The sequence below is a fragment of the Dromaius novaehollandiae genome, chromosome Z (genome assembly GCF_036370855.1).
Source record: "Dromaius novaehollandiae isolate bDroNov1 chromosome Z, bDroNov1.hap1, whole genome shotgun sequence".
Taxonomy (NCBI): domain Eukaryota; kingdom Metazoa; phylum Chordata; class Aves; order Casuariiformes; family Dromaiidae; genus Dromaius; species Dromaius novaehollandiae.
The window spans coordinates 85,017,984-85,249,753 of record NC_088132.1 but is presented as its reverse complement, the minus strand read 5'-3'; the positions used below and the strand labels follow the sequence as shown (position 1 = coordinate 85,249,753).

At 43.3% G+C, this 231,770-nt stretch overlaps 1 protein-coding gene and 1 long non-coding RNA gene across 9 annotated transcripts; one reads left to right on the top strand and one right to left on the bottom strand.

Moving 5' to 3' along the window:
- Window positions 1-9,838: 9,838 nt before the first annotated feature.
- Window positions 9,839-27,425, top strand: LOC135324878 (uncharacterized). The gene is made up of 5 exons (XR_010386111.1): window positions 9,839-9,896; window positions 10,166-10,241; window positions 12,975-13,062; window positions 23,173-27,147; window positions 27,184-27,425. It is a non-coding gene; the product is annotated as an uncharacterized LOC135324878 (long non-coding RNA).
- Window positions 17,270-214,700, bottom strand: LOC135324877 (E3 ubiquitin-protein ligase NEDD4-like). 8 transcript variants are annotated; one of them, XM_064501903.1, is made up of 32 exons: window positions 214,286-214,700; window positions 175,028-175,101; window positions 133,848-133,929; window positions 129,583-129,621; window positions 127,805-127,858; window positions 80,128-80,178; window positions 75,740-75,801; window positions 75,536-75,638; window positions 73,676-73,842; window positions 72,670-72,802; window positions 71,202-71,378; window positions 67,351-67,425; window positions 65,142-65,201; window positions 56,318-56,449; window positions 55,733-55,852; window positions 53,092-53,289; window positions 50,698-50,775; window positions 48,577-48,631; window positions 48,431-48,487; window positions 44,075-44,133; window positions 39,909-39,974; window positions 38,246-38,475; window positions 36,306-36,427; window positions 35,379-35,449; window positions 33,286-33,381; window positions 28,812-28,885; window positions 26,276-26,336; window positions 25,809-25,868; window positions 25,181-25,288; window positions 24,354-24,450; window positions 23,663-23,735; window positions 17,270-22,957 (listed from the first exon to the last, which is right to left on the bottom strand). In XM_064501903.1, exons 1-32 carry the CDS (start codon window positions 214,331-214,333, stop codon window positions 22,855-22,857), a joined length of 2,985 nt encoding a protein of 994 aa, XP_064357973.1. In that variant the 5' UTR covers window positions 214,334-214,700; the 3' UTR covers window positions 17,270-22,854. The 8 variants fall into 8 exon arrangements, with proteins under 8 accessions (XP_064357973.1, XP_064357972.1, XP_064357974.1 ...); XM_064501902.1 differs by lacking the exon at window positions 214,286-214,700 and adding an exon at window positions 186,334-186,470; XM_064501904.1 differs by lacking the exons at window positions 48,431-48,487; window positions 214,286-214,700 and adding an exon at window positions 186,334-186,469.
- Between the last annotated feature and the right edge of the window lie 17,070 nt (window positions 214,701-231,770).

Genomic DNA, 231,770 nt, shown 5'->3' with positions numbered 1-231,770 from the left:
CCTGTCCTTTTCTGTTGACTGGACATCAATCTAGGCCTGTACTTGTATCTCTCTGAAAGCAGTATTGTGCTAGGGAAGAGCTGGGGATCCAAAAGAACTCGGAGAAGGAAAGAGTGGAAATGGAGAGCAATATAACATGGAATCCCCGCCCAGTTCCTCTACCACCCCTGAGTATCTCATGCCCAGGAATTGACCAAAAATCTCAGGAAGGGGAGGGAAAAAGGTGAGGTTAATAAAATGAGAGATGGCCTTGCATTTAGCCCTCTGGATAGGTGAATGGCCTGGGCAAATGTGATGGTATCTGGACCCCTGCCAGTTCTGCAGTTTCTGTGCTTCAGACCGGGGGGAGATGCTCTGGACAAGGTCATTCAGGACAGGATAGCAGGATCCTTTCAAAACCAGCTCCTGGGAATCTGTGGGGTTGCAGTCTACTAAAGCATGAGTAGTATGGCCCAGAGCTGCCAAAAATATTTTCCTGAGTTGTAATCCCAAAGATAGTGCTGATGAACCAGGCTTAAGCATTCATGTTCCAGAAATGCAGAAGGTCTAGGCCTTATTACATACTTGTCTGGTGTTTATGCTATCACCTGCAGCATATGCACTGACAGAAAAACTTCATTGTATCTGAAACAGGAACGTAGAGCCTGGACTCCAAGTAGCTGAGACAGGAGGTAATCTTTTCCCTTGTTTGTGAGACCTCCTTGATTGGAAACCTTTCATCTGAGGGTTAGGAGATAGCTGTGGAATGTCAGACCTCCTGCAGGGATCAAGGGACCATCAGTTAAAATGTGGTTTGGTATGTTATGAAGCTGAGGAAAAGGATGGATTCAGATGACTCTTGCTAAGGAGCTCTTACAGCCTATACAGTGTTTTCAAGACCAGTATTTGAGTGCTTGTTTCTGGGTTTATGAATCAGGTCACTGAGTTTCTGCAACTCTCATGAGCATGGAACAGTTTGTACTTTTACTTTTTAAAAAAAAAAAAAAAAAAAAAAAAGCCTGCTCAAGGTTCTGAGGTGCATCGCAATACACAGTGGATCATGAAATTTGCCTATTAGGGCAAGTATGGTACTGTGACTGATTTTTGTTCTTCAGGACTTGCACACCATAGAGGCCTCTGAGGTAACCCATGGGGGTACTCTCAGTGCACTGGGGAGTTTTCAGTTGTGTTCTCAGTGGTGCAAGGGACAGCTCTAACCACGACAAATGCCTGAAAATCGGTTGTTGTAAAGAATTATTTCTGGAAAGCAGAAAAGCTGCAGAATACAGCAGATAATAAAATTGCAAGAGGGAAGGGCAGCACTGAAATACTGCATAGTGAAATGTACAGCTCAGTTATGTTAGACCCAGCACCTGATTAGTATGTCAGATCTTGTATTGAGTAAAGTGTTTAAAGTCTGAAAGTGATGCTGAAAGGACATTAGCTCCAAAGACATAAATGAATGAAATGCTAGAACATCTGGAGAACAGCGAGTGATCGATCCTAGATTTAATAAAGGCAGATTCCACTAGCATCAGCTTCCCAAGAAACGATGACCCTTATCTACCCTGTGGACTGTACTAACTTCAAAAATTTCTCTTTGACTATATGAGGCCCCAGTGATGTTTTATCTTACTCTTCAAACCTACTCATTGCGGAAATGTTGCCCACATTTGTGCGATGATCTATAGAAAGTAAAGTTTTTGAGTCTCTCAGCACCATATTTGGCCTGTGTAAATTTAGTATTGGATGATCTAAAACAATACCTGGCAAATTTTTAGAGAGAAGAGGGTAAGCTCCTGCTGTGGACAAAGCAAGAGTCCCAGTTTCCTGACCCGTCCCTATTATCAAGCTGAGATTTGGGCAGGGGGGCTCTAGCAGGATATTACTGGAGATTTGTATCTAGGTTCTTAATTGCAGTTCCCCTCATGGGCTTGTTACCCTGCCTAGTAGGCAATGGATGGTGGCATATGTAAGACTTTCTTGGTATATTAAACAAATCCTTTGTAGTGCCCTACAACTCCGGAGTCCAGTAAACTGTTTAAAAATGACTTTAAAAAACCATGTATTCTGAACAAAGCCTCAGGACATGTTTTCGTTGGTGTTTGAGAATAAAGAACATCCTATCCTGTACTTCAGCCAGAAGTGTTTGCCATTGAAACAGGAACATGCAGTAATATGGTCATTCCTTGTGCATACTCTTGTAATACACCATTGATCCGTGACAGCATGTGCAAGTGGATGTAGGTGTCCTTCCTAAAGAAGGAGCTGGATGTAAAAAGGGAAGGGTCTCATTGCATTGTGGGGTGGGGGGGAGATATGTGATTGGATGTATGAGCTCTTGAAGAAAGACACCTGGCCTCTACTCAAGAAAACAGGTGTGAGTAGTAGGAATTAGCTGCCTGCATAATCAGTTATCAGTTCAGATGACCAGAGCTTTAAATTCATTGCCATGAGCTCATTAGTTTTCCAGGTCATGCAATGTTGTGCTCAGAATACATTTACAAAAGAACTCAATTTGAGACTTCTTTCTTTCTTCTGTGATTCACTTCTCAAGATTTCACTGCATTGGTATTAGTGTTTGAAAGAGAAACTAACTTGCTGGTCAGACTTGTTTCCTTTTTTTTGAAATGGAAACTGAAGACCCATTTGTGAAAGAGGTGACTTTTTTTAAAGGAAGAGGTTCAAATTCAGTTTGCAACACCCACTTGAAATATTTTTATTTTGAAATGAAAATATTTTTATTTGGAAATAGCACTGAGATGTTTCTGTAGTGTTGTGAACCAGGATATATGTTGTATTAATTTATAGTAGTCTTTATAGTATAGGAATTATATTTCATAGCCACCATATAGCCCCCATAATGCAACATGACATTCCTCTTTGCTGAATCATTGATATCATCTTGCTGTTATTTCTCAGAACATGATGGCTGTATCTAAGCTACAACTTTCTTTAGGTCACACAAAGTTTTAAAAACATATATTTAGTTCCAGAAGAGTTGTCTTCAGCCAAAGAAGTTTGGGGTTTCTTTTTTTGTTTTTTTTAAAAGCTAAAGCTTTCCATTGGCACTAAAATAAAACAACATTTTCCACCCTCTGGTAACTTTTCTGTTGTGCTGGAAATCAATTCAACACATGCAATTCTTGTTTCAGTAATCCCAGTGGATTAAAAATTTTTGAAAATAGAAGATAGGCTTGAGTTTTCATAAAGACTGAGCAAAAACTAGTAATTTTCATATCCAAGTGAAAAATTCTTAAACTCTGAAAATTGCAGTTATTTTAACACTATTTACTTTCATGGTTTATTCAGGGTTTCAGCAATTACTTTTTCTGCTTACTGATTAAAAATACATTTTTAATTTTATGCTTGTAGGATAAATTCTGAAATGAAATTTGGAACTCACCTGCTGTTCCTAGAATATTCCTGAAAACTTGTTTTCTTCTGAGGAAGTTTATTATGACTGGAAAAAAAAAAATCAAAAACCACACGTACAAAGCTTAGTTATTATCCACAATGATAAGTGACTTATTTCCTCCTTATATTAGCTGATGTTTTTTCCAACTTACTTTCAAACAGTATCCTACTGTCTATATTATGCAGCTGCCTTTAAAATTGTGTGGTAGGTATGGTACTGGGCAAACATTGCATTTTATCCACTGTGCCAAAACCACTGACCGTATGTGCTGCTCTGGGGTCAGAACGGACACTTTTCATGGAGTTTGGCTTTGTTAAAAATTACTCAGTCTGCAATGCATCAAGTGCAAGCCTTTTCTTAGACTTGATTGATACTGTGGATATTATTTCTTTAGGACTTGTCAACTCCGGTTTGTTGTTTACCCTTTTGATAGGGCTTCATTTTTCAGGTGGGCGGCACTTGGCAAGATCTGCTTTCCAGAAAAGTTCAGTGTGGTTTTAGCACCTGCTCGCAGGTGCTGTCGCTGGAAGGACTGTGCTGTCCTGTGCAGCTCTTTGAGGATGCTAGGTTTTACGAGCAGAGTGCTGTTCTTGTGTGCCTCTGGGGCAGAAGAGGCTGTAGCTGCGAGACTCAAACTCTCTCAGCAAGCTGGCAACGTGCTGAACTGAAGTACGCTCTGATAATGTGTGGTCACCGACACAGACAGGAACATATGTCTTAATATTGTGAAATATGCCTACCAGTGGAAAAATCCACATGTATTTCCAGTGTGACTGGTGCATTGAAGTACAATAGTCTCATAGATGGCATGTTTCAGCCATTTCACGATAGAGGCATTACCTACATGAACTTGAAAATGTTAAATATTAATCATTCTTATCAGCCCTCTGTAAGCCGTAACCCAGTGCCCTGTTTTAACTTCAGGTAAATGAACAAACACTCTAGGCAATTCATGAAAGGAAGTCACTTTTGCATCAAGATTCAGCTTGTTTCACAGTTCTTAAATGCTAGTTCCATGCCTTTCTCTAGAGCATGTGGCCTGTAATTACACTTAGCATTGAACGAGTTGCTTGTAACGTCAGTGGACAGCCAGTAGGAATTAGTTTTCAGTCAACAAGGGCCTGACCTGAAGAGAGTAACTGCCTCGATCTGAGGTTTTGGTCAGCTTTGCGATAAAGACTGCAGCTAACTCCTAAGTCCCTCCTGTGTTCCTCCCCTCTCCATGCCAGGAACATGCCTTCTCAGGATGGGAAGATGAAAGGCGTTTTCTGCCAGATCAAAGCATTGATTTTCCCCCCCCCCCCCCCGCCCAATATCAAAAGTCCCTAAAATGTCAAAAACAATGAACACCGTAAGAAACACTCCCCCCCCCTTTTTTTTTGGGGGGGGGCATAACAATGGTGATTAGCGTGCGCCCCCGCCCCCCATCTGCCCTGTGTTGTTACAGGACCTGTCTGCGGTAGGAGCCAGAGCTTGACCAGGTGGCTCAGGGCTTTATCCAGTCGAGTCTTGAAGATCTCCAGGGATGGAGACTGCACAGCCTCTCTGGGCAGCTTGTTCCAATGCTTGGCTGCCCCCATGGTGAAAAAAATTCTTCTCACATCTAGTCTGAACCACTCTTGTTCCAATTTATGCCTGTTATTTCTCCTTCTCCCATCATGCACCATTGGCGTGATGGGAGCTGGGCTAATCTGATAACTCCAGAGTCCCTAACATTTAGGAAGAGACAATATAATGAGGGAGCAAAAACAAAATAATTGTTTTTGTAAGTAAAGTTAACTAAGCTCAGGAGAAATTAGCCAGTACTGTATAAGGAATGCCAGAAAGAACCTCATCAAGAACTTGGGGAACTTCAGTCTAGAAGAGAGCCAGGAATGGATCAGAAGGGTAGGAGTTGTTATTTCTTTGGAAAATTGCTAACATAAAGTTCCAATTTAGTTTAGGACTAGTGAGTAATTCAACTGGACGATAACACAAGTAAAGGGTGTGCGGACAAGCTACCTCAGTTCTGTATCATAATATACATTAAATGAAAGTCAGAAAATGGGGCAAGATCTAGGTAGCACCCAGATTTGAGTGATGATGTGATCCTGAGAACATAAGCTATGCCCAGAATTGCACTGAAAAATCCAAGCAGGACTACTCATCTCTGTTCTAACCCTTCTGATTTGTTCCTGAAGCAGCAGTGAGAAAATAACATTTTTATCAGCTGCTAAGAGTACCGAGGATGAGATGCAGAGTAAGTTCATAGGATCTGAGGATAACTCAGGTTGGAAGGGATTGCAGGAGGTCTCCAGTCCCACCTCCTGCTCAAAGCAGGGTTGGCTGTCAGACTGGACTATGTTCGTCAGGGCTTTAGCCCGCTGTGTTGTGAAGACCTCCAGGGATGGAGATGGTACAATGTCTCTGGGCAATATGTTTCCCCATTTGATCAGAAGAGATCCAGTAGATCAGCTGTGAAACGGCCAATCGGCTGGTGCTGGCCAATGCGTTCTTCTGTTTGCTGATGTACCGTGTATGTATTTTTCCTAAGTCTTTTGAGGCATCACTAGAATTCCAGTAGTGTTTTTGAGAAAACAAAATATCTCATTAGTAGTAATGAAAACTTATACTACCATACCTCTTAAGAGCCAATAACATAAAATTAGACTTTTAGTATGTTAAATGCTGCACAAAAACAGTGAAAATGATAGTTTATTCTTTAAAGATTTTACAGTCTAAGTAAAAGACAAGTGAAAGCCTGATGAGGGAGCACAAGGAAACAATGAGACAATTTGCGTTCTTTTCAGAACACTAGAAGTCTGTCTGCCATGTATTTTTTCTGTAACTTCATGAAGAAAGAGGCAATGCGGAAGATTTTGAAGGCAGTGATGCTTTGTTTATGTGAGTATTGATGTTTCTGTCATACCATGCGTGAGGGAATTAAAGCAGTTCATTGAAAACAACTAGTAGGTGAGGATTCTCTTCCCTAGTGGGAGGCAGAGCTGGCGTTTTAACACCGAAGGAAAATTCATAGCTAGTGTGAGGCTTTGAGAAGAGGAAGTGTTTATATTTGGCCTTGAGAAGGGTTACAAAGAGCAAGATGATGTGAACAAAGCAGCAGGTGAGAGATATATTTGAAAAAACACTCGATGTTAGTTTTTTTTGTTAATCTTCTTATGTATTAAGCCTGCTGTTACTGAGGTTCCTTGCAGCTACCACAACATGGATAGTGATGTTGCTTTCTAGGGGCCATAGAAGAGGAAATGTCAAATGGCACAATGGCTAGTGAAAACTGATTAAAAAAGAAGGAAGATCAGAGTTACTACTTAGCATATCAATTATTCATTTTTTTGAAGTTACTTCAAATCTTTTGTCAAAATCTGAAGAATATTGACTGAAAAGGAAGTTATCTATGTATTTTTAAAGTTAATGTCTTAAACATACTCAAACTTTGGTAAAGCAGAAAAAAATTCACAAATGCTCCCCTTACAACTTCAGTCAGGTCTATCTTACACTGCGTTACGTGGCCACAATAGCAAAACAGTCCAGAGATCTGCATGTCTGATTTCCCTGACTGACTGCAAGAACTTTCAAAGCTGCATAATTTGTTATTATTTGTAAACTTAAGAAAAAATGTCTTGTGCTGTCCAAGGCTTTCTCTCAAATCCTTCTATATTGCTGCAGTTTCCAGTAATTCTTTGGGAGTAATAGATTTAAGAGTACCGTTTACTGCAGCAGTGCTCAGAAAATGTGATGGGGAGGTACCAGAGACTTGGTGAGGGGCAGGCCAGAGACAGCTTGGCCTGATGAGGCTGAGACAGTATTTGGCTGCTCTGCAGTGGGGCACGTACAGTGCCAAGAGAACTGTAACAAACTGTTGACAGTTGTGGCTGTGATGCAAATTGGTGAATATTGTGGATGAAAACCCTGTGGCAGCACCCCTGGCAGAACTGGTGTTGGTGTTTTTTGTGCAGATCTGTCCATACCCTGAAGGACGGGAGTCCAATGCATATGGCCTGGATTCCACCCACTATGTCCTATGCAACAGTTCCTTGCTTTCATTAATTAAAGGATTTTGCTGGAAAGGATAAAGATGAAGACTTTATCTGTTAGAAGCAGCTTGTGATACGGTTATATCTAAGCTAATGAAGTGTCAGTCAGAGGTTCACAAGGATTGGCTGAGTCAGTTCTTCCTCAAAAATAATGTTTTCTTCAAATAAAATTTTCCTGGAAAACATCTGACCAAATATTTCAACTCAAGTGAAAAATTTAAAGCTCAGTAAGTTTGTTTCACTTCTAAGTGCATTTTTATTAAATTCTTCAAATCTAGCATGAATAATTGCACTTTGAATTAAAATAAAAATACTGCATTTTCAAGTGTTGCTATTAAAAATTATTACACTTTTATATTTTTTCATCTGCATTTTTTTTAATCCAGCTTTCACATATTTTAGTTGCAACATGAGGAGGACATTGAGCACAGACCAATGAGGGCACTATATTTTGCTTATTTAAGTTCTCTGATCCAGTGAAGAGACTAAAGTGATGAAGTATTGACATGATGCTAATTTGAAGTGATGGGTATTGTTCTTAATTTCTAATGGAAAATCAACATTCTCATGTTAATGAAAATCAACAGGGAGGATAGCTAAATTTAGCTATTTAAAGACCAAAATTTTCAATCTGAAGGACCTCGTGTTCCAAGCATGACCATTTTGACAACTTAATTTGATGGTCCTATAAGAACTGGCTGTGTGACATTGTAGATTTAATATATGTCTTTTCCAGATTTTTTTTTTTTCTTTTGTAACTGTTGGCTACACCTCATGTGAAATCATCGCTTCAGCTCAGGTTAGAGCAAAAGATTAACAAAAGATCTTCACTTTGCTGCTACTTTATTTCAGAATATCATGGTTCCTTCCTTGTCTTATGTAAGCATCCTTGTATTCTTTTATGAGGGCTCAAAATACCTGTAAATAAAATCTTGTCTCATCTTGGACTTCATCTTGCTGCGAATTTATGATTCTTTGTGCCTAACTTGCTGATTATTGAGCTAAGCTTTTTTTAATCTCGCTTTATTCCTCTAGTCGTCATTGTTCACTAATGGTTTTTGGAAGCACAAAAGAGGTGTAAAATGCATTGAAATAGGTTCTGTGCAATCAATGTACAGATATGCAGCAGGATTTTTAGCTGGAACAGCTCCGTATTGCTTGGTTGGTGCAGCTCCTTGTGCGATGTTACTGTGGAGTATCAGAGTTATGATTGAGATTTCATTGATGACACCAATTACTTCTTTATTAAGGTTTCAGATTGACTAGAGACAAAGAGGAAAAAGAAGGTGATGCAGAGAAATAAGAAAAGCTTTGCTTTTTTGAATGTATGTGGCTAGCTTATGTGATGTCTGACAGACTATAATAAAGCATAAAAATTAGTGCAAAAATGATAAATACGATATTGTGAAAGAGTCAGAATGCTTTTGCAAGAAAAAAATGATGCATCTCAAAGCTGAAGTATGCCATGGCATGCAGAGAAGGGAAATGTACTTGATCCTGTTTATTTGGATTTGCAAGTTGCATCTGACAAGTTCTTAAAGAGCTGAAGCTGCTGTGGGCTGAAGGGGAAAGTCTTCATATAACCAAATATCAAGTTATAGGAGAGAAAACAAAATGCAGTAGTTGTCAGTTTCCTTTCTAGGAGTTCCTTAAGGATCTGTATTGACCTTTTCAATGTATTTTAGGAAATCGCTGCACAACACGGCAGGATATTGCTGGGTCCTTGGTGCAGGTTTTTGGTTTTGGGGGAGCTTTTCTTTTTCCTCCCTTTTCAGCCTGCCTGTAGGAACTGATAGCCAAAGTCAAACAGGCTACTGAGCACTTGACCAGCTGAACTGACTGTTTGGTCATTGGACTCCTGTCCTTCAGGATGTGGACAGATCTGCTCAAACAAAGCTATTTAAACAGAGACCAGTGGCACCGATAAAAGGCGATATGGAGATATATATATGTGTGTGTGTAAATATGTATATATGTGGGTTTTTTTATATAGCCTGTAAGGACACAAAGATGTGTTTTTATTAGTAAAGCCTGTTCAACATGAAAACTGGATAATTGTTCTTTTCTTCAGATTAATTGGAAGCTGCTGTGACAGTGAAATGAGTCTTGGTCCTCTCCATTAAATGTCACTCATGCTGGTGTTGTATTGTCATTAAAAATTGTCATTAGAAATTGTTAAGTTTTGAAACAGTCTGAATTTTTTCAGCTAAGACGCATGTGTGCATGCAGTAGGCATAGAAAGACCTCTGGCCTCACTTAGAAGTTGTACTTGTTTTCCTTGCAAGTGCAGCTTGATGTGGACTGCTACTTACGTTAGCAATCTAGCTGAGTTCTTCCTTCGTTCCCCTCACCCCCCTCATACCTTCTTGTGTTGCCTGGTTTCTTTTTCTGTGAGAAAGAGCTATGGGGCTGTGCCAGAAATATTTGCACAGAAGCTGCTGTAGATTGAACTGTTGTCTGATACAGTAGGTAACAAACTTTCATTTCCTAAGCCTTAGTGAATATATTCTATCTGCCCTCTGAAGTATTTTGAATTGCTTCCACCCAGCAGTACTTCTTATGGAAGGTTGGATATTGGTGATAGGCTTGGTTTGCTGCTCTTTTATAGTGATTTATCTAGTGGACAAAGGGGCAAGCATAAGGGATGCAATATTCTCAAACTTTGTGAACGTGAGCTAAAATAAACTTAGGAGTAGGTGTGGCACTGTTTCTTCATTCCTTTCTTTTCTTGTAGAGCCAAGGGAAAGCTGTGGGAGAGTAAGGTAATTAAGAAGATGGATCTTTGGAGTGAAGCTGGTGGGAATGTTGCTGTGAGTATTACTTGGAGATGAGTCTGACTTTGTGCTCACTGCTCTGTGCAAATGCAGAGGGAAAAATCATGCTTTTATCACTACAAAGAAAAAAAAATTACTTGTGCTGATGCTGTAAGGAGAAAGTGTGCTTGCCTTGCAATAAACAAGAACATTGTAGTGAGAATGAGCAGAAACTGAGCTGATGAACGTCTACCTCACGAATCTCATTGTGTATGGTAAAATTATCTACTGTGTGTGTGTATATGTACATATATATGGGGTTGAGTTTTAAGAACATTCATTTCTTGGCCTAACATAGTCACTTTGAAGACAACACTAACACTAATAGGAAAAAAATATAGGCAGTGCTAGTTGCTGCTGGGAATCTCTGCTCTCATACAGCCTCCCAAACTACAGTGTATTTATTAGGGACATTAAGTATTGTGCAAGGTTATTTATCTCCCATATCTGCTCTCAGATATTTGAACAAATGAAGAAATAATATGCAGAGAAGCTGCAGCTGGAAGCTTGAGTTTGATTCCAGTCCAGGTGGCCTCTCCATGGCAGCAAACAATATTTTATGGATTTGAGGTGCCCCTGTGCATGCATCAGAGGCCAGAGATCTGGGAACTGGATCTGATCTGAGATTTCAGGCTTGTGCATTCAGAGAGAGGCTGGACACTGAAACAACTGTCAAAGTCCAAGGACAAAGGATTGGCTTAGGAAGCACAGCCCCCCAGCCTCTGGGTTATTAGATCAGTTTCTCTGTTGAACCAAGAATTCAGAGTCCAAAAAAACTAAATAGAGAGTTGCATTTTATCTTAACTGTTCTTCTCTGTGCTAGTATGTTGTCAAATTGTGGTTATTAAGAGCACATAACCATAGAGCATTTGCATCTGAGTGCAAACCCTTATGGTTCATATTTTTCTGGTCCTGTGCAAATGTTGGCCAAGAAAGCATTTGTCACCCCTGGGTTTCTGAGGAACACTTTGATTTGTCTTGAGCTGCTTCCCTGTAATGTAACATTACCTGGCTTCCTGTCTTGGAGGTGATTAATTTTCACTGAAGAATAGATGATCTGCAAATTTGTCTTCCCAGCTGATGATGCTAGGGTTGATACTATTGTTACAGATCAAAAGACAGAAAGGAGCAATAGGGAGATACTTCCCATCTCACCACCAAATTGCACATTCCTTTATAAATAGAGAAAAAAGAATCATGATTTAGCCTGCATGCTTCTTTTTCTACATGGGGGCAGAGTTGGGAAATATTGAGGCCAAGATGTGTGTAACAAGCCCTTGAGATAACAATGTTATCACAATTTGTATTTGCATCATTAAATAACCACAGACAATGTACCATCTGCAAGGTTGATTAGGAAGTAGAACTGCTTAAAATTTGGCAGTTTTTCTTAAACACTGTTGTTCACAAAGATAAAGCACTGGAGCAAAGAAAATGACTGGGACGGTAGAAGATAGGGAAAACATTGTTAGGAGTCAGAACAAGTAGCCCTCAATTCTCCAGCGAACTCTAGATGGACAGCAGAGGAAGAAAATTCCTGGACTTGCACAAGAACAGGAAACATTAACTTCTAGCTGCTTCAAAGGTGTTTCCCCCTCTCCCCCTTCCCTCCCCCCTAAGTAAAGAAACCCTTATACCTAAATATACATTCTCCATCAGCATACCAAAATAGTTAGAAGCACAGCAGGAAGGGTCCGTCTGCTGCATGAGACTAATATTTGCCAACTATTGATCTAGCATCCATCTCTGTTATTCTTTAACTTTAGTCCAGGGTTCAAAGTTCTGTCTTTTGTTTAAAAACTGATTTCTCTGCAAGGGCATGAACTCTAGCTAATCCAGTAGTGATAGAGGGCTGTAGAATGAGAATGAGGGTTTGCCACAGTTTAGAGGAAAATTTTGAAGCTCATACAGTGGTATACAGATGTGTGCATATCCACACACACTGCAGTATATAATCAGCCCAAAAGAGTAACAAAATGGAGCAAGTAGGTACTCCAAATTAGAACAATTCAGAAGCCCCAGATTTTCTCACATACACAGCAAAAATGAAGGTGTGGTTTTAGCCTGTGCTATTCTGTGTGTGCTGTGATAGTACAAGGCCAGCGTCCCAAGTACAACTATTATGTTTATAGCTCTGTTATTCATACGTGTTACGGTGTCTTGGCTACTTGAGTTACTTGTACTAGCTTGAGTTAATGGTCATTGCTTGCTTTGCAAATGTGCCTTACATCTAAATTTTAAATTAACTCACAGTCAGTGCATTCAGCCCTCCACAAGGTCAAGTGCTCTGATCCTGTTCAGATCCAAAGGAAAATTTCTTTTTTACCAGGTTTGAGCATGCAGAAGCCAGCTAAAGATTAAGGTTGCATGGTTAACCTGACTTCTGTCCCTGTGAATTTATGCCATGTCCTGCCCCTGTTTTCTTTTAATGCCCTAACTTAGAAAGTAGGCTTCCTTGGCTTCCACGAGATGGATGACAATAAGGATGCTCCGCTGCAGGATGAGGAAGGGTAACCTGCTTGCTTTGAGCTGCCTGCTAGGGGAGCCTTTCTTCTCCTGTACCCATGCTTAGGGAGACTGACCACGTCTCATCTATAGCCACGACACGTCATCTAATAACTTCTTTATGAAGCCCTCAGCTTCCCGTTCAGTTGTTATAATACAGCTTATTAAGATACAACGTAGAATGTCTAGATTTACAAAGGTACTGTGTGTCTGCCTTCCTTTTAGGTGTTTTAACTTGCTGATTGAGTAAGAGTTAGAAAGCTGCATGCTCTGATGGATCTGGGCTTCAATCAGTGGAAAAATCCAACTACTAGTAAGGCGGCTATTGTCTTCCTCTTTGCTTTCGTAGTAGAACTTGCTGGAAATAATGGTGGATGTTTCAATGAACTTTGCTTCCAAACATATTTGGCAAAAACATTGTGACAAATGGTTAGATACTCAGGAAAATTAAAACAAATATACATGTTGACTAAGCTAGAGGCATAAAATATGAAAATGGTTGGTTGTTAGACACTAATGGAATTATGAAAGGCAGGAAAATGCACTGAAATTCAGTATCAAAGACTTGTATTACTAAGGTTGTGGTACGACATAGAGGATAAGGATAACAGACTAGTGTGTATTTGTTATTAATAGATCCTATGTTTATATTGCACTGCACTCTGAACTTGAGTCTACTCTGTCAGGCTAATGAAACACCCATAGAAAACTGCAGAAAAATAAGTTAGGCTTTAGAAAAAAGAAGATGCATTTGATCAAGAATATGCTGAATTTGAACAAGTACAAGGCTAGGGAAAAGGGTAATCATCAAGAGATTATTTATCTTTGTGTTCCTTGTATAGGAGACATTTTGAAATAGAAGCATTTTCTGTTAGGTTGCCTTAGCAAACCCTGGGTGCCTTTCCCATGATTGCACTAGGCAAGAATGTAAATGACAGTGGTTTTATGTAGCTTCAGTTTTGGAATGAAAAAGGAGAATGAAATTCAGCTTGTCCTTCAGCAGGAATTAAAACACTCAAAACTGCTGAAACAGAAAAGGGGTTGGCTTTGAGAAGTGAGCGTGGGCCAGCATTTTAAAGAAATTTCAGCTTTTGTGAGCGCCAGTAGGTTTTTCAATGCCCAAATATTCATTAAATACAGTTCTAACCGTAAGTCCTCAACAATAACTGTGACTCTCGCATTGATTATTGGTCTACTCTGTGCACCCTACCCAATTAATGTCTGACTATCTATAATTTAGATAAACTTTGCAGTGCATGTGTGTGAATGCCCAGACATTCATTATAGATATTTATCTGCCCAGTTATTCTGCAGAACGGCTGAAGTGCAGCCAGGCACTACCGCACACAAGGAGAGCTAATGCTGTAGTGGCAACAGGTACCTGACGCTGTCTTCTGGCCCTACTGGCCTTTTCTTTTGGGGGGGGAGGGGGGTTTCCTCTAGCTCCTCCCTGGCAGCTGGAGTGCATTATTTAATTTCCACATGTACGTTTGTGTTTCCATCAGACAGGATAACCGGGTTCTGTAACAGCAGGGAATGCTAAGCACGTGCGGATGTTTCATCAGTGGCATAAATACACCTATACTTGCTGTCACTTATCTCTTCCCTTAGCTAGGTCTTGAGCCACTGCTAGGACTGGTTTCTGCTGGAGTGACCCAGCTGCAGAGGCTGTTAGCATCCCGTTTCTCTTGCCGTGGGAATATAGCTATTGCTGATTTGAGTGATGCTGTGGGAGGCAGCGAGGACTGAGAGGCTGTGCCGGGATCCAGATGCGTTTGTAGGAAATAAGACTCTCCGCTAGCAGGCTGCAGCTGTTGAGCATGAAATGTGGTGGGCCCTGGAGCTTCCCCATGCTGCAGGGGCATGGTGCCGTAAGCCGGGGCAAGCAACGGGACCTGTGGCCCGGGGGCTGTACGTGACACCTGTGCCCCACCTGTTATCACGGAGCAGCACAGGAACTAGGGCATATTGGGTAAAAGCAACGGGGGTCAGGTTCAAAACAGTCATTTGCACAGCATGTGGTCAAGCACTCTTTGCTCAAGAAGCTGTGAATGCTAAAATTTCTTTCTTTTTTTTTTTTTTTTCCAAAAACTATTTATTTGGGGGGAAGGAAAAAGGGAAAAATTATTCAATGGCTATTTATATGCCAGAAAAAGGGTTCTCCACTGTAGTTCTTCCTTGAGCTGCATGTCACTTGTATTTGGAAGCGCATTTCCTAGAAGTACTACCATTTGCCCTACACTTACTGTTCCACTGAATCCATTAATGGCTGCAGACATTGTTGTTCAGCTGGAGCTTTAATTTGATCTAGTATGGCTCTCCCTATTATGACACCAGAGGAGGAAAAAAAAGAATTAATTTTGATAGTATAATTTTTTTTTGTGTGTGTCCTGTCATCTGATAAATTACTGCCTGAACAGTAGCAAACCACCAACTTTCACTACTGGACATGATAATCTATTCACTGCTAATATAGTTACTGCAGCGTCTCCTACGGGTGGCTACAGAGTATTGTAGATACATATATATATTTATTTGGGATTTTAATATATTAACTTTTTTTTAAGCGGCAGCAGCAAACCCCCTCATCCATAGATGTATGCCATGGGCACAGAGACTGGTAGAGCGGGGATTAGCACAGGCATCCTTTGACCACTGGGAAAGTTGCATTGCCACGATTAATTTTTCATTTCCATTTGGAAATACAAATGGCATTGCAGAGGCATGGATAATGTTGGAGGGGGACAGGCTGGCTTGTTTTTGTAAAGGGTCCTTGTTAATCCTATATTTTGGTATTACCTTGTGTGTCACTTTATAGCACAAAGATGTATGCCCTTGTAAAGGAGTACATTGAACCCACCGCTGAGCTAGTTCCAGCACAAGGGAGGGCGCAGTATTAGTTGACAGAATTAACTGCACAGTTCCTGGAGAAGGGGGCAGAGCCGGGGCAGCCCCTGCAGGGAGCAGTGCCCGAGGGAGGAAAGGGCAGGCAGGCGCAAAGGGCATGCAGCTCAGATGGGATTAGATGAGCTGCTGCTCTGGGGTCAGCAGCAAGGTAGCTGGACCACTGTGCAAGTATGCCAAGTTACAGAACCAGAAACAAAGCATGAAGCAATTTACAGTCTGAAAACTGAAGTTTATTACTAAGCAATGTTACCCTGTTCTGGAATACATTGGCTGTACTGCTGAAGGGTAAAGAGACTGTGTGCATTAATAAGGAGGACTAAGTCACACTGAAAGAGCAAGTTGAGCTGATGTACCATAATGTGCCCCCCCTGCCCCCCCCCCCCCCAATCCTCAGTTGCAACCCCTAATAGGCTGTCAGCCACAGGTGTTTTGGGGTAGTTATATGGCATTAGTGAGCTCATTAGGAACTCTGTTCATAACAGTGAATACAGACAGTATTTTCTGGGTTGAATTAAGAGAAAGTGGCATGGCCCTTCACATACGTTAGTGCAAGTCAGATCCATGTAGTGATGCTTAATGTGAAGCTCATAAAAGTTTAGCAGCTGTTTGAGAGCTAAGTTGCATGTTAATTCTGTAATTAAGACTAATGGATAATATACTCCAGCTGAGCTGTACCTGCCTTATGCATTGATACTAGGAAGGATGGCAAGCGGAGGAGGAAAATACCATACTTCTAAGGTGAGCTGGTAAGTCAGAAAGGACTTTTTTTAATTGTTAGGCTGTCATACTGACTAACAGAAAAGGCAAAATTAATTCCGTTGCTGTTAGTGAAATATGATTCTTGAATTGTAGCACTGTGTATTAATACAAAAAAAAGATGAGCAATGATGCATAGACTTGCATTGTTAAAATAAGCTGCGTTTCATTTATTGACTAACTTACCTACTTTGTAGTACATACATTAATTTTTGGAGGGGGACTTTTTTTTGTGGGCTGCAGAGAACTACTGTAAACATGGAAAAAATAATAGAGGAAAAATGATAGTGTGAATGTTTTGATTTGAGGCACGGCTTAAAAAGGAACATTTTGTGAGTCTGCTGCGTATGTGCTCATTGCATACTTGGATAACTCAAGAACAGAACTTCTAAGCTTGGCCGGATGCAATATTGCTGTTCTTTTATTAGAAGTAGTGACAGAAGAGGAAGGATACCAGTGAGAAGCTGGGAGAGACAGCAGTTCTGTATCTGCTGTAATGATGCTTCAGAAGTGTCTGCATCATCACTAACCTTGTATTAATTGTTCCACTACTTAAAGCTTGAGAAAAGTCATCTTAAATACTGCCTTGTTAAGTTTGTTTTGCATCAGTGGCCCAGAATTTACTACAAACCTCTCTCAGGGATATATTATTTTTCAGCTGAAAACGTAGTATGTATTACTGTTTCATGAAAGTGTTGAGGATCACGGAGAAAAAATTGGGAACCACTGTTTTTAATCACTTAAAAATAAACCAGGTAAAGCTGTGACTACAGTTTGGCTTGCACAAGCACCTCCCAGGCCTTCCAGGAAATGTTGACCTTAATACTAGAATTTTTTTTAACAAAACAAAACAAAGCTTCAGTTAGACAAAAAATATATTTGAAGTATAAAATGCTCTAGCTTCCATAATTCTTTATTAAATATTTAAGTTGCATCATTTCATTACAACAACTTCATTTTGTCACATTGAGCTTTTGCTGTCAGGAGAACAAACTACAATTTCCTTCACTTAAGAAAATAAATGGAAAAAATGATTTTTTGCCCTTAAACAAAAACCTTTCCCCACAGTGTATCAAATCCAACCACAGTTTAAAGCTATTTTAATTGTGAAAATGAGCATTATCTGTAAGTAGTATTTTTAAAATCAATTTTAAGGTAGTTTAGCATAATTTTGAATTGCTGCCTACTATGAGGCAATTTTACAAAAAAAATTATGAAAGTGTGAATTTATCTGGAATGTTTGAAACTCTTATTCACCTTTGGAGATATTAATAATCTCCGGTTTAAATTTGAGTAAAAATTTTAGGTTCACAAACACAGAACATAACATCACTTTCTGGAGTTTTCCGTTTGGGGTCTGAGAATCATAACCTACCCACCATGGCGTGTCTGCGATAGAGCTGCCAGAGACAGACTGCTCACAGGCCTCTTTCAATCCAACAGAATGGATTTAAGAAGTATAAAAATGCAACACACTATTGTATGTGGCTACATACAGTGTATATTTTATATATATACATATATATAAAATGTTAAGAAAAAAGGAGCAAAGGCTACAGGGAAATAATATGGAAAAGGAAAAAAAAACATGTAAGTGGAAGATCAGTGGAGAAACAGATTGGTTAGATGTCTATAGATAGACATATGACTAAATATGATTTGCATTGATGGCTGTGTTATCTAACAAGGCTGTATGTGCAGTATGACAGATCTGATCGGTATGTAACATTAATATGGTTAAATTCCAGTTTTATAAGTAAGTTCCCCATGCATTTCAAACATGCATCACTTTTTAGTGCAACATCATAACAGAGAGCTGAAGACTGTAGGGGTTTTGTTGTAATTTTATATACAAAAGGAAATTTCTTTTTTATTAACAAACAAGAGAAGAAAACTAATGTACACTTAGGATGTCCAATCTGGTAATTCTACCTTTCTTGCACTATACATACTAATAATTAGCTCTAGCATTCACAGGGGCTTCATTACTTATTTTTGACTATTAGAAATGCAGACCAACTATCCAGTTTCTCTCCCCACCTCACCTTCTGCTCCCTAGTTTTGCATTTCCTAACAATTCCTGGCCCTTTTAGAGACATCAGGGCTTCACCCATGGCATCAGAAAAAGGTAACCTGAACTCCACAGCCACGATTATCAGTCAGAAAGGGCTGAGCAGTCAGGAGGAGAGAGATGGAAAAAATAATGTTAAAGTACCAGATTTTGTTGCATTGCATTATGTAGAAGCAATTTCCAGCAGCTAGCAATGCAAACTAGAGTTACTGTGATAGGTATAGTGTATACTAATTAGTTGGCAACCTCACAGGGCACTCGGATCTAAAAGCCTTGCCGTGAACAAGAGGTGACAGCTACAGGGCTCCATATGCTATAATGTGACTAAGTGTTCATGAATTGTTTAAGGCTTCTCAAAAGCAGACAAATAATGCTGTATGTACCAGCTTCATGATTACTATTTATTGACCAAACATTGGAGCTGGACAGAAGCTATTAAAATACTCTTGGGTCATTTTGTGGTGAATGGGCTGAACTATGAGTGTACAAGAGTAAATTAAGGCAAATTAACTGTGTTAAGAAAGGCACTGTATTATGGTACAAGTCCTATTGGAGCAGTTGCTTTATTATGTTTTAGATGCTATTTTAAGTAAATGACATATTGGGACACTTTTTTAAAAAGGCTCCTTCAGGCTTTGCTGCATGAGTTTCAGGAGGATTCCAGCTGTCTACAGTGTGTTAGAAAGGGAAGTCTGGAATCCAGTCTTGGCTCTCAGTAACAGCACTTAGGCTTTATGTTACAGAGCTGTGTAGGAGAAAACGAATTTTCTCTGCAGGTGCTGCTTTGCAAAGCTAAGGACATATACCAGGCCTCATACAGTTCACTGCAAAAATGCCCTGGGTTTTGTCACACTATAGGAGATCTTAACTTTTTGGCTGATGCAAGGTGCATATCTGCCCCAGGGTTTAGCCATCAAGGTAGCCACCAAGAGTACATTTTACTAGAGATTTCCATCAGCCCAGCTAGATCTATGTAACTACACTGATGGCTAAAACCCAAAATACAGACCAAACCAAGACTGTTATGGATGTAGCTTTCTCAGTAACAGCCTGTTAATTACAGGTAACAAGGCAGCTTCTGATACACAACATAAAAGCTTTATGCACCAAGGGGTCTGGCCTGAGCAATTCACATCAGCTTACCCTACACATAATCACACTAACTTCCAGACATGGAATCTAGATTATTTATGGGCCCCAACACGAAATGGGTCGTTCCGCTTCTACCATGGAAGTGCCTGCAGTATTGCAGAGCTGCACCCCTAAAGGCAAAAGGCAGCAGTGCTGTGCAGTAACAGTGTAGCTAGCTCAGCTAGCAGAAAGCCAGCGCCTTAGTTTCTGGTGTGTTCACCCTGACTCTTGTATTTGCTGGAGGGCATGTTGAACAAACTGGCTGCAAAACAAAAGCTGAGGGAGATAACTGTGGTGCTGCACCAGCTCTGCACAAGGGCAGTAGGTCTGCAGTGGAGGTGGGAGCTGCGATGCCAAAGTGCAGGCACAAGAGGAATTACCATTTATTTAACTGTTTGCATTAATGGCAAAAAAGCCAAAATGGCACAAATTTCAGCATGAGCTGTACAAGTCCATGGGGGACACTACATATCAGCTTTCATTGACACTATTGCCCGAGTTAGTTCAGACCATTTCCCATGGTGCAATCAAAGCTACCAGCCACATTAATGGCAAACCTCGAGGGCTTTCTTTGTAATGTTAAACTTTTTCCTAAAAAATGAAAAATCTCCTCTCTTAAAATAAACCAATCCAAGCACACATCAGTTATGCTTCCTACACTGTAAGTCACTCCCTATTGTAATACCTAGGGGATTTTTCTGCAGCGTCTGCCAGCTTGTGTAGGTAAGTGGATCTGAAAGATGTTAGGCTAATTCACTCTAAATTTTCTATAGAAACCCACAAACACAAATGACCCCAACAACAAAAAAAAGCCCTTTCTAGTCTGATGTCACTGTGTAATTCTTGATACCTATCAGCATCTACTGTCTGAAAGGACTCTGCTGTAGGTAAGTATTAGTAAACTCTGTTTTAGAATTTGAGGATGAGGGAAGGGAAGGGAGTAAAGCAAGATCACAACAAGAGGAGTATCAGATTCAAAACACAACCTGACTTCTAGTTCCACCCCAACTTAACTACTGCACGATCACATCCTCCATCTATAATGAGATTATATGTCAATTCTGTAACAAAAAAATCCAGGTGTTCTTAAGGTTCTGATACAGGGCACTGGACCTGAACATAACCTCCAATGACATAAAGATCCTCCAGGTAAAGAGATTTTTTTTTTTTCTTCCCTCCCCCTAAAAGAGATTCTGCAGTATGACACCTCCCTGGAGGGAGTCCATGCTGTAATGAGCAATGCTTAACATACAGAAAGACAGTGTAAATAACTGGATTTAGCCCTCCCCACCCCCCTTCCCATTAGATAAATCGTCCGTGTAGTGTTTCCCTGTCTACTCAGGGTGCAGTCCACTTCTTTCTCACATTTAAGCTTTTCTGCTCACCAAATGCAAAATGTCAGAAAGGAATGTCAGAAAATACATTTCATAAAAAAATGAATCCTAACCTCTGTTCCAATAATAAAAAAAGAGCTTCTCCATGTACCTATTAGCTCTTCAGAGTTTTTGCTAAGATGCAAACATTTGCTGAATGTTACCACCATTAAGTTTCCTTCCAGTAGCCTTTGTAGCTGAAGTATTTAAAGTTTCTGCCGTCAAGGACTGCCACTCATTATCAGCAGTACACTGTACTTGCCCGTGGGTGTCACGTGCAGGGCAGGGGAAAGAGCAAGTAACAAAGCTGTCGGCAATGAGGTGAAATTTTCTGTTTTGGCATGTGGTATCTTGCTTGGGAAGCACTGACTGGATTCTTAGGGGGAGAAAAACCCTGTACGTAGCAAGTATGTGGGCAAAACTTACAAAACTGACCACACTCCAATTGCTAAAGCCACACCCTCAAACCTGCTCCTGGTCGTATGATAACCACTTAACTTCAGTGGATCAAATGCAAATCTTTCACTTTTAATCCATCACACAACAGATGCAACTCAGACATTATAGTTTAAGCATGCAACATGTCATAGTAACAAAACTGATTAGATAGCAGTGTATATTAAATAAATCTTTGTGATTAAGTAAAAAATAAATCACAAAAACAACTGGTGAGAACATGTCTGCAGGCTCAGCTCTACATCTGTTTTTTTTCTTTTATACATCAGCAGCAGCCAAATTCACAATTGATAGATATTGCACCAGAAAGACATGTGCAGTGAGAAGGAATATAATCACATTAATGTTTATGATAAAAAACAGATATGACTTCCATGTGTTACATAAAGTGCCTTTAGAGTTGGTGCAGTTAGAAACAAACAAAAAATAGTTATTTAGTTATCATTAGCAAATGCATACAAATAGGAGACAAAACAGATCTGTTTTCCATAGCGCCAAATCACGCGGTGTCAGGTCTCATTCAAAATGCCTCCATTGCAAACAGTAAAGAGGAAAGGATAATAAAAGAATCACTGTACAAAGATAATGACAGGGTTAAGCATATTTTCCTAAAATCATTAATGCCAACCCTACCCCAAAATGTTTTATAGTACATGTAAATATTACCAAGGAATAATGAGGCAATTTCTTTACTGAACATGAGATTCGGCATGCTATGTTATGATTCTCTCTTGACTTTTAACTATTCTATTATCTATACAAAAAAGCAACATCCAATCCTTACTTCTTCTGGATACAGAAAAATATTTATGTGCTCAGTGAAAAGGTTTTTAGAGTTGCTCTTGATACAGCCCATGAACAGAAAACTTCCAACATAGCTTTCTCCTATTTTCTTTAATGGTTTGGGAACATGAGGCTCAAAATGCACTTTGAAAAAATGACACTGGCATCAAGTCTGGTATGAAATTAAGATAAGAAAAATGCTCATTTTTCCAAGTATATGATATTTAATTGTAATGAAATAAAATCTGAAAAAGTCTAAATCAATTAAAAAGTAAACATGAGTTGTAATACTATACCTGTAAAATGATTAATTCCATTCATTGTCATTAGAAATTATGTAAAATATTTATTAAGGGCTTTGCCTACAGAGGCACAACATAAATAGAACAAGTCTTGCTGAAATGTAATCAGAGTACATGTTAACCAGTTGGTAATTTGCTGTGGAAATGTCAGAAAAACAATCCACAGATTATAGTTCAAACTTCTGAATTTAGGCAACTGCACTGTAGAAGTGTTTGCTCCATGAACCAACATTGTGCAACTGTTCTGCCATAGTCACTCAGAGTCCATTAGGCAAATGCAAAAGTGCAAGCAGAACTTGCTTGAAGGGGGGAAAAAAGCTGCTGTTTTAATCCACTCCTTCAAATCCTTGAGCATTTTCAACTGCCATAAGTAGCTTCTCTCGTAAATCTTCAAAAGATTCATAAAGAGGTAAGTCTAGGCGATTAAAGCTGAAATTTAGAAGGAAAAGAATAATTTAATAATTGAAAAATGTACATAATTTTAAAGAAATAGAAAGGTTAAATAATTTGGAGGTCTTAATAGAGGATATATCTTATTGTCCAAACGTGGGCAACCTCCCATAGTGTCCTTTGCAAGCCTAGCTAAATGCTTGTGTTTTCAAAATGGGTTTTCAGAAATAACCATCTTTCTTCTTTCTTTACAGAACTGAATGGGGGAATTTATTAAAACCTGCTTAGAAAAGGAAAAAAGAAAAAAAGAAAAAGCATATTCAGTTGATAGGAAACAGCCTTCTGACAAAGTTGAAATGTTTTCAAGGACTCAGCAGAGAGATTCTGAATTTACAGGATAGACTTTCTACTCTCTGGGGAAGAAAAAGAATAGGAATAAACACTCAAAAGAAGATTTTGAAAAGGTCCTGTAAAATCTAAAGAATAACTGAAAAGTGAAAAGGGTGGGCTCGTTTTGGAACATTTTTGGGTTCTTTCTTTTTTTCCTTCATAAAGGCTTTTATTCTACAGAATGGTGTTTCTTTATGGAAAGAAGACTATTCTGTGGCTGTGCTTTGTCCAGTCAGACTTTCCGGAGTTCACTGAACCCACTTACCAGGAAGAGGGGGGGAAAAAAAATCACTGAAAATGAGAAAGGGAACATGATGAGAGTAAAAGGCTCTAATTTAAGCCTTTATGACTTACCATGTGTGAGCTCTGGGCAGTTTATCAGGACTTCCCCATTGCTCTATTGTAAACAGCTGAGGACCATTTGAACCTGGTTAAAAATGAAAAACATGACATTTAAATTACTGGACACTCCAGAGACTACCTAAATGTTATTTTCAAAATCAAATGTTTGCACAAATTACAGGTTATATTTTCAGTTAGTACAAATTAGCTGGTACAAACTCTCTGAAGTCAAAATTACATTAAAGCACATACAAACATTGTTCTTCATTTCCACATCCAATTAGTTTGTTAAGTTCATTGAGCTACCTTTGCATAGAGATGCTGTAAAATTCCAAAGAAGTAAGCTCAGACATTAATGTTGAAAAATTAAAGTGCTTGGATAAAAACACAGCCTCCTCCTCCTCATATGCCATGGATATTATTCCTGTTGACAGTCAAAATTTGCTTAGCAGAAGCTGATCCATTCCTGGGCAAGGAAAATGTCTACATAATACCTGTGGTGTCCAAAACTGTACCCCCTCTTTAGGTGCTCCCCAAGTTCCCAGAGGTTCATGGCATCAAGAAGGAGAAGTCTTAAGCTGGGGTCAGAGCTTGGCTACCACTGTACTCCAGTAGCGCCCAGGTTTTCTCCTTGATACGCTGCGAGTCTGTTCCTGCAGCCATTCCAGTAGGAAAATAATCTGTGCAACGGAAAGCAGCTCACCATAAAGTTCAGCAAATCCGTTCATAGGCACGCGTGACGTCCCAGTAACAAACTGCAGTAATCGAATCCGTTTTTCAGCATCCATCAGTAAAACGGCCTATTGACAGAAAGATACACGGTCACTGCCTTTGCGCTAATATAACTGTAGATGCCATTAAAAAAAAAAAGTAAATTCTTTATTTGCATAATAAAGAAATAATAATAAAGAAGACAGAAACACCTCAAAGATCAGACAAAAGCAATCCAAAGGTTCAAAAACCCCCCAGATCAGTGTTATACTTTATGAGGACCTCAGAGTCAAAACTTTTGGGACCATCTCACCGTTTGGATCAGTGAAACTTCATGCTACTGTAGCGTGGTGATTGCTAATACAAGTACATATTCTTTGTTTATAGCATACATGGTCATGACAATGACATAAGAAACTCAGAAATTAACTTTGAATGCATGTACTAAGCTGCAAGATTCCCATAATTTTAAGGAAAACAGCCACCCCTTTGAAAAGTAAAAATCTATTGCTATTATGTGAAAAAATATTTTAGTAGTTTTTTTGTGAACTTTGTTATATGCTTCTCATAAAAATACTTTACTTCACAAATATTTCAAGACACTTTAGATAAAACCAAAGATCCAGACTTCACAGCTTGGGTTTACTTCTAGTATAGTCTCTGATGAGTACCACCCTTGTCATTTCCTGCATATAAAAACGCACTCTTCAGCAGTCCTCGTGAAGAAAACAGACAGATTTCGTAACAGACTCCGCAACACCGTACGGTACCTCTGACTTTCAGAACTACAGAGATGCCAAGTGCAGTAAACAATATTACCTTCCAGAACCACTGGATAACAGGATGGTTCGGACAGTAACCGTTTTTGTAGATTGTGTGTTGTCTCCAGTCGTTAACATCAACATCCCCAAGGCCGCACATCAGTAACTGTATGTGGAAGCAATTGTGAGGGTGTTAACTGAAGATGGTTTTGTGTTCTCCTGCGCATGCTACCAGAAAAACCTGTTACCCTCTCCCTCTGCTGCCTGCCCTTTTAAACAGCCAAGCGGGGCAAACACAAGGAGAGCTGGGCTTCTCTCCAGGAGAATGCGCACAGTGTTTCACCTTACTGGAGAGAGACTGTTCAACACAAGCGTTAGGTATGATTTGTGTGACAGCATCTTTTGTAGCGTTTTGCTCAAAACGCACATGGCCAATGTAGGCATAATGGCATTAATTCAACAAGCGGCTTTACACACACTCAACTGCCTCACTGAATAATTAATATTTTTTGTGCTTTTTATTTAATAGATTCATTAATTAGAGGGAAAAAACTCATTTCCCACCATAAGTAAAGCACCTTTGCCTCCCAGTTCAGTTACAATTTACTGAATCCAGAATATAACGCATCTATTTGCAACAAGCGTTACTGATCTATTGTCTCTAGAAGTCAGTTAAACATACTCACCTCTAGCTCATTTTCATCAAAAATTTTTATCAGATCAATAGGAAGAAGTTCTGTGAATCCCTAAAAGAAAGCAAAACAAAGTTAAAATTCTCATAGCATGTAAAATTAAATTTTTATTTAACAAGATCTTTGACTTCAGGGAAGGTAAGTAAATGAAATATACAGTTGTGAAAGTATTACGAATCTCTAATTTAAAAATTAATCACTAAAAGTTTTCAAGCTCAAGTAATTTAAATTTGACAGAGAACGACCATATGAAAAGAAAAATATGAAACCATAAAACATAAGCATTATAGAGCTCGTGCAGTCATACAAAGCTCCCCACTCCCTTCATCCGGACACAGATTTATAAGAAGTCCACATAAAAAAATGCCCAAACCCAAAACACATTACTCTGGACTCTCAAAAAAATATCCATAAACTTGAAAGATGTTTTGGGTGAAAAGCAGCAGCTAGAAGAACCTTACCTCCAAAAAAGCATTCATTTGTTTTTGAACTCTGTTTACAAATCTCCACTGGATGACGAGGCTGGAGCAGAGAAACAAACACATTCATTAGGAGGCTGAGAACAAAGTGTTCAGGGATTTTAACTACCGTAATATTTTCAGTTTCTCATTTACAGCTTCAGTTATCTCCCCTCATACTGTGATGTTAAGTAAACAGAAGTTGGGAAGGGAAAAATCCCTCCAATTCCTGCTGAAGTTTTCCTGTCTGTGAAACATGAAAATGAACAGCCTTTTATTAATTGTTCAAATTCATCTTGCGTGACTTTTCAGATTGTTGAAATAAATCACTGACTAGTATAAACAAGGTTAGTAATGAATATTTTCACTTTAGCATGTGATATTAAAACTCTGCACATAATTCAACTTTTTTTTTAGATACGACCTTTCTTTATCACTAAAAATTTTTGATGTAACACTAGCAGATGACATGCCATTAATCTTTTTGTGCCTATGGATATTAATTCAAAATTGGGGACAGTTAGAATTGCATTTAACAGTCTGTCAATAAACAGAGAGATGGATAACAACTGCAGTATCAGCAGACACTGCTTGTGTTTCAGCGCTAACCACCACCGCACAACGCCCTACAGGCGCTGGGTGAAGGCTTCAGAAACCCCCTTCCTACTCGAGCAAGCTGCAGGCCGAATTGGTGTGAATATTACAATTATAACGTTTGCTCATCACGTCGAGGAGGTACTTACTAAAAATGGCAGCAAGTATTTGTTGAATTGAATGTTTTATGTTCTGGTAGGCAAAAAACCCTAAAATTAAACATAAATCGTCTGTTTACATTTGGCCAATTGTTGATAGCGGCACTGGTACCAAAATCACAGGTCTAGTCTGTGCACCCGGCAGAGAAAGATGATGAGACGACGGCCACCCTAGAGAGCAGCTCTGGGCTCACCTGAACTCAGCAGCTTTGGGTGACACTCTGGAGAAGCGAGTTTCCTGACTACGTAGGGGATTTCAGAAAAAAACTGTTCAATTAATTCTATTTTTGTTCTTATATTGGTCAATGTATATTGGACGACATTCAAAAATGACATTACAGCATTGGAGAGTGTTCATTTGATGGTCACTCACAATGCTTAAAGAAATAATATAAAATATATATTTGTAATTAGTAGCTATTTAATCAGTTTATGTTTTCGTTCTTTCCTGCAATAATTACATATAAATAAAAAAGTAAATGAAATATTAAGTTTTCTGTTGGACGATGATTCTTCATTCAGTATCCACACACTACCACATATACTACAGAAACACGAGAACGCACCATTTGCGTGGGACGTGAAGACAAAGAAGCAAAAGTAAATTTACACTTGTGACTATACCTGGGGTGGGTGTGGGTGTGGGTGTGGGTGTGTGTTGTTTCTTTCTTTCAGCCCACCAACTAGACTAGTGCTATCATAAGGGAATTCCAGGGGAAAGTTCTATGAAGAATTTCGATTTACATAAGTCATTTCCAAATGAGAGAACACAAACACCACTGTTGATTATATACAACAAGACTGTGGCTAGCCGTGCAAGAAGGGTCTACATGTACGTGTAGTTCAGTCATGCACCTTGAGCTGTGCATTTTCAAAGAGCTTTTCTTTACTGCACTGTGTGGAGATGATGGAGTTAAGAAATGTTTATGATGTCTAATATTTTGCATCTGCAAACATAACTGATGTGCATGAAAAACTAAAGATTTGACAGCATAAACATATTCCTTGCCATTAAAGTAACAGTAGAAAAGAATTCATAAAAGCAGAAAATTCTTACTGCTCTCCCATTACAGCCAGGTCACGTAACAGAACACTGCAAATGGGATTAACAAACCAGGACACAGCTTCTCTTAGGAGAAAGACTGAAACATGTACAGATCTCCTGAGCCCTTCCCTGAACGACAACCAAAATGGCAAGCAAACGTTCATGTGATAAACTGCTATCCTATTTCCATTCTTTCTCTTTAGCCAGTTTAGTGCTCAGATCCGGACTCGATCTGCACTCTGTGACCTTGCGGTCCATCATGCCAAACTGCAGATCCTGCGGTGGAAATTCACCGCGACACTGGAAGTTTGCAAAGCAGAGCTAGCTGCCAACAGACAGTAAAAGGCATGAAATTCAGTGAAATTCAGATGTCTAGTTTAACATTATAATTATTGCATCCAAGATGTGCCATTTCTAAGATGTGCCATTCCTTTTCATCAACTAGGAAGAGTCTAGAGCAATTCCCCTTCTGGAAAGTTCCTCACGACAATATGTCAAGAAAATACTGTATGCTTCGCATTGCATGTCATGCTCTACCTCCATCAGTGAACTTGTAGAACAATTAATGCTAACAGTCAAACTTGCTAAGCATTAGTATGTCAAGAAACTACGTTACTAAAGGCTTTTCTTTCCACTGGCGATCTGCTGTGCCGAGTGCTGCAGTAGCTACGGCGGTTTACATTCCAAGAGGAGCACCGCTGTGCTTTGTCACACTGGACAAATTCCATAAACATATACGTACTCAATGTATTCCCTTTTGTTTTCATTGGTTACCATGATTTCTGACCCATGTGGCTTCAAGTCAACTTGATACGTCTGTATTTCACAAGAAAAAAACAAAACAAAACATATGCATTATTTCAGACTTATTTCTCATGAAATCCACTAGTCTTGAGCAGTGTTTTAAAAGTAGTATCACAATATTATCATGCCATAAGAGCTAGAGACAGCAAGATAGTTCACATTTGGAGATGACATCATTAAGAACAACTTATTCTATGGTCACTCGTAAGAACGAACCCTGGACCATACTCACTAGCCGGTGAACACACCAACCATTCAAGAGCAAACTCTGAGTCCTTAACAGCAGGTTCATTTGGGTAATGAAAACACAGACCATAGATTATAAAATGGCAAAATCTTATAGACTGGTCACCATAGAGCGTAAGATTGAAAAAAACCAAATTCATTACAGTTCACAAGAAAGTACAGCAACTCCAAACAATACATTAATTTCTGAAGAAAGTAATTTATCAGCAAGACTTCAACAGAATTAATGCTGCATAGGCACCACAAAAGCCATGGCAGCCAAGACAGCTGGTGGCTTTTTTTCGTGCACACACAGAAGAGCGACCAAACCACACGCTCCGTAGCAGCGGCTATGGAGCAGCATTTTTCTCAGTGCAGATCCTGGTGTTAACGCACAGCGCAGGCACAACACGGGACTCCCTTCTCACGCAGAACGCAGGACGCTCATTTGCGCAGGGGAAGAGGAAAAGCAACTCTCTTGCTGTTTTGCTGCTGCTGCTCTGTTGCGTTCAGCTTGCGCTGCCAGGTGGAAAGCGCGGTTCTGCTAGCAGTAAGCAGGACACGACTACGCGCCCAAACTCACCACCGCCTTTCTCAAGCTGCTACTAATCTCAGCATGATTAAATTGGATGTTATGCTTGGGCAAAGGTAAGATAGTAAACTCATTAACTAACAAATGGAGCTGTGACAGGCGGCAGCTGGAAAGCTCTTTCCAGGACTGGGTTAACACTGAATGCTTCAACACATAGTAAAACAGACCAGGAGGTCTATTTGGATAAATATGCATATTATTGTGTGGAAAAAAATAAAGAATCATACTATTAAGAAAAAGCTATTACTGTGGACGCTGCCACCTCTGAAACGCAGCTAATCTTGTAGTTCCACAAAGATCAGAGATGATAGCCCAGAACTAAGCAAAAGGGTTGCTGTGCTTTCAAGACTAAATAGGACAAAACCATTAAGACTACAGACATGACGGCACACACGGATGGCAGCAGAATTTTTGGCTCTTGTTTCTTTCTGACCACTGATGCTGTTAAGAAATGACAGGTAACATTTCAGAGCCATGAAGATAACAGCCAAAGGCCTTTCCTTTCTCTGCTTTCTGAAGAATGCTCTCCATCCTGCACATCTTTAAAATATCTACTGCATGTTTCTTTGTATGTAACCTCTTACTGAATAGTAACAACTATCAAAACCCTATTGTTGGTTATTAAGAAAGGAAGGGTAGCAACAAGAAAAGAGACATTAGATTTTTTTTTTCCCCTAACTCCAGAAAACGTTTGGGTAATAAATGAAGTTATAAATAAATACTGAAGCTAACAGCAAAGCAGGTATCTCAGTCTTATGTCCCCATGTCCTTGTGGAAGCAGTTCAATCTCTTAAAACGGTTTTCCCGAGGGCGCTTCTATCCGGTTTTAGTAGTTTTAGCAGCAGATAAGGCAATGGAGGTGAGTCAAGATCTCCTGACTTCTCGTAGGTCCCAGAGAACTGGCAGCAGCCAGCGGCACACGCAGCAGCAGCTGACGTTGCAATGAGCAGCCAGCATTTGCCATCTTCTGCAACATCTGAACTGCTGGAAAACCTCTTAGCTACGTTTTGGCTGACAAGATGCCTCTAGCTAGACAGAGTCCTCCTCACTGCACCAGATCCCATCCTTGTACTACTCGCCTTCTTCAGGCTGCTTCTGGGTAAAGTTTGGCACGTGTGCACTTTGCATCTTACCAGAAGATCGTAGCTATTATATCTGCTACTATTGGAATCTGTAATTCAGTGAGCTTATATATAAGTTAAAACAGAAGTTAGTCAAGAGAACTACAAATTCATTCATCACTACTGCTGTAAAGCCACCTAAAACTGTCAGGTCCCTCTGAGATACAGCAAGACTCTGTTACCAGGCTCAGCGCCGGAAATCTACACTGAAATAACGAGAACAGAGCTGACGTTCCTGTTAGCAAGAAGGGCCCTGCACGAGCAGGCGCGAAGCCCTTTACGCACCAGAGGTTCTCTCTGACTTGAACTTAGGCGCAATCAGAGCACAGACCTGGAACCTGTGCTGCTGCTGGAGCACTTTGTGGTTCCTGGATTAACAAAGGATTAATCCATTTGGTGGACTCCTAGATTAACAAAGACTTTAATCTCCAAAATTTAGATATACCTGCCGTATTATGAAGGACTCCAGCAGTAAGAAGGTGAGAAGAAGTGTTGAAAACAGTAACTAAGACATTTTTGATGCATTTATTTCCAAAAAACCAATCTATTTCTCTAAGGAGGACAAAGAGAGATTGCCTCATGTACTGTTGTTATAATTGTATCAAGGGAGCGTTAAAACACAACCCACATGTATTATGTTCAAGACAGAAGAAATTATAAATCCTGTTAGAACAATGTTTAGAAAGATCTAATGATAAGAGGGTAGAGTAAGAAATAAATGAATCAAGGAGTCTCAACCTGTAGCTATTTATAAAGGCAGTTTGTAAAGCTTCCCCGAAAGCGGAAGGACAGACGCTCTGGGTAGGTCTGCAGGTTGCTGTTGCTGCTGTTATGATGCATCACTCTCTAGTAAGGATCCACTTGCTGCTTATACAGAGTCACATTTATTGAAGAATGAAGTCTAAAAGATTAATGTTTTGGGAATCATATGCATCTATTGTAAATTACATCAAATTAAATTTGCTGGCAATAACAAAATTAGTTATTAGACATTTTAAAGAGTTAAAGAGCAAGAAACATTTCCAGCAAGTTGACTGACCTGAAGTCAGAGAACAAACTTCTACCAGCAGAATTGAAAGCTGGCAGTAAAAGAATAATTTGAAGTTAAATCATTACAGAATAGGAAATAATAAAAATGAACCAACAAACAATCCAGTGCATTACAAGAACTTTTCTTCCTGTGACTTTATTGTTCTTGTTATTTTCCATGTAACATGTAATGGAAAATACAAGCAATTTCCATGAATTTTCTGTTAGTTTCCATGTTAAGGCAGGAAAAAAGCAAGCACTGAGAAACAGATCAAAATGTTCTTGACAGTATGTTGTGTACTTAGGTTTTGAAATTTTGCAGCCCAGTTTAAAAAACACACTGTGGCCCTCACTACCAAGACGGGGACTTGGAGCCAAGAGATGTAGGCCTGTGAGTTAAACATAGACTGAAGGCAATAAAGAAAAGAACTTACATACTTATAAACAAATTAACATAAGAAACATATCTAGGTATTAAAAATTCCCAATATTATACAAAATACAGTACGTTTTGTCATTAAATGCATGCATGCACCACAAAACAGTATAGCTCCACAGCTAGGTAAAAACAAAAAAAAAAACGGGGGGGGACACGGACCCAGAAACCCAACAACTACGGTAGGCAAATAAGTTCCGAGCTGATGTAAAACAAACTATGATTGATTTGCCTTTAGGTCCTCAAATAAAATTTAACACATATACCTACCTATTCATGGAACATTTATTTGTACCCAAGTTATTTCCATCCAGAAACTGGGACGGATCCCTGAGGCCTGGTTTCATAGGATTACTGGTACAGGCTGACTGTAAACCCAGGACAAACTGTAGCATAAGCTGTTGCTACAGCTTCTACCAATAAAATGAACTGTGGCTGCAGCTGATAGACCATATTGCCATCTACTCATTTCTCAATTTTTAAATGTATATGTAATACTTTCAGGTTGTAACAGAGACTTACCCATAGATTTTGCACCTTTTTAAAATACGCATACTTCTTTTTGTTGTATCATCTGACTGTGTAATATAAAAGACCAAACAAGGCACTTCACTGCCTGTAATTGCAGCACTTGCCTTGTCCTTCCAGAGCATCTTCAACCTACAGAACCCCAAACCGTCCCAGGCTGAGGCTACTTTCCAATAAAAACTGTGTAACACCCTCTTTATTGCCCATTATTGTGAGTATTTTAGTCAGCCTGAAGCACTGCTTTTCACAAAGATGTAGTATTGCTCACTGGCAAGAACGTGATTTCCTCCTTTAGCACCTGCAGCCTCAGGCAGGACAGGAAGAAAGTCGGGCTGAGATGCAAAGCCTGCCTGCTCCCATCAGTAACACCAGCGGTCCCGACGAGTCCACAAACCACGAGACGCTGCTCAGTATTTAACTGCTCTTTGGCAGCAACCAACAGTAAGACAGAAGTACAGATTTTTGGATAACTTTCACGTACCTGTCCAAAGTTTTCCTCATCTATACAAAACATGAGATCCAGCTCTGTGGGGTCATTTTCCAGGATCCACTTCAAGGAGTTGTAGTATTCACTGTCCTACAGCAGATTACGATTACACAATGCTTGTAAATGGAAGAATGCAAGGTACAATTTACTTTTAAAATAAACAAGTAAAAAAAAATCTAAAACTAGAACTCCAAAGGGATTGGAAGGATGAGAACTCATTTATTCACACAGCTATGGTAAAGCTTTATTCATTTGTATTTTTCTTAGAGACTATATGCTTTTTTTTATGTAACTTGTCTTAACTGGCCTGGAATCATGTTACTTATATAACACTGTAAATTGGAATCTACATACATGTTTGGTATACATGTGTACTGCAGTGTGTAGTAAGTGCATAGCAAATGCCTTCTCAGATAAAACCATAGATTCTTTTCAACAAAATTCATATACCATTTTATTACACAAATAATTCAAGATACCCTCTAATTTCCTGAAAGTGTTGTATCTTCATCTTGCATTAGGTTCATAAGTAAAGACTGAGCCAAGAAAGAAAAGAAAAAGTATACACGTAGCTATGAATAAACATTTCCAAGCAAAACAGCCATAACAATTACAAGTTTAATTTCAAAATAAAGTTAAAAAAACAGGCATGTATGCTTCAACAAAAGAATGACCTGCCAAAATTTAGTGATTAGGGCAGAGAGAGCGGGAGATGGAGCAGAGATTAAGCAGCCGACGCAGTGTTTGTCAGTGACTGAACATCTGTCAAACTCTAAAACATCAACAAGAACCAACTGCGTTCTACTCTCCCTCTACCAGGCGTCCTTTCGGCAATACCAAAAACCTCCTGAAAAGCTAAGAATTATGGGAGGAAAAGGTTTCCCCACTAGTTGCAGGAATAGCGGACAGAGCTTGATTCTGAGGGCCTGAATCTAACCCCAAGGTCCCTCTGGATAGGCACCGAGCAAGTCTGGGTTTAAGTCTGCATTCAGCACACGCCGTCTGCCCTCTGCGGCCCTGACTCCGCGCTGCGGTGCAGCCACTGACTTCGGGTGAGGACAGTCTCCGAGGAGCGCAGGACGTGCACGGTTGGGCTCACATCCAAGTGCTGCCACAGAAACACTGTGGAGGCCGTCTTAGACGTCCTTCTCCAGATAGACTATTTTGTGTAACGTGGTAAGAGGGGAAGATGTTGGAAGTGAAAAAAAAAATAACAGCTCTGAGGCTCTGCAAAGTCAATAGCAGGGGAAAAAGTGGACAGGTCTCAGGGTTAAAAAGACAAAAATAGTATCATTCTGCTAACTTAATGGAAACCATTTGTATTTAGCGGTTGTATATATCTCAAATGTAGTCTGGCACAGCATAGGCGGTACTGGTACAGTACTGGTACCAGTAACACGTGTCTAGACTGGGGATCTGCAGGATCAATCCCATTTATCCTTGTCCTTCATTTCACAACACAAAGTTAGAGACTACCTCCCGGGAAAACAATTCAATTCTCCCCCAAGGAGCTCTGAACTCCAAAGCACTTGACAGCAATTCACGCTGAAGGAGCGGAGCTGGAGGAAGTGCAGGGAACCAAACTGAAGCATATATAAGGGCATAACCTGTGTTGCACTCGTAAGTACGTTTCAGAGAAAACTATTCATCGTTTGGGAACACTTCCCTCTTCCAGCACTGCGGGTGACTTCCCTCACTCTCCAGGTCAGAGCTAAGCCCTGGCATCGCCTCTGCCTGCTCCCGTGGTAGAAACCAACCAGAAAGCGGCAGAAACCATCCATGGTGCTGCTTGTAGCAGGGACAAAGCTGACACAGTGGAAAATCTGAAAGCGTAATTAGCACCTTATGCTGCATTTCTTACTCATCTCTCTTCTCCCTCAACCCTAACCACTGTTAGTGCGCTGATCCCGAAATTGCTGCCCTAGCCAGGGAAAATTGTATTAAAAAAATTAGTAGATATCTTTCTCAAGTTCTTGCAACTCTAACCTCGTGTTTTCCACCATGCAGTTTCCTGGAATTGTTACGTTTCTAAATCTCCCCAGAGAAAAAACTCACAGAATTGCTCATGCTGATAAGTGTTATCTTACCACTGATTCCATGTCTTTCAGAGTTATTGGTTTCCCCAGCATCATCTTGTAAAAAGGTCTGATGAAGAAGCCTGAAACAGAGGGATGAGTGTTACATCTACTGCTCCGCATTCTCCCCTTACATAAACATGCGACTGCTCAAGGATAACAGACTACAGTATTCCTTAGCTCGCCCATGGGAAAGAAATCGCCTGCCAGAAACAGCACTGTAACTGCCCAAGTTGACACAGCAGCCTCATCTTTTACTCAGGCACAGAAGGCCCAGTTTTTCAATGACAGGAATCACGGCAATATAAGTAACGTCAGAACTTCAGGATAGAGAGACACAGAAGATGGGGCATCGAGCCCAAAGTACATTACACTACCATTTAAACTTGCCACTGCTCTCTCCAAGGAGATGCCAGAAAAGCACCACTGTCAGCCTCTGCTCTGGTGCTGCACTGTCTCTAAATAAAATATAGTCAGTTTATAAAGTCTGCTTGCTTGCTTATTCTGGGATTTCAAAGTTAAGCAGAAATCTTCCTTTCTCATTAACTCAATGGATAAGAATTTCACAGATGAAAGTATCCTGTGACTGACACCCACACAACTCCACTGGCCTCAGCTGGTTTGCACAGAAACGGCTGATACAGATGCAGTAATCATCTCCTTTAGGGATGGAGCTCATTCAGCAATGCTGATTCTGCAGGGTTAGCAAGAATGGAAAAAAGAACAAAATGTATTTGTATATATTTGTTGAGCAAGACAGTGTCATTTTGACAGCGTCACCAGTCAGAGCAGGAATGCAGCTTCCAGGGGTTCCAGTTCCACTACCTGCACTCAGACTTTGTCTCCTGAAACACTACACTCTAAAGCATAGGAGTTACTCAAGTGATTTATTAATAAAAATCTAGTAACAGTAACATAGCCATAAAGTGTAAAACTCACCATCTAACAGCTTCCCATGATACACTGCCAGACCAGCAACCCGTCCAATAAACGTGAAATACGACAGATGATCTTCGTTACAAAGACCTGAATTAGGATTAATCTGAAGTGTATAGTTGTCCCTTTTTGGGGGGAAAGAAGAAAAAAATATCTAAATAGCCAAGTCTTTAAATAACCAGATACTCAGATACGTTAATAAATACTTGGAGCTTAGGGCCATTTCTCGTCTACTTTTGCAAAAGTGTGATACTCTCATCCATCCACTCCCTAACAGAAGTATCTTCTGGTGCATGGACAGGCTGACCGGAGCAGAACTGTCTTGGTAGGACCGCAGGGATTATTTGGCCAAGGGTACTAATACTCCCACCTGCAGCTAGCGTAAGGGACACGAGAAAACCAGCTTTACCCTCAGCTGCAGGAAGCACTGCACACTGCCCTCGCACACACACAACCCTGAACAGGTCATTTTTCCCAACCACATCCCCCTGACGGGATCGCTGAACCTCGCTGACGTGGGACCCTGGCCACAACCACGAGGAAGACGAACCCACGAGCGGACAAAGGGGCTTCGAGAGGCGCCGCCGCCTCAGCTTCTCAAGCACGTGGCTTGGGGCACAGCTTAAAATCTACCCTTACTGTACACAAGCGAACTGGAGATATTTTAATGAATAAGAAAAACAAGGTGGGCTCGAAGCCAGTAATTTCCAGTTTCCCCACAACATTTCTCTAGCACAGTAAGAGATTCCTAAAAATCCCTAAGTCCTACTTTATGTTTTTCAGGCTAAATAAAACTGATGAGACGTAATACAACGGCCGGTGCAGTAATCTGTAAATGAGCAACTATATGATATGTAATGTTTATTCACTGGATGTACAAATATTTCCCAGAATTAACTTTAAATTCAATTTTCCATCAGAATTACGCAATGGAGAATTAGAAGAAATATTGTTTCTTCTAGGGTCTCTCCCAGAAACATCAGTAAAAATATGCCATCTGTAGTAATTTTTTTACTGCTGATAACAAGTGTCAATCTAGTGTGAATTTTTACAATTTAAATTTCACTTTTCCATTGAATTGAACCTAAAGTAAAATAACTTTATTTTAAAAATATCTATAGTGACATATACCTCCTTAAGTGAAAATAATATTCCAAAAGGCAAACATTTATCCAGTGAAATCTATTAACGCACAGGCATTTTGAGCTAATTAATGTTTTGTGAGTTGTCTCCCTCAAACAACAGGACACGTCTTTCCTGAGACACCAACGGGAAAAACCCCTCGCTATGCAGCCTTCGTTCATCTACTTTACAACCTATTCAACACTTACTAGAAAAAAGAGTGAACTTGCTACAGACAAGAAAATACGAGTACTATTGCTAGCTAAGTACATGACATGGAGTTACATGGAGCAGACTAAAATAAACGTACTTTAAGCAAGAGACCTGCTTTTGCATTTACCTGAGTACATTGCTCAAGGACTTCAAAACAGGACAAAAATACAATTACACTCATTTGAGGCCACTTGTGTAAGTTTGCTGAACTGTAACTGAGCAGCTGGTTCATAAGAGATTACAAAGGAGTTATGAAATTCTGGAGCGCTCGTGCTTTACAGCGCATGGGGAGGGCATGAAGAAAGGCTTTTTCCCGGCACTGCTCCTTTCACGACTGCCGGCCTCAGAAGCTGCAGGCAGGGCAGCTGCAAGCAAGGCAGTGTTGAACACTGTCATAAAAATGAAAATGTTTTATGAGACTTCAGTGACAATTTGAAAGGTTCCCCGAAATGCAAATAGGAAATGATAGTATGGAACAGAGATTTGACTGGAAGAGCATATACTGATGTATCATGAAGGATGATCCAACTATGCTCCAACTTAACTCTGTCTCTTACACAAAATCTAACGTGTAACATACGAACGGAAATATTTTAATGGAAACTTACGTTGCTGAATATTCAAAGAGACCATAATAAGGATTAAACATCTCCTTGGACAAGAGGAAGAACCATTCTCTGGCCACACCACCATAGTCAAGTCCTTTCTCTGACTCAAATTCAATCCAGAGCCTGGCTTTTAGTACATCGGGTCTCTTCACAGACATGATTCTTCTGTAGGACTCCTCAAAGATATTATTTCTGTGCAGCTTCATCTCAAATCTGTTTGGTATATCAGCCTGCATGAAACGAGAGACACTGCACTTGTTAGTCTCAATAAACGGCCTTCAGACAAACTTCTCATTGGTGGTTAACAACTAAATGACAGATTAGACATCTTAGGGCACAAAGTTTCCCCTTGCGTATTGTTTTCCAGTGCTAAGTCTACAAGGCGATAGCTGATGGTGAACTGGATAGATTTCACTATTGCTGTTCAACGATTTCTACGGGATTTGACAAAACAATGAAAACCAACAGAAAAGAAAAAAAATGAGAAAATGACTGATATTGCTATGCCCTATTTTAAAGGTGTTTTCACTTAAAATGGTAAGACACACACAAGCTGTTTGCAGCCCTTTCACTCAGGTACATGTAAAGGCCAGAACAGTTACACAATAAGAACATTTACAGTGCTGTAAACAAAACAGATTTGTATTGCCAAGACATAAACAAACAGCACCATATTGCCAAAATGTCTTACAGAGGTCAGGCTTTAGGAGCTCTGTCTAAATTGAGAGAGCTCACACCCATTACAGTTTAACCCAGGGAGCTAAATTCAGAAAAGATGGAAGAGAAATGAGTTGAAAAGTGAGAGAGTTTGTAGGAGGAAGCAGCAGAAGACTGGATGAACAGATAAACATGGCGTTTATAGCCAGGTATAGTTTTCCTAATAAAACCGACTTAAAACAACTGTTTTTGAAGGTTTGCTTTTTTACTGCCAGTTAAAGTCTTAGTGTGTCCAAGCACCTAATACTCAAAGTGCCTCTGAAGTATTACATTTTAATATTGTGAGAAAAAATTTAGCCTCTTGCAGTTAAAGATGAAACTGTAAGGAGCTACCAACATACAGGTAAAGAGTGTGGCTGGTCCCTTTCCGTATTTTAGCTGGCGCTGGTATACTGTCAACTGCAAGTCGGTATCACGGACACGCTAATACTGAGCATGCCCTTAAGGTAAAGGTGGCACGGAGAGGACTTTTTGCACAGAAGAGGAGCACTAGAAGCCTGTGCTCCAGTGCAGCCGTGGGCTCTGCCCTGCCCACCTGTCTCAGCTCTGCCCTTGGAAGGCCACTGTGGAAGATGAGGGAGAAATACCAACCCCCAGGCCCATTTTCAGCCTGAAGGCGTGTCAGCTAACACACCACTTGGTCCCAGGTGCAATGGGAAGCAGTGAACCACTGCTACCTCTTTGCGGCCTCACCGCTTTGATTTTCCATTCATACAGGAAAACACAAGCCTTAAAGATTTGTAAAAGTTTTTGTTCAGAAAGCAATTAACCAAATAGAACAAGAAAACTGAAGAAAGTTTGAATTTAACTCCTTTAGTAGGATGATCAGGAAAAATTGGCAAGCGTGATATAACAAGAGTGTCCATCTACATCTACGCTTCAGATGGCTGTTTTCTCCCCGACACACTGCGACTGCCCCAGCACAAAGCAGCATGGTCCTACTCACGGGTTTCTTTAACTTCTTCCGGAAGTAGTCGTACTTCTGCTTGAACTCCCTGGAATACGGAACTGCCTGCCAGAGAATTGTAAATACAGGTTATTTCACAGGTATTTAACAACGTGATACTCCAGCATTATTTGAACAAAAATAGAAGTTTAAAGACATGCTAACTAGATATCTATGCTATGGGTTCATTGGAAAAATACCCCACTACGCATGTAGTGCTGCGCACACAATTTTCCCATTTCTGGGTGGGTAAATTGAGTTATAAGGTATCAAACCTTTTGACTCAATTTTTCCGTTTCATCAACCAGTTACCCTCAATTTTTCTTATTTTAGGAACAGAATAGAGCAAAGACAACTCTTTAACACAGAGAAAAAAACTAGGATGTATTTCTGCCACCCATGTGTCATAACAGGAAACAATCAGCTTGCCATATAATATTTTATGAATTTTTAAAATTAACACTGTTACCACAGAACATGGATTTACACTGCTGGCTGTGCTAAGCGCTGCCCAGTGCTACACAGAGACATAAAATTCAGAGAACTTCAAAAATATAACTGAGAAAAAATTAGGGGCTCCAGTAAAGCTACCACATGAACAACAAACATCGTCTGCCCTCCCAGCAGTGCTGGACGCGACACGTGCCCACGCACCAACGCTACTCTGGCAGGGACACGACCACGGCTAGAAATTCGATTTTCGGCCCTATGTGAATGAGCCTAATTCTTAGAGTGGAGGTGATAAAACTGCTCTGGTAAACTGCTTATACTGATAGTATATACCTCCCTAACGCTTTTAATGAGGAATCCAAAAGCATTCTCTAAACAAATCAGCGCTCTTTCGAAGCAAGCACAGGCCACTGCGTAATACTTATCTGAATACTTACTGAACGAAGCTGTCTGCAAACTAGGATGCATTTTTGAGCGACAGCAATGTGACAGAAAAATTTTAGAGCAGAAGTTACAAAAACAAAACACAGGACTGAAGGACAGTAGAACTAAATTAATCACCAGAGTTGGAAATCGGTTTCTGACACCCGTGAGCACCCAGTCCCAATGGCCACAGGTCTCCCAAATATCTGCGTGGACGCCCGATGCCCGAGCGGCCCCTCGGGACGACTCCAGGCACGCGCAATCCAAGCGGAACTAGCAGGAGCTGTGTCCGGCTAGGCAGCCGCCACCGCCGTCGCGCAGAGTCCTGGCAGAGGTCTCTGTCTTCATGACACGGCTTCGCTCTTGTGCCCGAGGAGCCCAACGTGAAGGTGCAAACCCGCAGAGCTCTTCTCCATGGCCCAGCGGTACCAGACACGAGAGCGTCCAAGTGCATCGGCCACCAAGCTGCAGCACAGACAAAAGCCGTCCGTGCTCCAGTGGCCAGATCGGTGATGGCAAACTACACTCTTCAGCCTCCAGATGAAACAGGGATACAGAATAAGTTGGGAATTAAATGAGTAGAACAGGAATAGGCTGGAGAAGTGACACTGCAACCGCTACAAATCTGGCTCTGACAAATACCTGCTGTGCATGTAAGTAAGAGTCCCTAATTCTCTGTTTTTCTGTCAGACACCATAGACAACATCCATTTAATTGGGGATTAGAGAGAGGCTTGAAGAAGGAAAAGGCTTCCTGACCTTGAAGATCATATTTTCCAATTACATCCTGACTTTCCCTTGCCCTACACGCCCTTCCAGAAGGAAGCCGAGCTCCAGCAAAACAGCACTACAGATGAAGTGTGTTTTCCTGGGAGCAGAAGAACAATTTTGAATGCCACAGGACCGCAAAAGCAGCCTGCTCCCCTCCCTGGAGGCTGAGTCACAAATTGCAAAAGTCTGGTTCAAGTTCAGTTTCTGGAGGAGAACAGGGTTTTTTGAAGTGGGAGTGTGGGGGCTAGTCTTGAAGTAGATTCATGACTAGATGTAGGTGAAAATGTGAGGCAGAAATATTTCTGTTTGATCTTTCTCTTGTGGAAGATGAGACATGAAGTTAAAAAAATCAAAATAAATTATGCTCTGATGATAATGACACTTTCTTGCAGCCATTAAGGAATCTCTTGACATGCTCTTATTATTTAAATTCAATGTGAAATGCAATTGAGTATGTCTTTGTTTTTGTCATGGCACCAAAAATACTATTAAAATCATTAAGATGAATGATTAAGTGGCCATAAAACAGATTTGATCTTGCTTCCTCTTCAAAAAACTGTTATTTACTTAATGGGATCAGGATTGATTATCTTGAAACAAAATTCTCCAAACAGTCTCTCCCATTTATACTCAAGGTTTCTGGGAGAATAAATGGAAGAATTTGTACAATATACTGTAGATTAGTATCTCAAGCATGAAGTCCATGATAAATGGATAAATCAGGCCAAAAGCAATTTTGTTCAAGCAAGTGATTGTTAATAACCTTATTAATAAACAAGTGCAATTAGGATTACACTATACAGTAGTTAATCTGCCATGAACTGTGGCCCCTAAAAATCACGAGCCTTTACCCAAAATAAAAAGTATTCTTGGCAGATTTCTTCCTCTTTCCACCTGAAAACATCTTAAAGGTTGGAAATCTGATCACTCAGGACAGCATGAAACAATATAAAACTGCATAAAAAAGGTCAAAGAATCACTGCATGTATTTGATGTTTTGAAAAACTGATTAAAGTAAAAACATGACTTTATTTTTTCTAAGGTTCATATTCTGAAAACTGTTTTATCTACAGTAAGTTTTACGACTCTTTTGAATTTATTAGCCCCGGTTGTTCTCTTTCTTACACTTGCTACCCTTTTGAGAGGAAAGAGCTTTTTATTATCCAGAAATCCAAAAACGTATGCCATAATGCCTCACCTCAATAAAATTCTGTGACCCATATAAAGGGGAAATACGACCATTTCTCCTATACACACTCCTAAACCTTATTACCAGTGATTCAGCAAGGCCCTTGGTCTGAAACTCCAAGCACTGAGGATTCGGAGCAGGCACAGGGCCTTCCCACAGCTTGGTAACAAAACACACTACCTGAGCGCACAGGAGGAAGGGATAAGATGCAAAGATTTAGTACTGTCTGTCCCACAGTAAGAAAGTTATAGTATCAGAAAGTTTGGAAGAAGAAAGAGGGAAAAACCTGAAGAATATTTTACATTAACATTATTCTAGATTTACTTTAAGTAAAATCACACCTGGAATTTCATCCTCACAAGTAGCAGCAAACACAACTGCAAAATCTGCCCTGAGATTTTAAGTTTTTGCTTTCAGCTGGGGATCCTACCAGTAAAGGATCTCTTCCAGAGATCCCATTCATCACCCCACTGAGCAGACCCAGTCTCAGGCTGCAGCAGCAGCAGAATGCAGCGGATGAGAAACGGCAGCTTCCAGGCGTTTCGAAGCACGAACTAGTGGACAGCGCGTTTTTAGCTACACCGTCTCAGAACGGCTGGAGCACCATCCAGAAATTACAGAACAATGTAAGAAATAAAAACTGGCCCAACAAAACCGTCTCTGTCCTTCTGAAGAGCAAGCCCTCCCTCCCTCTCAGCCCTGAGACGGACGTATTTCAGGATCTACCATCACATCTACTGATCAAGTACGTTTCTTAGGTGCTCCAGGAAAGATGCTAGCACCACACGCCAGCGGGTGTAAGAAAGGACGCACACTGAAGACTAGAAAAACTCCCTATCTGGTGAGCTATTACTAGGGAGGCCCCAAAACCACCAAGCAGCCACCGATACCACATACTGTCTGACCCGGGCACTATGCGCACAGTGCTACGGTGACAAACGCTCCAGCGATTCCTGACGAGCACGGGACTGCGCTGGACCTCGGGCAGCCGGCGGTGGGCCAGGATGGACTCCAGTGCTCACCAAAGCGGGGACCACGTTGCCGTCCAACCTCTTCAGTGCCGCCCAACCTCTTCCACGCTGGGGACAAGGCAACGGTTGGGGCACTGTAACTGGCTTCCCCGCTGTCTGGGAGGGCAGAGGTGGCCCGCACAAGGCCGGTACCCCCAGAAAGGCCATGCAAGGCAGCAATCTGCTTCACCGCCTGTTCACCCGGCACAGCCTGACCCGATCGAGAGGGCACGCAGTGAGCGGCGCTGCCAAAATGTCTCCTGCCTACCCTGAATGCACTCCAAGTCACGGCACTCGATGTGCAAAATCCATAGCAGTACTTACTGGACCAGTAATCGCTGGGTTCTGCAGCCTGGGGTCTTCCCACTGGGTAATTTTATTATCTGTGAATAACAAAAGAAATCATAACATCACTTCTCTGTTGCCATACTGTGAATATGTCCCCCCCCAACTCTTTTCCCTATCATTTCCACAATTTAGTATTTCAGGGTTAGAAAAGACTGCATTCACCCATATCCATCAAAACCCCATCACACTGTTTAGTTGGAAACACTCATTCAAAAATGCAAAACTACAGCGTAACCCAGTATATTTACATTGCTTTTATATCAAAGTCTGTACACGTTCTACTTGAACATGGTCTGAACTCAACTCATATTAGAAATACACAGATTTCATGCCTGAAAGGTAAAGGAACCACAAAATTTCATCAAATGACAAACTAAGTTTATTTGAAATTTTGCATCAAGATAGCCAAGATATAAAAATTTTAAAAGACAGTCTGAATTTAAATTTGGAGGGAAGGGGATAAAACCTCTTTTTTGAAAAAAAGAGAAAAAACTGTAGACGTTGATTTAATGAAAAAGTTATAGGGAGGCAAAATGATACAGCCATGGTGTAAGAGATCACTCAGTTTTGACCAAAGCAGATTTTGGCGTAATGCAACAGAATTCAGTTCATTTCATGTACAGTTTTTAAGAGCACTGGTAGGGCCAGACAGTAAGGTTACTATGTAAGGTACTATGGTAAAACTCTCGCTGCCCCAAGACAACTGTTCCTCATAAGATCTGAACACAATAGAATCACAACAAAATGATGATGTTGCAACAATAAGACAATGCTCCAAAAACCAAACTAGGTGCCATCTGCAATGGCAAGGTTTAAGCCATGTATTTTCTGCACTGCAAGGATAACAACATACCCGTTTGTTACATGCGCTGCTTTATGATATGTGTATTAAAATAGTGGTCAAGATTTTAAGTTTGCAATTGCTAGTTTGGGAATAAACACACTAAGTTTCAAAAAAAATTCTTTTTAAGGCTGCTATAGTAATAGCAAAAAACCAAACTTGCTTATATTAAAATACAAGTATTTTCCATGTTTCTATAGTCGGAAAAGATGCGTAAATTTTAAATATCCCAATTTTAAAATAGCCAAAAATTTAGACTGGTTTTTGAAAGCTGACATTCATTAAATGTTGCTGAATAAAATTCAAAGAGATCACAAGAAAAGAACATTTCAAGAAGCTTGGATCTATCAGTTAATTTAATATTAAAATACTATTTTATTTCCCTTAACACATTGTCTATTTAGTGCTTATTGACACTAGGGACGAAGAATCTTAGGCTGATGGCTCCAGAAACCGTCTCCTGCAGATCATAGCAAGCGGCAAGGCCTGACTCCGAATTTGGTCCTGTTCATCTTGCTTCAACCTGCTCAAACTTCCTTCTACAAAGTTTACTGTTTCCACACCAGTTCCTTTCTCAGAGACCCACTTGAAACTGCGAACAGTAAGTTATGGTGGTAGCTTTCTATGAAATCAAAGGTAACGAACAGCCTTTGAGGATTCCCGTTTCCTCTGGTCCCTTCCCATCTGGCCCACCGCTGGAGTTTGGAACCAGTCCCACCAGCTAGAGCAGCACAGCTGAGACACGGCCAGGGCCGAGCAGGCGAGAAGGATGACTTCAGGCCTAGTTCAGGACGCTCCAACTGATACCTCACCGCACGTTTGCTTAACTGATGTTTACCTGATGATATTTTCATGCCCTTTTTAACAAAAATTCTGCCAATTACTTCCATTTTGAGCAGTATTTTGTAATTCTTATTAAACCGCATCTCTTTTACTTCAAGCCGCACCTGCAATTTGCCCAGATCATGCTGAACTCTAACCCTGCCCTACTGAGCACTTCTTGCCTCTCCCACTGTGAAGTTCTTGGCTGACTGAATGAATACGTCCCCCCTGTTTATTGTTCAAATCACTAATGAGTATATTGAGAAGTGGCGGATCCAGGACAGATGTTGAAGGAAACCATCCCTCTGTCAGCGATAACTAGTCTGAATACGGTTGGAAAACCTCTGTTTCCCTTCAAGACACCTTCCAAGAGGTAGGTGATATTTTCCTAAAATGCTCCCAGGAAATGCGTAAGTTTAAGCATGCTACAGTAGCTGGAGAATACTAATTTATCCAGGGATGGTAAATAACACTGACGCAGCTGGCTAAGGACCAATCTCGGAGAACTAGAGACTATATTTTATAAGGGTTGAGCACTGGGGAAATTAAAGCCAATAATTACTATTCTTAATAAACTGCTTTAAAGTTAAAATCTAAAAAGTGATGTATTGTATTTTCAGTCTACTGCATGACAAGTAATAGCTACGTTATTCTAACAACGTTCTGCTTTATTAGTTTACGCGCTATGTTGAACAGCTGCTGGGGCTGCTCCCCAAGAGGCAGCTCCTGTGCTGCCTGAATTAGGCTTTTTTACAGTTCCTCTCAGGGAAGAGAAAAACATTAATAAAATAGGACAATAGTACTGGGTAATTATGCATGATAATTTACAGAAGAGTATCTTGGGATCCGGGACTAGTAGCAGCTGAATCTGTTAACACTTTCAACATCTGCATCCTACTAACGAAACTAACTACACGTGCTGCATCTCAGCTAACCGCTTCAGCGGAGAACGACCGAAATGATGGCCCGTCACCAGAGTAACGGGCTGCCGAGGCTCTCCTGTTTTGGGGAAGTACGGCTGATCACACCTGCAGCTGTTTCCAGTGTATTTCTAAAGTCAGTCATGAAACAAGGAGGAGTGAGCAGACTCCGTCATAAAGGTCTAATTATGGTCAAATAAATAAAGGAAGGAGTAATACTGAAATCCTGTAGTGCGCAAAGGCCATAGCACTCCTTATCGATGCTGTGAAAAAGCCACTATTGCGATTGTTCAGGACATCACTAAACGCTGACTGCTGCTGGCAGGCGTTCATTAAACACGGAGCACTACGTTATCCCAGGGGAACTGGAGCATGTCCACTGCAACACCACCGGCATCACCTCCACTGCTGCTGCAGTCCCCTTGCAAACCGCAATGGTGTAACACCTCGGGGAGAGGAAAGGATGCTTGCTGGAACAACCAGCATTAACCAAAAAACCCACAAAAACCAACTCCCCCCCACTTTCATAAAGTCTGCTATCTACAAAGCTAAAAATTTCAGATCAAAAGAGGGGCTAAACAGAAATTTTAGATGCAAATAAACTATTTTTATAGAAATTACGAAGTCTTTGGGGGATTTTGATTAATGTATTCCTTTAATATTGTTTACTTTTAGAGACTAAAACATGTTGTTTTAGTACTACATAAGTAGTTTTAGAAGACTGAGAAATTGAAACTTTTCAATGGTAGGGATGTTCAGGAATCATACAGATATATTAAATCAGAAAGTTTTATTCTGCAACTCTTCAGTGACAGAAGGTTACAGTAACTTGCTAGATTTAATTTTCCAGACATGTTGATTGAGACAATTGCTGAATGTATAAAGAGCATTAACAATTCTGTACTAATGTTTGAAAGTTAATCTTGCTCTTGACGTGTACGTTATTTCTGTTTTTTATTTAAAACTATGTATGTGATTTCAAAATTCATATTACTTTAGAAGCAATATTTTAATAATGATATAATATACAATTACAGATAAGCATAGGAGTTAGTTTTGCTGATACTAAAGAAAAACCGTAACACGGTCAAATATGTAAAACGGTTTAAGATGTTCATTCTACGAGCTCTCTGTAGCAAATGTACCCTCTTCCAGTTGTTTTGTGAGCTACCTATTTCTGTGAAGATTATACCATCAGCAGAAATACCTCATTATAAAGTCCAGCAGAATTCTTAAAAAACGAACAAACAAAAACAACCCTCCCCCCGGCTGGTCTACTTTACTTTCAAACAACAACAAAGATTCACATAGTTCTGAGATGCTGTAGAAGACAAATCTACAATGAAACATCACTTACACTAGAACTTCACTAACAGAACTGAAGAGATATTAATGGGCTGGGTGCAATATAACATGCTACAAATAGGAAATAAGATCAGAACTAGCACTGCCACAAGACCTTCTTGAAGAAGCAAGAGAAAAAAGCACTCAGCAGCGTTATTTCTCCACTGCCTACGTGTAGAGTTGTGGCTATATGATCTTTTCTCATCTTATTTTCTATTCCTAGTGTATATTTTAATTTATTAAGTGCAAATAAGCCATGGGATCATCAACAACAACAACAAAGAATCCAAAATATCAACAAGAACGAAAGAAACCACAAAGAAGAAATGTTAATGCTTCACAAGTCAGAGAGGGACAAAGCTTGATGAGCCAATTAAAAGCAAGCTTTCAGTGAATATACAGTACCGTACGAGGGCACTAAGTCTCTGGTATCAATGTCTCCACATATCAACACCTGGCTTCCTAAATGAAGAGTAAAATTATAAAGCTTTCACTTCAATATTTATTACCTCCCTTTGTCTATATGTTGTAGTACCTGAGTGCTTACTTACTATGATCTATATAAAACGTTCTTCCATCCAAATGTATTCTTTCCTCCCAACCAGGCTAGAATTGGGGAATAAAAAAAGAGAGAAAGAAAATAAGTGCAATGCTACCACTCTCACATAGCATGAAGCAATACATTGCCCACAGCTTCTTAAAAGTGTTTGAAAGATGTTTGTGAGGTAGAAAACACAAAACCATCACAAATGCATTATGTCAAGGCCAACAACATAGCGAGACTCAAAGAAGAACTGGTTGTTTATACAGATAACTATATCCAGTACAGTTAATATCTTTTTATAAAAATATTGGAAGGGGAAACTTCTTGCATCAAGATTTACAACCATTTCCTACTGTGAGGAAGCCATCACAAAAAACAGACCGCCCACCATCTGTCTGGCTGGAGAGTCTCTGCTTCTACCTCCGAAACCCCTGTGGGTAATTTGCTGTGAATATACAAGTCAGGATGCTATTAAAGCAGGCCAAGAATGTCTAAACTAGGCCTCGAGTCTTCCCTTTTTAGTTATTCTCTTCTCCTACCTTCCAAATGATTACAGTATAGAAAGAAAAATAAATGGCAGACTGTACAGGCAACACTGTCTAACCTAGCACTCAGTCTAGCTTCTGCCTTCTACACAACACAGAAGACGAATGATTTTATTTCAATATTTTTAAACAGCTCTTGTTAAAGTCTGTAGTCATTCTTACCTCAAAAATGGCTTGTTTCAACCGAGTTTAAATCTGCTGCTAATTATGTACTTCCAATAGCATATACCAGGCTTCCCTGAATTAATGGCATGTTTTATCTCTTGCAATTAACAGAATCAATTGTAAATTGGACGTTCAGTTACTCCTGCAGTGTCTTCTATCTAAGTAGTGTCTCCCTGGAGATTAATGCATGCTCAATCTATCTGAAAAATTACAAGAGAACAGCTACTTCCACAGCTGTTTTGTTAAAAAATTGCTTTACCACTGTGTTATAATTAGTAAATGCACTCTAATAAATATGTTCATCTGAGCACAGTTTTTGATCTAATTAATGTTTCAAGACACTGGGCCTGACAAGTTGCCTAACTGGATTTAAATACAAAACAAACCTTTTTGCTAATCAAGACGAGGGCAGTGAGACTTTTGGATGTTTCAGAGGAGGATGTCTGATCACAGCTGGTAACAGGGGTTACCACCCCTAGCTAGTGTCACCACTCTCGCCCAAAGGCAGCCCCCGTTTTGGTTTGCCGGCAGAGGCGTTCGTGTAAGTAAACTGTAACCCAGTTCAGCGACAAGGAGTAGGGTTAAAGACTCAATTATTCAACCTGTTTAAAACCAAGTTAATTTAATGTGCCCTGTCCATAGGATAGGACAGCAGCCCCTTCCACAGGCACAGCTGCTTGCCCCCCGCGCGCCCCGGGACCTCCCGAGCGCCGAGTGTGCGGGCGGCCCTCGGCAGCTTGCCCTCGCTCAGACCGCCGCCGCGACGAGGGTATTCCCAGCGGACAATGTCAGAAGTGCGCTTCGTACGTATGAGGCAACAAACATGATGCTGTAATTATCAGCACCTTAGAAAGAGTGTCATCTTTCATAGATTACCTTCTGACTTTGAGGATACAGCTTTTTAAAAACAAAGCAAAGCTTTTTATCTAACATGCGTATAAATCAATATTACACACTGGCTACAAGCATGACAAGATTTTTGAGATTAATATGATGATTTTCTCTATAGAATATAAGTGTCATTCAATATTAGAGTTTATTTAGATTTTTGAATGTCTGTATACACTGGCACATTTACAAAGCTCACTTTGAGCAAACTTTTCTAAAGCAACAGTTAATTATCTAAAATCACAAAGTCAGTGATAAAACTAAGGATAAGTTTATTCAAAGCTCAGTGTTTCATATAAGCAAAGAAATCTTCAACCACTTCAGAAATACTATGATCTAGCTTCAAAAAGCCTGAATGATTCACAGATCACAGTAAAGTTTTTTGGTGTCATATATAAACATAACTTTCAAATCTACATTGAAGTGATGGTAGTAACGCACATACCCACATACAACAAATGAATGCAGTAACAGGTGAATTCTCTTAAGACAGCAGGTATGCATTAAAACACATATGCATTGCCACTTACAGGAAGAGGGCCCAAGTCATTAGGATTCAAAGAAGCTTTTGATCTCAAATGCACTGGAAATTTCAGCCTTGGATCCTCCTGTAACACAAATCCATCAGATAAAGTCAGAACTACACACTTAGTCTAGTGCAGAATTAGCTGGAAAAGAAATCTGCCTACATTAGGACTATTCTTCAAGCGTTTTTTGGGGAATAAAATACAAACCCAAAACACATTAGAGCTACAGAGCATTTGGTATCTGGATGTGTCAAATAATTTATTAAGATTTATAAATTGCAACAATTTTTTAAATGTTAGAGGTAGTGAGGGTGATGTTAAGACCTTAACTGTGTTATTTCCAGAGGTATGCTTAAAAACAAAACAGCACTAATTTACAAATTCACACACTCCTATAAGTGGAACTTAGAAACATATGCATATTTTTGGCTCTTAAAAACATAGGGAAATAAGCCAATTAATGAGAAAAAGGCTAGAAAAGGATCAAAATGAGCTTCTTAAATTTTTATTAATGAAGAGATATTAAATTAATGCCCAAATAAGACAAAAAATGGCAAGTAAAATAGGTCACAGAAAAAAAACCTAGATAAAAAAATGCTTGAGATTTCTTAACACACACAATTTTTCCACATCCATCTGGCAACAACAGTAAGAGTCATCATTAGAAGTGTTTAATATAATAGTGGTTACTGAGAATTAGGATGGTACCTACCAAATTAAAGTGTTGCTCATATTTAAATGATGCTGTGAAACACTGGAGTACTTGATTTCTAAGCTAGCTGAAATAACTATAACATTAGCTTGTTTTGGTTAGGCACAAAGGCTTCCACTGTTATAAAATAACTAAAACCAGCTGGATTAAGCACACTTATCTCTCTCTGGAGTTTGAACTTAAAGGTTGACAAATTTAGGTACAAACAAGATATACATTAATTTATACTGCACCCAAGTCAATGCACTGCTTTTCACTGACAGGACCACATATAGACTAACACCTTAATATCGTGATTTTAGATAATAGCATCTGATCATAGATCATTTAATATTTGAAGGAAGTTTTATCAAGAAAAAACAAAATAAAATTTTCCACATTACTAAAATGAAAGTGTCATTGTCCCAATTTGTTGTAAATACATAACCATCTTTGATGCATCACTGTACTGATTTTTCTGAAGCTATTGTAAGTGGATAAGAAATAGACAGTAACTGATACTAGGAACTCAATGATCAAACTGACGTTTGGGATCTGGCATGTCTCCTTATTCAAGGAATAGCATGAATAGCGAACCTTAATAACCATCTTGGACAGAGATGGACAGATGCAAGTAACTTCTCATCTCATACTGATGTGTTTTTTTTTATTTTTAATACCAACAGCAACTTAAAAAAGCCTTGCCTTCTATGATAGTAAATTTAGAGTAACACAATAAATTCTGGTGGATAAAATGAATTCTTTATTCTAAGAGTACATAAGCAATAAGTAAGCAAAATTCAAGAATTTAACTAAGTAAACTAAATTAAGCCCCACGCTGGTATTCCAAACTCACATCACTACTACTAATCCTTCAGCAGGTAATACATTTTGCCTATAGTTGCAACTACTGCAAAACGTATACATCTAACCAGAAGAAGGAAGACCAGACATTCTACTAGAAAATATCTTTTTTTAAGTTCATACAGAAGTGAAAAAATACTGATGCCCCTTTTTGGGTCTCCTTTTACATTTTCCCCCAGTTTAATTTCTTCTTCAATTTTTTTTTGAAACATTATTACTATTACTACTGAAAAATAAAGCCTCGTGACAGAAAACAAATAAAAATGGATCCTGATAACTGAAGATGATGAACGTGTATTATGTTAATAAAAAAGCAGTACTAGTCGCAGCAAAATACAACAGAATTACAGTCTCAAACTAAATAGGAAATCTCCATCACACTGTATGCATGCCTCTGAACCCCAAATCTGGGGAGTTTGAAATATAATACTTGTATGCAACAGTTCATCAAGTATACAAATGTCAGATACAAAATACAAAACACTATTGCATGGTATGGGATGCATAAATTCATCAAATCATATTTTCAGTGTATAAATAAAAAGAAGTTTCCCTTCTCTGAGTGCAGCAATGGCAGCACTGCAACCACGTCAAGAAATCAGCTTTGAAAGTCTACGCAACACCGTAAAGCAGCGACAGAGGATGCAGTCAGGTTCCTAGATCAGTTTTATGACATGTCAGGCTGATGAACTGAACTCGCACTGAACTTGAACTATAACTAAAGACACCACAAATGCCACAATAAAAAGGAGGGGATACAGGCAGGAAAACAGAGAGGGCAAGACACAAATATTCAAAACATGGCAACAGATTTGAAATTCATTACCTAGACCTCCACTCACCCAGGTAGTAGTCTTAGTGTTGTGATCAATGAAGAAGGGCCTGCCGTTGGGGGCTATCCGCATCTCCCAGCCCGGCGGCAAGAAGCTCTGGGCGACTTTGTGCTGCGGTTTAGGGGAGTTGTAAGGCGAGGGCTGCGGGGACTGCGGATTGGAAAGGGTGTCCTTCACAGCTCGGCGCACGGGCGAGTCCTTCATGCCCTGGGGAAAAGGAGGAACATGACAATTTGCCACACGTCACTCAGCACTGTAAAATGAATAAAACTTGGTATCACAGCAAATCGTTTTTCCATCCCTTGTAACATATTGAGCTTTTTGTTGTGGAGGACACAGTGTTTTATCCCTTCCCTCTGCAATGATAACACCTATTGTATTTAAATTTGAGTACATATTTTACTGCAGCTGCCTCATATGTGCTCATATTTAATTTTATACAGAAAAAGATTAAAAGCATTGCTTCACATTTTATGGCACAATATGGCTCAAACACTTTATAATAGGAAAGTATCTCCTTAAATGTGAGGTGATATTATTCACTTTTCAATGCATTTCTCAACTGCAACTTCAGACAAAACATTTAGACATGACCTTAAAAAAAGTTCCTAAAATAAATGGAGATTTAGACTCCTTGCATCAGTTTGCAATTAGAAATCTTGGACAATTTTATTTTTTTTTAATAAATGCTCACAGCCTCGAAATGACTTCATTGATCAACGCCTACTTGTAACAGCAGGAGTTAAGTGATCTGGCTCATTCAAAAATTCCACTAGCAGACTGTATGTTTAGATGTCTAAAAAGCTTTAAAAATTTGATCCAGATTTACTCATCTAAGAAAACACTGCCTATCACCACCAAACAGAAAATGAGATTTAAATATTCAGTTTTAATATTGTTCACCTTTGAACTACTTAGTTACTTTCTAAAAATAAGCTTTCTTTGGCTGATATATGATAACTGTTCGTTTTCTACTTGTTTTGCTAATTATTAAGATTCACTAAATCTATGCATGCTTATTTAGGCACTCCCCTAATTTAACAACATTTATTTACTATATTGCTTTTTTCCCACCCTGTTATATTAGAAAATGAAGAGTAAAGAAAGATATTTTCAAAACTATTATAGTCTTATTTGTGGCTTGTTTCATGCTGCATTTGGATGGAAAATGCAGCTAAATTATAGTGTATGAAAGTAATATTTACATTTGTTCTCATTAAATAAAAGCTTTCCATATGTGTTGCACAGAAAGTTAAACACGTTTTACAATAAAAGAACAAACTAAATAAAAACAAAGAAAGTCCCTTCCAAAACGCTGAACTGATCTTTTTTCCTGGTGATTGTATCCTTGAAGATTTTAATACTAGTAAGTCTACACCTTAATTAAAAGAAACATTTCTTTTTTAAATTCAGAGGTGGATAAAAGAAAACAAGCTTTGTGCTTTCCAGCACCTTGTGGTTTCTGAACACTGAAAAAAACAACCAACCACTGAACGGATTAGCTGAATATAGCGAGGTGGAAAAAGCTATTCTCCTCGCAGCTGTGAAAAAGGCTACTGCCATTAAAAGCTGGCTGATCACTTCCAGAAACTAAAGCCTCAGGTGCTTAGCCAGTGACTTCCACCAGCTCAAATGTTTAAAATTTCAGTAAGGAGAGGAATGGCTTGAATGTTTTCGTTTAAGATAGTCAGAATTTTTAAATTTCATTTATTAAATTACTGTAAATATAGTCTTTAAAATTAACAATGGTAATGGGAATTAAGCAGTTCATTTTTAAACGTAACAACTACAGTCATCCCATCCAAAGTAGGATCAAAAGATCCAATAATCCTACCTTTGTTTAATGATTCGTTTGATGACTGGGACAGCACTTTTTAGTACAAGGAAGAAAGAAGAATGATGCATAAAATAAAATGAACTAAACGTTACACTCTTCACATGACTGTTGGAGAGCTTTTGCAGGGGCGAAAGAGAGAAGCAGGAAAGAGAGGGTGAAGGGAAGGATGAAGACGACACCAGTGTCAGCTTGAAGAAGTTTAAGAACTCACTCTCCTCCACCAGCCATGTTTAACTGTTTTAAAAGGTTTAGTCATACTTTTGGAAGTAAATCACACAGTCTCTGATTGCATAAGAAGGCACTATTCTTCAGATATGTTTCAGAGAACATCATTGAATACTATTCTGAATTATCTTTAAAGATATTTAAAAGAAGTCCTTTTGAAAGACAAGAAATATAAAGCACAAAATCAGCATCTCACCCCAGCATTTTCCAAAATCAATTGCATGTATGATTTTCAAAGAAACCAGCATCAAAATAAATGTTTCAACTTAAAAAATACTTCTGATTTTATAAACTTGAGGACTTGAAAGGAGTCACAATAATGTATATATTTCAAGCAGTGAAATAAGTGTCAGCTAATTAAATTATCATATATAAGAAAGACTTTCTCATATCATTCAGTGATCATGGAAGTTACTATTGTACAACATAAAGATGCACATAGAAAACTATTAAAGAAAGCTGTAATATGTTAGGACAATATTAGCAGGTCAGGAAAAGTGGCTGTGCTGCATAACTACAAGGTTATAAAGAGAACAAAGAATGAGAAGCCAACCACAGGCGATGCTTGCTGAGGACGGTGTCTCTCACCTCAAGCGGAGCAGATAAAGTTACTGTGGGTGAGCTGAGGCTACGAGGCCGTCTTATCTGAGGTTCACTCAAATGGTTGTTGCTGTTGGTTGCTGACCCAGCCGTGCCATCTTCTGCAAGCTATTTCAGAAGTAAAACCAAGTTAGCTAGTTGTCAGGATCACAGTTCATTCAGAGTTAGGACATTTTTAAAATGACATCATAACTTCATTTATTTATTTATCATTATTATTTTAAGGAAACATTAAATGTAGTATTTGAAAGATCAAGTTTATTATTTCATTTTAAGTCCATTGGAAGGGCAAATAGACAATTTTTTTAATGAACCAACAGAACTTTCAAATTCAATCCTAAAAAAGTATTTGTCTCTATTTATTTCTGCTATGTACCTCTCCATAAATTCCCTCCATTGTAGCAATAACTTTACCTGTATCTCCATATAGTTAAGATGATTAACAAAAAAATCTTGTCATGACAATGCTTAGGATTTTTTTTTTTAATTTTGGAGTTCTGAAGACCTGGAACTACACTCAACACATGCTAAGTGCTTGCTGTCTAAGTTAAACAATATAACAGCTCTTCATACCTGCATGATAGGTCGCGTCCAAGTTGTGGTTCGATTGTTATGATTGACGTAGTAGGTACGGCCCTTAGCGTCTTTTCTTTCTTCCCAGCCTGACGGTAACCCTGGTGTAGTATGTACATAGGCCACTGAAGGCTGTTCAAGCAAGAAATTACCAAAATGTTATTTTATAACTGCCTAGAAAAAAAAGTTCCTTCTTATGAAGAAAAAAACCTTAATTTATGCCATTCTTAAATATAACAAATATACTGAAACACATAATTTCAAACTTCCAATTAATATAAGCTCTTTTTTATTCACCATGAGTCAAATCATCTTTTCTGACAACAGATCTTTCAAGTTCACATTTGTGCACCTTCAGGTTCAGCAAACAGCTAAGCTCATACGTCCCCCAACTCTTTAGTTTGTAGTTACAGATCATGACAAAAAGCAATCTTATGTTGCAATGACTTTCCCTTAAAAAAGCGGGGTCTGTTTTCCCTGGTGTTAGTATGGTTACGAATTCCCGAGACCACGCCGTCCAGTCGAGATCTCTCACATCCTGACCTTGCCTCTAGCACAGAGTGTCTTGAGCAACAAACTCTGCTAGGGCCTAAAAAGCAGAGTTCAACCATTCTGTGAGAGTTGCAAATGATGCCTTCAAGGTTAGGTGTCTCGAAGACAGGAGATACACGCCAAATTTGAATCCAAATTTTAAAGTCAAAATATGTTGTAACTGTTGTTATTAAAAAGTTGCAGAACAAATACATTGTCCTAATGAAAATATACAGATAATTGGGGGGGGGGGGGGGACGACACATCACACTAACTGTCATTACAAAAGTTATGCCAGAGTTTAACACTGTAATTACATTACAGGAGATGATCTTGCATGCTTCCTGTGGGGCAAATTTTCAAACCTTAAACCAACTGGTATTGGGTATTGTTTATTTCTGGGACACACAAAGAAGAGAACTAGCGGAAAATAAACAGCACAGCCTCTTGAAGAAAAAGAGCCCAGAGAGAATTTTTTAACCGGAGCCTATCTGCATCTGCATAGGTACTTTAGTTTCTTCATGTATTTGTTGCTAGTCTACAAAGAGTCTGAGTTTCTGTTTAATTACTTGTCTTGAATACTAAGAAATCTTAATTTTCTTAATTCAGAATTCCTGGAGATGAGAGAAGCCTTTCTTCTCCCTCCACCACAAGCTAATAGGAGTACCAGAAAGAACAGTTTCATCCTTGCTACCCACCTAAGCTCGTTCCAAAAGCTGACAGGGAGGTAGTGCAGACAGACTTAAACAAATTTGTCAGGTAGAATTACAAGCCATACAGTTTCATTCCTAAATTCTAGGCTGTTTAAAAAATAAATCTGTACTTTTCAGCTATATGGAGTAAAAGCAACAATCTGCATTTTACACAAGGCTGGACGGCGCTGCAGAAGCAGTCGTAGTCTTTTGCAGCCTTAATACCGACTCACCCGGGCTCCGAATGCGGGATCCCCAAGTCTCAGTGCTGACTCAGAATGTGTGCTCTAACTGGGGAGAAGGGGAGGATTAACAGTGTTTTAAAAACACAGGCTCTCTAACCATGTGTTTATTAAACTTCATCACTTTCTAGTTCAGGACTGCTTTTCTCTTAAAACATCGCTTGAATAAGCACAATAACCAAGAGATGCAATCCTGGCGGTCAATGCAACAAGCAAGAAAATTAGGGTCCTCGGGACAGGTGCTTTTCTGATACACTGATTTAGATACTACGGGCTGGAGAGACACTGGAATTTGTCTTTTACAGCAGATAGCAGCAATCTGCTGAATTCTGTAGGACAGTATTTTTGCTCTCTAATGAAGCCAATGTATTAGTAATAGCATCAAAGACTTGGCAGGTGCAATGCGCTTTTCAATATCTGCAGCTATATAGTTGGCTCCAAATATACTTGGTTTAATTATTAATCACATTAAAATATATATTCATATTTTAGTTATCAAGTGCCTAAGATACCAGAGATTCCTCTATTCTTTCAACGTTGCCGTTGTGATGGCAGGAGACTCATTAAGCCTAGATGTCTTTATCACATGACAGAGTAAAAGAAAGTGCTTGAACTTGTCTTATTAATTTTTGTGCTGTGCTTTATTTCACCATTACTAACACTAACCAGTTTAGAAGCAGGTAACTTTGCAGGGCTAAGAAAATGAACTAACGCTCTTTCATAAAGCAATCTGCCTTTATCATAGCTTTCCTAGTGCAGGCTATAATAACGGACACGGCATTTTTCTTATGGATGTCAAACGTGCCATTACTGGTCCTCGGAGAACTTTGTGCATAAACGCAGCATTTAGAGCAGCTCAAGACAGGCAGAAATGGAAAGCAGTGCTGCAGAGATAAGGGCAGAATTTGTACTTCAACACTTAAGGTTATTGGGTAGCACCTGAGTATCAAATTTACTGTAAAGCTGCAAGTCCTCGAGCAGCCACAATAGTCAATGCCAGTGTTCAGATTTGGAAGAAACGGCTCTGACGCCTGAGCCAGAGGACGGGTCCATACCAGTGTCCAAGCCGCAGAAAGCGGCTGTGGTGTTTCCACACAGTTCCTCCCTCCACAACAGCCTGCAGCTTACAAGAAGTTTGTGAACTCTTTTGGACTGTTTGGAAAAAGAGACGCTGTTACAAGGCCTTTCCTGAAAGCAGCAGGATGCTATATTTAAAAATGTGATCAGAAGGACGACTGTAAAGTCAGTGTCTGACAACAGGCGGTCACAAGTCACAACGGCGGCAGGAGGCTGAGAAGCACACGCACACTCTGAACTGTCCTCTACCAAAGGGACCCATTCCACCGCTGCTCGTTACTGTGGCTAACCGCGCAAAGGAGGCACGTATCTAAGGCAACTGCCATTGCAGAAGTCAAAGGGATGTCTTTTCTTCAGACAGAAGTATTTTTACATAAAAAAATCTTTTTAGTTGTAAGCCCAAAGTGAAAAGACTTCTGATCTAGTCATGCTTTCATTCTGTCTTCTCAGAGCAGTCAAACACGAAGGTGTAGCATTTTCACTTTTGCAATTTCAGGAAATCCTATGGAGAAGACGAACAGCCGTGCTGCACAAAGAAGAAACAGAACACGCCGAGTTTTGTGAAGAACAAAAGATATTTTTTGTCACTTCACATGTGGCCTCAATTTGTTAATAACATTAACTACAGAGACTGCTAGTTCAAATTTCAAACTCAAATTCAGCATTACCCAACAACAATATGATTTTACCATCAATCCTGGTATTTTCATTAGTAGTGTGAAGTAATTTTGGGGAAGATTTGAGGACTAGCACACAAACTGTGAGAGAGAAATGGTGTCTCTTCCTTCGTGTCTCAGCTTTACATCAGGAGTAGGAGTAAGACAACGAGCTAGCTAGGGGTAGATCTGGGGGTATCTAACCTCTTTCCTAGGAGTTTTCCTTAATCTGAAGCCTTTGGGACCCCGAGCTAAAGCACCACAGACATGCAAACAGCTGTGTATCACAGCAATGGTATCAACAACACAGAGCAAGCAAAAGTGCCTCTGCCCTGAGCAATAGTCCTTTGCCCACGTTTGAGACGACCATAGGAAGCAGAGCTTCTGGTCAGGGCTGTTTGCAGGTAAGCAGCCAAAACGCAGGCTGAAGGAGACCGTGTCCATCAGCACAGAGTTGAGGTGAAGATGGACTGGTGAAGGCTCAGTCTCGCCAAGCACCAGTACTCTCGCACGGCGCTGAGCTCTTCAGCTCCCACCGAGGCTGATGTGAGTTGAATGCGGGGAGAACTTGCAAGAGCAACACCTCAGTTCGTAGCACTTTTAAAAGATATACAAAAGGTAAAGGAGTTAAGGAGAAAAACTCAGAACAGGTTAGAACGAAGAACCATTACAGAAGAGGTGGTAAAAGTACTGAGCTTTCCTACAAGAAAAAGGATGTCAGGTTATGAGGCTCATTAGCCAGAGATGAAAGATGTTTGAAGATGACTCTTTTTGGTATGATCTTTAACTAAAAGCAAGCGACGAATCAACCTGGAAAGTACCAAACACCTGCATACAGGTTAGAAACCAATTTTCAGGGTTAACATAAGCTTTTTGTTTTAGAAAGAAGTTTTCCCGATAAAGTAACAACTGTACTGATGACCATTCTCCTGATGGAAAAAAGATAACTGTTTTTAATATAAAAACTTCTGTTTCTTGTAATTAACTTAAAAATCCAACAAACTGAAAAATAGTGTTATTCCTACCTTTATCATACTACTGTCTTTTTCCCTGCCTTGAACTTTTAAAGAAATACTAACATTGGTCTCCTGGGAATTCAGGATATGCTTTTCCTCTTGCTCTTATCTGTCATGGTTATCTATAATACATGATACTTTAAAATACACACACACACACACACATATATATATATAGTGTGCTGGATTGCTTGAGACAACATTTATTTCTATCTCATGGCTGTGTACTTTTAATATTTACTTTATTTTAAACACAAAGTAGTCCCAATCAAATTATATGTGGGAGTACTATTTAAGAAATATCTGCCAAAAGTGGTGAACTAGAAAATTGTAATGAAGTGGAATTAGCAAGATGTATTTATCCAGACAGTTTGAGGCGCTAGAAACCACAGTTTTGTTGCCACAAAACAGTAAAAGGAAAAACAATAAAAGCTTAAAAGGACTGAAATTTAAAGTCATATGAGAAATATCACAAGTAGATTTGTACTCATATTAATTTGAAGGAAAACATTATTTTGCTAGATTAGGAAAAAAATCATGAGCAACTGCATTATGGCTGACAGTTAAGAAGAACCCGTAACCATTTCAGCATTTTATATACATAGGATGAATAGGGAGGATGCAAAGCTAACCTATATAACAGATGGCTAAGTATGATTCGTTTACAGTTCAATATTAATACTTAAAACTTTGAAAGATTTTTTCCTTTATTTTGCTTAGATTCCTAATTGTAAGTATTCCGCATCTTAGCAAAAATGTATTTTCTTTTGCTGAAGTATACACTGTCCAGTTACTATGCAGAACCACAAGACCAGAGGAAGCCTGAAGCCCCAGCTAAGGCTCCCTGGATAGTCACATCCCTGTCTCTCCAGATTTTCAGCCTTATCTACCGTCCCAACCACAGAACAACTGAACGAGTTACTCTTTCGGTGCCCTCATACACTGTGATTTGCACTGTATGTTCATTCTATTGAAAAACAGTTATTGTGAATGACGGCAGTGGAAAACTACTATCCTAGAGATCGAAGGTGTGAATTACATTGCACAGCAGGATTTGGTAACTCTCTCCAGGCCACCGAAGGCTCCTGATGAAATGCGGGATACATTCTTTTTCTACACTCTACATTCTTTGCTCCAACAGATTAATATACTGTAATTCTTGTTCTTGTTTCATATTCTTAAGAGCTCTTCCCAGACTCTTGCTCAAGTCAACATATTTGGTTTTTTTTAATGGAAGAGCATAGTTAACACAGTGAGCTGGAAAACTGCCTGGATAATCAAGAAAGGAAATCAGAAAAGACAATGAACAGGTCGGTTCATTGATATCAATGATAATACTACGTTACAAAACAGAAAACAGAGGAAAATAGACGAAGAAAGCGAGCAATACCCATTGAAACAAATTGTGAGACTTCACTTCCTTCCTGAACGGTCAGTTGCTGGAAAGACTCTGCTGTTTTTCGGCTTGTCTTAGTTCAAGGAGCTGGCAGGCAGCGAGGAGGAGCCCAGTTCTTCCAAGACTGGTCTAATGGTTTCCCAGCTGTGGTCAGTAAAGCCACAGTAAGCGGCCTGGATATGGTCCCCACACTATGTTTTGGTTAAAGTTAGACAATTAACACATCTGATAGTCTGGGAGAAGATTAGAGGGCAGACAGTGATTCCCAGACTTTCTGCACTAACATATGACTGCTACACAGTCTTACACGCCTGCTGTATTCAGTGGCTACTAACATTGTCCGCAGTACAGAGTAAACAAAAGCTGTGGACAATTTAGGGATTTGCAATTAAAAAACATAATCATTTGGTGGTAATAATACAGATTCTATTCATGGTATTATGGTGTAATGATCAACGTGGACTTACTAGGTGCTGCGAGGATACAGAAACACAAGGGAAATGCACTGACACCCTATCAAAATAACTTCAGTCAGCAGCAGCCTTTCTTCTTAATATTCACTGCGGGTTAATGCAACCCACAGGGTAACCTGCAGAACAAAGTTTGCCCCAATCTGCTTTCCATATATCAGATACCAGTGCAAAGGATAGTCACACAGCATAGAAACTTGGGAGAGCTGTCAGGAGCCTATTACCTAAACACTGAATCTTTTTAACAACTGCCTTTCATAAATGACAGGAAAAATAACAAGTATTATGAATAAGGACAGAACAAAAGCTAACCAGATTAGAGCAAACGTCATGAGAATGGAGATGCAGGGACACGCATAATATGCCAACGTTTTGCTCAGTCTAGTTTCACAATGTACCTTTCACAGCGGAAGGGTAAAGGTTCTTTGGAGACTTAAAAAAAAGTCACAAAAAGCAAGGTGGTTAATAACTGCAGATATATCTACAGAAACATGCTATTTTATCTACAGATATCCATACCTACTTTATTGCACAGACTCAAGGAATAAATGTACTCATCTTCTGCCACTGACTTAAATAGAAAGTCAACCACTCTATCATGGGCAGCCATAACACTGTTAGTGTTACAAACCACTGTTTAGCGTACCGATCGCTGATGAGCTATCTAAACACCCAGACTTGGACCCACAGAGGATCTAAATCAGGTACGAAAGTCAGTTTGTGGGACTGCCTGCTTTAGTAACCTCCTCAGGCCCAAGGCCTGGTCTAAGACAAGAGGCAATCAACAGTGCAGACCACTCCCGACCTTAGCCATACTCTAAACCAGACCAGAGGCCGTGCCTTACTTCTGGGCCGCTGCGTGGGGCCACGATGGTAATATAAACTCCTACAAAATCGCAGTAATGGGAGCAATCAGTGAGGATACACCAACGCTGGGGATAGTGCTGCTCCTGAAAGGGCTCAGATGCCAATTTCTTAACCCACTAAGCCGAGCGCCTTGGCCATGGGGCCAGAGTGCCAGGCTCAGCACTGCTCCCTCGCCGGTGCCGCGAATCCTGCGTTCCCTTTGCAAAACAGATCCAGCAGCACTGACAGAGCGCCCCGCACCGAGACCAGACGAGAAGGAGACGCAGGGATTCAGCCCTCTCCCAGGCAGGGGGGCACTGAACTCGGGCCTCCTGGCTCCTCGGTAGCTCAGCAAAGCCCACGACCAAAAGGGGCACCATCACTTCCTCCTCGAGACGCGGCAGCCTCTCGGTTCTGTGCAGCCCACGGGCAGGCTCTGCGCCAGCTCCCGGCAGGATCACGCTCCCACAGGCTGCGGCTAGAGAGGGTCTGATCCGTGGGTCCCAGCCCCAGGAGGGGCTCCGCAGGGAGCCGGGAGGATGCACACGCGCTTGGAAGCAAAACTGCGACTGCTCTGGGAACTCCACTGCTGGCAGATTATACATCTATGGACTTTAAATGCCTGAAGGGCAGAGAGAACGGGAACCTCTGAAGAGAATGCTTTTTACATTGCGATGCAGAAATACTACTTAAGTCCTGAGTCCTCTGAGGATTTGGGTCACAAACTCCAAATGTATGTAAAATGAAGAGGAAGTGGGGAAAAGAAGTGAGCAAGTACAACATCAATGACACAGCCATATCAATTACGAGCCATTAAAGCTGGAACTCAGCTATTACCAGAAACTATCGATATTTTTTTCCTAAAAGTATAAAACAGTATCATCTGCCAACAAAACACTCTCTTTATATTACAGCTCAATATAGCGCACATTTTAGATAATGACCGATACATCACACAGGTTTTGCAAGGACACCAAAATATTTCCTATTTGCAAGAACAAAATATAAGGTATGTTCCTCTGATTCTGAAATTCAAAGAATAGCAAATATATACAGTATTACCAAATAATGCATCAACACCCAAATTAAGATCTGACATTACCACACACAAATATGAAACATGCCAAGTCTAAATTATATTTGTTTCCCTGAAACAAATTATCTAGGAGTACATATATTCATAAAAACTAATTATTATAGTTATTGGAAAATGATTTGTTTGACATAACTTGCTTCAGATTGACATTTAATCAGGCTAAAAAAGCATGGATGTTTTTGATGGAGTCCAATATAAATTAAAACTGCTTTCTTTGTACCACACTTTCAGTAAAGCACTTAAAGAATTTTGATTGTTGTTCAGAGTAAAAATTCAGTCTTGGACTTTTGAATGACTACTGGAAAATGAAAATTAGCAGTTAATAAGACCATTAAGACCAACGTGATGCATTACTGTATCTCCACAATTCTCAAATTAAGATCTACTTGAAGAATTAAAATGGATTAGTCTAATGGAGAGCAGGGGAAGACAGAAGTTAAAAACATAGCTACAAGTGTATTGATTTGAAATCTCCCCTTGATTCTTTCCATACAGGATTTTAAAGAATTAGCATTCTCTCTCTCACTTTTTAGCAGTTTATGGTATTTCTCTAGTGCATACTTTGTTAAAACTGAGTAGCATATCTGCATCACTAAAATGGATTAGTATTAGAGTGAAATTGCAGTATTTATTACCTGAGAAAATTCAAAACATAAAAAACTAAATATATATAACTATTGATTCAGTGGTTGTATTTCATTCAACATCCTGCTGCTTTGTGTAAAAATGTCCATTGTTGTATAAGACCTAAAGCCAACCCGCACTGAATTTACAGATAGTTGTTGATAAAGAGTATTATTACCGTTGGATCCTCACCACCTGTGACAGTTGAAGAACGAGCTCTCCTAGACGGACCACTCTGCTGTTAAATGATAATTAATGTTACAGATAAGTATATTTAGTGATGAAGGTCACAGATTACTCTCATATCTCTAGGAATAAAGAATCATAGACACTCTCAAGCTTATTAATGGAGAGCAATTAGATTGAAATAATGTTAATGCAAAAATAACAGCAAAAAAATGAAGACATCAATCACTGATGACCCAGTCAGAATTTCGCACACAAAACACTGAGGAAACTCATTTCAAGAGTTCTAGTATCCAATTCTGTATGTTCACTATTGCTAATGATAATATTAAGAACATTTACTCAATGTGTAACATGATTAAATTTTTTTTGAGGCATGAACAAATTTTTCATGTTCCCACTGATAAACAAGTACGGATAAATTCTGGTCATCAATGAGGACAGAGAAAAAGTCAGGAAAAAAAGAGAATTTCAAATGGCATTTCAAATTTTCAATGGGGATTAATAAAGTCAAGAACAGCACTTTGTTTAGAAAGAAAGTATGAGTTCAGTTGCTAGAATATAAAGTATCATTAGTTCAGTAAAGATTAAAAATTGGTCAGATCAGATAACATCCTGGTTTTAGAGAAATGCTTTCAATTCTGCTGTTTTGAACATGTGCTAAGGAAATAAAATTTCCACAATAATAAACCAAAAAATGCATCATAAGCAAGCCCAATCTGATTATATCAGTTAAAGAAACCCAGAGTCCATAAGCCAATTTTAAGGAAAGAAGGAGAACACCCTTGGAACAGACTGCAACAGAAGCCAACTTCTACCAGAAAGAAAAGACAGTTTAGGAGTAATTGTGCTGGAAACCACAGTATTTTTTACCAAGAAAGAAAAGTAGAAAGATGGATAACACTTCAGAAGCACTACTTTGAACAACAGCTATTACCTGTATCTGTAAAGCAGCAAATCTAGATATACTAAACAACTTCTAAAATACATGAAAAATCAACACAAACGAAGAAAAGTAGTATGGTTGTTGTAAATACCTGCCCAATAACAACAGAAAACAAACGGAGAGACATCAGCTTTAGTAATGAACTTACTAATATGTTCTACTCGACATTTCCACAGCAAATTTGCATAATCTCTTTTATTTGTGGTTTCATATGTAATATATTTCTAACAAAAACTGGAAAAAAAAATCCTGGAAGTTCTCAAAAAATATATCAGTTGTTTTAATACTGAATTGTTTTGAAACACCCTGACTAATCTTATTTGAAAGCAGATCTTGTACAATTCTGTGGTAAGCTGTCTCTCTATAGCTCACCACCTTTGCAATCCTCATACTTGGGTTGTAGGAAAAAATATGTAGAACTTGCTACCCGTTAGAGTGAAGAGGTGCACGGTTATGGTGCGAAATAGATTGCCACTTTTTTGAAAAATATCTTAGCATCTTTCCCCGTTTACTGGATCTTCTTAACTTCTTAACTTAAAGAAATTTGGAAAAGAAAAGCTGCTTGCTTAAATCACTCAGATCATAAAACTACAACAGAGGGCATTTCATGGAGTTCTACTGCACAGGGACTATAACAAAAAGAACTGTTATAATTAGACAGGTAAAACACTAATCTCTTTCAATGTTCTTAGCAATTTTCTTATACCGTATTTGTAATTCTGTTCACAGTTCGGTGTGTCTACACCCACGACTATCTCACAACTGTCTGATATTTATTGCTTTTTATTTACAGGCTCATATATTCCAAAATTTACAGACCACAAAGACCTACCTGATAGGAGAGCCCTGCGGTTGCTACAGTTCCAAGTGTAGATGGTGTTACTGCACTCTCCTACCCCAGCTACAATATTTTAATCAAAAAGCCAGACTAGGCTACTGCTCTGAACCCACCCTTGGAGGATTTCTCTCTCCACTGTGTATCAGGAGTCGGGTAAACAAACTTTCTGTGTTAGATAACTAAAGTTAGACAGTGTGACTATGCCTGCAGTCTAAAAATTTGTTCTGTCTTGCATATTTCACCATTTTACTTGCTGATCATGAAGATATTAATTTGGTATACACTGCTATTTGGGATAGTCAAATGTCTATATTAGTAACTGATCTAGATCTGAATTCATAGCTGAAGGAAAAGATATCATTCAGAACCAGAAAATATTTGAACACAAACAAGAAATAAAAGTTAGCTTTGGTTTACCAAGGATAACTGAGACTGTTCAGCAACTGTATCTGTTACACTGCAAGATCTCAGCCTTGAAGAAGGATCTCTTTGCTGAAAAAAAGAAAGAAAGATGTCTTTAAGTTACACTGTCACAAAGCATACAGGGATTTTCTTCAGTAATTTTACTTTTCTCACATTTAATCCAAATCCTTAAAAAAAATCACATTTTTCTTATAGTTTTTTAGTCTCAATATTTCTACAGAAACCAGCAAGCAATCAAAAATGTAAATTCTCAGCATTGCATCTTGGACTGTTTCTGTGTGGCCATGTTTTTGATTAACTGAGAGGAGGAGACTACTTGCAAACACATCTTGTACCCTTCTTCAGTAGCCATCTTACAATGTTTTATTGACCTAATCTAAGGGAAGAAGATAAGCCATTCTACCACCTTTCTGGGAAAACACACAGGAAAATGAACAGTCCTGGATTCAGCAGTACAGGAGTATGCAACAGGAGGTGAAAATTCCATGGAGCTTTTGAAAATCTATTTTCTAGTATCCTTGGAAGACATCTTACTGGGATCTCAGCCTTGCTGAGATCCCTTCTTGGTGGTATTAAAAATTTCCAGATATGCTCTTAGTAAGTAATGCTCAGCTTACTCTTCAAAAATAACATTAAGAACAGCTTTAAAGTTGATTGTTTAACAACTGACAGAGAAGTTGTCAAAAGTTAACTGGCTGGAGTTAATCCAGAAATTTAATATGAAACCAAATTAACCATTATGGTTAGAACTCCATATGGTAAAAATCACTGGGGCATCTATAACTATAATATAAATAATACAGAAAGGACATTAGAATATACCAAATTACTAGACACCCTGACTGATCTTATTCAGAAGCAGATCTTGTATGAGTTCAGCATAGAGATGGTCAAGGGACTGGAGCACCTCTCCTACGAGAAGAGGCTGAGGGAGCTGGGACTGTTCAGCCTGCGGAAGAAAAGGCTCGTGGTGGGAAGGTCTTATCAGTGTGTATAAATATCAGATCGAGGGTGGGGAGTAAAAAAGACGGAGCCAGACTGTTCTCAGTGGTGCCTAGTGACAGAAGAGGCAATGGGCACAGACAAAACACAGGAAATTTCACTTGAACTTAAAAACCCACTTCTTTACTGTGAGGATGGCTGGACACTGGAACAAGCTGCCCAGAGACGTGGTGGTGTCTCCATCCTTGGAGATATTCAAACCCACCTGGGACATGGGCCTAGGCAACCTGCTCTGGCTGACCCTGCTGGAGCAGGGGTTGGACCAGGTTATCTCCAGAGGTCCCTTCCAATCCCAACAATTCTGTGACTCCGCGATTGTGTAAATCTGAAATATCCCCATAGATTGTACCAGTTTTACAAGATATCTGGAAGGCATTAAGCATGGCCTGAACAATCATTTTTTGTTACCCTCATGAGAAATCCCATAAAATGGAAAAAAACCCCCCCAGCATTTAAAAAGCCTTTTCCTTGAAACTGCCTTCCCTCTTGCTTGCATCAACAACCCAGCCTCTCAAGAACAGCCTTCTAACTTGCTGCATTTGCCATATTTCACACACCAAACCCTTGTTTCACAGAAGCATGCACCTCCAGAAGGCCCTATACTTAAGTAAGATCTTTGATAACCTCAGAACTACCAGGCAGTTGACATGGAGGATGAGAGACCACAGAAGCTTCTGCGGGAAGGTGACCTTGGGTGAACTGTAAACTTCCTCTGATGCTAACTGCACTGCTGCTAAATCAGTTTTTGGTGAAGAAACTGAGATGGGGGTTGAACTTTTTTTTTTTCCTCTCGGATAGGAATTGTGAGGATGATGGGAGGTTTATTTGAGTTATGGTGTTGTGTTAGAGATAACATGTGAATTACATGCACTGAAGTATGATAAATGTAGCTGACATACGCTTGATTTCTGGATACCCTGCTCCATTGCTTTTCTGTGTGGTTTGACTCAGGTTGCAAGTTCCATGTATAGAAACAGGCCTTGGGTAATTCTTAAACATATCGTTTCACACAATTGGTATGTCATTTTTAATCAAGAGTAACCGGTATTACTCTTTCCTGGATATTAGAACATTCTTATTCATACCATTAATAAATAAGCAAATGACCCAGCCCATTTATAACAACTCATATGGGTGCTCATACGCACCAGGAAAGACAGGGAAGCAACACCATGAAGCAAGCTATTTAAGAGGCATATAAGAACCACCAGCTCTTATTCAAAAGCATCATCAGTCCTAAAAGCACATTCTACTTAAAGATCAGAAGGTTAAAAAAAAATTCCATATTGCTTCTGTGTTATGCTAAAGACTACTATGACAGGATTTGTCTGACAAATGCAGGGAGCAGCAGTCTGAAGCGTATTCTGACATTACATAGATATATGAGAATGATAAAATAATTTTTTCATGCACATACAATCACTTCTCAACTATCTGCTGGCAATTTAGCTGTGTCATATGCTTGGATGACACTGAGGCTGTCTGTGCAAAACCCTCAAAGGTCAGTCTGGAGACATTAACCCAGGCACACTGTTGGGGAAATGCGATTGTGTTTCTATCTTCAGCTCAGAACATCTGAGCCGGCTTCATGCAAAGCCAGGCTAGTACTGGCTGGGTTTGGGAAAAACTCTGGATCCAAGCTTCACCTATGCAAATTCACGGAGCTAATCTCTCAAGCCTTCTGGAGCCTGGATCAAGGGGAAATGTCAAGTGGACATACCTGAGCACATGGAATCACCTTGTGTTCAGCTGGTACTGCCAAACTTTTCCTACCGACCTGGCTTAATCCAAACGAAGTTCTTGGACTGTGCTTGCCAACCTCTGAATTAGGAAGATTTATTAGCCCAAGGCAAGCACCGTTCATTCACATGGAACCAGCTCAGGTTTAAGTGCTGCATCGAGCTAACGAGCCCTCAGAGCAGCCAGGTTCAGGGAAGCACAGTTCAGAGACGTGAGTCACCTGACAGATGGGCTGTGGCTAAACCCTGCTGACTCGCTCAGTCTTCGTATGCAGTCTTTCGAGGCTATCGGCATGGAACCTTATAGTAATTTCATTATGTGTTTCTTCTTTCTCATTATTTGCAATATCCCAAACCTCTACTGCTCTGGATAATGTATAGTAATAGGGATTTTAAATGCTTTGGCATTGACTTTGGCAGTTTCTTACTTTGCAAGTTTGGTCTGATTGTAATTTTTATTGCACTGATATGTTATCACTTAACGGTCCATAAAACAGCTAGTTTGTACAAGAATATAATTACTGAATTTTAATTAAGATAATTTTATAGATATATCATTTATCCTTTGTTCTCAATGTAAAGAGATGTAGGTCCTGATCTTGCCACTGATCCTATTTGATTAGCCTCTTGCCCTTTAACTGAAGGCCTACAGAAATCTGTAGTTATCTACGAAAGCACAAATGTCTCTGACGCAGATGATTAGCCATCAGAGCTATAATTTGCTGAACTAGTCTCTAGGTGACATTCAAATCATCGTAAGACATCTATTGTATAGGTTTTTTTGCGGAAAAGGATCAGCATTAGCACTTTTTCCTCTTTCCTTTGGAAAAGTCCTAGCTTGAGTTGTTTCACTACAGGTATAACTGGAGTGGACTCTGAAGTTAAACTCATACAGAAGAAAATATTAAACCCGAACTGAGGAACTCTAATTCTTCAAGGCAGTTTCTTCTGTGGTAAAATTCAGATGTATTTTGGAAGACATGTTTAAGTTGTGTGCTCAGGTTTTCCTAAGACCACTGTCCATGTAAATGATTCACACTATATCAAACTAACAGAAGATTACAGTAACAGAGGATTGTACAGAAAGCAGAGCACGTCACGTACAATCAAAGAACTGAGTTGTTCCCCATTGGAATCAGGAGTGACCTGAAGTCTTCTGTTCAGCTCCTCAGACAGCTCTTGAGGACTGGTTCGGGACACTGGGGACGCAGGTGGCGGCGGCAGGGACAAGCTTAAGGAATCTCCACTTGCACTTGCTTCCTCTGAAATAGTTTCCCAAGGCTGGCAAAAGGGAAAAAAACTGTTTAGCATTTAAGAAGGCAGACTGAATCTCTCTTTTCAGTATACCTCCAGATGACTACCTCACTGCGTCAAATACTGGTGTTTTACTTATTTCTGCAGTATAAAGAGCTATAAAAAGCCTCAGATGGGCTTGCTATCAAGTGAAATAATGAAACAGGCACGCATCTTCAATGCTGCTTTCAGGTCTACTAATGTGACTAGTATTAAATGAAATAAACCAATCCTTAAAACACACGAACAAGCATTCTACTCACTAGGAAGCAGTCATGAGGGGGGAAAAAGGGGTTTCATGCTGTCTTCAAAATGGTCTTCATGGTGGAGATAAAACAATGCTTTACAATTCAACACACAAAATGATGCAGATGAAATGCTAAGTAAAAACCAGCTGCCATTATATATGTTCTATTCGAAATTGTGTTCAAAATGTGACTAATTTTGCACTACACTACTAAAAACTGTAAGAAACAACAGTTTTGTTTTAATTAAGAATAAAATGCATAATAGAAAGTATTCATAAGTATTTACAAATCAATTATTAATAGCCAATGAGTGCAATAAAAGTCTCAGCAAACCATTTTTTGCTCTGAATAACATTTAGTGAACCAAAGATAACTTTCACAAAGAATTCTGTCTGTGATTAGTAAAATAAAATATTCCTTAAAATTGAATGTGATTAGAGTTTTGAACAAGAAGCTCACTTAAGCCAAGAATTATCCACTAAACTTCATTTACTTAGTCTAATCGTAAATTATATAAACAGATTGAGAAGTAATATCTCAGAATTCTTAAAAAAAAAAAAAAAAGGGGGGGGGGCACCCCCTTTTTCTACTAATTCAAGACATTAAAGAAAAATGAAATAAATGGCAGTTCCAATCACCAGGTTATATTAGCTTATATTATTACAAAAAAACCCTGCTTCCAGTTCCTCATTTTCCTCAATTCTGGAACTTCTTCCACTATTATTCAAAGTAGAATATTAAAAGTGTTTCCATCAACCTGCATGTAACAAGCAATGCTTCGAATTATAAGTATTTGTCCTAGCATTTGCATTGTATTTAGTATTGTGCATACAGAATCAGTCACCCATAAATGCATGTGAACTTGAAAGTATGGCTCTGTCTGGGATTTTTATTCTGTCATGGTATTTTACTCAGGCAATTTCCACAAAAACTGTGTAAAAACATTACTATGCACTTATAGTAATTAGCTTACAAATGAGAAACATCAGCTTCGCGTTTCGTTGACTCTTAAAACCAAGACGTTGACTTACTTCAGGAATGTCTCCACTCTCCATAGGTTCTGGTTCCAAATCCTCACTGATGTGCCTCCGAGAGCGAAACCGTCTATGTGCTGCTTCTTGGTTGATCTGCCTGATGTTGTTATCTGAATCAGAGCCCACATCACTGCGTAGCGGGGAAGTGAAAGATGTGAAGGAGGGAAGAACAAGAAAATAAAGAATATTCAATTAAAACATTTACTTTGTCCACTGTTTTCAAAAGCTCACTTTACCCTTTTGATTATAACACAAAATGAATTATTCTTGCATATGTCAGGCTTCAGAAATAGGAGACAGTTCAGCCCTTTAATCCAAAGTAAACAAAACCTGGAGCACTTCACAAAACTCACTGACACTGGAAATTAACACTCTTTATACAACAAAGCTGGCAGAGCAGAAGTGGAAGTCCACGCTCAAATACACTAACCCACCACTACTGATCATTTCCTGTGACGACCACAATCATTCCGGACAAGGAGATTTTACTTTTGCTCCTACCTTCATGTCAACCATTGCTTTCCTTTTTGCAATGGCCAAAGCAGGTGCTAGCTGTTGTGGTATGGGTAACTTTTACAAAAAAACCCACCTGGCTGGAACCACTAGCTCAACCCATACCAGCAATTGCTGGAACGGAAACTACCCCAATTCCCTTAACGGTGACGTCTTGGCTTGTGGGACTTCCCAACGTGCACAGCTAGATCTATGTCCTTCTCTACTACAGTCCTCAATGTGGAGGAGACAACATCAGAAGGCAGCATTGTATTTGAATCCCTCAGGACTAGGGACTGTAGCCCTGAGAGATGATTATGTTCAGGGGAAATTTCTTAGCGCAGTCATTCTGTGGAGCATGGGCGTCTACTACAGACATGGACCGTAAAGCAGGCAACATTATTTTCTTAATGACCAATTTAGTATCTGAGTAGCAGCCTGAAAGTGAGAGGATATATATCCTACTACCAACCTTACAAGACACTAATTATTGCATTACACCGCCACTTACATTAAACTTGGTCGATGCCACTGAGTAGTCCTGTTGTTATGGTTGACGTAGTAAGTCCGTCCCAGGTTGTCCACCTTTTCCTCCCATCCAGGAGGCAGTGGAGGAGGTGGCAACTCTTCCTGACGCTGAGACGCAGAGTCACTGGAATCAACCACGTCCCATCCATGCTTAGAAATGAGAAAAAGTAAAAAAGATTTTAAAGTTTGAGAAGCTGCATCATTGTTACTTATATTAGTGTATAGGTGCAGATTCTGAAAATTTTCCAAAGTGAAGCATTTGTACAGAAATAGCATAAAGCCCACTGTCACACAGCACGCCTCATTTCAACAGCAAAAACCCTAAAATCCCATCAATCCCTTAGAACAGTGATGCCTAAACTTATTTGGGTGAGTGCTGGTGGTGGCCCGGTGCAGATTCCCAACCACGAAGCCAGACAGAAACAACTGGTAGATGTGGCTCTCCCAATGCACCTTTTCCTCACAGAGGATAATCATTTGCTTTTCATTTCTCTTTCCCAGCTGCTATTTTCCTAAAATATACAGGAACTTATCCTCTTTGCCACCTCCATGCAACCCTTCTACCAAATTTAACTAAAGTTGGCCAAAAGGTCTGAAAGTTATTGACAACAGTTAAAAAAAACACAAAAAACAAAACAAAAGCAGGCCAAACAGGCATACAGATTGCTCAAACGTACCGTTTCTTAGAAAGCTAAGAAAAAACTCTCACCTAAAATTAACACTATTTTAAAAAGTATTATACAGCCTTGAATACAAAACAGTATGTTGCATGTCTGTTTCCTAAGGGCTTCCCAGGCAAATCTACTTGAAAGCAAACTGAAATCTAACTGTCACTGCAGACTCTTTCTAGGTCAGGTTTCAGCCCTTATATAATACAGTTTAGGCAAAAATTTCCAGCCTACTGTAATTCAGTTATAAGTGAGAATATTCTTTTCCCTTTGCTCCTCAAAATTAAATAATGGCTGTAAGTGCTTTGATTAACTGAAGCCTAAAAGCATTTCACCACTACCTTAGGAGAGCCATAACAACATACTTCTGACACCAAAAGAGACAAGAGACACGACACAGGAAGAGAGCAACTCTTGGGTAGCGAGAGTGCATCGTACACATGCTGCTGAGGATGTGTTTCTGTATGAGAAACTTTAACTTTGTAACAGTTATCAATTACAAGATATAGTAAACAGATTCTCTTATGTATAAAATATATCCCCATAAATCAAAAACTAAATGTAGTGGCACCTTTTAATTCCTGATACTTTTAAGTATCAAAGAAATTTCAGGTTACATTTATAAATTTCTTAATTTATATGAATGTCAGATTTAGACATTTTTGCTGTCCGTGTGTGTGTAATTACACGTAATTTTGACATATATCTCTACATTTATATATATCATACAAATATTTTATATAGACACACACACATTTTTTCTTGCATGACGAGAGAGCAAAAGCCCCTGGTTTGGAGTCTGTGAACTCGGCGTGGGGCCCCTGCCCCACGATCCGGAGGGAGCCCCGTCTCACTGGGGGACGAACCCGAGGTGCTGTCTGAGCAAGGGCAGCTCCCAAAGGGACTCGACAGGGCCGGGGGGCGCGGCAGGGCCTGGGCTGGGGGGGCCGGAAGGCGACCCGAGCAGACGCTCCGGACCAGAGCCCCGTCCTGCTGCGGGCGACGGCCGCGCGCTGCTCCCGTGTTCGATGAACCTGGGCGGCACCCGCTGCATCTGTCCTAAATTGCCGCTAATTCCTTTCTACAATTATATTTGAGTCTTTAGTGCCTCCATGTATATATCAACGATACAAAGAAGTGAAGATGACTACTGAACTCCTCATCAAGTGCCTCACCTCAGATTCCTCCCTTTGATCGCTATTCTCTTCCTCTTGGCCGCCGTTTTTGGGCATATAAGCCATCTTCAGCCTCAAGAAACCCTTTACACGAGATTTGTGGCTACAAGGCAAGAAGGCACATTTCATTCAACAGCCTTGTAATAGTTGCAAACGATAAAACTCGATGAAATGCTTTTACCTAAACCCCCCCCCCCCCCTCACCTTCTTGGTCGGAGAAGGAAATCCTTAAACGTGTATGGCCTTTCCATGGTTGGGTCTTCAGTCTGCAAGCATTTAAGAAAGTGGCACATTAAACATCTTGCCCACAAGCTCAGAGGCACGTAAAGAACACTCACGGCAGCGCTGCGGTGGAAACGCTAGAGGAAATGCGTGAATAACGAAGGCAAAGCAGGCAGGCCCCTGGGTAGGGGTTACCGTTACCCAGTGCCAAGTACACCGGTGCACGACAGGCCTGCCAGGCGTCACCGCGAATACCGGCACCCGGCTGCACCAGCGGCGTCTGTGCCGGCACACACAGACACCCACACGCAGAAAAAGGTGGGAGAGACCCACGGGGGTGACCCTGTCCAGGCCCCCCCAGCGAGCTGGGCAGGGCCGCACCAGCCTCGGAGCAGCGGTTTTTCAGCACGTTAGGAGGAGATTAAATAACGTACACTTCAGTTGCCTCCTTTATTCCAAAGCAGTTGAGACTTTCAAAAATAGGGAAGACTCAAATCCTTTACGATGCTGGGAAGTAACGTTACCAGGCTGACAGATCACAATTTCTGATGCCCATCTAATTACGAGATTCCTAAAGCCTTAACTCTTGAAAACTGTCTGTGAGGTGAGAACTGCAGCTTTCATTTATCGAAGCTAGCTGCAGCCTCCGGGGCTGCGATCGAGGACGTGCCAGGTACAAAACCAGAGAGGGCTGGCAGCGCAGGCAGACGAGAGCCAGAAGCCCACGCGCACATTTAGCGGGGTGATGCCGCTCGGCAGTGGCCGGGGCGGGCAGGGCAGCACCGCGGAGCAGCACCAAGCTGACCCCGCGGTGAGCACGCAGGTAGCAGGCACTTCTCTCAGTGCTGCTTCCCAGCTGCTCAAGAAACCACGGCGTACCGCAAGCCCCCCGCAGCCCTGCCTGCACAAGCAGCAGTACCTGCCCAGAGCAGCTCCTAAGCCAAGCTCTCGGGGCACAGAGGGATCTAGCTCCCAGATTATTATCCGCTAAAACATTACCGTCTTTTGCATTTCAAACAAAGACACTGGACAAGAATTTAAAAGAGAGCCCTAATTACTCAGCCTTTACACCAAGCACCACGCAGACTTTCACCCCGGACCGAGCTCCCTCCCCGCACTGAACTGCCCCACACTCCGAGAGACACGGACGTCCCACTTTTCCAGAGAAAGCTCATTTTAAGCATATCAACAAGACTGTAAAGTATGCGTGGTTATGAAGTGTTTTTTAGTACTACAATCTGTAAGTAATGTAGGTAAAGCAAAATAATTCAACCAGATTTTGTAGGTAGCAAAACTGTTAGAAGTAGGATTTGCCAAATGTATCAGCGGCACAGCTGGAACGAGAAAGCAAACATTTACTTAAAAATGCACCACAATCTCTTATATTAATGTACTGAAAGGATGAATGAGCAAAATGTGTGTTAGGCCGTAAATAAAGAGATTACATAACGTGTTTCCCTGCTCATCGAATGGGCGCAGGCGCCTGGACCAGCACGCTGCAACCAACTCCGTCCGCGCTGCAGCACGCGCCCGCCCGCAGCGGTCCAGCACCCCATCCGAGAGACGCCGCAGCGGCTGTCCCAGGGCAGGTGCTGGGGAAAAAGGGGCTTCTGGAGCTGCAGAAATTATCCGTGAATACGGAGAGGGAGAAAGGGTTTGCCTCGGAATCACTCTGCCTCTCTCGGGGGTCTCAGCAGGAGACGGACAGCTGCGGACTGCAAAATCTTACCACTTCAGCACACGGGAATTCATTTTTGATGGCAGCAAAATAGTTGTGCCACAGAATTTTACAATCTTGGATTTTCCATGTAAAGAGCTTTAAAATGATTTGAAAAAATATTTTTATCATTCTGTTTTTTAAATGTGAGCTAGGAAGGGACACTTGCCCGAGCGCGTTCTGGGCAAGGCAGAGGGGAGCAGGGCAGTCGCCTTCCTACCGAAGGTGGAGAAGGAGAGAAAGCTGCTGATCCCTGCAAGCAGCTTCCACGGTGTGTGTGACGTGCCTATAGCCCCATCTCAACTCTTGCTGCTGCTTTTTAATTTAAAATGTGAAGTTTACTAAAAAGGAACTCAAAAATCCTACCTGGGTCTGCAAACTACACATGCACTACGATGTCTCTCATGACTTTATATTTCGTAGCACCATGTTTGCAGTACACATACAGCTCAAAATTTTTTAAATTGGAATTTTTTAAAACTATTACGTGCAGGCTATTTTGAAAGACAATGTATACGTACGTATACATTGCATATGTATGGATACATACATATAAATAGAAATACATTGATAAAACAGTCCTATGCTACACAGCATATGATGATTATAGTGGAGTGATGCTTTTCCATCAGAATACACTGCAGTTTATAAGCCAACAGTAACAGCAGTGCTGAGACTCGAGCAGCCACAGCACCCACGTTCGGACGAGCACCCACGCGAATGTAATCGTACAGCCATTCCACCCCCGCCTCCCCCAGTAATGTCCATCAACAGCAAGAGGACAAACTCAGGAAAAAATAAAAATATTCCTGCTAAAATGGACACTCCTATTTTGATGTAAACGTTTTTAGCACATTCCACAATTACCATGTTCACACATCCAAATACAAAATAAACTCTCCAACTCCACAAATGCCATAAGTGAGTAAGATTAACTTGTACAACATTCACTAAACGGTAACTAAAACCAAAACTCTGTTGAAATAGTAATATAATATTATAAATATAAGTATTATATAATAAAATACCAGAAAATACTTACGTCAAGTATAAAACAAATGATATACATATAAAAAATAGAAAGCCGTGAATAGAAAGTGTTTAGTTTTTTTTAAGAAAATGAAAAACAACTGCGTTGTTTCACACTTTCTGTGCCCCATGACTTTCAAAATTAAATGCTTTCTTTGGTGATTCAGTTCAGCTTTGAAGCACAGGGTAGTAATATAATGTGAGTACAGAAAAACAAAAGGACCTTTTTTGGCACAAACATCTTCTGCAAAGCTCATTTTGGATTTTTTGGCTACTAAGTGAAAAAACCTGAAAGATCGTACAGCAATACTGAAATACGGAAACTAGAGTAATTTTTGCATGAAGTAAATTACTCATTTTTATTTCTTTTTGCGAACTGTCCTGGAGAAGCGTGCCGCAGCCCGGGGAGGCAGCACCGCAGAGGCCGGGGGTTGCGCTCCGGCTCCGTACAGCCGACGGCCCACGGGCCTCCGCCGTGCCTCCACCCGGCTGGCTGTGACGGCAGGCCCTGTGCAAAGTAACTCCTCAGGAAACCTCCACTGCCATCGTGCCTTTTTAAAAGCAAACTCGTTGAAAATCATCGACTTTATTAGACTACGACTATGTTCAGGACACTATTCACTGGTCCCTGAATGCCGAGCATCCCTCCGCGAGCAGGTTTCATGAAAAGTGGGATCTACAAAACCCTGAAGGGGAAGTTGCAAGATCCCCTTCCCAGGGCGCCGGAGCTCGGCCATTCTGTGCTCTCAGAATTAAAGGTGGGCAACGCCACGCTTGCTGAGACAGCAAACAGAAGCTGCGCTTAACTGAGGCATTACTGTGTCAGAGTTCTTGGGATTATGTTTCCAATCAGTAATCAGTACAATAATTAATTTTGATCAAATTTGCAACTATCAAAAATCAGTAATTTTTGTAACATTTTTAGAAGGACTGTGCTTTCAGGAACTCCTTAAGATGCTCTCTGACAGTTCAGCAGTTTCTCAGGTCCCAGCCTGTGGCTATGGGCTACAGTAATCTGAAGTCTGAAGTAATATCAAAACATACCGAGCACTTCCCCAGAGAGAAAGAGAGCATAGCCTTAACGGTACATGATTTAGATGGATATGATTAGAAAGACGGATAGGACAACAAAAGGCAGTAAAGCAATGCCTTTTAACAAAAGCTCTGGAAGAAAGGCTGCTTGCTCTGTTGCGGGAGAACACGGCTGTCCCCACCGCAGGGGAAAAGCAAGACAAGGGAGAAGCCAGGAGCTGGACAGGACAGCACAGAGGGCGAGGTGAGAAACCGCCAGCCCAGGGGCCACATGTCATCCATCAGCTGGCTCAGACCAGACAAGGATCTTAAGAAAGTGTCAGGACGAGAAGTGGCCGAAATCCTGGATGCTGAGAAATTCAACAGATGTCAGAGCATTGCTGCCTCTGAAAGGGGAACGGTTTCTCCAGACTCCTGTGCTGGTGGGGCTGTGTGTCTGTACCACTCTCCTTTAAGCTTCCTCGGCTAACCCAGGAATACTTGCTTTAAGAAAATCTACCTGCGCTCTTTATGGAAATAAGTTCTGCAAAACATCAGCGCTTTCGCGTCTGGTGACGCCAGAGGAGCGCACCGCGACAGCAGCGCTGCTTACCGGAAGGTGACTGAGCGGCACATCCACCTGGCCCAGGAAGTCGTCTCTAGTCTGTTAAACAGAAAAAAGCACAAAGAAGAGTCATTGCACTTCTGAGCTCATCTGCAAATCAGCAAGGGCAAAAAAATGATAAACAGCAATCCAGCCACAACGAAGCAAGAATAAAGACAGCTCAGCATCGTTATTTTAGCAATAACTGGTTTCTGCCCCTTTAGAACCACAAATAACGTGCAGCAAATCCTTTATCTGTTTCATCCAGCAGAGCCCTTTCTGTGCCCCTCCAAAAGGGTTTCTTGTCCCCAGGGTAGTCGTTGAACACTGAAGTATTTCTCCTAACATTTCCTCTGACAATCTAGGCTTAGTTCAATGCACCAAGTAGACTAAAAATCCACTCTTCTGTGAATTACGGTTTTTACAGGTATTTAAGAAGTGACATGAAATTACCATTCACCATACAGTTGAAACGTCCACGTCAAACTTTTTCTTTTTTTTTTTTTTTTAAATAAATAAGAGAACAAATCTGATGATCCTCTTGGGAGTGGGAAGAAGTCCAAAAGCCAACCCAGCAATATAGAACTGCAAGAACTGTAAACTCGTTCCCCCCGAATAAAAAAGCTCTTTTATCACTTTACTGTGCAGAAACAAGTATTTAAAAAAAAAAGAGGAGGAAGGGCGCCGTGCCGTGCTCCGGGATGCCTCCTGTGCGAGCCGCAGCCGCCATCCCCGCGGCCAGCCTGCCAAGTGACCCCTCGGCTCGCGTCGCGTCGCGTCACGTCACGTCTTGCTGGTCCCACGCGTGCGCCGCTCCGGTTACGGCACGCGGATGCGGTCACACCAGCACACAAGCCACATGGTCACCACAGCCCCACTCAGGCAAGCTTTGTCTGTGTAAACATGATGGATACTGCTTTGCTGTGTTTATTTGAATACAAAGGAAACAGTAAGGGAACGGTCTTCACTGGCTGTCTGATCACAGCTGGAGGGTCCAGAAGCAGTCACTGGATACCCCTCGTCTGCTGCCCGCGGCCCCAGGGGACACGCGCCGAAATGGTCACCTCCACGCGCACCGCTCGGCAGTCCGCCCTCCGGACCGACAGGTTACGTGCAGAACAGAACAGCAAACCCCTCTGCTTTTGCGCTTGTGCGATAAAACGATGAGTATTAAACACCTCGGACGAGCCAGCCTCTCCGTGCTGCTCTCGGCTGTTTCCATCGGAGAGCCAACAGCGACCAACGCCAGCCAAGGCAGCAAAACCTGCACGAACTATCAGTGACGATGACCCTGAATTCAGAAATGCGATGGAAGAAGTTCCGCTGCTGAGGAGCTCCTGTCGCGGAAACCAACAGCTCCGGCTGCCTGGAAACACGCACGCGATTTCTGCAGCGCGCGGGCGGACACCTGCGAGCCACCGCCGCTCCAGGAGAGGCGTTCGCAGTTTTTACTGTCAGCGTGAACACCACCTTACAGGAATACAGTGCATTTTAATGTCACTTACAGGTTAAAAATGATGTTAAATGTATTAGTGAAAGACAAATGATCTCAATGTAACTCAATGGCTACAATATAAGCAACAATAAATGCCGATTTCCTATAGATTTTTTTTTAAATCTAGTGGACCATCCAATCCTACCCACATCTCAGCAATGTTCTGCGAGAGAAATGATCGTATTATTTTGTTCAGAACGAAAGACCTAGTCCACTGAAAATGCGGTACCACACGCAGAACCGAAGCACCTCGCGGAGGTCTCAGCTGGCGAGGGGAACCTAAGAAATGCGACAGCTCGTTACCAGTTTCCGTAGTCATCTCATTCTTGGAAATGCACGCGTTTAGCTTTACGACTGAACTGCTTACAAAGCACCATCAGATATTTAAAAATTATTTCTTGGCAAAGTGTTTTCTCAAGTCAATTCCATTTTATTTTAAAAAGCGACTGAAAAATAAATGAGTCATGCTTCTGGCCCCGAAACGTGACAATGAAGTGCAGCTCCGTGCTCCTCCAACAGAGCTCGCACACCACGCTTCCACCGCAAACAGCTTCCAGCAACAGCGCGGACAGAACAACTCCAACGCCAACACTCAAACCAGAAACCTACTGCTTTTGTTCACCTTGCACACGTCAAAGGCAACACGTGCGACCTACAGCAGTAACCCGGAAAACTCGAGTCAGCTCGAGTGCCGGTCGGGTTTGGGACAGAACGAGGTGGCCTAGGCGAGCGTCTCGGCTGTGAAGCCTCAGCAAAGCATTCTTTCAAAACACGCTGGCGTAGGCAAAATCAGAGAAGTTACGTGAACATCCCACCTGAATAAAGGCAGCGTTAACAAGGTGTAATAAGGCTAAGGTGCACACCTCAGGACGTGCAATCCAGGAGATGGGTAACTCTCTTCCGGCAGGCAGGCCCATTAAAACAGAGGGCCTGGACACCACGCCCCAGGTCTGCTCGCTTCTGACTTTTAGCCCTCCAGTGCTAAACAAACCTACTAAGTTGCTGAACCTCACCGCTTCCCTCTCCTTTGTCAACTGCTTTGAGCTGCACAGATGTGAAGCTGCTGCGGATGTGCTGCCCACCTGCATGCAGGGGCTCTCAGACGCGCAGCGTACAGAAAGCCCCGGACCTCCTGCCCTCCGTGACGCAGCGAGCCCTGCTCAGATGGGCTCCGCTTCGGTAATACACAGCAAGCTCAAAGAGCTTCCCGACAGAGCGACTCGCTTTAACAGAAGGCATTAATTACATCAGCCTAAAGAAGATCTTCAGAAAAGGTGATGTGTAACACAACTGAGGCTCATGACACTTCTATGTGGAAAGTTACAGATTTTTAGTAGTGGTAAATTGAAGCATCTTAAATCTCCATAGAAGGTCTAACAGGGAAAGCTTCTGGCAGTCAAAAAGAGAGAGAAAAAAAAAATCAAGCAGGATTTCTCAATAGCTTGCTTTGTTTCTGATCACCCTCCTCCAGAGTTTGAAAGCCATCTTCAAAGATGCTCCAGCCACCCGAACACCCCGCTCCTCTGGGACCGGGGTGGGATCACCGTGACCCAGCACGCCCAGGTACTGCACCAGAACACCTTCTCGTGCTCCCTTTTCTGACATTTCTCATGGCTCTTTTGAGGACTTAAAATGTTGCCACTTCACCTTTTTACTTGCTGCCAATTAAATCATCTACCCTTTCCAGGCCCCTACGTAGAGCATAAGACTGCACACTTAACTCAAAAAGCAGTTTTAACGTTAATCAAATGTACTCTGATAATGCTAGGTTATCCCATTTTTCCATCAGAGCTATACCGTTATTATTGGGTATTTAAAGTGTTATTCATAACCCAATCAAAGAGCTATGCCTTTATTATTGGGTATTTAAAGTGCTACTCCTAACCCAACCAACTGTACTCCATTCACCTCTTTCAGCCACAAAGGTGACAGGACAAGAAGCCCTTAGAGGTTCTGCTGAGAAGTTCCCACGTCTGTCTGATCCTTGCAGTGCTCGGTGATGCTCTAGAGATGGAAAAACACCAAGCAGTGAGCAGCCAGCCCCAAGGCTCAGAAGGCACCGCAGGCAGCGGTCGACTATTCCTACCTACCACCTGCACAGCACAAGGACGCCCAAGGGATGACCTCCCGGTGCTCTCCTGGCCACCCACCTGCAGACACTGACTGCCAAGGACAGACAGGGGAAAAGGAACACGAAGAACTGGCAGAGGTGGGAAAATTAAAAATGAGCTTGGACAGAGTAAGCCAAGCATGCACTGGTATCGCCCCGGTGACACCTCGCGACCACCTAGACAGAAATAGCTCCCACCAATGTTTTCCCCAAGCAGTTAGGTCTGTTCAATCAGTACGTTCAACCATACCAGGTATCACAACACTCCCAGCGGAGGGTATCTGCTTACTGAACAGACTGTGACTGCTTTAGATGATTTACAATTTTTAAAACACTGCTCAGAAGTTACCTTTATCATTTAGAGACACTTCAAAACCAGTTCAGCAATGAACAGCTTCACCAGCCCAACAGGCAGAATTGCTCCAGTACCTTTTACTGCCAATTGATCTAAACCCCAGTGGCGATTTTGCTTTGAAAGTCACTGGTTATTCTCAAAGTTTAACACATCCCCGGGGCAAACCAAGAACACGAGCCGCCTCCCTGCCGGAATTCCCATACGTGTGGATCAGCCGATCCTCCCTGCTGGAAGTAGAGGGCATCCCCAAAACACAACCAATGGAAAGCGCAGACAGCAGAGCCGGGCGCTGCACTCGGCTGTTCCCTTCTGCCTCGCAGCGCCGCATCTCCTCCAACACCGCGTCTGAGCAGGCGGTGCCCTCCCAGATGCCCCTGGGGAAGGCGTCTCGGAGCCGTCCCGGTGCCCCACGGGCCGTGGTGCGGGCACACCCCCGCCAGCGCTGCAGCCAGCCCCGTCCACTAATCCTCACTGCCGCTCGCTCGTGCCCAACAGCAGCTCAGCCGTTCAGCAACTCGGAGCACGGCCCGCTCCTTCCTGCGACGAAAGCCGCCAAAACCACGGCAGGGGCCCCCCTAGGAAACCGCGCAGCGGGGAGGTGCGGGGCACGGCCATGACGCCGACTCGCAGAGCCAGGCACCCGCCAGGACCCGGCGGCTCCCGAATCCCCGTGGGTGCCCGACGGCCGCGCCGCCCCCAGGCCCTGCGGAGGCTCCACCAGCTCCCGGCGGGAGCAGCAGCCTCCGGCCCGGCCCTGCGGCACCTTAGCCCGGCTCCCGCGGTGCTCCCAGCACCCGCGCAGGGCCGGAGACGGGCCGGGGCTGCCGAGCTGGGGTGGCCGCCGGGGTCGGGAAGCTGGGAGCGGTGAGCGGGAACCCCGAGTGTCTTCTGCACCGTGCATGTGCTCTCATTTTAAATGCGTATTTAATTGAATACAAACACATAATAATGTTTCCAACGCTATACACGTATGCACAAATAATCGATTTACCTTTAAAATTAATTTTTGTTTTAAGGCATTATCAAGCCTCGCAGTGTCTTGCCTAAGCATGATGAACTGCAGTGTTTTGACCTAGACTGCTTTGATCTGAGGGCTGAAGATGACATTCCCAAGGAAAGGAAACTCTGGCAATAGATAAGGCGTGCAGTAGTTAAACAGCATACACGTATTTGTTCTGTGAGCCAGCCATTGCGCCACAGTTACACTTGCTATTCATTAATCTTCTAAGATATTAATTTTCAAAATAAAATATACTGCATTCATCAAAAATCAACTGTCTGTCAGAGGAAAAAATCCCCCCCCCCCAATGCTGTTTATGATACAGGATATCAGCCCTAGTCATTTCCAAATAACCTGCTGCTTATTTATAACCGCACTATGCACAGGATGCCAGGAAGTGCAGACTGCTGCTCCAAAGCCAAGTTTACATGTTTGTCATAGCAGGGCATTAAGCTTAATATTAAAATTCATATTTTGTATGATAGCACCGTAAGAACGCTATTCCCGCGACAAAGACAGCGTGAGGATCCCCAAGGCTCGGGCACATGCTACTGCGCTATAGGCCCACGCAGCAACGGGAGACGAATACCTGCACTCGAGAGCCGACGGTCTCTCTGTATTTAGGTAAAAAGAGCCAACAGATTTCTGATTACGGAATTCTCACCAGCAATCATCTTCCCAGGAGCTCTCAGAAAAACCTGGCAATACGCATTGCTTTTAGGGAATTTAACACATTTCTCCCTTACTATTGACAAATACCAAGTACCTTCCACCTCCCACTGCAACAGAATTACTCAAATATCAACTACCCCTTAAAACACGTATCTACTTCCAGGCCTGTTTAGGCAGCTTTTGGCTCAGGAAAAGCACAACTCAGGGAAACGGGAAAGCCTCAGGCTGGCTGAAACCGAAGGGCGACCAGACCTGGCGGGGCGTCACTGGCGTGCGGGGAAGGGGCCCACGGCGATGGCCGTGCCCCGAGGCAGCAGGGACACACTACGGCCGGGTGCAGGCAGCGGGGACGAGGGGACGCCTCCACGCATCTCCCTCCGGGGTTTTCCCAACAGGCACACGTGGTGTCTGCGGCAGAGATGGATGACTTACAAGCCGGACGAACCCAGGCGTCGCCGGAGCTGCTGCGCCCACGCCAACTTTGCCCAGGTTTCCTGGGGCCCTGCAGCCCAGCAGTGCCATGGTAAATTATTTTATTAATTATTAATTTTAGATGAAGCAGTTTATCTAGAGACATTATTGTTCTCAAGCATTGATTTAACCTCCAAATTCAGCAATTCAGTAAACTACGGATGCTATAATATCATTTTTTATGAAGTGCAAATGCTACAAACTCTAGTTTGCAAGAAAAAAACTCCATACACAAGTTAAGAATATCATGAAAAAAGGACAAGCCAGCTAAGGAAAGAGTTGTGGTACATTTTTATTCGCTGTTGTGTTTGCCAAGCAGGAGGAGGACAAGAAGTCTTGGGGACAGTGTGAAAACAGAGGCAGGTAGGGACCTGAAGTGCCACCGTCACCAGCCTATGCACAGCGACCTGCCGCAGGGCAAAGGTCTGCTTGACTCTGAACACAGCTAAACAGCTAAAATAGCAAAAATTAATAAAACAAGAGCTAATATGCATGATCATGTTACGCATTTCCCACCGTAGACCGTGAGTGTCCAACAAAATACGAACAGCATTTAAACTGGGTGATTTTTTACGTAAAAACAGGAGAAAGTATTAGGAAACTCTATGAGGGTAAGATGTCCAAAGCTATCAGCCGCCCATGCATGGTATTTGTCTTCAGTCTCTCCTAATGTATCCACTGATCAAATTCCTAACCATCACTATTTTAGTTTACTAATTACCTTCAAAGTTATCACATTTTCCCGGCATGAGCTCAAAAACTAACAAAGTAATGAAATTCAAGTAAAAAATATCCACGCAAAGAACCACCATTTTCATGTCTTGGAGTCAGATCTTCCAGATAAGGGACCTCACAAGACACATTAACGTTTTTCCTGCTCTATCATGTATCGAATTTCCAATGCCTTATTCTTCACATTTCTTTCTTTCATGTTGTCTATTCCAAGAATCTCCTTTTCCCTCCAATTAAAAAGTGCCGATACACAAGCTTGCCTGTTTGGTTGCATATTACACCACTAATTCTTGTTCATATCTTAATCTTTTTTTGAAGCTATTCAGTAATCCACTTTCAACTGTGAAGATACAGCATGTGATTATCAACCTACAACTTAAAACAGATTTTCACTTTTCATTATGATCCTCCAGGCAATTTTTATCTAACGATATTCACGGAAGTCAAGAACAAAGCTATGAGGAAAACATAATTGTTTCACAGGCTTTGAATTATTATATTTATCAATACTCAACAGTGGGTAAAAAAGATGTCTCACGACAGTGAAGTATGATCTGTAGATCATATACCCATGTTGTTTATAGCTTGTGGCTTTACCCTCTTGGTGTTTACAAAATCCTTGAAATATTTATTTCGTTAGGTAGAATCTGGACCTGCAGTTAGAGCTGGGGGACAGCAAATGCCAGGGTGCCCTTCACTCCCCTGGGGAATAATTTATAGCAGATAAGGGAGAACTGTCGTCAGAAAGTGACGATTCTCTGTTAACTCCTCAGCACATCCCCTGTGTGTGCATGCGTGTACACACACAGTCAAGAATTAAATACATTCACCATTTCCTACACTATTGTAAGAGCTGATCCGACCACAGCTTCCAACGCATCTCTGCGCTCAGTGGCTTCCTCAAGCAGTGGTTGGTGAAATTATGTTCAACAGTGACAGTTTTTGGCCGACGCGCCAAGCTGGAGAGATGTTATCATTCCTTACATAATGTGAATAAACGGTGTTTACATAATCTTGATTTGTGCCGAGACTGCACATATCGATAAGGAGCAATTTCTCATCTCTGGTTTATTGTTTTTAAGATAACAGTTTGATAAATGAACGTTACATGGGTTTTTTGGTTTTTTCTAATCAGTAATAGAGGCCTGGACTCACCGAATCAGAAGCTCCTTTCCAGACTAATTTTTTCATGTCACACATCCTACTTGGCCTTTTTTCAGCATGACGTGGGGCGCAGATGTCTAGTCCTTATGACTACCCACCTCCCTGGTGGGATCCCTCACTCACCTCTCCGCTCCGCTCTGCTCCCGTCCACCTCCCGCCCAGCAACGGCCACCGCGGGTCTAGGGAAACGACGGAGCTCTGCGAACCGACCCTAACTCCTCGGGTTTATCCTGGGGTGCTCCTCCAGCGCGGGGCTTTCCCCGTGGTTCACGATGACTTTGGAGGTGTTGGCGTTGCACGTCTGTGGGCACCACAGCAGCCTGCCCGCCCTCCCCTGCCCGCACGGCGCCTGGGACCAAAGGGGTGGAAACTCTCCCAACCGGGAAATACCCCGAATCCGGAGCCGTAGTCACCGCCCGGCAGAATAAGGGGCCGACGCAGGAGGACAGGAGGGCACGTGAAGAGCTGGATGCTCCTTGGAAAGCAGGACACCTTCAGGAGGCTTTTCAGCATTACGACAAAGTTTTTCTTATTTGTTTACTTTCAATTAGTATTTATCAAACTTCTGGTAATTTCAGTGCGGCAGTTACCAATCAGAATTGTCAAATTATTTAATTTTTTTTAACTTTTTTTTTTTAAAACCATTAGTGGTCTTTTACAGGCAGTGTATAAACCTTTACTAGGTTAAACAGGCTTTAAACCAAACCAAAAAACCAAACCAAACCAACCCCCCCGCCCCCCACCACCACACACCAAACAGAGGGAAAAGCCAGACCGCTGCAGAGAGGCTGCGGCAGCCAGCAAAACCTTCACGTTTCTGAGAGCAAACCTGGTGCCCAGCGGAGCCCTGGGCCAGGCACGGGGACACGGCGCAGGGCAAGGCGACGGGCCTCCCCACGGCCCGGCCCCAGCACCCCGAGGGGCCCTGCCAGGGAATGAAGCTACGCTCAGACTTCTTACTTTGTCTTGCCCACTGCCGAGCAACTTCAAATAGCTCTGCCGTCCTCGGCTCCAACGACCACCTGCCAGAAGCCGAGGTTTTACTTTAATGCATTTCCTTCTGCAGAGACCACAGGCAGGGAAAAGATGAGGCTCTAAAAGGAAGAGCCTGCCTCTGTACAGAGGCGTAAGGTTTTATTTTTACTGTGCACGTCACATCATAAACCAAAGCATATTTATCACCATTCCTTTTAATTCGGAATTAAATGACAAAAACCCACCTTGGAATAAAGATATCTGAAGGTAACACAAAAGTTTGTGACCATTTGAGTTAGTAAGTGAATGTTATTTTTAAAAACTGGCATTTACAAGCTGTATTCAGTTTTATTGAGGATGCAAAACCTCATTATATCATTACTTCTGACGCTGTCCTACTTTCCTGCTAGCTCTTCCAAACTGAGAGGCAATGGCCTCTCCCCTGTTCGCGGGGTAGAGACGCAAGTGCTCCCTGTCTATCCAGGAAACACAAATCTGTCCAAACATCAAGCTTATTCACGCCTCTGTCTTGTGAAAACCAGCACTAATGCAAGAATCTCTTCATTTCTCTTCTGCGTGCCCAAAATAATGAGACAAGCTCGATGCTCTCCACGCTGAACTTCCTCGAGGACACGAGCGCTGCCCCGTCGCATCAGCACGGTGCTGCAAGGGCCCCTGGTCACCGCTACCAAACGCCAGGCACAGAGAATCCCCGATACCAGCAAATTACAGCGGGGAAAAAAGGATGCTGAATATCACACCTGGCTGACCTTCAACCAGCATCCACCGCACCCAATCCAGCACCACAAACCTGTCTTAAGCTGTGTCCAACATAAGGGAAATAAGGAGAAATAGCCCTGCTTCAATTCTCAGATTCCTCAATTCTAAATTAAAATATAATCTAACACTAAATGCTTCACTTCAATCTCCAAGTCAAACTGGTCGCTGAATACTATCCACCTCGCAGGCAATACCAACAATTCAGCAAGTCAAGGAGCTACTGCAATGGTTGGGAGCAAATTTAACAAAATCCAGTACGAGAACAACTCAACGCAGGCCTCCAAGCTCACCGAAGGCAGGGAAGGCAGGAAGGAAACAAGCCCCCGTTCCAGCCCGAGGCTGGCAGAGCTCCACCAACGCGAAACCAAGCCGCTCTGCACGCGGACACGCCGCCGGTCAGGAGAAGGACGGCAGACGCAGGAGAGGGTCAGGGGGTGGACGTGGCCCTGCGGCCCCCGCGAGCACGGAGCTCTGCCAGCCGGCGCAGGCCCCCGCGGAGGCTCGGGAAACCCGGCAGCTGAGGAACGAGTCACTTCCTCCGCGCTGCCAAAAACTTGCATTGCATTGCAAAGCCTTTTTCTGCCTAAAATCGATGAAGGAAACAAGGAAATCATTTCTCAGTTATCATAAAGGTGCAATATTGTAATATAAGCTGTTTCTGCATGTCAGTAAGTCTCCTACTGCAGACTCATATAGTGTAAATTACCTGAAGTCTTATTTGAACTTTTATCAATGTTTCTTTAGTATTTCGCACACAGGATGCCTTTCATTTTCAACAACAGCAAAGCAGAAGTATGTTCCCCACAGGGTAACAGCGGAGCAACCGACAGGATCTTTCTGACTTTTCACCTCTAAAATAAACACCGAGTGCCTGCAGAAGGAGGCTGAGAAGGAAGGAAACGAACATCTCTGCTTCTAGGTTGAATAAGTGCATTAAATATTCTTCTCTTTAGAAACAACTAGCATAAGTTGGTAACTGTGGGAACAAAACAGAGACTAGCTAGAAAGATTTAGAACAAAGTAAATACATGCGTAATTTTGCTATGTAGTAGAGTTTGGCCATATTTTACATACAGTACCATTAACGACCAATTTTAGAAGACAGCTGTCATTAAAGGCAACGGCACAAGAAAACATACCATTATTTTTAAGCATTATTAGTAGTCAGTGACTTAAAAAGATTTAAGAAACAGCAACAGAACTCATTAAAACTCTGATTTGTGCCAAATAACTTCCAACGTGAAAAAACCACCCAGGGTAAGACTCAGGTGACACCCTCCAGCCAAATGCACGTGAAAGTTAGGCTGCAACTTGACGTATAGCCAAGCTGCAAAGCCAGCAAGAAAAGCCAGGGATAAAGCTGCACCACCCTACAAGCCCTTAATCTAGTAAAGAGTAGAGAAAGGAAAGCATCAATCAATATCTTGGCACAAAACACTAAAAATTCACGGGAATTTAGGAAGGCAGATGTGCACCTCAGTTTTACTTCTCACGCTGAACAATCAGTGGGTTCTTGCCTAATTTATTATCTTTCTGGTGACTTGTTTACAAGAAAATTTACTAAGAAAAATAAACAGCTTTACTCTAAAGCTGCAGCATTTCACCCAGAAATATCACTCCATGCACATGTAGAAATGAGCGCTCTGACACGAGTAAAGGACAACACTTATATAAAGGTGAGACTGCCCCTTTTTGATGGGTATCATCTTGCCTTCCAAACTTCAGACACACTGGTAAGTAGACTGCAGAATATTTTCTTGAAATGGTGAGATAACAAATGAAAATGAAGAGTCACAAACATCTTGTAAATAAAATAATTGTTCTTCCATCTCAACACATCAATCATAACTTATAAAAGCAAATAGACTTTACTGACACAAATGGGAGCCACGTTTAAATAGAAAAAGCACAAATAAAGTATTGAATAGATCCTAATTTCAAAAAAGTTCAGTTTGTGTTTTTCAGAAGGGAGAACGTCTACTTCACCAGTCGTGCGCCTTACTAATTGAAAACCAAATTGATAACACGTTTATGGAACAGCCTCTAACTCAGAAAGCCAACCCTTCAACCAGGGCTCTGCTCCCTACCCACGAATATGAGAAATGTTCTGATTTGTCTGAAAAAGAGCAACACCACAAAGACATGACTGGGTACAGCAGTCTTTAGGAAGGGGAAATCTCAGGTAAAACTGGAAGTGACAGGGCACGAGTGCGATCCCAGACAAGCAAGTGTCAATGCAAGTCCTGCTCCCTTATATTTTCTCAGAAGAACTATTCTTGCAGGTGTACCTGCATTTGGTTTTGGAATGAAAGATAAATATTTATCTCAGCTGTAGACCTGTAATTTGATCTTAGTTCTTTAAGTACACCTAAACATCATAAGATAATACAGGACATACACAGTAACCATTAGAAATAGAACAGGAGGAGATATGAGTAATAGCCGAGCATATATGAGTAACACCATTAAGGACACCTAAGCCAGCTTAACTCTACGCCTGTCTAAACAGAAATTGCATGATGAGAAAATAACAGAGGTACAGCACAGGTGAGTAAGGACTTTCCACAGGGAAAAGGTTACATGAAATAATTTGAAGGAGCTTAAGGAAGACCGGATGGATCCTGCACGTTAACAACTGGTTGCACAGCTGGGGTTGACAACAGCGATTCAGCTTTCGTGACCACGGGATCCTCTTTGAGGATGGAGGACTACTACGAAGAGACAGGAACCACCTAGTCTGGTGGGGCAAAGTATCTTTGCCAACAGTCAGGGCAACCTGGTGAGGAGAGCTTTAAACTAGGAACAAGGCGGGATGGAGATGACAACCAACAGCATGAAGGTCACGGGCAGCCTTGGCTGCAGTGACCATGAGGTGGTGAAGTTCATGATCCTGCAAGGAGGGAACGAGGCAAAGAGCAGGATCGCAATCCTAGCCTTCAGGGGAGCAGACATGGGCCTGTTCAGGGGCCTGCTTGGAAAAACAGGGGTTCAAGAGAGCTGGTTGATTTTCAAGGATCACCTCCAAGCCCCAAAGTGATCCCTCCTGATGAGTAAGTCAAGTAATTCAAGGGGGTGGTGGGAAGGCTGCATGGATGAACAAGCTCCTGGCTAAACTCAAGCAGAAAAGGGAGTGTCCAAGAGTTGAAAGCAGGAACGAGTGACCTAGGGGGAATATAGAGACACCGTCTGAGCGTGCAAGGATGGAAAGGAAAAGGAAAGCCAAGGCCCATCTGGGGCTGAAGCTGGCAAGGGGTGGGAAGGGCAACAAAAGACTTGTACAGGGAAAACATGGGGCCGGCTGCTGAACGGAGCAGAGTTGCTGGTGACAGACACGGTAAAGGCCACGGTGCTCGATGCCTTCCTCACCTCGCTCTTCACAGGTAAGATTTGCCTGTGAACAAGGCCTCCAAGTAGCAGCACGAGGAGGTACGAGACAGGAGGAGGAGAAGACCAGGCAGGCCTGCAAGCAGCAGAGCACCTACCTTTTCAGCAGCTAGAATCAAACCTATGAATTGTGGGTCTTCTACACGCTTGTGCTTTTAACAAACATAAAACTATGGGACTGACTGCATTTTTTTTTATTTCAGCAGATGAGGGTGTACTAATGGTACAACATTGTTAGAAGGGATTGATGTTTACACACTGTGGATATAAAGGTGCAAAAATGTAATAACTAATATTATCTCAATACTTAGCACAAGGCTATATGACTAAAGTCCAACTGGCACGAATCGACGTGCCAATGATTTTAATGACTACTTGTCCTTATCTTCCACACGGGCCACACATACTAATATTAGCATAGCTGTTGTATCAACAATGTCATATATGATCAAGGATAAATATATTTGGACTGGATCCAAGAAAAGACACCCCTTGTGAAAGCCTGTTGCAAATAATGTGTTTAAACATTACATATTTTCAGTTTAAACCTGTATGCTTTTTTTTTTCTTATATTTTAAAAAAAGTTAAACTAGCCCTTCTATAAACCAGCCTTTCATTAACTCTGAGAACTTTTTCCTAAGAGATCTAATACATAAAACCCATCTATATATTAATATTTATAATCAACATATAAAATATATTTATGTATTCATACATTTATACTCTATAGGCTTTGTTTTTATTTCATATTATACAGACCTGTAATTTATATGTTTATACTTGTTTATTGTGTATTTTAAGTGCCACAACTATGAATAATGAATATGTGATTAATATAATTTTATACAAATACACACACAATCCCATCAGACAGGTAGATAAATGTTGTCTGGGATCACAGACTATGCAGATTGATTGAAATAGCACATTTCATGTATATAAACATATGTTTTGGTTTTAATATTCAGAAGTTAGTGAAAGAAGGTAGGCTTTTTTTCCTTTAAATGTCACATTTTAACTGAGAAGTTTCTCCAAAAAGATGTGGATATTCTAAGAAAACGAAAGCAACTTTCAGTCAAAATATTTAGTGATTATGCAATTCTAATGGCACTGAAGACTTCGGATGCAATTTCTAGTGTCCAAATACGAGACAGATAATAAATATTCAACATTAATGTAAATGACTGCACAGCAATGCTCTTTCAAACACCACTAGAGCAATTCTAAAGGTATTTTAAACTATAGTTGTAGAAGGTCTCAAGTGGAAGATAAACTATATATTTCAGTTACTACCAGATTTCTTCTGTATTAACCTGAAAGGCCATTTTAAAAGGTTAAAATGTTACTTTCAAAACACAGTCTGCTCACCTGTTTCAAAATCAAAACCCTCGGTTAAGTGGATCATCTGTCACGTCTTGCCCAGCCTCATCTGAGTTGTTACACTCCAAAACACACCGGAAAGTGTCATAACCTTAGTCACAGTGCTGTTTTATTTCTTATTTGTAACAAAATATTTAATTAATACAGTTCTGAAAGAGCATAGTTTGAACAGTCATTTCCAAACACGCACAAAATATGGCAGGCACCAGCTCAACAGCGGCATCCGGTCATTTACGAAGTAAACGTGAGAACGCAATACAGACAGAAGACTGACTGATATAAGGGCTCCGACCCACGTGAGGAAATTCCTGCATTCGAGCGTTCGCGGCCACGGCCACCGCTTCCCTGCACACGCAGCCTTCAGCGGCAGAGCGCCCCGGGCTGCTCCTGCCCCAAGCGTCTCACGCCCCACATGCTCCATCAGCAGATGACGGACCAGACCAAGAAGTTAACCTGCCTTTAAAGAAAAAGCACAGACTGCCCGATCTCGTTGACAACGTGACTCTACAAGCAATTCCAGCGGCCTAACGGGAGCGGCAACGGTCGAACCCGGGGCTCCCACCGAGGGCTCTCGCCCGGGGAAGCCCTGCTGTGCACTGCCTGGGCCCGCCGACACCACGTGCACACCAGAGAGCGACCCCGGGCAACGCTGCCGTGCCGGGCTGCAGGAGGGGACGGGGTGGGCAAGGCACAACAGGGAAAGAAAGGGGAAAAGAGGAGATCCAAGAGATGGCAGGGCTGTAGGTGACAGCCGTGGAGAGGCGGAGGTGAGCCCGGCTGGCCGCGGGCAGCAGCCATCCCCCGGGAGCGCGGGAGCCGTTGCAGTGCCCTGGCCACGCTCCAGGCTGGGCAGCACCGCTCCACCCACCCCGTCTTCCCTTGGCATGTTCAGTTGATCATGCTGTTCCCGGCTTCCTGACCTAGAAATCGCTGTGTGCTATTTCTGTGCCCCGTTTAAACAGATGCCGCATGCCAGCCCAGGCACTGGCTGAGCACAGAACGGGGTGACATGAAGCCGAGAGCAACTTTTACCGTTCTTTAATCCCTGCAGCGTCTGCTTAAGGTAGAAAGCTCAAAGCCCATGTCCTTCGCAGCCCGCAAACGCCCCGCACGCGGTACGGTGCACATGGACCACAGCACAGGTAGGCACGCGGGCGGGCAGCGATGTGACGGACGTGCTCCCGGGCCAGGCGTGGAGGAAGGGTGTGCTGCTGCCGAGATCACGGGAAAGGGGTAAATCCACCGGCAAAAGCGTGGAATTGCCGTGTCCTTGACGAAAGGCCTGTGGGTCAAATGTTCATTTTCTATTGTTTAGCTCCTTATCTCTCTTTCACGCCTGACACCAGAAGCTCCTTGCTCGGGGGGAGGGAGCAGTCACGTAACGCAGCGCCCCGCGGCGATATGCCCTGTCGCGCAACCAAACAAGGCTCCCGGGGTGTTATCGTTACGGGACACTTTTAAAACTGGCAGCCTTAGCTGCGAGCAATGATCAGTATGTCGGTGTAAATCATCCCCTCAAGGTGCAGAAGCACACGAGGCTCTGGGGAGATCACACCAAGCTGTAAGCGGTACTTCCTAAAAGCCAAAAGCCAACGGCACAGTCCGACAAAGGCCCGAAACCAGGAGGAACCGGCAAAAGAGCTAACCTGGCAGAGAAAAACCCGCGACTGTGAGGGGGGACTGCCGCAGCTGAGCAAACCTGGCTGCCAAACTGTTAAAAAACAAAGTGTAAAACTCGGCCAGAATTAGGCAGTTTTTACTTCTGCACTTGCGATACGAGGCGCCCTCGCTGCAGCCGCCCGGGGAACCTCCCAGGGTTTCACAGACGGCCTCAGGTCACAGTGCGTGGACAGCAGAGCTGCAACGGGGAAAACCCGCCCGACAGCCGGGGAAGCGCGCGAGCACTCGACAGTGCTGCGAGGAATCACCCACTTCCCGCGCGGCACTGCGCTCTTTCTGCCCGTCTAACCCGGACGTGCGCCAGGTACGTACGGAACTGGGAGCAACGTAACAAAGTCCTGCTTCTGCTGCTTTCCGAGCAAAACCAACGTGCCGTGTTAGAAAGCAGTTATTCTCGTAGGAAGCCGGCGACCACATTAAAAGTATTTTTACATATAACGTGACAAAAAACAACCAATTTTCTCCTACTCACCAGGGAAATGTGTTTTAAAAAAACCCCAACAACAGAAGTAATAATAAACCAAGGCACATACATTCCCCCCTCCCTACAAACCTGATTAGGTTTCCAGTTTGCTTAGCTCACCTCAGCGCTCAGAGCCCTGGGATTCAGGCCGAGGTCACTGAGCGGGGAAAACACGGACCCCCCCGCTCACCGGAAGCCTTAGGGATGAAAGGAGCGCCAAGAGACAAAAGGGAACTTGCGTTCATGGATATTAGAGTGATTTTTGGAAAACCAGCAGCAAAACATGATTTCATCAACTGAAACAAAACACAATTATCTTTGATTTTACTGCTTGTGACTGTAATCTTACAATATACAGGAGCCATCGCAGATGACTTTGTATATATATAAAGATATATATATAAAAAGATATATCTGTATCTATATCTATCTATATCTATAAATATATATATATATCAACTCCCTGACCTCATTTACAGGAAGGAAACCACAATGATAATTTTATTATATTCATTTATCATTTAATGAAAAGAATATTGAAATTTAATTCTTATTGTGCAAATTTCAGAGGGTTTTTTTTGTCTTCTTACTAAATTGCAGTAACACTCTTTACATTCATACAAACTTAAAGTTCATTCAGCTGCCAGCTTGATGTCCCTTCTTCTAAATAAAGCGTTTTCAGCAGCACTTCCTAGCTCCTAAGCATGACTGAAATCATGTTTTTCCCCTTTTTATTGCTTTCTGAGCACGACAAGATAGGCAAATATCCTGAAATCTCAACTTACTCCTCTTACAAGCACACCCGACACAGAGCAGTAGCTGCAGTTGCATCAGATCTTCCCAGCTGCTTTTGCAGGGGCAAGGTGCCGTGCTGTAAAACGTGCTTCTCGCTGCCGATGCTGCCCTCGCGGGGAAGTGGTTCGGCAGCAAATCCGAGCCTCCCTGTCCATCCCGCTCTTCCCCAGATCCCGACAGATCTCCCCGTGATCCTGCTCGGTTTCACAAATCAGACTGCCTCCTGCGCCTTAGGTACCCGCTCACAAAAATGGCATTAGGAGCACCACGTGCTCTTCTCCCTTTTGTAGGCAGGAGACCTGCTACGACTTCCCCTCCTGCCACACGGGGCGGATGCGGGAGCAAGAGGAGAGCAGCGATCCAGGTGCTTCACCGGCTGCAGCCCATCCGAGGCAGCACCCTCCAGCAGGCACTACCCGGCCTCATCACCCTCCTTAAAACAGACAAAACCGCTTTCACTCCCCCGGGCTGCATTTTGAAGGGAACAGCAAGCAGTACTTTGCACGACGGCAAAGACACACGAGAGCAGCTTTTACCAACCTCAGCGGGTCCGCTATACTGGGCGACGTCGCTGCTGCCCGACGCACCTCACCCCTAACTGCTCGGGAATGCTCCTGCCGCGGCAGCAGGGCGGCAGGCGGTGCGGCACCCTCGCCCCGGCCCGGGAAACGCTCCGAACAGCTGAAAAAACACCGAATGCACTTGTACAGACGGTGGTACACGAGGTGAGCAAACCACTCGGCTTTTATGCCTAGCTATTCGGGTGCAGAGACCGCAACCGCGGGCTACTAACACTCCCGCGCAGGCTGCAAAGGGGCTGTGGCCCACAAAAGGAGCGAGTCCTCAGCGTCCCTGATGCAGCAAACCGGAGAACAGCTGCACAACAACGACGGAAATGCTCTGACCCCAAATAAACACTGCCAACCTGGTGCTTCTGTGGAACGAGTTCACAGTCGCTCAGGCCCTGCGCTCATACATGCTGCCCCGGTCTGGTTCTCGCTTTGCTGTGGGTATCAGTGTATTCACATTTACCTGCAGTGCGACCCAGAGCTTCCGATCGGCTCGGGAACCGCTGCCGGGCAGGCGCAGCCCCCGGGAACGAGAGGCTCCACGTGCGGCTCAGGCAACCGGCCCCTTTAACCCACGCCAACGAGCATCTCCAAATCCCAGAGCCCAGAACAACACTCACAAACCCACGTGCTCCTAAGGAGATTACAGGGCACAAAAGAAGGGATGATCTTCACGGCCACCACCTTTTCCCGACCAACACGCTGGGACCGGGGAAATCCTTAGCCAAACAAAAAATTAACGCTGGGACTCGTGTGCTCACGGACTCGCCACGGCAGGGATCAAGCCCTGGATGCTGATGCTGCTCCCAGAGGTGCCGATCTCTAGCCTTCCCCTGGACTACAGCGCTTGCAAACGTGCCGACTTTAGAAAAGTCGGATCTCAGATCCTCAGAGCTCATACTAAAGCCTAAGGTTACACAATCAAGAAGATGAAATGTCTCCAAGAACATCTGATGCTTTCAGCTGGGCCCAAACTTAGAGAAAAGCCATATTATTTTGGTTGTTAAAGTTATTTCAAAAGCGTTCATTTTCATGTCTCTCTTTTGGAGAGCTAAAGCATTAGTCTCAAGCTAACACAAAAACACGTATTACCGCAGGAGGGGTGAAGAGCTGACTGCCCCGTGAGCCCCCTCCACACCCCTCCCGGGCAAGGCAGCGCCCGCGGAGCAGCAGCCTGTGACGGTGCGACCGCAACCCGCGCTGCTAACGCGGGCGCGCGAGGGCCGAGGGACCACGCTGCTGCGTGTCCAAGCGCTCCGCCTGGCAGCCTGAACAACGGATCTGACACAGTTTTGTGCTTGCGTATGACAAGCCTCAACTATGCACACTTTCTTCCCCGTGCTTTGACACCAAGTGTAAAATACTAGAATAATCGTTAATAAAGAAATAATGACTAACAGGTAACGGAAAGCTTCCAGTTAAGAGTCCCTTTTCATACACCAGAATGCCAACGGTTTACCCCTAAAATCTGAAGGGTTAAACACAACGTCATGTATCTGCACTCTGCCATTACTTAGACTAGTCAGATTTTTTGCCAAAAAATAGTCCAGCATTGCAAGACATCTCAAACTCCACCATAAAAAATCAGGGTTAATCTCCAAAGCTGCCATTTTCTTTGAAAATGCTGTATGTCGAACGCGAGTGTGGGATGGGAAGTGCATTCAGCGGGACAACTTTGGGCCAGTCTCTGGGACCAGGCAGATCACCCCTAACCTCTAGGCAGCTGAAGATTGAAAAAATGAGTTTTATCCTAGATTTCTGACTTTTTTTTTAATGCCTGATCCAGCAGGTTGTCCATTACACTCGGGCGTAACAGTACTCTGGGGACCATCACCTAGTGGGTAACCAGCAACTTCGCTGAACAGATTAGTTATGTGCTTGCTTCAGCCAGATTTACCTCTTACACAGTAAGAATGTAATATCATTTTCCTTTTTTCACCTAATATATCTGAACACTGGGTTTTTAATTATCAAACTATCCTTTTTGGCCCACTTCTTTTTGTGGAACAAAATGTCCAAGGTTTTTTATAAAGCATTAGAGGACATTCCAGTAACACTTTCTACAAAGCAAATATTTTAGGTCGTAGACATTTAAGTTTTGTTGCTGAATGCCATATACTTTTACAGTATTACACATACAATACTTTTCAGACTCAGTATTTTCTCTTTTTAAATTCCTTTTTGCAAGTAGCTCTGTTGACAGGAGCTGTACATCAAATTTTGATCTGGGACCAGAATTTACTAACTTTGTATCACTGTTGTGTAGTTCAGCACCTGTGTTTAACCGAAAAGGCTACGATTTAACCACAGAACAAAGCACAACAAGTTCCAGTGGCAATGCTCTTCCCATCCCAAACACGTCCCAAAGTGAAGGTAAGCAGTTACAAGACTTCAGTGTATTTCTTAATCAGTTGTCTTTTGTTATTAATTCGTACGATAATAAAAGGACACCGACTGCTCCTCTTCCAGCGTTCACAGAAACCTGATACAAGAGCACCCACTTCAGCTAGTAATTAATATCTGACTTCCCAGAATATTTTCTTGCTCCCACAAAGTCCACTCTCTTGTGGTGACACGTTAATCTGAACGATGCATTTAAACTACGTTTTAGTTTTTAAATAAAACGTATAGCTCTTCAATTTACGACACCTCCTGTGAACACCGAAGTTAGGAGGAGCTACTTCGGAAAGAGTAGAGGAAAGAAAGGAAGGGGGAAGCTCTTTGGGGCTCCGCTTCTTTTCACCGTTTTTCAGGTGTGTGAGCCGGCTCGGTGTGCATCGCTCTGCTGGCACCGGGGATGCTCCCCGCCTTACCGCGGCACGGGGTGAGCTCGCCCTCCTCCAGCCAGCGCCACCGCACTAAGCCCGGCATCGCGCTCGCCCGCCGAGGACGGAGGATGACGAGAGGCTGCCGAGCCGGCTCCCCGTGCACCACGTGCGCTTGTGCATGCCTGCTGCAGCCTGATGATCTCCGACAAGATAAAAATGTCTAACATCCAGACAGGGGCCCTTCGTGGATTAAGTGAGAAACAAGAGACATCGTGCTAAAGCTGCAGTTTCAGAGATGAGGGAATAGCGCTCCAAAATAGTTGCAGCTCAGGGAAGCAAGCCCACTTCCGAGCCAGCGCGGACACCCGGGGCAAGCAGGCCCTGGCTGAAAGGGAGCCAGCGAGCTGCAGCGCACAAGCACACATTATTTAAAATCTGAAATAGTTCCCTCGTGTTGTCACGGCTTATTTAAACACGCGCAAAACCACTGGGTACCTATGCCAAAGTCTGATGCATTCCTGAACCATGAGCAACATCTGAAAACTCCAGGCAATGCCAGCAAAAGGACAGCAAGTTAAAGATTTATTTATTCCAGTCAATACAATAAAATGGCTTCCTCTCTCCATCACTTGTTATAATTAACTGCGTGACACGCCGGAGCGCTGGGGCGGACCACGCTCCTGCCCGGCTCTCGGGCGGTCGGGGAGACCGAATGCGGTGCCGTGACGCAGGGCAGGAGCAGGAGCAGGCACCGCTGCGGGAGCGCCGCGGGGCTACGGGAGGCCTCGGCAACGGCAGCCCGCCGGCCCAGGGGACGCAGCAGCGAGCGGGAACAGCCTGGCAGGAGTGGGGCCTCGGCTCCGACAGCATTCCCGAAACGAGGACAGAACCAAGGCATGTGAGCAAGGGGAGCGGGAGGAGGCCGAGAGCAAATCAAAGGTGTTAGCGTGGCTCCTGCCCTTTGTGCCGTTAAAAAGTAAAAAATAAAAATAAATAAGGGGAAGGCAAAAAGAAAGGGAGGGCAAAAGAAGGAGCTAGTGATAAGAAATATCCCAGAACGAAACTGAAATCACTTTAAGTGTCACTGTAATTCTTCGAGGATGAACACTCGGGCACAGCAAGAGGCAGAAAACGCAGCGGACTGCGGCCTTCGCACGTGGAAAGGGCAGCAGCCCAACAGCACCGCAGGGCTCAGATCGCTGCGCGGCAGCGGACTGCAGAAACGCACTTCTGGGCTGGGGGCTTCAACCTCTCATGTGTAAATAGCAAACCACATTTAACTTTCCATTTTTAGAACTAAACCAATCATTTCAGAAAATAAAGTTACGAAGTTGATATAAAACTTACGATTTTTCTAGTAAGTAACATGAAGCACTCCACGAGCAGTACCTCGAACCTTGCCTCCGCAAAACCGACTGCAGCTGAACCTGCGCAATGAACTCTCTCTCATTTGAGGACATTTAAAAGGTCTCTATTCTTCTTTAATTAATTTTAAGCATGTGTTAATAGAAGTGGGTTCTACTGCCTTCCTCAAGTTTCTTCAGTGGATAGCAAAAGACTACTTACTCTTTTAACTTTTTTTGTTTTACCAAAGAAATAAGCAATTTTCAGTTTGAAAGAAGACTCAAAATGGTAAAGATTAGCACCACTGGATTATGTTGCTTCTTCTACATCTGTCAGAAAAGAAGTGTTCCTGAAATAAAAGGCTATATAGGAGGTTTTTCTAAATGCTACATGCACATATATAGTATGCTGTAGACTACTAATATATAATATATAAAAACTATACACATATTTTATATATATATAGCACTATAGTGTGTGTGCGTATATATATAAAATGGTATAAATAGTATTTATAAATGTATACGGTATATATATGATGTGTATAAGTACATACACACACACAAACAAGGAAAAGATTAAATTTGTTTTAATAAGCATTCAGAAAAGAAGATGCCATTATAAACCACTCTGAACACATTTGGAAAGTTTACAGATAAAAGAAAGAACAACAGAAAAGGTATAAAGCGCTGCCTGCATTAACACCAAGCTTTCAGTTCCTCTTACACACTGTGTTTGCTGAATTGAACAAACCATCATTTACAAGAAAGCCCCGGGCAAGCTGCACAAAACATTCCTGACGAAATTACGTTAAATCACCGTTACTGTGAGACTTGGCAAACTAAAAACCATGTAAAATGAAAACCATATCTAGCAGGAGCTAAGTAATCCCAAGAGCAGAAATTGTGCTAGTGAAAAATTAAAATGAACAAGATAAACTTTCAGCTTATGGCCTCTCACTGGAACCGGGGTGGGGAAGCACCACGCAAAACGAGCCATTCCTGGACTGTTAACAGAGAGAGACTTGTATGCTCTTGTTACGGAAATGCATCAGTAATTGCAAAATGGAAAAGAAAAATATGGCAAAGAACAGAATCCTTATCATTAAATTCCTAGAGCCTTATTTACGTATTGATTTGAAGTCCCCACAGGCAGCTGCTTGCTTCACTTATAGCATTCTCTATTCCTGAAGGAAAATGCAAAGCATTTGCTAACGAGAGTGCAGCGGGACGACCACAGCTGTATTGCGGAATTCGCTTAATAAAATTAAGTGTAGCAGGAATGCTTCTCCTAAGGCAGGCTGGAAGTCTACCAACCGTGCAGCGTTCAACCAAACCAGTAATACCCAAGAGACGACAGGAACTGTCAATCAGCAGCGCAGTTTTGCACAGCAACGACGAAATGGACCTCTCCAACCAGACCAGCTCCAGCTCAGGCTCCAGAAGAGGATCCCGTATGGGCCAGCCACGCTGCGGGGACCGGCACAGACCTCAGGAAACCTCTAACTTGCCCAGGACACTCCAATTCCTAGTCGACCAACTGCTTGTAAAGGTGGAGAAGTTCAACAGCTAACGTGCAAAACTGCTCAGCATGATGGAAAAACCAAACACAACATCAAAGCAATACTGGCCTGGGCCATCATATTTTTTTCTCATGTAGATATTCTGTTTTGAGAGTTTCATTTCAGCTCGAATGCTCACAAACACAGAGCAGTTACACGCTAATATAAGGCTAACTGGCAAAGCAACAGGCACTGCTGAACAAAGAGAAAGGAAATGAAAAGCGAGACCTCCCCCAGATATTTAATCTAACCGGAGACCAAAACAGGGAGAAATGGCAGAGGTACCTGGGATAAAGTCCTCGCGTTTTCCTTACCCGAATTCAATTCAAGCCCATACAGTAATCAATGGTCAATGGATTTCTCAACAGAGAAAACACCAACCCCCTCTTTTACCACTGTGTAAAGAAAAAAAGAGCTGAACAGTGATGACACTGAACGAGAGAAACTTGTACACAGTTGAACATGCAGCATCAGGTCCCACAATTACATGCTCCAACCAAAACCGGAGAAACCCCTTTTTCCCAGTGAGCCGTGGGCAGGCATTGCCGGAGCAGGGCAGCGGCCAGGCCAGGTCCGCCCAGCTGCCCTGGACCTGGATTACCAGGTCTGGAGACCTGCTCAGCCCTCTCCCGATCACAGGCAAAAGCCTTAAGTAACCGCATTTTTACATCGGGTAAGTGCCTGAAGCTATAGGCCTTCACACCTGCAATACAAGAAAATACCAAAAGGAATTTGGTGGTCTTCCCCACAGAGGTGTGTATTTTATTTAAATTCACTCCTTATGTATTAGTAAAGGAAATGTCTTATTTTGTTTCAGGATTATTTACTGGGAAGTACTGCTGCTCAAACAGATCACACTTAAAACCCAGTAATTCACAAAACTGGAGCGAACAGATTTCTAAAGCCTAACTGCAGCTGCGAACTATTGCTGCAAAGAGCCGTAAGCAAGCGAGGAGGGTTTGAGAAACTGCTACGGTGCACAATATTAAGCAGGTCAAGAATAATATAATTAACTGGCAAATTGTTCACTATTATTGTCTTTTATTACAGACACTATGAACCACTCAAATCACACAGACCTCAAATTACATCTACAACTATTTCTTCTCCCCCCCCCCCGCCCCATTCTCCTACTCTATCTACTGCTCTCTTTTGTCCAACAAGTCCTACTTCTCCTCCCATTTCTTTTCCCCATCAATGGCAGTTTTGCCTTCTGCTCAGGCTTTGGGATTCCGCTATACCCCTGTCCTTCCACGACTAATTTTTCCATACACATGCAATTAAGAGATACAACCTGCCTAACTGCCAAGCACTGCAAGGACATAAACACGCTACACTGTGCCGGTGGATTTAGGTCTCCTCTGCAAGCCGCCCCGCTGCCTATAATATATCCCAGAAGACTTGGGATATAGAAGTCAAAGAAGACTTTGAGATCTAAAAACCGTAAGAGCTCAAGATACAGCAGGTATGCAAGTCTTGCAACCACGCTGAAGAATTACCAACAAGACAGCAAAAAAGCTAGAAATGGTCATACACTACTCCCAAAATTTCAGCTCTAGCCTCCCCATCTCTGCCTGCGCCACAGGAGGAAATCACCGGCGGGTTCAGGACATGCTAGAAAACAACTGCTTTTGAAAAATGTTAACTGCTTGACTTCTATAGGAATTGAACATGGATAATACCGCCAAAAATACAACAGCTGTAATAAATCCTCTCAAACATCAATTTTTCTAGCATATTTTTAAAATATTTTTCTCTCTTAAAATTGGTAAAGACTGGAACTGTTATTTTAATGAATGCCTTGCCCTGTTAAAGACTAAAAGAAAGCAAGCCTCGCTGTTCAGCCTTGAAGGACACGCCAGTTTAACGCTGCGAAATGCCCCAACCCACATCCTGATCACCACCAGACCTAGCCACCATCACACCCAGTTCACAGCCGTTTACAGAGCTACCTGCACGCCTTTCACTGATAATAAACCACCCTCTTAAACAGCGCTTTTCCAGCCCATTTCTACGGAAAGGCAAGGCTCAGCGCAGAGATGGAGCCACACTGCCCAGCAGCTCCTCGCCGGCAGAGAAGAGGACTCTGACGGGAGCAGTGGCAGCAGCAGGAGACTCTACGGGGACACCCCACCGGGCCCATCCACACGGCCGGGGCGAGCCAAGCGACCGCACGGGAAAGGCACCCACGGGCAGGAGCTTCTACAGCAGTCGGCTGACGGCTGAAAAAGCTGGAGCAGCTGCAGAGTTAAGGCGGAAAGTTATTTTTATTACGGGTTAGCTTTTCCTTAATAGAGGGAATTTCAAGTGATTTTTTTCCTTCATATCTCATGATAAATTATTCAGATGTTTCACTGATCGATAAATTAAGAAAAGGTTTTTATTATTTATAGTCATATTTCCCAATACACTCATAATTCCCAATATAAACTGTTGACAAGTTTCTGCTACGGCTGTAAAAACTAACCGCTGGCTAATCCCAACACAGTTCCTCACAACAGATAAACTATTGGTTTAATAGTTTTGCTGCCTGCAGAAATCTCTCCTGAGAATAACTCCAGTTCAGACAGTTTGGCCATTTCTACCAACTCTCCAACATTTAATCTGCTATAGTTTAAAGGCATACCAGAATTCAGTACAGCAACCTCTTCATAAACGCTCCTGGGACCGGAGCGCAGCACCCCAACGCACGAGCACAAAGCACATGGGCTGTGGGATGGCACAGCCTGATACACGATTTTATAATATGCTATGTAAATATAAACCTAACATTTTCTAAGAGTTAAGGGAGAAAATTGCTAGTGTACATCAAGATAGCTTTCCGCATATTTTTGTATGCCCAAATTTCTTATTTTCTTAACATGAAAAATACACACCTATTTCTTTTCCTGGTTCTTTCAAAGTTATCATAAAGATTGTTTATTCATGTTTACATATGTTGAATTTGAGAAGTTAAACAGTATAATGCTTGCATATAATGCCAATTAGTCTGAGTACTATATTAGTACCTGCTGTCCTACCCTACAATTGACACAAAAATAATACCTATTTCTAAATGGGTTTATGCCATCCACATCAGAGGCCCCTCCAAGGAGCACAAGGAAAAGGCGCATTGCACAGCGGAGCCAAAGCTGGTCACTGAGCATCCCGAGCAAGAGTTAACAACACATTAACAACAAAATTAAAACTTACTGGGTTTTGATTTGTAAGCATCTAAAGCGGATGAAAACATCCCCTAAAATCATATGTAAAGCTGAATTAACATCCTGAAGGGAAAGTGACCTGTGGATTCAAAATGTATTTTAAGACAGCACTAAGAATGACAGCAACAAACAGTGCAGCGAGTAAATTAACAAAAACTCACACAAACCTCTGTAAAAAGCGCTTGTTCTCCACAACTCTTAAAGCAAAAAATGGAACAACAAAAGTAGTCAACTATCCAAGCATCTAGCTCACTGTATGAAATTCAAAAAATGAAAGCAACTAGGAATAGATGAATGTGTCCTTAGAGTAAGTTGGGGAAGATTTAGAGAGTTTCGATTAAAGCACTGGTACAAGCGTTCTCAACTTCTGCACATCTTCACCTCACTTTGCTTTGGACAGACTGGGCACCCTGGGTAGCAGCAGAAGCAGGGGAAGCTGATACTGCAAGTCAGAAAGACATCAGAAAACACATCCTTAAAAGCCGATGTATTGGACAATTTTATTGCAGTAGCAGATTCCTATTAATAATAAAAATGTCAAATAAGGAAATTGTACGATTAGACAAAGCTTTTGCATGTCCATTATAATTATGTTCTATGCTGAAAGAGAGATGAGCACAGAAAACGGAGGATCTGGTTGGGCATCACACCCGCACGGCACAACACATATGTACTCTGCATCCATACGTGCGAGCAAACGTAAAGCAGCATACTTCTACCTACTGCTGCTTCTCTCTGGAGCTCTCCCTTCCACCACTTACTGCTTTCTCCACATAAACAAGAACCATTTTCACGCACGGATTTACGACACAAGAACTGTTTCAATGGGACAGAACAGGTTCCCGAAAAACAGCCTTATTTGCAGTCCTCCATGACACACACGAGCACCTCTACCGCCCTCACGTAGCAGTCCTTCACCACGGCTCCTGAATTAGCGTTGCTGGCTATGTGCGTTACTGTACTCTGGTCAAAGCAGCAGTAAAATACAACAACATATGACTCGAGGGGGGAATAAAAGCCCCCAATTTTCCGTTCAGTAGAGACAGACTGATTTCTGCCGCTTCGTGCTCCCCTCCGACGCGCCCCGCGCTTGGGCACCTGCCACCGCACGCAGCTCGGGGCAGCCTGAAACACCAGCGATCCCCGCGGTGCCTGCAAATTCGCTGTAACCTGACCACATAACACAACCCGCTCGAATGACCAGGGACAGCGTTTGAAAGCCACTAGATGTTTACCTGACCCCTCGTGAACTCTTAATAAAACACTTGGCTGTGGGGGCAGACCAGCAACAACTAACATTTGTGCAGGCTACGGCTCCCACCGCACGGGAGGGGAGCGGCTCTGCCCGGCTACCAGAACTACCGCTCCCCTCCGCCAGCCCCCTCAGCTCGCGGGAGCTCAGGGGCGTCGTTATCAGCTGCACTGCAGAAAGCCAATACAAATCCGTTGCAGGAAAACCGTAGAATCAGTCTTTTGTTTAAAAATCGCATAGAAGAGCTACAACAGTATTTTTAAAAGTCTGTTCCTCCTACACAGTGTGTTTGTCTCCTATAAATTGCCAGGAATGAGAGAGGAGAAGTCGCGCTAAGCGCCCTCCCCGAGCACCCAGGCATGTTACAGTAGCACCCACCGACAGCTTGATCTCGGACCGTGAGGCAGCACTTCGGGTACGTGGCTGATGGAAGAATCGGAGACTGAGGTTAAACAAAAGAGAACAATGACAAAGCAAAAAAAAAAAAAAAAAAGTGTTATTTATTACGGCACAGAGGAGAAACACAGCCATGCACTGATCAGAGAGAAATCAGAAAACTAGCTTATGCTCAGGCCACTGAAATGCTGATTAATGGACAGCTAACTAAGAAAGACTTTTTAATTTCTTAAAATAAATTATCATTTTGCTAAGACACATGATCAAACTTTTTTCTTTTCTTTTTTTTTTTTGCCAAGACAAAGAACCTCAAGAACCTTCCACCTGATCAGTCTGGAAGGTGAGAAGTGACCCACGTGTCAGTAGCAAGCTCACGCCGCCTCGCCGGGCTTTCACGCTTCCCGCTCTGAAACCCGCAGGCCGTCCCTGCCCGCAGCGCCCAAGCCCTGTCCCGGGTGGCACCTGGAGCCACGCGGCGAGTCACGCTGTCACTGAGCTGCCCCGCTCCTCGCGAGTGCCTTCCGCAGAGTGCATGAGCCCATTCGAAAATCCATACTCCTATCCTGGCTCAAATGTTATGAAAGAAAATGAAGAATATACTGAAAATGGAAATGAAAAATGTATCTTAACTATTTCATTTCACCAGCCATGTTCAATGATTTGATTCAGTAATATAACTTCTTCATTGCAATTTATAAAGTTATGACAACTCAACTCAGAATACTGACACTTTCGGTTTAATCAGTTCTTAGAGAAGAAGTTAATTAAATGCTCAGGTAGCTCAGTCAGAGTTATCTCCTCCAAGGTCACTACGATGGGTAGTTATTCATGTAAATTCACAAGCACTAGTGCAACTGGTAATGTCATTTTTCAGGGTGAAAAATAAAGAACAGGAAAGAAAACTTGTAAAAGTTTGTTTCATATCGTGCATATTTTTTAAAAATCAGCTACTAATTGTTTTTCCAGGAAACGGAATAACACACGCTCACTTGTATCCTGAAACTCTGCACAACAATTCGATGCATACCTTTAATTTTCATTGCAATAAAATAAGGAAGGCCAGAAAGTGCAGAAATACTTGCTACAGATGTTTGCTCAGAAATGCTAATTCCCGTAAAATTCAGGAACGTAACAGGAGGCAAGGAAGAGCCCTCGCCAATGCGATTCCCCGAAACCCATCTCGGGGAGATGGCGGTGCTGCGGGCAGGGCCGCGACGCGAGAGCACCACGGACGCCAGCCCCGCGCCGGGCGCTCGCACGCTTCTTGCCTCCTCCCTCCTCCGGCGCGGTGCTCCGCGGCTCGGCTCCGCTCGGCTGCCGGCACGGCTCCGCTCCCCTGCGAGCACCGGCACCGCTCTGCTCCGTGGCAGAGAACGAAGGAAGCTGCTGTTTTCCTGCATTTTCAAGATTTCAAATTCAAGATTTTTGAGAGAGAAAAATGCCTTGCTGCGCACCTTACAGTTAAAAAGCTTAATTTCCTTCTCCTCTATTTCCATATGCTTTTAGCTTTATGATACAGGAACTATTTAAGATAGGATTATTCAGTTTTCCCTGACATAATTTCAAGTAAATAAATAAATGTGCATTGAAATTCCACCTGGTTTTTATTATCAGGAAGAAATAAGCAGGACTGATAAATTTGAAAGACAGCAGGTTCTGCTGTGGGATAAAGATGCATCTATGTAATGGAAAATTAAAATACTTCTTATATTTTGAAGTACAGAGACACCCTCCAAACTTGTGCAGTTTAATTCACTGCACACAATTCACAGTATTTAAATAAAGAGAAGAAATGAATTCTTTACAGAGACCCTTCTGCCTCTTCGCTTTTTCCCTTGTTTCTCCTAAGTTAGCAGAAAATTGCACGTAGAACCACGAGCGTTCAGATCAAGCCACCACCAGCGTCACCGGGGGACGTCGCAGTAAGACGCTGCACATCCACAGTTTTTACTGTCAGCTCCGTCAAGAAACCCAAAGCAGGTAAGATCTGCCTTCACTTGAAGATGTCTGCATTAGGGCAGATGTTGCAAAACCAAAAAGATTTTTAAAAACGGTTATGTCCAACAAAGACAGTTATTTAAAAGCAGCTTCCCGCAGCTCAGGCTATGGCTCCCGTGAGACTGCCCCGCACTTGGCTAGCACGCCGTTACCTACAAAGTCCGCGTCTGCAAACAACAAATCCCATTTCGCTTGCGTAGTTAAGATCAGACACGTTTTAATACAGGAAATTAAAAATGTGCAACCGATCTTAAATAACGTCACCACGAATGCACTAACCTCTGCAGAGGCCTTCTGTTTCGGCTGGGCACCTGCAAGCACCAAGGTATAGCTGCTTTTTTGCATGTCCTGCTCTGTGGATCACTGAACTAAAAGGCTGGTACATAGCCTTAGTCCAGAGACACAGAATTTGTTTCAAATTGATGCAGTTTATTTCATTGTTAAGCTTTTATGCTCAGTGTTTAGCACACAAAAGCATATTTAGCCTCCAAACTACACACAAAAGGTAACGAATCATGTTTTATCTGTTATTTCCATCTTAACTCCTAATAGTCTTTTTTTTTTTTTTTTTGCTTTTTATTAGTGCTGTATGTGTTATTGGTGTCAGATTAATTTTCCAAAATTCAGAATCACAGGATTAGTCTTAAAATAAAGTTTTGTCCATCTTTCACACCCCCTCTGAAACCGTTTTTCTTCCCTGACCCCCAAAACAGCTGGTACGTAACCACCTTTTAATTCAGATTGTCCCTTGGGATGAGCAACCGTCTCCCGCCCACTGGCTTCCTTCCCGCGTCTCTCCCGCCGGGCTCGTGGAGCTGCCGCGTCTCCAGGGAAGCCCAGCTCGGGCCGCCGGGCTGCTCCCGGGCAGCGGGACGGCAATGCTCGCACGAGCAGGCGGGCGATCCGGAGCGGGGGCAAGGTGGGCGAGCCGCAGCGCCAGCACGGGATCTAACCAAGCCGCCAGTCCCTCGCCCCCAAACGCGGGGCGGCCCAAAGCCTTGCCCTGACCAGGAAACACCCGCAGCCGCGCAGGCCGGCGGGGTAACCCCAGGGCGGAGGACTTGCCGCCGCTGCTGGAGACGTTGGAAGACGTCTGAACGCGCATTTGCGGACAGAGGACAGGCGGAAACGGTCGGCGAGCAGAGACCTGCCCACAGGCTCGTCTCCGAGCAGACACATCCTCCAACGCAGCTACGCGGACGGGCAAACCTCCTTCATGGAGACCAGGTTACGTGGGGCTTTGCAGGTGCATCGCGGCCGTGAGGCTTCTCTCTGCCCCTGCTGCCTGGCCTCCTCCTCCAGCCACCTCTGTTTGTCAAGGCTACAGCAGGCCTTTGGTGGCAATCAGCCAAATTTAAGTCAGTCAATGAGTATTGGAAAATAAATTTACCTCTCTATATATACTTTTACTTCTATTTACCTAACAGCTGATGTTAGCAGTTTAATAGGAAATAAAATACAACCTCTCTCTCTCTCTCTCTCTCTATATATATATATATATATATGCACATATTTGCCGTGGAGCACATCAAAACTGGAAGCTCCCATGACAAACTGCTTTCTAGAAATGAGGAGCGATGACTCGGGTGCCCTGTGAAAGGCTCCGCTTCCCATAGCTCCCTCGCATGAGCTCAGCCTTCCAGGAGTCAAACACGGACATGCTTCGGACAAGACACAGGAAGGCGGCACGCGTTACAGAGCCGACGCTGCCCCGACGCACAGAGCAGGAGCCCCCCTCGGAGCCGCGGCGCACGCTCTCTCCGGGACCCGAAACGCTCCCTTACCTAAAGCAAACTCCGTTTGGCTGCCAGCTGTTTTCAAAGGCGTTTGCACTCCAAGAGCGGGCACTTCGTTCACCAAGACACGTTTTACGGGACGACCTGGATGGGCTTGTTCAGCGCGGCTCACGAGGCCCCGAAGCGGGACACTGCTCCGACACCGACCCGGGGCCGGCCCCCGCGCAGGCACGCCGCAGCACGGACCAGCGCAGCAAGGACGCTGCCGCAAACACTCCAAGTGCTGAAGCCCACCACAAGCACACTCCACCTGCGGCTCGTCACCTACCCGCCACAGCTGCCCAAATCAGAGGCAGCTCCTGAAGATGAGGATCAGCTGTGTCACAGGTGTGGTCAATCTGCAAAGCGCAAAGCTGGTGCTGCTAACCAAGCAGGTCACGTATTCTGGCTAATGGTTTCTAAATCCACACTTCTATGTATTAACACTAATATTTACAGAATAGCATTACTATTCAGAGAGAAATCCATTAATCCCATCAGTTTATCACACCACACCTTTGCAGGACTGCACACACTACTGTGTCTTGCAGCACCTGTGTCTTCTGTCTGAGGGCAACGGAGATGCATAAGGTGAGAAACTCCAAACACACAGCATGTTTGCCAGGTAAAGGAGAACCTGTTGTTCCCAAAGGAAACACTTCAGATTAAAATTTCCATTGCTATAAAAGAAGCGAATACTGACAACCGGTGTTTCACCAAATATCTCATTTGGACTCACTGGACTCAATGTTAATGCAGCTAGTATGCTGCAAATAATTCAGGTTTGAAGACATTTTAAAGTTGCATTTATTGCACTCATTTAAAAGAATTAACTTATCTTAAAGGTCACAATATGCCATTTTCACCCTTCTGAATTTCAAAAGAAATGCTGCATATCTAGACGAAGGTGGCAATCAGCAGCTCCTAATGATGCCTGGGGGCTAGCAGCTAATTCATAGGCATTTTTATTTTTTATTAATAATTTAAAAAAAAAAACACAGAGAAAGCACTAAAACCTGTGTGGCCCTTGCAGTTCCACCACATGCAAAACCGTCACTGATCTGCCCAGGGCTGGAAGTGGCTGTGACGGATCAGGGGGCTCTGAAAAGCCCTCCGGGAGCAAACGCCTGGCCGCAGAGCTGCATCGCCGAGCGCCCGCAGCCGCTGCCCGGTGTTTATACCACGGCGGCGCGCTGGCAAGCGCCCGAGAGCGTCTAAAAATAATGAGGCGCGAGCAAGACCGCAACGGCGACGGCCTCCTGCAGAGCTCCCGCGAAAGCGCGCAGGGCTGCGCGCTGTAAATGATGAAGACTGTTCAGTTTTTCAGCAACAAAATCTAGCCCAACTTCGATGGGATTTGGAGCAAACAAATGTCTTCTGGAAATGAAAAACCCCTGCTTGAAGCAGATTTCAATTAATTAAGTGGCCAGCATATTAGTAACTTAAAACATAGAACTTCACAGCACAGATACCCTCCAAGATAAATGTATCGCCACTAAAATGCAAAAAAACTGAATTTGGTGAGTTTTCACCATCCAGGATGATAGAAACAAAACTTAATGGATATAATTCTTAGCTTTAATAATGCTTTATGTTTTATTTTTCAACATGAAAATATTTTAATTGTGATTTTTGAAAAAAGTTTAAATAATATTGCTGTGCTATCCCCGTAACTTGATATGATCAGATCTTTGCTTTTACTGTTTAAGTTAACTTTTTCTTTTCTTTTTCTTTTTTTTTTTTTTTTAAACTTTTAACTTTACTTTTTACTACCTCTTTTACTTTACTCTTTAACCTTTACTTACTGGATGTGTAGCAAAAATAATTTCAAGAACAGACCAAAGAAGAAAATCTGTTTTTGGAAAAAAAAATTAGATGAATTGTTTTAAACACTAACTGAAGATACAACTTAGGCCATAATATTCTCAAGGATTATCATCAGTCTCTCAATTTTTCTTTGGAAGGATTTTCACCATTTGACGAATACCTTTCTTTTTCGTGTTACAGCAGTTAGCTTTTTGTAGTGAAAGCATCCAAAACACCATGCCCCAGAGCTGTACGTTTCTGCGGGACCAGCAGCACGAGGAATGCCAACATCAGTGCTGAATCAGGAGGCTCCTGCTGCCTTGTTTGGATTTGCTATAAATACTAATATTATACATCTACTCTTTGATATTAAACATTCCTTAAATAGGAGGATTAAGAATATAAGCTTAAATAAATAACTGCAGAAAAGGCTAGTCAGCACATACAAACTTGCAGCCGTATCTCCCTTTCAGTGGGGATGAAATCCCACTGCTAAGAGAGTTTATCCTCTCCTCCTTCTCTAGGATACACAAAATGCGTCCTGGAAGTGCTGGTCACCAGGGCGGTTAATTCGAAACACAAGAGGAGGCTTTTTAACCAAAGCAACTGAAAACCTGCCTGAGCTTACGCCAAGCTGTGCCATGCGGGACACAGCTCACGCAGGTGGCCTGATCAGAAACAGGCTTCCCCGGGGGCCTTCAGCTCCCAAATCCTGCAGGTCTCTGTCTCCGGGCTCCAGGAATCACACTGCACACTGGAGAACAGCAGTGCCGTTTCGGTAGCGATAGTGGCTGGGCCTTAACACGAGAATTATGTTCTACCACTTACGTAAGGCAGGTCAGCATTTGCTGACTTTATAGTGTTGCAGGATTTAAAGAGAGTGAAGGTGAGGTTTTCTTTTAAGGTGACTGGGAAACCTGCATGATCCTATTGTTGATTTTACTGACTTTTTTCTACACAATTACTGTCATCTGGAAGCTACCATGCCACCCTATTAAATGAAAAAAAATAAAATAAACAAAAAACCCAGATAAAAAGCACATGACTTTAGACAAATGTATGCAGTAATAGATTTTACAAAGTGATTTAGTCCTGAAACTAAGCAAGCAGGATAAAATCTGGATTTAGAATAGCTTTTTCAACTAGAACAGTCATAAAAAATGTCCATTCTTCATTGCTTGACAGCTTTCCGCAAATAGAAAAAACAGCTGAACGCTGCAAAAAGCAATTAACACTCTAAGTCTGTTCCATTATCCATAATTTTCTGCAGCTACATCTGTGCTGAAACTGCTCTGCTTGGCACCTTCAGTGTTAAGAGCACGTCAGCAATTCCATTATAAATTCAGGGCCTTATAAACTCAGCTGTGGAGAGATCACTGCGTACTGAACCTCCGCACACAACCCTTCCATGCAGGAGCAAATGGTTTATTACTGCTATTAAAAAAAAAAAAAAAAAAAAAAAAAAGTGATGTTATTTCCAGCTCTTCTATTCTGTGTTTTATTCGGGTTTCTTTACAGAGAAATAGCAAAGATACGGCTTTCAGGGAGAAAACGTAAAACCCTGCAACAGGGAAGTCTAATACAATCCAACCTTGCTGCCCAGGGAACGCTGGGGGCGGGCAGGCACAGGCAGCATTGCTGGCTCTCGGCTCTCTGCAAACTCGACCAGGGAAAGTGTTTCTCAGTTTTGCAAGCTCACTGCCACACTGACGAGCTGCTGTTTGTGCCGCGCTCGCAGGGAAAGTGGCCTGCTCCCCGGGCCTGCCCTTCCCGCAGGGCTGCCGCTGTCCTGCAGCAGGACAGCCTGGGCGTTCAGGAAGGCACATGCAAGCTCGACGGGAGGGCAAAGTAAGGAGGGTGGTGATTTAAAAAAAAAAAAAAAAAAAGGGGGGGGGGGCCATAAATTCCCTACAAAAGGAAGACCCACAGGAGGCTGTAAACTGTGGCAAATCCCAGAGCAGAAGAGCATGTAGAGAAGAACAGTAACATGTGGAGACATGGTGGGGGACACCTCTGCTGCAGGGTAACCCAGGCGCGGGTTTGCCAGGAGCAGAGGCCAGGGGAGAAGAATCGACTCCGTCCTTGACCGAAAGCCTGCAAAGACCTGGGGGGCACTTGGCACCTCCGCGGCGGGTGTCTGCACCCGTGCAGGGGCACCCGCACGCCTGGGCCGGGCAGCGGAGGGAAGGGAGAACCTCACAGCACAGCTCGTTTCACCCGTTCCAGACGTCCAGCTGAGGTTCGCCTGAATTATGTTGTAGAAAGGCCTGGTAAGAGCCCAAGCAGCAACCCCCGCAGCAGGTGTCTAAACTTAGACATGGGCAATACAAAAGACAAGACTGCTCCGCGCAGCATTAGTGCCCCGTCGCCCTGGCAGAGAGCGGAGCCTCGGGGGGGTGCGGAGCGCTTCGCACACCCCCTCTGCACCCATGCGCAGGCGCGAGTGAGCTGCGCTGGTTCAGCCATCCTTACAGAGACTTGGAAAGAAGTATCTGCCTCCGAAATAACTCTCTCCTTTCTGTTTCAGGAAATCTTTAAAGCCTGAAGAACATGCTCTCGGCAGAACGAAGAGCAGCAAACAGACTGTTAACAGTTTGACGTTTCTTGTTTTGTACCATCTAAACCTCTGTACCGCACTCAGTAATTGCTGCTGAAGTGGGAGCACAAACAGTTCAGCACAGCTCAGCCATAAGCGTCATATTCTCAACGTCGGGAGCGTCAATGCAGCCAAATTTAACCTTCCACACAGCTAACTGCCGCTGTGTCTGGATGGATGGACGGATGGATGAGGGGACAGACAGGAGTCTCTGATGCTACGTACGTTGTTGTTCCTCATGTTAGCGCCTAATGGAGCGAGTGCTGCGTCTCACGTAGCCCATCATCCACAGGGAAACCAGGCAGGCAAACCAACAGCTACAAATGCTCCCGAGGAACAGGGTCTGCCCGGCTTTGCCTATTTATTCTTTGGAGCTCCTGGACACATGGACTTGCTTCAGAAATTATAAGAGAAGCAACTAAACCTCTTTTCCAAACGAAACCTACCACCACTTCCTATACTTACTGAAAAAATGTCAGAGTGGGGGCCAGCTAAACATGATGACAGATGTAAAAATGAAGCACAGGCCACTGTGTCCAGGACAGGCTGGTGAATGACCACAGTCAGCAAGTGAAGCAACAGCAAAACTATTAAAATCTCAGTCTCCGTGCATTGCCTTAAGTACACTGAAACAAATCATCTCTTGCAATGTTTATGTGAGTGAAGAAAAAAACCCCTTTTCATTACGTTTAATCTTTAAAGTCCAGCAGTTTTTTGTGTGATGATCAGCAATACACAATCCATTTAATTTCTCACTGCCACCTCAGAAAGGCTTCCTGAATTTGCCTTAGTTTACATCAAAACATTAAAGGCAAAGCTTTTAATGGATTTTGTTAGCCCAAATGGACCAGCTTAGGTACAAAAGAAAAAGAAACAAAAAATTCAATCCAGAAGTTAATTTCATATTAACCAAAAATGTCTATTATTTTGCAAGTCTCTCTGATGATAACACAGAGCATTTTTATTCCTGCACTGCCCTTTTGCAGTATCAAAGTAGCATGCTGCTAACAAGACGAGGCACCGGGCGGTACGGACAGCTGTGACTTGCTCACCGGGAAGCGTCACCAGTGGGTCAGGTTACAAGATGCAACTGCCAGCTGAGAAGTTCTTCTCAGCCCCGCTGGATCCACGGCACAGCCCAGAGACTTGAAAGGAATAAGGAAAGCAAACACTGCGGTGGAAGTGTGGTCTGCAGAGGCGGCCAAGGAAAGCTTCTCTGAGAAATCGTCAGCTTCACAGAACTGCAAACGAGACTCATCTCATTTTTTGCTGGGTCCTGCAGCGGAGGTTTAGCTAGCTGCGATAACGGTGGTTCAGGCGCTTCCTCCCTGAGCATCCCTCTCTGCAGAAAGTCACCTCCAGCTCAGAGGGCAGCGAGCGGGGGCACTGGCGCTGGCGCAGGGGGGTGCAAAGCAGGCAGCGCAGCAGCACTACAGCAGACGCTCGCTATTGATAACTACGTAACCAGGAGGAACAGCAGATGAAACTCTGGCCACAGAATAAACATGCACCTACAAAAGCACAATATTTGTTTTCCTTTAACGTGTCTTCATCTTTGATTTAAGTGTACTGTATTTTTTTCTTCCAAAGTGTAAAATCGAGTAGGAACCATTTCCCTCACTCGAGATCCCTTTTTTGCCAAGTCAAACAGAAACATCCCCAGACTTCCGTATCCTAGACGGTCTTGGAGTACGGTGCTTCAAGAGCTTTTGACAAAAACTGCAATAAAAATAAAAGCCAATCTCTGCGGCAAGGGAAGGGGCACTTCCACTTGCTGTTTGATAACCGATGATGCAGTCTGTCACGCTCACATCCCTTTTCTGACAAGCTGCTGTCGTTATTTTGATGGGTCACCTATATGGACTTTCCTGCGTGGGCAATTTGTGCACACTTCTGAACAGAAGTTCCCATGGATCTGATACTAAGTCAAAGTCCAGCTGAGGTAGAAATATTGTAGTAGAGTTTCATTTGTGAGAGAGGTCACTAGAACTGTCGACTTCTTTAAACTTACATTTCTAATCCTAAATAAAGCAGAAACATGTGACCTTTTCTATGGACAACTGAGCATTAAATATTATTTTAGTAACGCCACTGAACACCAGCACCCATAGCTCTCTCTAAATTGACCAGAAATCGCATTGACAGGGCTTTCTCTTACAGCAAATCCACAAATAAATGATATCCAACATAAACAGCAAAACAGAGACAACTCACCTCTCCAGGGGGGAGATAAAAGACAGTTCAGGCTTTTAAACTGGCCTAACAGTAGCACTTTTTCAAGTGGATTGCTATCTCTTCTTTGCACAGTTTTTCACTTCTAGAATTATATTCTAAACCCCAGGAAGACACGGACATAAGGAGGGTAAGTAGCAAGTATTTACTCACACTCGAGAGGCATCACTGAGGCTACAAGAGACGGCGAGGAGAGCCAAAGAGCTGAGAGGCGTTCACCCCTCCGGAAAGAGCAACTGCGCACCGAAATGAATTGCTGAGATTCTGTATAGGAACTAAGATTTCCCCGATCTGCAATAGCTTTGGAGCCACACCATCGTCGGTTGCTCGTTGCTCATTTGTAGGACAACTCTGCCTTTCCTCTACACAGCCTCATTTACAGGAGCTGGCTCTACTCTAGATGATCCAAGTCATTCCTGATTAAACCCAACGCCACCACAAGCACACATGCCAGGCACAGGCAGAGGCCTCGGGGGGAGCCACCCTTGAAGCAGGCGCTGCTATCCTGCCCCACCAGAGCCCGGAGGTCTGGAGGGCCCCCACGGGCAGCCCCGGGCAGCACGGGATGCTGCAGCCGCAGAGCCGCAGCCCTCCCCAGCGCCTTAATCCCCCCCGGAGCCGCGCGTTTGGCCTCGGCTCGCGCTTGGACAGGTCGCCCCGAGCGCCGGCCAGGCGAGGCCCCTGCCGCGGCGCCCACGCAAAGTGGTCGGGGCGCTCCACAGCCCCGAGTCGCACCCCTCCGCGACCGCTGAACGGTGCTCATCCGAACTGCCCTCATTTCAGTTGAGATGCCCCAATCCCCATTGCCACCTCATAAGTGTAATTAGACCCTCTATACTCTCACACCAAAATTTATTCTAAAATTATGTCGAAGGAAGGAAGGAAGGAAGGAAAATAGAAGCTGAGCTGTAAGAAATGCAGAACTAGAGGTCTGGAGTTGTCACTTCTCTTTAGTAACTAAATGTAATTCAATACTACTGTAACATTTTGTCAGGGCACTCTGTGTTTTCTATCACGACAAAGATGCCCTTGTCAGCTCCCCAGCAGTTGTCCAACACGCGGGATTCCCGAAGCGTGGTTCCCACACACGGATCTGCACTCGCAGACCCCAAATCACAAACAATGCAGGTATTTGTCACGCGCCACGGCATACACACACGCACATATACACACACACACACGCAGCAGCAGCCGGCTGCATTACGTATACAACGTCAGAACAGGCAAAAGAGCGTGTAACCGGCCTTCCAAATACAAACGTCCACAGATGGGGCGCAAGCACTTGTTTTACTCAATATTTTATAACAACTTGTAATGAAATACATCCTGCTGCCCCAAAACACTTCTGTCTAAAACAGAAGATATTTGAAAGGTCATAAACACTTGGTCGCAGCAGGACTGCAGACGCCCGCACGAATGTTTTCGCTGGGGATAAATACGGCTGCAGCAGCTGCTGCTCGCAGCCCCAGGCCCAGGCCCTGTATCAATCACACACACGCACAAATTGGCCGAACTGGAGAGCCCAGATTTTTTTTTTTTAGCCCTAACAACTTTAAAACACGGTAACTTTTCCCTTCAGCTTAACAGACCAAGTATTTCGGGCGCACCCTTCCTCAGCATCACAGCTCCTCCACCAGAAACTTCTACGGGGCAGATTCGAAAGGGCACATCGGTGAAGAGGTGCTTTACCAGCAGATTAAATAAAGCATGATTTCCATCAGGCTGTTTCTATTGCCTGCACTTCCTAGGGGAACTGGCCCAGCCAGTCACCTCTATCCGGGACATTGCTGGGGTCAAGGAAAATACAAGAAAACTGTGTTAGAATAGTGGAAAAAAGTTCCCTGTTTCCATCAAACTTCCATTTTGGAAGCCCTGCACTAACGGCTCCAGGCTGCGCTTGGGCGGCGTGCCTCTGCGACGGCCGCCCCAATGGATTCCACGCGGCAGGGGAAGCTAAGGGTGCGCAGGAACCGGTTTCGTAACGCTCTCCTGGAAGTGCTGAGGTATGCCTCCGGTACGCGAAGCACTGCTCCGGTGAGGGCCAAAGCGGCGATTTTAGCGGGGGTGATGCTTTGCAAAGAGAAGCGCTGCAGAGACCCAGGGCGAGGATGCCCACCTCTCAGCAAGCTGCACAGACCCGTGAACCTCTGACGCTCGCGACGACGTTTGACCTATTGCAGCTACTTATATAATTGTTTATGGTGGCTCTCCATGCAGCTATTATCGGAAAGGAACAAGGGATAATAAATAGAAAGCAGAAATTCAGACACAGAATGTGGTAATGTGGGTAAATATGAGCTGTGAGGACTCCGCGGAGGTTTGAATGGTGTCTAAGGAATCCCACCAAGTGACCCTGCACACCAGAGGAGACGGGCAGAAATGAAACTCCCCATCTGACGCTGCGCTTTGGGAAAACTACAGCTGGAGTCAGACCTCGGTTGGCTTTTCCCACATCAAATTCTAGATTCAAATGCCCTTAATATCTCGAAGTAACTCTATATTCCAGATTAAGACGAGTTCAGCCAAAAGTTACGTGCAGAAGAAATAAAAATAACTGAAAAGAGAAAGGAAAACAAAACTCTTCATTTTTAGGACGAGATAAAATAATAGAGCACTTAACAGACTGTGCTATATACACACAGTTTAAATGAAGAACAAAGCTCGTAAGGTTACCGTCAGCCTGAGAAGCTGGCATGCAGAAACGACACTGCACACTGCCAGCTGAACAAAGCTGCTAGCTGGTGCAGGCTGAAGTGAAGCTTGTATTTCCCTGGCAGCAGCACACGTTGTACAGACTCTGTTTTGTTCTTTTTTAAGCTGAAAGCTTAAGGACAGTTTGTGAATTCCTACTCGCACTGTCCTCGGAAGGGCTAAAGAGACGGGTGTACCGAAATAGCTTTGCAATAGGAGCTTTTTGCCGGGAAAGCTGCGGAGTCACCACAGGGCCCGCTGCAGCGAGCCGCCGTCCCCCTGCACTACATCGCACAAGGGAAAGCGCAGGAGAGCGGGGGCCCACGAGCAACGGAGACCCGAGCCCGCCCCGGTGCCGCCACTCCCGCAGCTGGAGGCAGGGCGCCTGCCATCCCGCACGCGGCATCGCCCTGCTCGGAGGCTCACGCGGGCGGCGGGGAGTGGCACAACGAGCAACTCATCTGAACCCCTAAGTTTTATCCCTGCTTAAACCACTTTTGAGAAGACTAAAACACGTAAAACGTCAATCCTCTCCCAGTATCAGCAAGGAGAGCTAGAAGATGAATTTTGTCATCTTAATGCAAAATCGGAGCAAACACAAGTGACAGGACAGTTCACTAGCCTGTGCCAAGCTACTGCACAGTCGTTTGACTGGGGCTCAGGGCACGCAGAAAACCTGTGACAAGCTTTTAATGTACAAAAGTAAAAACAATATTCTTTTTTTTTGGTAAGAAAGAAATTTTTCTAACTTTGTGGTACCTTAAAAGCAAAGCCAGTACCTCACGGGAATCACCACAGCACTTCTGCTGCCCCAGCTGCCAGTGCATTACAACGCACGTTTTTAAACTGTGCAGAGGTACGCACACGGGTACGTCGTATTTACACGGTATCCAAGTATTTGCTTTGAAAAACAAAGTGCAACTCTTCACGCAGCAAGGTGTTGCCAAACTGAAAAATTAACCAGACTATTTAGCTTGACATTTGGTTGTTCCGATTTTTCAGAATCTTTTCAGCTGATGTAACACTGAATTAAGTAACACATGAGACACTAGGATCTCAAAATATTACACTGGACGTAATCATAACTGCAGGCAAAGTTATTTTAGATTCAAAACAGAGATGATTTGTGGCCCGTCCCAGAGAAACGCAGAACCTTCTAGCACCACCAGCGGCAGCTCTTCGGCCGCCCCAGGCCTGGCAGCGTTACAGGGGGGGTTTGCACGACGCTAGCGCAGGGGAAGGGGGGCACTCGGCACTACTCACCGCGGGGCTGGCTGAGGCCGGCGCAGGGGTGCCGCGGCCCTCCGCAGCAGCCGCCTGCTTCTGCTCTTCCGGACCGCGCGTCACGAGGATTCGGAAGTGCTGCTGCCTCGTGTTCTGGTCCGGTCGGATCTTGAACAGGCACCCCTGTCCTTGGGGAACCCTCTCCACCGAATCGCTTCTGGATATTTCTGGCCCACTCCTGCCGTTTCCGTGCGGCTCTGAATCCAGCCCGTCCTCCGTGGGGCTGACCTGCTCTGGCCGCGGCGGGACGGGGTAGGAAGTGCTCCTTTCCAGCCGGATCCGCGGGTACCTGACCAGTCGATCCCCTTTTGTTCCAGTGAAACCAAAGTTATAGTCACCCCCCGTACCCGCACCACTCGCCTGCGGTTGCTGCAGCTGAAGAACAAAGAACTTCTTCCCCGAATTTGCCGACATATCTGGCACGTGCTGCAGAGACCAGCGCCGGGGTTCAGGGCTGGCAGCGCTGTTTTGGGCCTCAGAACCGAAGGGCAACACAGTCACCTGGGGCACCTCTGCACTCGAAGCCCGATGCTGAATCCTCACACCGCTTATGTTTAGACCTGAAGATGCTTCGCTCGCCTCGTCTTCCTGGGTAGCGGATGAAGCATCATCGCTCTGGCTGTTAGAAGGAATAGTACAAAATATCCTGCGATTACAGCAAACGGTCCCATTGATCTGCTGCCACGGCTCTTCCGGCAGCCTGGGTGGAGAGTTTCCAGGAGTCACCTCCGGACTGCTTGGAGAGGAAGAACGGTTTTCAACGGGGGACGCGTAATGCTCCTGAAACTCTGAGAATTTACAGGGAAGCGTCTCCTCGGGAGACGCCGGGGTTCCGCACTCGTCGGCACAGCCGTTCACAGCCTTGCGCTGAAGCGAGATCTGCATAGACGAGCTTCTCGTTGGCCGCACATCAATGCTGTTCAGCAGCTGGGGAATAAACATGGATGTACTCCTTTTCAAGGAGCCCACTTCTTGCAAGTCGCTGCCGCCACCACCACCATAATCCGCTCCGTGTCGGGAAAAAGCGTGAGGACTGCTTCTTCTCGGCAACGTGTGGAATGCCATGAAAAAGTCATCTTCTCTCTCCCGGTCGAGGATCTCAGACTCGGGGGCCGTGTTGCTTCGCCCAGAGCCAAAATGAAACCGCAGGCGATGGGCCATGGTTTTGCAGGGAGAAGGAAAGGAGAAGCAGAACAGCAACAATTCAGGCACTGCCAGAAGTTAAAAACCAAAGGCATAAACTCCAAGAAAAAGCGTCCCATCTGCCAAACGGTTAGCACTGCAGCACTGATAGCGACAGATAGCAGAAATAGCCCAAGTGGCAAGCGGCATTCCAGGCATGATTGGATAAGAGCAATCAGCGCTGCTCCCCACCGGGACGGGGGTAGGGTGGCGGCCGTCACGTGGCCCGCGCCCCCCTCTCCAGCGCGAGCTGGTGGGGGTGTGCGGGTGTGTTGTTAATGCCAGCAAGAGCCTGAAACAGCACCTTCCCAGCTGCTCCTTTTCCATCAGGGAGGAGCGGCCCCAGCGGGAGAGCTCTCGCAGCTGACTAAGGCAGCAAACACACTCGGCGCTGCTATAAATCTAAGCCACATCATAGCCACAAGGCACATTCGCATAAAGCACAAAGTGAACTGCGGCAAAAAACACTCCGAGCGAGTGTTAAAAGTTCAAGTCAAATCCACATGCAAATGAGAAAAACTATTTCGAGCTTAACATTTTGGGGTGTGTTACAGCACTAGGCTACCGTGGCAGACACAAATAAACATAGCATGGTTACGCTTTTAATTTTTAACTGTGCTTATAACGCGCTTAAGCAACAAACTTCTTGCCTTTCAAAAAGCCACAACGTTTACACCGTTGCTACGAGTGCGATACAACCTATGCTCCAGTCCTTTTCAAAATGAAAAATCACAACAAGCAAAGCACCCTTATATATGGCAAAGATTTCTCACAGCAGGAATGTGCAAGATGGCAGAAGATAAAGTTTCCTTTTCAGTTGCACCAGGCAGAAAAGACGAGTGAAAACCAGAGACGGGTGCTGCGTATCGTTTTGTACTGATTTGTCTGAAACACCGCAGAGAAACTGCCCAAAGCTGGCCGGCTTCCAGGGAGAGAGCGCGCAGTATCGCCGCAGGCACGACTGCCAGCACCGCCTGCAGCTCTGCTCGCCGGCAGCCAAGAGACCTCAGAACAGGCAGACACGCAGGAGACACCAAAATGGAAAACAAACACCCTAAGTCAGCTCTATTCGGATGCAGAAAGCGCGCGATCCATGGATACTCACATTTGAGGTGTGTGCTCACCATAAAATACTTGCTAGTACACACCAGAAAAGAACATGTTTAGCAAAAAATGCACCTACGGAAAGAGACGGGGCAGCTTCAGTTCAACCCAGCGACACGCGCTCCTCTGGGAGCCCAGAGCCACGAGCTTTGCCAAGAGCTCTGGAAACCTGTGGGCAGAGGGGCAACGCTCTAGACAGACATTTACGCCCCCATTCGCAAGCAGCTTGTTTCCAAAAGGCACAGGACGACCAGTCACGAGAGAAATGGAAGCTGGTTTAAAAGGACGCGCTGCCAGCAGAGCGCACAATCCCCTATTGTTTCAGGCGGACTATGAGCCAACGGGAAGAAAAACACGAATAGCTCCTACACAGCAACAGTACTCCAGACTGCCTCGTGCAAGCACAGGCGGTAAAATAAAATTATCTGATTTTTCAAATAAGACATGTTATCCAAGGAAACTGTTTCTCTTTGCACTGACAATTAAGCTTGCATCCAATATTCTCCACTTTTCCTGGGGGAGAGAAAGGAGAGGAAAGGACTTGGGAAAGTACAAACTCAGCAAGTGCTTTGATAATTTAGGGACATAGGAAACAAACAAAAACAGTTCTTCTCAGTGTAAAAACCATGCAAGTATTGACAATAAGTATTTCACTGTAAAGTCAAAACAAATGATTAAATGCCTCCTTATTCTATAGGCACAGCATGTTGCCCCCAGTATATATCAAATCATAAATTATTCTCAGTTCACTGATGGAAATTTGCTACTTGGAAAATCTCCCTGTGCTTGCTTTGTCGACAGCTCAGAAGACCCTCTAAAGGCAAGGGACGGATCCTAAGCTGGGGTCACAGCCTTCAGAGCGGGTGACAAGGCCAAGGGAGGGTGCTCTGCAGAGGGGGGATCACAAGAACAACCAGAAAAGCGCTCAGCGATGGAGAAGGACCGGCACTGCCAGCGTGAGCCCAGTACCACGTATAGAGACTCAAAGCTCCTAAGCAGTGTAACTGGAAGGAGCACACCAAAGCTGTCCTTGCTCAGCTGCCGCTGCGCAGCAACAGTGGCATTTTTCTGAACGGTCACCGCTTCAGTCCCACCGGGGACCTGCCGGTGCCTGCTGCTGCCCTCTGCAGGCCGGAGCAGATCCTCCTCCGCCAGCTCCTCACCCGCCTCGGGCTGCTGACCGTCCCGCAGGGAGGACCAGGTACTTCTCACAGACAGGTGCACAGGAGCCGAGCGCCCTCCAAGCCCGCACAAACCTACCCCACCGCTCTGCCAGGGCGCACGCAAGCCAACAGCAACGCCAGCGCAGCCCGGGGCCCAGGCTCGGACGCTCTGCCCCTCCGTTACGGGACGGGATTTCGCCCCCCACGCTTGCTCACAGCGGCTGCGATGCAGGCGGACCGTACAACAGGGAAGAACTGATCTCCTGCCAGCTCAGAAGGTGTAGGACCGGGCTCATAGCGTGAATGGTCAATGTATGTCAGTACATACGCTGACAGGCCGCTCCACGTGCATGCTGCCAGATTTACCAGTTTACTTCCTCCTAACCCAAGACATCATCAATTTGCTATGAGTCCTTTTTCAGCAGGACATTACAGCTTGCATGTTTTTCTTTGCTCTACTTTTAACAGAAAGACAGAGGAAAATAACATATTTACAAGACAGATATTTCCATACTACTGTTTTTGTCTCTTAATAAAAAGATCTTCAATACACTGATCCTCATCTTCACATGTACGTTCTCTGCTGAATTTGCCTGCACCCAGCTGAAAACCTGAACGCCTCATCTCCTAAGCAGAGGAGTGGTGCTGGAACGCTCAGAAGAGAAAATGGAATAAAAGTCATTCACCCAGTAGACCACTGCCGTAGTATATTTAACCTGCTCTGCTCAGAATGGTGGTGTCATTTACTTCATGTACATCTGTGGAAAAAACTTACCTATGTAATTGTATTAAAAGCAACAAGCAGAAAGATTTGGAAAGACTCCTCTAGAATCCCCACAGCACCAGAAAAATTTAACCTATCATGTCCACATCTGGAGTACTATGTGCGGCTCTGGTTACCGCATCCCAAAAAAGGATGCGGGAGTATTACAAGTACAGGAAAGAAAACAGCAATGAACAGAGGATGAAGCAGTTGCTTTACAAGTAACTAGAAGTCTGAGACTCTTTATCAGGTCGCACAGGAGAAGCCTAAGGGAGAACATGATTAAGGTTACACTGACAAAATACTAGGTTAACAAGGACCATTTTGGTCTCACCCAGCAGGGTGGTACTTTCGTGTTAATTCTTTACTGTTCTGACTATTAGTCTGTAAATAAATGCTTTTTTTATGCTTCATTCTACACTCCTTAGCAGACTTATTTATAAAACAGACACAAAAATAGACCTTTAAGATATGCTATGCTTTCATCAGCTATGTTATACTGAGCCTTATGATTCATAAAACACACTCGAGACAAGCACTCACCAATCTGTTTTCATCAAACACTTCGAACAGGAGACGATGATTGGTTGGGTTTACCTAGGAGAAAATTCAAACAAATAATGTCACCCCGGGTTCATCAGCTTCATGACGACAGTACACAAGTACTAGGTCATACAGTGATTAAACCAAGGCAAACAGAACAGGACTAACAGGTTTTATGTAAATCTTTAGTCCTACTTTAACAGGAGCACTGTAACACCTTATTTCCAAAGCACACTGCAGCTAGCAGCAGACTAGTAGCTAACACTAAAAGCTTTTATGCCCTGATTCAGCACACCACAGTGACGGCACTGCTCCAAAGCAGCGCAGGTATCGTGGTTGCTACATACCACAAGTGGAAATCAACCACAAGGCTGGCACAGACCTGGGGAGAAGGGCCCTGGGCAGCTCCGCGGCTGCTCCTGGCACGGCCCCAGCTGGGTGCTGCAGCAGACAGTGCCAACGAGAGGGGCTTCTGCTGCCGCGGGCACCCAACGAGCCCACCCTCGCACCCCGAAAGGTGCCCAGGAGGAGCAGCCAGCTTAACAGTGCTGGGCACAAGGGTCCCAGACGGGACAGACTACCAGCGCTCCTGGATTTTTTGGCTTTAAACTGCAAAGCTCAACTAGAATGCAGGCAGGCAGCTTTCTTTTAATGTGAATTTTGCAACCATCTGTATTTCAGGCTGTCCGTTTGTCACTGCTTCTGGCCCGTTTATCACATGCACCTTTGAAAAACCCAATGGATGCGAGGAAACCTCCTCTACGCAATTCCAGCAAGCTTCTCCAACGCTGGTGAAGAGCAAATGCACCTCCCTCCAGGAAATAATTCACTTTGAGGTAAATTTAAGCAGAAAGACTGCTAACATCTAAAAGGGAAAAAAGTAACTACTGGCAGGAAGACAACGCAGCCACTTTTAAACAAGAAAAAAGAAGTTCCTATAGCAGTTGATCCACTTTTTTCTTTTCCCCCAGAAATTGTTTGTAAGCCAGGTTACTATGTCCATTGGTTTACTTGAGGGGTTTAGGAAAAGTTCTCCACGAGGAACGGATACTTCTGCGGGGCTGCAAAGTCCCAGTTCTGATGGGAGTCAAGGAGGCGTGACGCAGGAAAGAGGCACGCATCGCTGTCAATATTCACGCCGATCGCCCAGGATTTCTGAGTTGTTGAACAGAGACTCTGTGAGCTTCACCTGTGGTTTAAGCAACACACGCTGGGGCAGGCGTGTGTATTGTCCTTTCCTGTACGTGGTGAACAAGGCTACCTCAAGAAACATCAGCTGGAATCGTACACACAATGTACGTAACAAGTCTGCTAATCCCGAGTGAATATGCTTCGCTTTAAAGAACACGAGTTCTACATTTGTATTTCGTTATTTTTTTCATGATAGATTAAATTTCACAATGTTTGCAAATATTTCTTATTTCTTCTATTTGCCATTACATTAACAGTTCAAAATCACAGCAAACATGCTCTGCTGAAAATAAATGTTCCAGTAAAAAGAATTTTTTATTCTTCAAATGAATTAAGTCAAAACTTACACTAAAATCTCACCAAATTGTGCAACAATCCATCTCTATATTAACCCTATACCAATTCCTACTTACTGTTCGATCACTGCAGACAGAGAATTGAGGGGCAATTACATTGAGACAAGCATTTTTTAGAAAAACATACTACTGTGAAATAACAAAATAAACTTCTTCCCAATCCTATGAAATACAGTATGATTAACTGTACATGTTATAATAATGATTCATTGCATATAAAGGGAAACTTACTCTAAAATAAAATTCTTCATTCCATTTTGGATTCAGTGTCTGTAAAAAGAAATTAACATTTTTACATATCAAAACCTCTTCAGGCTTGCTATTCGGCAAGCATCAAAACATGCATGCACATTGTTAAAAGAATTCTCACAGGAGAAAAAAGCATGTCAAAAACCAACAAATAAAAATACTGTCATGAAATGATTCAGAACTTCTCTCCTGAGCAAACCGAGGGTGGGAGGGTATTTGAGGCAGACGTTCCTACAATAGATGCTAAGTATAAAGAGAGTTCTGCGAGTAAAAGGCAAATCACTGAAAACCTACAGAAATAACAAAACCCCCAAATATTTCATTCTCTACATTCATTTACACCAAGACTATATCTATACATGTACACACACTCACACATAATTTAAACACAAGGTCAACTTCAGGGCTACAAAGATAAAGACAGATTTATAATGTAAATTAAAAAAAAAGGGGGGGGGTGTCCTTTGCAGAGGTCCTATATTTTTCCCAACCTCCCAGTAGTCTAATGGAGCATCAAAATTTTGTTTTGATAATGAGAACAAAATATGCATTGATTTGGCAAAATGAAGGGAGCTCAAGCATAAAACCAAAACCTGATAAGAAAGATGACTGCTGCAAGCATTAATCATCTGTGCAAATCCGATTTGGATAAACAGTCTGAAAAAGCTCACGGTGTGCCCAACAGTTTTGTTTTCCCGTCCAGTCATTCCCTCGTGCTCTCACCTAGGCAGAGACCTGCCAGCGAGCCAAGGGCAGAGGCTGGCTCCACCCCACCAAAACTGTGACTGCGGCGGCGGCGAACGCTTGCTGTCCTTGGCAAGAGAGACCCTCCATGTAATTTATCAAATGAAGCATAGTCTTGCACTAAATTTAACGGCACTCCTGGCCATCAATAATGCATTAATTTTGAAAATTAATTTTGAATGCTGCTTAAACAAAATCAGTAACTTCAGAAAATACTTGACCCATTCGGCAGCACAGTTTTGGTAACTGCCCCAAGAACCTGGCAACTGGCGGCAGCTTCTCCCACCTTTACAGATCCAGCAACCGGCAGGTCAAGTCAGAAAGCACAAACACTAGAAGCCTAGCACAGGGGAAAAACACTGGCGAAGAAAGACTCCAGAAATAAATGGCTGAATAGCCACTTCATAAAGGATGTTAGCAGAGAAACAAAGACAACAAAGATCCATCAGCAAAAAGAGCTGTATCCTAAAAAGGGCAAGTAAGGGAGAGATAAAGAACTGCCAAGAGTCAAGCTGAGCTAGATCTTCCACAGGATATCAAAACAAACATGAAGAAGGTTTTCAGCCATATAAATAAAAAGAGAACAAGGAAAGAAGTGGTGCTACTAAGCGATGCAGCTCAAACAGGAGAAAAAAAAACATATTTAGGTATGGAAAATCATGTTCAACGTTACAATAAAGGAGAATAGCTAACCAGAATCAGTATGCAGATAGACGTTATCACAACTAAAGGAGAAGTGAAGTTTTAAGAGCTTAGCGCAGTCAAACTGAGGAAACTAGATAACTTTTGAAAGAACTGACACACAAAATCACAGGCTTAGAAGCAGGAATTAAAAAAAACAGCATATGAAGCCTGATGTAAGGTCACAAGACTGGAAACAGCAGATACAGCATTTTGCAACAGAAAGAGAAAAGAGTATTTCCAGCAGGCAACTCAAAACCCACAAAGCATTAAGCAAATTTTGCAGTTAGGAAAAAAATAAACGGGAGGCCTCTCCCGGCGAAGCCGCCCCCCAGCTGGTCGGCCTGGGCCCGCACTGCGGCACGGGGCTGTCCCTGCCCAGCGCGGGGCCCTGCGCGTCCCCCTGGGCTCCTCTCTGCCCACCCTCCAGCCTGCCGAGGTCCCTGAGTGGCGGCACAACGCCGCGGTGGCACCTGGGCACTCGCTGGGAGCACGTTCAGACCCTCCAGCCGGGTCGCTAAGGAAGATGCCAGGCGGTGCTGGCCCCAGCGCTCCTGGGAGGAATTTCTGAACCCCCTTCCCAAGGAATCATTTTCTCACAGCGTTACCCAAAAGTATCCAAATGTTGTCCCAAAGTCACCTATTTCTCACTCTGTACTAACGACTTTACATCCTTCATTACTCCTTGAGTATAACAGGATCTTTTAGTTTTTCAATTTCTTTCAGAGCCTCTACTGGGGAAAAGGGAAGGATGCAGTGAGTTCCCAAAGCAGGGGGCAGACAGCAGCATAATCGGGGACCTCATGGAAGAGCTGCAATGAAAGGGGAATGGGAGAAAGCAGATGTCCCTGCCCAAAGCTTAGAGACAGAAAAGCACATATCCTAGACATGCTCTAGGATAATACTGCCCAGCATGAAATGAAAATTCAAATAAAGCCAGAGAAAACATAGGTCTCACCAGTGATCCATCAGGTACAAATGACTTTGGACTAAATTAAAATTTAGATTAAATTTTAAAAGTTATTTCAAGATTAGGTCTAGTACACAGAAATTAAAATGGATTGAAGAGAAAGTGAAATGTTAATCAGGACTCAGACTAGGTCTAGACACACTGAAAGCTCCTGTCCAAAGCCTTCGAGGAACGGGCACAGGAAGGAGAGCAGAGAGACCTGTCCCACCTCACATTGAAGGTCTGATTACAAATGAAAGGTGAAGGACGAGACTCTCCCATCGAGTGTTTGCCAGGTAACAGAAGCCACCATACTGTTCTAAGACAACAAATAAGCATTTACAGTGTCAGGAGGGTCTCACTGTCCAACTGCCTCAGGCTCCCCCGAGCTCTCTTCAGACAAGATGGGGTGCTCATCTGGCCATCGGTCAGGTAATCCAAATTACTTCTTACAAAAGAAGAAACCTTCACCTACCCTCATTTTATCCTTCTCGCCCACCCTTTACCACGCAAGGGAGATTTATCAGCACACAGGTACAGGCGTGCTGTGCTCGCGTAACTTCTTCTTTCTCATGAACGAGCCCAAAGCCCGTCCCCCACTTCGGCAAGGCCACGCTAATTAAACTACACGGCATGGCAACAGCCAGGCACCAGCTAACAGCCAGGAAGCGACCAGGCAGCCGAAGCTTTTGCCATTCATGTGGCGCCATTAACATGAACGAACAGGAGTTCATCCCGAGTAACCACATCCCCGGAAACAGGACAGCAACAAGCGCACTCACTACGCAAAGGAAACAGGCGTCTGTATCGTAAGGAAACCTCCCTCGCACCCGCATGGAAGCAGCAATAAATCTTGAAACTCTTCAAGGAAACAAAAATACCACAGCCCATGTGGCTACTATAACAACAAAGCAGATACTGCTTTTCAGAGGAGTTAACGTTTTTCTCACAAATTTCAGTGTCTAAAACTTTACATAAAACTAAGTCAGATAGGCTATAAGGAAGGTATTTTAAAGGAGACAATAAATGCAAAAATGCTATTATGAATCACAAAAGGGCCCCTATGCTTTAACACCTGAGATGTTTACACATGAAAACTTCAAAAAAATTACTTTTACTTTCCAGGACTGAAACACTTAGAGCCTGGTGCCTGCGTAACGCTCCACCTGAAGCCTTCCTGCAGTCCGGGATGTGACATCAGGTTTCTCATCAATGACAGCTGGTGCTCTGCTGTTCAAATAGTATCTTTCCATTTTGTGTTCCAAATTAAAAAAAAAAAAAAAAAGAAAAAAAAAAGAAAAAGGTTTCCCTATTCTGTTTTGCAAAATTTCTTTTTAAAAAAAGTTTAGCTTTGGTTCTAATTACAAATTAAAAGATTTTCAATGCACTTTCAGGCTTTTCTTACAGCATATCTTTTGTCATTCTGCTCCCTACTTTAAATACCCACATTAGGGAAATACTTTGAAAACAGAAAATTTTGAAAAGGATCATTTTAAAGAATGACCATTTTTGCTAAAAGTCAAATAAATGCTAATTAAGACAAAGTTGCTTAGTTCCTCATTTCAGATATGTCTTTCATTAAAATATAACTCCGATAAGAGAAACAGTGAATGATGTACATGATATTCAATATGCCAAACGGTAGAGAATAATATATATCACATGGCGGGGGGGGTCATTTGTTCGTTTTACTGTCAACAGACATGCACAGTACGGATATAGGCACTTATCTTCTTTGAATGGCTTGAAAAAAGAGTGCGTTATGCAGTTCGTATACATTCACACAACTTACTGCAGAGTTATACTACTTCATAGGCGTACATTTCAATAGTCTCAGTGTTTCCAAAACAACAAAATAAAAATATACACATACCTTTTTAATGGTTTTTGTCTGCACCAGAGCAAGTTCTCTGTTCTCATCTGCTACATACAAAGAAAGTTTCACGTAGGGGTCACTGCAAAAGAAGATGTCACATTTACTGGGAATATAATTTCACGGTCACATATAACTTCGATATAAATTTGTCATTTAATATGGATAAAATAGTAATAGCCCTGAGCACTTCTAGTAAAAATATTTTTACTGAAAAAAAGCGATTGCGATAAACTACTAAACCATTTAAAATATATGTCTGAATACGCTCAATTAGATACTGACTACAGCATTACAGATAATTTAACTCGCTGCTTTCTCCCACCGCTGGGAACAAGCTGCACACGACTTCTGCTTGCTTGCACGCACGAAGCGGTCCCATCAAATCATGGACCAAGGCAAAATCTGAGCCACGAGTTTTAGCTAAAAGCGATTCACTGTGAACACTCAAGGTTGATAGGGAAGGGGACGGGGGACATCTTTATGGAAGAAGTGGTTCTAACGTCACTGCACCCGAAAACCGAGCGGAGCTGGTGCCAGCGGCGACCGGGGTGGGGGGCCGGGGGGTTCGGGAGCGGTGCTCCCAGCAGGCTCCCCCGCGTGCGGCTCTGCCCACCGCACACAAACCCCGCTGTGGCTTTTTAGGCCTTTCTCGTTGCCAGGCTGATCACAGAGGTATCATCAAGGTTTGCACAAACACTTCAGCCTCCAGGCAAACCCAATTTCCAAGGTCGATGAAGCAGAGCGAATATCGAATTTGCAGCCAAAGGGTATAACAACATCTCCCTCAATCCCTACCGAGTAGCAAGCAGAACCGCTAGAGCTGATCTCCATTAGATTTTATCCACACGCAGGGAAACTCTCATCCAAAGCGCCAGAACCAGCTAACGTAGATGAACTGGGCCTCAGACCTTCCTTCCATCTTTCCAGGAAAGAGAAACCGTGCAGCTGTGCAGGCCAGACTCTGCGCTGACACCTGAGACGTAAGCGGTGCCGCTAAAGGAGGTTACGCGTCAGCCGACCTCCGGGTGCTCATCGCTGCTGCCTTGCTGCAAGGTTCCACCCCCCAAAAAGAACGAGTGCAATTAAGTCGAAAAGTGGTGCTTGAGGCCAGCAGCTCTTCACAGCCAGCTCACACCAGAAGATTCTGCCCACTTAAACAGATCTCCCAACACAGCCCATCAGCACCACAGGGCCCGAAAAAAACACTGCCGGAAGACCAATACCACAGCATGATGGACTGACACCGATTTAATCTTTGATATTGGGCGAGCACTGCATCACGGGGAGCGCTGGAGAAACCATGGATATGCATGGAGAAAATCAGAAGCATAAATTACCAAATTTTTGCCTGCTTCTGGTACAGTCCTTATCACATAACAAAGCTTAGAACAAAAGCAGATTTAATAATGAAGATTTCCACTGTTGTTCCTAACTCTAAAACAAGGCTTATGAAGAAATGATTACTTTCTTAAATGTAAGGCTTGTAAGGAAAACCTAGCCCAGCAGAAAGGAAGGTTGCCAACATCTTCTACGGAAACCTTACCTGGGGGCTTTCAGCGCTGCAGGGCAAAAACTACGCCATAACTGAAGACTTTACGGCGACTTTACGGCGACTACGGAGCAGCTGTTCCTCTAAAGGCACAAACCTACTTTTGTGAGGATCCACAGAGTACTCTAACAAACCACCAGCCAGAATTAGGGAAAAATGGGTATTGAAAATATACAAAGATTTTTAGTAGTCTTTATGCATATATCAATTTATTTCCCTCCTTGTGAGGAAAATCATGCATTTACAGAGAGGTTAAAGTGCATTAACATGGAATTACACTTTTTTCCTGAAATGATCCTTACTTACACAGTTCGAGAAAAGAGTGACTGCGATTCATCTCAAATGTACTAACTGGGAGTGGGGGGTGAAGCACGACGCAGAAAATAACCCACTAGGAGCAGATTTCCGAGAGCGCTGCTGCCAGCCCCTCCAACGCACGGCAGCCCGTCCCCAGCGGCACGGGCTGCGCAGCCCCACGCCAGCAATGGGACGAGGGAAAACCACCACCCTTCCCCCAACTCCTAATATTTTCGTCACACAATACAACTGCTTTTTCATGCTGGCAGCTGCCTCTTCATGTAAATGATAGTTTTACTTGTTAGCTCCGCCAGACTGTGATGCTTAAATATCACATATATGCAACAATATTTTTTTAAGTGACTGCCTAAAATGAAGAGAGAAAACTACTTTCCAAATTCCAGGTGTTTCAGCTATATCACCTTTCTGCCATCTGACTAGTCTCAGGTGCACAGCTGCCTAAAGAATAAGATAACTCCAAGCAAACGCGCTGAGCAGAAGCAGTTACAGCCTGCGGGACCACATCTGCCCGCTGCACATCTGCCCACTGCACATCTGCCCGCTGATCAGACTTGTCGTCTCTCAGCCTTCTGTTATGGGAAAGCCCTGAAGATAGGACACTGCACTAGATAAAACTGTATCATTATATTTTAATGTATTTATGCATATATTTTATATTACATATTTTATTTTCTATTTTAAAACATTTCTGTAAAACTAAGGTAACAAGACCTGTACAATGAACTACATTGAGAATTTACACTGTTAACTGCCGCGTGAGCAGCAGCTTCTGTTCGCGTTCTCCAACACTTCACTGTAAATCATTTAACAGATGTATTGCCTATAGCTTCTCATTTAATCATATTTCAAAGGAAAAAAAAACATGGCAAAAATGGGAGTCATATTATCCCATAACAAAACTGCACCAGAGGTGATAATAAATAAATTGCCTGTTTCCAACTTGTAGCAACAACAAATTACGAAAAGTCTCCTTTTACAGGACTTACAGACTTGCAAGGTGTTACATCAGTAAGGATTAATACTGAATTTACAAAGTGCCGGCACTGTTACCGGTCACTGGAATTGTTCCTGAGGACTTTCTGCATGGCGTTGGTTCCTCTGCCAACGCACACCGCACTGATTCCCGCCTTCACCCCCAGCGCGACACCACAGCTCACCGCTGCACCGCCCTCACCTCCAGCTACACACAAAGAGACGTAACCCCAGCTCAGCCCTCACAAAAACAGCTATATATTTTTACATATATAGATAGATAGGGAGAGAGAGGACCGGAAATCGTACAAAGTCAATTTTCAAGTAAATGAAATACAAGAAACCATGCTGTCACTCTTCAGATGTTAAAAGGGCTCTTCCAATCCCCAAATTTGCTTCCCCCGTACACCTCCAAAGCTGGAAAGACGCTGCTTCCTCTGCAACGCCGGGAGGAAGCTTTAAGAGGAGCATCCTGGAAAGGCCTGCTCCATCGGCAACAGCAAAACCAGAGCTATTCGGGTGCTGTCACCAATTCGCAGTGGGAGGAGAGCAATTAGGAGATGGATGTTACTACAGCAAATTTAATTAATTCTGCCCAAAGGGAACCATTAAACTGTTCTTCCAACTCACAGTGCAAAGCACTTTAACAGAGGACAGCAAGTTACCCTCCAACCTAAGAGAGTGAAAGGGGAAGACTCATTACAATAAATGCTTTTTTCCCTTTCTTCCTCCCCAACCAATGAACCAAGAAGGTACTCTTCATCTCCCGCACTGGTAACATGACTGACGCCTAAAGAGAGCCATGGCAACTCAGCAGACTACTCGCTCCAGCAGTAACAGCTGGCAGGAGCGAGCCAATAATCAATTACACAGCTTTTGTTAAAAACACATTTCCAAAATGTGATCAGTATTTCCACACCTAATTAAAGCAGCTGTGGGGTGTCACCATCTTTTAAAACTTCCTCCCCTAATATATGTATTAAGGAACTTAATTCATTTATGATGATAGGTAATCATAAAGAATAAACTTAAAATAATTCTTATGCTTTTCAGACATCTTCCATGAAACCTTGCTAATTTATCATAAAAAAATCATGAGGGAACATCCATACAGAAATCTGAAGGTCATACACCTCTTCAAGTGTTCTTCTCAAGGTGAATAGCAACATTATTGTCCAAGGACAGAAGCGTGCTAGGGCAGCATGCTGCAACTATAAACACTTCCATAACTAAACACCAGAACTAACACAAAGATCAACCTCTGAGAAAGAAAACTGGAAATAATCTGCATGAGGTTACAAGTAAAAAAAAAAAAAAAAAAAAAAAAGGTCACAGTCCTCCTGCCCAATTAAAAAAGCCAAACAACATGCTTAGCAGCAGCAAATCATGAGTAAAAACTGCAGTAACAGCTTACTTGCTTTCTCTCTACTCCACGTGAACCACTCTGATATCAAAATTAAATAATCGCCCAGATGCAAACCTCAGAGCTATCTACCCAAAGAAGGGGTCAGGACTCCAGAAAGGACAAAATCACGTGGACTGCTAAATACGGCAGGACTCCGCCACGGGGGAGCTCTCCCAGCAGAAGTGATTCTGCAAAACTCAGCAGGATGAACACAGCTTCCTGCTGCGTGCCCGAAAAACACAAAAATGCCCATGTAGTTCTGCAGGGGAACTCCTAAAGGATTGCAACATGATTAAAAAGTATGCCCAGCACTCACCATCTGGTGCTATAAATTGGGTATTCAGAGATAAAAAATTTATGCAGCCTAGTAATAATAACTGGCTACTACGCAAGCTAGAAGAATGGTACAATTTGTTTAAAAACCAGATAAACACACACGCTACATGAAAATTTAACGTGCATTTTGTTTGTTAAATTAGGGGCATCACTACTTCAACAGTTCAGCTTGGCACTCCGCATTCAAATACAAGAGCGGCCAAATACTTAACATAAATAATCTAGGTTGAGATACCTTCATTCATCAGGCTCAAGACATTTTGTATTAAGGTGTGGTTAGCAAAATTACAACATGAAAAAGGACTATTTTTAACGGATATAGATGAAATCTCAATACGCCTGTTTGCACCAGCCATCGTTCTAACTAAAGATCGCAAAGTTGGGTGTACACCAGTGACTAACCCCCACAGTTTGATTTTTCAGTTATTCTGAAAGATCTTGCTGTTCTGGTTGCAAATACACTTTGTACTCTGCCTCAGGCTCTGGCACTTCATCTAAGCATCACAAAATACATATAGGGATTTTTATCCCATCTGAGTGTGAGGCCACTTTTTATTTTCAGAGGATTATACAGTGAACATCCCTTTCACCCTCTGAAACGTCAGAACATTTTTACTTATCCTTACCACCAGTTTTACATGGAATACTTGCTTCAATCCATCTACAGTCATGGTTATATTTTCTTTATAAAAAGGAAAAAAAAACCCTCCTATCATCATGAATTTTAACCTCATGTAAAAAATGGCATGTTCTTCTCAGAAAACTAATACAGGAGCCAAAGCTATTTCACTCTGTGCAGTTAGATGGTACAGCAGGATCGTGATTTCCAGGAGACCCACAAACACACGACTCTCCCCTGCAACGTCAGGCTCAAGGGGCCCTTTCAGCCTGCAGAGAGGGAGAGGAATCAAACTCGGCTGTTCGGAGGTAAGCCCACCTGAAGCAAGAAGTACTGCGTAACAAATAGATAAATAAGTAAAAGCACAGTTAAGGACCTTAAGGGGCTGTGAAATGAAAGTTTTAAATGCAAACCCTGCCCAACACAAGAAAACTAAGATTGATTTGGATTCACAGAAGTATTTAGGTGTGCTTGGGGATCCAGGCCTTATTTCAGTCTTAACTGAATGTGGCACTCAAACCCCTGGCCCAGAGCGCAGTCTTAGCTGGCCCGAGTCTCCCCGGCTGCTGAAGGAGTTCGCCCATCCCCTCCTTCATCCTCCTCCACCCTGTTCCTGCACCAGTGCTAGTGAGGCAGATCAGACGGCTGATGCGACTGAAAAACACCACTGCGGAAACAGCAGCAGTAATAAGGACAAAGTATGAGTTTTCAGATAAAATCGCTCCCAGAAGGGAGGGAGACCGAGATACACAGCCGGGGTAAGGGGAGGGTAAGACCTCGCTTCCAGTGAAGCATGGACTCAGATCTCCTAAAGGCAATTGTGAAGCCTCACCCTTAGATACTTCTGGAACTGAAGCCCAGAAGTTATTATTTTGACAGCAATTCTACTGCACAGGACACGGACAGCCACCCATGAAATGGGGGGGATGAGGGGGGATTACATGGGCAGAGGTGGACCTACATCCAAACACAGCAATCCTAGCTACGTAGACCAGAGAAACGTGAGGGGCCTCGAAGAACAAACCACTTTTAGTACTAAGTAAGTGGGAATAATGCCCTCCCGGGTTCAAAAGAAGATACCAGCCCATACTCGGGCAATGCTGTTTTCATCAGCCCTTAGGAAGATTAGAATTTCTTCATCATGAAATATACTGAATGATAATCTGTCTACAGAAGCTGAGGAACTGCCAACGTGGCTATAGTTTCTTTTGTAAGACTTTGTTTTAAAACATTCTGTAAGGGAATTTTGTCTTAAATGAACAAACCATTGGAGCATCTGCCTGCTAGGGGCTGAAACAGGACAGACCGAGTCAATACAGAGCTTTCTACTAAACTCTGCCAGCAAAGCTCCCGCTCCCGAGGGTAACTGAGGCTGGAATTGATCCACATAAACAAACAGTCCTGAAGATGTAGTCATGTGCATTTGTTTACTTGAAATGAAGACGTAGTGTGACAGATACTTTAAGGCAACATAATTCTACGCCGCACCAAGCGAAGCAGCCTCATGTCTCCCTCTACCCCCAGAGGCTTGTTCTGGCCTGCTGCTGCCCCTTCTTCAGGGCAGGGCATCTCCGCACGGAGCTGCGCGCCGGCACAGTCCGGAGGCGGGATCCGGCCGACAGGCGAGGGGCAGAGCGGGAAGGCGAGGCTGCCTTCCAGCCCAGCCAGCACCCAGCTCGGCCCGGGGCAGAGAGCAGGCGCAGCAGAGGCCGGAACGAGCATCAGAGGAAGGGCAGAAACATCTGCGTCAAAACATCATCTTCACATTTTCTAAAGTCTACCACCTGACTTATTAACAAACAGAAAACACAGTACTCATTAGGGACATCTTAAAGCCACATGGAATGCATTGCCAGCTTCTTTATTTATTTTTTTAAATAGCAATGAGTATTTAATAAGAGAAAGAAACAAGACCTGCTATTTAGCATGCATGGCTTCTTACCCAGAAGCCGACACTGATGTGGTTTGCGGACAGCTGACAGAAAAAGTTGCTTCAGTCCTGTTAAATGCTTTCGGTACTGATAAATCCAGCATTTCATTCAGAACTCTGGAAGCTGCAGCTGCCTGAACAGATCTGACATGTTGTCACTTTTTTTTCCTGTTCTCCGAACTCATGATCTGTCCTGAACGGCCGTAAATCTTCTCCGTGTGAAAGAAGAGCTTCCTGTAGCTCCAGGAACCAATACAAGAATCAAACTCACACAGCAACAGTGAGAGACAGCATCTCCTTCTCACAGTGTAGCTTCCAGGTCAAAATTTCCTAAAGGAGTTTAGTAACCTGAAGAACAAGTACTTCACATGCAACTTTATCAGAAAACAAGAGGACATACATAACAGATACCAAAGAACACTGAGTTTATATTTTTTCCCCCCCACTTAAAGTTAGCTCTAACTAGAAATACTGTGGTTTTTATATTAAGTTGCTCCTCTCACTTCACAGATCTTGCTAACCCAGCACGGGCCTACAGAAAATCATCGTAGTTCTGCCTTCGTTATGACGCAGTATCATGGTAGTCACGTTGGGCTGGCAGGGGCTAAAAACAGACACTTCCAGAATCATGAGTCTGGGTATCTTTCGCATCCAGATACAACCGAAATCAGAAATTATTTTCAGTCATCATATACGCTAGTTCTTAGTTTAAGATATTGCACAGAAGCCGAGTGCTCAAGGAAGCCTTTCGGGCAATCCTCTTGAGCTACATCTTTGCCTGGACAACACCGGGTTCTCACGTTAGCCAACCTGAAGGCAGGCAGGCCTTGGCGAAGGCAGGGCAGCTCAGCATCGCTTCAGGGTTTCAGGCTGCTCCGCTAGAGGCCGGGTTCCCTCAGATCTAACCTCAGGGAAGACAAAGTCCACACCAAGTTGAAGTACAGCAAACTAAATTGTTTTTAAACCAGTAGATCTTAAAACTCTTAAGCCAGCCTACAGTTTTAGCTCTCAGAAAAATAAGGTCAAATGCTAAAACATTGCATGCTACAGTGAGTAACACAGGGAACGCCTAGCTCTCTCCTCAAAGCTTTTGTGTAATTCCAATACAAACGACTCTCAGTTATCTCTGGGCCTTTTTTTGTACCAGGTTGAACATTAACAGTACCACAGGTACAGGGACAGTCTAGCCACGCACACACAAATAGGGGACCCCTCAACCCAGGAAAACAGCTGGAAATGGAGTTTACCGAGCAGACAGGACAGACCGACCAAGCGCAGGGCACGGCCACACAAGCTTACTGACCCGCAGCCCGTTGCAGGCCAGCAGCCCCTTTTAGCCCCTCATCCCTCCATTTTCCCATGCCTGTTCCTCCCCAAACTGCCCTGATCCCCCCGTCCCCTCTCCTTTGCTTCTGCCTTCAGCCTCCCACAGCAAGTCCTGTGGGCTCCCCAAACGCTGTCCCCTGCGTCCCGCACCCTCGGCTGCGACCCCCTCGGTCCGTGGGGGGATCCGGAGGCCTCTCCTGGGACCCCTCGCGGGGGTGTCCCCGGCCCGTGGGGCTGATGGTCTCCTGGGACAGCCCGGGGTGCCGGCTTCACTTCTCTGACCGCCTTATTGGGGCTGCCCTGCCTGTCACTGCGCCGCCGGGCTCCTCCGTGCGTGTGGAGATGGGTTTTTTTATTACATAACCCAACAGCATCCAGGCAACACAAATATTTAACGTGCCTTTTCCCCAACCATACCTCTTTTCAAAATACTGCTGAAGTTACATGTCACATTTCCATGAAGACTGCATTTCTCTCCCGTAAAATATCTGACTAATCATTATGAAAAAAACTGTTACACAAAACTTACAAAAATGATAGGCTACCACGGATATTTAAGCATCTCCATAACGAAAATGCATGAGATGAGGTGCCTTCCAACAAACTGAATTCACGGGGTGTTCATAGGCCTCTAACTGCAAACGCCATGCCACTATTTTGGAAAAGTAACAGCCATTAAAGTCTTATCAAAACATTCGGATAGCCTAATTGTGATAATACGCAACGGAAACATAATGTGCATCCATCACCAGAACACCTGCTATCAGATGCTGACTTAGCTTAGGAAAACCCCAAGCCCTACCTAGCCTGCCTTTCCAGATTTGCAGAAAGGATAACAACTGAAATACAAGCAAAGAAAACCAAAGGCTTGGCACTTCAGAAGGCCTCTGAAGTGTGTAACTGCAGTCAGGCTGCCTGCACTTCTCATGGGAGACTGCTGCTGCGGAAACAGCTCAAGCCTCATCTCAGGGATTTTACCCAAACGGCATTTTAAAAGCAGTTAGTAATACTTATCTCTATTGGTGAGCAGCCTGTTAAAAGGCAGTTTTTAAATCTGACTAGATCGGTCAACGGTCAAGATTTGGTGGCACAAATCACCACACTGTCTCTCGCATGGTTTTACCATAGGGTTCCTAATACCTACACACGACCGATCTAACGGACCCACGGCAGCACCCCCCTGCCCTACCCACTGCAAGCTGCAGCGGACGTGAGCCGTGACGGCGGGGCCATCCGCGAAGGCCTGGCTGAGCGAGGGAAGCCAATGGCTAGACGCAGATCCAGTAAGGTCAGAGAGCAGCGAAGGCACAACCATGCTGTGTGCCTGAAAGCATGCATGTCCCATGGGAAGAAGTGGCCATGCAAACTACCACAGCAATTAATGATACTGGGGGAGACAGAAAGGGGAAGGATAGTGTAGACACTTGAGACCCTTGAGCACCATTAAGGAATTTGCTTATTATCAAAACACTGTTTACTGAGAACTGAAAGAGAGTACACTGATTCTACCAGGCTCCAAGAATCAACCAGAACTGAATCAAACACAATCCAGCAGGATACGTATATCTGTCTCCCAACAACAACATCTGCAGAAAGCTTTATAACCCTTGCTGTTAGCTCAGTTCTGGATGGTAGATATACTGGATACACCGGCATGCTGCACCTATTTAAGGCAAGAACACGCGTGAATACTCCTGTCCTCTCCCAAACTCTGGGATCCTCCCAACCCAAGATCATAGAACAAATTAGCATTCAGGGTAGTATTTGCTCCAAACCTGGTAACACTAAGGAGGAAGATGACTAAGTTAAACAATACCCAGGGGATTATCAAAAGACCTTTCGAAAAGGAGGAGAGGTTGGCTTGAAAACAAATATAAAACAAGCATGAGAATTTGTAACAGCGGGGTAAGAAAAGTGGGAACTGAGCAGCTGTTAAAATGTGGTCTGACAGTGCTGGAAGCTGCTGCTCTGGCACCACCGCCACCATCCGGGTTGCATGTGTGCGTGATCGGACCTTTTGGGCACTAGGTGTAGAAGGGTGTTCAGAAATTTACAGGTGTTCGCTCACACTGTGCAAGTGTCAGTTATCGTGGCTTATCTGTTGCACTGCTGATATTAACCCTGAATGTATACTTCATTGACTGCCAGTTATTTACATGTCGTTAATCAAACAAATAAGTTGATTTGCTCCTGCTCCGAGTTGATCATTTTTTCCCTGCGACACTCTAGTTGTCATTAAATCATTGCTCCAGTGCAGGCCACTGCAAGCAAGTTCAGGGGAGGGCCATCAGGATGGTCAGGGGGCTGGAGGACTTGCCCTGAGGAGAGGCTGAGGGAACAGGGCTTGTTCAGCCTGGAGAAGGGAAGGCTTTGGGGGACCTAACAGTCCAGTGCCTACGAGGAGGTCATCAAGGAGATGGAGCCAAGCTCTTCACAGTGGGGCATGGCAAGAAGAGGACAAGCAGTGGGCATAAATTCAAAAAAGAGGTTCAGACTGGAGATAAGGAGAAACCTTTTCACCATGAGGACTCACGCAGAGGTACAGGCTGCCCAGAGAGGTTGTACAGTCTCCATCCTTGGAGCCCTTCAAAACTTGACTGGATAAAGCCCTGAGCCACCTGGTGTCACCCCACAGCTGACCCTACTCTGAGCAGGAGGTTGGACTAGGCTGAATTTTCCTATGATCCTATGATCATATTGAATTAAAAATATTAGCACTCATTGATTCTAGAATCAGTTTTTAAAAACACACATGAAAACACTTCATACTTCTTCCCTACCATCATTTGAAGATCTCTGTACCCAATGTATTTCAACACAACTTAGAATTAACATCCCAGTTCTTGCCCCAAATGTAAACTTTCAAACATTGTATACGGCTTAATTTAGATTATGCTTTAGACAGAAAATAGTTAAAATACTGAATATTTAAAAGTATAAGGGTGCTCAAATTGCCTGAGCTTTTTTTTTCCATGAGTAAATCAGACAAAGAAATATTGCTGAATACCTTGAGTAATCATACAGCAACTTATTCTTTAATCCAGTGCACTTGCCCCCTTTTTCAATTTTGGTGCCCCTCCTCGGTTTCCAAGCACCTTTAATTACATCTGGCTCCTCTGCACTGCGTGTTTCAGCAAGCCAACCGTGCAACATTGTGATCGTTCTCTGACAAATTTCTCAAGTAACATGACAGTTTCCAACGGTCATAAATATAGTTAGGCAATTCTTTGCATTGCAGTTACATAAACTCCTGATGACTAGAATATATCTGACTAATATTAAACTTCCTTGTGTTTGGAAGTCTATAAATATATGGCTAAGCTTTTCAGAAACTTGTTACTTAGAATCAGGCTCAAATTATAACAACTAAGTTGGTTGTAAATAACTAAGTCCAAGGAAAATAAGTAGTTCAATTTTTAAATGCTTCTAATTCAGCAGTTCCAGATGAAATAAATGGGTTTGCATGTCTGCAGAAGGACAAGGGTCATTTGTCTGAAATGACTGCAGAATTACAGCACTATTAGCACAGCAAGGACATTAAGACAGTCTTACAGGATCCAATATCAATTTTCCCAAAAGGACTGCAGAAAATTGGTAAGACCTGTCAGAAAACCTGTGGTTGTTAACATTAAAATAAGAGCTATCAAGAGTAATTTATACCTTAACCTGCCTATTCATCCTGAATCACTCATTTCTTTAAAATTAAATTCAGGAGAAAATGCAGAGAGCTTTAAGCATTTGGCAAACAACACTTTCCTATTCTTGGGGCCAAGAAAAATATCTATTACTCAACAATTCTTCTTGTTAACTTTCTCAATAAATCTGCATTTGTCATGTAACAAAATCATTATTAGCAGGCTCTGACTGCATTCAGTTAAATAGGGGGAGGATGGAAACATCCACTGCACTGCCTTTAAGTGTTCCAAACATTTTGGTGCGTAGTAATCTCAAACCTGCTCCTTGCCAATAACTTACAATTTGCAGATCTCTTGCTAGCATTACAATCTGCTTGACCAGAGGAGAAAGTCAGAAGGGACTGAAATTCTTAAGGAACACTAATAAGCCTTCCATTTCGGAAAGCAAACAAACAAAAAGCTAAAAACCCTCTGTTCCAGAGTGCGTGCACACCACGGCTTTGAACCCCTCTCTCAACCTGCTGACACCTTCCTGCAGGGAATTAAGGTGGGGTGGCTGAAAGACCTAACTCCCCCAAAGCGTGGCTTGCTCCTGCAGCAGCGCTGGCTGAGCTGTTCCCAGCCCAGCTCCCCAGCAGTCCCAGCGTGCTCCTGAACCAGCAGCCTGGCTCACCCAGACACCCCAGGCTGCGGAAGGCAGCTGACCAGCGGGTGAGCCACACGCCGCAGCAAGGCTGCTGCCAGGTGGGCAGACAGACACCCGGCCAGGAACCCCCTCAAGCAAGTCACCGCAAACAGCGTGTCAAGGGCCTTGGAGAAGACCCGTCCCACCTCCTCGCTGCAGCCACAGAGCCTCCACGCTCCAGCCACAGCTTCCTAACCAGGCTGCCCTCTCCATTGCCACCGATACTCATCCAGCCACCACCTCGCAGCACCGGATGTCTAACAGAAACTGGGATAGGAAAAAACATGTTGCTCATAGCAGTGCTAGCCCAGGAATGAGGGTGCCAGCCCAGGACCTTGTGACTCACACTTGCAGGCTCCTTTGCCTCAGCTCTTGCGTGACCTTCAGCAAACCTCTCCCCTCTGCACTCTTCATTGCTGAAAAGCACATGGAGAGGCACGCAATGTGACCGAGTTCAGCAGGGTGTCAAGCAAAACCAAGCCAACTGCTATCACCAGGAAAACGCCGCTGTCTGTTGTTTCTAATCTCTACAGCTGACAAGTATACCAGAAATCATGAAATACCAATAGGTTTCCACAGAAACCATAAACACATACAGCCACACCAGGCCTTAATAAATTACAACTGTGTCTCCCAAAGAGAGAGGCATAATACCTGGAGAATGACGCAGGTCTCCAATTTCTGATTATGAAGAAGTCTCAGCACAGAGCAGATGGGAGATGTCCGTGGAAGGAACACCACAGAACTTCCCCGAGAGCAGTAAATCTGCCAGGAGAAACTAAACAAGCAACCAAGTAAAAGGAGATAGACAAGCAGAGACTTCCTAGAAAGCACACACAGTAAAAGCATTGAGCAAATCAGTAAAGAAATCAAAGCATGGGAAAACAAGGAAAGAAGCAGATCCGGAATTAAGTATATAACTACATTAGTGAAAAAATATAAGAAGATCTCCCACAGAACAGACACTAAGTGTCAAAGCAGCACTGCAGGAACTTCACAGGGACAGACTGTATCCTGATGTCCCATCCAAAAGCAAGTATTCTAGGTGAATTTAGCTACCTTGCAAGGCAGAACCGACACAGCAGCTTTATTAGAAGGTAGATCAGTAAAACTGTTAAAGGAAAAACTGCAGAAGAAAATATAGCATTGATCTGTTAAAAGCCATTGGGAGAAATTGTTCTCAAAGAAAGTATAAAAAAAGCTTATGCAGCACTCCTGATGGCCACAATTCTGAAAGTGATTTAAAAGTTCTTTCACTGTGCTTTAAAACTAAGTTGTAAATCCAGCAATTCATTCCACAGAGCCTTTTCAGCATCAAACTGACTGGAATCAGTTTTGCTTTGCATCAGGCTTTAAAACTGTGAATGTTAGATGCACTTAAGGGCATGAATTTAAGGGCATGACATGGATGAGGTGGAAGTGACCCTTCAGTTCAGGCAGCTGACACCACACACCTGACAGCCATGTCTGCACTAACAACAACAGCCTGCCCTTCCTCGCAGAACTTGCTGAGCAGAAGCTCTGAGGACGAGTGCTGGTTTTATCTCGGGAAGGGATCAAAACATTAAGTGAAGAAATGCAGCAAAAAATACAAGTAGCAAACTATAGAAAGCTTGATCAATACACATGGTTTTATCAATACTGATGATAGAAGGTGATCTTAATGAAACTTGCCACATGAAAAATGGACAAAACCACGGACCTCTACAAAGCTGTGGATATAGCTGCTATCTCAGTGAGGACACACAGCGCTATTCTAGTAGTGTCAGGCAACGACTGAGAGTGGATCTAGAGAAGGACACAGAAGTCAGGCGGCTGGGGGCAGTACGGACAGCAGCTGCACCTTGGTTTCACAGGGGCTGCTTGCAGCCCCAGGGGCACCGACAAGGAAAGGTGACAGACCCACGGAGACGCGGGCCAGGGCCCTGAGCAAGAGCCTGGCCACTACAGAGACGACTCGATTGTGCGTTAGGGCATAGTAAACCTAGGTTTAGTGGAACAGAAAGTGATGCTATCGTATCCTGCTTATCTGTAAAGATATTTCTTGAGCTGATTTTATAAAGTCAATTGGGAGGAAAAAACATGAAGGGGAGGTTTCCTTTACCTGCTGAGCGGCTCCTTCCTTTCAGCCAGCGCTGAAGAAATTATACCGAAGAGCCATGCTCAGGCGCAGCCATGATAAAACGCAGCAGCGTAATAAAAACGGGGCGGGGGAACACCCCTGGGTGCGGCGATGGAGGCAGGCACGGCTATACCCAGGGCCCAAAAGCTTACATGGTTTTTAATGCTTTGAATTCCTATGCTTGACAGCGTCATCATCTGCTAAAATCATAAGGCAGCAGACATATTCCATATGTATTATTCACCATTAAAAGGACTTTGCAGAATTTTAAAGTCTAGTTTTTGTAAATAAAGAGAACGAGCACAGTTGTTAGTATAGTAGTGATCGGAGGTGAATGAGAGTTGATTTCTTAAACATCTATCTACAATATTCCTCTTCACAAAATCCTCAAAAGAACAAAAAAAGATCTAATCTTTCCTGAAATGATTTGCCCAAACCTAGCGGGAAAGCCAGCGCCTGCTCAGACCAGCAGCACTTTGCCGCGGGTAGATGTTGTTAGGGGAACACGCTGGAACCCCAGGGACACCGCGTCACTGACAACGATACAATCACAAATTAGGACAAAGAGCATTTGGCAGAGCAATAGCCATGAGTTTTTTTTTGAGGGCTAACAAAATCCTTTTTCTGACCTTCTGCCATCCCTCAGACATTCAGAATTGTCCATTTATCATGGTTTTGCCAACTGTCTGTACTGTTTCTTAAAGCTCAAGCTCTTGAAGATGTACACTTATCTTTCATATGAATCTCAGCTTCCACTTCAGAGTGCAAGATTGCAGCTCTTGTTGTGGAGAACAATAGAAAACACTGATTTCTTAAAAACTCTGAAAATAAAAGAGCAAAGAGGCCAACACCATTTAAAAGTTATTTTCAGATTACTGTACTGCTAAGGCCCACAAAGACTTTCCTGCTTGATCACTTGAGCCTGGAATTACATTTATTGTATCTTTTTGAAACAGCATTAAAAGCAAGTCTCAAAACATCTTTTACCAGTGACCTCATTTATTATTTATTTTAAACCACAAAAGGAGGAGGAGAGCACAGACATGTGAAAGAACAATGAAACTACTAAGCCCTACACTGCTCTATTTTTATTTTAAAACCTGAAACTACCTCCCCAAACAGAAAATTTACTATCATTTGTTATGCAAGTGCATGCAAGCCAAGCTTGTCACATGAAAGCAAACTTCGCATTTCAAAATGGCCTTACTGTTTCAAAGGAAACGAGTCCTGCGCAAGATGACAACTTTGCTTTTGCAAGAAGTGCAAATACTTTCTTTTGTCTTACCCCTTTCCCTCCTCTCTTCTTCTGCATGCACAAAAGGAACTTATCAACAGCTCATGTAACTCTGTATAGAGAAATACTAATATCCTCAAATATAAAGGCAGAGAAGGCTCTTTCCTGAAGTGACATCTAAATTCAATTCTTTCCAGTCTTGAGGGAACCTCTATGTACCTACTGGTCAATTTTCATCCAACCCCCCCCCCCCCCACTTGTGCATTTTTTTTAGCACCCAGCAAGGAAGGATGTAAAAAGATCCTTCCCAAGTCCCTTAAAGGACATGCCTTCCTATTGCTGACTAATATGATGTTTTAATATTCCCCAAGACGATTAATTTCAGATTTACGTCAAGTACACTGGCAGACACTTCAGGTCACCTTCCCATGGAAGAACGCCCACAGCTCCGACTCCCTGACGCCCAGTTCTTGCAATCTACCCAGAGGAGGCAGATCTCTATTTCTGCTGCTGAGTTTTGAACTTTGAGACTTGTCAAAAGGCTTGTCCATCTCCCTTCACAGAACGAAGCGGGCAAATGTCACCCAACCTGCCTACAGCTGGCTGCAGCCTCTATAAACCCCACGCTGCCTTCTCTGCTATAAGCGGCCACTGCAACCCCTGGCTTCGACGGGTCACGGCTGGACGTAACTGAGGCAGCCCAGGGGGGAGAGACAAGTCATCTCACATCTTACCTTACTCCCGGAGAAGTCTGAAGGAAGGAGGAGAAGCAGAATGCATCTGAACTTGTCTTACACTACTGCATCTAAATTTGAGAGAACTCTGGACAGAGTTCATCCGCCCTTGTCCTCTCCTCGCCTGGCGCAGAAGCACGCCAGCCTGCCACTTTCCAGGCCTGACTGCCTGAAGACAGACGGGCAAAAGGTACCGATACGGACAGACGTATACCAGCACAGTTAAACCAGCCAGAACTCACCTGTCAGATTTTTTTTTTTTTTTTAAACAACGTATTTAAATGTTTTCCCAGTCTTAAAAAGGGGACAACATTTATTCTCACCAGAATAGCGCAAAGATTAGAAAATGCCAACACTAGCACAATAAATCCTCCCGCTTACTCACAAAGTAAACTCTAGGCTCCATTTTAGGCTGAGGTTTGCGCCTCATTAGCAGCATCTCCCGAAGTGCGAGACATGCCTCCTGGGGAGGCAAAGAGCTAACGTAGGAGGTGGCTAAAGGCCCAGAATAGCGGCACTGCATGTTTCTCCCAAACTGCTCTTTTAAACTGGCAACACTGAAGAGGGTATTATTTGAAACAGCTTTCCCAGGAAAGGGCTCAGTATTTCAAAAGCTTGGCCATGTAAGACTTTTTAGTGTTAACAGCCATGCACATAGTCTGATACAAGCATCTAAGGATACAGCTAAGCTGCAGTTACAGAAGTGGATGTGTAAGGATACTCCAGCTCTACTCACAGTAGTAAGGCAGTAAGTCCAACAGGACGCTCAGGTGAATTACAGACTGCAGTCTGTATGTGCTAGTACAGCTGCATTTCTTTCACAGCCAATACACCTTCAAAGTAATAATTCACAAATTCAAGTCAGTAACAGATACACATCTTTGAAAAGATTCATCTTAATGAGCCTCCATAAAATTATGGGAACTCCATAAATAGCAATTAACATCAGGGCTCATGCAGATTATACTTAGTGAGAGGAAGTTCCTCAAAAAGTGTTTTTCAGGATCATTTAAACACACTTAGAGATAACTGTGTGTACATGCACTAAGTTGAGCTTAAAAAGTGATCAATAATTTTAAGAGATCTCTAAGTTTTGTCTGGTGACTTTTAGATTCAAGGAGATGAGGGAAACAAAACCCAAAATACGAATGAAGATCAGTACAATAATGAGATACTTTTAAGAAAGTTTAATGGAGAGTAGTAAAAATCAGATATTATGAGGCAGAATTTCTAGAACCACTATTATTTTTAATACCCAATAACCATTTCCCCAGTGGATTTCCTCATTCCCACCACTACTGGAAGGCAGAAGTACAACAAGACCATACTGAGAATAATCACAAAGAATGCTTCGGAGCATGTTGTCTGCATTTGCTGACTGTGCCCTTTCTTCAGCATGAGCTTTCTGGGGTTCAGCTTCCTGCCCATGTCCTACAAAATGCATTACATGCTTTTCTAGAGAGAAGTAAGACAGATTTTGCTTTCAGTTATACAAGTCTCTCATTCTGTGACCAAAGCAAAGGATGAAGTGCCTGCTAACTGCACTAGAACAAAGGAACATCTGCTTTCAGGAAGGAAAAAAAAAATCCTTGCTTATTCTTTACTTAAGAGCCAAACCTGCAATCTGTTGTGTCTAAGCAACTTAAAAATCTCACCTCTCCATACTAAGTCCCAGAGCTATTTTACAGGCCTCACATATTCCTTCCAGTGTTTTATTTTCCAAAGACAGGCTCACACCTCATCTGGCACTTCCAGAAATTTAGCAAGGCTTTATTCAAAGAGCTGCTAGAGATAATGGTGACTCACATCACAGACTGCTGCAAAGAAGTGCCTGTGGGTGAAAGGGAGCTGAAAATTATATATCAAACTCCACCTACAGTGTCCCCACCTTCCTAGGCAGTTATTTCAAAAAGCTGTGTTCTAATAAAGAGTAACAAGACTAGATTCATTTTGCACTTTTCCTGTACAAAAGAACTCCCCGAGCATAAAGAAAAGGCTCAAAAGTTCCCTAAATACAACTCAACAAATTTATCTTTTTGACTTTATAAAAAAGGTGGAGGTGTAAACATATGTATGTTTCATTTTCACATTTTTGAAAAATTTTTGTGATTGTAAGCCAAAGGTAAATGAATGAGAGAACCTATATACATCAGTTTCTAGATCTGAATTCTTCCTATAATTTATTTTGAAAGTGAGACAGTAATATGCTCTAAAATCACCAGAAGAAAAAAATAAATTCAATGACACCTGATTTCTAGAATAGATAAAATTCAACACAAATTCAGGGCAACCTCTGTACCAACAAATACCACAAACAGCCGTGTTGATGGCCAGGCTCACCCAGCTCTTTAAACCACCCGACTGAGCACTGCTGCCAGGAGAGGCCGGCTCACCCTGCTCACTTGTTCCTGTGCTATCTCCTCACTTGCCAACAAACAAGTATTTGTATCTACCGACTACGGAGCAGATCCAGGAACTAACCTGGTGAAGGCTTCCCCTCCGCAGCCCCGGCTGAGGTTAACTTGGATTAGACCGAAGGGACCCAGTCACCGCAGCGCCTCGTAAACGCTTGTGCTGGTGCAAGGGAGGGAAAGAGCAGCCACGGCGGAGGAGGAGAGTCACTGGTCGTGCGGTTTTGGCTAGCGTGACGTGCAGGTCTCAGGCGAGGCTCTTCAGAGGTTACGGTGCTCTACGTCAGCCAGAAGCCCCGTGGTTTCCCTGCGCAACCCTGCTGCTGCGGCCCCATTTGTACAAGGTGGCATGGTATGAGCTACTTCATGGCACTGACGTGCAAAAAGCCATTCGGCATTTTTGCCAGCTTAGTTTGCTACTTGGCAAAGTGTGGTGTAACAAAGAGGGAAAGCGAGACCCTGGCGGTACTGACTGAGGTGGCCTAAGTTGTTGTTTCACCCCCAGAAAGCTCAGCTCACCAGTGAGGTTGTTGGCTTATCCACAAGCCACAGATCCTGCCTGCACACCGCAAGGCCACACCAGCCCCTCTGCTCTCCCCTGCCACGGGCAGGCACATGGCAGCAGGATGATACTTGACAAAAGCAAACAGGGAAAGAAAAGGAATCAGATAATTGGTCTGGGGAGTTCACTGTGGTTAAGGAATGACCCTGGTTCAAAAGGGACCAAGTTAATCATGTAGATAGCAAGAGTAATAAGCTAATTACATCAAAAACTTCGTAACCCTCTTACCTGAAGTCTGATGGTAATCTTGGTAATCTTCACTTACCAAGGTAAAACTGAAACCTGTGAGAAGCACGTTATTTTCTTGCTACTGTAGCTTGAATCTACTGGTACAGACCACAGTGAAGACCGGACTTCCAACAACCTCAGCTGAAAAACTCCTAAATTCACAGGCTTAAATTAATAAAAGAATATTTAAATTCAGGACACTTTGCTCAGTACGAGGTTTTCCGTGAAAAATAAGCAGCTGGCTATCTTCTATATAAATATATTCAGTGATCTTTATTCTGCAATGTGCTGCTAGGAAAGAAAATAATACCTCCACAGGCAGGGCTGTTTCCCAAGCTATTTCATCCCCTTCCCATACAAAGTCCTCGCCAAGAGCAAAAAGCTTTCACAATGATTGCTCCTCTTTTTCAGCACCATTCAAACCTACCCCGTGGTCTGGGAAAAAAAATCACAGGTTAAAGAGTATTAAGAAATAAGAAACATGAAAGAATAACACTGAAATGCACTCTTTCAGAGGATGCTATTTCCACCAAGCTCTGATTTCAAGGCCCATTTCTGCCTGATAGCCTTCCCTGCCTCTTTCGGAGGCAGCATCTTCCTTTTGTTTTGCACAGATGGAAACTACATGAAGTTTGCTACTGAAGATTGCAAGTGCTCCAAAGCAGCTTGTGTGCTAGTGGGAAAGAGAAGAGCACTAAGGATAGCCACACAGCCAGCCTACACTACCTTATACTGTTATCGCGAGGTCACTACTGGCAGACATTTACACGTGAGATCCCAAATAACTAAGTCCCAATGGGACAGCTTAGAACACGAAGCTCTGAGATGTGCGTCTCAAACCATACACATCATGCCAAAGCATGATATATAGTGAATACTCTGCAAGAGAAGCAACTGTATTTCTTCTATGTTATTCTCAGTGCTATCAAAGCAAATTGAAAAAACGTTGATGCAAACAAACATCCCAAAGCCAGTGATGCTACTCCTGTTTCCAACAGCTGAAGATCCAGTCTTCAGTTATTTCAGAAAAAAACACATACCAATTGTCTCAGAATTCAATGCACATGTTTCTAACCACAAGTGCCTATTTTAGCAATACCTACTTGACAGAGTGATGTCTTGTCATAACCAGTCACAGCAAGTTTCTACAGAATTCAATCAAGCACAAAATGCAAGCAAAATAAAGAACGAGAAGCCCATACGGTAATTTCTACCTGCACCTCAAAATCTGCAGCTCTTTGGGGCTGTGGGGTCTACCACAGCAGTAACTTCCGCCTATTCGTCGTTACCTGCATCACGTCACCAGTGTGGTCAATCCTCCTGCTAGCAGCAGCCTCTGCCGTCTCGTGGGACACTCCCAGCAGCCAAGAGCCAACGCTGACTCGCAGGGAATTCAGGCAGCAAGACCGAATGACGCGTTATCGCAGGTTCGCCGCGCTCTCCTCCACCCCGCTCCCAGCTGACACACCAAGCACAGTTTGGGGTAAGAAAATAAGAGGTTGTAGAAGCAATTGTTTTCCTTCCACAGCATGGTTCTCTGGGGAGGATAGTCTCAATGGAAAGCTAAACAATGCTGAAACTGTTAATCAGACTGGACTTGTTGTTCCTCCCAGTGTTAAACAAAAACTAGTGTATTATACTGCAGGAACCTGGTATACGCTGAAGCATTAGAACAAGCAATATGATAAAACATTCAGGACAATCAATGAAGGCAAATTACTAGTAAGTTAGAGATGTTAAATGCAGTGTATGCCATACTGCGACTGATGACAGAAGAATACAGCAAAGAACAAAGATTTTTTGTGTAACACATTAACAGCAAGTGTTTTAAATCTTGCTTCCAACAGCCACAGAGGACACAGAATTTAAACATAATAGAAATCTGCCATTTATTCTGTGAAATTTTTAATTTACATCTCCATCTGCGTGAAGCAGCAGAGGGAAGTTTCTTACTGTTTGTTCCAAGTCCAGAAGATGGCGAGCTCCATGTAAAAGCACTACCAGCAAGAGACTTGAGCCATCAGTCTCCACAACAGGAGGGGACCTTGGCAACGAGGGCTGGGTTAAATGAATTAAATTCCCCAGTGATTACTGTGCCAACACCTGGGTGAAAAATGCAGGTTACACAAACTCCTCCGAGGGAAACTCACCTGTACTGTCTCGAGCGAGCAGCGTGCCGCTGACACCCTACAAGTCAGGCCATGACACGGAGCCACATCCTTTGCTGATGCAGGCCAACTTCACTCACATCAGCCACATACATGACTAAACGGGCACATGCACTATTAAAAGGCTATGAACTTTTAAAATCATTAGCAGGTGGAGGAACAAAACTTTTATATAACATGAATGTCATTTCATTCCTCCACGCTTTTTTTGGCTGCTAGGTAAACAAACTCCATTGTTTCTCCTTAAAATATTTTATTTCATGATTTTCTTCCATACATTACTATTTAAAAGTTTATGATCTCCACAGCCAGTATGTTCTCTTGGCCACTACTCTTGCAAGTCACACACTAACTAAAGTTATCGACAGATGTGGCAATACAATATGTAAAAGCCTCCACCCACCAGAACAGAGGGTGCATGCTATGCGCTCACTGCCCAGAAACACAGTTTCAGTTGATGCTCCTGGGAAATGTCATATCACTCTTCATCCAACTGTACAATAAAAGGCGAGTCTGAACTTCTGAGAAGCCCCTTGCTAAGCGCTTTCCCCTTGAAACGCAGGGGATGTATACTTTTGAACAGAACTCACCCCTGACTTGAGGAAATTTTGTTGGTCTCCTGGTGCAGACGTGGCTATGGCCTGGAGACAACGTGCGTTTGCTATTTACAACATAGCTTCCGAGACTGCAGTCTACTTAAATTGTCTTTTTACATCCAAGTGGACAGAAACCACAGTTGTCAGAAGTTCTCAGAAACCAGCGCCTGGGGGTACCACAGGAAATCTACCTAAAAGGAAATACGACTAAGCAATTGAGCATACAGTACTTAATATTACCCCTGCCTCCAACTGGCTATCATCACACCCTGGCTGGCAGCAACTATCACTCAAAAACCTGCCTCCTGCGCCTGCTCCCCAGCCTGTTCCTAGGAAAGTGAGCAGGCGCCACTAGCTTGGGAGGAGCGAACGGTTTTAACCAAGCCAGCACTGACTGAAGCAGGTCCGATGGCAAATGCACACAGGCGGTTTGACTGGCAGGTCCACAGAAGTAACAACCTTCACCAGGAGAAAGAGGAGGTGAAACTGGAGATGGTAAAACCTCTTCAGCTGGTATCACACTAACTGCACTCAAAGTAACCGTTTTTCAAAAGTTGCCTTAAAAAATTAACTAGAAAGGCACTTACAGGATGAACTAGGTGAGATCCCAAAACTCACAGTGGACCTGTAGTAACAGGAATATTCTTCATGGAAACAGACTTCGAAGCATTTTGTCTGCCAGCAGGGAAAAAACAAATCAAACCAAAATAATCCTTATTTTAGAGGTGATAGGAAGTTTGCCATGAGTCATCACCTAAGATTAAGTTTTTAGTTAAAGAGATGGTTATTTGTCATGCGAATGTGTTTGTTAAGATGGGTTTATGAAAAAACTTGTGTGTATACAGAGGTTAGTGAGGCCCGTCAAAGCACTGCAGTTGCATCTCCTTCCCAAAGAGGAGACCAGGAAAAGCGGTGAGGAGCAGGGCCGAGGTCAGCACCTTCCCCACAAGACAGGTTCACACTAGTCTACACTGTCTCACTCACTAGGAAAATATTTCCTAATTTTAGCAATTAGTTGCATGCCCAAGGAGATGTGTAAGTATGATCTTTTAAAATTAGTTTTCCAACCCTGGTTACACAGTTCAATGTTATCCCTCAAAATATAGGACTCCTAAATAAACCCAGACCCTGGAACAAAACAAGCAGACACAGATTTATTTTGAAAAAAATATATACTGTCGGAAGTTCTGTCATTACAAAACACCTTATGCTGCATGGACTAAAGCAGTACTAATTCAAAGATGCAACAGATCTTAAAATGCTGAGGACAGAGGAAGCGTTCTGCAAACTCGGACTACACCAAGAGGCTGACACTCGGAAGAGCGGAGGAGCACTGCGGTGAAGCTGGAGCAGCAGTGCACAGGGTTATTACCACCAGAACTCTCATACTAACTGGTTCCAGGAATAACGCTGGATCTAAACGCTGACAACCGAACCACTCCAGCTTTGCAGTGACGAACAGCAGGTACCACCACGGGGCACTCCAAACAGCTGGGACAGGCCTAAGGAAACACGCTTCAGACTGATTTATACAGAGCCTGCTTTTCGTTCATCAATACTCGGCTAAGATTGTGCCACTACAGACGTCTGTAGTGGCACAAGAAAAAGAGTGATGTTTTGGGGAGGCACAGATAATGCTTATTTTTTTCCCCTTCATGTGCCCTTATGAAATTGAAGGAAAAAGATGACTTTATCTGATTTAACATAAACTGTAAGGTTATTCCGTTTAAAAAAATTGCAGCCCACATTCTTTCTTGAATGGATCCACGACAGACTAATAATATTTAAACAGCAGTAGCAGACTCCCTGTTGCCTAAAGTTATTGGATACGCAAGAGATATACAGACTGTCTTGCAAAGAAAATAAATAATTAAAAAAAATCTAAATGACCCCCTGAATTCCAGAGGTAGATCAAACTACTGCCCAACAACGGAGGCTTCATCTATTAACGTAACGTATATCATATACTCTAACCCAGCATAATTCTCCCGAAAGCCACTCAGAATATCTCAAACCGGGGGCAGAACCACTGAGAACAGGGATTTCATTTCTTTGCAGTCAGGTATTTACACATCTTTACCCGCATTTCCAAGTTCTTATAATGGCTCCTGTCAGTGCAGTTACTGGGCACCTTTAAAGAAATAAATAAATATTGAAGTGTTTGCCCTTGTTTTCCCTTCATAGTAACAAAATTATTTCCTACTGTCTTCCTTTCAGCATCCCCATGCCTCCATCTTCGCTTCTGTCTTCCCATCTTTACTATCTTTTCTCTTTGTTTCTAAATGCAACTAATGGAAAGATAATTTGCATAAAACTTTCAAAACAATATTAAGACTACTATCTTTTAGTTCCCAGTTTACATTTTATTTCTATTCTTACACATTTATAAAATATTTAATGTTCACTGCAAGCTACACAATTTATGGGTAGAGAAACCCGCGACCTAGCAGCATCTTCAGCACACCACGAAGGTACGAGCGACCATCCACAGTACAGGACAGAGAAAGGAGAACGAGGCCAGCTTGGTCTCAGCCAGTTATAACACAGTCAGCCTTACATTAAATACAAAAAAATACATTAAATATTAAATACAGGCTTCAAAGTGAGATGGAGCAGCATGCGCAAGCAGCAAGCAAGCAGGCTCACCTACATCAGGAAATGGAGCACCACAACACGGGTGCAGATATGGGGCAGACGCTTCTCCTTCTTGCCTCAGGTAGCCTGGCACGCACAAATGTAACAAACTGTGTGCCACCATGTACTAGCTCCTTAAGACACCATTTTAAAAGTTATCTTAAAAACTGGGCTCATACATTAGGACAGGCTGAACTGCATTTTTATCCTGCTCTTTATGCCCACGAAGATTAACTGGCATTAGTGGGGAAACTCTGGAGATAAACTAATCTTGACCGAAATCCATCCTCTGCAGACCTTAAACCAGCACCCGGATTCCAGGTGGGGGAAGCGAGGAGGGCAGCAGCTCAGCTCTTTAGTTCACTGACAATGATAAACACATATAGGATTTGCTGTATTTTAATACACAGCAGGAGAACTTACAGCAATAAAAATCTATGTTGGCTGGCGGCAAAATTGCATAATAAAAACTAGCTGCCAAGTTATACCTGCTCCAGTTACTCATAGAGAAGTCTGAAAAAAACGCTAGTGTTAAATCAGCCCTAGGATTTCTACAGCTATTTTTGGAAGAGGCTGCATTCCTCTCTTCCGCGCTTCTCCCCACGCTTGACTACTTGAGCAGAGATGCCCAGAGGAAACAAATGGAAAGACCACGGAAGATCCTGACCTAACCTCAGGTTGCAGCTCCTGAGCCCTCGTGACCGCAGAAGTGCTCCTCCAGCCACCGCACCCAGCCTCAAAGCGCCCGTCTGTCCGAGCGCTGCACCACGCTCGCCTGGGCAGCCCGTGCTGCAAGGGCCCAAGCTGCCCCGGCTCCTCGCAAACCACCCCAGCAGCTCCCCTCCGCCTCCTCCCGCAGCTACACCCTCCCGCCCAGCCACGACCCCCAGCTGGGTTCCTGCCCCCTCAGAGGGTCGCATTCACCCACCGATGGATGGAGAACACACCAACGGAGAGGCTGGCTCCCAGAGCAGCTTTCCTCTCCACTGACCACCATCGCACCCCCGGGCACAGGACGCGCGCACACGGCCACAGCGGCCTTCGGTCCTCTGACCTGCAGCCAGCTCAGACTGCCACGAGCCTGCATCTAACGGCTCCCACAGAGACAACTGCTTTAGAACAATTGATTTACAAATTGATAGTTATTTGCAGTAGCTTATTTGTATTTGTGTGCACCATCAGTCACTTACTGTTTCGGGGGACTAAGCAGCAGCTCCTGCACTCGAAATTTAATGCTACTTTCACTAATCATTGCTAGCATCAGGAGATGACATGGCAAAAGCCAACAGCTTTACTTCCTCCGATGCGGAAAAACTAAGATGCAAATGTGCTAGTGGAAAAGTGCTCTAGCCCACCAGTTATCAGGGAACAGTACAGGAGCCCTTAGAGCAGCTCAGACATGCTGACAAGGAGTAATCATTGGACAAGCAGCAAGGACGGGAAATTACAGTATTTTACCTGTTCTTTGGCAACTCTTATCACATATGAAGAACCTACAATAAGCTTCAAAGCGAAATCAAAACACGTCTCACAAAATAAGTGAAATAGTTACCGACCTGCACAAAACAATTTCCCAAGCAAAGCTTACTGCCAAGTAACATCCACCCATCGATAATCGGTCTAGTGAGAGTAACACAGGCCGCCGCATTCCCTTCCACTCACTTTACCCAACACACAGGTGATGCAGGCACAGCTCTGACCGCACCTACGCCTGCTAAGAGCCCCAACCGCCTTCAGAGGCGCTTGCAGGTCCGAGGGGAAAGGAATCTGAGAGAACCAATTCTAAAGGATTTTGCTAATGGCAATTATTTATGTTCATCTTAATAACCTTCCAAAAAGCTTTTTAAAAAATTGGGATCAGTCATTTCAATCTGCAATTCCAACATCTATAATGGGTTACTCTGTACAGAATCCACTTCTGTCCAGCACAGGCTTCCACTAAAGACAGTGTTAACAGGAAAACATGCCTGTCTGCAGAACAACTTTATTTCTCATCTGCAAATAAAGGGTGCAGTTATGTAGTTCACATAGAAGCTGAAGTTTTTCTACTTCATAATCAACAACAAAAATTCTGCAGAATAAATCCTATTCTCTGCTACTTCTCTCAAGTAATACATCTCTAGCACTCATGGAGCCTTGCAATTTCCAAGCACACAATGTTAGATAACGTGAGGAATTGTTTAACCAAACATCACTACTACGGCTCATGAAGCCGCGCTCTTCTCAAGGGCCAGCCTCTCCGAGAAGGACAGCAATCACTGTTCAGTTGCATCAACGGCTGCTGCTCATCACGGTTACTGCTTTAACCCTCCCCTGAGCACGCAGGCACACCTGAGCGAGCCAGCACAACGGCTGCACTGCACTGCTGCAGCGAAGGTTATGTTTTATGAGAAATAACTCCTATTAACTTTGTGGGTTCTGGCAGAGTTACATGATGTCAGAATCTCTTATCTTACACCAATAAAAATAACTGTTGTGCTACCAGGACCCACAAAATGTTTTAAAAACCCACCACCACACATGTGGCAAAAAGCATTGTTTGCAGCACTTCTAGTCCTTATTGTACCGGCATTAGCCTTCACCGAACTTGGGCCATACTCACAACCATAAATTATGATTCTGTTCTTCAGCAGCCAGGCAAACTTCTGGACAACTGCAAGGTGGGCAAGTAGGAAGCTGCGACAAACAGTAAAGCTGCAAGGGAGAGAGGTACTATCCGGGGCCAGCAGCAGAGTCTTCACCACCTGTCCCCACCGTCTGGGGCTGCTGCTGCCCCAGCGGTCCCCAGGTTCTCTGGGGTGACCACAGCGACTCAGGGCCAGGCACGACCCGCCGCCGCCTGCCGCAGCCCCTGCAGCTCCCACCACGCAGGCCGGTCTCTGACGATCTGGGACCAGCTGCCATGCCTTATTGTCACTCAACATGACACTTAGTTCTGAAACCTCAAAACCGTTTTTATTTTTCACTTACATAAATTGTTGTTCCACCAGTAACTTCCATAAAAACAAAAAATCGCTGTGTCGTCTTTAAACATACCCAGAACCCCATTGTACGTACCGGACAAATACAGAACAAAAAGGTGACCCAGGGCCCTAGGAGCAGGCAATCCAAGCATGCGATGAGATAAACAGACACAGACAGACAGGTGAATACAATTAAAGAGCAAATAGCTCCTGGCAGCATGATGGGATAGGTATCAGTGCTGGTGCCTTTGGCTATTAGCTTGGCTTGTACAAGTGCTACTGCAAAGATGGAGTTGTACAGTGACCAGCAGAGTCAAAGGAGAGTAAGCAAAACTTGTTTAAAAATTTAACGGATTAGTGAGGGAGCCAGACCTCATGGAGTAAGCACCGACATCAGCAGACAACTGCATGCAACTGAGAGCAGTAGCTTCAAAGAAAGGAAGGTGACGTGGTCAAGCCAGCAAGGTTGGGGGCAGGGGTCTTTCTGCAATAAATGAATGAATCAAGGTATGTTAACCCAAGCAAGAAAAACAGGATGTGAAATAAACGAGATGGGCGATGATGACAGGCAAGGAGCCCAAGGAGGGATCCATCTCAGATTTATGCTTGAAGGACCTGCAAGCTTCTCAGACAGGACATGCTGGCATACAAGTGATGCAGGCACGCAACACAGGCAGAGATACTGCTGTGAGCAGAGAAGCATGAAGCTGCCTCAGGCTCAAACCTAAGGAAAAAAAAAATCAAGTTTTAGATACATTAAGTCTGAGTTGGAGGCTAGACATCCATGATATATCCAAACCAGGATCATGGCCCACAGCTTGGACAAGATGGAAATGGCCCCCACTGACAGAAAGGCTCATGAGTTATCAGCACAGATGTGCTGGCTGAATTTGTAACTGCAGCTGGGAAAATGAGTAAGCCTGGAAAAGTCCAAGAAACTGCCATTCTTAGAAAAAGATACTTGTGCTTCACCTGCTGGTGGGAATAAACTGAATTCATAGCTCTATATGCACAGCTATCAGGAAGCTTCTTCTGGCTTACAGACCCTCCTTCATACCACAGAGAAGTGGAGGGGAGACTATCCTGGAAAAGGACAGAATGGGAAATAAAACATCACAGAGCCCTTAGCTGGTCCTGCGTGCTTCAGAGTGAAATCCAGAAAGGTCGGCTGCCAGGATCGAGGAGGGCAGGAAAACCCTACCTCCACAGTCCCCGACCATCCCACTGCCTAAAAGGTCCAATTGTATCTTAGTATCAGCAGTGTTTTGTTATCATCCTGTGTTTGGTATCAGCACTATGGATCCTTTGCATTCACATGGCATTTCCCCATGCTAATTTTATCAAATTACTTGATTGTAACATTTATTTTGTAATTCAGTTTTGAATCCTCTGGGTAATAAGGCTTTCGAAAATGAGCAAGTATTTTACTGCTTCCTGGTTATGTTTTATAGGTTACAACGTTTTGCTTGAGCTGTTAAATAATGCAAAAATCACCTTACTCATTCTGTTAAAGATGACCTTAAGGATACGCATTGTGTTCTTGCTAGCGTCTGACTTCAGTTAAGCTGGAGAGAAGAGGCAGGCTTTAAAAGTTAATGATTATGCAACAACTTTATTTTGCTACATTAGATACAAGGCTTTCCCTCCCAAGATGCTCTAGTATTTTCTTTTTTTTGAGCCAATAATTTCTGCCTTCCTTTTACTCAGCCTCAGGGAGTAGTATGTGGTTATAAGAGAGACGTTTTTTTAAAAAAATAACAATAACACCTGCCTTCATATTGTTTCTCTAAAACAATTTATTTTGTTTTTACTAATTCTCTAAAACGAGAAAAATTTTTGCTTCTTTAAAGCAAAAACAAAGGTCAAATTGTGATGGATTATTCTCGAGTTTAAAGGAGTGAAGTTTCACTGGCACTTCAGTAAAGAACAGATAGAGCAGTAAAACAGGTTCAAGTCATTTGGGAGATCTGCACAGGTTTAAGAGATGCTAGCAGTATTATACTGATTTATATCGTAAGTGCTAATTCCAATGAAACAAAGACTTGAAAATAGAGTAAGAGCCATCTGAAATCTAAAATGCTAGAAGTCCTAAAATGTACATGGACAATCCCAGCTCTGAAATTTTAGGACAGAAAAAAACCAAATACTTTACACACAAGAAAAACTCCACATAAGAAAACTTCAAGTTTGATGGATGTTTCAGCACGGCACTTGCAAACGACGGATAAGCTTGCCAGACTTATGTAATAAAATACCACCCATTACTGCTGTATGCCTTCCATAACCACAAGACGAAAACAATTCACAGGCTTGTGCTGTTGAGCAAGAGAGCAACATTTATATTCATTTATCAGAGAAGAAACAATACAGTTACACTAGGACTGTTCTCTTTTCTTTTGCTTAGTTGAAGACATGATGTAGCAACAAATTGCATCCTGGGAAGCTATCAGACACAGACAGTCTTTCAGCTGTAAGATATGGGACACTCCTAAATTTAGGAAGAAAAAAGGAAAATACATAAAACATTGAAGCTGCTGCTGTTTTAAATCCCTTCCACTCAATGGTTTAGTGTGATCAGCCGAAGAGGAAGAAAAGCCAGAAGTTCTGACCCAATTTTTCAGGTTTATCTCAGAAAGTTTTGTCTGTATGTTCCCTTTTCTTGTAAGGATATAACATTCTGGTGAACTAGGAGTTTATAGAAGATGTCAGGCAGGTGAAAAATTTGAGTGTCTGAAAACAGGCACTTCCTTTTTTAAAAAAAGGAGAGACATTTTAAATGTCTCTCTGTACATGGCACCTAATCTACCAAGCAATTATCTGACTGAAATTCTTCTACACGATGACATTATAAACCTTCAAAATGGTTACTAAGTCCCCTTACTCATTAGCCTTTGAAGCAAGACCATCTAACTCAAGTAAACAACATTTCTCTACCCATCTATAGTACAACAGCTACTGAAATACATTACGTTTTTCAGGATGCACTGGACATATGCATGAACGGATAAAACCCTGCTGATTTTGGTGAAAACTGGGAAAGTCTGATCTCCATTAAAGACAACAAAGTACCAGATAGTGACAAAAGCTGAGGACATTCTCTGGTGCCCTCTGCTGCCAGCTGCCGAAAGCGAACTAGACATGACCTGCTTCATTTCTCCCGTCTGCTCCTCAGCCTTCAAGCACAGAGGCTGCCCACGGCAGAGCACCCCAAATGCCTGGCTGGCTGCCTATGCGGATCTGTAGTGCGAATGATCCTTCAGGAACTCCCCATGATGAAAACTAAAGCCACCATAATACGTGTATCAATTTAATGAATACACTGATAAATGTCATACCTACACTTAGCAGCCCAATACCGCACGTTTTACTCACTTGCATGAGGCTGAATAAGCATTAAGGCTTCTAAAAACCAGATTTCATACATAAAGATATCTATTCTCCATCTTATTTCTAATAAGCAAACTTTAATCTCCCCTCACAACACCACTCTCAGCTATCCACTAACCATCATTTGGACAGGGCTTTGTTTAGCTGTCCTTTGAAGTGTTTTCCTGAGGTCCAGCTCGAAGCCGTTGCTCAGCCAGGTCTGCCATTACTCTCCAACGCAGAGAGGAACTGGCTCGCGCTGCCTCCAGCCACCGCCCCCCTGGCGGGGTTGTGGGTCAGTGTCTCCTTCTGCTGGGCCAGTGCAAGTGTTTGAGAGACCAGAGCATGAACCCAATCGCCCTATAAACTGCTGCTAGTAAAGAGAAGGAATAGGATAAGCTACTGCGCAGGGATGCAATGAGCAGCTGGAAGAGAAAAAGACAGGAACTTAAGAGTTTTTGTTGCTTGCAAATACACATGATCAACTGCAGCCTCACTACTCTTCCTCAGTAACTCCACCACCGGTAGTATCTTGAGGACACCCAACAGTGAAGGGTCTGCCCTAGCAATACCTGTTATTACAACATTATTTGAGCATGTGTCTTCCAAAACTCTCAGGAGAAGCCTAACAAAACAAGAAAGTACAAGGGGACTTATCAAACCTTGGGAATGAGAAAGCAGGAGACAACCCTGGCTCACGTATTTACTGAGGTTGGATATACCACCACTGACAAATTCTGACTTCAGAAAACCACCATCTGCTATCTGCATAGCACTGGTTTAGTATGAAATTGCTTTAATGGTTCAGAGTCACTCCAAACTCCTGAGCAGTCAGTCTCACACCTGAAAGCATTACGCCAGATCAGCTACTCTCTGTCCATTCTATACGGACTTTATATGCCGAATCCCTGTGCATTTTGCCCCGCTTTACTGATGTAAAAACAGCACTGAAGTGTAAAGCTGGCATGAAGTTTATGTTGTTCTGACTGATTCAACAAAAGCGTAAACACATGTGTACTGCTGGTTATCCAGCAGGGATGGGGTTTCCTTTCGTAATTATAAAGCCACAGCATCAGAGCAGGTTAAGAGCCACCAGCGCGTGTGAAGCACCCACACGTACAGACACGTCTGGGATGGGACAGGACAGGACGCGGTGACATACAGCAGTCTTACCCAATGAACAGAGTTAACAGAACCGAGCTCCTCTCAACTGAGCTAATACTAACGGCCTTAGGCAAACCGACCTCTTCCAAGCTTTGTAATTCTGTAGAGATACATAAAGAGCAATTAAAAAAAATTACATCTCATTTTGCCTTTGAATTTTAGAAAGCTGATCTTGCTTTTCAAATTTCAAGTTGAGCTAAGAAAAGAGCATCTTTAACAAGCTTTGATCATACGTTTTTTGTTAAAATTCTGCAGTATCTTCCCAAAGCCCTCAGAGTGGTCACGTTTTGTTGTTATATTTTGCACAGGAGGGCTCATCTGCTTTATTATTAGGTGCCTTTGGAAGCTTTCAGGAATCCCATTGCAGCTCAGCTGTTTGAGCACAGTTGTGCCAACACAAACCCTGACAGAACCCACCTGTACAGGCAGGTTTATAGGAGAGGAGACTTCAGGAGTTTCTGCAGGGCGATCTACAACAGCAAACTACCTAGTTTCTACACAAGAGATAGTTTTTGATCTAAATCATTTAAGCCAATACTGTCCAGAGGACAGACTGAGAATAGGCATTAGTGGATGTAAGCAAAAAAAAGTGAAAGAAAAGCAGTTTAAAAGTTTAGTATCCACAACTAAAAATCTTCTAAAACTATGTTCTTCATAACAGTGACAAAATCTTTTGACAGCTTCATTTTGACAAAATTATGAAAATTAAATTATTACACACATGGTAAAAAATCTGAACGGAAACTCTTGTTGGGCTATGCCATCTCTTAAGGCAAAGAGAAAGAAGGTCCAGCCCATCCTTATGTTTTAGCCCGCTTTTTACATGTCTTCCAAGGAATTTAATAACTTATCTGTTCACTAGCTGTTCATTAGAGTTCTGTTTAACCCTTTCAGCATTCTTTCTTCTTTCAAATGAGATGGCAGATGGCAAATTTAGGCTATTTGCTTTACAGACATTATCTGCTGAATGTTCACCTCACACACCCAAAATTACTACAATTCCGTGCAGTTAAAAAAATAAAATTAAAGAAGTGACTAAATCTTATTTCAGTTAACCAGTGCAGCAGCTACCTTGTCAACCCTTTCCATTTCTTTCAGGTCACTCTCGCTACCTATTACTTTACTGTCAAAATCTGAACTTATTTTTTTATCCCTTTGCATTCCAAAGTATAGCTTGGTCTGGATTTAATGAGGTTCTCAATTGGCTTCTTTCCGTTCCCCCTACCCCATAACACGTTGATTTCTGCTATACTAGAAAATCTTCCAGTTTTTCATTGCATATTGAGCCAACTGTCACTTCAAATACACTGCTATCAAACTCTCCCCCCAATGCAATACTGTAACAGCCACGTGTTGAATGATTCATTATTAAAAGAAAAGGCAACGACAGTGGAGATAACGGAACAAGAACTCACCACAGTTGCATCCTAATGCCTGCTAAAGCACTCACTCATGTTTGCAAGGATAAAGAGTTTTATTTGATGAGTATTTTTGTTGAAGTAGCATAATACATCAAGATTTTCCACTAAAATTCAACTCAGATCAGCCAGTGCTCCCTTGAAACACAGTAAGGGCATGACGAATGAGAAAACTATTAAGTTAGCTACAGCGTACACACAGCAATGGTATGGAGCAACCACACCACTCTTTGGGTAAGACTAAAACACTTACTATCAACAACATTGCACAAAATTCAAAGAATAGAAGATTTATATTGCTCCAAATACTGCATTTCTCAAAGCCTTAAACCAGCAGAAGGAAGGTGATTTCCTATATTTCATTTTCCAACTAGAAAAAAGAAATACAACATGAATCCTATTCCACTAGAGCAACTGCCATCTGTGCAAGTGGCTTTGTTGAATTCAATCACTTAAAAGGTTTGCATTACAGAAACCTCTAGTTTTGCTCCACGTCCAGGAACTCTTGGAGACAGGATATACACTATATTTTACACTCTGGAATATATTCCATTTTGCAATACTGAAACATTTCTCCAGAAATTACATTCTCCTATGAACACACTTAAATACAATTAACTTTACTAGCTAAGATTTTCAACTAATGGTTGATGCCAAAAACCATTTTGTTATGTGCACCACAAAAGCAAGCCAAGAATTTGAGTTTCCTCTATTTTTATGCACAGTAAATCATTTTAAAGAAAACAGACGTTCTTGATAAACACATTTGCTTATGCAGGTGCTTACTAAACCAGCCACCAGAGGGAGCTTTATTGTTTATAAAGATAGTATGTGCAAAATCCTACAGCACAGTGCACTGAGGAGTCCGTTTGATCACCAAATTATTTACAAAACCAAATATTCTGTTTGGTTAGTTTTTATGACTAACTCACCTCAATTAATTAGTCTCCAACAGACAGAGGAGAAGTCAGTAAGCGAAAGAACTGAATGTTTTAAAACTCAATTCCAAGGCAGCACCCACGCTAGCTCTTTCATGGGCATACTTTTCACCAGAATTTTCCATTAGTTAAAAGGGAACTTACCATAACTCACACCGGACTAGAAATAGCAGTGCTGGGCACAGCGGAACAGGTAAAAGGTGCATGTCTGCTGTTATTTGCTAGCCGCACACACTTAGCCATCACGCGTGCTCTTACTGCCATTGCAAATCAAGAGTAACAGAGCAGGCGTGAATGAAAGGATTCAGGCACATTTCACACGGCCTTGTTGTGAACGGGGGCACGCAACGTGATTTAAAACCCCTGGGAGGCTGGAGCCTCACGGCCACACCACTGCAGGGAAACCACCAGGGTTCGAGGCAGGGAATCCGAGAAGGAATAAGAACATCCACACCACAGTGTATTATTTCACACAGCTAGTAATAAGCAGAAAACATTTTCTTCTCATTTATACATCTGCATTCACCTTTACTACTTGTGAATGCATTTGTGTGTGAATACACAGAAATTGTATTTATAAACGTGTGCCATGACTGTGCCAAACAACATAATGGCCAGGCCAGTGCTACCTTCAGAAGTGCTGCATTATTTAAAAAAATCAGTGTGGGTTAATTTTAAATTAAAATAAATTATTACATCACTACATTTTCTATATATTCTTAAATTCTTTTTTAATCTTGTGCTTTTTCAAAATGGTGTAAAAAAACACTGCAACAGCAAGGGGGGAATTATATGCAGTGAAGCACTCAAAGCTACAGTGGTATCACCCATTTCACCGGCTATTACAAAAGCATTTGCCCAGAAGAGTGATATGAGGCTCATTTCCAGACATTAAGAATCCATTAATCCATGCTAAAAGCTTATCCACAGGTTAAAACACTCACCTTCTTATCTATGAATAACAGTATTCCATTCCCCTAACTTGGATTTGTAATCATTTTGTTTTATTCCAAGTCCACACTGGAATTACCTCCAGGAAAACATGTAAACTTGCCCGCTGAGGCAGAAGGTGCTCAGCGAACAGCACGAGTCACTGGAAGAAGCAGCTCCACTTCGACTCCAGTAAGACGTGAGCGTACACTGGGCTCCAGGGAGCAGATCTCCTTTGGCATTCCAAGGCTCCCCAGGCGGTAACCGCATCTGCACACAGCGGTTCGCACAGCGCAGCCTCATTCACCAATGAGGCTTCCAGTGCTGTCATAATGTGAGTAAAAACCAAACAGTAATAAATAATAATCTGTTCAATATGTTGCATGATTAAGATAAACTACATTATAATTTGCATCACTTAATTACATACAAGAATATCTTCAATAGCTGAATTTAATAAGACACAGCATTTAAGAAAGTTTGGAGGTAGAATAAAAGGAAATAAATATAAAATTATAATGCTTCGATTACAATACACTATGCCTGGTGGCAAACATATGCCCATGCCTGCACAGCAACGCAGACTGTAAGATACCTTTCAGGCCTATGCCAGAGGTAAGCGTGCAAACTAAGTTCACGAAATTCTCGCTTACAGCGCCTACTAGCCACTGCAGTGCAGCAAAGATCCCACGCAGTATAATTTTACAGGGCAAAACGTAACACTGTCGATAAAAAACTGAAGTCTACGTCAACTAAAATTCTGGAGATTAAATCCATCACGTTAAACCGTCACCTCAGATTACACAGAGCTACTACTTGTTCTTACACTCCAGTATATTTTGTGTCATTCTAACCATAATTCTAGAAATTCCAAACTCACACATGTCATCAGTTACTATCCAACTGTTCTCATAAGCCAAAAAATTCCAAAAAAACAAAATTAGAAGCACTGAGTCTTCTTTATTGCTGTAGTCTTCAGGAGAAAAATACTAGCTTCTGTGGTGCTCTGAACTGGCAGGAGATTCTCTTCAGATGCTATCAGGCAAAAATGGCTTTCAAACTCCACAAGTCTACAAGTGGTGGTTTTAATATTAAGTTAATTAAATACTGTAAGAAAAGCCCATTGAGATACAAAACACAACGCACGCTTTGTAGTTCACCTTTCATAGTCACACAGTAACGTTTCACTGTTCTGCCCCAGTACTAAAAACGCTGCCTGACTCAGCCAGGAGGGAGCACATCGGCTGCTGGGCCTGCAGTTCTGCAGTTCTAACGTTTTTCAAAAGATTTCACTAAACATCTTATGATTCACTCATTACAAAGTTTATAACTATCTAAAACATTTAGCACAGCATTGGACTGCCTCTCCCCCCAAAAGAGCATTACAGAGAACAGGAATTTGTCCTCGACACTTGATTCCATCTCTGAGAAGAGACAAAAAAATACGTGTTTTGTCCACGTATCCCAGAAGCGCCTGCGGACAGGCGGAGGCTGGGTCGGGTTACCACGCAGAGGCCCTGCTGTGCCTGCCACGAGAGATTGCGTGGACTGTGCCGTGGAGACCTTGGCCCGCACGAACCCTGGCTCTGCTCTTGCTGCCTGGGCGGACAGAAGCCCCCGGGCGCTCTCCCACGGGCTGGGGACGCTCCTGGGGCACACCGGTGCCTTCTCTTCCCAGGGCAGGAATGGGGCTGCTGGGCCAGCAATCTCCAAGCGCTGCAGGCAAAACGGGAACGGGGGAAGCAGAAAGATTTAACGGGAGACCGGTCGCTGCTGCACACCCCTTCGTCAAAGGCGCACAGAGGCGTGAGAGCACAGAACTGAGCGGCTCTTCCTCCACCCGCACGCGCTACCGACCCCCACGGTTCCTCTGGGCCCACGAAAGGGTCCTCAGCACGGCCCACCCAGTCCCCCAGGCCTTTGCCGGGTCTGCTAACAGGGGTCTCAGACACGGGTAGCTGCTGCCAGCAGCTAGCGCACGCTGAGCGTACAGAATAAAGTTATGTAACGTAACTTCCATCTCCTTCCAGATAAGAGGTTTGCCTGGGGCAATGGGCTAAAAGCTGCACCATCACAAGTCTCTTCCAGGCTGTTTTTTGTTTTGTTTTGTTTTTTTAAAACTGATGAAAGTTATTTAGGGGAGAATAAGAAAAATGGAGGGTCACAGAGGAAAATGCACATAGGAAGGATTACTTCTTGTATGTTTAGGATCCTGAACATACACTATACAGTAACTACCTTTCTATAACCTTTACATTTTGCTCATCCTCATGCTTAGTTCAAACATTACATACTCCCTCTGCCCCCAAAATAAGAATTTAACCATCTATTCCATATTCTCAACAAAACTGTTAACAGGATTATTACAAAACACACATACTTCACAACTACGTTAAAATGAATCTATTTGCAATGACTTCAATCACACTTAAGAGTCAAGCAGCGTGAAATGTTGAAATCTCAGCAAGATACGCAAAGCCCTTACAACAAGCAGTCAAATCCAACTTTAGCCGCCCCCCCCCCACTCACTTTCTGAAAGCTTGCCAGCACAACGATACAGGCATTTCACGAAGTTTGCGATGCATGATGCTGTTAGTCTTACTTTTACTACAGAGCTGTTTAAAATGAAGTTAAAAACATATTCCCAATTTATGTTTTTAACTCTCTGCTTTTATGGAAATCCTACTGTCTTGAGGGCAATTTATTTAAATATTTAAGGACCACATCAGCAGAACTCTGTTCAAATTCCACTTGGATTATGTGAATTTTGAAAGACAGCAGATTTTTTTTATTTATCAATTTCTAAACAAGTTTCAGGCGATCTTTTGGATAAGACTTCTTAAATAGTTACAAAAGATCCATGAAAAGTACGGCTGAAGGAGATACTACAATCCTTTAAAGAATTGAAGTGAATAAATACTAAAGAGATTCCCATTTTTCTCAGCTTACTTCTCTGAATTTGCCATAGCACTTCAATATTTATGTAAAATTCCTTCTAATAAACAGATTTGATATTTCAACCAGAAGTTTTGCTTCTTTTTTCAAAAGAAGTGATAGTTTAACACTCAGAAAAATGCAGAAACAAAATCCACCCAATTAAATATATCAACTAAAAAAATCCATAATAATACAAAAAGGCCAAATTAAACGATACAGAAAAAGCAAAGTTAGCACATTAAAATGACAACTCTACAGTTAGTGTTTTTAATAAAAATCTCATTTTCTCCGTGCCTTAGTCCAATCTTTTCTCCAAAATTTGTTCCTCAGCTCTCATATTTTGGTACTGCAGCATCTCGACTCCAACTGCAAGAGCAGGCGAAGAGCAAGAGCCCCATGGGGTGTGTGCTGACGCAGCAAGAGCAAGCAGCAGTACGCCGAGAGTGCAGCCTAGCCGCACCATCAACAGTACTACCATGAATCTACTCAGCAAGCACTACGTGTCCGATTACATCTACACATGAGCCGCTTCTTTTGCTGCTTATGGTTAGCATCAAAAGCTATTCTTCAAAATAGCAAATTGAGGGGAAGAAAATAAAAAAGCTTTGTCTTACCATATTCTGCATACAGCTACCAAAGGCACGTTTGTTGCAAATTTCACAAAAGAAATTAAAGTTGATTAAACTTTTAATCGCTGCTTTCAGGTAGTTTCAAGCTAGACAGGCAAGCTAATAAACAATTTGCAAGCATCATTAAAGATGTACAGGGAAATCTACAGGGAGGCTCATTTATAAATTCAGAAATTAGAGTCATTTCAATAAGACCTAAACTGGCTACCACTAACTTCAAAGTGATACTTCTACATAGTTTGGGGCATTTTTAGTAAAGAATCTCCTCATACTTAGGACTGAGATCAGCAGAGAATGTCAAACTTGGAGTTAGCCTTCAGAAAAAAAGAATGTTTTCTCCATCAGTTTTGACTTCAGAACCAGTTTCTCCCTCACTTACTACCTTAGAATGATCTGATACTTTAAATCGCTATTTACACAACAAGCCTAGGCTTGGAAGAAAGCTATTCCACCTCCTTTTTTAATAGGTGCATTTTACACCTGTGACTAATTCTTTCAAAACAAAAGACTTTGGAGAACAAACAAAGTGACTGTGTCTATACGTTTCCACTTGACCACTTAAAACCAGTTTTCTCATTTGGCAATAGTTATTCTGGCTCAAAGACCAGTGCAAACTAGGAATCCTTTGCTCCATCTTTCAATGCACACACGAGCAGGGAGACAACCCCAGCCAGTCTGCCCTGGGCTCTCTGGAAGGCTCTTTTTCCTCTCAGATCTTGGTTTAACACAGGTGGTTTCAAGGCTCAATCGAAAGCAAAACCTGGACTTGCCACAGCCAAAGCAAAAAAGCACAATTCATGCCAAACTCTTTCTTGCAGTAGACTTCTAATAGCATAAGCTAAATAAAGATAAAATGCTTTTATTGTCTTTCTATCTAAAATGTACTATTAGGAACTGCAGCAGTGGTATCCAGATATGTCTAAGAGTCCAAGAAAATTCAGTCTGGCTATCAAGTCAGACTTTGGTACTGAAAACCAGCAGAGCGTGAGGCTTTCTCAAATTGAGAGAGAGGGTGCTGCTGGCTTTTGGTCTTTCTTACATCATGGGGGTCATACGGGGAGACAGCTAGGGGCAATTGTAAACATTATCAAAACCTGCCAAAGTTTGAGTGCTTCCTTACACATTGACAGAACTAGGGCAGAAGATGAACTAAGGAACTGTTTCCTGTGGTGGAAGAGAGGATATTCCAGAGGGCATGTACAGTCATTAGTGTGATTAATGGCTTTCTTGCCAACAAACATCCCATAATTTGCATTGGTTGTAATCACGGAATAGGATCTCTCATTATGTTTACAACCAATTATAGTGTCCTTCTAATTTGTGTTTATTGTGTTTAAAAGCATAAAATACTCAATGCAGAACACCTACCTGGCTCCGAAGATGTCTTTTTTTGCTAGATCAATGCCAGAAACCACCTTTACCCTGAGGATACGAGACTCCTCCTGTTAATAAAAAAGAAGACAGGTTTAATGTTTATTCAGTAATTGATTTTCAAGATCACCACTTTACAAGAGGTTACACTGTGAATGAACTCTCAGCTTTTAGATAGTAGCAGTCTTTCCTAGGAGGTTTTTCCTTTCAAAATCTAACCAAGAGGTGTACATCTAATCTGTTAAAGAATAGCCCGAATGCAAACTTGAAAAGCATCCAACCTCACCAGCCAAAGCTGGTAAGAGTTAAACAAAAACAGGGTAATAGTAATAACATAACAGTAATAACACTATAACAGAATAATATAATAATAGTAATAAAAGACAATCTGCTGAATAAGGCCATTTGAAATCCTAAGGGATCCTCAGAAATCTAGTTCATTTAATGCATACTCCACAGAAATTTATTCTGCTTAGACTATAAAGCTCTCTCTTCAAACACAAGGTAAAATATTCATGATATTTGTCTCGATTAGAGGTGTCAAGGGTTTAAAAAAGGTACAAGATAAAAAAAAAACTTAATTTCAAAATCCAAAATTCAATTGTTTAAACCTGTCTTGCCATCCTGATATATACAGAGCTCAAAAACAACTTTCAAAGATGCATATTAGCAGGACAGCAACCTGCTCTAGCAGTTTATCACTTTGTTACGTTTAGCTCCTGAGGAACACTGGTATCAACAGTATTTTCTTTTTATCCCATTTGACTATTTTTTTCTTAAACAAAGACACCACCAAAATTAAATTTGAAGTGTCCTATAAAAACAGATTTTACAGTCACCTTTGTCAGTTATACCCTTTTCTCTTCTAATATCCCTTCCGAAAATGCAAGATTCGATTCCTGTTGTCTGAGAATCCATTCCTTGCAGCTTGTTCAGAAAACAGTAACGTTTTCCCACAGGTTTATCCTGGCACGACCATGCTACACACACACTCTCATCTGCTTTATACAGCTAACAGAGAGATACAGATTTGCCAGCTCTAAGATTTTCTGAGATTATTAGGAAGGTCAGAAACACCCCAGAAGCAAACCAGTGTCTGCCCAGCCTAATGCCATTGCTCTGGAAGGAGTCAGAAGCAGAATACTTCAGAGAGAGAAATACAAGGGTGGCTGGTCTTATCCAACCTGTCTGCAAAGAGAGGTTCATCCTAACATCCTGTTCATGACTGTGTTGCATTAAAACAAACAAAAAAACCTTGAGCATTTACATCTTTTCCAAAAGTCTGTTTGTTCATATTCTTTCCAGCAGCAATTTCACTGTACAAAGAAGTTTTCTCAATTTGAAAACAGGACTCCTTACCAAAAAGGCACAAAGTTGTCCACCTCTGGTGGACAATATACCAATATATGTGGAGAAGAAAGTAACAGAGCCATGTTGACAGATGTTGAAGTGAATGCCAGTGGGGGGGGGGGGTTGTTTTGTTTTATGTGTATTTAACTTTTTTCAACCTGGTAATATCAACACTTTTCCTTGAGGCATTATAGCATATGCTCAATCTTCAAGAGTGACAAAAGTCAATAACTTTTCTAGACAAAAGTCAACAAATTTGCAGATTAGGAGGGTCAAGAAAATTTCTTTATGAAGAGAAAGCAAGATGGAAAAAAATGCCAAAAATGCAGACAATCCTGACCTTTTGAAGGAGAACTGAAGGACAGGAAGTCACAATACAAAGGAGAGGGACAGAACAAGGGATTTTTAATGTGAACTATGTTCTGAACGCTACTCAGAAGTCCTCCCATAAAGTCCAAAATCAACACATATTTGTCCTTTTTGTTGGAGTGGCATCTTATCTCTGCATTAAACACACCTCTATATATTAACTGAACCAAAAACAACAACAATCATCACAGGAAGTCCAAATACTGGCCAATCCCCCAAATTCACATTCTTCAAGACCCAAGAGATGATATTCCAGACTATCTGAACAGAACCTCAAAAGCCTTAGTCAAGGCTCACTTCATACTCTAAAATACACATCTCGACACTAACCCAGAAAATGATTTAGTGATATTACGGGTGAGGTTGGATACCAGAGCTACTCTAGTCAAACAGCTACCTCCTCCAGAGGTTCCCTCCCTGCCCCCACGTTCACAGCCCCTGCTGAACATCCCTTCAGACCAGGTTTCAGACCTGGTACTCCTGGTCTGCAAGCAATGAAGTACAAAGTAACAATACTTTTGCAACTATTTGTTAAAATATATGTAACATTAAAACAACAAAATAAATTAAAACACTTAAATTAACAAGGCAAGGGTGTTGCAACTACACTCAAAAATTCTCCTTCAGTCAGTAAGACACTTTGGTGATAACACCCAGTGCATTCAAGGAACAAGGTTTTGAACGGTGGCGTACGTGCCAGAACGTTTCAGTGCACACCACAGCATCGCTCCGTGCTCAGAATTTAAGGACAGATATAAGACATTCAGATTAATAAAATACAAGCTCTCCTGACACCTTACAACATTAAAAATCCTTCCAGGAGGAACCACAATGAACAATTTACAAGCAAAGTAGACCACTTCCCATTCAAAAGGGGTCCTTCAGCCCCAACTCCAGTATTTCCACGGGAAAATGGGAAGTGACAGCTGCACGGTTTCCTCACAGCTTCTGTCACTTTCCTTTCTGAAGCAGAACAGATCCTACTGCAGTTTGTGTCAGGTCCATTCAGCTCCACACTCTGCTCAGTGGAGATGACTGACAGATTAACTTGGACATCTAATGCAAGGTGCATTTCTCCCGTGAGAGACATCCTGCTTAGAGCTGGATACAAATACAAAATATTTTTTTCCGAAAGTTAAAGCAAAGAATTCCAAATAAAAGGTCTTCATGACAAAAACTCAGTTTTGACCACCCTTCCCGCTGAAGCATTAAAAGAAAATTTCAGAGCTGCCCATAAAGTTTCATGTCATTTCAATACACTTCTGGGTTCAAAATAACTTTGTTTATATGTATACATTTATTTGATGGGAGGATGATGAAAGACTTAAATGTTTTAAATAACACTTGTTTTCCAAGATTGCATCCCAATTTTTTTCAAACAAACTGAGACACTATTCAGGAAATAAAAATATCTGGAAGCTCAAAACTCACACACATTAGGTTACACGACTGAGAGCGGGTCTCGGTACACACAAAGGAGCCGAGGACTGACGGTGCGCAGAGCAGCCCCCGTAACCCCCCCGAGGGCAACCAGAGCCCCGACCTGGCAGCTGGCAGGGCTGTGGCAGGAGAGCCGCCAGCCCACGCTCCTGGGGCGGCAGCAGCAGCAGCACCGGGGAACTCGACAGGAGAGGCTCTCCCCCCGTCACTCACAGGCTGCGGAGCCCCTGCCCAGGGCTGTGCCGCTCATTGCAGGATGCCAGGAACGGCACTTGGGGATCACGCGAGACTTACGGAGTGTTCAGAGGGAGGACCAAAGGTGGGGAAAGCAAGGAATTAAGGTGGTTTGGTGAGGAACAAGCAAGGGAAAACAGAGGGAGAAGCAGATAAAGGCATGTAACAGGTTGCTGGTCAGTAAGATTGTCTGGCCGTGCCTTGCACACGATCTCCACGGTCTCGTCCTGGCTTCTCAATAAACTGCATTTCTGTTCTCCCGGGTGAGAGGCTTATTATGTGCGTGGGGTGTGCATGGGGGCCCAGCTGACAGCAGCTGGAGAAGGGGCCATGGGTCACAGGGGCCCGAGCATCTGTGGTGCCAGCAACCACAGCAAGTGCTTACTGTGTGGGTATGTGTGCCCGTATGCCACTGCTAGCAAGTAACAAGCCAGATGAGCCAGGATAAGAGGCTTGGGAGCCAAGTCTGCACCCCCAAGAGACCGGGGGTCTGAGAGGTGGCTACTGCAGGGGCCAGCGTGTCCCAGCCAGCTCCCAGACACACTGCAGGGTCTGAGAGCCAGCTACGAGCAGGGCCGTAGGCCCGGACCAACTGGAAGAGACCTGTTTACACATGCGTGTGAGCGATGCAGCTGGGAGACTGGGGACTCAGGGGCAGCTACTGGACAGACAGACTGTCCAAGACTACAGGGATCCATATTGTGTATATGCATATACATGTACATATTTTCCACTAACAGGCTTTAATCCTAGTTAGCTAGAGAGGGGAACAGAATGAGGCCGCTGGTGCTGTTTGTGTCGAGTGCTGTGTTTTCTGTCTGTGCTGGTGTGCGTGCGCGCACCTAACAGGAACACATGCTCAGCCTTGCACCTGGGGACACGGAGCCACGGCAGCCTCGCCTGTACCAGGCTACCACATTTGGCAACTCTTAGCAAGATAAAAATGGGAAAATCTGCTTCACCTCCAGATATGGTAGGATTTTCACCATTAGCTGCTGCAGAATTTAATAAGGCCTTCTAACATTAACAGTTAGCAGCACAGACCAAAGTATTTCTTAAACATTTACCTGTCTTAGATCAGGATCTATTTTTAAAATTTACCAATTATGGACAACCAAAAGCTACATAACTCTTGCAAGAGCATGCCACTTAATACATAGTACTTTGAATCATACAAATAGCTGCTCAGATAGCTTGTCTGCAACGTAATCCTCTTGTAATGCATAGACCTTATCTCTCTCAGTTTGTCTTAAAAGCCTTCTCAAACACAGTGTAACAACACAGGCGCATTCAAGGGCGCACATATACCAGAAAGTTCATTAAAAGAATATTTCAGTTCATGTAACTGGGAGAAACTTCAAACTAAGCTTGCTCAAATATCACCACCGATACTAGCAGATACCAGCAGCAGCTCCCAGATTCCCAGGCTGTGCATAGGCAGACACCTCAAATTTGTACTCCCCTGACCTTCCACTTCCTCAGCTGGGAGTGCTACCTGGGGGGAACAGCATGACTCAAGGGTAGGAAAAAAATACATTTTTATATTCTTATGTTTCCTCCTTGTGCCTCAATTTGTCCATCTACTTCTGTGTATGCTGTCCCCAGGTAGAGGAAGCAGTTAAATTTTTGCAGCAATAGAGAGGTAATCTCACCTCACTGTCCATCAAAAATCAGATAAAGGATTGCTTGGCTAGGCACAAAGAGAGACTTTAAACAGAGAGTATCAACTACCTGACGCAGGATTCTACCCTCCCTTCTTGAAAAGACTGTTCAATAAAAGAAAATTTAGAATTTGGTTTGTTTTTTTTCTTGTAAACCCAGGACACAATGACAGACAGCAGTCAGGACAAGATCACTTAGCATGGAAAGTTTCTGAGTCAGGAGACCCAGGATCCAAATGCCAAATTAAAGGGATCCCTTCTCAGCGCTGAGCCTGAGCTAATCTTTAGGTAAGTAGTACTTATGCTTGTTGAGATTAAGGCCATGTTTACACATACATTTCTTTCAGCGGAAAGTGCCAACTTAAACTGCTCCCCTCCAACCTGCCTCGCCCCCTTGTTTTGTACCTAGGTCAATACCTCGAGCCAATGCAGCCCACAGACCGCATGCCAACAAAACTAAAGATAAGGGGAGAAAGAAATGGGCAGCCCAAGATGAAGGGTAGATGGAGGTAGCTGCTTAAAAGCCAGTACTTCCATGCAAACAAATATATGCAGAACCAAGCCTAGAAATTTGAGATTTATGCCTACAACACCCAAGAACATTTAACTGAGCTTGGAAAAAGCTGACTTGCTGTTATTTTTACTCCTAATACCTGGATTTCCAGGATAGGGAAGTTCTCACATAGAAGCACAAAGAATGTTTTAGCTGGGGTTCTGTGTCAACTGGACACAGCCTCCGTATCAAAAAGGGCCAAAGGTTCTCACTCCAGAATCAGGCATTTGTAAACCAAGACCAATTCATGCTGTCAGTAGAGCTAATGCCTCCTGTTTGCTCGTGCTCTGCAGCATGGTTGATGCCTCTGAACAGCACAAGACATATCCAGCACAAGACAGCACATATCCAGAGCAGTAAAGTCCACTAGTACTTAGAAGTACGTATGTGTACACATGTGCATGCAAGCATAGAATCTGATACACCCTGAAAACACTGGGCTGACTGTATTTAGTATTCAATCCCGGGAAAATCCCAGATTGAAGTAGAGAAGGGGATGAGGATGCTAATTTGGAGGAGTATGGGGAAGTGATACACCTGCTGTGGAGTTACGGTTCTGGTCGGGATCCTATGCGTGGGAGACTGTGTGCAATGAGGTTGAAGGATACTGTTAGTGTCCTAGATTGTAAAAGCTTGTCTATCTTTTCCAACTATTAGACCAATTTTATTACACCACTTGCAAATGTAAACTCTATTGATTCTACCCATAAATCTTAACTTGCTAAGAATGATCAGACTTATCGAAAAACTTCTTTACAACATAGATCCACACTCTTCAACCTAAGCAGCAGACAGCTGAAAGAAGATACAAAAGAAGTGCATAAAGTCACAAACAATTTGGAAAAGGTAAACACATTATACAAGGCTCTGAGAACATCTATACCATGAAATAAGAGGTTTAAATAAGGAAAAGGAAGACATTTTCTATTTGAATTCAGCTAACTTCCACACCATCACTGGAAGTTCTGGTAGCTAAAAAAAAAAAAGTGGGTACAAAACTGGATAAGGCAGATGACATTGAGATGGATGGTCTTAATAAAGTTTCTGCATTAGAAAGTTCTTAGGTTGCTGACTGCTGGACACTGAGCAGCTTTACCAGGGAAACACTCTCTGCACTTACGCACATGCATGTGCTGCCCAACGACACTGCCATTCAAGGGGGCCGTCCCCTAGCTTTCCCCCGCCCTCGACCATTCTTTCCTGCCTCCTTGCTGTTCACCAGTGCGGCTCCATGGGAGCCTGGATCAGGGAACTGGAAACGCAAACCACAAAAACAAGGTTCCCTGATCAGGTTTCACCACAAACTTCTACGCTTGCTTTGTGCACTGATTGGAGATTGATCAAACCAGTAACCAGACGTGGGAAATGAGGCCCTGCTACAGCAGTGCTACAGCTTAACCACAATCTGTGCTCTCCCTCAAGCATCACAGTAATTACAGCTGCTGTAATCACAAGAGTTCTTTAAAGCTAAACAGCTTGAGGTACAACATGAATGGAATAAGCTACTGTGCAGAAAGACGTTAAACTGTCTAGACAACATCACTGACATACAAATCCAGCGGAAAAAAGTTTATTGGCAGGTAAATATTTTAACTGAAAGACTTTCATAATTAATCAGTCATCGAACACACACTTCCATTTTCTGGCTCCAGCAGCTCTACCTAGTGTCCCCGAGTCAGTGACACGTGGGAAGAGGTGGTCACTCGCCACCCAGCCCGGGGTGCACAGGGCCCCACTGGACCACCCTATCTCCCCACGGCAAATTAACACCTGGCCTTCCAGGGCCACTTTATCCAGTGCTGCACGTTTTCACAGCTCCACTCTCCACGGCAGCAGGAAGCAACTGCTACGCTGGCTGCAGGGTCATACCGGTCCTGACAGCATCTGTGCTGAGACGCTGATGCGGGTGTCTGAAGGCAACGAGATCCGTCTTCCTGTCCCCGTTTCCCCAGTGCCACTGATGGGAGCTTTTGACCTAGATCCCTTCCTCTTCATTTTATACACAGATTTAGTAATCACAGAGAACGGGTGCCTAGATGATTGACATGCTGCAATCCTGACAGTGAATAAGAGCAGCAACTTTTCTACTGTACCCACCTTTAAATGACTTAGTGTTCTTGATAAGTGGATATATAAAAAGCACTCTTCTGTTTCTTCTCACGGTTGAAAATATTTATCAAAGAGAAATACTCCTCTCCCCCAGATTCTTTACTTCTATCAAAACATAATTTGTGGTATTTTTTTAATCATTAAAAGATTCAGAAATACATTTGCTCTCTCATGTCTTCCAGAGGATTAATACCTCCACGAATTTGTCAAATATACGTATTTATACAGCTAAGATGCACATGCTAGAGTCTTAAGAGTTTTGCAGTTTTTCTTTAGAGGCGAATATCAGAAAGACAAAAAATTGCACTAGTTTTAGAAAGACAAAGGTTTCAGTTGTCTCCTAAATGCAATATTGTATGAAGGGAGCATCTACTTATAGCACACACATTTACCCAGCTTACCCCCTCTTCTTACATTACCAATGATCTGAACTTTATTTTAGCTATATATGGAGTTGCTTTCCATTTCTATAAAATATGGACAGATGAATAATCACTGAATGACAGTCAAAGATCAGCTATTAAATAATACTTTGATAACAATTACAATCCACTAGTGACTCCACTGATCAAGCCACTGAAAGAGGCATTCTAACATACGCATAACAATTTTACCAACAACGTAAGTGTACTGTTTTCCTAAGCTGTGCCTTGTCCAAAATAAGGTTTATTTCTTAACTTTATTCCCTTCTCCACCATAAAGTTCATCTTAAGAAGAGTGCTTCATTAACATTAATATATTTATTCCAGAATAAACTTGTATGCTGGTAAAATCCACCATTTAAAAAGACCATTTTCTAATTCTACTAAAAAAAAACCCAAAAAACAAAAAGAAACCACACACACACACACAGAGATAAGAGATGAGAGGGTAATCCCACCCCACAGAAGAATTTTCCTATCATTTCAAATCTTTCTTGCCCTTACAGCACTGCGCCTGGGAGGGTCTCCCAAAAGCGCCCGGCACAGCCGCTCCCCGGGCGGTCTGCGAGCAGCGAAGCGTGCTGCCTCGACTGCACTCCGAAAGCACTGCCAGCACACAGCGAGACCTGACACTGAAGCTACATCGCTCCTCTTGCTTGGTTTAACTCCAACATGGAACAGGTATTGGAATTAAGAGACCAGGTTGTTTTGACTATTTTGACTAACAAAAGTTCTGTAACGCTGTTTCTGTAATCCCACATTTCTATACACACTCGGGGATTGCTGTTGCTGGCTTGTTGCTAGCAGTTCGACAGCACAACGCTAACGTTTCTGAAGCCCTGCTTGCCCAAGCCATTTACGCACATACTTTCCTTCCTCTCCCATCTCACCTCAGCCTGCCAGCCGACTGCAGCGGGGATGCCATGAAGTGCCTGGTTAGATATCAATGTTGAATTCTGTCATTAGCCACATCAATATTTACTTCTGCTTTGTCCAATGATTAACAAGAAGTTTATGTATTCTTGCTCCCTTAGAAAGTGGCAGAGGTTATATAGCTTTTTGCTAAAGGACAACCTTTCCACAGATCATGGGCTTTTTCTTATATCAGTAATTCACGCTGCCATTTTACGGAGACACAGCTGGCCAAGGCGGTATCAAGCCAGCCAAGTGAAACCCAAAGCCAGCCGAACAGCTAAAGCTTCGCTGACAAGGAACAAACAAGCACGAACTCCAGGTCACATCAACAAACAGATAAGAGAATATGGATGGGTTTACAGATTTACAAGCCATATTTATGTGGATGATTCACATTTTTGTTTTTAAGTGAACAAGACTAACTTTCTTCAGGTGCTCTGAAAAGTCATTTCAAATACCTATTATTAAAACACTCACATAAAGAAGAAAAAGAAATAAAAGAAAAAACCACCACCTCCTGCTCTTGGATTAATAAAGCACTGCTGGAGCTGGGAGGCGTTAAGGAGACACCGGGGAAAGCACACGGGCAGAACACACGGCTGCAGCCCGTGCAGCTGGGGGCACGCACTGCCCCTCCCCAGCGGCTCCCCTCCACGGGGGGCTCTGGGGGGAGCACAGCCCGCATCAGCCAGCGGGAAACGGCTGCACTATACAACCCGACCTGAGTAAAGTTTGGAACACACCTTGGTATCTTCTAAATACGTATCAAGATCAGTTCACAGCAATACATCATTTTCTAATATAAGAAGGAAAACCGTAGATGTCAACTTCCTATTTGTGTCCATAGGACAGGGATTTCTATGATGCATTCAGGACACGCATTAAGAGAAGAGCATTCGATGAGAGTAGGAAAGCAGAAGCTCAGCTCTTTTAATGAGCAGGCAAGTCCGAAAGGCGCGAAGTTTGGATCAACAGCCCAGTACGCGAGCAGATGCAGTGCAGACCAGAGAAGCTGACACACTCGATTAAGCACTTAACGTGTTCTATTACCATATGAAAGGTATATAGAATCGACTATAGGTCAAATATCTCAAGATGGACAACTTTCCTTGGCAAACATGCCAAGAATCATTGCAATACAGTGCATATTTCCCAGCAGTATGCAAACCCCAGTCAGCCTTCATTACACTTACTTCAGACACAGCAGAATTAGACAGTCGCATTAACGGCTGGCGACAACTAAAATTCACTGAAATATAATCACACAGTCTTTAAACAGTTAATGAAAGCCAAACTTACCAAGCACTTCAGTTTCTTCAGTAACAGACTCCTATATAAGGAGAGACAGCATTTCTAAGCACTAAGAAGTGAGCAGCAAAGCGACCCAGGAGTGCTCTGAACAGTAGCACCCAGTATGCGGAAGTTTGACTCGGAGGCAATAAATTGCCATTACCATGGCAACGAGGTGAAAGGACAGCAATCTAGTATTTCACCTGAAGAAAGCTCAACATGAACCACAGTTTAAGGGTTTTTTTCTTATACAAACTCGTTTGATTTCAAACCAAGATAAGAGGCAGCGAGGTAAGTTTCCACTGAAGGGAATGAAAGCAGCCAGGTAACACTGGAAAGTTACCCGCCCACCAGAGACTTCGTGACCATCGGCCGCTCAGCCACCGAGCGCATGATGTCTTTATTTTATTATACTGGAAGGGTTGCAAAACAATGAAGAGACCCACAAATACATAACTTAATGACTTAATGTTTAAACTCTTGACACTATCTTTTGGCCTGAATGAAGAAAAAGAAAAAACCACCCTGGTGTGCTGGACATCATAAAAATAGACAACCACCCAAACAAATTGCTCTTTAATTCTCCATAATATTATGAGAAGTTGTCAGCTAGGATCTGCACTTCCAAAACAAAATGGAACATTTCCCATCTACTTGAAAAAACACAGGAATAATTTCTATAGCAAGACTAATAATGTTATGATACTTCTAAATCTTCTAGCAATTGAATATGCAGAAGAAAAGTTAGATGACAAAAAAAGAAGTCAAGCTCGTTTTTCTACTTTGATTTATTGGTGGACTAAACCAATAGCCAAGTGAGAAGACATGCATTCTAACAAGCTATTCCACATCAACACTTCACATGGAAGAGCAGAGTCAGCTTATCTCCTGTTCTAACACACACCAAACAACCTAACACCAAACCAGCTAAAGGGAACCAAAGGGACATGCACACCTTACCGAGGAGGCGGGCTGCGCAGTTCTGTTCTGGGGAACAAGTCCCACTTTTATCATACTATATGTATGTAAAGCCAGCTGTTTGTGCCATAGAGGAAGCCAACAAAGATTGAAATGTTCTCATGCTGAAAATACACAAATGTACGATGACTCAAAAAAAACAAGAGCAACAAGCTGAAACCAGCCGTTCATGCCTGAAAAGTGCTCAGGTGAGGTGATACCGAGTGCTCGCTCCTGCTGCGTCATTGCCCAATCCCTCCTACCTGAGCCCAGGAATGCTCCCGGGCTGCCGAGGGGGCTGCATTCCTCCCTCCCCGCCTCTGTCCCACGGACGGCGGCTCCGCCGACCGAAGAACACAGCCTACAAACACTCCATTTTCAAATTAAAGTCTCTGCGTGCATTTAAAGAAACAAGCAAACACACAACAGTATGGATGAAAGGCTACAAGCCACTAAAAGAAGTCAGTTAACATACAATGCTGCTACATGTCATTACCTCCAAATAATACATACGGCTAGAGCAAAACAGTTGTTTTTCTTTCTGAAAAGATGGAGAGAAAACAGGCATGATGGTTCAGAGAGAACAGCTCAACTTGTGCAGACACCTCTGGGGATGTCAGTTAAAAAGTTATTTTCTGAAGCCTACAGCAACAGTACACAGTAAGTCTCAGTGAGACTCTTGTGCTATCTTAATAATCTTTGAGATTTAAGAGTGGCATTTTTGCAACCAAACAGTGAAAGCAAAGACAGGCATTACAGACATGAACCCAAATCTCTATGTTCTGGAGTAAAGGTGACTAGGTTATAATCAGCTATTTATTTGGCTCAAGCATGGAAATTAAAACTGCATTTTAGGTAGCTTCATTCTGACCAACCTGGGAGCCTAGCTCAGTTCTTTCTCCTTTTTATTTACAGATCACTGTTTACCTTCAAAGGCCTGAGACTGAAACAAATTCTCCTCTTTCACCTACAACACTCTTAAGCACGCTACCTTGTGCAACGTGTGTTAACAAAACAGATAAACATATTTTGTCTAAGGCACAAATCGAAACTGAACCCAGAGGGTTCTGGAGGAGGGAGCGAGTGCTATGCAGATGGAACTAGAAAGGTCCTCCTGGCTACCTGAACAGGTCAGCCTGCAAAGAGCCAGCACCGCAACTGCTCGGAGAGTCAGCAGACTGACTGGGGGAGCTCCTGCGCAGCAAGAAGGCACAACACCAGACGAGCCCAAATCCTGAGAAAACCGGGATTATGGTGCTGAGCAAGACTTGACTTCTTTTCATCTCCACACGACAACGCCCTGCGTTCAGGGGCCTGTTCCTTCTAGCTGCAGAACAAGGGGAATACCAGTCAGCTCTGCGCTGCCTCCGAAGGAAGAGGCGGCTGCTTTTAGCAGCATGTGCTTTCCTCAGACAAGGCTGAAGAGCTGGCAGAAAGGAAGAGGGGCTTAAGCTCACAGGACGGTTGTATAAAGCATTTTTAAGGTGTAACCAAAGAACGCTCCTGGGTAGACTTAAAAGACTGATTATCCCTCAATGCTACTCAATTATAAAATTGCATTTTACTGAATATCTTATTAAATAGAACAAGTACCAAAACTAGCATACTAACTGATTCAAACAACATCCATCAGTCAGTGTTAAAAGGACAGCAGAGTTTGGAGAAGTTCAGGCATCGTAAGCCTATACAAAGCCGGTTTAACAGAAACAAGCCTATATGGTAGCTGTCAGTCCAACTGCTTGAACCCAACGTGCCACCACTTCTGCAAGTTCGAGCCTGCAGCTGCAAGCTTTCAGAAACGCAATGGACTTGCAAAAATATTAAATGGTTTACAGTAATGATTTAAGTCCTACTCTTAAGACTTAGGACTTTTAGGAACAGGTAAGATTTTCATGTTTTCCTTGATTAGACTGACACATTTGGGGGCGGGGGGGGGGAGCACCATGCAAAGCTTCAGAAGGGCACGAGTTCATCTTAGAGGGTAGTATCATGAGGCCTGCTTTATACACAGGCAGACAGCAGACAAAATTTAAGTTAAAGATACACAGGTTAAGATTAGCGTAACAAGAACAAAGGTACGCAAATCAGTGACAAAGTCAGGAAACAAAACTCCTAGTCCAATATAACAGGAGCAACACCACAGAGAAACAAGTTCAGATCACAAAGCACTGAGCTCACAAAAATCTGCTTACAAGCTATTTTTACTGTATTTTTTTTAAATAAGTATTCCAGGTGAATTGTGATGTGTTTTTTATTAAAAAAGTCTGTTCAACTCCATACAGCTAGATATACCTGAGGAACTTTAGCAAGCATGTTAAATCAGGTCACCTGTGATCTTCAAAAATACCTGGAAGAATGCAGAAGAATTTTAAATCAATGGAGTTGCTGCACTGCGGTACAGGACCTGATTTTCCTTATTTAACATTTAGATCTATTTATACCACTCACAAAAAGAATTCACATAACCAACACATTTTCTGCACAACATAACTCTTACACTAAGCAGCAGTCGCACGCAGGCTATGCACAGATGTCATCTTCCAGATCTGGCTGTGCCAGTAAAGAAAAAAAAAAAAACCACCAAAAAACCAATATAAGCTATCCACTAGCTTTCTTCCTGCCTTTTAACTCTGCCAGAGGTTACCCTCTCCCCTCCTCAGCTGACTAAGTAAACTTCAAGTTATATAAATATATATCAAACTGTCTGGGGCGCAAAAACAGTCCTTCAAATATGAACTACCATATAATGGAATGGTGTTTTCACAAGCTGGATGATCATTACAGCGTCTCTGACACTCATGAAAGCTTTGCCAACCATGGAGAAAGAAACAAGGCCAGCTGATTTAATTTCAAATGTTTATTATCTTTGGGTGAATGTCCGGTCAGATCTATCACTTTCCAGCACACAGAAGAGAGTGCTACTTCAAAACAGATTAGTCAAGAGAAATACAAAAAAGTCCTCAGTGACTGTCCAACAACTTTGCCCAATAACAAAGAACAGCCTGAATTCCCAATTAAGAGCCTGCAGTAAGAACTCACAGAAGGATGCACAAGACATGCTTTCAACTGGTGATTAGGCATCAATGATTAGGCATCACCTTCACTAAACCAACATCTGACACCGTTTCAAGATCTGTTTAATACTAAATACCCTGAACATCTTCAGTTGGTAAACTGAAATCCAACAGCCCCTTGAAATTTGAACAATTTTAAAGTGAAAAATTAAGTGCACTTAATGCAATCCTCTTAACTGATCACAAAATCTAATGAGCAGAACATTTATTACTTGCAACCATGCCTCAACCAGATAAAACCAATCTGACTTGCAGAACAGCAACTGTCAAAAAGTGGTAAGAGTTTAATACATAACCAAAAATTAAACTGGCTTCATATACCCTTGCAAACATCTTGTAGACTTTCAAAAATATTCTTCACCACTGCTATTAATTATAACATGTCAACAAATATGAGAAACTGACTGAGAAAACAGTGAAATGGACCACACACAAATGAGTACTAAAAGCAGGAAAAAAAAATATTTTATCTGATTTTTCTGCTACTGTCATTCTCAAACCAGACAGAAATCTGTTTTTTTGTTGTTGTTGTTGTTTTTTTTTTAAAGTTTACCATATTCCCTAGGATATGTTTTGGTTCTTTCTTAATAGTAGCACTTCACATAAAACAACGTATGTCCAGAAGCAAAGTAAACTTTCCCAAAGTAAAAAACAATCACCTCCGCCACCACCACAAGCACAAGCACTTGCCTTTGAGTTGTGTGGAGAGGTTTCAAAGGTATTTCCCTGATACTAAATCTGATAACATTTGAGATAAATGAAGCAAATCAGCATTTGAATACTTATGAAGATAGGCTTCAGTGCTGAAACTTTGTTTTCAACTTTTACCTTGCTGGCAGGGTGGGCAGAGCAAGGAGGAGGATGGGAAGGGGGCTTTGAGTTGCCCTGCATGACCACAGGTGATCAGTTAGCGCTGCTGACACAGCCACCACCCATCACCTGACTCATACGCTCTTGGTCCCTGCTATCCACGACAGCTGTAATGTTATAAATACGATTTCAATATTGCTGTTTTATTTCATATCTTCAGGTTAGGAGCAGGCACATGCTCACCTACGAGCAATCCTTCAGCTGGTGATAACTCTTCACATTACAATGCCTGTGCCTTTACCTGCAAATTAAGCAGTCCTGGAAAGCGTTCCCAGGCCGGAGCCCCATTGTCTCGCAGCCGCGCCAGGGCCGGGGCTGGGACGAGCTAGCGCACACCCGACCGGCCTCCCAGCCCGTGCAGGAGGCAGGCGTGCCCTGTGCCCACCTGCCGCCAGCTCCTGGGCCAGGGCGGAGGCGCCCAACGCGCACAGACCGTGCTGTGCCCGCTGGCTGCGGCGCACCGGTACAGCCGCAAGCAGGTTTAATTTCTAGCATACATACAGGCAGTGACTGCTACTTGCAATCATATATTTATACATCAACTGTGATTACACACGTGTAAACAAACATTAGGCATACAGTATTTCAAGGAACAATGCACACCCCAATGTTCTCATATAAGTATCATGTTTTCTATACACTGTTCAAACAAACTGCACTCCAAAGTTTTAACTATTCTTGGCATTAGTGCGCGCTTAGGATGTGAACTTTGTTTGCAACTCAAATGCAACAACAAAATAACTGTTCAGAAGTAAGAACTTTATTTTACCAGAAGTTCTACAGTCCGAGTCGGAAGATCACTGAAAAGCTTATGAAATGTTACAATTGTATTGGATACCCTCAACAGTGTTTTTACATTCTCTGGGACTGTGAAGATCAAGACCCTGTATTTCAAGTACTCATTAAAAAAAAGCTTCAGATCTTTGGGCAATAACAAGCAGAGTTAAAAATAAATAAATCCCTTACATATCTTAAGATCATCTTTTAAAACCAAAGGCATGTATCAGGGTTTTCTGGATACACTTCCATTCCTGCCCAGGCGAGGTCAAAGCTGACTTTTCAACCTACATACAGGACAAGCTTTGATCACATACTCTGCTATATTCCATTCTTTCTCAAAACAAAGCAGCAAACTCCCTCACATACCACCTGCACACACGTACGTGGACACACACACACACACACACACACACACACACACTCTAAAACATGTCTGTTCTTCTGGCCTTATTCTTCGGCTCACAGATAGGGGCTTTTTTGTAGTTTCCTACTTTCTTTCCATCGTGGACTAGTAGCACAAGGAGGGTATCCCTCCACGATGCTCTTCCCTCAGAGAGGAAATTAAAAAGTCCGCTCTTTCTGATGATCACTTGTTCCTCTTCCAGAGGAGAGAAAAAATTGTATAGTAGGATAAAGCTTGAACTCACTTAAATTTCTACAAAGCTGGGTTATGATACACCCTGAAGCAACCAGTGCCCCCTAAATTCACTACATACATTAGTTTAATTAACGGTATTTTAAAATACTTCCAGGAGCAGGAGAGCTTTGACCATAGCTTCATCCTTATCTACGGGTCAAAACACAGACAATGTTTGCTGAAGTAGACCCAAACATTGGAAGCAAACTGGGCAGAGCCGCTGTGTATCTGTCACGTGCAGCGAACAGAGTCCTCTCCTGGACGAGGCTACGCTTCGCCTTCTGGCAGGAAGCCTCCTCCTCACGCCCAGCAGAACAGCCCGAGGTTTTGCAAGTCGTGACTAAGCAAACACGAGCGCAAGAGGAGAGGCGCAGCAGCGGTGAGCAGGTGAGGGTACCGCGCCTCGGACTGACTCAATGCTCGCTCATTTCTATTACTCAGTAGGACCAGTAATTAAGGACCAGTAATTAAGAGTGTCCTGTAACAGGGCCCTGCCCCGGAGCTGCACACACCGGTGCCCGCAGGTCAGCTAGCCGAGGGGCAGAGAAGCGGCTGCACGCGTTACGCTCCGCGCACGGGGGCTCCTGCACTACGGATAGGGGCTCGGGCCATCCGGTTTTTGGACGCAGCAGAATTAAAAGTGGCAAGCAGATGTGTCGTGGCGTATCTGCCTGATAAGAAGTGTGTGTTTCCCGGTAGAGAGAGGAATTCAACGTTTTCCTTTAAAGCACTGCATGAGAGCATTTCCTCAGAAGCTCCCTGGTGAGTAATAACCAGTGCTGTAGACGCAAACATTTCACAAAAAGAGGTACTAAAGCTCAGATCAATGTGTTTCAAGTATTTTCCCTAGAGTCTCTGCAATGGTCAATAGTTAAAACTCCTATGCATATAGAATATTCTAAACACCATTTTTTGACCAAGTATTATGAAAGTTCTGGTATCTTCTTTCTTTAAATTCTGAGGACACTGCTAGCTATAATAATAAAAGACACCGCAACTTCTAACCCATTCAACCATTCAAATCAGTGCCTGAGTCAAGGTGATAGAGAAGAGAATGGAGAGGGAGATTTGCTCTCACTATCACCGCCTAATGCTCAGACTTTTGTACTTTGGCTTTGTTCTTACAATTTTCTACATACGAAGGCTGCAGTTGACAGGAGCAACAAGCTGAAACCACCACCCGCTCCCATTAGATTCGGTTTCCCCTTCCTGTGTGTGCTGGGTAACACCACGAGTGGAGCCCAACTCTTTGTTGACCCCAAGTTTGAGGAGATGGGGAATTAGGCTGAGGGGAGCAAAGCCCAGTCTGGAGAACGTACACGTTGTATCTGCTTTGTCATCTTCATTTTGGTACACATGCTCCTTCCAAGGATGCAGTAATCACCTTTATGCGTTAACTGGGATTTGGGCCTGAGAGGACGGGAAAGGCACAGGGGTGCTTTGGAAGGGGGGCAGTGTTTGTTTCAGGAGCATCTCACCTGGTAGTGAGCCAGCCAGCCTGCCTCTAACTCACCGCAATGGTCTACTGCCAGCTCAAGAACTGCTTGCTTATTTATCTTCTTCACTCCTGTGACCCATATCTATGAAAGCAGAAGTAACAGCACAGTTGGTCATGACTAAAAAATAATTCTCTGAATATAAGAACAAAAAACTCCATGACCTGCAGAACGGCACAGAAAAACAGCCCGCAGTGGCATAAACAGTGCATTACTCTTTACTCAGAAGTAAGTACTCTCCCAAAAAGACTTTTTCCGAACTGAAAGTCTACAGTAATCAGATTTGGGGGTCAGCACTGCACGCACTGTCCACCTATGCACCACAGCCATGATGTCATGTCCAGGAAATGGGGAACAGAAGAGAATTTGGGAAGTACTGTGCAACAAGCTGCATTGTGAATGAGCAACCTTGTTTGTCCCATGTCAGATATTCTCTTAATAGCTCTTCCACCTCTTCTCTCTTTCCCTCCTATTCACTTAAAAAAAATGTAGCCTTTGATAAAGATTTTTACCTGTTTTAATACAAAAAATATTGCCATTTAAATATATAAACTAGGACTAGGAAGCTTTGTTATAGTTAAAACTATACCTTTTATAAACCAATATGAAGAGATTGATTAAGTTTGAGAAGTTCGCTTCCCAATTAGGACAGCAAACATGAGAAAGGAAGTTGATGGTTATCTTCTCTAATGGGTGCATTGACATATGAGGACACATTATAAACAACTAAAGATATGGCTGAAATTAAGACAATGTAAAAAAGTTAAAAATGGATTAACAAGAGCATGACTAATTTAAGTAATTTAGCTAGAGAAATTATTTCCTAAGCATACATGAATTCAAGCCACTTTTCAGGAGGAAGAACAGTAGTTACTACTTTTAGTTAAGGGAAATGAAGTCACTGCTCAAAAAAGGCTAAAGGCACACCTGAATTAATATAATTGTTAAAATAATCAGTTTTAGCAATTTTATTGCTAGCAAATCAAGGAGACTAGGTGAAGTTATATAATCTTTGCTTAGAGGCAGACTACTTGTTAAACAGTTAACAACTGACTGCTAGTTTTTAAAGTTTAATTTATTCAACTGCAGAGCTGCGCCAGCATTCATTTGTCTTTGTGATCTCTAGTTCAGACCAGCAGCATTTGGATCCGTGTTTTGCTTTCGGTGTGTAGACTGGTGAACTATGCATTTAGTCCCGAGGCAGCCAGAATGCACTGGTAGCTATACGTATTACAAAAACGCTGTTAATAGGCAAGGCACGTTTTTTCTGTAATGAAATAGGCTCATCTTTCTCATGCAGTAAAAGACCTGAATAAAAAAAAAATGTAAGCATGAAATATAGTGATATTGTGATTTTTAGTTTTGTATAAATAAATTTTCACACATACTGAGGGCAGAAGGGGTTTTTCGGGAGGGGAGAAGGGGGTTGTTTTTAACTATATTAATTGGTCGTAGAGAACTCCTTAGGAATTTATGAGATCCTATATATATATATGTATATATATATATATATATATATAGAGAGAGAGAGAGAGAGAGAGAGAGAGAGAGAGAGAGAGACAAATTTGCTGGACAAAGCTAAGAGGTTAGCTCAGTCACTTGTTCCTAAAATGGTACTTGACACTGACTAGACTAAGAAACACTCATTAAAATATTCAGCACTCATTATCCAAAACAAAGGCTGGACTTTGTGTTCTGCCAGGCATTCTGGATGCAAAATGCAGCTCAACTGCACTGAACAAAAGCCACATTCAGAATCAATGTATTGCAGAAGATTTGTAATAAGGTCAGTCATTCATCATATCAGAGCAGGACCTTGTCCCAGGAAAACACAGATGTGTGTTTTGGAAAAAAACAGAAAAAGAAGGGAGCAGAGGCCAGGGCACTTCAAAATTTCCTAGCCAACTTGTGAAGCAATCGAGCAGCTTTACTCACTCTTCTGTGGTGTTTACAATGCAATGCTGTTCTTATCAACATACAATTGATGTTTGGAGCTTGTGTGTGGAAAGAAAGCATACCCTGAGTGCCTGCACAAAACCACACACGGTCTGGGAAACAGAGGAGCCATGCATGTAGACACAGAACTGAATAATCGAGACATCACTGGAATAATCGAGACATGGTGGGACAGCCCATATGACTGGAGTGCTGGCATGGATGGATGGATGGATGGATGGATGGAAGCTCTTCAGAATTGAAAGGCAGGGCAGACAAGGACGGAGGCTGCCCTCTGTATGAAGGAGCTAGTCTGCAGGAGCCCCAGTTTGCAAACTGGGGCTGTAGCCAATACGCTCAAGGGGAAAGCCCCACTTCAGAGAGACCTAGCCAAGCCAGAGAAATAAGCCAACAGGAACCTCATGAAATTCAGCATAGACAAATGCAAAGTCCTTGCCCCTGGGATGGACTAAACCCCTGCAACAGCACAGACCGGGGAGCAGCTCTGCTGAGTGGGACCTGCAGGGGAGCAAACCATAGGCTAGACATGAGTCAGCCAGTGTGCTCTGGCAGCGGTGGTGGCTAACTGTACACAGGGCTGTACCAACAGAGGCATAGCCGGTGAGTTTAAAAGAAGTATGCCCCCTTTCTGAAATAAGAAGATGATCTTCACAAAGTCCACCTCTGTTTTGGTATTTGGTTTGCTTTTAGATGATTGCAGTGGTTACACAGAGTGAAAAGGGGGTGGGGGCAAAACAGTGAGGAACTGCTGCAGAGATATCAAAATCCAACTACATACAGAATTATTGTTTCATTTAATAAACCACCATTTCAGCACACACTGGGAGTTTCAAAACAACAGTATATAACCTTAAACATATCATGTAATGTTATCTGGCCAACACACAATTTTGTATTACAGTTGTGTATGTTAAACTTAGAAAACTCTGCCTGTAAAATGTGGTAACAGCTACAGAAAAAATGTAACTGCTGGTAAGCAACTTATGGCACTTCGTTAAAAAAAGCGCTAAATTGGTCAGCAGAAGAAAAGACAAGCTGAAGTTGCTAGGAACCAACAGTGCTAACAGGTGAGCAAAAGAAATCCCTCTTATATTTTCTGTCCTCCCCTCTCCATGCTTGTTCAAAGCTAACTAAAAGCAGTTCTCAGCACTTGCTCAAAGGAGCCCCAAAGCCCAGGAAACGCACACCCGCTCCCTGCCCCCGCAAAACACACTACCCTTGCCCTACATTGGGACCAAAGCCATCGGCAAGTACGGGGGTGCAGCCATCATACGTTCAGAGATGCCACCATGAAGATTCTACAAGTTCTACGAAGAACTGAAGAAAATCATCTGGAAATTTCCTAAAAAATGTTCAGGTAGCGGCTAGTGTGCATTAACCGGATAAACCGTTCTGTTTGTTGAAGACTTAAAAGACAGACTGTGTTAGATCAACAAATCAAAAATAAGGAGGGTGGCTACACTGAAGTTTATGTGGCAAGCAGAAAGCATGGTGCAAAAGGAAAAAAAACAAAAAACACTTCCCGGAATTACTGTGCAACCCAGCTAGCACCACACCTTCCTGCTGAATACCACCTAGGACACAAGAGTGGTCTCCCAAAGGAAAGGCATTCTCACAGGTTCAAGCAGAAGATGTAGAGGGGAGAACCAGTCTAACATACATGTATAGCACTCTACTTAGTCAAAGTCTATTTACAAACTCCTCTGGGCTCTTTCCTCTTCAGTAAGTTTGGCAGGGAACACTAATGAGCGTGCAGAGCCCTCATTTAAAAACTTGCTCTCTCTGCATGCAAGATCTCCAATAAATAACTTGCACAATTCACAAGCAATCATCAGGAAAGCTCAGTTAAAGAACACATATGAACATTTTGTCTAACTCCTAGGGTTTTGCATGAAACCCCACACACAATCAGGGTCATGAAGAAAGTTTTTAGTTGAAGTTGTATTTTGCAGGCCATGACTGACAAAAGTATTCATCTCTGAACAGGAATGAATGAGGAAAGCAACGTATTGCAGAAGACAAATCAATTTTTAACATTCAGAATGAGAAAATATGCAGTATTTACCCTGTCTGGTCATTTACGAAAAACAATACCATAGATGAATTTGCTAATGGAAGATAGAGGGATTAATGAAGATGCATGCTCTCAAATGAAGACTACTTAAGCACAATATACTTTTCCAAGGAAGAGATCGAATAGCTTTTCGGATCCCCTAGTCAAACCTATGTGGATATCAATTCACAAAAGTTTTAACACATCCCAAACAGAAAAAAGCCAGACTTAGAGGACCTCAAGTGACCAAGTTATACTATATTTGATCAAGCCTAATCACAGTTACCACCAAAGACTGCCCATCACCACCACTATGCATTCTCAGTCCCTCCCTCCCATCTGATCTATCGCTTATACAGCCGGAGTTAATTCTGATCAGCAGGCAAATTTGGCAGAAAACTAGCCCAACAAAAAGGCGATTCATTTGCTGTCAGTTCAGTCCACTGAGCTAACGAGGCTTGTTGCTTATGATGGCTACTTCTGATGGAAGGGAAGGGAAGGGAAGCAGTCAGGTCAGACTGAATCACGTGTAACACGATACCACACTGGCATGCTTTCATATTCCTGCTTCTTGATAGAAAGCTGCAGTACATGCATTCTTACAGGAAATAAGAAGGAAGAAATTGGTTTTAAAAGTCTGCTGAATACAAAATACACAGGCATTTTGTAAATAGGTGAGCTTCACTTAATTAAAAATCTACAATCCCAATCCAGTGCTGCAGCAGGGAATCAGGAGAAGGAAGAGGCTGCAGCTACAGCAGAGACACATTCTCCGGTGGTGGCTCGCAGATCCACAGCAATAGTTCCTAATTCAAATTAGGAGTCTGGAGTCCAGGCCTGTCTAATCCCTGCTAACTCTGGGCATGCTTTCTAATACAGGCTGAGAGACAACAAAAGTAGTCCCAAGCCTGTGCAGGGAAAAGTAGATTGCGAGGCACAAGTCATAGCCAATTTCATCAAGAGAGGTTTAGCTACCAGCGAAAGCTGGAAAACCACTGGCCTAGAGAGAGAGACTACCACACGACAGCATCGAAGCAGGCATCATGCAGAGATATTCATTCTCTGTTCGAGGTATTTTCATAGCAAAAACCAAAGTTTCTTGATACCTAGTCAAACTGCTACAGTCAGACCAAAGTTAAAGCAGCTGACAGAACAAGCTAGGAGAAAACAGTATTAGACAGTAAATATACACCTTCCTATTATGTAACAAGTAGCTGACATTGGATGGAAGATGACTGAAACAGGAAAAAAGAGTCACAGTGTAACAAGTAGGTTGCCAAAGATGCAAGGCAGCAAAATAGTGAAAAGCACTGACAAATTAACATCAACCTGTGAGTCTCCAAGTTTCTGCAGCACCTTTGTGTTGTGTCATTTTGCACATCTCTAAGGAAGCAGTACCACGGCTTTGTAGCCTCAATTTCCATGAGGTCAAGATTATGACATAGACAGCTCATGTCTGTGCCTTACACATACAGAGATTTCTGCAAGTTCTCTCTGATGCTGGAACCTGAGGCATGAAAGCATGCCTTCTTTGTCCCAACTGAATTACGGATCTAAGAAAAGATCCCCTTTTATACACCATTCCAGGAGCAGCACAGAACTTAAACCTCTTGTGAAAAGCACACTGACCACTGCCTCTAAGACAACATAAAGGACACATACTGGAACCAGCAATCAGGCATGGAAAATCTAAAGGCCAAGAGCTTAAGCTGACATCATGCACCAACCCATAACAGCAGACTGGAGAAGCTTATTCTCAAAGCCTTTCATTCATAACTCAGTATTTAAGAACTAGAAAGTCTACCTGTCTTAAACATGCAATTCCATTTGTTCTCTTGCTTTACATAAACTTTTACTTCCTTCAACACAAAGAGCCAGATTTTATTTCTTATAGTCACTTAAGAATCTTGACAGAAGAGGTGAGATGACGTGTTTGCAAGATGCTTGCTGCAAGCCACACTGCTTGGCACACATCAGCAAGGCTCAGTAGATGACCACCTACCTGCTGCTGCAAGCCCACTGTTCATTGAGATGGCAACACAAACAAACAAAAGCCCCACACACCACACAATCCACAGCAACACACCCAAAGAAAACAGAGTTTGAGAGAGGGGAAATTACATCTCCAAAAGCCAACATTTTTCACTTGAAAAAAGTTTACAAAATCACTCTCAAAACACAGTTTCAACACAGTATCTCACAGGGCTTGGCAAGAAAGGGAGTGGGAGTAACTCAGTCTATGAACAAGAACGGAGGCCTGCAGGACCCTTCAGCCAAACACTGTCAGCAAGAAGCAGAAGCTTTCTACAAAAATTAATGCTTTTTATGTAGAATTATCAGGAATACTGCATGATGAACTAATCCTCATTAATGTGAAGGGAAGAATGCTTTAGTCTGATGTAACATGTAGCAGTCAGAAAACAAGAACAATATCCTGACATCCTGCAATTAGAAAAACTGAAAGTGCGTCAAGAAAAAATAAGGCAGCACACTGATAAGCAAACACATGACTTACATGAATGCCAAAGCAAGCAGAATTTTTAGTAAAAAAAGCAAGTAAAACAAAAGCAAAACATAAGTAGGTTAGGCAGATCATACTCTGATTAATCCACATAGAGACTGGCCTAAAATTCCTACCTAATTCAGTAAATCACACAGTTCTTCCATCCTTCCCAGCAATGTAAGGCTATCAAAACAAGTTTTAAAAAAACTAAAGACTCAAAGCCATCCTTACAATAAAAGCAGTTCAAGAAGGTATAAAACAAGGCAGAAGTCAGGGCTGCAGTCCCTCCTTCCCAAACCTAGGCCCACATGTCCTTGTGGCAGTCCCAGTTCTCATCCGATTCCTCAACAAACCTGGGGAATTTAATCAGCAGAAAGCATCTTAAAGAAAAAAAGCACACAACACTAGGACTCATTTTCAGCTAGTCTGATCCCCTGATCTGACTTACCGCCGGTCAGATAACCACCAATACAACACCTGGGCAGGAGCGCATGGCTGGAACAGACAGGCAAAGAACAAGCCTGATGCCAACCAGTTTAAGCTGCTGTGGAAGTCACACTCTAAATTCAGTAACATCCCAACCCTTTGATAAATATCAGGATACTGAGAGCTGAACACACCAAAACCAGCAAGTGCTAAAGTGCAGGCTTCCACAGAAAGGCGAACAATGACATACAGTGCTTTTGTAATATGCTCTTGTGCTATCAAACACTATTCGCACATGTATTCTAGCTTATAGAGTTACACTAGTTTGAGAACCCTAATGTCATGGCTCCAAATGCTTCAATTTTGGTGCTTGAAATATATATATCCTAAGATACTAAAAATACGATCACAATGTTTAATGATGTCCATTACCAGTGACAGACTACTGAGGAGAAAGGGGAGAAATGATTTCAACATTCACATTCACGTTCTTCTACCATATTAAGTTTACTAAATGAGTGAATGGCTTTGTTTCTTATACAAGTTGCAAGAATCTGAAACAAGAGATCTTCATTTGCAGGGCCTGGAAAAGCGAGAGCAAGCAGCACATGCTTTTGTGCTCGAGTCAGCTAACTGCTAACAGCGAGGTGGAGAAAGTGTTCATTGGTTAAGTACACTGAACTAGGTCTTCAATAATTTCTCAGTAGCATGAAATAAAGCAAAAGGAGTGCAGTTACAAGCAATTCAAGACTGAACTGACCAGACTTAGACTACACAATAACACAATAGATTAAAGGTAAACTTTTATAGTGCTAGCAAGACAAGAGAACAAATTCTTGCTAAACCAATTCAAACAACAACAGTAAATCAGTTGAAACACTTACTGAAGTCACAACTGAAATCTTTCTTAAAATTTGCAACAATTCCAACACAAATTCTTATCCATACTACAAATCCTGAAGAATACATGCACAAAAAGGTAAGTGGCAGTTCAAATCCCCTGAGCTTACTAAAGGTAGTGCGGCATGATGTTTGAGCATATTTCTTTCACAGGTTGGGGAAAAAAAAGTTGCCGCACAAAGTATAGGCAGTAACTCTCATTCATCAAGACTTCAATAAAGCTACGACACAGCACAGAGAAGACTACTCTCAGATGAGCAGCAGGTTATAATCACAGCCAGGGGAAGCTTGTCAGGGAAGAGAACCACCTGTGGGATTCTCCCCCTGCTGATACGCTCACCAGTGTCTAATGAGAACTTTTTCCAATAGGTTATGTTTCATACCAAGTCTCTTACCACCCACTACCATTAGAAGAGGATTACTACCAGAATTGCAGCCAAAAACTAATACAAGGCCCAGCCAAAGAGGAGGCGACAATACATTAGAAGTCCACCTGCCCAATACAACTATAAGGTGTAGAGGTAGGGCATTACTAAGGGAGAGCCCAGCAGGCAGGACCCATTCTATTTAATGCATTTATCTAATAAATCCTTGCTCAAAACGCAAGTTCTGGTGAATCACCATTAAGAACACTGCCAAGACACAGGTGTGTCAAGATATTTGCTGAGACTAGGCTATCACACAATGGAAAATAAAAATGCAAAGTTTTATTTACTCACAAGGAAAGAAAATGAAAAGTGCCTCCAAAGGCCAAAGCTGCAGGATTAGACACAATTCACCCAAAATTCTACCAGAATTTTCATAGGAATTTTCTGCATTATTTTTCTTATTTCTTACCTGACCAAGACTAACTTTTTTCTAAGGACATCAGAAATGAGGAATAAAACACTAAGTGACAAGTCTTGATGAGACGGAACCGAAGCTAACAGATAGCTAGCTACTACCAAAAAGAAGGCGTTCCTCCCTCCCATCCCACCACATGCCTCCACAGCTTATGTGAGGCAACTGTAGGACTTGTGACTGCACAAGTCACAAGTTAGTAAGCAAATTCAACCCTAACTAGAACAACAGAAAGCTAACCAGTCCCAAATTGTGAATTCTTTTTAATCGTTTTTGGCTAAACTGTATCCATTAACCTGGATCTCAGAAGAGGACGAGCTCAAACAGTAGGGAGGGATCACACAGGTGGAGACAAGGTAGGGTAGAGGGAGCAGAACCATTCATCCTCCCCACTTAGGCAGTAATGAAATGTTAATTCAGCTCCTTTGTATCAGAAAAATCACATCTTAAGAGCTATCACTTTTGTCATAGTTCGTGAAACCTCTCCTAACTATAGGGAAAGACATGCTATTCATGCAGTAACTTGATGAGTTTCAGGAAGAGGCTTCCACAGGTTTATACAGGTAACTGTTCCTCCACAGTGCCTAGACTGGCTATGCCTGTTCAAATGTATTTTGGACTGTTAAACAATAAAGCTTCCTACAGAGTACCACTAAAATGGATTATAGTGATGTACATCTTAAGTATGTCTTTTTTACATTTTAATTTCTGGTGTTCCAGTATGAAAAAATGAAAAGCAATTAAAAAAAGAGCCCTGGATACTTAGCACTTTGAGCATTTTGAAATCCACCAACCACTACTATGCATGGCTCCAGCAGCCTTGGGAAAGGGAGAAGCATCACTGTCCTATGGATTTGAAGCTGTCTTCACTTTTCAAACACCAGTAATACACTCAGAGATCCTCAGGCATAACTTAACTACTTAAGTTGCTCCCTCACTACAGGGCATAGCTTTTCAGGTGCTAAGCTTCTCAATTTGCCACTCCCTATTCTCCTAAATCAGCTTTCATACCCAGATGCACAGAAGTTTATGACTTCCTCAAGCACCCATCTACTGATCTACTTGTGTGACAGCCTTAGCACTAAGGCTACATTTAAAAAAAACCACCACCTCAAACCAAAAAGCACAATCATAAAAAAAACCAAAAAAGCAGAAAAAAGCACATACACACAAAACCACAGAAGTTAGTTCAGTAACGCTGGTTCAGGAAGGGCCCAAGACACACAGGAGGGAGCAAGACCTCCCTCTCAGTCCCAGAAAGCCATGGCATTCACACCAGCTGCTCCAGAAGCCATAGCCTAACACTAACAGCATTGACTCCACCTGCTAAACACAAGCAGTGCAAATGCACTGCACTAAACCCTTAGCTAACTGTCACATTCACCACGCAGCTCACATGTGAAGCAAAATTAAAATCGAATGGCTGAAGTGAAGCCTGCACCACCCACAGCAGCACCTGACCCCCCTGCACTGCTCAGGAGGGAGCTCCACAGTGTACAGCCGGACCAATAAGTCCAAATTTCAGCTTATTTTAATAAACTGGGCTAAAAACCTCCATCCATTTGGGAGCTAGTCAACTATCCCTGATGTAAAAGGCAGCAAACAATTTAAATGTCTGATTTTAATCTGCTGCTGTGTAAAATTCAAAGCCCCAAAAGGTAATACAGATTTTTTGGGAAGAGGTGAGTTGCCTTCCCCAGAGCAGCTACATCCTGGACATGGGAAAGCTCCAACTGTGCTCCAAGGAGCACAGCGGCTCTCGCACTGCAGGGCTCAGCTCAGCAGACAACTCCACGACCGAACGATGCCACTTCCTCTTCTCCTCCTGGTCAGAGGCCCTGCTCTCGTGCAGGACAGCAGCTGAGTGCACCCTCCTTTTTCCCCAGGAGAGTTTGCAGAACCTCTCCCTTAAAAGGAGCAGCCAGCTATCATAATGACTCAAGCCAGCTTCATTTTCAGACACCTGCATTGTCTCCATCACTGATGGCCTCAGTCTGACCTCTTCCTTCCCATTACAAAACCCGGCGCTTCCCTTCCACACGGAGGCATGTGGAGACTGTCTTCCTCCAGCAATTTCACAGCAGATTTCCAGCGATCCCCACATTCAACTGCCAAGTGAGTCCAGCTCTGCCGCACGGATGACTGAGTGACAGCACTTCGGGAACTTGTCAGCTTACCTTGTTCCAGACAGCAGACTTCCTCCACGCCACACGGCCCGCAGCAATGCGGCCCAAGTCTGGGAGCTGATCCTGAACAGCTGGTAACTCTTGCGGCTTTTGAGCCAGATGTTGGCTATTACAGAACTAGAAGATCTGCTGGCCTGTTCTGTTGTGAACTCTACAAATCTGTATTACACAAGGAAGCATGCGTGTAAACATGAAAACATGGAAGGGCAAAAGAGATACTTCTTAATTCACAAGGGGAGATACACTAACCAAATGCACATCTGGGCCAGAAAACAGCTTCCTACACTGACTAAAAGCAAACTCTGAGGAGAATAAGATACAGGCAGACATCTGGTAACGTTACAATTGTATTGCCTCCTAGCTTCCAGGCACTGCAGGGGCCTGGTTTCCATTTTATAATGAAAAGTCAATCTTATTCATGTTCTTTCAGATCTTTTTCAACACAACAGAATCAGGATCTGACGACTGCAAAACTTTGGTCTTCATGATATGCTGGCTAGAATACCTTAGTTATCACTAGCTGGCCATGGGGAAAACAAAATCTGCCAAGAATTTTTTGGGGGAAAAAGTAAATGGTCATTGCTAAAGTTTGTTCAAATAAACAAAAGAGTGAGTGATATTTCTCTACTTTCATTTAGCAGAAGAAATGAAGCAAAATTTCACACAGACATACTAAAAGGAAGGAAGGAAAAGTTCACATTCTCACTATTTTATTATCTTTTCTGGTGAAGCTCAGCAATGTCTCTACTGTAACTTCTCAATGATTAAAAGTTAATATTTTTATTGATTTTATTTCAAAAGTTGATGAAAAATTAAATAAGTTGCTTCCCTCCATGGTGTTAACAAGAGCTGAAATTCTATTTCTTATCAGAGAAACTGGATAAATAGCGTGAGGAAGAGAACTGCAAGCAGAGCACAAAGAACCACAACAAAAATCCTTTGGCTCTCCTCATCTCAAGGTATCCCAAAAAATGTCTTCCTTACTGTTAGTTTATCTTCCAAACCATTTCACTCCTGAAAGATAGATTAAAAAACACTTTTTCATCCTCCAAAAACCTTAAACACAACCACAGTCCTCCCCCCATGGGAGCAGGGGAACAGAAGAGAAAAGCGTAACTTGAATTGTGATGATTATCTTATATGCACATAAGACACCAAGTTGTGTTCTCATGATCTCATGTCCAGCCTCCCTGGAAAGAGGCAAGAAGCTGAGTTCTTCCTCAGCTACACCAGTCACCAGATAGACAGCTGATGAGGAGGTCATGCAAGGCTTCCTTCTACTGAACCTTATTTCTATTCGTTACGCCCTTCCAAAATCCTGTCATGTAATGCAGTATAAATAATCTACATAAAGGCATTTTAAAAGAGTAAGTTTGAACTGTTTTCAATTTAAAACAAACACATAAAAGCACAGATTATATTAACATACTTCCAGCCTCAAGAGAGGATTATGCAAATTGGAAACTGCCAAAGAAAAAAAATGGCAGCATGATCCTGCACAATTCTGTTATTCTGTAGCAGATAAAAAGCAAATAAAAAGAAGAAAACCTATCTTGAGTTGACAGGACACCAATAAAACACCACTAGTCCATGCAGTTAAGCAAAAAAATGAGATACCGTAACTTAACTGCAAAGCACAACACTTAATGGAGATCTTCCACGTATCCTGCTAGTGTTCTCAGAATGCAGAGACTTCTTTTGACTATGCAGAGATCCTAATTCCTAAAAATCAGGCTTCTCATAAATACCTCCTGTGCACTGGCAGGATGTATATAAGGTTAAAAGAATGGAGGAAGGAAAAAATGCACATTTACAATTATACACACCGAGTTTGTTGCTCAGTCAAGACATTCCCCAGAAGACATGGAGAGATTTTTATAATAGATTTCAAGAAGAATCAAGTTTTGTGAGTTGTTTAAAAACAGGTAGATTCTGGGCCTGCCTAATTTAACTATATCTTTTTCTTAAAATAAGTTACTAGTAAATTGCTGCTTTTTTGCACAAAATCTCTTTCATGAGTTTTTTTTTCTGCCTTCCTTTTGCAAGGGGAAAAGAAAAGACAGAGAGAGAGGGCCAAGAGAGAGTTCAAGTGCTTCGACATTAGAACTCAGCAGTTATGGGAAAAGTTGGCATGACAGTGGGCTAAGTACTTTTGAAAGCTGTATTTCTAATCCCAGCTGAAGGTAAAACCCCTTGCAGACTCCAATAATGAAATGGCTCACATGCCAAGTTGAGTTGAGCACACCAGCAGTAAAACCACATTCCTTTCTCCTGGTGCGCGAGTCGGAGAAGTCACTCAGCTTGCCATTCACATTCTTACCGAGCTTAATGGTAAACAACCAAGTGTTTACAAAATTACACTTCATTTCTTTAAAAAATGGACAGAGCTGCCTAGCAGCATTTCTTTCATTGCTATAGCAAAACCCTCTTATTCAATATAATTAAGGCAAACATTTAAGGGGAAGTAGTACTGAAAGCAAAAGAAACGTTTGAAAATTAGTGAGATTTTCTCTGTTCACTGACACTGAAATTTACAGTGCTATGAATAAATCAAGCTACTGCTGCACACTGATGTTACATCTATGACTTTTTATTGACCTAGGCTGTTACAGTAATCCAACCCTCACTGCTATTAAGTGCTGGAGATTTCCATCTCTCTCAGAAAAGCCCCAGTTTATATGCCACACATTTTAATTAAGCAAGAGGTGTTAGCCCTATATAATCCTGCGGGACTAAAAGGGATTGTTAATTTAGCCCAGCTCCGTTGAAATCAGCTTTAACCTTACGAGTTAACTGCCAAACAGGCCGCATCCACGTCAGATCCTGTGATACTAGTTACGTAGCTGCCACAGCAGCTGCCGTGTTTCAGCTTTGTGCTGCATTCCCCACGAGCATGGCATGAGCACCCAGTCCCACCAGTTCTGCCATGGACACTTGGATCATAGCCCATGTGTGGGGACAGCCTGTGCTGCATGGTGGCCTGTGTTTGGTTTAGAAAGGATAAATATTATACCCTGTTGAACCACCATTATCTGGAGATGCAGTTCCAGCCCTCGAGCTGCCCTTCTGCACTCCTTCCTTCCTTAACATCCTAAGATAATAATTTTCTTCCCTTCCGAAAGCTAAGCTCATTTGGCACTCTCATCCTGGAAAGAAAGAAAAGAAAGAAAATTCCTATTAGAAATTCATGAAACATGCAACTCCCCAAAAGCTGTGCCCATGAGATCAAGACGACTGCTCTCCCAGAGGAAAAGTTTTCAGTTGTACAGCAAGAGCCTCAACAGATTTGGGGCTCCCAGTCTGCATTCACTTCCCAGGTAAAGGCATCTGTGCTGAAACTGATGAAAACGTTGAGCTTGCTTTCACCATTACACAGTGCCCTCCAACGGCCAGCCCATAACATGAATCTGGAAAACACTGAACCAAAAGAGGTGCTTATCACCCTTTCCCCCAAAACAGCATTTAGGTGACAATGAATCCAAAGACCAAACTATGTACAGCACAGTCCCTCACCTGCACTCCTGAGACCATCTACTCCATTTACAAGGGGGCAGGGGAAGAGGAGAGATGTAGCTACCTTTGAATATAAACACACACATATATATAAGAATAAAATTATTCCAGTGCCTAAGACCCATATCTTAATGCAAACTACCTTAAACATATTTACATTAATTTTACATTAAAGCTAGAACTTACTTAGTATCAGTAACAATAGTAAGCATATGCTAATAAATAAAGTGTTTAAAATCCACTGACTTTTGTAACAATCTAAAATCCACTGACTGCATCAAACACAACCTATTAATTTTGTTACCATGCCACAACAAGTGCATATGAAAGCCCTTATATTTATGAAATGCTTCCTTATCTGAACTTTTTAACCATCATTTAAAATTTTATGTGCTATCTCTGGGAAGCCAATGCATTTAGAAACTATAAAACCAATTCAGACTTTTTTCCCCATTTAAAAAGTCAATAAAAATTGTTAGTAGTCTTAACCGTTTACTACTAGGACACTGTCACTGCTGTGACCAAAAGAGGTCCCCCACATGCTCCGATGAAAAACTACCCTTTTATAGAACCAGACTATTCAGAGGAGAAACAAAAGCCCGCTATTTTTAAAGAACCTGTGCTCACAGTGTGGTTAACTAAAGGTGTCTTTCAGGACCTCAAGCTTTCATCCCACTGATCTCTACATGAAAGCCTTCTGCCTCCTGTAAAGGATGCTTTAAGCCTGAGCTGTGGGAGCTGGAAGAGGTGCTGGGGGAAGGCCGAACGCTGGGCACTATTTTCCATAGCACAGTTCAGATCCAGCAGCACTCAACAGCGAGCCGCTACAATGCGGAAGCTGCTTCTCTCGCGCTTCAGCTGCAGCGATGTCTTGGTGCCATTTTCAAACACGGTCATTCAGGCAGTGCTCCTCCGTGCCAGAGCGCCCAGCCCTCTTCCTCCCCTCCCCGGCTGCCCTTCCAGCACTCCACAGTTGTTTAAGGAGCTGAGCGGGGGGGCAGGTCAAACAAGGGATACAGCTGAAAATTAATGTCTAAGGCTGCAGGCATTTCAGGGGCCCAGCAAGCACAGCCTGGCCCCAGAGACAGCTGGAGCAATGCAGCTGCAGTGTACAGGCTGGATGAGCAGCAAAAGGGTCTTCAGACAGTTTTAGCATCAAAGGCAATCTATCAGGAAATGTTATCTTAAATCTCATTACAACCATCGAGAACATAGGCATTTTCCACACACACACTATTCACCATGTTTATTTCACAAATTTATGGCTTGCTTAAAACGCAAAGTAGAGAAATCCAACACTTAAATCCACTGCGTCACCACTTTGTCACTGAGTCAAGTGGGGAAGAGATTTGCAGCTCTTTCCTCAGTAATAACTAAAGTTCACTGGTAACCAGTGTGATAACATATTCCTTTCGAAGCCTTCTAAGCCCTGTCTCATGGATAGTATTGAAACACACACAGATGAATTTCATTAACGCGACATTCGAAGCATGGGAAGAGATACCCTCAAGAGATCATTCCAGAGTAACAAAACCATCAAGAACATGTAAACATAAGACACAAAAGCCAGCTTCCCATATGCCTCATTCTGAAATAGTTTACACAAGAGTTTCCCTTGTATCGCAGCCATATTCATTGCTTACCTCACGGCCTAACTGTCCTCCATCATCACTTCATTTTGGCAAGTTTTATTTGTATTCTCTTCCCTGATATTAGTCTGCCTGTACTTTAAAGATACTCGTCCCATATGCAGGCAATATTTCCATCATATCTGAAAACTGTTTTTTACTTGCACGTGCTAAAATCATGTCTTAATAAAAAACAGAGTACCTCAGAGGCTCCTGAGGTCTTGAAATCCTTCAGGATTTCTCTCTCACACACACAATTATTTGCTCAGTACAGTGCACAAGAAGTAAGATGAAAAAAAAAGAGATGAAGCAGCAGTGACTATATCCTGAACTATTTATCACAAGGCTTATTCAGCTGTTTCTCAGGCCACATAAACATGAGCTCCTTTTTGACAGTTTCCAATGCATCACCAGAAAAAAAAAAAACCTCAAGAGGGAGCTTTTAATTTCTGTTTATGCCATCATAAGTCATGGAAGTTAATCAGAACTTTAAAAGAGAAGAATGTTGGAATTGTAGAGAGAGCAGTTTACATTTAAACATTTTCTTGGCCTATATTTAAAGATCTATAAACACATGAGAGAGAGAGAGAGAGAGAGAGACAGACAGACACACACAACTACTCTTTCACACGTACAGAAGTTGTAATGAAAAGTTATTCTTTCCTCAAAGTTCTTTTTCTAAAGATATTTTATTTACTCAACTAAAGAAGACACAAGAAACTGCAGAAGTTTTTGCTTCTATTCAAGCTTTTTGGGAAGGGGGAAGGAAAAACTTGTGAAAAACTTTAATATTGTTTGGGCTTGACTCTCAAGAAATCCAAACTGAAACGAGAGGTGCGCTTCATTGAGAGACAAATTATTTCTTTAGTGTTGAAGAAAATGCTTAAGTACCACTTTAACAGAATTACCAGGGAAGGGCAGGAATATGTGGCCATTTATCAGCTTTATTTTTCTTTACAACCACCAAGCTCCAAAACTATATAGGGGTCAAAAACCCTCCCAGAAAGTCACAACAGACTTCTTTCTTAAGAGAAAAAGAAAATGCTAAAAAATTAAGTTCAGGAGATTAATCTGTTTACTACCAGAATTAATGGTCCTAATGTTTTCCATGGTTCAGAAAGTCCCCAAACAGCTGAATGCTATAAATTGGGAAAAACTACTTATAGCACTTGGACTGCTGCTTCTAGTTTTGCTGCCTTTCTCTCAGCTTCCCAGGCCAGCAGTGCAGACCTCTCATTCTTATCAACAGGAACACTTAAACGGCAATCTCACAACCAACTATAGATACGCAACGTACATTAAAATAAAATGCTCTACACGTGAACAGAAACAAACATTGTCAGCTACTAAGATACAGAATTTTTAAAGGTACCAGTATTTCAACCTTGCATCAGAGCATCTAGGCTTGCAGTAGACTATGTGAGTAGTATTTGTAGGACGTGCATTTGATTTATTGTGAACCTTCATTAATCTGTTTTTAATCTTCATTAATCTAAGTTGTTCATAATTCATATTTACAAAGACACAGATTTATGAAGATGCCAGGAAAAAAGCTAGCCTGTGAGTGGCTAAGTGCAAGGGCTGACTCTGTGACTAAGTCCCCGAACTGCTGAGTGCCTTACTGCCTATCAGAGTGTTTGAACAAAATATAAACAGATGTCCATATAGGAGATGCCCACAGAGAATTGTAGCTATTTACAGAGATTAACGTAGGCACAAGCCCTGCAAACACTTAAGCATATGCTTAAAGACACGAGGTAGTCCTACTGACATGTGCATCTACTGTATAACTAGAGAATAAACCTATACTTAATTATTTGTAAAAGATACTGCTATTTTGACAGAAAGCCATTAAGCAAGTGTAGCTTACATTTACGTAAGTATTTTCCAATTGGCAAATGGTAAAACACATAGTCAAAAAAAAGAAAGCCCTACCTAAAACACAAAACGCCAAGTATACAACAGAACTGGAAACCATATTTCAAAGTGAGGTAGGAATAGAGAAAAAAAAACTGATAGCCTAAATACATCTGCATACATGGTTCGGCCTCTCAAGACGAGCAAGGATTTTGTTTCTCAAACCAAGAAGCCAAAGTCAAGTCCAAGCCAATACTAATGGGAAGTTACTATCTCCAAAACCCAACATACAACAAAACTGCCTAACCACGTGTACATCTAAAGAGTGGCTGAGAAAGGCACATCTTTATATCACACCTTTAGATGTGATAAAGCTTCCTTACAGCCACTGTCCCCAGAGAGGATCTTCTCCTTCAGTGTCTTCCTTTGCTCATACACTTGCCAAAGACTTGACAACAATTTAGACCTTTGGGGTGTTGAAACTACAGTCTATCAGACTGCACAATACTGCTTACAATGCTACTTCGGAGCAGGTTGCCCAGAGAGGTTATGGAGTCTCCATCCTTGGAGATGCTCAAAACCCACCTAGACATGGCCCTGGGCAGCCTGCTCTGGCTGATCCTGCTGGAGCAGGGGCGCTGGACCAGATGATCGATCTCTAAAGTCCCTTCCAACCTCAACCATTCTGTGATATTCTTCTCCATGCATTTCCCCCCTCTTTTCCTCTCCCCTTCTTTCCCCCTATTTCCATCTGAGGTCTCTATTGTCATATTTTTAGATTATCACTGTTCTATTTTGCAGAATGCCCAGCACAGTCACGATCTATAGCAGTACAAAAAAAACAAGAGTCAATCTGCTATAAAATTATTGTTCCTAGCAGGTAGGATGACTCTTGCAGTCATCAGTGTGTTTGTGATGTGGGACCACTGTGGGACATTGCAGAGAGACTGAACATATGCTTTTCTAAGTAGTTATTTTTCAAACAGCTTGGTTTTATCCTGGAAGGAGAGAGTGAGATGCCTCTTCTCACATGAAATGCCGTATCCTCAGCGCTGTTTAGCAAGCTAGGTCTCTAGCAGCAACTTGAAGTTTGAGGCATTATCACAGTAACTGTTGCTCTCATTGTAAAAAAGGATTCCTTCCATCTCAGAGACCCAAGGTATAGAGCGGTGTGCAAAGTGTGCATGGCCAAAGGCTGCGTATCTCTGTTCAGAGGATTTTTCAGGGTTTTTTTCCTCTTCTCTAACATTCTACCCAAGTGGCAGCACATGTCAAGGAAGAAGGCAAGGACAAAAGGCATCAGTGAGCACACGTACAACAAAAGCAGCAGCCAGAATGAATGTTGTTTTCAACCACCAATTCTGGACACAGCGAGATTCTTCCCAGGTTTCCTTTTTCCTGACAGGTAACACTTGCTAATGTATTCAAAAACGTGCCCACAACCATGCCCACAACCTCCATGAACTGGCTTCAGCATTTCAGGATGCCGTATTGACGCAGCAAGCCCAGCTGCCCTAGTTGTTTCTCCAGCTCATAAAAGCCCTCCAGCACTGCCGTAACAGACAGGATCATCACAGCTCGCACAGCAATAGGCTCCTGGTTATCGGAGCGATCGGGCAGCACCAGGAGCACTCTGATGGTGGGAGTCCAGCAAACAAGGAAACGAGCCAGAGGAATTGTTCCTGGGGATTCCTGCAGTCACGACTGCTGCGAGGTAGACTTGTTCCCACATGAAGGTTTGTGAAAACAAACAGGGGAGGAAAGAGATTCTATTCTAATTTTGCATTCATGATCTCAAGCGCCCAAGCCTTTGTAACGCATTCGCTTCTCCCCTTCCTTCACATACATACAGCTTTCAGGGCTGTATAAACCAGCAAATTCTGAGCAAACCACCCCCTCCCTTCACAAAAACACCCACCCAAGCAGAAGAACCTCCTTTCCAATTAGAGTTAAATGGTACAGTCACCTAGATTTGATGCAGCTTAAGTACAATAGGTAATAAAATAGCCTGCCAGCTTTTCTAGGCAGAATTTCTTCATGCCATAGTTTTTTCCACAGCACAAAAAAACTGGCAGATACCCCATCACGTTTAGTCCATAAATCTGGCCATAATATTATTATCATTATTCATTTTTTGAAAATGTAACCTTGGCAAGCAACATGCCTGATACTAATAACAATAAAGCCAACATACTGAGATCACAAGACAGTAACTGCTTATCCCTTTCTGATGGTTTGCTGTACTGCCTACTAAGAAAAAGGAGTACCTCACCAAGATAATGAAAGAAAAAGGCTATTAACTGCAATATTTGACATTCTTTCAAGATAAAGTGGACTGCTTTGCTTGTGTATTCTTGATTTGTTAGCACTGCCCACAGCTCTGCACAAGACAGCAGCTGATAAAGCGGGAATACGGCGATTAGCTATCGTGAGCCCTACCTGGTTTATCAGGCTCCATCTGCATTAAGCACCAGGCTGCGTCTGACACTCGTTCCCAGACACGAGGGGAGGAACGAGCGGCAGGTCGCAGCACACCCCGGGCCTCGAGGAGGGTCCCGAGGCAGCAGCTCTTCCCTACGGCATCTCCCCCCGCAGCCGCGGTCTTTGTTCCGCCACGTCTGCAGCCCGCCGCCCTCGCTGCGCGTTCGGGGGGTAACGCGGGCGTTTGCAGGATGAAACGGGCAAACAAAGCCCAGGAAACGCCGCGCCGCGGGGACGGCACCGAGGGCAGAGCCTGCCGCGCTCCGCGGCACAGCGGGCGCACCAGGGCGGCGCGCGCGGAGGCCCGTGAGGAGCACCGAGGGCTCGTCGGGTTGCACAAGCCCGGGAACGCCGCCCGCGCGGAGCCCTCGGGCAAACAGCCGCCGGCCCGCTCCGGCCGCCGGCGCAAACAGCAGCCAGGGACCCGCGCGCAGAGAAGGCGCCGCTGCAGGGGCCGCCGCGCCGCGCCGAGCTCCCCGCGCACCCGCGAGCTCCGGCCTCGCCGCCGCCCGCGCCCCGCCCCTCACCGCGGCCGCGCGGCAGGCACCGCGCACCTGCGGCCGGGCATCCCCCGCGGCGCACGGGGCAGCAGCGCCGCGCCGGGGGCGAAGGGCACGGCCCCGCCCGCCGCCCCGCCGCACGCGCCGTACACCCGCCTTGCACGCGCACCTAGACACACGGCCGTGCACGCGCCACCCCCCCCCACAGGCCGCCCCCCCCACGCCCACCCCCCCGCCCGCGGCGGCCCGGCTCACCTCGTCCTCCGAGAGGCCGTAGACGGGCTCCACCGCCGCGGTCGCCATGGAGCCGCGGGACCGCTCCCCGCCCGGGGGCGCCGCCGACGCGGCCGCCCGAGCACCGAGACCCCGCTGCTGCTGCTGCTGCTGCTGCTGTGGCCGCCGGGGGAAGGCGGCGGCGGCCCGGAGCCCTGCGCCGGCGGGAGGAGACCGGGGAGGAGGCGGCGGCGCCGCTCGGAGCCGCTCACACCGCCCGCGACCGCGGAAGCGCGCCCTGCCCCGGCATCGCGGAGCCCCGCGGCGGCAGCCCACCGGGGCGGGAGCGCCGCGCACACCCAATCGCCGCCGCGGTTGTTGGGGGCGGAAAGAGCCCGGCGGGGCGGGGCGGGGCCGCTGCCCGCCCTCCGCCTTGCGGCGCCCGCGGCGGCGGGGGAAGGGCGGGGGCGCGCGGCGGCGGCGGGCGGCGAGGGGGGGTCCGGTGCCGCCCCGCCCCGCCGCGCGGGCCGAGCCGCCCTGCCGCCCCCGCCCCCCACCCCCGCAGGAGGGCGGCGCGCGCCCCCCCGCGGCCCGACGCCGCGCTACCTGTCGGCGCGGCCCCCGGCGCCTGCGCTGACACGGGCGCGGCGGGCGGGAAGCGCCGCTCGGACCCCGCGCGGGCGCCGCCTCAGCGGAGCGGGGTCCCCCGGCCTCCCGCCGCTGAGGAGGAGGAGCCGCGGGGCCTGAGCGGGGGATCGCCCGGGGGCCGCTCACCTCAGCGGGGACTGCCCGCGGCTCCCGCCTGTCAGAACCTGCCACAGCCTCGCGCCTCGGCGCCTCAGGCGGGACCTGCCCTGGGCCCCCCCGCCCCGCTCCAGAACCTTCCACGCCTCGCGCACGGGGCCGCCGAGGGGCGCCGCGCGCCAGAACCTTCCACGGCCTCGCGCCTCAGGGGGGACCTGCCCCCCCCCGCTCCAGAACCTTCCACGGCCTCGCGCCTCGGCGCCTCAGGCGGGACCTGCCCCCCCCCGCTCCAGAACCTTCCACGGCCTCGCGCCTCGGCGCCTCAGGCGGGACCTGCCCCCCCCCACTCCAGAACCTTCCACGGCCTCGCGCCTCGGCGCCTCAGGCGGGACCTGCCCCCCCCCCGCTCCAGAACCTTCCACGGCCTCGCGCCTCAGGCGGGCCCGCCCCTCCCCCCCCCGCTCCAGAACCTTCCACGGCCTCGCGCCTCAGGCGGGCCCGCCCCTCCCCCCCCCACTCCAGAACCTTCCACAGCCTCGCGCCTCGGCGCCTCAGGCGGGACCTGCCCCCCCCCGCTCCAGAACCTTCCACGGCCTCGCGCCTCAGGCGGGCCCGCCCCTCCCCCCCCACTCCAGAACCTTCCACGGCCTCGCGCCTCAGGCGGGCCGCCCTTCCCCCCCCGCTCCAGAACCTTCCACGGCCTCGCGCCTCAGGCGGGCCCGCCCCTCCCCCCCGCTCCAGAACCTTCCACGGCCTCGCGCCTCGGCGCCTCAGGCGGGCCCGCCCGTCCTCCCCCCGCTCCAGAACCTTCCACGGCCTCGTGCCTCAGGCGGGACCTCCCCCCCCCCGCTCCAGAACCTTCCACAGCCTCGTGCCTCAGGCGGGCCCACCCCTCTCCCCCTCCCGCTCCAGAACCTTCCATGGCCTGGTGCCTCGGCACCCCAGTGCCTCAGCTGGGTCCATGCCGGGGGGGCTGCACACCCTCTGGCGCGCTTTGAAGGCTCAAGGCAAATAGAAGGGGCGCATTTAATTTTAAAATAATTTTTTCTCAAATTTAGATTTTCCAGAATTCTGAGGAGCAAGTCAGGCCTACCACAAGGAAATTCAGAGTTAACGCGAAGCATTTGGCTGCCGGGTTCCCGGTGCACATCCCTTCCCGCTGAGGCGTCCCACGTGTCGGTGGGCTTCCCAGGCTCAGCCCATTGCGGCCTCGGCCGCAGCAGTCCGTCCCGCTGGGAGCGCGAGCCTGGTCCAGAGGCACAGCTCCTCCTCCCACCGATGCAGCCCTCGCTGCGCAGCCTGGGCCTCCGGCTCAGTACTTGGCCATTTAAATAAACACAAAATTATAACAGCCTCGCAGGAGCAAGGGAATCCAGCTACAAAAAAAAAAACCACATGACTTTTAGGGACCTGGATCCTCAGCCTCTTACCAAAACAATAATTATTTGAGGTGTGACCATTTGCTACCATTTCCTCAAATAAGACCTGTACTTCAACATACACAGAAATGAAAAGTGTTGTTACTCAGCCTTAACTTAACTGCAGAAGTTACTGGAGTTTATATGTTTTGCGCCCTTGGTTTTCAGATCAGGTGGAAAGTTTCCACCAGGATTCAGGGGAAGCACTCGCTCAGCACTACAGTGCACAGAGATTGCACCAGTACAGTGTTTTCAAGGCACTTTGTCCTGTCCTACCTTGGGAGGTTATGGAAAGAGACATAATTCTCCTGAGGTGACTCTTTTATTTACAGTTATAACACAAACTTACCCTAAGTTTACTTGCTCACGTGTTCTTTCTGTCAAGGCAAGGTCTTCGTAGGTCTTGCGGAAAATTCCTTCTCCCCAGAAGTTAATGCAATGTAGCTACTTTTCCCTAACATGAGCAAGCACAGTTTAGTGAGCCCAAGGAAATCATGAAGAATCGATCTTCATTTTCATAAAGAGTCTCAAAACTTAAAAATGGGATAAGCTCTTGCCATCAGGTTGCATGGGTCAAAGAACACTGTGACATTATTAAAATAAGCCAAAGTTTGCCAGTAACCGTTTTCCCACTTCCCAGCTCCTTTATTCCGGGGAACTAGATCCTGTTGCTTGACATTTCTTTATTTCACTTCAAGCTCTGTAATGAAGACAGAGACAAACAAGGACTTCACCTTTACAACTGTAAAGTACCTTGGAAAATAAAGTGTTTTGATGAAAATGAGCATTTTTGCAATTTTTGCTGTTCACCATAATCCTGCAGAGAAGTGTGATGCGTTATAGCAAGCGTATAAGAATCCGGTATCACATAACCCGCTCCAGGTGCCCCCTCCCCTTTTTCTTCATTCTCCAGAGAGGCGTATCAGAGCACACCAGTTCAGGGAATATGTGTTACAGATCTGTCCCCTGTCTTTCACAGAACTGAGTAGACTGAATTGTGTGGTGGCTTCCTGCTATTCAAAGTGAATGCAACTGATTCATCTGTAGACGGGATATGTGCCAGGCTCTGAACTCAGTGTTCTCCGAGTCACCATTTTGTGGATTTTTATTTTTAATAAATACCAGCCAGCACAGGATCTGCAAGAGAAAAGGAAAAGCTATCCACAGATCTCTCAAACAGTGATTATTATTCACAAAAGTTTTTTCATCATTTAACATCCTGGTTTTTAAGGAAACAAGCTATTCTGGGCATTTGGGAGCTAGGTTATTTCTGAGCAAAATCAAATCACAATTTAGCCATAAATTACTTCCTTATTTGATTTCTGCTCCTTCCTTAATTGTCTCTAGTCCCCTCCCCAGCCATGCCCCACCCTACACTACTTTCACATTTATTATCTGTCTGTTATCTTTTGGCAAGATGATAGTACTTAAGTAGAGCCTAATGAGCTGTAGTTTGCATGAAAGCTGTTCTCAAACCCATTTATGCTTTTACAGGACAGCAAGTGACTTACTATGTTTACTTTGTTTGAAATACAAAATGCATTAATACAGTCCTGCAGGGCCAACGTCACAAGGGAAATCCATCACCACACCCCAGCTCCAGGGGTATTCACACTTCAGAAAGAGGCGTTCAATAGTCCTCATCGATTTCAGATAGAGAAGGAGGGCTCTTCGCTATCACTTCACTCTTCACTACTGCACACCACAGGGTTTGTTACTCAGCACCTGATACAGTAACACAAAGCAAAACCAACAGCAGTTTAATGAACACATCAGGCTCTGATCGGTGGTGGCCCAGAACCTCACTTTTCTCCTGTTGCTGACTTCCCTCCTGTTCAGCACATTCTAGCATGGCACTGGGGACATCCGACAGGAAGAATATGGCAAATAACTGCAGCACAGTAACCCATGAAATTGCCCTGTCTCTAACAGAAATAGCTCATGATAAGCCAGTAACTCTTTTACCTGTATCATGTTTTTACAGCAAAGGGTAAATTGGCCACTAAGAAAAAAATCACCAGAGGAGCCTTCTGCCTGACAGAAAGCCTCCGTGTGTCCAGATGGCACCTCACACCTGGCTGCTAAGGGGAAAGGGGAATAGAAGTTGCCTTTTGGGGGGAGATTCCACAAGCAGTCCATAAGTTGGAAAATTTTCTCTAGCCTTTGCAAAAGGTCTTCCTGGGGAAGGACAGACTTGACCTATGCCCAGACAACACAGTACAGGAGCTAAAGTCGCAAGCTGTTAAAGTACAGCTTATGGAGTCATTAGCCTTTGTCCTCACAGGCACCTCTCCTGCTCACAAGCTACATATAATGCAGTTAATACTGGCACCTGTAGACACAGGCTTCCCCAGCATCATGCTCCAAAACTACTTCAGTTTCCCTTCTTAGGAGGATCTATTAGAGTCCCCTCAAACTGTTCAGTCCAGGAGAACCATGTCGGTACCAGATTCTTCCAACAATTCAAACTCAAGATAAATCAAAGCAAGCCTCTTCCACAAATTCCAGTTTCATTACTCTTTGGCTGAGCTTAGCACATCATTCTCAAATCTGTATCTAGCTCTTTCCCCATGCTTTTCAATCATCTATTTCAATTCCTTCACAGAAGCAGCTACACCACATCTCATGAGGTTGCCACAGACAGTATTTTTTATCATTCCCTTCCTGTAATTCTTTCTCTTTAATTATCTCTGTCTTGTTTTAACTCCTCATATCGCAGCTTCAGCGCTCCAAGTCACTCCAGGCTTTCTCTCAGGCCACTTCTTCACCAGTCTTCTCCTTTCGTCAGGGTAGGCTTCCTCATGCGGAAGTTCAGTGCCCAGATTATCAGTTTTTGCATGGCTGTATCTCCATACATCAGCAGCTGAGACCATTAGCTGTAGCTGGAATCTATTAAGAACCTGGCAGAGACTATCATCAACATTTATAGTTCTGAAGTACAGAATAAAAAGGAAATAGGTGACTAATTCAGTGACAGGATCCAGATACTGTAAAGTTGATGGTATAAGGAAATCTCTGACTCCAGATCCTTGCTGCAATGCGTGATTACAGAGCGAACTCTAGACACGTGTGCACTGCAGGGCCATCTGAGGGCCTCAAACCACGGCTGTGTTCTTCTGCTTATACCTGTTACAGCATTTACATTGTTGTTACTGTAAAATCAGATACCACTCCCATCAAAAGGTTCTCCTCTAGGAAAAAATGCATAGGTACGTATGCTAAATGAAAGGGTCTCTGATGATAAGAGCAAAACATTAGTACTTTCCAACACTAACACATCAACTTTATTGGACTGCAAAGCTTTGATAGCAAATCTGTGATGGAGATTATTTATTTCTCATGAAGATTACATGCATAATTCCTCTTCAGAATTATATTTAGAATAATAGATGGCCCTCAAGAGATGTAATTCTTCTTAGGATGCTGACATCAAAAATCTCTAGGTGCAGCTCAGATGATTTATAACAGGCCTCTTTATATAACAAAGGTTGATTAATTATTCACGATTCTCAGAGAAAAATTAGATTAAATATATATTATGGATGGCAATTCTCAATTAAAGATTAAGCTTCACAGAGCTGGGTGAGACGGGATGTGGCAGGGAGTGATGAGGATGCAGCACCCTGCGGCAGTACGCGTTGAAGGCTGGGAACAGGAGGAGTTAACAGACCAGAACAGGCAAGTGGTCTGAATTTGACAATTCTGGTGAAGCTTCAACAGTGGCCCCGAGCGAACGTGCCGTGCTGTAACGAAGGGGCAGGGAGGGGATTCCTTCCCAGCTCCAGCTGGTGATTAGCTTATGGCCTAAAGCTTAAGAACGATATGCCTTGTAATTTTTTTTAACCTCATGAGTGTAACAGCAGATGTTATTCCTATTCATATAAGTGCCTAATCCTTTTCTAAATCTCACTAACCATTTCCTCAGTAATATCCTCCAGCAGCAATATACTCTGGGGTGATTATACAGACCAATAAAAATTATTTCCTTCCAGCCCTTTAGTGTGTGTTCTTGCCCACCCATTCTTTTGTTCATATTAAATAGCAGAATAATGCCAGCACATACTTCTCTGCAGAAAAAAGGAAAAGACTTAACCTGCTTTGCTACATGGACCCACAGTCTGTTGGCTTTCACTTCTCTCTTATGGCAATAAAAGTCATAAAAATACCTGAGCACAGGCCCGTTTTTATTTTTAGCCACTTACCATTTCACTGCAGAGGGCAGTGAAGCAAGAGATTGCTTCTTCAAACTTGTTTTTCCCATGCTTTATGAAAAATCACTATGGCATTTTCATAATTATCTAAGATGTAAGAGAAAAGAACAATATTGTTCTAAAAAGACACCCCGGATCTGTCAAAGACAAAGCATAGCAAGAGATGACTCCTAAGTGGCTCTTTGCTGGAGTCGCACGTGAAACGCGTTTCAGGCTGCTCAGTCATCACCCAGCTCCAGTTCAAACCCTGTGTTGCCACGTTGAGTTTACCAGCCCTGCTGAGCAAAAGGCTTCGAGCTCGTGCTCAGCTGTTCAGCCGAGTACCTCCCGACCCTTAAACTTGGCTATGCAGCTCCATCGCTGAAGCGGATGGTGGGTGTCCAACGTGTCCAGAGCCATGGGCAAAATGAATTTTTATCTGTCTCCAAAGGACAGTGTATACACTAAAAGTACCATCCTGATGCAAGCATTATAAGTAACTCAACTCTGGCTCATTCTGTAAGCACGGACGGAGACCTCTCTGCTTGGAGGGGGGGCGGGGGCACAACGGCATTAGGCGTTCGCAGGAACAATTCTCCCACCTGAGCCCTACAGACAGTCCAGAACTTAACAGAAAAGAAGGGAAGGGTCTGAATAGCGTTAGCATAAACAAGACATTAGAGTAGACAGTCTCTGACATACATACTTCATCTTATTATTCTGTACTAAACACACTCTTTCTATGATTAAATCACTACATCAATACAACTTATTTATGTTTCCATGAGTGCCTGCTGTAATTCATTGCACAAACAGCAGCATACTGAGGCAGGGAAGATGAAAGTACATCGCCTTATGATACCTCTCACCGTTCCTGAGAGTCAATAACACAGTGAAAGGTCAAAAAAAGGTGTGTGTGGGTGTGGGTGTGTGCGTGTCTGGTGGTGGTGGTTAATGTTGAAGGATCTATGGCTTCTCCCCAAGAGCTGTAGAGAAACCAGAAATAATCTCACAAAACTGCTGCTAAATGCTCTTTAATTTAACTCTCAAAATCCAATACAGACAAGTAAAACTGTATATAAAGGCCACCGTTCTCATTAGTACTACAGCTGCTCCCTATTCTGGTGCCTATATGAAATACAGTTCTGAAATGCAACCTAAAACCACATGACCAAGCACATGTCCTCCAACTATATCAAACTGCAGGGACAGGGAGAAGAAAACTCTTAAAAGATATGTCATTGATCTTTAAGATTTAGCCTAGTTGTGCCCCACCACACACAGTCATTTGTGTAAATACTGGATATGAAGTAGAAGGCAGCGATGTAATTTCTGCATCAGTATTTTTAGCTTTTTGTTTAAAGAAGCATTCTCTTGTTTAATTTTCAGAAGACTAACCTCTACTTGATATTGACTGTCAGTCAGGGTTGTATAAACCTTTGATATATTCCATATTATAAACCTTTGATATATTCCATATTATTTGATGGCATTTTTAGTCGCTTACATTACTAATAAATAATACCCGCTCTCACTACGCTCTGGAGGGCTTCTGCTTTGCAGTGTAGTCTCCCTCGTCTCTGAGGCCCGGTCAGACAGCAGTCATGGCTCCATCCTGCCGCGCCTCCCTCGCACCTTTACTGCCCTGTCTGTTTAGGTTACAAGTTTATGGGGGTCGGGGACTGGCTCACCCAGTGCTTGTACAGCGATTAGAAAACAAGGGCCGCTGCCAATAGCCATAATACGCTCACTTAGGATAGAAAGCCGTATACATCCTAGCACATGTGATAAGCCCAGAGGTAATGCCAGAGGCAAAAGCAGCAATCAGGGTTCTCACTTTTTGTTCAATGTTGTTATTGTTAACATGTCCCTTTTCCCCCATTGGTGTGACAGTGTAAATGCTCCAACATCCTTCAAGTACAGCAGGGACTTTTTTTTTTCTGATTCCTAATGCGACGTAATACACAGTATTTCACAGAAGAAATCTTTCGGTGAGAAGAATCGGAACGAGCAGCTGCTGGACTAGCTCGAATTGGTAGGGCGTTTTCTCCCACCCCAGCAGTCCCCGGCAGGATGACGGACAGATTCTGCCGAGCAGACACAGTCTGTAAATAGCTGTTCATGTTTCTAAGCAGGAGCCAACGTATCCTGCAGGTAAATTAAGGCAGTAGTAAGCTGGTAAACAGAAAGACTTCCTACTTTGGGTTCAGTGCGTTCCTACAACCCTACTCGTGGGGCTCGCTCTTTCCCACAGGACTAGACCTATTCCAAATCTCAAGCAGCTTCTTACGTCCCTTCCTCAGACTGTGTGCAAAAGGGCCCAGTGGGATGAGACCAGAAAACTAGCTTTCCTTCACCAAGGAGCAGGCCGCATACCTGCTGCCCGTCTCACTCAGCGGCTCTTCTGTGCGCTGTGAACAGCAGCTTTGTAATACACCTCTCTTTCTGCGTTACACCAGCAGCATTGGCTTATATCAGACATATTTTTGTTTCATTTTTAGCTCAGATTGAAATATAATATTGTACTCTAACTTTTGTGTTGGTATTGCCCTTATCCCCACCCATGTAATTTTTCCACAGTGGATCAATGATACTCGATATCAGTATGTATCCTATGAGCTCCGAACTCCCCTGGTGTAAGAAAGCTCATAGCACCATTGCAGTAGAAGTGCATTATGTCAGCTAGACTTGAGGCAGCTGGAATGAAGTTCTAGACTAGCTTTGCAGTATGAGTAATGGGGACGATGTTCTCAAACAGTTTTAAGAATATTCTTGATCAGTTTTTGATGTGGTCATCGAGAAATTGCATTTGATTGCCAGAGAGCTTTCTTCTGATTTTTTTTTAAATCTGAACCAGTACTTTTGAATCAGTAACAGGGTAAATCATCCTCTCCCAGAAGAAACATTCCTGGAATCTTTGTGGAGTCCAGTAAGGACGAAGGAACATGTTTTATAGGATGCCCTGCCCGAAATTCTGTGGAGTGCTCTATTATATTTTTATTGCAGTTATAGCAGTGTTGCTCCCATTGTGCTGAGCCTTCTTGGTCTTCTGACAAATGATCTTTTATGTGTATGATGACAGATCGTCTCATTTCCAGCAGTTTTGGCGAAGGCAATAACTTCTAAAGCTGTGACAACAGACACCTCCAGTAACTTGCGCTCACCGAGAACCCTTTTACGTTTAGTTTGAAAGACCTGGAGCTGGGGAAAGTTAAATTTTAGACTGGTGTTTCAAGGTAGCAATTTAAACTTACACTTAAATATTTTTTCTTAGCTTTTAGTTATTTATTAATGAGAAGAGATTTGTGGGAGGTTCGTGACATATTCTGTGATTTTAAAATAGCTGTATCAGATTTAACGAAGTAAGCAGCATTTCACTTTTCAGTCATTCCAGCTCTCCTTTTCATTCCTGTTTGCTTCTAAAGTTCCACTTTTTATGGACGCAGGGATGGGACTCATCTGACCCAGTCACACTAGGATCCCTTTATCCCCAACGGAGAGAAACAGGAGCTTTTAAAATGCAATTCATCTCATCCTAAAGCAGACATCTAAAAAAGTCAAATGAATGTTACCATGAAAGTGCCTCCTTCTCTCTGTTGACCACAAGAAAGCCCAAGGCAACGAGCTCAGATAGAGGCGCCCACGTCACAGACCTCTAACTGCAGTGGGAATGTGACTGGCATTCACAAGCAGCTCAGTCTTACCTGACCTGATTTTGGTAATTTAAAAAAAAATAATAATAATTTAAGACTATTTCCTTTCAGTGTATTGAAATGAGCGTTGAGTATTTTAACTCCTTAAAAAGTAAAACAGCAACCCATCTGGTCGTGAACTGTTACACACAAAGAAACAGCGATAGAGTGAAAAACCTCTTACCTAATATCAAAGTCTGTAGGACAACGTTCATTTCTTGTCATTTAGATTATGTCACATTAGCAGGCGCAACGGAAAGGCACTCGGCAGAAAAACACTTTCCGCTCAGAGTGAAGCTGTTGCCAAAACTGCTTGGCCACAGTTCAGGCAAACACTTAGGTGCTTTGCTAAACAGAAATGAGTTTAGGGATGTGCTCAAGATGAGGCGCTTGCCGTATTCCTTTGCTAAGTCACGGCCCCTGTGACTAACGTCGGTGCTTTTTACATTAATTAATGGAACAACTCTGATCGCATGCAGAAAAATTTCTGACTACGCAGGGGGGCGAGTGCTGGAACAGGCTGTCCGGACAGATTGTGGCGTCTCCACCCCGGAGATGCCCAGACCCGGGCTGGACGGGGCCGTGCGCAGCCTGCCGTGGTTGCAGCCGGGGGGGTCCCCGGGTTCCCCCCGCGCGGCTCTGCGAGCCCCCCAGCCGAGGGCCCTGCGGTTGTCCTGCCCTGCGCGTACGCTGGGTAACGCCTTCCGGCTCAGGCGTGGAAAGGCACCTAGGTTAGTGCTGCTTCCAGGAAGGGCGGGAGGTGATCGGGGGAAAAACAGAGAAGCCTTAGCTAGGGAACTAATTCAATGCGTTAATACAAATCTGGCAGGAGCACCTCTTCGGGACCCTCAGCAACAACCTCCTGTAGCAAATCCTTAACGACTAACACCACACACACCTTTTGTACGATACAAAAACGTTAACTAAGCATTACTGTACAATTCACAAGAAAACTCTAGTAATAAAGACAAAAGCCTAGTCAATAGCTGAAATGCTGCAAAAGCTATTTCTATTATTTATAGCCATTATATATTTTCCTGCTGAACTTAACAGCACGAGCTGTTACTCAAGTATAAGGAACTGCTACCTGGAAGGTCACTGTAACATGCCAATGTACAGACCTACGCTGTAAATCCCTACTACTTTTAATCATGCAGTGACAGCAGACACAAAGAAAATCTAGATAAACCGTGATCTTCATAAATACAGATGGTTCGGATTTTGCGGAATTGGCTTGAACAGATTAGCAGAGCCACAACCTAAGCAGCAAATGCTCTTTAGGAGAGCAGCCGGCTGCCTCATTGGCTTACCCAGCCTCACGGTGATAAACTGCTGCCAGGGTCCGTCCACGGTGACATACTACCCTATTTAGTGGGAGCTGTAAATTCACAGCAACGGTTCCTAAAAAACTCCGGTGAGACGGAAAAGCGTGATACGCGCGTTCGCAGCGACGGTCAGCGCGTGCATCAGGGCACGAAGCCTTGGCCACGGCTTCTGCGGCTGTAAATCTTGGAGCCTCGCTCGAGCTTCACCCTTGGAGGCCCTTGGCTTTGGCAGTCGCCGGTTGCTTCTCTTACACAAAGTATTTATTGCTTTGCTCTGACCAGGAGCTTTCCTTTGCAAGCTGACTGTTCAGGATTTCAGACTCCAGGACCCCGCACGGCGCACCAAAGCTCTTCTCGCTGTTGGCAACAGCTTTTATGTCCTGGCTGCACGCTGTCACGGCAAGGCAACCCATGTCCCCGGCAGGGATTTCCAGCTCCCCGTGGCAGGGAAAACAGCAGCAGAGACACGGGGCTCCTAGACGTTACCCTAACATTTTTTTCAGCCTTTACATGGAAATTCCTTATTCCAAAAGAAATCTACATCACACTGAGCAAAAAAGCAGCTGTTTACGGACACACTCAGCACAGCTCAATAGTCCTTCCGCTTTAGAGCTCAGCAAAATATTCTGTAAGAAAAGGAACATATTGATGTTGTTCTGAAACAATGCTTTTCTCATCGCAAAACTTGCCAGCTGTAATAATTTTTCTTTTTCTGGAACAGTTTCATAAGAAATTTTAATATATTATCAGGTTTAAGTTTGATCAAGAGTCACTATTGTACCTACATTTTTAGCATATGTCCTTTTTAAAGGATTATAAAAGTGTGGAGGAACTGAAGATACAATTCCAAACTCACAGAAAAATGGTTCTGAACATACAGGAATTAACCATTTAACAGTATGCCAGTGTTTTGTAATCTATTATTGAAAATATATAGAAAACTTATCAGAACTATAAAACAAGCTGAATCAAAAACTCCCACAAAACAATTTAACTTTTTTTTTTTTTAATATTTTGTCAAGTCTGGTCTTTTCTGGTTTCACTGCTTTATGAGGACGAAAGGGTAATCGAATGGCCCGTATCAAGATACCCTTTCTAGAAGGCTTCTGGCACAGTTTTTGTGAAAACAGTGATACATGCACACTTGCCTGTGCTGCTCAGAAAGCCGCTACCTGTGCTCTTCCCTTTCCGCGCCTACCTGTCCGCCACCGTGTAATGTCCTTGGTCCCGTCGCGACCCAAGCAGCTAGAGCGGGTGTCCGGGTGGCGGGGGCTGATCAGGGCCTGCTCCTGTCGAAGGCATTAGCACTTCTGCCAATAAGAGCAGAATTCTGCACTTCTGAAAACTGCCTTTCAATTGCTAAAAGCCCCCAAAGACACCGTCCCCCCTGCCACTGAGATGGCACCGAGTTTCTCCCTGCTACGGTAGCAGCGTGTGTCAATCCATTTAAAAATCCCACGCTCAGTTTATTTCAGCTGTATGTCAGCAGCTCAAAGTATTAACGAAAAGTAGGAAACAGCTTTAAAAACTACAAGCTGCAGCTTCAGAGTGACCACTTTCTCAGTCGATTTATTCCATTAGAATTATCCACTGAGGTGACGGGCGGATCAGCCGTGCCTTGGGCCAGACGCTGCCGCATAAAGTCGGGATTTTTTTCTAAGTGTCTCCAATTGTAGGAAGGTTTGACCTAACTTTTGACTGGGTTAATTGTTATATATATTATATATATATATATAAAAAATACCTCAGGCATGAGCAAGACGCTCGTCCTCCTGCGAGGGGATTTACCGCGGGGCAGCTTCGGCACGGTGCGGGACTCCTCGGATATCAGTCAAACCGTCACGGACAGAAAGTGCCGCACATCGCACAGAGATCAGCTTTCAGCACTTCCCGCTTCAGTGCAACGGTAATGCACAATAATCAAAACAACTTCAGAAGAGAGACAAAATATTTCCTTTCTTGACTCAAGTCAAAAGGAAAAAAGACTGAACAGAAGTCAGAGGATCTGTTCTTCCTCATACTGCTGACTCTGACTTGCAAGTATTGTGTGTCAAAAAAAAAAAAAGAAAAAGAAAAAGAAAAAAGCCTATTTTCCAAAGAGAAAAGGTAACATTTTATATTAGGCTACTGTGAGTGCAGTTTTGCCAAGATACTGAAAGAACTGCATGAAATAAATGTTGGTTATGGTATAATTTTTGTAGCCAGTGAACAGGTCATTATTGTCTGTGGCTGTTATAATGCTGAAAGTACTCAGTTAAAACTTTTTAGTAATCAAACAGTTCAGAAGAGACTTTGGGGGAATTTCTTAATAGTTAATACCTCAGATCTTTGTTTTTATTAAAAACAAAAAGCAAACAAAAAACCTCCAGACTTCACTAGGGAATTATTGCCGGTTCAAATACATTTTGAAATTCAGACTATTCTTTAAATTATAGTATTGCAAAGGAAGCAATAGGAGATATTTCAATAACATTTCATACATCATTAAATACTATATACAATGAAATAAATGAGGGTTTTTTTGTGGTTAAATCACAGATATAAAATCCAGGAGAGCCAGACTACCACTTACACTTACCACTTACCACAAATTTCCTATGCCACCATGACTGAATCTCCTTTTTTATTAATCTTTTCTCCCCATGGGCAGTAATTAATAACTCCCTGTATATATGGATATTCTTCCACCAGTCGAGCGCCCGAGGGAGCGCAGTGCGGACGAGGGCCAGCGTCAGCGCGGGGACGCAGCAGAAGCGGGTAGCGGGGCAGGAGAGGACCAACGCCTGCGGCAGCGACGAGCCCCCGGCTCTGCTGGGCTGTAACGCACAGGTGAGACCAGCCCAGGGCAGGCACGGACCTGCCACCGGCCACCGCCCTCGGAGACAGTGCCGCTCCCGGCCTTGTTCTTCTCCCCATGGAGGAGCGGAGCTGTCACACGTCATCGCTGGCTTAGTCAGGGGTATCAAGAAGAGCATCTAGAGATTAAATACAGATTTAAGGAAAACAAAGCTGAGAACTTTCAGCTCTGCTGGGAAACTGTCAAGAGCAAATCAGCGCAAGCATTGACAATTAGTCTTGTCGTGCATTTCTCTACAAAATCGTTCTGCTTCTGCAAATCGTTCAGCTAGCTCATACGGCATCTTGAGGCTGCTATATCATTTATCAGTAAAAATACTGAATAAAATCTGCCATATAGCATATGAAGCATTTTCCCCTTTTTCCTCCCTTTTTAGCTCACTTTAACAAAGCATTCGTTTTTTTAACTTGAGTCTTCTCTTGTTTATTAGGTGTTTGCATGCTGTAGCTTGCTCATTAGGTAAGTGTATACTTCAACAGCAAAAGAGACTTTATAAAATTCATGTCAATCTACTTTGCTTACAGGGATTGTAGAATTATTTAAGTAAAGTGAGTTGATCTGCTTGATGTTCACAGGTCAAAAATTTTCTTTTAAGCAGGATTTTAAAGTACATCTAAATAGTCCCACTTAGGACCTGAACTTACAAACACTGAAGGACAAGAAGCCAGTTTTGTATCTAGGAGCACTCCAATGTGTGTCCTTCTTTCCTTTTGCCGTTACAGTATATAATCTAACTTTGGTTATTGTGCTAACAGTTCTGTGCATGTTTTTAAAGGGGTGGGTTGAAAATGTATCTTTGTAATATTTCCTAAAAGAATATTTCTTAAAAGTAGCAGGTTTTTCTTTTTTTTACCTTCATGACAAATTTCACAATTTTTCATTTCTTTGTCAGTTTGAGCCAATGAGTAAAATTAACATTAAAGAAGTTGACGAAAGCTCTGTATCTCTACCAGTAATTCATAGTTTACAGCAAAAGAAAAAAAAAGACCATTTCAGAGATATTTTTAAGAGACTCAGTAGAGTTGTGTGACCTGATCTGTGAGGTGTGCTGTCACAGAGGCTTTGACAGATGGCTGCTCATCACAGTCCTCACAGAGCAATTGAGTCAGTGGCCTGGTTTTTTTGGAGAATACAAGAAATCCCTAGAGTCTCTTGTGCTGTGGGGTGTCAGTTTTCTGGTCGGGGGTAACTCGATAGGCTGGGCTGGACCGGAGGAGGCACATCCCCAGGGAACGGCGTCAGGCTGGCAGAGAGCCCCAAGCCGATGAGAGAAGGAGCAGTGCTGTCACCGGAGAGGGGCTCCTCTGCTCTCTCGGTAATTAAGCCCAGAATGTATTACAAGCTTAGTTTGTGAGAAATGTAAATCTCATGAGATTTGTTATGCAAACTGTTCCTTTCACTTGGATTTCATGTTCCGTGGTTAATAAATCTTATTTTGCTTTTTTTTTAAGATGACTGCAGCACTGATAATTCCATACAGATGTCCCGGAAAACAAACAAGCAAGCCTATAACCTTTACAGACAAGTGAGGAAAAGTCAAGTCTCTCGACTTTTCATGTCCTCTCAGGCTCACTCAGCAGCACAGGAGTCTCACCTGCAAGTGATGCTCACCAGACTACTCACCTGAAAGACCAAAATGGAGGTGAGAGCTGATGACAGGCTTAGATACAGATAGTTCTGAAGGATCCACTGAGAAATACGGCTGTTTCAAGTGACTCACACATGGCTTATCGCCGTAACACTGCTCGGTTCAAGGCTAAACCTGTAGTTGCGATGTGGGATCTCCACAGCAACGCAGGCCTACGTGGTAGGCGACCCAGTACCCCACCTGGGCCACCAGCCGTGGCACGTGCCACAGCACACACTACAGCTGTCGGGGCTGCTGCCCTCCTAGCACCCACCGCCAGCCTCACCACCCTCCCTGTAACCTCTGCTAACCGATGCTCTGTGTGCTGTCCACTAGTTAAAATGCCAAACAAAACAAGCAAAATACCTCCAAACACAAGACTGGTACAGGGAATCAGTCCGCAGGTCCATCTCGTCCGGTGTCCTGCCCCAACGGCGGGCAGCAGCAAAGAGCAAGGCAGCCTGCTGCGATGCTCCCGCCTGCCCAGCCTTCCGGCTCCGCGTGCCTTGCGGCTCAGGGGCTTCCCGAGCCACAGGCTGCATCTTCGCCTTCAACAGGCCTTGACACATTTTTCTTCTCCAAAGTGGTCAAAACTGTTTCTGATCTGATATAAAATTTTGCCATTATCCTGGAACAGCAAATTCCAATGTACTATGTGAAAAACACCTCCTTCTGTTTGCTTCTATGTCATTTTAACTATTTCATTTTATTTCTACTGTTTCTTACATTATCTTTAATAAGGAATAATTACCAGCTGTTCAGCTTCTTCAGATGATTTATATTTTTACTGGCTCATATTCCCCTCTTTCATTTCCTTTCTAGTTTTCTAGTTTGTAGAGCTGTAGGATATCTAGTCCCTCCAAGTACACAAGCTTTTCTTAACCTTTGCTCATCTTTGTGACCCTTATTCACATCTTTTGCTTTTTTTTTTTTTTTTTTTAGGATCTAGAGAGATGAAGACGTCATGTAAGCAAGATGAGGGCGCACAAGGGATTTACAGTGTAGTATTTTAGCGTATTCTGTTCTGTTTGCTGCTTTCCTTCCTAGTTATTCCTAAACAGTCTGCTTGGGAAGGGTTGGTTTATTCTTGTTTGACCGTTGCTGGATACTGAGCTGATGTTTTCACAGACCTACCTGCACCAATGCCGAGACCTGAATGGGGGTGGTGAGAACCCCTCACTGACTTTTTATACTAGGGGTTGGGTCTCCATGCGTTTCTTTGCATTTATCCATATTATATATCATCTCCTATGCTATGGCCCACTCATTCAGCAGTGTGAGATTCTGCAACTCTTCTCAGCTGGGTTTTGTTTTTATTATCTCTCATAATTTAATAATCATCAGTAAATTTTGCCACTTCATAACTTATCCCGTTTTGCAAATTATTTATGAACGTACCGACTATCATGTTGCAGCACAGATCTCTAGGAAACTCTGCTTGTTCAATTTTTATCCACTATGAAAACTGATCATCCTTTGTCTCTTACTCTATAATCAGGTATTTGCCCATGAAAGAACCTTCCTTTTTAACCTGTGACCACGTTGAAAGGTGGTTTGTTTTTTTTTTTTTTAAAAAAACAGCTCTGTTGGCCAGATCACTCCTGTCTACATGCTCATTAACATTTTCAGAGTAATTTAACAGACACAATAGGTAACTTCCCACCCCAGAAGTCA

Excerpts from the sequence above, each read along its gene's own strand:
- LOC135324877 (XM_064501898.1), bottom strand. The coding sequence starts at position 124,210 with ATGGCCCATCGCCTGCGGTTTCATTTTGGCTCTGGGCGAAGCAACACG. Across the intron at positions 36,428-38,245 it reads CTCTTTGAATATTCAGCAAC|GGACAACTATACACTTCAGA; the intron begins GTAAGTTTCCAT and ends CCCCCCAAAAAG. Across the intron at positions 28,886-33,285 it reads ATGAGGAAAACTTTGGACAG|ACGTATCAAGTTGACTTGAA; the intron begins GTACGTGAAAGT and ends TGTGAAATACAG.